The 243,793-nt window shown below is 38.8% G+C and overlaps 2 protein-coding genes across 10 annotated transcripts; both read left to right on the top strand.

Moving 5' to 3' along the window:
• Positions 1-8,060: 8,060 nt before the first annotated feature.
• Positions 8,061-168,061, top strand: PLEKHA5 (pleckstrin homology domain containing A5). Of its 5 annotated transcripts, XM_066319525.1 has the most exons (30): positions 8,064-8,164; positions 8,308-8,384; positions 11,292-11,349; positions 100,673-100,756; positions 101,694-101,814; positions 108,023-108,127; positions 111,580-111,652; positions 115,075-115,175; positions 116,104-116,219; positions 121,278-121,745; positions 126,502-126,961; positions 131,127-131,210; positions 133,846-133,965; positions 134,673-134,726; positions 140,997-141,077; positions 146,743-146,805; positions 147,374-147,454; positions 147,589-147,738; positions 149,159-149,260; positions 150,317-150,428; positions 150,684-150,730; positions 151,519-151,707; positions 152,232-152,349; positions 154,299-154,414; positions 155,746-155,955; positions 158,520-158,678; positions 159,886-160,007; positions 160,817-160,962; positions 162,144-162,248; positions 165,115-168,061. In XM_066319525.1, the coding sequence occupies exons 1-29, from the start codon at positions 8,076-8,078 to the stop codon at positions 162,236-162,238; spliced, it is 3,801 nt and encodes a 1,266-aa protein (XP_066175622.1). In that variant the 5' UTR covers positions 8,064-8,075; the 3' UTR covers positions 162,239-162,248; positions 165,115-168,061. The 5 variants fall into 5 exon arrangements, with proteins under 5 accessions (XP_066175619.1, XP_066175617.1, XP_066175622.1 ...); XM_066319522.1 differs by lacking the exons at positions 133,846-133,965; positions 134,673-134,726; positions 140,997-141,077 and having other exon boundaries at positions 8,061-8,164; positions 160,814-160,962; positions 162,168-162,248; XM_066319520.1 differs by lacking the exons at positions 133,846-133,965; positions 134,673-134,726; positions 140,997-141,077 and having other exon boundaries at positions 8,063-8,164; positions 160,814-160,962.
• A 15,710-nt stretch (positions 168,062-183,771) lies between these two features.
• Positions 183,772-224,897, top strand: AEBP2 (AE binding protein 2). 5 transcript variants are annotated; one of them, XM_066319512.1, is made up of 9 exons: positions 183,772-184,475; positions 201,707-201,914; positions 204,929-205,036; positions 212,796-212,982; positions 217,942-218,066; positions 220,795-220,862; positions 223,063-223,176; positions 223,434-223,500; positions 224,791-224,897. In XM_066319512.1, exons 1-8 carry the CDS (start codon positions 183,820-183,822, stop codon positions 223,486-223,488), a joined length of 1,521 nt encoding a protein of 506 aa, XP_066175609.1. In that variant the 5' UTR covers positions 183,772-183,819; the 3' UTR covers positions 223,489-223,500; positions 224,791-224,897. The 5 variants fall into 5 exon arrangements, with proteins under 5 accessions (XP_066175609.1, XP_066175610.1, XP_066175612.1 ...); XM_066319513.1 differs by lacking the exon at positions 224,791-224,897 and adding an exon at positions 223,698-224,777; XM_066319515.1 differs by lacking the exon at positions 223,063-223,176.
• Positions 224,898-243,793: the final 18,896 nt, after the last annotated feature.

Genomic DNA, 243,793 nt, shown 5'->3' with positions numbered 1-243,793 from the left:
TGTGCTATAGAGAGTTGAGAAAATATTGTGCTCTTGGAAAGACTGAAATATTTGAGACACGGCCACTGTATAACTGAAACCAAGATGAAATCTTTCCAGATATTTATAATGTTTGAAAGTACTGTTGATCATGTAATTTTCAAAATCAAGTCTGAGATGAGAATACTATAGGGACGCAGAGATCCTCAGAAAAAGGTTGCTAGAAGTACACAGCTTTAGCTTGCTAAAGACTGTGAGAATTGGCTGCAGAACAGAGCAGATAGATCTGATTACAAGTTTTGAAAATGAAACCAGCTGATGCTACAGAGCCTCGTCACAAAACGAAGAAGCAGAACAGGTCTGAATAGTCAGAGGTGAAGTCTAAAAACTGCAATCAACCAGTGTGACGTTTCATGAAGCAATGAAAGAAACCCATTGGAAGAAAATGCACAATTAAATTCACAAGAATAAAAACATCTTGTAAAAGCTTCCCATAAGTGACTACAGTTGTCTTTAAAAGAAATACTCTCTATGGGAAGTTCTTTGTGGGGACTGTCCAGATGGCAGCAGCATTTCAGGTGGGATTTGTCTCCTCTGACTACAGCAGTTTACAATAAAAGTCTCTCCTCCTGCCTGGGAAGGAATCCCACTACTGTTAACAGAGTCAGTGTAGCCAGAATAGCTCAAGGTGTGATTCAAGTGGGTGGATATAGGTCCCTACATCGGAATAAGAACTGCTCCATAGCCTGTATTAACTATATTGACTATATTGACCAGCCCACTGCTGCTGTGAAGGAGTCTTTGGAACACACCCTCCTTCTGTCAGGAAAATCCAACCCCAGAACCTGAAATATGATGAGTTTGAGCTGGACACAATTTTGCAAGACAAGGTTCAGTAACATTTTTTTTTTTCAGTTAAATAACTATTCAGCACGAGTAGGTAAAACCCATGTCATGCAGTGAACAAAATATTCTTACTGTGAGTAAAATGTAAATCAGATGTAAAGGAAACAAATGTGAAAGAACAAAACTCCAGCTTACCTCCCATTGGGAGAGCTGAAACTTTGGAAGAACAGCAGTTCATGAAGATAAAATGAACGAGATGTGCACAGAAAAGCTGAAGTACACAAAAAATACAACAAAATAAGAATAGAACTTCTAGTAAATAGATCAGGCCAGAAAGAACCTGCTGAGATGATAAAAGGTGAGTGCTGTTAACAACAAAACAAGCCTTGAAACAGATACCAGCCCATATCTAAATATAGCCAAGGAAATTTTAGATCAACAAGTTAAGATATGGCTTGGATTTGCTTATGATGCAGGGAAAATTACAGGCTAAAAATAGATTACTTTTCTTGTTGTTCTGCTGTAACACTATTAAAGAACATCACTGGTAATCTTATGTCTAGTGCATAAAGACTGACACACGTATTACACCAACCGTGGTAATTACAGAAAATGGCCCATGATTTGATTAAGATGTTAAATGGCTTGCAAAAATAGTATCACTTAAAGCACTTCATGGGCAAGGTGTCCACAACATAATGATTTTATGGAAAATGTCATCCCGATTGCAACGAGGTTGCCTACTTAAATCTCAAGAGTGAAACGCAGTATTATTTCACCCTACTGGGGAGAAAGATTGTCACTTGCTCAAAGTTTAATGGGAATAGCTTAAAATTCACTGTATAGTTGGTATTAAACATAAACATACAGAAAATTCTTACTAGCCCCACTGCGGAAAAAAAAAAAAAAAAGGGAGGGGAAACGAATGCACATGAGGAAATGTATGGGAAAAGACCACATGAAAGACCACATAAATAAATCCCTTGCAGCCACAGGGCCCTGTTTATCTCACATAATGCAAACCACAGGTGAAGCTCTTCCAGATACTCCACGCGAAGCTCATTCTTATTTGTTCAAGCAATTACTGAACAAACAAAGGCAATTCTCAGGAGAAACTCAGGTCATCTTCTGCTTCTTCCAGAACAGAGAAAGCTTCTTCATCTCCTACAGTTTGAAACAGAGCAGGATTTTGTGCAATTGGACAGCAGCAGTGAAGATAACTATGTGAAGAAAAGCAGATACTGAAGTCTACCAGACACTGAAGAGATCTGTGAACCAGAGATGCCAGATGAGAGACAGGGAATTAATTTTTGATGTACTCTATATGATTTCCTTCTAGATGATTCAAATGAGAGGGTTATTTGAAAGATGAAATAACTGGCTTAAGTCAAATGGCCAGATTTAAGCTAGAAATGGCCAGCAAGAGGAAAAGCAGGATTTTGAGATCACTGTGTTTCCCTCAAAAATTCTTCCTTTCTTAATACCATTTTAAACTAATCCTGGCAATAAACATGATTTTAAATGTCATTTTTAATGCTGTGTGAAAGTCACAGGCAACCATTGTTATGGTAGGCTTGAGGGTTTCCTAAGCAAGAGGGCTGTGAAATGGTGTGAAAAGGAAGAAAAGAAGGTTCCAGAAAAGCAGCTGTTCATTTTAAAAGTAGCATCTTCAACCCTTTTTGAGACACTGAATATCATAGGATGAGTAAAAGGAACCTGAAGGTCCCAAATATGGCATCCATCATTTCAGGCTGGAAGATTAATCATGTAACCTCATCATGGGATCATACATGGCATGGACCATACAGTGAATGAGTCTCTGAAAAGAAGCTTGCAGCAAAAAAGTGTCCTCTGTTCGAAATTGCACTGAATGGACAAGATTATTCTGGCAAGATGATGCTGGTTCAGAGAATAATAAGCCCTTTTGCTTTTCTGGTGTTGTCTGCCAGGGAAAGACAAATCTCACACTTTGGCTTTGGAGTTTGTTTTGTATTAGTCTGACTGGATGTTTCAAAGAAAATGGCCTCATATTAGGATTCACTGCCGTGAAGGAAACAAAAATTCTACACAGCACAGCTAGACCTGGAAATCATTAATTGCGGATTTAAAAAAAAATAGTTTTGAAATGAGAACAACTGCTTTTCCTGTCAAGCACAGATTGCAAAACTTATTAAGCTGTAAGATATTACTCTCTTTCTACTGCCTGACTGTGCACAGGCTTTAGCTGTGTATCTCACAGTGTGTGAGGATATCTGGTGCTGATGGCAGGCAGGCTAATGACCCGATGCTTCTTCAGTCACGTTAATGCTTTACACTAACCCTGTGGGATAGAAGAGGACTCCTGCGCCACTGGTACCAATGACCCCCAGAAAAAACTTCCAGCCTCCAGAGCTACCAGACAGGAGCCCTGGACGGTCATCAGGCTCTTTATTTGGAGCAAAGGAGAGGCTCCATTCTACCAACAGAGCAGAGGCTGTGTTCAACAGCTTTTTTCCTCTCTCTTATTTCCTCTGACCTAGGCTAATTGCTTCTTTCATCTGCACAGAGATATCCTGACTCCAGAGAACATCAATTAGCGGATTTGTTGATTTTTCCCCCCTCCTCATCATTGGGGAATGTAGCCTAAAGGAGTGGTTCCTCTCTTCTCACCCCATGTGTTGGATCTAGTTATCAAGTGACCTCAGGACATGTTAGATCAGCTTATTGATCTGATAGGAAACTAACTATTTGAGAGGATTTGTGATTTATTTTCTATCAGATCAGCAAACCAATATAATTCACCTTCATGGACTGAAGTATTGGTACAAAGGCAAGAAAAACTAATGTTTAGGGATTGGGTAAAAAGGAACCCACCCTTCAGAAGTAGCTCCCTTGTGAGAATGTGTAATATAAAACTGCACCTCCAGCAATGGTCTTTCCTCCCAGTTAAAGGGTTATATTGTCTCACTAGTTAAACCACCTAAAAAATGTAAAGTCACAGACTCCATGAAATAACCTCATCCAATTTGATGCATGTTGACAGAACACACAGAATCAATCATGATGAACACAGCTCTGCAGAGAAGTTTTGGGTGATGTGCCTGGGATGGGCAGCCCTGGTTGTATGGACAGACTGGGGTCTGGAATGCTGGGGAGCAGTGCCAGGGAAAGGGACCTGGGGGTGCTGGTTGAGAGCAAGTTGGACATAAGGCAGCAGTGCCCTGGCAGCCGGGAGGGACATCCCTGTCCTGGGGATATCAGGCACAGCATCAGCTGGGCAAGGTAGGGATTGTCCTGCTCTGCTCTGAACTGGGGCAGCCTCACCTCGAGTGCTGGGGACAGTTCTGCGTGCCACAACATAAAAAAGACATTAGGCTGCTTAGAGAGTGTCCAAAGGAGGCCATGAGGAAGGTGAAGGTCCATGAGGGGAAGCCGTGTGAGGAGCAGCTGAGGGCACTGGGTCTGTTCAGCCTGGAGGAGACTGAGAAGAAACCTCACTGCAGTCACAACATCCTCATGAGGGGAAGAGGAGGGGCAGGCACTGATCTCTTCACTCTCATGACCAGTGGCAGGACCCAAGGGAATGGCCTGAACTGTCAGGGGAGGATTGGGTTAGATCTTAGGAAAAGCTTTTTCACCCAGAGGGTGGTTGGGCATGGAACAGGCTCCCCAGGGAAGTGGTCACAGCACCAAGCCTGACAAAGTTTAAGGAAGGTTTGGAAAACTCCTTCAGGCACATGGTGTGACTATGCAGGGCCAGGAGCTGGACTTTGATGACCCTTGTGGGTCTCTTCCAGCTCAGGATGTTCTGTGATTCTCTGACTGCAGTCCACTCCCTGCTTCAGAGGCTTTGTTGGATGCTGTGTTTTGTGTCTAGCCCTTTTTACTCAGCTCATATTTGTTGTCACCTCATACCTGTTGGGAGAGGTGTGGATGGAATTCTCTGAGTCTTATTCAATGAATGTTCTCTCAACGCTGTTTTTAATTAATCTCATTTAAAGGGATTCACTGTTTTGTGGGCAGGGTTCCTTTGCCCCAGGAATTTTAAGCATTTTGATTATGAATACATTATTGAGCCAAAATTATTTTCTTAAAACATCAATAGTCTTACTTCTCCCTTAGTACTCTCTGGCCCTGAGGGAGTTGCTAGGAAAGGTTCTGTCATGTGGAGGTGAAAGAGGAAGGGAAGAAGCTTGGGTCAGTATGGAGAAACATGGGAAAAAATCTCAGTGGAGCTGGATTTTTGCTTCATCCCAAGCTCCCAGTGGTGGGGAGCCAACGTACTGATGGGAGGGCTCTGTCTCACAGAATAACATCCTGCTCCACATCCTCTTCCCATCAGTGACAGGAGCAGCAGATAAATAAGACCATATATGCAAAGAGCAAAGAACAGCTGTGCCAATGGTGGTCACCACTCCAACAGCCTGTCTTCAACTCTTCTGGGAAAAAAAAAACATCATGGGCCAGATGGGAGCATTCTGATGGATTTCTCTGAGCATTATAAATCATGCTGACCAGTTTCACATTTGGAAGCATTAGTTCATTTTTATAGTAAAAAGAATGATGTGAATGGTACAATATGTAGTGTCTTGAATTATGCATGCAGTTTTCATGGTGATATAAACTCCTTTCAAAGAAAAGTTTTACTCCTCTTAGTGATAAACCACTTTTTTTTTTTCAAATGTTGTTCCTGAGTCCTTCTTTTAAGAGCATTCATGCACTTATCTGACTGCAGAAAATATGTACTATTACTGAACCTTGCAAAAAAACTCCATGTGCGGTAAGTTTTGATCAAACTTTTAGACCAACTTTGAAGCAAAAGTTTCAACTGTGGAACCTACAGCAGCCTTCAGAAAGAAAAATTGCCAGCACCAGCCTGTACAAATGATGCAGATGTGGTTTCCCTCATACCCTGTGTTCCACAAAATGGCCAAACTTTGGGCTCCCAGAAATCACTGGGAGTTCAGGGTGCATAGCACCTGGCAGGATGAGCATCTGCAAATGAATTTTATTTGATGGCTACTTAACACAGAATACTTGAGTCCCTGCACCAAGTGTCCCTGGGTGAAGTAGAACCAAGGTCTTCCACCACTCCCTGGCTGAGCTTCCTATTCATGAGAGCAGCAAGTCATGCCCCCACCCTGTAGCCCAATAATTGTATTTGCAAAATAATGTGGGGGGGAGGAGGAGCACCTTCAGTGTCCTCATAGAATAGTCTCAGCTTCAGAGCAGCTTATAGCTTGGAGCAAAAGCATTTTCCTGGGAATAGAGCGGCATGGTTTTGAATGCCCTACATCCTTGAGGCTGAACATGTTCCCTGTAGTGTTCATGGTGATGACTCTGCTGCCAGCCTGTTTGCTGTGAGTTATTCAGAAACAAAACTTGTAAGTCTCTCTTATTAGGCGTGGTCTGAACACAGCCAATTTATCCAGCCTCCGTGGCAGTTGGGGCAATAATGCCTTGCCTGAGAATTCAGCCAGGTTTGGGCATATTTTAAGTACCATAATCCTGGTTTTACCAGGATGGCAGCAATTCTAAGCACAAGCAAAGCAGAAAGAGGCAGCAAAGCAAGGGACTGGCAGAACTTAGTTGCCTAAGGAAGCCATTTGGCAAAGCACATGCTGGGATTGGGCAGGATTTATGCACCTAAGTTCTACCTAAATACCTAATTTATGGATCTAGGCCAATATAAGTCTAGCTGCGCTGCAGGCACTTCTCTGCTAGGGAAAAGAATTGATTCTGCACAGTGGAAGGTATCCACTGCTCTGGGGATTAAGAGCACTTGCTCTATGCTTCACTTAGGTTGAGTAGGGAAATATTAGGACATGACCACTACCACCTCAGGAACCCAAAATTCACGTGATTTCCCCCCTGCTGTTGCCAGGCAGCTTTCCACAGCCCTTCACAGGAAGAGCCATTACTCACTTTACTCATCATCTAAGAGCTCTTGCTCTTAGCAGAGAAGGGAACTGTTTATAGAATAACTTGTGTTTTCCCCAGAGCATTGTTCCTCTGGTAGTCTATAAATCTCAGGTGCTGTCAGTGCTGAGTGGAAATGAAAGGTATTGCTGGACAGGGAGGAATTCTTATCTTGCATCCAGTTACTTAAAGATAACTCCAGATCTTCTCACGTTCGCTCTTCACGTCTGGAATATCTTGTGTGAGACAGCAGGGATTTAAAGTTTTGACCACATGGCATGATGGGGTCGAAAACACAAACCAGCTTGCCTGTCCCAATTTTATTTTTCCTAAGGTTGTACAGAATGGGAGAGGGGACAAAGCTGCCTGTGCAAAATACTGTCAGCTGTGAATTACAAATATTTTGTGGACACAGGAACGCTGTGAGACTTCCCAGCTCCAGCGCTTGTTCAGAAAGTAGTTTTGCAAGGCAAGGTTGTCTTGGAAATATCATGGCCAAGGCACAGTTTTCGTAATTTACATTTGTCATGTATAACTTCAATCGAAGTGGCGTACGGCCACGCATAAATGCAATCGGATTATTCACGTGAATTAAACTATATGCACTGGCACAGAGAGTCATTTCTGCAGCCGTCATTTTACCTGAATTACTGCCACCTCCCTGAAACACCGAAAACACGCATCCACGCCACATCCCAGACCTCTTTTGGAGGAGGGGCGCAAAGCACAGACACACGGGTCGCATGAAGGAAGAATATGCCATCTCTTTACACTTTGAGGCGTAAGCCCCCTACGTAAGAAATTCCAAAACCGCCCGAAGCGGAGGGTGTGAGAAGAGCGCGTTCACCAGGGGGAGGAAATGGGACAAAACTTTCAATTTCCTTTGTCCTTACGGACCCCGTGAGGGGCTGCCAGCGGCGGAGCCGAGCGTTTCGGAGTTCGCAGCGCCGGGATGCGAAGGAGCGGAGCCCGGGCGCGCTGGGCTCGGAGCCGGGATCCGGCGGGGCGCAGCTCCCTGGTTCCGTCCCTCCCCCGGCCCTGCCCTGCCCTGCCGGCCCGCGCTCCACAGACCGGATCCCGCCCCGATTCCCCGCGGGCCGCCTCCCGGCTCTCCCTCCATCCCCGCGGGTCCCTCCCCGCCCGCCGGAACCCGCCCCCGCCCGGCCGGGCGCGCCCCCGCGGCCTGCGCGCCCCCGCGGCGGGCGGGGCGAGGCGGGGCGGGGCGGGCGCTGCTCCCTCCCCTCCCCAAGGTGTTGGCGGCGGCGGGGACGCGCTCGCTGCTCGTGCCCGCGCTTCCCCCCCCGCCGCCCGCCCGCGCTCCCTCCGCTCTCCCCGGCTGCGGCGGCTCGGCCATGGCGGAGCTGAGCGCGGAGCGGCTGCGGGCGCTGCCCGGCAGCTGGAGTTACGGGATCAGCCAGGGCGGCCGCGTCTTCTTCATCAAGTGAGCGCGGGGCCGGCCAGGAGGGGAGCGGGGCCGGGCCGGGAGGGGCGTGCGGGGAAGGGAAGGGGAGGAAGGGGAAGGGGGGGAGTAGGGGGCGGCGGGGCTGCGCCTGCCTGACTCGGTCCGTGTGTCCGTCCCCGCAGCGAGGAGGCGAAGAGCACGACCTGGCTGCACCCGCTCACCGGCGAGGCCGTGATCACCGGGCACCGCCGCAGCGCAGGTAGGACCCTGCCCGGAGCCCTGCCCGGAGCCCCCGGCCCTGCCCCGCCTCGGCCGCCCCTGCCCCGGGCGGGCTCAGCCCGGGCTCCCCGCGGAGCCGCCGCAGCCCCCCGGGACAACTCCTGATCCCGCTTTCCCCGCACTTCGCGCAGTTGTTCCCCCCGGGGCGAGCAGCGCTGCAGTCGCCGTGCAGTCCTGCATGTCCAGCCTGCTTGCCAGTTTCTTCAAGCGCCTTCTCCCCCTGCCCCCGAGTTGTGTCTGTGTAATGTATCTGTCTCTGCTCTCCCTCCGTTGCCTCGTATCACCCCTGCGAGGCTGTATAGTTACCATTAGAGACCGCCTCGTTCCTCTCGTGCTCCTTGCTGGCTACCCCGGTTATCCACCTGCACAGCATCCTTCCTCAGTTTAGCAGAAAATCACTCATGGTATTTCTGTTTCCAGCAGTACCTAGATTTAACCACGGTAGGTGTACTAGAAATGTAGAGGCGCATTTCGCTAGTCACCTAGAAACCCTTTTCCTCCATGCTCTTCCATCTAGGCTAAGAGAGTCTGTGTGGTTTCCAAGTGACTGAGAGAGGTGGAATAGGTAGGAGGAAAAGGGACTTGAAACATTAGAAATAACTTGGAGGGAGGAGGGTGGAATCAAGTCTCTGCTTCTGCTGTTTGTTCCACTCTGGAGAAGTAGCAGCAGGAGGTGCTGGAGGAGGAGGATTTACAGCAGACACTCTAGAGACCCGGAGCCAAACTCTTGACTGCTGGAATTGCACACAGGCTGCATATGCCACTGGGAGGTGGTGGAGTGTAGTAATACGTGCAGTTGGTTTTATGTATATAATCACTTGGATAATCACAGGGAAATAATCTGCAAGTGAATTGGTCTGTATCAGATTATTTGCTTTTTATGTTGGTTAATACTTATGCATTAAGGAATCAGAAACAACCTCTTAGAAAACTATGGGCAGCCTTTTTTTTTTTTTTTTTTTTTTTTTTTTTTTGTTTTTTTTTTTTTTTTTTTTTTTTTTTTTTTTGAGTTGGGAATAGTTCACAAACCACAGGTCTCTGGCTATTAGAACGCTGCAGTTTGATTTGCAGAGAAGGTTCTGTTGTTTGTAAGAAGTCATTTAATGCTGGGAAATAGAGCTACTGATTGCTATCAGGGTACTCTTACTCCTGCTCTCAGTGCTCAGACTGAGAAAGTGGCCTTCATCTACAGCAATATGCATGGGGGCAGATGTGTGTGAAGTGCTTTTCTTGTTCAACACCGGCATTAGCTGAGTATTAATTCTTTTTTAAAACTATTCCCACTGTCTCTGTTGACTCTTGTTGATTTCCCAGTAATTTTCCAAGAGTCTTATTTGTTTCTGCTGTTAAGTGCCTTCTAAAGGAAATGCAGTTTGCTTTTGAGTGTCTGGAGTATTGAGTGTAACAGGGTAGGGTTATCATCAGGTGAATTGAACTTGTTTCTGGACACAAGACTGAGGCGTGACCTTGGCTACACCGACCATAATTCATCAATCAGATACCAAAGTGTCTTAAAAACCAAATCTGTTCCCGTAGTTTTCCTCATTCATCCCTATGTTAATGAATCTCTCCATACACAGATATAATCAAATAGAATTGGTCTGGGGTTTATCTCTTCTTTTGCTCTGACCACTGTTTTGGAACCTAGTCAAATATGTCTTCTCTTAAGTAACAGTTTTTTGTTGTGAATGGCACTTCTTTTGCAGATGTATATTATTGCAAAGCTCTCTGTTAATAATTCTGAGAGGCATGTTCTAGACGGTGAGGAAAGCTTTGTCCTCCATTATGAATTGAAGTGCTTTTTATTCTTTGAGCTGTTCAGCACTGGAAGGGTATTTTTTGCAAAGTTCTTACAGCAGCCATAAATACTCTGCTGGAGAGACTTCCTGTTTGCTGTACTTTGCCCCGTACTGTTATCAAAAGACACCTTGATTTTTGTTCTGCAGAAGACAGGAGTGAAGAAAAAGCAGTCAGAGCAAATAAGTAATGAGGGGGATAAAAACCACCACACAACCCCGACTGTGGGGTTTTTTTTATTTTTTTTTTTATTTTTTTTTTTATTTTTTTATTTTTTTTTTAGGAAATGCATTCTTGCTTTTATAATTCAAGGAGAGAGTGCTAGGTATCAATCATTATTTTTATTGGCAGTGGCAAGCTTTTAAGGGTAGTGGTGCATCTAGAGGTGCATGGAAGTGTCTGACATCTCCAGAGCTTCCATCACACCAGGAAACTGTTACTTGGGAAATTTTGACCATTAGTGGTATGGGGTTTTTTGTATCTGGACTCCTGACTCTTTAAGAGTGGTAATACAAAGGAAGAGATGTACCCACATCCTCCACTAGGTTTACATGGAAAATGATTTTCATGTAAAATGCAACAGAGTTGTAAACACTGCAGGAGCACTTGTTAGTCACAACAGTGGTGGAGTTATGCTAATACAATGCTAATGCTCTGTGGTGTAGTTGATATCCAACCTCTTAAGGAGCTTGTGACTTGCATGTAGCTCAGTTAGATGGATTTTTGTTTAGGTCTCTGCCTGCCAGGTAATCTGATGCTGCTGAAATTCCAGGCAGGGAGATCTGGCAATGACCCGGAGTTGCTGAGCAAGGGAAGGAATTTTGAAATGGGCAACCCTTAAACCATCCTTGTTACTATTCGAGAATGGGAAATCCCAATCAGATTTTCAGGCGTGTAGACTCTCTTGGCTTACAGAATTGACACTTAGGCAGCCTTGTGAGTCAATTCTGAAGTACTTGTTTCTGGGACTAAAGGTTTCCACATGTGGGATCAGCCACAGTATTTTAACTACCTTAGTGTAGGGGAGTAGACCAGTATGGCTAGCATAATTTCAAAAGGTAATTGGAATGTTTTGCTGCTTGTTTTCCAGATTTACCCACAGGTTGGGAGGAAGCATATACTTTTGAAGGTGCAAGATATTATGTAAAGTAAGTTGAATGTTTGTCACAATACTATAATTTTCAATTACTTTGTCTAAATGTCGCTGTGGTTTTGAACGTGTTCCAAACTGAACTTAAATGTTGTGCTATAAATCCAAAGGAGCATTTAAATTTGTCATAGGGTATATAGTCCATTTTTTACTGAATTCTGCTCAGCTAAAACAATTCCTTGACATTTTGCGTTTATTAAAGCTGTTTGTGGATACAGATTCAAATGCAGCTTCTGCTGTGAGTGTAACCACCTAGCCAAGAATACGTTGAATTTATCTGCTTGCTTGGCATTTGTGTGCGTGCTCTTTTGTGCCATAAATGCTTTCACAACGGCAAGATCTTAATTCATCACTGGGAGAAGAATCTTGATTTCAGCCCTGTTCTTTAATGACATTGGTTTAAAGCTCCACTGAAGGTTTAATTTGGTCATCTTCTTTGCAGACCTTCTGCTTCTAGCATTGATTTCCATTATCTTTTTTTTGGTTCTGGTTTTAGTATGTTTTGAGGAGCATGTTCACTGTGGTAGCCTTGCTGTGTGTATTGTGTTTTTGAATGAGAGACATGAAAATCAAGCTCTTGTGTACAAGTTCAGGGAGCGTATTGGTTGGATCTGTACAAACTTCTTACAAGCTTTTGCTCTCCAGATAGTTAGACCATCCTTATTCCTTATCTGGAAAATTTTTAAGTGACACCTATGCATATTTTGGTTAATATGCTTCTTTTCCTTCTATTTAACAATTCATAGGCTTTTCTTGATTCATTCAGGAGTTTGTGCTCACTGCCCTGTGTGCTTGATTTGCTGTCTTTAAATAAATGATGTCATTAGTGGGATAACTTTTATGAGTGAAGGTTACAGATAAAGTTTATAGGCTGCAGGTAGGTTTTTTTCTGTGTTGTAGCATTGAGTACAAGGTTGCTACACTGTCTAAGATGCATTGTAGACAGTGTGGGGTGGATATTATATGTGAGTTTCATGGTTTATTTTATATGATTGTGTTTGATTTGGTCCTAAACAAAAATTAAAAACATATACTTAAGCATAATGCTCCCAAAAACCTGACCAGAATGGGTGCTGTGCTGTCTAGGAGGGCAGATTATTTGTTAGTAAAGCAGCATGTTTGTTTTTCTGCTCTGTTTCTGCTTCCTTGCAATTTACACTGCAGGAGTGTTGTGTAGCAATTGACAAGAAATACACCAGACTGAGGACAGGGGTCCACTAAGAATTTCACCTCTGGAGTTCTGTGCAGATGTTAAATGAAGACAAGCGAGAATTAAAGAAAGCTGTTTTTGTGTGTGTATTTACAATATGAAAAATAATACTTCTGGACTTTGAGGTGGAACCTTTTCTTGTAGAAATAAGCCCATGAGCAGTGTGTTGGCCAGCTGTAGTAACTGGGAGATAGGGACTTGAGTTTTCCTGGAATAACCAAGTGTGTGAACAGCTATTGTAGAGCAACTGGCGCTCTTCTGGATGGACTGAGTGCTAGGCTGTTTGTGTACCCTTGTCCTCCCAAGATCTTGTGTTCAAGGTGCTGCCCTAACTGTGAGGGATGTGCATGGAGCTGATTGTTTGCTGATAGCCAACACAAAATAGCTCAGTTTGTTGTTTGAAAGTTGTGTGCTGTCTTTGAAAACATGTTGCACAAACACTTCTCTGTGATTTGATAGATGTAGGAGGATAGCAGGGATGGTGCTGTCAGGCCTGCTGAAAAGGTTCACGTGGTCTGACCAGTTTGGCATCTTGAGTTAAATACTGGTTTGTTGTGTAGCATCTCAGGCTGAATTTGAATTCCTGCCCAGTGATAGCTGCTTCTTTTAAAGCTTGTCTCACATTGAGCCCTGCTGGTGCTAGAGAGAATGTGAGAGCTAACATAGACAGGGTGACAATGTTATAATCACTGTCTTCTAATCCTAGGCAGTGTAACTCCGGGTGATGTGTTGATTATAATAATTCTGGTTGTCTGAATTTTAACTACTGTGGGGCTTCTGCATGAGGGGCTAAGTGCACAGGCTGTTGTGACCTGCAATACAAACACCCTCACGTGTGGATTTTTAACCATAACCTGCTCATTTGTGTGAATTGATTTGCTGAATATTAGTGTTTGTTACGTCAATTACAGCATAATAAAACTACATTAAAACTAAAAATATTGAAAGCTTGTTCGTGGTTAGGTCTGAAAGAAATATATTGTTTCATGTTCCATATGAGTTAGAAAGTTACAAGGAAATGAATGTTAATGTCATGCTTTTGGTGCTTCAGCCACTGAAACCTGTCTGTTGGATTCCTGCAATGTGTCCAGTCAGAGTTAGACAAGGATAATCAAGTTTCCTGATCACATAAATAATTTGACCTAACTTCTGAGGCACAGCTTCAAATATGTGGGTTGAATAGAAATGTTTAACAATCTTCCTTTATGGTAAGATCTTATGCTAGACTGTGTTTGAAAATAAAAACCTTTTGAAAATTATTCTTCTGGTTCTTTAATAATAGGTCTTCAGTGTTCCAAGTGGGTGTGTTGCTGAATCTATTACTGTGCTTTTTTTGGCTTTGATGTAGTAAACACTGTATAATCAAATTGGGATAATGTCGAGGAGATAATCGTCAGCTAAATCGTAGCATTCCTTGGACTGGCATTTCAAACAAATGACTCAGTATACCGACTGCATTGAAATGTGATTATTTTTAAAGGACACTGTATTTTTCTTGGGATGCATGCACTCGGTTTCAGAATAAGTAAATACCAAACGGTGACTATTTCACACTTTTTTTTTTTTTTTTCTCTCATGGCATGAAATTTGTTCTAGTTTCAAGCTGGAAAGATACACTAAAACAGGGACAGATAAGGAGCTGTTCCCTTTGCATACTGTGGTTTTCTTTTGGTGTAGGGTCGTCTTAGTAAGTTGATTCTAGCTAGGACTTTGACCTTTTTTACATGTTATTTTTTTGTGGGTTTTTCTACTGAGTAGTAGAGTATTTGCTAATGACAGAATCATTTCCCTTCTCACCTCTGGTAAACCCGAATGACAAAAGAAGTCCTTTGCTATTTGGAGTTAAAAAACGTGCAATGCCTGGTACCTTGTATGTGTCCTCAGGAGAGGGATTACATTGTTTAGGGGTTTTGTCTCTTTCAGAGTGAGAAAGTCTGGGTTTGTTCACTTTACATTAGACCTGTGCACGGACATCCCTTCATTGGCCTTGGTGGGAACTCCCGCGGTAAACTTTGCTGAAGTAATGTTTGGTTTGGTGTTTATACAGCAAAACTTCTACCCAGAATATAGGACCCTTAACTGATACATTCAATTATAACAGTTGTTATTTGCAGTTAAGTATTGCACCTTCTGTATTCTGAAGTAAAACTCCTGAGGCTTGAAAACTGTGCTGCAGCAAACTTGGTATTTTTCTTTGGTCCTGCTTAGGGTCCTGCCCTGGACTGATTACTTATGCTGAGTGTATTGGGCACTCATGAGCTCTGAAAAGTTAAGGGCTTTATCCCCATCCAAGCTGGACAGTAGTGTGGGAAGGTTAAGTTACTTACGTTATTTATAAGTGCCGAAGGAAAAAGACCCCACAGGACAATCCCATTATGATACTTCTCAGTAGAGAAGATACACCTGGTCATGGACCTCAGACTCCCCATCTAGTTAGATCACTGAGAATTTCCTGCTTGATGCTTTTAGGACTTTCTGATGACTTCATAATCTTTAGGCACCGAAGCACTGGATTTGAGTACCATGAAATTCCGTAAATGGGTGTGTGCATTTGTGCATATGCATGTGTTTAGGAAACCCTTATTGTTGGTTAAAATGACCCAATGATCTCCACTCAGGCACTTGCTTATTTTCTTGCATTTTTGGTTCTCATTGCACTAGTTCTGCATATATCTTCAATTTTTTTGTATTTTTTTCCCCCAAACAAGGGTTATATTATTTAAATTACTAATTTACCAAATAAGGTTGTTCTAAAAATCACTACAAAGATGATATTTGTGGAATTTTGCATCAGTCCGTCTAGAATTTTGCATAGTCTGCCTATTACTAGTCTAATAGTACTGCTGGCTTCTACAGAAGTACTATTAGGTAAGCTGTTTGGATGTTAGAATTTGATTTTTTTTCCTTACCTTTGCTGTAGGACTGACACTTTTTGGGCAGTACAAAAACTGACTGCAAAAGTTCTTAAAAACTCAAAGAATTAAGAGGGTTGAAGTTTTGTTTTTAGGGTTTTCTCTTGAAGTTTACCTTTCTCTGTATTCATCAGAAGAGATTTTGCCTGTTGCTAGCTGAGTCAAGGCATTGGCAAACCCTGGCTAAAGAGGTGAGTTCACTGTTGCATCAAATAGAGGGTTTTTGTGTGCTTTTATAGAGACTTTTTGTCAGTGCAGGTTTGTTTATTGCAGACGTGTAGCTGGAAAATTGGGAAGGCAAGGAAAATTTATGAAGTGATTAAAAGGGATAAGATCTCATTCAGCTCTGAGTTTCTAATGTTTACTAAAATAAACCTGTGCTTGTTGAGAATTCAGCTTTCGTTTGAACCTTTGTCTTTTATGTGCATTGTAAAAATCCTTTCCCATTCAGCTGAGACTTTCTGCAGAAAAATCAAAGGACAACCAGTGATGTTTGCAGAAAAGCCCTTTCTTGAAAGGAAAAAATGGAATTTGAGAAAAATACGAACAGATCAAACTGTTTTTTTCTCCAAGACTAAGAATCGCGGTGTTCCTCCTGGAAATTTAGTTATTTTTTGTTACCTCTAACCTTTATTTACTAAAATGAAGAATAAATTTGATTCTTTTTGTTACATGATGAGACCTGTAGATCAAATAATGGTGTATAGGTGAACTGGGGCTTAGCTGCAAGGTATCCTGTGCCTTTTGTAGTGAGCAAAGCTCTTCAGATAAGGAGAACTTTATTGGGAATGCCTGCACATTTATTATCTGTTGTAACATTTGCTTCTTTCTTCCACTGAAATATTCCAGGAACCAAAAATACCGCAGAGCTGAAGCTGGGTGTGGAGGTGGAAGGATTCTAGGCACAGGAAGAAATGGGTGTGGGTCAGAGGAGAGGTGGGACTGCATCCAAAAAGCAGCTCCTTATGGGTTGGATGTGGAAGGACAAGGCTGTAGGTAGTGCTGTACTGCAAGGAGAAGGCTGAAAGGGTGGGAGCAGTTGCAGAAGGGGAAGGAGTGGAGAGAGAACCAGGCAGAAAGGAGCAGTGGCAAGTCAGGAAAAGGAGTGGGAGCTGACTTGCTAGGAGCAAACTTAATGGGATTTCTCCCAGAGGGAAGGGTGGCAAAAGTTCACCCTGCAAAAACAAGTTGTCTGACTCGTGTGCAGGTCTGGAAGGGCCCATTATCCCTGGCTGAGGAGTCTGTTTCAGAGTTAGTCTGGGTGGAGGAATATCAAATGTGAATGTTAGGAATTGCTGTGCTTCTAAAGGCTCTTTTTGCCTGTGACGTCTGTGGTTGATATTTTGAGCTGTCTCTTTCCTGAAGTGTGTTTCTAAATTGGGCAATACCTTAAATGCTTCAGTTTCACTGAGAAAGACTTAAAAGCACAAAGGAACTTACTAATTTTCTTTTTTTTTTTAATCATTACCAAGTTTTTCAACACTTGTAAGAATTGATGAATAATTATTTAAAAATACAAAAATACCTATGCATAAGTAGTTACATGAAATATTGAAGTCCATGAGAAAGATATTGAACACACTCAAATTTTTTGATATTTGTTAACAAATTAGTAAATTGGTCTCTAGCTTTAGATCCTTGTTTTTCAAGTGGAAAGATCTTTTCCCTAGCTTTGGTCTGTTTTGGTGATTAAGTACTAATAGCAGATAAAGTGGATATACTCTACTTTTACTACAGTGAAGTGAGGTCTTACACGGTCTTTCATTTTTGTTGAAGGATGGCAAAAAGTAAAGGGAATCATCAATCAGAAATTTCATGCAGGTGGTTGCTGCAGTGTTTAATAAATACAGTGGTACATTTATTTTTTTCTCCAAACCCTCCCCCCTTTGCAAAAAAAGATAATTGATGTGCCTTCTTAAGAATAATTTTAGGGCACATACCAGTATTTCATCTTCCTGCTGTGTCTGGGTGCTGCACAGGTTTTTTGTCTTTTCCCCACCTTGGTACCCGTATCCTGCAGCACCTGGAACTGAGGGACGCTTCCAAGACCATGTCACCTGGCAGGCAGGTGCCCTGTGAATTTTGCCAGCAGAGGAGCCTACTTGTTGTAGGTCTATTTGGTAGAACTTTCACAGGTCTAAATTTCACCTTTGGTGCCTTTTATGTTCTGCTTTTGCTTTAAAGGAGTTGCACCCACTATTTTTTTTTATCCCTGTGGTCTGACAGAGTTTTGGTGTGCTGATCAAACCTGGTGTCTGTTGTGGTGTTGCGCCAAGCCTGTTTTTCCTGCACATGTTTATGTTACCCCAGCTCTTATTCTAATGAATTACACTTTCATTAAACCTGAGATACACTGGGGCTGGCAGTGCAGAGCACTCCTCAGTTCTCTTCAGTGTGAGAAGAGGGAGAAGGCTCTTGTGGAGCTCCAGGCAAAGAAATCCTTGCTGGAAGCGAAGCTCCACAGCCCTGACTACTGGGATTTCTGCCAGCGTGGTGCCTGGATCTGTGTTCTTTTCTGTGTTTCAGTAAGTAAATACCTAAATTTAAACTCTTCCCCCTTCTCTCTCTCTCCCTCCTCCCTTGCCTTCTTTCTTTGGAATGTGTGAGATAACCATGCCTTTCAGTTCTCTCCCTTGCTCTGGCATTTGGTTGAAGGGAAGGTGATGTTGAGGGGGGAAGAAGCTGCCTGAGTGGCCACCATCTGAAGTAGAAATTTTGGGATGGGAACTTGACAGCAGAGGCACTCCAGCAAGACTCTGCTTCCCATTGCTGGGTAGGACAAGAAGGTCTGGTTATGTGGTTGGTTGTAAAGTTCCATCTTTCTGCTCCAGACCTATAAAACTTGAATACTTGTTTGAAATCTGTGGTGTGGGGAAAAAAAGGCTTTTAAGACAGTATTTTGAATTCTTATGTGGCCTGTGATTGTCTTGAAGGTTTATATAAACAATTAAAAAGACACTTGCATATTCAGGAGGCTCCACAAACTTAGTTCTTCATGGCTTTCTCCACTGTGATTAAATAAGAACAACTATTTGTAAGGAAAGGTATATTGCCAAGCAGCCTAACCTTTAAAATTGGCTCCCTGCTTTTTCTTCTTCCAGAATCTATTATAAATCATGTTTAATAGAAACAAGTGCTTTAAAAACAAATTTTGTGCTTTATTAACTGGAAATGTTTCAGTCTGTCAGACCAGGCAGGAGAGGTCCTAGTAAGAAAAGGTGTTGGAAAGCAAAATGCCTGGTGAAAGTTCCAGTTTCAAATACCCTCTTTCCCATCTTTCCATTTCAGTATTTCCTGGAAGCCTTTATCATCATCACTATTCACTGAGTAAGTAGGATGCTGTAATTGCGCAAATCCTGCAAAAATACAGCTTTGGATTTTGTTCTGAGCTGTACTACTAGCAAAATTCTGTCATTTAGGGTTTTCTTTTATTCTGTTTTTTTTTTTTTTTTTTATTAAATCCTGCAGATTATGCAGCTGCTGACCAATGTCTGTGACATTTATAAGTTCTGAGAATCTATTTTTGAGATGAGTAAAAAAAACATGTGATGTATAATCTTTACGATTTTTCAATGAACTTAGTTTATAAAAAGGACAGAAATCCCTCTTTGGAATAAAGTTTTGTGAGCAGCAAGAATAAACACATGGTGCTGTCAAATGCTTACAGTGAAAAAGAAAACATTTTAATCTGATTTATTTGGATGCCTGAAAGGGTAGCTTGGTTTCCTCGTGGCTGGGACTGGCGTGGACGGTTTTGTTTGGATTTCAGATGTTCACACCATTTTGTAGGGTTACTTTTGTATTTTTTGATGTACAAAGAAAATCCTCTAGATGAATATAAAACTCCTTGGTTGAAGTCTTTTATAAGGTTTGATGCAAAGGTTGAAAAAGAAAGTTGCAAACAAAAATACGTGTTTGAGCAATCAATGTCATAAGATCAAGTGTTCATTTTAATGATGAATTTTAATCAGAAGAATGATGCAAGCTAAGCCTCATTAGATATTCATATCATCTGTTGTGATCTGAAATCTCTCTTGTGGTACAAACGCTCGTCTTCTCTGCTTGATGTGGGTATCAGTTGCTTATCTGGTCTGAAACACTGAAATACTTTCAGTTGTTAAGGCACGCAAATGTTACTTTTTTCCAATTAATAACATTTCAGCTTCTGCTGATTGATGTCGTCTTTGTTGTATCAACATAGTTAAAATAAATTGACTTTTGATTTAATAAATTTTTAACTCGTTTAATTGAAACCTAAAAATATCCCTATTTGAGTGAATTTTGAAAGAGTAGGTCACTAAAGCTACCCCAGGTCAGTTAGGAGGTAATTATTAACCTTGTCCTGCAGCAAACTGGAAGAGTTTGGGAGCCTAAATACTTCCACTCATCAAGGGGAGTTTTGGGCCATCTGTTTGGAGTTTGTGGTGTGTAAAAAGCACAAACTCAGTTGGGGTTTCTTTCCTTACACACCCATACCTGGGGTCTGCAGCAGAATGTGCTGATCACTGAGCCTTGGCTCTTGACTTGTCCCTCCTCTTCATCAGCTCCAGGTAGAAATGAGCTGACACCCCTGCAATCAGCAAGAAAGTTCCAATGTCAAATGGCATCTTTGCCATCTTTCTATTCCAGTATTTCCTAGAGGTTTTTATCATCTTCACTACTCACTGAGTAAGCAGGATACTGTAATTGCACAAATCCTGCAAAAATACAGCTTTAGATTTTGTTCTGAGCTGTACTATTAGCAAAATTCTGTCATTTAGGGTTTTTTTTTATATTCTCTGTTTTTTTATTAAATCCTGCAGATTATGCAGCTGCTGAGCAACGTCTGTGATATTTATCGTTTTTGAGAATCTATTTTTGAGATGAGTAAAAACATGTGATGTATAATCTTTAAAATTAAAATCAAAATCAACCTTGCCTTGAGCTGCAGTGGGGATGAGGCTGGAAGGAGGCAGAGTGTGAATTGTGCTAACACTGTGCTGCAAAAGGTGTTTTGTTTCCTTTGTACTGAGCCTTGTATCCCTTTATCTGCAACTCCTGTCTGTCTGACAATTCAATAACTAAATGAAAGGGCTTTTCCCTGTAAACTGAATTTAAAAATTTCCCAGGTTTCTCTGTAGTGATTGCCACAAAGAGGAGGGTTTAAGGAAAGTTTTTTGTTCTTAAGAGCAGATAAACTGACAACAAAACCATTAAATTTGCCTACTTTTCTAGCTGAGTATATTGCACAGTATATAGTAAACAGCATGAAAGGTGACATTTTAGAATTATTTAGATGAGTGATGCCTAGTAGTATGGTAAAGTGACTTCTCTTAAAATGCAAATTTGATGAAAGGATATCCTTTGGGTCTTCCTGTTACCACTAGTGTTTATATCTTATATATATACACACACATACATACACAGAACACATTGTTGTTTATGCCTCTTCTACAGACCACCCACTCCCAAGTTTCTTACCTGGAACATCTGCATTTTGCTTCACTTTGAAAATACAATAAAAATCTGAACCCTTTCCTGAAGTGCTCTTTATTATTGCCTTCTAAGCTACACACTTTGCAATGTGCTTCAGAATTGAGCTCACTCTGTGGTTTTCATCCAACTTCAGGTGAGAGTGCCAAACCTGTTTAACAAGAAATTCGGGATTTCTGGTGCCTCTGATTGCTCATTTTTGCGGTTCAAAACAAAAAGTGCTATCAAATTCAGCAATTCAAATGCCTGTGTTTTATCCTGTTCGTTGGAATCTTTTGTTTGGGTGCCTGCTGCCTCAAAACATTTGTGAGTTCAGATATGTAAGTTCCTTAAAAATCTTGCTGTTGGGCTGCTTGAAAAAGAACTAGAAGTGAGAAAACAGTCTGTTGATTCAAGTGGTGATGTACTATTAGGCTCCAAGTAGGATTTGCTGTGTTTCACAGCCCTTGATGATTTAAGCAAAGATTGCACCAGCTGAGGAGTCGGAATTATCAGCATCCTGTTTTTAAATGAAAGGGGGAGAAAGGCTTTTGCTCCTTAATGGAATTGGTTTTTTTTCTGTCCAACTTTTAGTGATGTTGTTTTTAAGTCATTGGTGCAGATGGAGACTTCTCAAACTTTTAATGAGGATTGGAGGTACCATCACTTTTGTCAAGTATTGCAATCGTTAACTTAGACAGGAGTCCTTGATTTTATTATTTTCCTTCAAAAATTGCCTTGCGCAATTGGAAACAGGGTTTTGAGAGTTCTGGTAACTTAAAGCTTTTATTTATTTTCTCAAGGAGGTGAAGAAATTAATCTGGCACTGGTTCAGAACCTGTGTGTCTCACACTTTCACCAGGCCTGGTGTATGGGAGATCATGTTGCTGACAGAGTGAACCTGTAAAGAGCAAACAAAATTTTTCACTTGTTTGAAGATGGTTTAAGCACCTCTAAGAAAAATTGGAGCAGAATTTGTGGAAAATTGGCTCTTGTATTCTTCTGCAATTTCTTTGTAGCATCAAGGACCTAAATTGTAATGAATGGAGGTGAATAGGTTTTGGATTTGATTTAACAGCTGGGTTCACCCAGTGTCTCTATTAGGAGTGTGGAGGGAATGGCCAAAAGCAGAGCTTATGGAGGATTTTATGGTTTGGGGGTTTTTCTGTCCAAATTTGACATAGATATGCCAGCCACAACAAAAAATCAAACATAAAGCAGACAAAGCTGCAGTTGGCAGCTGTTAATTTGTTTTGATCAGAGGCAAATATTTCAAGTCTTCTGATCAATTTATTTTCCTTGAGCTGAAGTAATTTGGTTTTTTAGTAGTCCAAAATCCTCTCTGCACCACTGGTTTGGAAAAAAAAGTAAATAGGGATTTATTTATATCAGAAAAACAACTGTCTCCAGTTCTTTTCTGCTGTTTGACCTTCTCTTTCTCTTCCTTTTTATTTTATTTCTGTATCCGTGCCCTTATTGTTCACCCTACTCTTTTCACTATTACTCTGCTTGCTTCTAGCTCTGGTAGCTCAAGTAGTGTTAGACAAGCTCTTCCCCAGTTGGACTGCATGCCAGATTTTCCTAAGGGGAATGTAAATACTGCGAGGTCAGTGCAGTATCAAATGCCTGCAGCCTGAAATGAACCCAGCAGGATTTTCTGCTATTCAGTCAAAATTAAAACCTGCTCAGGATACACTGCGAAATGTTGAAAAGTCAAGACTTTGAATTATATATTAAGCTTTATAGATTTTTTTTTTTTTAACTTTAATTAAGCTTACTCTTTCCCCCTAAAGTAAAAGAGTGCACTAGGGACTACTCACTAAAATTGTGGTAATTAACAGATACATTTAGAAACCTCTCTCTGTATACTGATGGGTAAGATTACTTGATTTATTTCTAAAAAAAGAGAAAGAGGTGTGTGCATGCTCACCTGCAACATATTTAACACAATGACACTTAAGTATTCAACTAATGTGCTGTAAATAGCAAATAAAATCTTCAGCCCATCTATTTATTCCTCTGTGTTTCCCCTCACCTCCTTCACTCCCCCATTTCTCCCTGAAAAAGAATGGACAAGTATCAACTCACATGGCAGAGCAAAAACAAATTGCTCTTTATGACTTTCTCCCATACTTCAAACAACCTGCTGGTCATTCCTTTGAGGGAGAATTGCTCCCTGTGATTCCTTTAGCTCAGTGATGCTCTTTAATTTGCCACAGGATAGTTTGAATTGTTTGCATCTGTGTGCTGCTAGGGACCAGTACTTCTCGTTTTAACAAGGAGTGGAAGTAGAGATTAACAATTGAACTCGAGGGGTTTTTGCTTTGTGGGGCTGCTGTCATTAGATTGACATACTTTAGGTCTATTTGTCTTTCAGACTGTTGTCTGTGAAAGGCTGGCTGCTGTTAGTTTGGGGGAAAATCCATCTAATTGATGAAATTAGAAGGAAATAACCTTGAATGTTAATAGACAAGGCTGGAGATGAGGTGTTCGTTGGTATTTTCTGTTGGCCACCCCATGGCAAGACCAATTCTTTCTCAGTTTCTCTTCAGGTCTCTAAGATGTCATGGTAATGTCGCTGTGAAATGACAACAGAATAATACAATTTGTCAACTGGTGGTCAGGAAGTTTTTGCCTTTTTTTTTTTTTTTTTTTTTTTTTTTTTTTCTTCCTAAAATCAAAGCTGTTTTATTTTTGTGAGGAGATAAATAGTGTTGTGGTCATTAGGTAAGTCCTTACAGCTTCACGATGCTTTTGGTATGTTCCTGATCAAGTTTCATAGTTTTGTTTGGTAGATACTTCATGATACTCAGCTGAAGGAGCATTTGGTTATCGAATGCTACGCTTTGATTTTCTCAGTGGATCAAAGTGGGTATTGACAATAACTGTTTAAGGTATTGATGAAAAACTACAGTTGCTGAACAGAGAATAAAACAGATTTTAAAATGAAAAGCATTAGTAGCTGTCATGTAAGCAAAGTAATGTTAAGTTCAAATGAATACATTATGAAATGCTCATTCGGAAGCAAAGATGAATGTATTATGGAATGTAAAACCGTCTTTCAAGAGCAACACTAAAATATATTCCTTGAACAGCTTTAATAATATTTTTGTGCCATTGGACAGCATCTTTTACTAGAAATAGTTTACTTGGAAGAGCAACATTTCATACCTTTCATCTCTAAAAATGAAAAGCAGAAACACCTGTGTGCTGGTAGGCCATTGCTGAAGATATTCAAGTAAAATCCTAGGCTGTTGGCTTTGAAGGAGTAGGAACAGCTCATCTGTCAGTCCTATTCTTTCTTTTAAAATAAAATGAAAAGCTATTTTTGTTACTTAATAAAAGAATGTATGTGTGAGGGGTTTTCTTGTTGTTGATGTAGTAGTAATTCCGAAAGTCTATTTGAAAATGATGGGAATTTCATCAGCAGGATTACAAGAAGTCTGGCATGTGTGAGGCTTGTTTGTTGGTGTTTTACACCACTTTGCAGCAATGCTGTTGGATTTCTAAAGCCAGGGAATGAAGGTGTTGTAAACTCCAGTAAGTCCCTCACTTCACCATCTGGACTGGTTCTGGTTTGGGTTCTGGAGCTGCTTGAGTGAAGGACACGAGGTTTGTTCAGTTCTTCATTGCATCGCTGATTTTCCTGGTCTAATTCTGTAACCCCAGCATTTATTTTGGGAAAGTTCCAGTATTGTCAGCTGAGATGTCTACAAGGGAATGTAGGGTTTGTTTGGTTTTTCTGCTGGTTTTTTTGTTTTTGTTTTTGTTTTTTTTTTTCCAATCAAGTAGAAAGTTGGTCTCTTTTAGAAGCCTCTTTTGAAGTGTTCAATGATTGCTCCTCATGAGGTGTGGTGATTAAACATATCATCATTAAAACTTGAAGAAAACTGCTGATGTTTGTTTTACGTTTCAGTAGGAAAGAGTGGTTGCCTCTGCTGTCTCTTGTACAGCTCTGTGCCCTGTGAGACACCCTTTCTTCCCACTGCTGAGTGAAAAACAACTGGTGAAAGGCTCTGAGAACAACAGTGGTTTCCTCAGCGTGTCCACTGAGGGCACTTCGGGATGACTGGGGTGTCACCTTTGTAGTGCTGCCTCTCTGCAAACCACTGGCAGCTCTGACATGTGTATTTAAGCAATTTCTCTGCTCCCTTTTTCCTGTAGATTAAGTTTTTCCCAGTCAGTGAAGATAGGTTGTCAGTTTTGGGAGTAAGTTATCATCCATGAGAAGGAGGCTGCAGCACCTCTGTGCTCCAGGTGCACTGACAAGTTGCATCTGTCAGATTTTATCATCTTAAATAATTGAATCCAAAAATAAAGGAATTTGTTAGCATCCCTAGAATTATGTGGAGCTTATTGGCAAATACTCTTTCTTCATATACAGGTTTTTAATAACTATAAAGCTAGCTTTTTTTTTTTAGATGGGGGAAATGAAACTGAACACAGATAATTGTTTCAAATCCTGATCGCATTGTAGACAGTCAGATCTTATGTCTGAGCAGCCACTGGAATATCATCATGTAAAAATTAAAGTTACAGGAAATTATGTTGCTGTGGAAAAAATAATTTGCTTTATTCCCACAGGCACTAATTATCAGGGCTCTAAACTGAAACTTGTACTTTTCCGCAAAGGATCCTTGTAAGGAAAACATAATCAAGAGCCACTAAAAATCTCTGGTCTTACTTTTAGAGATAAATTGTGCTATTTCACTGGTTGTTTTCCAAGTTATGTATTGAAATGGTAAAACAAAAAAAAAATTGCTTGACTAAATTCCACATAATGGTACATTCTTAGCACTCAGCACTTAAATAAAAGTGGTGGGAATGGAGAAGAATGTAATTTCATAATACATTTCCATAATTTAGCAACTCGAGTTTACTATGTTTTTAAATATTTTATTCTTTTTTTTTAGTTTGTGTACAAAACCACTGCTTGTGGTTTTCAAAGCATCTCAGCTTTTCATGCTCTCTAGACCATGTTTTGTACTGCACAAAATACCATGGAAGTGTTAGCTCTAGAGTTCTCTGGTGACTTTGCTTTGGGCTGTTTCTGATTGCTCTTCTGGTGATTCTTTGGACCGCCAAGAATTATATGTGACCAAGAATTATATGCTGCTAGTTTGTAAGCTATACTTGGATATTTAATAAGTTTATATATATATATGTTTACTTGCTCGAGGTGTAATAAAGAGGAGTATATAAATATTGTGTGTGTAATGATGTTTGAAGCTGGGATTTTGTTTTCAGTAATTTGCTGTGCTCCTCTTCCAGTGTTCTTACATTATGCTCATGTGATTCACCTAGTGATGTGGTACTGGCCAGGGCAATAATTTGGGGAAAACTGACTCATGTAAAGCTGAGGAGGTGCAAATCCCAAAAAAAGATAATGGTATAGAATAAGAGCTTGTGCATCAGTAGCTGTAAGGATGTAAATATTTTGTGAGTTAAAGCAGTAAATATAGAGCTTTGTGGGAATAGGCAGCATCCCTCTAAAATGGACACATTTCTTCAAAATAAAACTTTTAATGGAGGAAAGACAGTCTCTCCAAGAAAGATTGTTTTTCCAAATGCTCGGGAGTAGAATTGATGCACAGTCCTGGCAGCTGAGGAGAGAATGATGAACACCCTACATGAAATTAGGACAGGAATTTCCATACAGGACCTGTTTCCTTTGAGCTGAGGAGAACAGCAATGTTTTCAAGATATGACCTGTCTTGGCAGCAGATGAACTGAATAGTGTGAATTCATCAAAAGTTTATGTATCTTGGTAACCTGTTTTGAGGCAGCTGAAGTGGTTCATGTTAAATATTTTACATGGCTGAGCTCTCACTTTTGAAGGATTTTTTTAATCTAACCAGAATTAACCATATGCTTGTCGGAGATCATTTTGTCACAAAAACAGATTAAAGGTTTTCTTTGTGGTGCAAGATTAATAGGTGGAAGAATATGAAGTCAGAGGGCAATTGAAATATTTTCTTGGTTACCCCATATAGGTAGCCAGCATAAAAAAATAGTATGAGATTTGTAATGGCATTCTATAAAGAATTTGTTTTGGTAAATGTTTTTTCCTCTTTATATACTTGCTAATTTTGACTCATTAATTGATTTTCGTTTGGTTTTTTATGTTTTTTTCTTCCATTTGCCTGGGGAGAGGGACTTTTTGAAATTAAAATAATAACCAAAAAACCCTGCATCTATGTTAGTGTTAATACTGGTTCAAAGTTTCTCTCTTTTTTAGCTGAAATGTAGTGTTCATTCTTTACGTACTGACTTGAACACTGAAATCCCTTTCTTTGCAGATATTACAGCTATTTTCTTTAGAAACTGATTTTTTTTTAAAAAAAATAACAATCTGTTTCTTATTTTAGATAACTAGGAAGAAAACTGCCCTCTCACTTGAAATGTGTCAAGGTGAATACTGAATTCAAGCTGTAACACACAGTACAAAAGGGTATAAGCTCCATGTTCTTTCAGACTTTCAAAGATTTTCAAATATATCCCAACTGTTGAGAATTGTGGTACAGATTTTTGTGAAGCGGGCACTAAAATTAAAATTTAACTTTGAGTTGGATAACAGCTTTTTTTTTTTTTTTTTTTCCCTGATGTGGTTTAAACCTCTACAAAGGCAATCTGCAGATAATAGATGCTATTTTGCTATTTTATCACTTCAACTTATGGAGCCACCATGTCCTAAATTTTAGTAATGACTTTTAAAAGTTGAGTAAGTTGGTTGGTTGAGTTTTTTTCCTCTTTATGTCTCCTTTTGAGCCAGTATCTTAATTGAATCTTTTATTTCCACTTTGCTAAAATAAACTTGGAGCAAATGTTGATTCTTGAATGGATATTCTTGTGCTATGAGCGAGGAAACTGTGCATGCATTTAAAAAAAACAACACCAAACTTTACATACAACTATATCAATTTGCTGCCTTATTGGTATTTCTAGTGCTTGGAGAGTCCTAAGTTGTTCAGGAGAGTGGGCCTTTTTGTTAAATTGATTTGGAAAGTAAGAAGAAGATAATTCTTTTTGATTCTTAGGTGTGCTCTTTTTTGTCACAATGCCACTGCTTTTCACTGACCTTTTCATGGAAGGATTTCTGGCTCTTTTAAAAAAGATTCCCATTTCCTACTTGAAAGGCAGCACTGCTTGCTCAAATTTGATTGGTATCTTCATGATGCTAAGCTTATGAATTGACAGAATTGCATGCCCTCAGGATAGGAAAAAAAATGTAATCTATTGATATTTGGATTATATTTTATCACTTTCATTTGAGAGGAGAAGCAGAAGCTGTGGCCTTCATCCACAGTGCGGAGAAAACAGGTTTCTTAGACTCCAGCTGGAAAAGTCATGTGGCTGTAAAGGCCTGACATCTGAAATAATATTGTTCCAGTTCAGCTTGTCTAGAAATACGAGTACAGTTTTATGCTAAAGTAGTACTGGTTTAACAGGAAAATGGTGTAATAGAACTGGAGACACAGAGGACTTTGACAAGGGTGATCAAGGATGGAAGAGCTTCATTTGAGGAATGCCTGGAATACCCCACTGAGGGCTGATGTGGAGAGTGCAAGTCTTCAAAGTTAGAAATGGTAGAAAGGCAAGTAAAGAACATGTTTGCTGCATATTCCAATAAGAGAACTACCAGGAGGAATCACAAACCAGGAAGAGCCGGCCCTTGTGTTTGATGTTCCGATGGTCTGAAAGAAACTACTGTCAGTCATCAGAGTGGCTGAAAACCTGTGGAAAGCGTAGCTTAGGATGGTGTGGGCTGGAAGTCTGCAGTCATGGAATCCTGTGATCACTCCTTGCCTTTGGTATCCCGCTTCTGAATCTTGAAATTGCCAAAACAAGGCATCCCTGTGCGTCCCTCCTGTCCTGATGGGCTGTCCCAGGTGTTAGCTGCTGATCCCAGCACTGCTGTGTGCACCTAACCTAGTTCAGCAGCCACATTATTCACCAGGGTATAAATATTAATTTACTAGGAGTAAATGAGAGGAATGTTGTTTTAATTATGGTGCTGCAGGTACTTAGAAATGGTCTTGCAGAGTATCTCTGACTGGTATCTTATCAGAGAAGCTTTGATGGATGCTGTGTGTGCACATAGCATGGCTGCATGGGAAGACTTAATAGTCTGCTTATAGCAATGTTTTGGCTCTAGCTTGTTTTGAAAATAAACTGTGTAAACAGGAAAATCTTACTGATCCTCCTACTGAAGCTTTACTACACACAGAGATTTAATGAGAAAAACATAAAAGTTATGAAATCATTAGATACTGTCTGCTGGCTGAGTATTGATTCAGACTGGTGTAATTGACTTTTTGCACGAAGGGGTTTGGGTGAGTAAGTTGGAACCTGGCAAAGAGATTTTAAAGCTGAATTGTTTTTCAGATTATAAATGGATTTGAAGTATTAAACTTGTACCTGTTTTCAGAAATCCTGTGAGATCATTTTAGAGAGAGTAGGAGATTAATTTAGATGATACAAGCTTGGGGAGGGTAGAGTAAGATGCTTACAACAGTCTAAATGATGAAATATTTACTTACTTGAAAAGAAAACCTTCTCTTTTTTTTCTCCTTTTCTTCCCAAAAGATCTGTTTGATCTAAGCGTATGGGCATTTGAAGAATGATTTTTCTTCAATTCTAGATCAGTACTTGGATTATTAGGAAGTAACTACCTTTTCTATGTTACTCTCTCAAGAAATAAATTCTTTGGAAAATTTAGTAAGTGAGATACAAATGTGGTAGAGGTTTAATCATAATTTAGACAATATTTACCTCAAAAGTTATGGATTTGGTGTTTTTTTTTTCTTTAAACTAGTGAAACTATTAATTTCTTTGAGCAATAAATCCAGAAGCTTTTTTATATATGGATCTCAATGTTGGTCAACTCTGAAAATTAATTTCTGTTTTCCTAAGATAATAGTGTTGAAATATAGAGTTGCATATTCATAAAATCTGAAAGCCAAAACTTAACCTTAGTATTGCTGATAGTAAATCACTGTAGGTTATATGCACACAACTCCAAAAGGGTTTGGAGGACCAGAACCCTCTGTTAGAAGGTTGTGTGAAAACTTTGGTGTTTTGGGCTCAGTATTATCTCATGTTATTAAACAAAACAGAAAAAAACCTGTGGTGGTGTTCCTTTTTAGATGTTTGGAAGAGTGAAAATACAGATTACTGGTCTGACACAAATGATGGGTTTTGCTGTTACATTGCATTTAATGGGATAGACTTGTAAACTCTCTCAAAGGATGGGAGTCAATTCCTAAATTTGCTGGATGTGCCACTGGAATATCTTTAAAATATGAAGAAAATGCTATAAAGAGAGTTTAGCTGGTGAAAGCTGCTTAGTGCACCACCAGCTGGATTCCTGCTGTAGGATTTATGTGTTTTTAATGATGTCTCATTTGGGCTGGGAGGAGCAAGATTAGGAATAAGTATCTAATAGCACTGGGAACCTGGGTTCTCATGTGATCCAGTGAACAAGAGAGAGCTGAGTACAAAGAATATTGGAAACTAACAATTTTTAAATCAAGTTATTTGTTTAAGTTGTTCATCACCAGAAATTAGGTTGTGAAGCTTCTAGAAACACTGTCTGAATTAAATCCTACCAGTTATTCAGTGAAGCTTTTAAAGTCATTTGGTGGCTTTTTTTGCATGGTTGGCCATTTCTGAAGAGAGAATAAGAAAACAACAAGACTGAAGAATGGTTGAGTGAGTTTCCAAATGCTGATAAAGATCTTGCCATGCTTTCCCAATTTTCAGGCTCTTTAATTTGGACTGGTTTGTGACTACTCCTTTATCCAAAAAGAAGTCAGTTTAAATCCTGAGAAACAATAGAAGAATGTTTTGGCAGGGGAGTCAGCAACCAGTATCTTGGCACTGCCTTCAGCTTTTTTAAGCCAGGTTACTGACAGCAAAAGCATGAACAGAACTTTGGAAAAAAAAAATTAAAAATCTCCAGTCTTCTGAAGCAAGTCTAAATGGAAAATGGAATCCACTCTAGAGAGACTACAGCCTTCTGTGCAGTTACTTTAAGATTCTTCTGCATACAATAATGACACTTGAAAACTATTTTTACCTAAAAATATTTAGTTTTCTGTGCAAGCTTTTTTGCTCACATAATTACTTGTGCCTAATCTAATGTGATGGCATGTCCATGTCAAAAATTATTGGGGTGCAGCTTCCTAATTTTTCTAACTGTACAAAAAGCTCTCAGGACCTAATTCTTGCAGAACTCTTTGTAATAGCTGAAGTAACTGGAATACAGGAAACAACACAAGGAATTTGACATAACTTAGAAGTTATGTCAAAGGCTGCATTTGTCAAAGCAGCATTTGCTCTCTGCCACTGTTTGATGTGTAATTTCTGAGCAGCCTTGAAGTGATGGCGAATTGAGGCTGCTTTAAGTGCTGACAATATGAAGAATGTAATCAGAATTGAGGAAAAATGAAGTGGATCTTCTTCAGGCTCTGCTGTACAATTATGTGTTGTAGAATGTCTTGGGTTGGGAGGGACCTTAAAGATCATCCGTGGCAGGGACACTTTCCACTATCCCAGGGTGCTCAGAGCCCCATCCAACCTGGCCTTGGACACGTCCAGGGATGGGACGTGCACAGCTTCTCTGGGCAGCCTGTGCCAGGGCCTCACCACCTTCACAGGGAAGAATTTCTTCCCAATCTAAGCCTACTCTCTGTCATTTTGAAGCCATTCCCTCTTGCCCTGTCCTCCTCCAGGCCCTTAGAAACAGTCCCTCTCCATCTTTCCTGTAGGCTCCCTTCATGTACTAGAAGGCCACAATGAGGTCACACCTGAGCCTTCTCTTTTCCAGGCTGAGCAATCCCAGCTGCAGTCAAAGAATTGCACAGAGTGGGTTTGCCTAGCTCAAAGTTAAGGGCTCACTCCAAGGAGAAAGGTGCTCAGGGTGTTTTTAATTTGCTTGTATTTTCTTTGTACCATTGGAACACTTTGCTGGGATTGGTTCATCTTGGCTTAGATTAGCTTGAAACTATAAAAGTTATCAGTGCCACAGATTCCTTTTCCCATGGTTATGAAGACTTTCCTCTTTTACAATAATTTTTTTGCAATCATGCAGCCATAGGGTGAGTCTCATCAAATTGAAGATGTGTCAGTTGTAGGACTGGTTTACAGTGAGATATGAGCTGATGTGAACCTGTATCACTTCCCAGAAGAGCTGCTGCAAATACCAGCTCCTCAGACAGTTTTAGCTATTCAGGGAAAATACTTTTATGCTGGCATAGGCTCCATCTGCCTTGAGAGGGTTTGTTAATGCTGAAATGTTTCTCACTAAGTGTCATGGTGCCTGATATTGGTATATGGGGGGGGGGGGGGGAAACCCTGACATGTAGATTTGCTTATAGTTTTTATAAAGTGTTTTTATGTGCATACTTAAGTGATGCCAGCTCAGTATTTCCCTGCAGTTCACTTGTGTTTCTATTTATACTTACAGTTTTCTTTGATTAACTAAAACAGTAAGTAGGTGCTATTTCTAGCATAGAAGGCATATTGAAATAAAGATGTGAAGATATTCTTTGAAGTCTGCTTTTATGGCTGCCTCTAAAATCAGCAGAAACTAGAACCCAGCAAAACTGATAATGCTGTTTATTGAGTTGAATGGCTTGCCTGTCTGTTCAGAGAAGTTTGAAAAATAATGTTGTTGGGGATAGCTGAAATGGAAGATGACTCAAGTTAAAAAGTAACTGTACTGACAGGAGTTAATCAGAACTGTAGAATTAACTGCTCTGCTTTAGCAGTGTGTCTTGAGATCTGAAATAACTAGAACTCTCTGAAATGAGTGTAAAACTTGTGGATTACACTTGTAGGTATGAGTCCAAACTTTTAGGCACTTTCAAAAATTACTTTGGGACTGGGGGAGAGCTGCTTCTCCTGCGTGTTTTCTCTTGACTGTCACATGTGTGCACGTGTGTTTATACGCGCATGAAACAAACTTGGATATTTAGTCTAGTTTTCTGCCAGTTTCAATATCAAAAATTCCGATCCTCTCTTGGACTTCTAGATCTTAGCTGGAGACTAAACTATTGAAGTTAACGTAAAAAAATGAGTGCCAAGCTGACTGAGCAGGTAAAGATTTGTTTTTCAAGCAAGGAGGGAAGGACCAAATACAAAATAATGGCAAAAGCAATGTTTACTTTGACTACAAGTTCCTCGGGGAATTTGAATCTTTAGGTTGTCTTTGACTTATTACTGTAATTGATTAAAACTAAACAAAACAAAACCCTCAAACAACAAAAGAAGTTGACTTCAGAAGTGATTCAGCAAGTCGTTCATCACGTTGATAAAATAAAAGATTGTTCATTTAGCTGACTTGTTTGTAACCACTGTTTTTTCTCCATGGATTATTTGATATGTCTGCTGGTTTTAAAGGCAGAAAACATATTCTGCATTTGATCCACCTGTTATCACAGCATAGCAGTAAATACATGGACCTCTATGCCTAGAAATAGAGGGAGTATTTCTGACTGAATACCCAGAGTTTTGTAAGTGTTGGCAAGATGACTTCAGGAAATGGTTGTGCTTTGAAAAATACTGTCAGAAACAGTTTTCAGTGCAGAAGCTCTGTTACTGGGAATTGACAGCTGCTGTTGCTGCTAACTTTTACAGCGTATTTGACATAGTAGTATCATTTTGTCAGTAATGGCAGGGGCTTTTGCCAGCTGTTGATGATGAGGAAATGTAATTATCCTTGAGAGGGGCATAAACTGTGACCTGCTTCATCTCAACTCTTGCCCAGAGAGGCCATGGGGTCTCTGTCTTTGAAGATTGTTGAAACTTGACTGCACAAGGTTCTAATTAACCTGAACTAGGTTTGAGGCTGGAACACGGGGTCAGAATAAATGAGCTCCAGAGGTGTCTCCCAGCCTAAATCATTGGGTGATGTTTTGTCAGTGAAGCAGTGGCTCTTCTGTAAGATGATGATATTACAGTATTTTTTCCCCCCATGGACATCAGCTTGTGACTGACATATGGAAGGATGAGTCTAAGCGAAAATGTAACTGCAAACACAGATCTCTGTTCTGAGAAGTGAGTGGAGATTTGGGTTTTTTGGTCCTTTTGTTGCCAGTTGTAGGTTACAGACTGTTGGAAATGTCTCTGAAACTGCAGTTTGTTCAGTAATGATGGAAACTGGGCACCTTTGTGGATCCCAGTGCCAGTGAGAGGTGATTTTCGGTTTAGTCCCCCTGAACTGAAAAATCAACACACGCCTTGAATGTAGACTTGAAAATCTTGCCTGTGAGTACCTGGGAGGGAACTGAAGCTCAGACTGAAGTGGTTGACTTGAAGTTAGTTCAGAGCTGATGTGATCTGATGTGATGCAGTCTGGGTTGGGATGGATACTGGGAGCAAGCACATGCCCAGGCTTCTCACAAAACCTGCGCTTTGACTTTGTCTGCAGTGTTGGAGTTTGCTGTGATGTTAAGAGAATGCTTAAAGACCCCTTCGCATCTGAGTGGATGTGATGAAAGACCAATATTGGAAATACAGAATAAAGGTTAATGGAAGTGGGTTAATGCACCAGCTTGTCCTGAGCGTGGTGAACTGTAAAGGAGATAGTTATGGTGCTTTTACTTTGTTTAGTGTTTTTAGTGGGTGTTTTATTTATCTAGCTATCTATTTATTTATTTATTTATTTATTAGCAAGGATTATTTGTACGTCCTATTAGTTTGTATATTTTGTTTGGGAGTGCTAAGTGCTCCAATAACTTTTAAGGAAAATCTCTATGCTACATTGAATTTGAAATGTAGAACTTTTCAATTTATAAAGAAAATAGTTGAAATAAGTCTTAGTAATCAAATTAGCTCTTCATTTAGGATGCAGACCTCTCTAGGTCAAGGCATTTTTCCTGGGCTTGTGCTTTACTGACATCTCAGGAATAAACAGAACAGTAGAGGGAGCTTAGTAGTGTCTTTAAATTGTCTAAAACCAGCAGCAGCCAAACAAAACAATCCACCACTTGTTTACCTTCTTGGGAGAGCTTTGTGGTGCACAAATAAAAATACACAGTGAGGCTGCAGAACAGTGCTGTAAGTTGTCTCATTTCTAGTTTGGTCCAGTGAAATATTAATTTGTAAGAGAGAGGAAAATCTCTTTGCTTTTTAAGCATTTCCAATCCCATGGGTGATGATGACATAGTGTTTTTTAGTTTGGTTCATTTTTTTTTTTTTCCTTGTGGATAGACAGTAAAAGAACTCTAATGTTAAAGTTTGTTCTTTTATGTTTTTTTTTCCTTGTGTTGTGTTTTTGTGCTTTTACATGTGCTTGTATATGAAGTATTTGGTGCTAAGTAATTTAAAATTAAAATGGAGGATAATTGAGTGTGACAGCTTTTTTAGGTGTTATCGCAGAAAATAACTTTTATTTGATAAAGTATAAATCAAATAAGTAGTTTGATTTTTATTGTTATTGTTTGGTTGTTGTCTTTTGTTTTTAATTCAGTGGCAGTTGAATATTTACTTGTAATTGTTACAGGCACAATGCTTGCCTAGATATTTTTGGTTTGCTGTGTGTGTGTAAAATAAGTTGAGTTAAACAACGTTAATAAGAGTAGGGGTCCAAGCACTTTATCAGTGCAGATGTAAGCTACCATTATATATTTATTATTTGCGTTGACTGTTTTTTGATATGGTAAAATCAACGAAACTGTATGTTACAAAGTCTCAGGTACGTGTGGAGTTTTAGGTACTAAATATCTCTTACCAAGGCATGATTGTATTTTATATATATTTTTATATATATATATATAGATGTGATACATAGGTACTTTCTTTTTCTTCTTCTTTTTATTCTTTTGAAAAGACCTAGTAGTCTAGAAACCAGTACAGTCTTACTTTTGCATTTAGTTTTAATAGTGTGGCTGTGAATGTTATCTGTATATATGGTAAAAAGAGATAGAACTTCCTTAAATATGGGAAGCCTGTTGTTAATACTTTGACTCTTGAGGGGTTTTTGGTGGTTTGAGTCTGTTGCAGTGTGTGTTACAAGTAATCCTGGTTTAATTTGTGCTTCAAATCTAATTTAAAAATTTAACAGTTCCGTCTGTTAAGTGGGAATCCAAAATAGGAAGAGAGGAACGTGGACTTTTGTAGAAAATGCGTGCTGACGGACTCGTCTTTATTTTTTTGTTCATTCTAGAGCATATTATGGAAGTTTGATAACAAATGCACTTGTTTTAGGTTTTGTTTTTAGTGTCTTCTGTAACTACTGCCATTTCATGCCAGTAGGTGAATTTCTTAATCTTATTTCATAGATTCGTGTTCTTGGAGAAATAGTTGCGGGAGAAGCTTTGGGCCTGTGACTGTGGTCATACACAGACTTGTAACTCACTTGAGGTCGCTTTTTTGGGTTGACTGGGTTTATGCTCTCTGTGGAAGCATCAATTAGTGTAAGTCTCCTGTGCACAACACCCCAGAGAAAAACAGCTTTGCCTCTTTATGTGGGAGAAAAGCATGGGTACAGCTACCCTCGGATACCTTTGTTGCCTCATTGTCTGTTTTCTTTGTGCATGTTCCCTCTTGCCGCTGTATTTAAAGCCTCAGTTTGTCCTGTAGCTGTTGTCACCTGGGTAAGGTCACCTGTGTCAGCTTGAGAGCACTGTGAGATTCTTACTAGAGAGAGGAATGTTGGCCTAGATGGTGTCGTCCTCAGCCTTGATTTTCAGCCCAGGGGAAGCCAAGCTAACAGGCACAGGGTTCAAATGTGACTGTGAAGAGATGAATTGCTACATGTTTATAATGGCATTTATCTACTGTAAGTAATTTCAAACATGCCTGGTGTGGGTTAGAGCTCAAACATGATTAATCCCTACAAAGTTTTGTGTAAACAGATAGAGGCATTTATTCTGTGTGGGAAAAATATTATGGAGAACTTCAATAATTAATTTCTGTGTGACACGCTAGAGAATCCACTACTTAATCAAGAAATCTTTCCTAAATGAATTTTCTGGAGCATAAAAAGATTTTCAGACTGTTTGTTTTTCATCTCTGGCATGCTTCTGTGCTAGTTCCAGACCAAAGCAGCATTGCTGCATAGTTCTGTGCTGTGTGCAAGTATTTCCAGTTTGATCATTGTTACAGATTTCCACTTTCATGTCTTTAACATGTCCTAAATTTTTTGACATTCCCTGATAGAGCAGAGGGAAGGCTGCCTAACCAGATGCCTTCCGAAGTGTGGTGTTTTCCAGCCTTCGGAAAATAGAGCAAGCATGAACTTAGGCACCTCCTTGAGCGAAACTGTGCTGGTGAGATCATCACTGCAGTTAATTTTAGTTCATGTGTCTGGAAAAAAATTTGGAAGCAGAGTTGGAGAAGTGGTACAATGAGGAATAGGCTGGAGGAAATCCTAATTTTTAGGGTGCACTTTCTTGTGCAGGCAGCCCCATCTGCCTACTCCATTCTGGCAGTAGCTGCTCTGGATAGTGTAAGGGGAAACAAGTTTAAAAAAAACCACTGGGAAGATTCTGTTTGACTGCCGTGGTTTCATCTGGAGGAGACAAACCATTAGCAAGAGTTACAACGATACTGTAAGCAGCTCATTTATGGAGCAGGATATTGAGAACACCCTACCTGCTGAGTCTGCAACTTCCTCACTTGGTCAAACCTGTTCCTTTCAGGAGCAGGATGAATGTGAGTCATGGCTGCAGTTGTGTCACCTTATATGAGACACTTTGATCTTTTATCTAACTCAGGCTGATTTCTTTGACAGTGGTTTTGGAAGTAAAATCAGTGTACATTTGTTGTGAGGTTTAGGGGTGGGTGTTTCTTGTGGTGGGTTGTTTTGAGTATTCAAGTAGTGCTATTCTATTAGAAATGTTATTTAGGAAGAAAACTGCAGGAGGCAAGCACAGGAGCCACTAATACTTTACTTAAAGGTTGTAAATGATGCTGGGCTATTGAGGCTTAATGGGCTCAGAACCTTCCTTCTAGACACAGAGACTGTAAAATGGGACTGCACACCTGCTCCTGGTGGGAACGCTGTACCAAAGGAGTGATCCAGTTCTGACCGTGTTGCTTTGGGTTTTCTAACCTTCAGACTACTCTTAGCTTTGCAGCTTGACTGCTTAAGAGGACACTAATGGCCAGGACAGGGGTTAAGAACTCGGAGCAAGAGTAATTTGGATTGGTTTTTGACTCATAGAAGGCAGAAGCTAAACAGAAGTCAAGCTTTGTGTTGAAGTGACCCACATGCTAAACTGCAGCCCTCACCTTTCCTGTCATAAGGCTGACACAGGTTAAAATGAAGTGGAATGAACACTTGTGTTCTAGACTAATAATACGCTTCAAAGCATAAAGCAAAACTTTTCATCTGTGGGAGAAGGAGTCCTGTTATTATGTCTGTTGTGGCAATGTGTGAAAGTGCCTTTTTTTTTTTTTTTGAGCTTCAGAGAGCTATCTTGTAGTATTTTCTCTCTATTTTTTTGTGGTATCTGGATGTTTAATCACTTTTCCAAATTAAAAAAAAGATCCACCAAATATTTTTCTTAGACACCTCTCAAAAATGAGCAATCCTGTGTCTAAAACTTCAGTATCTTTCTCATCTGACATCATGAAATAGCAAGTGCCTGTCAAACGTCTTCCATAAGTCCTTAGCATCCCTTTTGATGACTATTTGCTCAAACATGGAAACCTCACCTTTGGGAGCAAGAAAAGCACTCAGTTGCTTTTGTGGGAGTCCTTTTACCAGAACCACACCGACTAATGGAGGACATTAATCAGCAAGGTTAATTTATTGCTTTAAGGCCCACAATATTTTAGCTATCAGAAATTACCCAATGAAGCTGTGCCGAACGTGGGGTTGAGTGAGATTTGTATGAAATTTATTAAGTGTATTGCACAACGTTGCCCATGTGATTGTAGCTCTCCGGGGCGGTGGTGCAGGTGATGAACTTAGAGTTTACAACAATTTACAACCAGTTTAGGACCTTGTCTTTCAAGTGTAGTTAAACAGGTAACAGCAATAAAATGCTGGTTTAGCTGTTTGTGTTGCTTGGATTTAAACACAGTCTCTCTTAAGCTTTTCACTGGTTTGTTCCACTTCTTGCTTAAAACACATGAGTAATGCTGGGGTGGAGGAGCCTTGGCAATTAATTATCTTACCTCGATTATAAATGAACAAGGACTAAGCACAGAAGGAAAAAGTAAACATCCTTTTTGTATGCCACTGCTTAATTGGAGTGTTTTCTTCCATGCTAAACTATGAACTTTAGAGTTGGTGTGGTCAACAAGAAAAACTTGTTTTAGGCCCCAGGGTCAGTACCTGATGACTGCTGTGAAGCTCTTCAGAGTTTTCTTTTCATGTTTTATAATTTTTTTCTCCCTTTTTAAATCATTTAGGATTATCCAAACTTTAATGCTGGTGTTGACTTTTTTTGCTTTGTTCAGAAATAGTGTGTTATGCCAGTGTGAAAGAGTGAAAACTGTAGGGCTTCATAAACACAGCTTTGTATAACTGGGATTGATGATTTTCAGACCAAAATATTTAAATAAATTTGGCTTGGGGAGATTAAAATTTAATCTTTTAGGAAGAAGATTCAACACTAAGATATAACAAAAATCCCTCAAGGCAGGAAGTAGTTTCATGAATGTGAGTCCATGTTTATTTTTAACATGGAAAATGGTGTATCACATTGGTACCTACCAAAAAATAAGTGTAAACTGAATTTATTGCATGACGACTCATAAATTAAAATAAATGAAAACAGCAACAACAAAACTAAGAAAAGGAAAGAGCAAAAGCAGAAGGAATGACTCAATACACTGCTAATAAAAGTTGTTCAGCATTAAGGATTTTGAGATTTTGGATTTATTGCCTGGGCAAGAGGACAGAGACAAGCATCTTCGAAGACTTTTGGTGGCTAGAATTCACCAGTAGCAGTGGTAAGAACATAAGAACTTCTAAAATAAAGAAGTTGAGTAGCTGTCAAAAGTGGTAGGTAGTTCAGAACTATTTTAAGTCATTATTCTGGGTGAGGAGTTGCTTAAAGTGGCAGATGCATCCTGAAACACTCAGTGATTTTCTGAAGGGAGTCTCCAACCTGAATATGGCGGAAAATGGACTACACTATGTTTGTTATGTAAATAAGTATAAAGAAACAATGTAGAGGATTAATAATTGGAAACTTGCATGATATGGAAGCTGAGCAGATCACTTAATGAATCTCCTTCCAGATAGACTTCAGCATTTTACAGTGGTTTAAGCGGTTTCCTTGCTTGGGTGTTATATTTAAGAGGCTGCTTTACTTCTCCACTTTTACCAAAGGTATTTTTGTGTCACTCTGTTACGAAAGACAGTGCAGCAAGAGATGTTCCTGTTATTTATAGCACATCATAAAGAAGACCTATAGCTTGCAGTTCACAAATTAGCACGCATTTTAATGTGTCTTAGTTCTTGAATTGCCAGAGTACATCTCTGAGCTGTCAGGTTATCAATTTCTAGATATTCTGGGGGGAGGGCATGCATGAAAGTGTATTTGGAAGTCTTCTCCTAACCTCAAGTAACCTGGTGGAACTAATATTTCCTTTTTTTTTTTTTTTCCCCAAAAGTAGACAGGCATTAATTGTGTATATAATATATGAGAGGATTTTGCTCATTTATATTTTATCTTTAGTAGATATCAACTGGCATCTTAATCAATTAGTTACAGATTCTTATCAGCCCTTAATTCGAGTAGCTCCTACATGTGAAACTACTGAAGTGTCTCACTTCATCCTTCTGAGAAATGCTAGGAACATAATTTTGCTTCTGCAAGAATTTCAAGTGCTAAAAAGTATAAAATCCTGGTAATTTTAAGACTGGTAGCTGCAATATGCATGCATGTTATGGATATGATTAACAGCCACCTTCTTATCTTCAAGAGAATCTCTTGGAAGTCTTCTGTCAGTCAAAAAGTAATTTATAAATGAAGCCAGAATACTGAAGTCTGCATTTGAATTTTACTGCACCTTGGGGGCAAGAGGAAGAGCCCTTTTAATTTAATTCCACATCAAAGAGTTCTTTCACAAACTGTCCGGAGTGAGGATGGTCGCAGCTTGACATTCACACTTGTGACAATGAATAATTCGCTATCATGGTTTCTTATGGAATTAAAGAAAAGGAGAAGATTTAGCAGTCCTGTGGATTTTTAGCAGCTTTTAAACCCAGAAAAAATATCTTCTAAACATTTTTTTTTTGTCTTGCAGTCATGGTTACACCTTAAGAATCCCTTTTAATAAAGACAAATTTTCAGATTATTGGAATGATATTCAGCTGATTTGCAGTTTCTCTGCCCACTGGGCTATAAGGGTGCCCCCTCTGATGGTCTGTTCATGACATGTTATAGGCCTGCTATCATGATAATAGGCCTGTTTTAGCCTATTAACTGGAAAATACTACAGATTTTTTTTTTAAGTGATCATATTCATCAACTGAAGTGTCTCAAAAAACCCCTTAACGTCTTGCACTTGCTTGCCTTAAAACCTTCTGGTGGTGGTGGTGGTGGCTGTTGTTCTGTTCTTGTTTCTTTGGTGGGGTTTTTTGGGTTTGTTTTGTTTTGTGAAGGGGGGGTTATTTTGTTTTTTTTGTTCGGTTTTTTTTTAATGAAATAATGTGACATTTCTCCATTTTTATGTAGCCTGGCTGCTGGCCTGTTTAAACTCTGCTTCCTACAGAAGTGAGAATAAGTTATTCTGTGTGGTTCACCTCTGAGTTTTATTTTTGAGACCAGCAAGACTACCATGCAAGTTAGGCCAGCTCCCTCTGTTGGAAACTGGGGAGATTTCTGTGCTGAGCATCTCTCTGAGCACCCTTTCTTCCCCAGATCATTCCTCCACGAAACGTGGGCCATTGAAGCAGAAATAATAGCTTACATTTCTCTTTTCCTGTGCTCTGTTTCAGGTGATAACCTATGGAATAACTTGTAGCTCCTCAGGAGTGTTTGAAAACAAACCCAAACCTCACCTAAATGTGTCTTGGCACCAAGGGTTCTGCTTTTAAAGTTCTGTTCCTGTTTCTTCTGCTTGCTTCTGTAGTCCATTACTGCAAAATGTGCTTGTTATGATCTTTTAATTGCTCACAGGGTTTTAAAACAGGCTATTACTTATTTATCAACAGGAAATAGACAATAGTCAAAATAAGATCATCAGTTTCTGCTGTATTTCCCTGCTTGTTTTCCCATCTTTTGAAAAGTTTTATGGATTCTGACTGCTCAGGTTTTTAAACGTTTTGTGATGTGCCTGCTTTCAATTAGTGAATGTTTTTATTGACACTTTCTTTTACAAAATTTTGATTTTACAAAATTTTGGTCTGGTCAGAGTGCCTTTCATGATGTAATCCTTTGCTGCTGCTCTCTGTTCAGAAATCTCCTCTTTTTGAAATGCCAATTAAGGCAGAAAAGTAAAAATTCTTAATTTTTTTTGAACTTCTACCTTGCAGACCATTGAAAATTTTCATGAAGACCTACTTTTCTTCTCTTTCCTGTTTTAGTGGAACCCAGGGGCCTTTACAGCAAAGATGGTTACATAGGATGCATTGCAGTTACACAGTTATTATATTAAACACTTAATATCCGTAATCTATAAATTTTATGCAACCTCTAGCTGAATGTAGGTGCTTTATTTTTATGTGCTTCATTTGAATATTACATGTGAAAATGGACAAATAATTCACTGTCTTTTCTTTAAGGTCATGAAGACTGCCAGCCTTAGTTTTAACTGTAACTTTGGTAGCAAAAATGACTGTTGTGGCACAGTCAACTGTAAAAATTCAGAACAAAAATATGAACTATGTCATTTTTTTCCCCCATTTCGTTTTGAAGCAAATTGCTGAAATATATAATGCTGCTACGTCCATAGTATAGTCCGTAATATCTGTGCGCTGTTTTCACAAAGGAAACTGACTTTTCTTCAAAGAATTTTACCTCAAGCAAAGAAGTTGTATTTAAATAGAGATGCAAGGAAACTTTGGCTACTCAGTTCCTTAAAAGATTGTGATCTGAGCCCCAAGGTAGTGGCAGAAAGGTCTTGGCTGAATTACTGTGTAGGAAAAAGGGGTTCCTGCAGGTCTGAAACAGCACAAGGTACAGCTGTCCCACAGGCAGGTGCTGGTGTGAAATTGCAATGTCTGCGTTCTGCTAAAGCAGAATCACTGAACTGAAATGATCTGGACCCTGGACAGAGACTCCCTGGCCAGTTACACATTACTGGGGAGCTCTTAGGAGCAAGAGGAACACACACTTGTATTTTGCAAGGAGCACATGGAATGTGTTTCACAGTAGAAAATATTTATTTGAAGCTTTCAATTTTGTAAATGAGAAAATGGTTCTGGTTTCAACTTTCTCAGTACAGGAACTGGACCGAAATAAAACCAGAAGGGAAACTTCTACATTATAGCCCAAATAATGTGTTTCCACCAAAAATTTGCTTGTACTGTGTGCTTAGCAATTACTCTGTGTTTAAGTTTTCCCTGTAAACATTTGGATTCAGTAACTCTTCTGATAGGAGCAGTATTTTGATTGCATCAGAAGTTCAAAACATATAAAAGACTAAAAATAACAATTCTGTTAAAGAAAAAAAAAATCTATTTTGCTAAATATGTAGTTAAGGTGCATAATCATAATAACTGAATCTAAGCTGCATTGTTTTCTGGGGATTTTTTTTTTCTGCATAGGAGTTAGAACAGGTCTGGAACTGCTTAAATGTGAAGAGTTTAAGGTACGAACTTATTGAGATCTCTTCTTGCCTAAAGCGTGCAGGAGATGGATCACTATGGAATCGATAACTTAAAAATTTACAATTTTCCTGAAAAATGGGTCCCTCTGAAAAAAAAAGCACCTTAGTTTGTACTTCTGATCTTCATCTTCAGATGTATTGCATGTGTAGATTTTAACAGTTTAGACTTGGAAGGTAGTTGTAAATGGTAATGTAAAAACATTCTGCAACTACATGTAGAATGCTTTCATTTTTTTTTCAAAGCTTGGATACTTCTGCCAGGTGTTCATCTCTACTTTATACCCTCAGTTATCCTAGTATAGTTTCCCATTCACATTCTGAGCATTTCTCACATTTCCTTACCTCATGTGAGCACATTCACTTCCCATGACCCACCACATCTCCATATGAAAAGACTGGCAAAGCAATAAGCAATTTATAAGGGTCACCCCATCCCTCATTATTTCGATATCTATTCTTGCCAGTAAAACACCTTTTGTTAACTTTTTCTTGTTTTGTTTGTTGACTAACAGAGAATCACACTTGAAAATGTCATTGTTTGGAGGGTTGCACTGTCAGTGTGTTTGGGTGTTAAACAACTGGTTTGTTATAAATGGAAATTCAAAAGAAGTGATCAACCTAAAATGCATAGCAACTTGTAGTTGCCATGGTGCTTCAACTTGAAGCAATTTTCTTCTATATTAAAATGCTTTTGGGGTATCGTCTTTGCTTTTAAGTAGTCATTATTTAAGAAGGAAATGGCTCCAGAGAGAAGTAATGAGAAATAATTTCAGAATGTTTAATGTGACAACCCATGAAGAAGTGTCTAAGAAAATTCCTCAGTGTTTTAGGATATTTGGGGCCTGGCTGTTTTGGCAGCGGAGGCTTTTATGACCCAACTTCACACCACTAAAGACTGGTGGGTTAGTGCAGACTGCCCCCACAGTTACTAGGAGGATCATGAGTCAATTCTTTAAGAAACCAAGATGAAGTTGAGTTTGTCAAATATTGAGTCCCCAGTGTGTCCTGTCCCTTTGTGTCAGTCAGCTGACGTGTGCTTGTCCTTCTCCTCCCTTTTATCTACAATCTTCGCCTACCTGGAATTCTCACTTCTGCAATAATCAAAAAGATTACTGGTCTGGATGTGCCTCTTTCGGAAAGGCTTTAAACTTCTCCCAGAGCTGAGTTACCTCACCTCAGTAATTTTTGGTGCCAGAGCTATTGAAGTGTTAGACTTGGGTCCCCCATGTGGACCTGAGCTGCACTACGGCTCCCTCCCTTCCCAGCCCAACTGCTGGATTTTCTCTTGCCTTTTTTCCTGCCTCTCTTTGTTTCAAATGAGCACCTTCCATATGTTCTTCTTGCGTGAGACCTTTGACTTCTTAACAAGATAAAAATAATGAAGAATTCTATCAGTTACTAATAATTTTATCTTATTCTTGCAAACAACGAAGGCTTGCAAAAGCCTACAAAGTGGTGCATGACTTTGATACGTAAGTAGTAATAATCCCAAACTGGCAGTGTAGAAACTGTCTGTAAATGAATTTGTATTGAATTTCATTTAAAGTGTTCTAATACTGAGCATTTCTCTCTGACTCTTTAGCTTCATTGCATATAAAAATCAGTAAAAAGTGTCTCAGGAAATAACTGCAGGAAGTTGTTGGTTTTCATCTTTTTTCCATAAAATACTTTCTATTTTAAAGGCAGGGCATTTAATTTTTAAAAAATAAGAGTTAAAATCTGCTCCTTTGCTGTAGTCGCACAAAGATTGCAGCTGGTGAGATCTTCCTGTACAGTGAACAGGCCAATTAATACAAGTTGCATAATATAAACTTCAGATTGCAGCACTGGCTTCTTTAAAGAGCTTGCATCATGTTTATTCAAATGATCAGTGCTGTGTGAACCAAACATGTCAGTTAACTCAACAAGACCGTGTTCAGAGTTAATTTGTGCCTCTGTATTTTGACTGCTGCTGTATAGCTCAGAAACTCAAGGTATCTGCAGGAAAAAACCCGCTGTGGCTTGTAGGTTAAAAGTCTTTAGTTCAGGTTCACTCTGATTCTTAGGGAACCATCAGTAGAGAAGTAAAATAACTTGTTTTTCTAGGAATAAATTTTAAAAAAAGGTGGCCTTGGGTGTTTTTTGGATTTTTTTGGTTGATGGTTTTTTTGGCCTGTAAGCAACAACCATCTTTCTTTTTTAGTCACTGAAAACATAAACTAAGTATAAACAGAACAAACTAAATATAGCATATAGGTGTTTTGAATGCCATTATTTCAGGCTGAGGCATTACAGCACAGTGTTCTTCTTAACACTATAAGTTTACCTCTTCAAAGCAGCATTCTGCAACTGTTCAAAGCTACCTAATGGGCAAAGCTGAAATTCAGTTTCAGCTTTATCTCTGCCAGGACTGTAGGGCAATGGGTGGTTATTTATTCTTGCTAGAAAGCTCTGTGTGTTCCAGCAAGGTTTTGCACAATTTCCTCTCAAAAACAGACTATAAAAGTTTGCATATTTTACATCTCCACGTTGTTTTGGCTTTTTGTTTGGTTGGTTTCGGTGGGTTTTTTGTTGTTTTTGTTTGGTTGGGGGGGTGTGGTGGGTTTTTTTGTTTGGGGGTTTTTTTCCCCCTTGGAAACTATTTGGGAAGCAATCAAAAAAGCAGTAGTGAAAACTTGCCTTCAAAAGAATGCCCTTTTGACCCTGTCACATCCCTGCAGCAGGTTGTGATGAGAACCAGAATGTTTACATTCTGCTTCTCAGCCTAATGCTCCACCAGCTCAGGAGCTCTGTCCTCGTTTTTTGGAGTCAGGAATAAATCACATCACTTCAGACAGCAGGTCACTTCTTGAAATGTGCCTTCAGATTAGTCTTTCTGTCTGTCAGCAGTCAGCACAACTTAAGTTGCTTTTTACTCAGTTAAGGTGACGTAACCCAGCAGTGCTGTGGACATAGCTGAACAGTGTGATAAGTTTGAGGTAATTTGCCTGCCAGCAAATCCTGCTGGAACCTCCACATCAACAACACTCAAGTTGTTATTTTAAATGGGATAGTGTTTTGAGTTAGAATTCCTAAGGGATTTAATCTTGTAGCTTCAGGCACCTCAGGAATTATTTCAAAAGGGATGCCTCTGTTGATGCACTGTGGTGTAGTGATTCCTGGGCTGACTTTTTGAAGACTTTGCTTACACACCAACGGTGGTTAAACCAAAGAGAAATATAGAATTTGACATGTTTTTGAAACTTTTTTCCCAATGCCTCTGCTCTGCTTTCACCTCAGAATTCCCTCTGCAGTTCCTCACTGGTAATTCCTATGTTTTTATAGTTTCAAATGTGTTACCTCTGTTGTGCAGGATTTTAGGAAAGGGAATACAAGGCTCCTCTGTGCTGCTGCTGTTATGGTGAAGCTTATGGTTACACGAACATTTAGCAGTTCCTTCATTACCAATCTGAAATTGTCCTGCTCAATTCTAAATGCTTCCCTGGCTTTTAGCAAGATTGCTTTGTGTTTTGCTCGGTAGAACTGTCAATTAAATAACCTCATTAATGTAGCTTCTCTAGTCAAATACCAGATGCTTCCAAAAGGTGCTGTTACTCAAGGAGCTGCTTACAGTGCGAATTTTTCAGTTTGTCTCTTGTTCCTCCTCACCAGCAGGTATCAGTGATGAGAAACATAACCTAAAACCATGCGACTTTGAGTTGCTACAAGACTGTCACCACCTTAAAGCAGTAGATTTTACTATAGAAGTGTCAGCTAGAATGTTAAATCCTGTGAGTTCACTGTAACTGCTGTCTGGAAACTGTGGTTCTCCTTGTTCTAACAGCTGAGTGTGTAATACCCTCACAATTGGGCATTTTCAGCCAAAACAATCTGCAATGTTAGGTGCAGTGTGTGGTTGTGTTGCTGCATTAAAAACACACAGAGCTTTTCAGTTCAGGGGGTGAGGGGGCTCTTCACATCAGCATCAGAATCACCATCAGCTCCAGGCTTCTGTTTTTATCTGCTCTTTGGATCCCTGTGGCCCATTTTGGAAACAAAAAACTGTTTCCACATTTCCTAAATGTGTTCAAACTGGCTTTTGAAATAAAAATGATGCCTTGAGGAAGCTGCTACCAGTGCCTTTAGGCTGTCACCTTGGATTTGTTCCATATGAAGTAAGACCTTGTAACTGACTTGGATTGATTTTTGTTTGTTGTTTGTGTGGTTTTGAGGTCCCACTGAGAAAAGATGCCAGAGCCTTCTTAATATCAGGAAAGGGGTGGGGGATAATGTTCATGGAAGGAGTTTTATTTCTCAAGTTGGTAGTAATCATGATCTCTTAAGAGGTGTATGAGGAGTAACAGTCTTAATCTCTGTGAAATGAGAGGCAAATTTGCATGTACTCCAAGGAAGATGCTACCTTTAAAAGAAAGTATTTAATTCTTATCTGTATTTCCTTTGTAAGGAACTTGTAGAGATGGTTTGGATTCTTATTTTTTAATATTAGGGTGGTATCAAGAGGGCCGAACCTGAGCTGAAATGACGTGAAATAAGAAGAGGCAAATTAATGCAAGAGTTTGTCTGGCACAGAAAGGGATGCCCTAATTTGGAGAAGTTAAAGCAGTTGTAGAGACATGAAATGAAAAGTGAGAATTCAGCATATGAGAAGAGAGGGTGGAGAAAACCAGAAGGGAAATGGGAATACGTGTTATTTTGCTAAGGTGACCCGTACAGGATATTTATGTAACAAGTATTTAATATCTAATGTAGTATTGGTAGGGGGAAAATGGACAAGGAAGTCTCTAAGTCTGGGAAAGGTCTTTGAAGAATGAAATAATTGGTTAGTTTGGCTAGGGTAGCCTCAAAGTGTTTTGACAGGTTAATGCAGTCTGAACTAATTGGTAGTTTATGAGCTTCATCTTTGTTCCATTTGAGAGGAAGGACTGGCATTGAGTGAATTGTCTTTGGTAATGCTTTGAACTGCCTCTATGACTTGCTGGAGGACTTCCAAGTTACCTCCAGCTTATTTCTCTATAAATACTGGATCATTTTTTCATACTTGATTTCCTCTGAGGCTCTGTGCTTTCTTGTTACGAGATTTGGTGCCTCAGCTTGGAATTAGTGGGAAGGCCAGGTTTGCCACTGGTGTAGTCTGGCACATAACCCATTCTTCTCCTTTTGTATTCATTTTATTCTTGTCTTGCTCTCCCTGCCTGGCATGTCAAGCAGGAGGAGGGCAATAAAGCTTTCATATGCAATGGATTTTTTAAACTCCAGTAGGGCAGTACTGTTGTTCTTTTGGAAGACTTTGGAGTCTGCTTCCTTGCTGAGACTGCTCTTCTCTCATTCTTTGGAGCATCCTGGAAATTCACTTCTCTGGTCAACCTTGGTTACTGTAGAAGCTCATATCCAATGAACTGATACTCAAGTCCCATTAAAACCAGTCCTATCTGAAGTGCTTTTGGCAGCAAAGACTCTGAGTGCTTCAGGGCTTGGTACTGAAGATTTCCATGTCTAGTTTTGCTCTGTATTCTAGAATTATGAAGCACTCACATAAATCTGCAAGTATACATAGGTAAGCTGTAAAATATTTCAGTAAAGAGGAAATAGCTCATCATTTAAGGAAACCATTTATATAATTATTCATTAATGTGTAAATTGGTCCTGTGTTACTACTGTCTCTGGGCAAACTGTTCTCTTCCTTTTTGTTCCATTTTTTAATTTTTTTTTTCAGTAGTGATGCATTGGTAAAATGGACGAGTTGGATCAGTACCCCTGTTGTTCTTTTCAAAAAATGCTGTGCCTACAAATTAATATTGGAAAAGCTTGATTTGTTTAGAGCTCATTGAGGTTACTTAGTCTGGGATTGACAGTAGTTATATGGAGGGAAATTATTTGGTATAAAATGTGCAATCAATGTAAGTTCTTAATAAAAAGATACACAGGATGAGTAAAAAATAGATATAATTAGATATTCAATCCAATTAATGTTTTTGATGCCCCGGTTATGAAACAATACTTTATATAGAAGTTTGAAGCCCATTTGGGTATGGACCATTCCCAGTCCATCATGTCCATGAGCATCATGGTGGCTTGTTTGCATTTCTCCTACTGTTGCATGTTTCTTCACACTCAGAAAACAGCAAGGAATTAACCTCAAAAACCATTCTTACTGCCTCATTAAAGGAAGGATTGGAACCATGCCATAAGCAGTGCAGATGAAGAGAACATTTTGCATGTTCATGCAATGATTTTGGTTTTGGAAGGAAACTGCAGCAGATTTTTGGGGCTTGTAAGATAGAGTAAGCATTTCTGTACAAAAGGAAAGTTTATTCCCAAATTGTAAGCCCTGTAGTGACATGTTTGCTTTGTTTAAAAGAAAGTGTTGGTATTATTCTAAGATCAACATGAGATTTCTCTGTAATACTCTGTCCAGTAAGATTTGCTTGCTGCAAGATCGCTTTCAAGCCCATGTGTAATTAACTGACTTACAAAAAGCATCTTGATTTCCCTGTCAGCAGTGCAGTAGTTCTGATATAAGAATTTGCTAATTCTTACGTCCTTGCTGGAGGACGATCTTGTTCTTGTATTCTCTTTCACCAGGATTTGGTCATCCTGGGTAGAAATGGTAACTGAAACTTCAAGGTTGCTCTGCAATCGATATGTTTTATTGTGAGAGTGCTGCCTAGGGGTATCCTCAGCTGTAGAGGTGAACTAAAAATACCCCAAATACTTAAATATTGAAGATATGAAGTGTGCCTGTTAAGGATGAGCAGTGCTGGTGATTTCATCCATACTAGGAATCTTGGATTGTGAAAGCCCAGTTCTGTTCATTAGAGTGGAAACCTGATTAGGGTGAATGAGACCCCTGAAATAGGCAGTAATGGGTTTCAGAATATGCACATTCCCACTTTCTTCAACAGTCACATCAGATGTATTGTAGAAAATAGTGAAAGGGTTGTAAATTCATATGTGCACTGTAATTATCTGGTGAGATCACATCCAGCAAGTGCAGACTTTGAGATACCAAAAAAGAGTGCAAAGCAATCAGAGAGTCAGGGAAACACAGCCTGGAAGCGGAGATTATGTAGCCTATAGAGGAAGGAGATGAGAGGAAATGGAACTGCAGAAATGCGCGAACAGCTACAGCAAAGTGAGAGTAATTGGTTTTCTATGTCTGGTAGCTGGGACAAGTACTAATGATCGGGAGCTGAGAATAAAACAGTGTAAAGGGAGGATAGTTTCAAAAGCCTGCATGGGACAGATTATAATTGCAGGCTATGTTTGTAATCATGATGTTAACACCCATTGTTAACCCACTGTTGTTCTGTTTATTAAACATGTGATAAAAGCATTCAAATACTTAGCTATTGCCTAGATTTATTGGCTGAGAATGTGTTTTGCATGAGCATTTTTGGTTTTATTCTGACATTATTATGTCACTTTGGGCATGTGTTAAACTTTCACATTGATTTCCGAACTGGTGTTTATTCAGTCTTGGGATGTGTTTTTGCTTTTTACTGCTACACTCTGCATTCTAAAAGACTTCAAAAATGTATATTGCTTTCAGGGTGGATTTGTTAGCTTTCCAGTAGGAATTCATCAGGTACATTCCGTTGCATATTGCCTGCATTTTTGGTCTGTTTTTCCCCTCTCTGAATATAAATCTCTTTGAAGTAAGAGGTTTTATTCTATGCTTAGATGGACAATAAGGTACTAGTCCTTGACTAAGTTTTCCTGTATTTTCCTGTTTTTCCTGTATTTCCTGTATATGTGGCACACAAATCAAAATACCACTTGGTTTCTGGGCCAAGAGAGGGATTTTCTAAATTCAAACTGCGGGACAGCTGATAACTTGTGTGTGTTTGTAATAGTATCAGGTATCAGAGCAGCTGTGTTATGTGGTGTCTGTTCAGTGGTTATTAAAGGCTGGAAGCAGTTTAATGGAACTCACTGTCTGTCATCTTTAGGAATCTGCCTTGCTTTGTGTGCTAAACCAAGTGTTTTCTTTGGGGAGCCAAATTTTTAATTTTCCTTTGTTCATCTGGTTACCAAGATTTTACAAGTAAGTGCTCCTGCTGGGAAATTAATTTTTTCTTTTGGGAGTTAATGCTGTGTTTCTTAGAAATTTGTGTGTAGCAATGAATGAACAGACTGCCTGGGAAACAAGTAAAGAGTCTTTTAGTGCTTTAGCACTCAAGAGTTGGTTTCTGTGATTGCTGGCAAAATTCTTGATGGAAGGCAAAGTCAGTTCACCTGAGTTAAAACGTTAACCTTGCTGTGAGTAATGTGGGGATAAAAGGGCTAGGCTTGAAATTTGGTATGATGCCTGAAGTGCCATTAGTAATTAAATTTGTGATGAAGTGTGAAAATATTCTTGTTGGGAATAATAGATTTTTAAATTTGTTAATAAAGTAGTTAACTGGGAGTGCAGGTTCTATGCTCTGACATTAATATTGATTAAACATATTATTTTTTAATAAGTGGAGGGGAGAAAAGCCCCACAAGCATCAGTTTGTTCTCATAAAGGATTATATACTAGTTTCAAAACAATTCTAATGCATTCCCTGAGTGCATATTCAGGGTAGGATTTTATTGTAATTTTAAGTGTTCTGTTTTATTATTACATTAATACCCATGTTCCTATGCAAAAAACACCAAAACATTAAGGCTGCCTTTGGGATGTTTCGTCCAAGTGGTTGAATTTTGCAGCTAAATTTCAATTGTCTAGTAAATGGAAGGTTGCTTTTGTTTTTTGTTTTAATCAATGGTCATCTAGAGTATAACCTCAAAATGGTTGTACTAGGCAGACAGACCAAGGAGACCTATGTATGATGAATGTTAAGACCTTTAGGACAGAATATAATAAAAACAGAGTATCTGTTGGGTGTGTGGGTGTAGCTAAATGCTGCACCAAAGCATGTTATGCCATTTTAGTACTTTTATTCTGCATATGCATGTGGTGGTTTGTGGGGTTTTTTTTTTCTCTCCAGAATACTTTGTGATGGGAGATAAAGAATTTGTGCCATTTGTCTATTTCGATGAACAAAACTTGCTTTTCAATAAAGCCACTATTCCCATCACCACCCCTTCCATCTTGAGAAATGATGGATGCTTCCTGTGCAGGAGGAAATTTCCGTGTCACTTCCCAGTATTGCTTGCCATTTTGGCTTCCTGCTTTGTCTGCATCCTTTTTCCCATGTGCCTCCTCCCCATTCTCTGAGCTTGAGCGCGGCAGAACTCTGTTAGACTGTCCATGTTCTTCACTGTCCCTCAAGGAGCACACAGCTGGAGTAGGCACAAGGCTGGATCTCCCCTGGAGTTCTGTGGTGACAGCGTTGGCTGCTGTTTCAGCTTCACTAGCATGTTTGCCTTTTCACTGCCTCTGGGCTGGTGCTTTTTGAAACCGCAGTGTAGATCTCCAGCCCTTTCCTGTGAGGCAGCACCTAATCCAAGCCTGATCTCTGGCTGCGCTTCTCTTTCCTGTAAGAATCCCTTTTCAATTAATGCACCCTCTTTCAATTGCTGTCATGTATCTCAGGCACAGGCTATTGTGGGATTTCTCAGCAGCCCTCTTCATCAAATTTCCCTGTCCTGAATAATTTTATATCAAGTGCAAGTTATTCCTATGCACTTCACTTGCTTTTGCAGAGAGTTTATGAATATCTTGAGTATAATGAGTCTCATAATCTGCATATTCTTACCTTTACATACACAGGGCTCAGGTTTTGTTTCATTACTAGGAGGCTTCTTGAAGAGATCTGAATGAAAGAATTAAAAAAAAAAAAAAAAACAAAAACAAAAAAAAAAAAAAAAAAAAAAAATCACATTTTTACAGATAACCATGTGACTCTGATTAATATGATTCCATTACAATAAATGTGCAAGGTGAGGCTTTCCCCTACAGAGGTGAGACTAATTTTTTCACATTATACATTAAAATTTTCTATTAATTATGTTCTTTTCTGAATGCCTGATAATTATGTTCTTCTTAATACCTGATGACCACCCAATAGAGAGACTGAACTTGGAAAAAAGTGGAGAAGTAAATAGCAGGCAGGATCACCGCTTGATATTCACATTCTTCTGAGAAAAACGTCAGTTTAAATGTGAAGTGCAGCCATTATGTCATACTACTAATATTTTTTTTCCTTCTTTCCTTAGAATAATTAAATAAACACTAATTTAACCAGGTGGTTTTATCACAGTTTACTTACCAGTTCTCTAAAATAAAACTTCTACAGCGACATTGCTTTGGGACACTTTATAACTCTCTCGCCTGTAAAGAAATGCTTCAGCATTCTAAGGGGAACTTGGTTTCTCCAATGAGATAACTGTGGCTGGCTGTTTTACTGTGGTTTTGCCTGTCTTGAGTGCACTCTCTGCCTCTTCAGATCAAGTATCTTCTTCAGAGTCTAGGAGAATTTTGTCTGTTTGGAGCAAGCCTCTGTTAGATTTTGTGCCATAGGCCAGAGGCAATTTTTCTTGGCCTGCTGAACTGCGGCTTTACGTTTTTCCTTTCCGTACTTGGAACCAGGTTGCACTTTTTGAAAGGTCCTTTTTCCTTGTGGATTTTATTTTAGTGGCTTTTATGTTTTCAAGATTATGACTGGATAAGAGTTGGCTGCTGTGTTTACCCAGCCTTCCTCTGCCTTCCCCCCAGCTCCCTGCTTTCTTATTGCCAGCTGAAATGGAAAACTCCGGACTTTCTGGTAGATGGCAGCATTTACTGCCTGTTTTCTTCCTGCCCATCCCAGTGCTGGCTAGAAGAGCTGGATTCACTTAATACAAGGGCAAACGCGTTAAAGCCAGGAGAGAAGAGGGAGGGAGATTCTTGTCAGCTTTCTCCCAGATTTGGAGCAAGCACTGCCAAGGACGCAGAACCTTTTGGAATGTGGCTAATGCTGAGCACCTTGGCTCAGGAGTGGTTTTTGTTTTTCAGGTCCTGGTTGTGTGGAATTTCTCAGGGGAGACTGAGTAGCTCAACCTCAAGATTAATTAAACTGAATTTGAACATAAAGACTAGGATTATTCTAGAAAGAATTCTGTCGTTAATATTGCCTTGCTTTCATAGCAGAGATTATTCAGGCTGTTTAAAGCAGGTGGTATTTTCAGTCTTTCTTTCAAGCTCTCAGTATTCCTTCCTCTTTGCAAACTTGCTACAAGAACACAGTTGATGCCCAGTCTAACATTTCACTTTGGCATAAACTTAGAAGTGGACTAAGAGGACAAAAAAAGCAGAGTTGGAGCAGGATGTGAAATAAAATGTAATGGGACACAAATGAGGAGGGCGTGGGAAAAGTAGGTATGTCAGGGGTAAAGAGAATTGCAATATTTGGTGTTTTCATCCTTCCTGTGGGAAAAAATACCCATGCTTGGCTTCATTGGGTAATTGTGCTTTCAACCAGTTAGTGTATATATATCTAAAGGGGAGGGAAGTGTCAAAATATTTTTAAATGTTGCTTTTTATGTCCTTGAAATGATTGAATGTAGGGGAGGGAGTGGAAATAGTTCATTGCATTATGGAAGTGTTGACTTTTGTGTCCAAACCAATTCAGGGAACATATTGAAAATGCAGTTAAAATCTGTTTATCATGTTCTTCCTGTTAATAAAAACGTTTGGATATTTTCTGCCAATCATATCAGACACTTCACAATCATCAGCATAGATGGAAAATCTCCTCAAAAATATGTAACTCACTGACTGGTAAAAGACATTAACCTTTAGTGAAGAACTTCAGAATATCTGTGCTGTGGATGTTAAATAATGTGGCACTTTTCTAAATGAGATCTCTGACCCACTGCATTTTTGGGCTGTACATCTGCTGGAGCTGACCAAGTCCTTATGTGTCTTGAAGGCACAGGTCACTGGTGGGCTACAAGTCTATCAGTGTGACTAAATCAAATCACTGATTCAGAAGAAGAAAGAGTGACTTTGGTAATGTTAAAGATTTCAAAGGTCGGGTAATTCTGTTATTGCTAGGAACAGAAATTTTTGACTGTTTAATCCATTCCTGCTCCCTTTCCTTCCCTCTCCTTTCTGTCCCAGCCCTGAGTAGATAGCCCAGAGGAAAGAAAGAAGTTTTCTCCAGGAAACTTCTTATTTTTATTTTCCACGCTTTGAAGGCAAATTCTGTTCTTTGTATAAAAAAATGTCGAGGATTTAGGGGCATAAACCACAGCAGTCCTCTCTCAGCATCTTTGAAACTTGAGATGAAGCCTCAAACAAACAAATGTGAGAATGTTTGGGGGAGGTTGGGGTGTTTTTTTCTGAAGAAATTTACCTTGTGTCTCTTTTACTGCTTAAAAGGCTTCTGCTTAGGGTAAGACCCATTCCTTTGGCAACTTTCCTGCTCTTGCTGTTCAAGCCAGGAAGAACATTTGAGGCTCATTTTAATAAATGTAGACTGTCTTATATTATGACCTTCAATTTTTCAGGACAAGCTAAATACTTGGATGGGATTTAGTTTTTACTTGGTGGGGTATTGTTGTTTTTTTTCAAGTTGCATTTGTATATTAGCTTATGCTGCAGATCAAGTTACTTCTTTCACATGGTTCTGTGAATAAGAGCTATGTATGTTCCACATTAAAATATTAGTGCAGGATATATTTGACTCCTTGGCACAAGACTCAGATTTTCCAGGTGAAGTGACTTGAGGTTGCAGAAGCCATGCCAAGTACTGCAGTGCCAAAGAGGACTAGTTTATGTGTAATTATTCTCAGATGTACTTCATACAATTAATAATTACATTGTACTTACCATCAGGAATAAAACCTGGTTTTCCAACTGTTTACGTTATGCATATCTGAATCATTTAAATATGGGTTGTTCTGGGATACTGGTAAGAATTCTAGGGGAGGAAGTTGGCATCTAAGTAGAATTTCTTAATTGTTTCAAGAGTGAAGAGGAATCTGGGAATGATTTTTCGAATGGACCTGTTGCCACACTAACCTGATTTCATCCACAAACATAATAAATGTTCTGTACATAGTTCAAAATAGAAAGCTGCTGTGAGAGGATAACAATGTTCAGTTCATCTTTCTAAAGTTGCTTCCAAACTTTAAAGTTGGATGAAATATTTGAGGGTTAACCTTTGAGTTAATAAAATCAAAAGCTTTAGAGAAAATGCGTGTTAGAGGCAAGCATAAATGCTGACACTTCATGTTTGAGTATCTCTTACCAAGGCTTAAAAGAGCAGAAATGCTAGATTTTGTCTTTAAAATAGAAATGTAAGGTTTAAAATTCATATCCAGAAGGAATAAATGTGATAATCATCAAAGGTAACTTCTGTTTTCACACTCAACTGGAAATTCAAATGCCTGTCAGTCAACTTGCACAAGTTGTTTCACAAACACACAAAAATCAGAAACAGTTTGTCTAAAGAGATTAAAAAGAAAAGGAAAGAAGTAATATACCACAATGTAAACACTAAAGAATCAAAATACCCCTGTATGAAAGAAAAACAAGTCAGTTTGACATTCTTTAGTACATTCTTTTTAATACATTTAGGTCATTCTTTATCACGTTTGAAATGTGAAGTGATGATGCAGTTTTGATTGATCATACAGTAATGACTGAAATATCTGCATGTGTGCAGTTCAGATATTGGTATTTCTAACAAGCATTTGGTGGCTTTTTATCAGAATGTGCTCTTGGGATGATTCTTATTTACATGGCTTGGCAGTGGAGTACTAGATACAAGTATTAGCTTGTGGAGATTGATATATATATATTTTTTTCCACTTCCCATTATAAAGCCTAAAGGAAGTTACAATTCTAAAATCTGGGAGCAGGTAAGCAGAAGATTTCTCTGAATATTAATTTATTATAAGCTATTAAAAAGCCAAAACCCAGCCAAACAAAACCAACCTAGAAGACAAAGCAACAAAAAACCCAGCACAAACCCTGCACCTCCTACACTTAACAGAAATTCTTTAGTAATACAGAGTAATACTAACCAGAACAAAAACTTACTTTCAGATTATGGTAGTATTTTGCCTTAAATACATTTATTAGGAACAGTTGTTTTAAAACTTACAGCAGAATGAATTTCTTAATGCTGCTCATAGATTATTTTGATGTTTTGGTGCAATAAGAACACCGTATTTTACTTAGACTAATCTAATCTTAAAAAAATAACACAAGACGGAACACATCTTGTATCAGAGAGAAGGATTAGGGTTTTAGCTCATTAATTGAAACTTACTTTTCGGAAAAGCACTATTTTCTTTGTGTATCAAACTTCCAGTGGTGAACAAATGACTGAATTTCAGACTCTGGGTTTTTTTGACTGGGGAGCGTTTGAGTGTGGAGTTTTGAATAGGGGTAGTGTTTTGTTTCTTTTCTTTACACATGTTAATGAATTATTCAAAACAGGGGAAAGATGTCAGTGAATCTTCAAGCGCTGCTGTGCAGTCCTGTATATCCCAGCACGTCCTCATGGGCTGTGGTGTGACTTCCTGGGAACTGGAAGCTGCAAGAATGTGCCTCAGGATCTGCACTGGTGTAGGTGGAAAAATAGAAAATCCACTACTACTCAATTAATAATCCTCAGTTAATAGTTGGGGTTTAGTTCACACTGCTGTCTCATTAGCCCTTGCAAGTACAAGATCTGGCGGCTGTCAACACCTGTAGAACACCCTTTGCTAAGGAATTATAACAAATTCTTGTTTCTCTCCAGTGGCAGGATGTTGCCAACGCTCTGTTGGCATCACTCTGCAGTTGAGAGCACAATAATTCATCTTGGTAATACTATAATATCTCAGCATTATAGTCTTAGCAGCTAAGGATTTACCAAGAAAGAGTATTAATCCATAATTAATGCTCTTTCATAATTAGTCTACAGTACTGTGTTTATACACAGAGTAAATTAGCTTATTGTTTCAAGGGTTTTCAGATATAATTTGATATGTTTGAAGTGCAGCATAGGATATTGCATGGGGATCTCTAGCTCTACATAAATTGTTTAAAAGCACTGAAGATAACAGAGATTTATTTTTTTAGATGGAGGAATTCATATGATAAAAATATTAAATTTTGCTTGCCTGGAGATGGTTTGCTGAGAATTTTGTAGCTACACATGACATAAAGATGGTCCAGGAGGGTTTGCTCTGTGCATGATTGAGTTCTGTGGGTCAAACATGGTGACTTTTGCCTGCCAAATCATTGACTGTAAAACTGCACACTGCAGTTACAAACTTCTTCGAGTATAATCCACTAGTAGACAGAGCTGCTGTTGGGCAGGGAAACTTGTCGACAAGTTGGAATAAACACATTTACAGGTTTTGTCCATTTATGTTTCTTGCACACTCATGGTGTGCCTGAACTTGCACTGTACAAGCTTCTGCTTTTCGATTCCTTTCAGTAATTCAGTCTTTTTATATAATATTCTTCATTTTCATTTACGACCAAAACCAGTTTGTCATATTTGCTTATTTTAGTTGAATTTATGCAATTGTTTTGGGGGTTTTTGTGTGTTTCAAGCAGTTTGCTTTGAAATCTTGGGTCACAAACAGCTTAAAAGGTGCAGAATCAGCAGCAGTTTCGAAACACAAGCAAATTTTGATTTGTTCTTCTCATCTCCTCAGCAGAGGATTAAAGTAATCATGTTCTCATGTCATAATCAGTGAAGAATAAAGCATTTGATCTTTCTTTTATTTTTCTGGTTTTCAAGTAGGATGTCAAAACATTTTTTTTTTTAATTTGCACTTTGAATGCTGCTTTGTGACTGTTTGTATTTCAGTTTCTGTGTGTATTTCTAAATAATACCTTAGCCTTAAGAAAAACCCATCAGAGGCTGCTTGAAAGAAAAAGTAAAGCTGTGAATTAATTGCCTCTGGCTTACATTGAAGGCATACATATTGGCTATCTTGCTCATTAATTTTTCTCTTTTCTTTTTGGACTAACTGGGTTTTTGTAGTTTGGTTTCAGCATGTAATATACCATACACTTTACATCTCAAATTTCCTGTAATTTTTCTTTTTTTATGTTCTTTGGATGATAATGAGTCTTTTACTTCTAGGAAGTCAAAGCTCCAGTATTTACTTTTGTGTTCCTAAAGGTACTGTAAGTACCAATGACTGCGTGTCAGTGTAAGTAATTTTAAAGATGGGTATTCTAAGAAAATAGAATGCAAAATATTGTTGGTGTAAACTGTCTTAGAAAACTTGGACTGTAGGATTCAAACCTGAAGAGACTTTTATTAGTCATGCAAATCTAATTGAATTGTTGATTTTCTTGTGGTTTTGTTTTAGTTTATTTCCTGTGAATCATGTTTGAATGGTATCCTGAGAATAAATTGTGTACTTTTGAAGGACATGACATATTGGAGTGATAATGAAACTTTGTCCCTGGGCTGTTGTCCTGAAAACAAAAGTCAATTAAAAAAGCATTTCAAGTGTTGCTCCCTCTAGTTGTTATTGATGTATGTAGGCTTTTTCCTATTGAGGAGAGCATAAAGCTCATTGTATCAGTTAAATCTATTTTAACAAAAGGGAAAGCCAGAATATGATGATTTTCATCTGTGCTAGTTTTATTTGAACTGCCACTGTGATTAGATTTGCTTTCAGCAGCTTTAGGAGGTTGCTGTCTGACGTGAAGTTCCTGGGAGGGTAATGCTGAGCTGGTGGCAGCTGGGACAGAAGGAAAGCCTATGCTATTAGGGGCTAATCCACTCTGCTGGGTCCCGTGGTTCAGCTGACAACAAAATTAAACAGCTACACACTGGCTGGTAAATTTTGTTGTCCAAGTATAATAAAAAGTATCCCTGTTTCAGGCATCTGTTTGTGGAAGCCCCCTAACAAGGACTGGTAGCAAGTATCTGATGGAAATTTGTAATTAGAGACCTGTGTTGTGTGAGGAAGTTCAACTGCAAATTAGCTGTGGATCATTCAGAGTTTAATTATCCTGTTCACTGGTTTCATAATCTTTCAGTGTCTGTGGCTTGAGAATTACTCTACTCTCCCTTCCCCAGTCCATGCTGCATCAGTTTCCAGGGAAATAGGGAACAGTGGCTGAAGCTCTGGCCTGCTGGAGGGAGATGTTCTTATTTGGCAAGCTTGTGGAATTTGAAGTCGACTCTGTGCCACAAGTGGGTGGATCATGCCTTACCTTGTTGAAAAGGTGGAGAAGCCAGGGGAAGAGAAAAAAAGCTGTTGGAAGTTAGTTTTAAGTTTGAAAAGACAAAACCCTAATTTAAGTTTCTAATAAATTGATGGTATATAATTATTCCTGCTTTAGCTGAGAAGCAGCCAGATGTAGGAGAAGTTATCTCCAGAAATTTGACATGTGCTGTGTTTAAAGGTTTTTTGAACAGTGTATTTGCTGTTTTTTTGCAGCATTTGCCAGAAACAGAGGTTGCCAGAGGTGAGGATTTGTTTTGGAGGTTTTTTGGAGTACCTGCACAAGAATTCCTGGCCAACAGCTGTCTGTGGTTCAGTGACTTCTAGAGTCAGAGCTTATATCTTTGTATTTAGCTGCAGCTGGTGGGTTTCTGTATTCATCTCTGACCCCACACCAATTCTCCACGAGTTGTTTCAAAAGCTGACCGAAGCTCTGTTGTTTCATACACACACATAAAACTTCCTGTGAATTCTCTAAGATGACCGGTCTGTGAAACAGTATCTGTTATAATGCTGTGTTTTTATTCCATAGTAGAAATCTCAAAGCCCTCTGTTGAATATTATAAAATCATGGAATGCTTTGGGTTGGAAGGGGCCTTAAAGGTCATCATACTCCCAAGCCCTGTACCCTGGGCAGGGACACCTCCCACAAGACCAGGTTGTTCAAAGCTCCGTGCAGCCTGCCCTTGAACACTTCCAGGGATGGGATATCCAAAACTTCTCTTGGCTGACTTGTTCCAGGGTCTCACTACTTTCATAGTAAAGATTTCTTTCCAATATCTATTGTAACTCTACACTATTCCATTTGGCAGCCATTCCCTCTTGTCCTGTCACTACATGCTCTTGTGTAAAATAGAGGGGTTTTTTTCATTAGGATCATCTTACACTGCCACCATTAAATATCACTTGCTATTTCTATTGTGTTCCTAATCTTGTGTAAGACCTCTGTGATCCTTCAGCTGGGCCCTTCTTGTCATCCTGAATGGCACCCTTGGTTCTGGGAATGCTGGTAAAGTTTAACTCCCTCTTGGAGGTCAGAGTGAAGAGTTGGTGAGCTCAGGTTTAGCAGGTTTATTAATTTGTGTCATTTCACTGGTGTTAACCCATGACCATCTCTTAACCTCTGGCACTTCAGTTTCTTTCAGCAGCTTTAACTGGTGATCTTATAGAGTACTTCCAGGAAAACCAGATTCTTTGTGAGTTGAGAGGCTGGTTAGATTTTTCAGTATTATTTTTAAATTTTTGGGGGAGGGGGTAGGTTTTATTAATTCGTTTATTCACTTGCTTGATTTATGGTTTGTTTTTTTCTTTTATTGTTGTTGTTAGTTTGTTTAACCCGGCAGCTCTCTGAGCTATAGCATTCATTTTCAAAAGCTGTCATGAATATTTTATTTATTCTTTAATTTTTTTTTTATACTGAAGCTTAAAAGATAGGCTTTGTTAGGTTTAAAATATGGGCCTGTCTCTCCCTTTTTACTCTCCATACATTTGCAATTGATTCCTCAGAGCCTGCAATGTATTTATTTTTAGACTTGTGAGTTTTCGTTGAACTTTGTATTCCTTTTCCCATTTGAACACTTCAAGAATTTTTCTTTGTTTCAGTACTTCTCTCACTTTGCTGTTTAGTGATGCTGATCTGTATTTTAATTAATTTTGAGTGTTATTCACATTTCCCTTGCAATATATTACACTTTCTCTAATGCAGAAGAGTTTTATTGTCACTATTTCACTGCTGTTATTTCATCAACTTAAGTTTTTGCATATTGAGAGAGTTGGGAGATAAGGCAGAGATCTTGTGCTTGTTCTGCTTGGTTCAGACAGTGCTCATGGTTGTAATTCTGCACTGGTTACACCGTCAGCAAGTTGTCAGAATAGCATGTTCTTCTAAGTAGTTAATTTTAAATTCATTATATTTGTTTTTATAAACTGATAACTCTACAAAAGGGTATTTTTACTACAGTTCCTGCCATTCATAGAAAGAAGCAGCTTAATGAGCACATATGTAGCTGCAATTCAGAATGAGTTTAAGAATGCTGCAAAGAGCTTTGGCTGACTGGAAAGTTACTTTGAGAGGAGAACGGAGATATTTTCCAGATGGGATTGCAGCAGTTTTAACTCGGGCTTTATCGGTTAATAAAAGGGATTTGCGCTTTGTGGCAGTTATTGAATAAGGATTTGAAAATGTCTATAGGTCTTGCAGCACAAAAGAACTGCTGAGCTCCAATGTTTCTTGTGCAGAAACTTGGGTTGTTTCACTTCTGTGTTGCATCAAAAACTGAAAACCATTTTTTGCTGCTTTGGTTGGTGTCAGAGGGGAACATGTGTTTGTTCTCAGCTGACCAGGTCAGTGGTGATTGTGCCCTAAATATGTTCTTTGACTTGTACAATTCCTACAATATCAACATTTTGTAGAAACATTAATTGCATTGGGCATTAAGAAGAAGCAGTCAGATTGGATTCCTGAGGTTGTCAGTCTTGCAGCAGAAGTAAACTTACTCACGTATGGAATCATTTACTAGATCTCTTTTAATGGCAGTTCTGGGAATAAACATAAAATAAAAAGAAGTGTCACTAACAGGTTGAAATTTAGAAGCAGTAAAAAATTTACCTTAGCAAGTACAGTTCCATTTTCAGGGACTGTTGTTCTCTTGCCTGTATGGAATGCGTTTCTCAATCTAATGACTATTTTTAAAAGTAAAGCAAATATATTAAGAGAATGGTGGGTGAAGGGGAATTGTCTCTACTCTGAGGACAGGCAGAGGGTTGGCTGTGTAGTTAGAGCTTGTCTTTGGGGTAGGCACATCTGTAGCTTGTATTTCATGAAAGGTGCTTGCTTCAGACCTGGTCTTAGTCTCAGACACCCTGTAATATAAATCTATATATTTAAACTTGGGAAACAACACTAACAATGTGGGCAGCAGTGGCAGTTTTATATGTTCTGGCACATTGTCTGATACAATTTTCCAGATGAATCATTATGGTCATATAATAAAGACCAACACACAGCCTGCTTTTATAAGCTGTGAACAGCAGATATAAACCTTATTTTTCCATTTTACTTATTCGAGAGCATGAGCACAAACTGTTGTATGTTGAGCACAAACCTATATTTAGCAAGGAAATGACAACAGAAATGGGAATGCTCAGTTGACAATTCAGTCTAATTGTGGGCATTTAAAGAGTGAAAGAATATAAAGAATCAGACTTATTAGGAGATTGCAATAATTTAAGGAATAAAATCCAAGGCACTTAGCTGATGTACTAAATGCACATATACTTTGTGGGTCCTGTGGTTCTGTTTGCCCCATGGGAGAGTCAACTTCTGTTTCATTTCTCTCAGGTATTGAAGACATTAGGACATGGGTTAGCAAGGAAAAAATGAGGGGAAAAAAGCTAAAGAAAGCAAAAATGATATGGGATGGAAAGAAAAGCTGTAAACCGTGACACTATTTTTAAGTGAGGTGCAAAAATAATTTAAAAATAACAAAAGAGAGAGAATATACATTACACAACAGAAACATTGAAAAAGCGTAGCACATTCAAACCTGTGAATAGAAACAAGAATGTAAATTACACTATAGAAATAGGAAAAGAAATTACTCATCTTTTGAACTTTGCATATGTAATTTTCCCCTTGTGGTTGTCTAGACGCAGATATATCCTTTCTCTTAGTTTTGTTTGACAAATGTTCTTTCCGCTGGAATAAGTCAGCTGAGAGATAAGATACAATAGTGTAATGGCAAACAGATTTTAAATTGCTACACACTTCTGGAGGATGTAGCTTTATGTAGAAATGGAAGAGTTCTTACATATCTGTGATGTAGTGTTTGAGGGAGAAGTGTTGAGGTATTACTTGTAGTAACCGAATTCAGGAAAGGCTGAGAAGGCTTGAAAGGCTGAGAAGAAAGCTGAAAGAGCTCATGTGCAAGAAACATCCTTGTGGAATTCATTTAGGATGCCAGAAAGTCTTGTGAAACTCAACTGTATATCATTTACTGAAGAATTTATCACGTTAGTTAAAAACATCAATTACCTAAGTCAAGGCTCTTAATTAAATCCATATAAAGCCTAGTTATAACCCTAAAAGTGCATCATATTTCATTCTGAAAGAGCAGCAAGGCTGATACTGAGACTGAAAATTAACTTAAATATACTCCTGACCATCCGTCTTATTAAAATGAGCTGCTCTGCTGTCCGAGCAGGTGATCAGGACCGTTCATGGGGGAGCTGTTGGACAGAAAGATGTTTGAAGTATTTCAAACCACCTGATTTCTTGTTAAATAGATTAAAAGAAAAAAACAAACAAAAAACTGGCAATACTTCCGTCATTAGATATTTTCTAACTTAGCGTCTGACTGCAGAGAGTTGACTGAAATTGTGTTCCTGCACCACTCTCTGAGGCTCATTGTCTTTATAGCACAGTGGTCTGGCATGATTTTAGTGTTTTGTGTGGCAACAAAGACTTTGGTTTGGATATCAGTGCAGAAACTCTAGAAAAATGTTTCAGCTTTTGAGGGCTGTTTGATTTTAATCCCAGCTTTGTCTTGTTCAGAAGAATTATTTTCGTAGAAGTCATGTGTACAGGCTACGTTTCCCTACTCATGTATCAATTCAATTATTTTTGTTCTTTCAAGACATGTTTATTAGATGGCAAATTGGCAAATTTACAGTCACTCACTGTAAAACTTCCTTATCAAGATCTTGAAACTCAAATTTATGTCATTGTAAAGGAACCCTTTCAAGGTCAGCAAGAGACTGCTTTGCAAGGCTGATTAGTTGTGGAATCAAAGTATTTTGCCTTTATGTGCTACTCATAACCCCCTTGCATTTCATTATTGTGGCTACAATTTGTAGCTCATTAAAGAATAAAATACAGATTCATCAACAGAAAAAACAAAACTGCCCTCAAATTTCCTTACACTGCTGTAAAGTTCGGCGCTTGTCCAAGAAGTGCAGAGAGGTTAGTTTTTTTTCCATGAAAATTTGTCTTTTGGGGGAGAATACACACACAGAAATGTAATTTCAGAGCAGACCTTTTGAACTTATAAACTGTTGTCTAGCTCAAAGAAAATTCTTGAAATTTGTGCTCAGTTTGATGGGATTTTGGGAGGCGAAGGGGGATAAACTTGGAACAAGAGAACAGTGTTTACTTCAGTTTAATGGGTTTTATTAGCAGCTTCTTTCTCTTCTTCCTCATCTTCTAAATGTAGAAACTGCAAGCTACTGACTAGGTAGCTGTGGATTTGTACATGTAATCGTTCTTCAGTAGCATTTATTTATTTGGTTAGTTTTCAGAATGCAGCTAGAGCAAGCCTGCCTGGATGAAAACATTTCTCACTCAGGAGGCAACTCTTATGTCCATGACGCCTTGCATTTTAAAAATACATTTTGATTTACCAGTCTGTATTTATGTGGAAGTTCAGACAGCAATAACAAGGCAAATGATGAAAAGTTAGATGACAAAAGAATAAACGCTTAGGTAAAAATGTGAAACATGATTTAGTACTCAGCTCACTTGTTTCTTTAAAGTGCTCACTAGCTGGCAAAGAAATAGTGAAATTACTGTCAAGATGATGGCTTTTCATCACCTAATGGCAGACTGCGGAATTCATCTGAATTTTGCTATGTGGACATACACTGTAGCAAGGATTCTTTTTGTAGGAAAATTAACTACCAAGGTATTATGTGATTAAAAATCAAGTGAATGCTGTTAGTGTTATATGACTATAAATAACTACTTTTTATAGTGTGGCTCTAGAATATGGAATGGGATGTTTGAGTGTGTTTATGAAATCAGGTTCAGCTGTACCACAGCTCTGTTGTGCACCTTGCCTTCTGGGTTTATGGCTGGAAGGAGTTGCTGAAGTGAAAATACTTCCTCTCATTTTGTGTGAATTCAAAGGAAAAGGGCAAGGATCAATGTCAAAATAATTACCTCAGTAAAGAGGATTTTTAAAGCTAGGCATGCAGAGTGAACATCTTAGATTTCAAAACTCTGTGTCTAAAGTTGCAGGTTCTCGTAGTAAATATAAGCATTTTGGATAGATAGGAAAATGCAATTTTTAAGTTACTTGTAGACAAGTACTTAAGTTTGAGTGAAGCTTAAGAAAAATGTCCTGTTTCTCTACCAACCATTGTATTAACCAATATCCACCATAGTGGAAGTAGAGGATTTGAGAGCAGAATTTATTCCAGATCTTTTTTTTACGCTCAGGTGTAGTAGAGACCAGAAAGGCTGTGCTCCTGTTTTATATAGCATCCTGTAAAATACAGCATTTCTAAAGTAGCCTGCCTGGTTCTGCTTTCAGCTTGAATGATAAGCAGGAAAGCATTTCAAAAAAACCCCGAAGTGCCTGGGGCGCAGCTTTTTTTCTTCTCACAAGAGGAGGAAAACTTTGTGTATTCATTGGAAAGAAATGAATATACAATAAATGTGGAAAGAGGGCTGTGAGATAGAGAAAACCAAAACACGGAAGATTTCTGTACCACTTGTCTGTGGGTGTATTAAAAGATGTTAATCTCCTGAGGGGAAAATCCTGGTTCACAGGATTTTTGCATGTGAATAATCTGACTTTTGATATCCAAATGCATTGTTCCATTAAGAAGCTGAATGGTTTCTTTATGTATAAAGAGACTTTAAGTGGAGGTAAATTGGAGGTGGATCAGGAACATAAATCACTTACTAGACAGTTCTCAAGCTATCACTTGTTAGACAGTTCCCAAGCATTTCTTCTTTCCTCCCCCACCCCCCCCCCCAAAAAAAAAAAAAAAAAAATTAAAAAACATGCCTAGGAATCATCTGGTAGGATAATTCTTAAATCAATATGGACACTATTCAGCAGATCTGCTGTCTTTGTCTGATTTATGAATTGTGTTGCTGAGTGTTCAAATCATATTCTATCCTGAAAAGGTTTTCAATCTATTACAGTGGCATCATGTAATTACAGTGAAGCACATGATGATAGTGTTTAAGCCTCAGGATGCCCTTCAGGGAAGTAGTGCAAATAATTATCTGTTCATCAGCCCAGATTTAAAACAAAAAAGAGAGGGGGGAGGAAAAAAAAAATCAATGCTGCTTGGTGGCTGAGTTTCGCGTATTCCAATTAATGATTTTTAGATTTGACTTAAAGTTCTGAAATTGTTTGGAAGTAGGCCATCTCCTGCTGAGATGAAGCATCAGGCCATTTTAAATTAGGCACTGAGCATGCTCTCTCAGGTCCCCACTGCCTGAGATTTTGCAGCGTGTGCCTGGGTTCCCTGTCAGGAGAGCTGTCACTCAAGTGGGATGGAGGAGAGCACAGCGTGCCCTTTTGTCATCCTTCCATCAGTGCACATATGATCCCTCTTGGAGCTGAGTGGAGATGTGAGACCAGCCTCGCTGTTAGATCGCCAGGGCTTTTTGGTGAGTTGATATTCATCTCCTCTCCTTTCTGATGCCTTTAGATAGCTCAGATAAAACTCAGCTTCACACTTGTCTCTTCTCTTCTCTAATAATGGTGGCTGTTTGAAATGCCTCTGCTGTCCTTCACTTCAGTGAAATAATTCTGGGATGCATGTATAAATTTCTTTACTGGAAAGGAATTGCCTTTTTTTTTTTCTTTTTTTTTTTTTAACAGGGATGCTGGGCTGGGCAGAAAAGGGGGCATGATTTTTTTTTCCTTTGACTTCAAATTAGCTAACTATTCTAAAAATAGCAACAGTTCTTCATCACTTCTCAGTCATCTGTCATTATGTTCTTTTAAACCAATTTTGGTTTAAAATCTGGATTATTTCATGCATCTCATATTTTAGAGGGAGCTTGAGTAATCTTGCAAAAAGAGAATTTTATTTAAGACAAAGCTGAAAAATATTTACAGTACTTGGTTTCAAGACAAATTGCTAAACAGGGTAAGTTAGGAGTTGTCATGTTAGTTTTGCTGCTATGCATGTATTTCCTTCTTTAACCAACTAAGGAATAGAAAAAGGTGTCTCCTAGTTCTTTGTTACGGCTGAGATTTGACACCTTGGTAAGATACAGTAGAAATTTCTGAGCAAATTTATAGTCTTTCTAGTAGTTAAGGTGAATGCTTAATACAGCTTAGGATTTAATTAACTTCTAATTAACTGTTGGGAAGGCGGGATTTATGATTCAAAGTATTATCAAGGCTTAGTTCTTGCACTTGATTTAAAATCTTGTTTTCCTCCAAGAATACCTGCAAATTATAACTTCTGAATTCTTTAATGCAAGGCATTAAACTTGTAGCAAAAAATAAGCTGACAGTGTATTTTTAAAACCTCTAAACTGGGGTTGTAAAAAGCAGGGAGTGAATTGATAAACTGACACCACCCACTTCCATTCCCAAAAAAAGTAGTTGTTTCCTGATTTCACTTACCTGTGGGTGAATAAAGATGATTTAATATCATGACTGAACTTGATGTGTGTTTTGGTGTTTCGGTGTCACACAGTTCATCACTGGATTGATTTTGGAGCATTTTAATACACTCAAAAATATTTTGGGGTTGGGAGGGGAGCTTGTTTTTACAAGTGAATATCCTTTATCTTGTTGTGACTGTGGATATATACTTCAGTCTTTTGGATAAAAGATTTGAATTACAGTGGGAAAAGCTGCTTGTCAGTGAATTTGCTGAGTCTGACAAAGAGATTCTTGCCAAACACTAGCCCTGTTATGATTCCAGCTGACCTGATTTATAGGAGCAGAATCAATAAGCCCTTAAGCTTCATCATCACCCTGGCACTCCTGGTTGGAAGAGGGATGGGCTGGAGGATGATGTGTGTGAGCCTTGAGTACTTGAACATGAGTTTGCTTGACCCCCTAACGCGGGATTTCCGGGGAAAATGATCTAAAAGGGTGCAGGAGTTAAGATTTTTGTTAAAGCCTGAGGATAATGCATTTTATTGAGGCCCTGTGGTGGCAAGGGGCTGTCATTACCCATCAGAAAAGCTGCACTTGGGCTGCCAGAATGGGATTCTAGATTGCTGCTCTGACAAATGATGAAAGAGAGGCGGCCAGGGATAACTGCAGACCTGTGTTGAGCAAAATAAATCACTGCACTGCCTTGTTACCTTCAAAGCATGTTATTTCTAATGCTGAGTTTTCACTCATATCTGGAACATGTTGTTTCATAGTGGTGGTGCCTTCAGGTGCCATGACATGTGTCTCACAGAGATCTGGAGAATGATATTCATATGAATATAATACAATATCAATAACTTCATATTGTAATATGGTGATTCATAATAATATAGTAGTTGTCCAGATTTACCATAGGACAATTTCTGGACAAACAGCAATCCTAGAGAATGTCAAACTTCTCAAGATGTTGTATTTCACAGGTTTTGTAAAGGAGCAGTTTTTAGTCTAAAGGAAAGCAGAAATTTTAAGTGTTAAACATCTCAAGCTGTTTTTATAACCTTGATCATGTCTGTTTTACTCTTCAGGATAATGTTTATTCTTTCCTTTGAAGTTTATGCTGACTCTGGTTAGCTTTCCAAGAGGAAATTAATAAATTATTGTTGCAAAGGTTAATTACTGAAATTTGTAGGTAAGATACTGACTGTCTCCTCTGCAGAGCTTCTCTTGCCTAAATTCATTTTATTTAACATAGACCATTTTGTGTCACAGGCAGCTTGTGGAAAAAATATGATGTTCATGGTTTTAATGGTGTTTGTGCATAAAGAGGTTATTTTGAGAAGTCAGAAAACTTGACAACAATGTACTGCCTTTTGTTTTGCTGCAGTTTTACTCTTTGCTAGTTTTGTTGATTTCTTTATATTTCTAGAGGTGTGTGTGCATGTATGTATATATATATACACACAGAGAACATGCAGAGAGGGAGATGAACATGTGTAAGGGCTGCTGGTTGAACAAGATTATTCAAAATGAATTTAAATTGCACTGAATTGAGAACTGAAATTGAATCAAATGACCCCATCCAGGAATGTTATTATTCAGTCATTTTAGATATGTCAGCTGTCATTAGGATTTTCTTATGTTTTATTGTGGATCAATATATAGTAACTTGCAATAAAATACCAGAGTGAAAGGTTTAAGTTTGTGGGATTGTGCTATGTAGATGTTCTGATTTTTAGAAACTGGAGGTCTCTGGAAGGAACTTGAGGAGCTCGTGTGATTGAAAATGTAAGGCATGTAATTCAACCTGTTGAGTTATTTATTGGAGAGGATCAAAAAAAAAATTTTTGTTTTTCACATGAATAAAAGGCCTCTGACTTGTGTGGCACCAAGTCAGAGGTGCCACTTTTTCACCAGGAGAGCAGTGAGAATGTGGTGGTGGCTTTAGTCCTTTTGAAGGAGCACCACTGCTGAAATAGTGTTGAAATAATCCTTTTGCTTGAATTTTCATAAATATAGGGGTTTGTACAGGGGGAAGAAATCAGTTAAGGATGTGGGGTGAAGGGCAACCTTTGTATATCCATAACTTTAGCTGCCTGCCAACTGTTTTTTGAATTATTAAAATCTTTTGGACAGTGAAGGCTCATTCTTTTTCCATTCACATTGTATTCTAAACAAGAGATTTTACTACTGCTGACAATTGCACATACTCAGTTGGTGTGCCAGATGGAGAGCCTGTGACAATTTTAGGCTGAAGGTTGTGTCTAAAAATCTTGTCAGCATTCTGCATCAGATCTTGACCTATTTTAGACAGTTTGCTACAATCTGATACTGCCATTTATTAGTTTCTTTTTTTTATAAAGTGGAGGAAGGAGTGGAGCTGTGTTTCACAAGCATGAGCTAAATTTACTTTTCCAAGTGAAAAAGAAAATGTACACCAGGACTCATTTAATTTAAAATAATTGGCTCTAATGTCAGCCATGCCTAATTGAGTCTGTGATTTTATGGGAAAGTAAAAAAGGCATTATTAGTTCTTTCTATATGGGCCTAGTATAAGTTGAGAAATGGGTTTGTTAAAGTGAAAACCTAAAACATTTGGGATTGTGTTATTTTTAAAAAACTTCGGCTTTTTTTGTACCAAGAGAGTGGAAATAATGAGTTGGCTAAGTCCTTGCTGAGTGACCTAAAAATTGTCAGCTTTTTCAGTACACTGAGGTTTAAAATGGGTATTAAATACAGTCCTGTGAATTTTGGCAGATTTTTGCCATGAATACACAAGATCATTGCCATTCGGTAGTGAATAGGTATTTATTGGGAATATCTGTCCATGAAAATTTAGCAAATGATTTTGTATAAAGGGGTTGTTTGGAACTTTAAATTTCCGAAAAGATGACCAAGAATAAGTAAAACATTCATTTTTGTAGCTCAGAATTTCCATCTCTCCAAGAACATACAGAAGAGATAAGGGGGAAACGAAAAGGAAAAAAATACAGGAATGTTTCTCAAAATGATACAGAAGCTTGAATTTTTTCAATGTGTTGTGAGTACATCACTTTCATTATGTTTAGGCATGCTTCTGTATTTTAAAATGTTTTCAGGATATTCCGTCATAGGCACATTTCAGTGCTGTGATGAGGAGACAGTGGAGTCTTTAAACATGTCAATGGCTATAAGAACACTGGAATTGCTTTGTGCTTTCCTTAAGCTAATCTGAATTTAATGGAAGCATGTACCATAGCGACTTAGGTTTTTTTCCCAAGCCAGTGAAAACCTCATGCTCTTTCAAAGTATGACCATTGAGGAAAAAAAGAAAGGAAATATTAATTATTATGTACTTCAGGCCGCTTGAAGGGACTTACGTGCAATTCATACCTAGCCTAAAACCTTAAATATCAAAAGGTTTCCATGTTTTATACTTCCCTGTTTATATAGAAATTATTAACTTAATCAGCAGTTCAATATTTTTAGTCTATAAAGTTTATTCCCAAATTTGGCTGTCTTTATATTTCAGATGGTCCCTTTGCCTCTTTTGCCATAATATATATAATGATGTGTACAGGGATTTTTTCCAGGCAATGATATAGGTATCATAACATAACCATATTGGTAGAAAATCTGTCATTTACATGAACATTAGCATATGGGCAACTGAATAAAAAACTTTTAATCAGTGAAAACATTGTGTTTGGTGACAGCACTGAGTAACATCTTTAGTGGAGGGACCTGCAGAGTTTTTATGGAACAGCATTTGCTGTGGAGTCTTGAGATCCCTTTAAGTTTGATCCATGATTAAAGTGAAAACAAAACCAGCAAAATGGCTTTATTATATTATTTTAAGTGGACAGTTCTTTTTGGCAAGATGTGTTCAGCATATGATGGAGGTTTTGGAGGGGGAAAAAGTGCACTGAGAAACAAGAAATACCAAAAGGTTTTTAGGGCTGTCATTAAAACACAGGGTATCAATGCAAGTCTTAACAATTTTACTCAATAGAAATTTGTCTGATATGAAATGTTGTATATTGCCTGGGAAATCTATGTCAGGTTTTTTTTTTTTTTTTTTTTAACTGTTCTGAGAAATAGGATGACTCTTTTTTTTTTTTTTTTTTTTTCCTCCTGGATAAAATATCCCAAGCCATCAAGGTTGTCATAGCAGAGAACGAAAGGCATGACTTAAACAACGCTAGTTTTGGTAATGCCATCTGTTTCAGCCCACTCTGCCCAGTGCATTTGTTCTCTCTATGAGCAAAGACAAGACAGATATCCTTAGTAGCCCTCACACTGAGGCTGTCAAAATAAGTTCTTCAGTGCTGCCTCTGAAAGTGTCTCCAAGTACAGTGTGCTTCTGGCCGAGATGTGCTTCCTGCAGGAGCAGCTGAATTTCTTTTCTAACTGCCTAAATGATCAGAATAGGTTGAGGATGTTCCTCACAGCCTTCCATTGCAGCACTAGTAACTCACAGTTGTGTTTAGCTGTTTTAACAGTGGGGAATATTTTATATCATGATAGTACAAATTGGCAATGGAAGCAGAGGTTTACTTAACCGGGATCATAGCGGAAGCCTGGCGAAGCAGAAAGCGAAGCCAAAGGGCGCATCCCTGATGCAATTAGCTTAATGATGACTGTCAGTCAGATACCTCAGGCACTGAAATGCGTGTCAGTGCAAAGCTGCACCTGGCCCCATAGGAGTAAAAGCCAAATAGCCCCAGAGAAACTCCTTGCTCACAAAGCCCGGTTGGTTTCAATATCTTAGCTACCAGCTTTGCATTATTCCATATGGAAATTCCAGTGGACTCGTAGTCCAGTCTGTTCTGGAATCTTACCATGGCACTGCCCTGTAACACAGTAAACTTAAGGTCCTGAATTCGTCAGCTCAGGGCCCTGAGCACCAAGATGTTCTTGTCTTTGTCCTGTAATGATTCACCTTCACAAGATAGATTCAGATTGATAATTTCATCCATTGGATGCAGTTTTTGATTCCATTTACACTGTCTGTGTTAAAACCAAGTAAAAACCATTTCAGTTTTGTTAAGACAGGGCCATTAAATGTATTAATCAATGTGGGACTTCAACAGAATTAGATCTATTTAATTTCTTCATTTTATGTTATAGTGACATGTCTAGTAGAGCGGCAACATGTCATTTTCTGACAACAGTGTTGAAGTGATATTGAGAGTCTCTGACTGCATTCCCCTTCTCCATTTTCAAGCAAAAATTCATGAAAACTTCTGCTGCATCTATGTAAAGCTGAAACAAAGTCAGAGACCTGTGTGGAAAAGTAGTAACACAGCAGTGAAGAGAAGCTAAGCAATGCCAGGATTAGTGCAGTGTGAGTCCATGGGCGGTGTCCACACCTGTATGTGTAAGTTTATCCACTGCTTTACACTAACCACAACCAAATTGTAGTTTCTCTAACACTTCTAGACTCTCTGATCCAGAAAGCTGTTTAACTTCCCAGGCTCAATTTTTTTGTCCCTTGTTGCCTCCGTAGTTTTATACAAAAGATTAAATGAAAATGGTATAGCCATTTCCTGGAAAAATATTAGAAGAAAAATACTTTTAATAGTTTTAAAATGTTTCCAGCTGGTTCCCTGCAAAGCTCTAATTTCCCTGTGGCATTGAGGAAAAGTTTGCAATTTGAACACTGAACACTGGACCCTTTTTCACTAAAAAGCATTTCAATGTCTGCAAATAGTCTACACTTTCCTTGCTTTTAACTTGGGAGACCTCATGCACACACCAGTAGGATTCTTATATATGATAAAAATGTACACGCCGTCACTGGTGAATCCACTTCCACTTCTCTGCAGCTTTCTCATATCAAATGAAAATAGAAGAAGCCTTTTAAATTGAAGAACTACAGTAATAAGGAATAATAATCAGTGTGCTCTTTATCTAGAGAAGAAATTAGTTGAAGACAGTAGATTCCTTTGCTGATTCTGTTGACTTTACAGTCCTTGCTCTAGAGGCAGAGATTACAATTTACATATTTAAAGTTACTGATAAATAACTTTGGCATGTCATCTATGTTAGAAACAACTACCCCAATGTGTAGAATAGAGAAGCTTGTAACTTCTAACTAGATGTTTTTTCAGAATGTATCAAGTCCTTCATGACACTGGAGATGGTCCCCAGTAATTCTGTTTCTGTCAAAACGTGAATTTAATGTTTTCTGATAAGCAATATCCAATAGATGTGGATCATCAGAATTCATTCTGCAAAAAGCTGAACTGTTTGTAATGTGAATCTTGCTAAAATTATTGGGGAAATGTGTCTTCTCAAGCTCGAGTAGTGAATAGTTGATAATCCTGATTGTTTTTGAGATATCAAAATGACTGACCTAACCTGACTGGAATGTCCTTACAGAAACTGTGCCACTGAAGCTAAGCAACTGCTGTGTACTGGTATAAAAATTTGCAAAATCATTAAAAGACAGTGGAGAAAAATCCTTGGAAAGCTGCTTGTCACACTGTCATCTTAATCCTCAAGGAAAGTCTGCAAAATACATTTGAAAGACAGTCATGGAAATGAATTCAGAAATCTGTTAGGTCTTGAAACTCATAATGTCAGTGGTTTTAAACCACGTAATTCTCTTGACCACTTCAGCCAATCCCACCGATTTAGCACCTTCCTTTTTAGGGAGAGGAAAAAAGGCAGAATAATACAGAATGAAATGAATGAGTCTTGCTCCCCCCTACTGGACTCTAAAACTCCTTGCCTTCTCATTGGTGTGATGAACACACATAATTTCAACTCAGCAAGGTGGGTTTCAGCTTTCCTGACTCAAAGAGCAGTGCTGCCTTTGAGCAATAGCTCTTAGCTTGTCACCCATTTCCAGCGTTGTCCCTGGATATAATGAAAGATCCTTGTGTAAACCTTCCTTGCTGGCTCCAGTGGAGCTTGTAGTAGTGCTAATACCCACATTTGACATCATTACTCCATGAGGGCAGCACTTACTTCACTGACAGTGAGTTCATTGTTTTGTTCCTCAGGATAAATGAGGGAGGTGATGTCTGCCTGGAACCACTTTGTGAGGGCTTTAACTTAATAAAATTAAGAATTTTATTAACTTTATTAGCTTAAGCTCTTAAGAAACTTGAAGTATGCAAAATTAATGCAGACTGTTATTTCGCTGGTTTAGAAGTAATTTTTGGAAATGAGAGGGAAAACTCCAGTGTAGAAGTTTCTTAGGTGCAGTTCAAACCATGTTAACTGCAATATCATTTGAGGCTTCTCTAACCTATTAGATAGCTTTGGCTTTGTGTAAACATTGCACATTTAAATATATTTAAAAGCAGCAGGTGATTGAATTAAGTTTTAGGGTAACTTAATTAAATTGTATTTGTGTGCAACAAGTTCAGTTTGGACTGGTGAGATTCAGTAACTGAATTTCTTAGATACGATGTTTAAATTCTTATGTTAATGTTTTGGACCTTCAAATGTGGCTTCAGTTTCTCCCCTCATTCAGTGCATGAATGAAAAAAAGCCCTAAGGTTCTTTTCTTATCATTCCTTACTGAAGGTAGCTGGTAAGTAATCACAGGTGCCACTGATATAAGCCAAAAAATATTTCAAATAAACTCATTTTGCAGTCAGTCTCTGAATATAGAAGAGTGTTTACTATATGTAAGATATACATCCTCAAATTACACTGTCAGAATTATTTTTTAAATACTCATTTGGTTCATTTTTCAGGAAATAGTATTCTTATTATGCTCAGTTTTTAAAAAACTTTTTGAAGCTCAAGAGAAGGAAAACATTAGAAGGCTGATAAGGATAGGCAAGTGATGTCTGTGTAGCAGCAGCTTTCTGTGACTTTTTTTTAAACAGAAGATTGCTACTATTACTTGTATCAAAAATATTCTTATTTTTAAAGGTGTTTTATTTTTCCTTTATCATAACCCAAGAAAATTGCTGTCAACTTTAGGATTAAAAATTAATTTTAAATGTTTCCATTACCAACTACTTTCTGTTTATCGATTCCAAACACTTTTTTTGCACAGATCAAGATAAATGTTGATTTAGGCTGTTGTGTATTTTTTGTAGAGCAAAAATCCTTTGCATAATAGGAATTTTGGACTTGAAGAACCACTAGGAACAGTGTGTGTGATGCTGCTTCAGTGGCATCCTTGTGGATTATATTTGGGTTTTTGCCACTGGGGGGAGCAGAAGACTATCACAGGCTTCAAGGAATGGAATAAGTGTCTGCCATCTCAGAAGATTCAGGCCTTAATGATGAGTTGTGGGAGACTGGGGGTCCTTCATGTCTGGCACATGCCTGAAAATCTGTTAGGCAGTGAATAAAATCTCTAAATAATCAGGTTTTGTGATTGCTCTTTTCTGGAGAGTTACATTCTGGATTAAACACAAAGTGTGTGTTAGAAAAGCAAGGGGAAGAGCTAAGGGAGCTTAGAAAAAGGAAGGAGAGGAACTTACACAGGCAGATAGTGACAGGGTGAGTGCAGTGGTTTTAAATTGAAAAAGGCAGGTTTAGTTGAACATTAGGAAAAATTCATTACTATGAGGGTGGTGAGGCCATGGCATAGTTTGCCCAGAGAAGCTGTGAATGCTTCATCCCTGAAAAGTGTTTAAGGCCAGGTTGGACAGGGCTCGGAGCAACCAGGGATAGTGGAAGGTGACCCTGCTCATGGCAGGAGGTTGGAATGAGATGCTCTTTAAAGTCCCTTCCAACCCAAACCATTCTGTGAATGAGTGAAGAGTAGGTTCTGACTGGTGTTGGCTTAAGCAGTGAGCTAAAATTCCCTGAAATGTTTTGTTTCAGCTGTTGCTGCATGAGTGTGCAGTTTGCTTTAATAAAAGATGCTGTATCTGAGAAATGTATATATGTTTGTAAAATTAATGCATTCTTTAGCCAGGTGTTGCTTTAATCCTGGTCTTCCAGCAGTAAATCTGAAAATGCTGTTCCTTTCCTCTGAAAGCATTGGGAAGGAGGAAACATTCACTTTGTTTCTTTTAATTTTCAATGCATAGAATCAAAGGCTGGATGTAGACTATAAACATGTTATTCTAGAAAGACTACAGCTATAAATGCTGACTGGTTATTCCCAAGCTCATTTAAGGTTCTCTGTCAGTGTCTGTGTGTGTCACTGTAAGTGGGGAAAAGTGCCCCATGGGCTGTTGAGCCTTTGCCTTCCCTGCTAAGGTTGATGCACTGGTAATGTTCATGCTGCATGCAGTTTCCATTACGTGCCTTTAAGTTCTTTGATGTTTGGGACAGAACAAGACATGCCAGTTGCAAGGCAAGGTTGGGCTTTCCCTTTGGGAAAACTTGTTCTGTCTGTACTGTCAACAGCATGCAGTTGAAATTCCTGCTTTAAAATTCATTATTATTTTTGCTCATAGTGTATAGAGCTTAAACTAAGCAGAGCAAGCTTGAAGAAATGTTTGGGTAACACTTCAGTGCTCTCAGTCATAGATTTACAGCAGGGTTGTGGATACAGCAGAAATATCAGATGGCAGCTCCCAGTAGATCCTGGAGCATTCCAGCAACCTGGACCAGTGATGTGTTTCCTATGGGGTCATTTGTTGTTCCACGTCTTCTTTTTATGTTTTGACAGATATAAGCTGCTTTAAGGCCCATACCTCTTCTAGATTGCTTTTTGTTGGTTTCTTTCTTTTTTTTTTTTTTTTTTTTTTTTAATATGGCATTCACTTTAAAATTATTTTTTGACTGACGCTTGAAAGAGACATGGATTCTTATTCTAGGAGCATAAACAGTTGAGGGTGCTGAGTGAGCTGACAGATGTCACCAGGAAAGTGATTTTTATCAACTTGGATAACCCTGATGACTGGAAAAAGACAAACATTACTGTGTTTAAAAATAAATAAATAAATAAATAAAAAGAGCAAGAAAGAGGATCCAGGGAACTGAACACTGGTCAGCTTCCCCTCTTTCCCTGAGAATGTTAAGGAGCAAGTTCTCATATAAACTGTTTCTAGGCGTGTGAAATACTGGAAGGTAACTGGAAACAGCCAGCATAGATGCATCAAGGAAAAAACCTTGCCTGACCAACCTGGCTACCTCCTATCGTGACTGCCTCTACACAACTGAGGGGGAAAACAGTGGAAACCACTTAGATTCAGCAAAGCTTTTGATGTATCTTCACGTGTTACCTTTGTGTCTGAGTGTAGGGTGTGGATTGGAGGAATGGTGAAAAATTGATTGCGCCGCAAGCAATCAGTAGTTTGAAGTTTCAAATCAGTGGCTGTTTGCAGGGAGTCTTCCCTGGAGTTGCTGCTGGGGTGAAGCTATTTTGATGCTGATCAGGAAGGCAGGCTGAAAGCACCATCAGCTGGTTCCTGGAGAATAGCACCCTTGGGAGGAGAGCTGAGTGCCAGAGGGCAGGGCAGCCACCCACGGGGACCTCAGCAGGCTGGAGGCGTGAGCAGAGTGGAACATGCAGTGTTCCCTGGAGTTTCCGTGCAGTTCAGCAAAGGCGAGTGTGCAGGTGGAGGAGCAGCTCCCTGGAAAATGGCCTGCGGGTCCTGGTGGGAGACAAGTAGGATGTTGTGCTGTGGTGGGGATGAAGGTTAACTGTTGAGCTGCCATGGGGAGAAGGGTGATTATTCCCATGCATTTGTTGCTCTGGAATGTCTTTTCTGGGATAATTCTGGTTTTGGTCACATCGGTATGAGAGAGGGAGACCAACATGAGTGAGTCCAGGCCAGGACGTATGATGTGCTAGAAGAGGCTGAAGGGGATTTGTTTGTTTAGCCTGAAGGGATGACAAAAGCACGGACTTAACTGCAGCCTTTCATTAACTACATGGACTTTATAAATGAAGCAGGCTCTCTTCAGAACTGTAAAAACAGCAATGGTCATAAACTGCAATAAAGCACATTCTAACAGATTAAGATAATAATAGTAAAAAACCCAAGCTTCTTGAGCAGAGAATGATTCTGTGTCTTTCTTGAAGAGTTTCGAAACTCAACTGGACAAGGGCCTTTGCAATCTGATCTGGCACTGTATTTACTCTGAGCATGAGGTTGAACTTGATGACCACCAAGAGTCTTGTTCATCTAACATTTTTGTATGAGCCTTATTCCTATGTGACATCTTTTGAACCCAAGGTGTTTTGTATATTATAACTTCTACGCCAACTGTCCATAAGGCAGCCTGTTGAACTAATAAGAAGCATGCTCCCTAAATCAGATGGCTAAAGAACTTAGTAAAGTAACTTAGTCAAGATCTTAGTAACTTAGAGGTGAACATAAACTCCTAAATTTTGTGGAAGATATAGGTAAGGTTACCGTGTGGTTATCTGTACATATGTGCCCAGAGCAATTTTTTTTTCCCCTGCTCCTTCAGCTCAATTATGTTGTCTTTGTATTGGTTTGGCTGAAAACACCAAAATTTTACTTCTTGAAAATGGCAAATTACATTAAGTGGAACAGTCCATAACTCTCTAGTTTGACAGTGACAAAGTGTGTCCTGTTGTCCTACTCTAATTGTTAGGATTAGTCTTAGCTGTCTTACATTTTCAGGAAGTTAAGCTCTGTGTTTAAAATTGTGGTCCTTCAGCACTGAGTGCAATCTCAGTTTGGAGGCCTTAAAAAATAACCATTTTTAAATTAAATTGAAAACTGGACAAAACCAGAAACTTGGTGTAATTAAATATTAAAATTTTCAATTTCGAAATCAGACCTTACGTTCTGGGAAGCTACCGTGTCTCAAAACTGGCAGCTCTTTGCTTTTACAGCTGCTTTGGTCTTTGTCTTCAATGTCACATTCTAATGCTTCATCAAATCTTAACACTGAGCTCGGGGCTGGAGGCTATTAATGAAATCTAGATTCTTCTGGAAATAGCACAGCTCTTACAAAGAGAGACTTTAATGCCACAGGACTAACAGGAGATTAATTGCTTCTGTAAAACTTATCATATGCTATCAAATAAAAGAGAAGATTGCTAGCTTCATTTTAAGCAGTGGATCAGTATTGTAAATTAAATGTGCCAAGCAAGAAAAGGAGGCACAGTATCTAATATTGACCACTTAATACGACTAATGGTAAAACTCTTATATTTTCCAACTCGTATCTGCATTGTTAATATTTGGCTCAAGTCTTATATTCCATACTTTTTTTGGAAAACAGCATTTCACAGGTTTTGCACTCCAGATTTTTGCTGTTCTAAGCGTGGCAAGGTGAACGTGTTTCAAAATAGGTCACTTGCCTTGGGGGTTTAGCACTTGTGGATTTTGAAGACAGCCTTTTGCTGACACAGAAGGGTTTGATGATCTCACCCATTGGCTCTGAACAGGCTTGGCTTCTGGCAGGAGTGTCCTGGGCACTGGTTGAGCCCTGGCTTTGCACTTGGCTGCTTCTCTTTAACCAGTTTCTTCCTGGCCTCCATAACAGCTTGTACTGTGCATTTATTTATACTTCATTCTTCCCAGCTTCTGGTTTTGATGCTGTTCACATTGAAAATTGAGGAATAATTCAGGTTTCGATCCCTGTTTTATGCCTTTTCTGCCACTTTTGGGGTATTTTCCCAGTCCTTATTCTTTCCTATCAGAAGAATGTTTTCTCTTGTTTTGAGTTGCCATTTCTTTACTTTGAAGGCCTCTACGTTCCCTCCAGTTTGTTACTTTATGCATTCCTTAAAACTTCTCATCTTGCACGTGCAGGATCATTTTTTAAAAAGTAGTAATTTACTTCGTGAATTTACATCTTCTTTTTTCTGCAAGACTTGTCTCTTTATAGCTCCCATATTTTCACTAATAAATGTACAAAAATCCAGGCCTTCTCTGTGCAGGAAGGATTGCACTGCCCTCAGTGTAGTTGACTGAAGGCGGTGCTTGCCCACGCAGTGTCCCCGTTGATTCCTAACCAGCTCTAAATTAGGATGGTGTTGGCTCAGGACTGCTGGAAATCTGTGGGCTGTCATATTTAAAGATGTGTGTGACGCTAATTTGAAAATATTCATGAAGATAATCTTCGATGTTTAGGATTTTAATATGAAAGATCTCTGTGCTCTAGTCCAAAATCCAGGATTTTGTAGAAGACCCCAGCCATCCCTTCATCTGCAACTCTGCTTTTTACTCTTGCAGGAGTGAATTTTATGTACCAAATAATTTATTCATGTTCTTCATCTCCTTCTTGCTTCATATTTTTAAAGCAGAATATTCACCCCTGTTTTTTTTTTTTTTTCCTGCATAGAAATTTCCTGCAGTGCCCGTTGTGATAATTTCTTTCCTTTCTCTAGTGTTCTTCACAGTGTCTATAGCTTCACATGCTGCATTAGTAGTTTGGATGCATCTATTTCAGTATTAAAAATTCCTGATTTTTACACATAGGCATTATGTTTTTTGCTCTTTTTTTTTCCTTTTCACCCTTCCCCCCCCCCCCCCCCCCCCCCCCAAATAATAATAATAAAAAAAATCCCCAGTGGAATTGGACAAGTACTTCCTCAGGATCGAGCTTCCATTGTGGGGCAAACCTTGGGGCAGAAAGAAATCAAAAAAGGGAGAAAGGTGACCTGGCTGAGAGCCACTCTGCCAGGCCAGGAACTTCTCAGCTGAATTAGCTGGAGCTTTGTAGATATATGCCCAGTGCTTGGTGGTGCCAGTCTTTGCTCTTCCCCTTCATCTTATCAAGTGTTTTCTGACTGTTGATGCAAGAAAGAAAATTTTTGCAGGTTAGAGATAATTAGAGGAGCATATTTAGATAACATCTGGGGTCTTTTTTGTGGGTTTGGGTTTTGGTTTTGGGTTTTTTTTTTCCACGTTTTCTGACTGTAATAATTCATCTAAGCTCGAGATATGCTGTTAAAATCTGTACTGTTATCTCATGTTGAAACTGAATCCTGTTGTTAAACGTTTTGTTTTCCATCATTTGGAGGATGGGATTTATTGCTAGGAGAGAGTCAATAGTTTGGAGCTGCAGTAACATTTCAGGAATAAGTGACATCACTCTGGTATCAGCTTTCTCAGAGTCTAGCAATCTGACAGCTAAGTTGCTTTTCCTCTGGGTCAGGGTTGTGCAGTCCTCATTGGGAAACAGCTTCCAAGAGAAAAGGGTTGTCTCTCACATCTTTACATGTGGTTTTTTGTTTGTGTGTCGAGCTGGTGGTAAAGAATTGATGTCACTGGAGACTGGTGAGTAATTCTTATATATTTTAATGACAATTTTTTCTAAAACATAAAGCATTTCCTCCCACTTTGGGGAAAAAAGTGCTTATTTTTTTAGATTTTTTAATCCAGCATTCAATAACTCACAATATATGCAAAGCAGAATGCAACTTTTTTGGCATTCAAGTGAAGATTTTGAAGTAGAAACCTAATTGTAGGTAGAAATTGTGTTTATTATTTACTGTAACTGTGTCTAACTTCCAGGACTTTTATTTAGACGTGCTTGTCTGCTAAATCATGTCATAGAGATTGAATCTAGCAGGAATTTGAGCTTTTTTTAATTAGCTTGATATGCTGAATGGGAAGTACTTCCCAGACAGACACTTGTAAGGTACCTGATTTTAACACACAGCTCATATGGCGGTGTTACTGGATGCCAGGACTCAAATGTAATTTTTGAGGTTGTAGATGCTTGTGGAGGGCACAAAATGGAAAACCAGGTGTGTATATCTGTGTGTTCATCACCTGCAAAGCTGGGTGTTTTATTTCTGTAGGGATGTTGTATATTGAGCTACAAAATCTGTCAGCATAAAAGTTATTTCAGAAAAAAACCCACCATCTAACCCACAAAACAGTATCTGGTTGTAGCTTAGGATTTAAATAACTGAAAAACACTTAAGTTTCCACTTAATGGTAACTGTTTTCTCATCACAGGAGAAATATAAAATACATGTCGTCTTTTCCCTTCCCTGGCAGTTAAAAGTCTAATTGTAAAAGTGCTGCAGTCCTGTGACATTTGGAAATCTTAGCGGATTCCAATTTTGAAAAGGTTTTTATGTTTTATAGCTAAGAAATTACAGCACACCTATCTACAGAGAGGCATTTAGCAAGGGAAGCCCAGGGTTTTGCTGTGTCACTTTGGTTTCTCTTGGTATTCCTTTAAGGGTGACAAGACTTGATGGATGAACACATGCAAAAATGTCTTATTCATCTGTTTGAAGATTCTGGGGAACAGTGCAGCTCATCTCAGTGAAAGATAGGTATTGATTTTCATAAGGAAATAATTCCAGACTGAATTTGGATGCTCTGAATCAGAGCTGTGGGTGGCTATGTGGATGTAATACATCAGCTTCCAGAGACCTGTGCTTAGGGTAATTTCATTAATGCATCAACTGGCAATTCCTGTGGTACAGTAGTGTGGTGCTGATACATTGCAGATGCAGAATTGATGTAATATTTATGATTTACGTGATTTGGAAGATGACTGTTAGCATTGATGTTCCTTTGTAGCTCTGACTCTTCATGTAGGTGGTTTGGCTCCCAACCCAGAACGAAAAACAATGAGCTGTGGGAAATGCTTTTTAAATTCTGTTGTTTATAAGAAAAGAACTATTTTCTGTGTCATTATAGTTCCCAAATAGTTTCTAATGTTGAATTTAGATAAATTTTAATGTTTCATTTTATTGAGATGTTTATCTTACCTACTTGGTGCCTTTTTTTCTTTTTTCTTAAAGCTTGATAAGTTAAATTTTAATGTGAGTTTTATCACCGGTTTGTTTTATTGAGTTTTTTAAGTGTGATTTGGGCTTAGCCATAATAGGTTTTTATAGGCAGTTATATCAAACTGTCTTCAAAGATGTTTAAAGTGCACTGTGCTTTTTGATATATTGAATGTACTATTAGATGGAAATAAATACAGAGGCTATGCACAAAAAGGAAATGCTAGTAGCATTTTAGGTTTGGAATTGTATAGATTGAACAGCACAAATAGCTTGTTGTGCTGTTCTCTTGACAGGAATTCAGGATTGTGCATGAACTTCTAATTTGCTGCTTTTCTTTAGCAAAAAGCCCCATGCAGCTATACTTTCAAGTTAATCAGTTAAACACATAGTAATGTGCTTAAATTCTTTCCAGAAAAGAAAAGGGAATGGAATGAGAGGCCTTTAAGTATAGGTCTAGAAATGCTTACTGCATATGTTAGTTGGCTTGATCATGGTTGCTAATAGGAAACTTTCTGGGTTTGTTGGTTAACTGAATGGAGCCATAGTTAGTGTGGTGATAGCTGGAATTTTCCAGTTACTTTTTCCAGCCCATAGTTGTCACATTCTAGCTCATAAGTTTCCCATTTTCTTGCAGGATTCAGGGGTTTGTTTTGTTTGCTTGTTTGTTTGTTTTTAAGGAGAAAAGAATACAGTTTAAATATGAGCAAGTTTTTTTAAAACCTTGAAGTATATCTTAATTTCAATGTGTGGCTACCTAATATAAGTTAGAAGAGGAATATCTTGATGTATTTAAAGCTATGTGTCACTGAGCTGCATGATTCAGAGTTCTGGCTTTGCTTCTGAACTGAGCCAGGTGTATCAATCTGCCTATTTTACTCGTGAAAAGGGGGTTACATGTGATTCTTCTGGTATTGAAACTCCTTTTTTGTCTAAATAATAAGATCCCTACTGAAACACCAGGTGTGAACAATCAATGTGATCTGCAGTTTCCCTTATCTAGACATAGGAGCAAATTTTTTGCAGTAAACAAGTGGAAGCTGTCATGCAGACAAAAATTTTCAAAAGCTTCAAGTGTGATGTTTGTTCTGGGAGGTGGAGAGATGAAAGGACAAATTTTTGATTTCACCTGAGCAGTGAGAGCCGTGATCATGGAACAAATTCTTTACCTCAAAATACCTTCTGCCTAATGAGGAAAAATATGAACAACATTCATGGCAAAGCACTGCTGCTTGTTCATACTTGCTTTTGGGTATGAAAAGCTGATAAATTTATTGCTTGAACTTAACATTTTATTTGCCTCATAAATTGATCTGTTTTCACTTTTTAGAATGTTCATTTTTGGAAAACACTGAAAATGCTTATTTTGCAAAAACCATGTTTGCTTTTATGGCATACATACTATGAAATCAAGCTTCAGCTTGGCATTAAAGCATTATAAACTTTAGTTATGGGGCAGTGCCAGTCATTTCAGGGTTGGAGCTCTCCAAGCAAAAGTGAAAATAAATTTTATCTGAAGCTATTTGACCAATATGTATTTTGGCTTGTGCATTTTTTGCTCCTTTAAAACGCGTAAAGTAGGCTGAATTGTTTGGTTTGGGTGGTTTGCCTTAATTATCTCCAGGAAAAGGGCATGAGGAGGGAGGAGACCATGGCAAATGTTTTTTGCTGACTTGTCACTGGCAGAGCATCCTCAGAGTCCCCGCCTGAGGCAGGCTTGGATCAGGAGTGTTGAGTGTTAGCACACACATGTAGTCAGCAGGCATGGGGAAACCTCCCAGCCCAAGGCAACAGCAGGGTCAAAATCCCTAAATTCCTACTCCATGGAAGAGTTTTTCAAGTGACAGTTTGTTTTCAACATACAAAACTTACTTTAGTCCTCATTGTTCATGTGGAATGAGAAATTACTGGTGAGCTGATGTCTTTTTTCTCCCCCCTCCCAGCCTTCTGCTGTTTAAATTCATTCCTTTATGAGATTCAAATGGCATAGGAGAAAAATAATGTTCAAAAATACCTTCAAAGGCTCTGTCTTCAAGTGACTCTTTTGTTGTGATATCCACCATTAAAGAGTAACACTGGTGTCCATACAGCTCTAGCCAACAGCCTGTTCTGGAGATTTCATTGCCACCTTCATCAGGGCAGGATGCACAAAAACAGGCTGAAAAGGAGTTAAACACTGTCTGTGATTTCTATTCCATGAGCTGCGTGGTGCATGGAGCTTCAGTGGGCACCAGGAATCCAGGTCTAAAGCAAAGAAACAAATAAATACTGGTATTTTCAGCCAGGAATGATCAGGAGTGCTGGTTTTTTTCCCTGTTATGCCAGTTCTAAAGTGTTTGGAGTATTTGCTGCTCCAAACCTGCTGGCCATAAATACACCTCAAAACTTGCTACGCTTTGGAGTTAGGAAAGGGAGTACACCTATATAGAGGTTGGATCCCCATAAAAAATAAATGGAGATTTGGCACGGCAAAAGAAAATGATCCAGAAACAGTTGGATGTCAGAAGATACATAACAAGTAGAACTTGAGTATTGAGTAGCTGGAGATCTGTAAAAATTCTGCAAAGCATAGTTACTTTACAGACCTGGAACATCTCTAAAGTTGCTGATTCTTCAAAGAATCTTTAAGGTGAGAGATACTGTAAAACCATATTTCTTTACAAATCCTCTGTTTTACAGTCTTGAAATGTAGCCTAAAATCTGCTTTCCTGATACAATGTGTACTCCAGAAAGAAAAAAAAAACAACCCACGAGGGAAGGAGTTTTCACTTCTGGTTTCATATGAATATTCCCTGCCTTGCAAATCTCTTCCTTATGTCTATGTTTTCTTCTGGTAAGAGGAGATTTGAGTAATACTCCATATGGTAAACAGCAGTTAATTTGACTTCTTGGATATGATTTTACTGATCCTTTAAAAGTGTTTCCAAAGCCAGATTCAACATAAGAAAAACTTAAGTTCCTAAAGAAGTCGATAAAAAAAAAATGTTCCCACCCAATACAGAGGGTAGTTTTCTCTGAGGTTTTCTTTGCTATTTTAAAATGACATGAAATGACTGGCATTGAGTGTGATGTTTGCCATCCCAATGTTCTCCTGTCCCTGACCCCCTGCTCTGACACAAATGAAATAAACTGATTTTCACCTCAAGTAAGGTGTTCCTTGATGAACTGAGTCTTCACCAGCATATTTTTCATTGCCATACAGTTACACTCTTGGAAATGTCAGGTACAGATGAACTGCTCTCACATTAAAAACATCACTTTTGCCTGCTTGAGGCTGAAGATGTTCTTACACAATAGTCAGCTGTTGCCAAAAAGACACTTGCATGTCACTTTACTGTACCCTAGGATTGAAAAAACCACCTGAGAAAGAAAAACAGCTCCCACATTCTGGCTCTGACTGAGGTATTAATTTAGTAGAAGAAAATGCTGGCAAGGTCATTAGAGGCATCATGTCTGTTCAAGAGGTGTTGTCCTGTAGTTTTCTCTGCTGCTGCAGTTTAACCTTGGAAGGAACAACCTGGTGTGCCATTTCCTAAAGCAGCATGTGTTGCTGGGTCAGCAAAAGTCTTTAATAAATATTGATTATTATTTCTGTTGTATTTGTGAGATAAGGATACAGTTATGAGAGTCAGGATGTAAAACTAGGAGACTACTGAATTATAATGGTTTTTTTGCTGGGTATTTTTCCTTCAGAGCTGTCAAATGTGCTGACAGTTCACTTTGTAAATAAAATGTCGTTGTTCCTCTGCTCTTACAAAGTAAAAGGATAATGCAGATCAATCTGTGTAGGTGTTGAAATCGGAGATGTGAAAATACAAGGGGAGGCAGCCAAGAAATACTTTTGTCAAATGGAAATTTCTGAACTTCTAGAGCTAACAGTTTGATTATATGAGACCAAGAGGCATCAAAGTGATTGACGGTCTGCATATAAGCAGTGGGTGGCAGACGTAAACTCTTCATCAGATGGGGTTCTAAAATTTCGTCTGGTAAACTGAATGATGATATATCCTGCTACCTAAATGCTGTTTTTCCTGTGGTACTTATTTGGACCAAGTCACCTTTTAAAACACCTGACCATATCCATGAAGCACATTCTAAAAAGCAAATCTGGATTTTTTATTTTAGTGTAGTGTATTAACGATAACACTTAAAATAATTAATTTGTGTTTACCGATTATACAGATTCTTTTTCTTCATTTGAAAAGGACAAATTACTTTAATTAGAGAGAAAGTGTTACTCTTCATCTGCTCTGCTTCCTTACCTGATAGTGAGTATTGGTGTTGCTGCCTCTTCAACCATCTGTCTAAATTGTGGTTTTCATTTATTTTATAAGAAACTTGGCATTGAGATGTGAAGAAGTAAAACATTACTTAAGGAAATAGGATTTAATCTTTTAGTGTATTCAGGTTGACTTGCTTTTTTTGATATTTGTTAGGTAGACTGGTTCTAAAAATAAATTAGTTTTATCAAAATAACTTTTATTGTGAATATTTTGTATATGAGAGCATCCTTTTAACTACTTCTCTGTAATTTTTTTTAACTAAGTTGGCATTTTTGAGATAATTTTGGGGGAAGGTGTTTGAGTGATGTGGAGGAATTCTGCACAGCTAGAAATCTTAAATATTAGCACTATTTGATTAACAGTGCTGTAATGTAACTAACTTTTTTCTGTGTCTTCTGAACTAACAGAAAGAGGATCCTGCCAGTTCTGATAGTGCATATAATAACAGATCAAGAGAAAGCAAACTAACACTGTATTTGAAATAGGGTTTCTTATTTGAAGTTTTTTGCATTCGTTGGTGTGAATCTGTTGCCTAAGCTTGGACATTTTCTTTAAGATCAGTGAATCTAGATTGTAGAACCGTAAACCACAGACTGGTTTGGGTTGGAAGGTCATTGAAGATCATCTAATTCTTGCCCCATGACATGGGCAGAGACACCTTCCATTAGGGCAGGTTGCTCAGAATTCCATCAAAACTGGCCTTGGATGGGATGGGGCAGCCACAGCTTCTCAGAGTGACCTGTGCCTGAGCCTCACCACCCTCACAAGGAGGAATTTCTTCCTAATATCCAATCTAAACTCACTCTCTGTCACTCTCAGACAAGAGGCCATTCCCTCTTGTCTGTCACTCCAGGACCTTGGAAATGGTCTGTCTCCATCTCATTTGCAGGCTGCTTTCATGTACTGCAAGTTGGATCACCCAGCGCCTTCTCTTTTCCAGGCTGAACAATCACAATTCTCCCAGACTTTCTTCACAGGAGAGGTGCTCCATCCCTCTGACCAGCTTGATGGCAGAGCAGAGTAGAGGGGCAGAATCACCTCCCTCAACCTGCAGGCTGTGCTGCTTTGGATGCAGCAAGGGATACTATTGAATAAATGCTCCCAGTGCTCCGTTTAGGGCCTGGTAACAGAGGGAGGGCACCAGACTCCAGTTTCAGGTGTAATTCTGCTCTGCCTGTTTCTGTGTTGCATTTCTCAGTCCTTCTCTTGTTGCATAAAACTGTGGGTTTCCGCTGCTCTGTGATCATACACATCAAAGCAAGGGGTTGATGCTGTACATTAATAGCATTAAGCAGCATGGAATTCAGGGCTGTAAAGGGCTGGTTTTGCTAATTGCTGACAGGTACTAGCACCAACAATTAATGCAGACACTCAACTCTGACAATCAGAGCTAAACTCACCACAGCAGCAGTGAGCCATCACTATAGATCAGGTAGATCCATCTAGGCTGACATTCTCTCCCTGATAAAGACTTGTATTGATGTTTTAAGATGAAGTTGTGAGAGCACCACTTCAAAGTATGATACTCTTGGGTATTTTTCTGTGGATAGTGTAAGGATGCTTTTCCTGAAAAGCAATGTTTGATGATGTGTTGAGGCCTGCCTACTTTTTATAAATACTTGAAGTTAACAAGATTAATAATAGGTAATTATTAATTTAAAATTAAATAACAGAGGGGATATGGGGCCTCTCTGCTGTTACATCAGCTCTCGAAGTTTCCCCACAAGCCTGATTGATGTCCACAGTTCTAAATACATTATATCTGCACCAGGATCATTAGTCTGGTTTAGGAGCAAATGAACATTAGGTGTGGATGTTTCAAGAAAACAATGTAGAGTCCATTTTAAAGGATGTGAGAGTTCAGGGAAAATCCTGAGATAATTTCTGATCTCCTTGTGATGTCAAATCCCAAACCAATTTAATGTGTTGCTGATGTTTTAATCTTTTTGGAGACTTGTAGAAGAACTTGCTGCTATTCTTCTAAGGCAATAATATTATTATTTTTCCAACATGATCAGCTCCTGAAGCTGCACCCAAATGATCTGAAAGAAAAGAGAGCTGAGCGAGGCTCCAGCTGCGCCCTTGGACCTCGGAGATGACAAGTGACACGTTCAGTGTTCCAGTTCAGTGCCACACTTTGTACCCTGTGTGTCTCTGTGCTTGAACTTTACGTCACAGGCAATGAATATTTTTAATAGAGTTTGTACTCTTTTGTTTGAGATGAATGCAGGCCCACACATGGCGTAAGCTACAATTAATTATCCTCTTGGGTCTGCTGCACATATTTGCATATGCTCCATCAATGGACCACCAAGATTATTCAATTAAATCCTCACAATGGCTTTAAGAAGGCCAGTGATTAAAGCCTTAGTGATGACTGTTCATTTATAAAGTAATTATTTTTTATAAATTTCAGTCTCTGTGCTTATTTCTTGCAAAATAGGATCTATTGGGAGAGACAGCTTGAAATACAGGATGTGTCTGAATGGGTACCACAATTACAACTGGTAGACAAGTGAGTGCACCAACATTTCAGCTGCTCTCTTCTGTCAGATTGCTAAAAGAAAGATTTCTAATCATTTCCCAGGTGACAGTGGCTTAGCAGAAATTTGCCAGACCATTTTTCTGTCTTAGCAGACTGAGGAAGGGTCTAGTTACAACCCTGATGTATTCCTATGCAAGTACTTGTTAAGCATGGTTTTCTTTTAAAACTTCTACTGAGTTACTAGTAGAAATATGTTTTTATTAATAAAAATGGCTGTTTACCAGAGGTGTGATTGTGTGGTGGCTATGCCAATTCCCAGATATCTGAAGTGGTCAAGAAATGGAAGCTGTGTAGATGTCTGGAGCAATATAATGTTGTAACACTTCCATGTAACATTGGCTAAGATGATTAAAGGATTGGTGTGATTTACACAACCTTAAGAAAACACCAAGCACAAAAAACCCAAAGCAACCCCACCATTCATACAAAAAAATAACCTCAAAAAGCAAACAAACCAGAGTAATGGTAAATACTGCCAGATGAGAGAAAGATAAAAATGTCAACAAAGGTAGAAGACTTAAGATAAATACCTTCTTTAACTACTTCTGTTAATGAATATTGGGGTTTTGATCCCAGTGTACTTAGAGAGATTTGCAAAGCAACATTGTGGTTTTACCAAAACTTGAAATTCTGCTGTTGAATCTGAGGTAGTAATTCACTGAAATGGTACATATTTTTCTATTTTTATGTATCTATTGGATTTGTAACTCAATAAACTCAGGAACTTTACTCTTTTGCAGTTCACATAAATACGTATTAAACTGCTTAAATTGTCTGCACTCACTTTTCTTAAAGTATCTTTAGCCCTTTTTTTTTAAAATACAATTATTGGAAAACACGTTAAAACTGCTATTAAAATTGCCTTCTCTTGTAAAATGTCTGTAATTTTCATACAGTGAAATGGAAGCCTAAGTCAGAACTGCCTTTTGAATTCCTGCTTCTATTTCTAACTCTTGCTCGGGAGCATATCTCACTTAGGCTTCTAATAAATCAGGAAGGCCAAGGCTTGCGTAATTGAGCATAGTGATATGTGGTGGAGATTATTTTCTGTCTAGTGAGCTTTGAAAACAGTAAAAGTTGGTATGTAGCTATAAAAGCATTTGTTTAAAGTTTTTGCTGAATTTGATGCTTGTAGTTGTAGAGGGGGTGACTAAGACAACTGAATTATTTGTAATTTACTTGGTGTGATGAATTTCTTCTGGTATTGTTGTACAGTTGTTCTCATGCAAACAATGTTAATTTGTCCCTTGTAAAGTCAGGTTTATTTCTTGTTCGGAAAAATCTCTAATATTGTATGTGTAAGAAAATACCAATTAGTGGTTTCTAATTAACCCATGTTAATGAAATGTCCAAACTTATTAGTGTGCTAATCTGAGTGATATAGCTCCAGCAGCAAAGATAGCATTTTCTTTGTTTTGGGACATGGTTTTTTTGTTTGGTTGGGGTTTTTTGTTTTGTTTTGTTTTTGTTTGTTTGTTTGGGGGGTTTGGTTGGGTTTTTTTGTTTGGGTTTGTTTTTTTCTTTTTAATTGAATGTGATGTTTTGTTGCTCTTTTTACACGATAGCTGTAACTACTTCTACCCTCTCTACCTCTTCAGGAGAGGCTGTAGTGTCCCTCCTGCACCAGGGAAGCAAGATTTTGGAAAACATTAGCTGGTCAGACATCTGCTGTCAGTCTTCACAGAATGCCAGCCTGGGTCAGGCTGGAAGGGCCCACAGTGGTGTCACTGGGTCCCACCTCCCTGCTCAGGCAGGGTCATCCCAGAGCACAGGGCACAGGATGGTGTCCAGACAGTTCTGGAATATCTCCAGTGAGGGAGATGACCTCTCTGGACAATCTGTTCAGTGCTTGGTCTGCACAGTGCCCAGAGAGGAAGTTCTTCCTCATGGTCAGGTGGAACCTGGGCATCAGTTCCTGCCCGTTCCTCTTATCCCACCACTGCTGGGTCACACAGTCCATGCTCTGAGCCCTCCCTGAAGACAGGGACAGCAGGGATGAGCTTCCTTCTTAGGGCTGAACATGCCCAGCTCCCTCAGTCTTTGCTTCTAAGAGAGATGCTCCAGTGCCCGCACCATCTCCAAGGCCCTCATTGGACCCGCTCCAGGAGCTCCATGTGTCTTTTGTCCCGAGCAGCCCAGAACTGGACACAGCACTCCACGTGTGGCCTCAGCAGGGCTGAGTACAGGAGGATGACATTTGCTTCCTTCCAGTCCTCAGGCACCTCTCCATGACCTCAGAGGGATGATGATGAGTGGCCTGACCCACAGGAAGAGACAGCAGCAGCAGCCAGATTGGAGAATCCAGTGGTGCTTCTGGTCCACAGACCACCTGCTGAATGATGCTGCTCCTGTTTCTCTTTAGAAAACACATTGTGGGGTTTCACTTCAGAACTGATATGTTACTCTAGTTTTTGGAGTTTCTCCGTGTAGTTAACCATTGGAGGATCCTTGGGTTTCAAGTCTGAGGCTTAAAGACAGCTCTTGGCTTCTAACACCCAATTCACTATTCTCTTAAACGTATCTCAGATGGCAAACTGTGCATTAGTCATTTTTTACTACAGAGTAATACTTACAGAATTTAATTTTTTCTTCATCTGCAGTGCTACTATCAGGGTGTACTGTATTAGACCCTGTGCCCAGGACTTAAAATGTAATGAAAAGTTACATAAATTGATGACGCATGGCAGGTACATCTCCCAAATTACCACAATGGTTTTGTGGCCCTTAGTGAGTCTCAGTATTTCACAAATTCTCAGATATGTTATCTACAGAATGACAGACACCTCCCACAAAGTTCTGGGAACCCTGGAAACAGTAACTTTTTCTGACAGTGGAGTGTTTGATTAGAAAGAGGAGTCCTTTGCTAAAACTTTCTCAGTCTGTTATAGAATGCATGCTATTTTAGCAAGTATTTCATCCTAGCGTTTTAAAAGAGTTTTTTTTACTGTTTCCTCTTGCTTATGTAAACTTAGTTTTACATTGGAAATATGTCATGAGTGCATGTTAATCATGTCTGCTCGAGTGAGAAAAGGCTGTTTTCATATGAATATTTTCATTGGAATATAAATGTGGGTTTAGAATGGTCCCATTGAGAGGAAGGTTTATAATTTTGGGGCAGCAGTGCTTCATCTTTTGGAAAACAAAAATAAATTAAAAGCTGGAGTGCTGAAATGTCCAGATGCTTTTCACTACAGCAGCAGCAAAGATACCAAAGCTGCTATAACTGTAACTGAGGAGGACTTAAAAGCAAAGTCTACAGAACTGGCAGGTTTGCCTGAAAAAAATGAACTCGGCGCAACCCAGAGAAGTGGTGGCAGCAGTAACTACAGCTTAGGCATTACATTTTCTGCCAAGAAAATGAGTAGAATTTTGTCTGCACCTTCCCAAGCGTGTGCACACACAAAGGGGCAGAAACACTTTGTTCTTAGCGGTGTATGTGATGTGTTACAGGTCTGTCAGCACTTTGGGACTGGCTGTCTCTTTACCCCCTCCCTTTTGCTGGGGCTCCCTGGTGTTCAGTTGCTGTACTCAGATGTTTCTCTGTGGAACCGTGCAGCCCCGTTTCCAAACTCGTTGTTTGAAAACCTTAATTGAAAAAAGGCTTGTAATTCTAGGGTATGGTAGCACTGGCAAAAAAGTGCTTGCATTTGCTGTTCACTATAAAATGTGGCATTACAGATTTAGTAAAATAGAAGTGTCAGTATAGCCACAGACCACATCCTTGCTTGCATACACATCCAAGTTGACTTGGAATTGCATTTACTTAAATTTTTTTCCAAGTTCAGGCAACTCTTCGTTAGGTAACTGTAACTGCATTTATTGTTGTTAGAAATAAGACATTCTTATTCTACAAAGCAAGCACACAAGATAGAAATGGCTGATTGGATTGGTTCCCTCCCCACCCCTCCTGTCCAGGTGAGGAATGAAGGGAATCAAGGAACCAAACAACACTAGCCTAAACTTATCTTATGTTTGTTTCCAGCTGAACCTTACCTTTAAATACCAGTGCAAAAATTCAACATTAATGCAGAGAGAATGACTTTGTTGCTCTGGTAATCTTGGTCTTCTTACCTTATTTGTCATCTTTTAAAGTATTTTGTCATGACAAATGCATAAAACTCCTTCTCATAAGAAATATCTCTGAGTATATTCGTGATATATAGGGATTGTGTGTATCCCTAATACAGATTAAATTGCCAGTCTGTAAATCTTAAGATACAGAATAAATGTTAGTAAGCAGATATGTAGTGTAGCATTCTTCTGAAATGTGTTCTTCAGTGCTCATCTGTCAAAAGGAACAAATGAAAAAGTGAAAAAGTGTTTCTAAATTAAAGATGTGGAGGCCTCTTAAAAATTGTGTCCTGGTTTGTGGTTTTGTTTGTATTCAGCCTTTACTTTGATGACCACATTGACAATAAGCAAATGAGAAGCACTGAGGAACACATAAATAAAAGGCTACAAAGAAAGGGCATGAGAGAAGCTTTGAAGTGGCATCTAGCTTTAATTTGAGTGGGGGAAAACCAGATGTGTCTTTGGGAGTTCTGGCCCAGCTCTTTTTTTTAAGAGAACAGGGAGCTCAACCAAATCATTCAATGGAAAGACCCCAAACCAACTATTTCCACCCTCGTACTTTGATCTTTGCTGCCACTTTTGAGCGAACTTCTCTGTTCCAGAGGAAAAATGGTCTAACCCTTCATTTTAACTGTGTGCATCATCCTGCACAACTGGATGGATTACATATCTCCTTTTTCCTCTCCAAATGCAGTTATTTGAGTTAATTTCCTATGCAATATACTGACAAAGACGATAGCCATTTCAAAATGGTAAAACTGATTGAAATTTTGATTTGGCTGACTTTGGTAATGTGTTAGAACAAAACATTGGTAACACAGCATTTTGGGTCAGCAGTCCTGAAAACACAAGCTAGAATGAAAACAAAGAAACCTGCTTGTGTAGGGCTTCTGTTGGCAAGCTCTGCACCTGGAATGATGTGCTTAGTTGCTGCTTACAAATAGAAAAATATCTCTGAATGATAAATTTGAAGGCTTTTTTTTTTAGAAGTAGTCCTTGGATCACATTAAACAACAACAAAAAAAAGACTACTGTTGACTGTACGTTTAGTGAATAGATTAAAACTACACAACAAGGTTTTTTTGAACATGTCTAGAAAATAAGTAAAATAATCCTGCCTTCTAAAGAGATTAAGAGTCTCAAAGGATAGGAAGAAGAAAGAGAATAGATAAGAAGGCAAATAACATGAGTCAAATTCAAGGTTACTGTCATTTCTAACCTGAGCAGGATAAATCCTTTTGCTCTGAGGGCTTGTCCATGTGCCAGAACTAAGCTACCTTATAAATTATGCCAAGGCTTGCAATTTTCAGAGGAAAGGATTGGACTGGAGAAGTTTGAAAATTCTGGAGAAAAGGGGTCAGGTTAAGTTGGTGCTATTAGGTTGGTATCAGTTGTCTCACTCTGAGATATCTAAAAATGGACCTTCCACCCATGTGAGGCTATTTTAGTGTGGTTAGGGTTATGTGTTTTCGTATTTATTGCTGGTTTGGTTTCATTTGCTTTTGATTCTTTTATGGCAGGTATAAAACCACTGCTGGCATCAAGCACAGAGTATTATCTTGATACATGAAAGCACTATATTTTGCATTGAAATGCTTTGCTCATGTCATCTTAGTGTAGATTTCTGGAGCCCAGCACTTTCCAGTAGCAACTATTAATGAGGAATAGTTTGTGCCACATACCAGATCTGGAGAATATGCTCATGAATAGTAATGAAATAAACAGGGAATTTTTACCTCTCTTTGTATTTAGTGTTTAGTATGCTATTAATATGGATCCTAAAATAGTAAGGGTCAGTTATGGCCTTCAGTATAAGTGCAGAAGACTTTGTGTACAGTTATCCTATATGTTTTTAGAACATAAAAACATGGGAAAAGCTGGAAGAAGGAAGAGGCTGTATCTCTGCATAAGTAAAAAGTAACATGCTGGCTTCTAGTTGCCTGTGTCAAAGTGAATCACTCTCTTACCGCATATAAAAATACAGATGCATAAACAGGCAGAGTCAAACTCTGAATTACACATTGGACTTGGTGTAAAGTTGAAATTAGAGTTGTCAGTAAAAAAAAAAAAAACCAAAAAAAACTGGGTTTTTGCTTTATTTCCCCTGAGATTTGTTGATGATGTATAGATTATTGTAGTAAAATAAAGAAAATTCTAAGTCTGTGTCTGTACCCAGAAATTTACGGATAACTGAGCAACTGTCTAAATTGGATGTTGAAGACTGTGAATATCAAACTGTAGCTTGGTTTGAATAAAACTCTGTGCTCTGCAAAGTGGAGTTTAAAACAAATGCCTTAACCTACTGTTATGTGGGAGGGTTATGACAATAATTATCAAGCTTCACTACACCTTGTGCAAGTATTTTGAGGTGCCTTGTCAAAATACCAGCTAAATTACTGCCAAAAAGTGCCAGAATGAGATGAGTAATGAAAAAAAGTTTTCAAATGGAAGTATTTAAAATATATTCATCCAGTTAGACATATTTACAGTCATCACTCTTAGTTGCACAAGCTGAATTTCCAGCGTTCACTCATGAGATTTCACTTGTTTCTAAGCTGAAGGGAAGGAAAAGCCTGTTTTCCCTTTGCCTCGTCCTTTTAGAAGGAAGTGACTCTACAGGTCTGGAAGGCAAGCACTGCACAATGCACAGGAGCATGGTTCATGTCTGTGATAGGTTTTCTGCCTTTTTAGTGTAATCTCGGCTACCTCTTGCACATCTCAACATCTGGCTGACTAGTGAGGAAAACTGTGTTTTGTTCAAGGGTTTTTCAGTGTTTTTGGAATTTTAACTTGATCCGTGACTCAAACCTGAAGTAAACTATTATTGAATATTGCTTCCTCTGCTCTCTTCTCTTACTTTTCTGCCCTCTCCCTTCTTTCCCTCCTGATTTTGTGTGGCTTCCCCACTGCAGTCCTTCAGTGTGGCCTCTTGCTGTATCATCAGTGAGGTGCGCTCACACAAAACACAGGATGTGCCTCCTCTCAGGAGGACCCGAGTATTTCTGGTCCCCAAGCAGAAGTCCTGATCCACTTATTTCCACATTTATGGATGAAAGTCGCCTGTCAAGGTTCAATGTGAACAAGAACGCAACATTTTGGCAAAGCATTTTGGCCAGCTCATCTCCATTGTTTGGGTTTTTTTCGCTTTGGTATGAGAGTTTCTGAAATGTCAGGGGAAGAAAAAAAAAAAAAGGTTTTGGAAGGGAAGAAAAGAAAAAACTCCCAACCAAAGAAACCTGGATGCTTCCTCGGGAATGTTTTGAATCTGAATTCTCTTTAATCTGGGCCACTTTCCTTGAGAGGAATTGTAGGACCAGGGCAATTAGGAATGGCACAGACTGTCCTCAGAGTGTCTCTTTCCTGTCTCCTCATTGTAATTGATACATTTCTGCAACAACAGCTTCTTCAGGGGCTAAACTTAGACTATCTGCTGAATTTAGTAGGAAGATAAAGTACTGGCAATTGCCAGCTCATCAGTTAAGCTCTGTAGCATAGTCTCTCTATTTAGGCATTAGTAGGTTTCTAAAATCCCAGTAGAGGAAGTGTAAAAAATTGGGCTACCTTTCTAATCTTGCACTCTAGGTTTATGAAGGCTTATCCATTTATTCACCATGAAAGGAGTGTGGATTTTTTATTAGGCTTTTGTTTGGAGGCAACTTTTAATCATTAATGCTCTGTAATTGCAAATTGTTATGATCCAAAGAATTTTATTTTAAAAGTGGGGAATATTAAGATAGTCCTGTTAAATTCAAGTTGTTTTTATGAAGCAGGAAGGATGGAAAGCATGGCATTCATGAGATGAGCTGTGCTTCGTCGTTTTGAAAGTTCGGATGGTTAAATGAATAGGCAGTAAAAGAAGGAGGTGTTAAGGATGAAGAGATCATCTAGTCCAACCCCTCTGCTAAGGCAGGCACCTAGAGCAGGTGACACAGGTGGTGGCCAGGCAGGTTTTGAATCTCTCCAGAGAAGGCTCCACAGCCTCTCTGGGCAGTGTGTTACTGCTCAGTCACTCTCACAGAACTTTTCCCTCACATTCAGTGGAACTGGCTTGTTTCAGTTTGTGTCCCTGCCCTGTCGCTGGCACCACTGAAGAGAGCCTGGCCCCGTGCCCTTGGCACTCAGCCTTCAGATATGTGGGTGCATTGATAAAATCCCCTCTCAACCATCTTCTCTCCAGGCTAAACAGGCCCAGCTTCCTCAGCCTTTCCTCACAGGAGAGATGCTCCAGTCTCCTGGTCATCTCCACAGCCCCACGCTGACCCTTCTCCAGCAGTTCCTCGTCTTTCCTGATCTGGGAAGGCCAGAACCAGCCCTTCTTTTCTCCTCCTTCCCTTTAGGGGCTGGAGGACTCAAGTCCCAGTATTTCTTTCCTGTGTGGCAGCAGCTGATGGTTGTTGAATTTGGGCAATTTCTTCCAAGCTGTGGCAGCCGCTGCAATCTATCAGGATCTGCAGTTCAGGGGAAAGAGGTGATGCAAGGGGAGCATTTTTGTGCTGCTGGGGGTGAAGCTCAGCCACTGGAAGGCATTTCTGAGCAGCACCCTGAATTAAAAAGTTACCTGCAAAAGTAGAACTGTGATTGCAATCCCTCACTCTTATTCCAGTCCCTGAGTATTTATCTGTAATACTGGAAATTTTAAACTAGTGTCTTCATGTCCTGAGGATTAAGACAATTGCTTTTACAGTAGTCTTTTATCCTTATCGAGCAGTCAAATATGTTTCATGTTCAGCTTGTCCCTTTCCAGGTGAAATCCTGTTCATGAATGTATAAAGTCATAGCTGAAGTGAATTTATCTATGTTCATATGTGAACTAAAAACACTTCTACTGGTTTTAAAATTCAGAATGGTTACCAACCCAGTGCCAATGTTTTCCATCTCTTTTCACAGTATTAATGAAGATCCTCAAATCCTTTTTCTTTGTGTGTATGTTTGTATATATGTGCATGTGTGAGTGTGTTACGCTTACGTTGTTATATGCCATGATGAAATATTCTTAATTGTTTTCAATGAACTGATACATTTGATGAACAGGATTTACATAATTGAGCTGGAAAATCAAAACTTACTGCCTAATACTTTTCTTTCTCTCTCTTTCACAGTCATAATGAACGAAAAGTAACCTGCAAACATCCAGTGACAGGACAGCCATCACAGGACAACTGTATTTTTGTTGTGAATGAGCAGTAAGTGCCTTCTGTTTCGTTCTATAAAACACAGGTTTTAAAGCCCATTAATAATGAAGTGAGATTCAGTGAATTCTAGTGGCAATATATATTTTTTCCAAGTCAGATATGCATGTAGATAATTCTTGTTTAAGTTACTTGAAAGTAATGATAAATATTTTATATTTAAGATATAAACCATAGGTCACATTAGATGTATTATAGAAATACATCACATTTATGCACTGTATGAATTTTCTCTTGTTGCATTAGTTACTCTGTAATTTTAGTAAACTACCTAGGTATTGTATAACAATCATTTAAACTTCCAGAAAGGGATAAATTTCATAATCACTGAGGGACAATCACAAGCTGTTAATCTATAATGTTTTGCCTGATGGTTTCTCCTCAACTGATTATTTCCTTGGCCATTTGGGACATTTTCTGAATTATTGGACAATAACTTGGATTTGCTGTCTTTGCATTAGAACACACAACAATACAAGAAGGTCTGCATGGAACTCATACCTGACCTCAAGATTTTATTGATGTCTGGGTTCTGGGTGTCCTACTCACCACCATTGCTGCAATGAGTAAAAACCATCAGAACTGGCCAAATTTCACCAATGAGCCTGTTCTCACCCAAGTAGGGCAAAGCCAGATGGGGCCTTTGGGAGAGCATTTCTTCCCATTTCCATCTCATGCTCATACCTGTCTTTTTCCCTCCCACCAACATCTTGTGCTAATAGAGACATTCTATTTTTAAGCAACATCTTAAAATTCATTTATAATAGATTGGAGTTTAAAACACAGCGCAGGTAACTCTGCAATGAAGTGTGAATTGCTTTCAGATTGGAAAAGTAGGACACAGGCTGTACAAGGCTACATCTAGGGGTGCTTTTTATTAGCAGTCTGCACACACAGCATGTTCTAGTGCTATTACATATTCTATTTTCAGGACTGCTGCAGCAATGTCATCTGAAGAAAAGAAGGAGCGACCAGTAAGCATGATATGTGAAGCAACTAACTATAATCTGGCATCAGATTATGCTACTCATCCAATGAGCCCTGTGGGCAGAGTAAGTCTTTATGTCCAAATAAATTAGAACCAAAATAATTCCTTTATTCTACAAGGTATTAGACAGTGCTCTGTGTTAGTATTCCACTGAAAAAGAGAAACAAAGCTTATATATTTTTCAGGGCACTCTACTCCTTCCACGTTTAATTTGGAAACTGATGTGTCTCAAACAAATTATCGCTGTAGCTGTAATTTTTATCGGGTATCTCAGATCTTATGACTTACACATACTTAAATTGACCTTTCTGATCTATGTGAGCAGAAAAACCTTGAGTGACTGATGAGGCATCTGGGCCAGCATTCTTGCAGAAATTGCTCCATCACAAACAATTGCCTGGATGTCTCCAGGTAAAACAGAGAGACTTGGAATTATGTGCAGGAAGTAGTTGTGAGAGTGGTGGGAGGTGGCCCTGTGCTAAAGAGCAGATGACATTGGACCAGAAGAAGAAGTCCTGGCTTCCTAGAAAAATTCCTGATAAATGTTTAGGAGAATCCTGGGGTCCCCTCAGTTTACATATTACTTCTCCATTCACCCAGTTTCTCAGGAGGTTAAATCAAATGCCCAGATGTTGTTAGTAACTTTCAGGTTTATTGGATAAAGCTGATGAGCCTATTGTGTGCGTTTTTTTTTTTCTTTTTTTTTTACCTTTCCTGAGAGAGAACTGCACTTGCTACGAATTTAGGAAGTGCCTTAAGTTTTCTAGGAGACCAAGAAAACAGCTTTGATAATGATAACAGACAAGAGCTGTCATCTACAGTAGTTAAACAGAGGGGAAAACCCTATACTTTAGCTAGTCATTGAAAATGTTAACCCTGAGAAGTGCTTTTTCAGCAGATTAATGCAGCCTCCAAGGGAAAAATAAACTTTGGAATGTGTTCCAACTGAGCAAATCCCTTAATGTCAGAAACTTGGATTGAAATAATTGACTTATGATGTAGTAAGAAACATTGCAAGGTTCCTTTAAGTGCAATTTGGAAACTTCTTCTTGTTTTAAATATCTCATGAGACTGACAGAATCCTTGACCTCTGTTAGAAAACTGTTCTTTAATGAGAAGAGTGTCTTAATCTATTAATGTTGCTGGGGGGAAAAATAGAGAGTCACAGATGTATTATGAACAGTAACAAAATCCATCTCAACTTTCATATGATCATGTTTAAGTTCATGCAGAAAAACCAGTTTAGAATACAACAAACTAGAAACCCCCCAAAAAACAACAGTAAAAATTAAGCTCAAAACCAGCCAAGCCTTAAAACACCCAAGCAAGCAAAAAATCCAAGGTAATTTCTTGTTAGAGTCATAACAGTGATGTAGTATGCAGTAATTACATAGCTAGTTCTCTCAAAATTCGTTTTCTGGGAAGCAATCTCAGGTTAAATATGCAAAATTAGTTACCATTTAGGAGGATATGTCTTACATTTTTCACACTTCTCTTTCAGAAGAGAAGTTGAAAGTGCCCTTTAGCCTAGTGTTTGTGTCATAGTCTTCCAGAAGAAAATTGACATTTCTATGGCCCAGTTACTGTGATTTCTGTTACTTTCACTGATTAATGACACTTTAGTTTCCTGTGAAAATAACATTTTGAAAAAATAGACTGCTCTTCTGCTTTTCATTCCTCCTGTTCCAATTATTTCCACTTATAAACGCACTTAAAATATTAATATTATTGTGGCTGTATGTATAATTACTGTACATCAGTTTTCAGATGTGAATTTGTCTGAATTAGTGCCACACCATTTAAAAATTTTGGGAAGAGGAATGCTGTCATGGTAGAGCCGCAGCTAATATCAGTCTGCCTTCTCTGGCAGCTACTCAAGTGTAATGAGTTGAATCCTTTCTAAAGATGACTGGCCCATGGGTTGTACCTGGATACAAAACTGTGTAAACATCTTCTATGTTTTTACTCATGTCTTCAAACAGTAGAGCCTGAAATTCTTAACTTTAGAATTAAGAATTCAGAATTCTTAACTTTATATTAGAATATAATATATAGAGGCCTGTTGTGTTGTAGCATAATAAAACAGGAATAAAATGTTGGTGAGGGAAGTTACAGAGAATTAATTACAGAGGAGAAGGATACTTTGTGTGGTTACCCAATCAATTTTTTAGGTGTTTTTTGTTTTCAGAGATAACTCACAATCACACCTGATATTGGAATGTAATGAGGATTACAAGGACAAAAAGTTTGGGGTACAACTAAAGTTTCAGACAGTTAATGGTTATAGGAGAAAGTTCTTCCTTGCATTAATATCAATTGATCCCAGATAGATATGGAACTTGGAGAAGTTTCTACTTTGTGTCAGAAAGACTCTCTGGAGTCTAATGCTGTTGCTGCCCAGAGGCTAATATGAGGTGAGGCAAAAATCAGTTCCTGCCCAGTAAAAGTCTTAATTCTAATCTTCCTTTGCCACTGTATCCATGAGGGGGGCCAAATAACAAATTACAGCTCTATTAAGTGCTACTTATTTCCTGTTAGCTTGAAGCATATTTCCAAACATGAAGGCACTAGCACAGGCCCCTGGCTGTGAAAACCCCCAGGCTTCAGATTGCTACAGAAGTATTTATTTTCATCTCTCTGTAGAATTAAGAAATTGTTTTGTGGTTGTCTTTTTTTTAATCTTATTTTTCTTCCTGCTGTTAAAATCACTACCTGGACAAACAGGATTATATGTCATAAATTGCTTTTTAATGGGTAAAGTCAGTCATATTACCAGTCACCCTCCAGTGGTTCAGGTCTGCTGCTCTTCATTGCTGTCCTGATGATCAGCAGAATGAGGTGAACACTTTTCTCACAGAAAGTGGTGAGGAGTGTTAAGCCCAGGACAGCTGCTGAGGAGCTCCTGGTGGGCTGGGATGTTTCCCAGTGCTCATAAATATTTATCAGTTTTTCATGGGAGTTTCAATTCAGTCCAGCTTTGAGTGGCTAGTGTAGGTGTAGCCATACAGATCTGCTCAGGATCCAGGTTAGCTGGAAATTTTGGATTAATGGTGCTGTGGTTCGTTAGCAAACAGCACAGTGGACAGGAGGGGTGCGAAGGGCATTGCTGGTGCTCAGAGCTGAACGTCTGCACCGTGTTTTCATTTTCGTTTATATTCAGACCAGTCCAGTAGTGCTCGTTGTGCATCTTATATTTTAGTCCTGCCTAAATAGAATCCAGTTTGCTTAATTATGCAAACCAAAGCACATTGAGAGTGAATGATTGGGAGATTTGCTTCAAGAGCAGCCTCCTGGTCCAAGCTAAAATGCTGAGGCGGAAACCCACTGAGCTCATGGAAAACTGCAGCACTGGAAGGCACCAAAATTGCCTACAAAATCCAGAAAGTAGCATCATGTTGTTTGGTGGTTTGGAAGATAATGTAAGCCTTGAAGACTGGAAATGTATTTTTGACAAGAGGTTGAAAGTAACAAAGATACAGATCTGTACTCTCTGAGTATACATGCAGAAAATTTCCTTATTAGCAAGGTTCTCAACCTGTATTTTTCCATTTTACATGCAATAAATTTAATGTTAATTAATGACTTTGTGCTAGTTTTGAAACTGGGAAAGAAGCCTCACAGAAATCCTGTCTTTTTCTACCAGCTAAGCAGAGAGAAAAGCCACTTGCAGGGTGATGAAATGTGCAGCCCCAGATGCTGACTGCTCTGTTGTACAGAGTTCAAAACCCTGCTGGGTGTTTGTTTTTTCAGTTTGGGAAAACAGTGAATATCACTGGCTGGACATCCTGGCTTCTTTCTCAGTACTGGATCTGTGCAGGGCTCTTCCCACAGGACCTGATTTTGGAGGCATCTGAGTTGCTGGGACTGTGCCTTAGAATAGCTCAGATGGTGCCAGGTGTGACTCTTAAGTTTGCTTGCTCTGTTACCTTCTACAGCTTCCAGCAAATGATTAGTGGTTGGATCATTCATTCACTATCCTCTCTTTCTCTTTGCCTTCTCCTGAAGCTGGAGCTGGGCATTATGTCCTGTATTTTTTAATGTGCTGTGGGGTAAAAAGTACTTGAACACCTAATTTCTTTATTTGTTTCCCTGTAACAGTTTGAGATAATTAGTTATATAGGAGAGACCGCAGGCTTGCCAGGGATCCCAGGCATAGCAAGAAGAAGAGGTGATCTAAAGTCTGAGAACTCATATTTAGTTTATATACGCACCTACAGTGTTTCAGTATCCCAAAATACTCGTGGTCTTAAGGTTCAGAGTTTGTTATGAAGTTACTCTCTTTATGCAATGTGTGGCAAAGTAATTACAAGTCATCTAAAGTGTTCTCTAAAAGTGTTATCTAAAATTAGAAAGCACTTGTGATGCTGCATTTAATTTAAGGAAGTTTGTATTCACACTTGGTAGGATGTAACCTATTAAAACTCTGGTGTTAGCTCAGTGAAATTGGAGTCAATATGGGTTTTTATCAGACCTACCTTAGAGAGAGCTGTCTAAATTATCTATATTTGTTAGACTTGACATAAGTGGTTGGTTGTCTTCAGAAGCATCCTCAATGCTAATGCTATTTTTGCAAGTATAGGAATTCTGGAGCACTGTTGAGGGGTTTTGAACCTTTAATACCTACTATCAGAGTAGGTGAGAGTGTTAGAAATTATTTCTGATCAATTGTTAGCACAGCTTCATTGTGATAGGTTAACAGAGAGAGATGTAGTTCACTTTATAACTGGATTATTATATATTCTTTGTTATGTATTGCATTTTCACAGCTGGCTGTCATAATTCTCTTGGCTTCTTACAAATCTTTGTCCATTTTGCACTTATAAAATTTTTCAGAAGAAAAAGTGGAAGTTTTTACTTTCATTCTTAATTAGGTTTTCAGTTCCTTTCTCTGTCTTGCTTTTCAGAACTGAGTCAAATTTCTGTATCTCCAAGGGAAATTAAAAGCACTCTGATTGTTTTTATATTGCCTTATGATTCTTGCAGAAAAGAAATATAAAATGCATTTTCTGTTGTAGACTCTAGGCAAGCACACATAGATTTTGTAATGTTATTATTATTTTTTTGCCAAGCAGTGTTGTATTTTTCAGTTAATGGCATCATTGACAAAAGCTGCACATAATTTTAAATTAAGTTCTCAGTTTATGATTTTTAACCTACTGTGGGATTCTGTCTGAAGCACGTGTAAAAACCCAACTTAGTTTTGTGATGTGCATTGAGAGAATTTCTCTAGAGAAACCCCACATCCTCATTTGCAACAAAACCTGAGTGTTGGTTTAGCATTCCTCCGTTAGGAATTCTGCATAACCTCATGATTAGTCTCAGTAGCAAAGATAGGGAAGCTGAAACACAGGATTATATTGTCTCAATCCAAAGGGTGGAATTGAAGCAGAGATGTGAATGCAGTTTTAAAAACTTGAACTTTACTTCTGCACAGAAGTGTACTTTGCTCTTCACATCTCGTGGTATCTGAGGCACCGGTTCCTACAGAATTTAAAACACAAGTAAATGTTCAGCTCGTTTAGTTGCAGAACAAACTTTCTAAATGTAGGCTGAGAAGAATGAAATGTGAATTGGCAAAGCACTGCAGGTTTCTTTGTGCCTTTTCCAATTTCTTTTGGTTGTTCAAGTAGAGGGATGAAATCTAAAATGCTTTCTTTTTCCTACTTCTCTTAATCATATGTGATCATTGCAAAGTTGTAAAAAGTGTAAGCAACAGCTGATAGGAGCTCTGGAGTTTCATGGAAAGGTTTCTAAGTAGACTTTAGTGCAAGCAAGTAAAATAATGAATTTTCAAAGCAACCAAGAGATCACAGAACAAAGAAGAATACTAAAAAATTAGTTTATTTTAGGAAAGGGGGAATTATATCTTGCTGAAATCTAGACAAGTTTTCATGTGTTAGATCAGTGTTGGAAGCAGGAAAGTGGAATTCCTTGCCCAAGTGATGTAGTTTTTCATAATTAATAATAGTTCTGTGAGAAGGTCAGATAAGTATTTGGTTTGGTTTTTTCCTTGTTTAAAAAAAAACCCAAAACATCTTTTAGTACTTGTCTTGGGATTTATCTTCATATTCTCTGAAGAAGAAAAGAAAGAAATGCTGAAACCAGCAGAACCATCACAATAATTATTTATCTAAAAAAAGAATAAAGTTTGTGTTCTTCAGTCCCCCAGAGGAACGCACATAAGGAAAAGATCTTAAAGAAAAGAAAAACATTTTGATTTTTCCTACAGTGATTGATGCCATGGTTTCTTTAACGTGTTCAATTCAATTTAGACATCACGATCTTCAAAGAAGGTTCATAATTTTGGAAAGAGATCAAACTCCATAAAGAGAAATCCTAATGCACCAGTTGTCAGACGAGGCTGGCTCTACAAACAGGTACTCAGACCCTCCTCACCCCCTTCTTTTTCTTTTCCCTCTAGTGTGTGGTACAAAAGACAATCACTTCTGTATAATGCAATGATAGAAATAGCAGAATGAAGTTGTAAACTGTGGTCTTCAATTCATTAACTCGTTGCTGCATTCCAGTCTGATACAAATAAGGACATCAGACAAGTAAAGAACATTGATAGATTATATATTCATGGTTGTCTCTAAAAAAATCTAAGCAGATGTTGGTAGAACATAACTGATTTAATTTCAGGCATGTTGAGATGGTGGGACAAAGGTGTATAACCCAGAATATTGGGGGGTTTTAAGTTTCTTCTGTTAGACTGTATATAATTTTCTTTTTTCTAAAAGTAATATTTTTAATTTTAAAAAAGTAAGTGGAGCTATTTCTTAATACATTTTACATAGATAGGTCTAGTTCCTTAATTCAAAGGTAATCATCTTAAAACCAGAGATTATTTTAGGTTTTCCCATGGAGTGCAAACCAATCTGAACTATGTGCTCTTCACCATTGGGCCAGTGTTCTTGCTTGCTGTAGTTTTGCTGTTCTGCAATACCAGATTACACTTGCACATATTGGTCTGCAGGAATTTGGAGTGAAGTAGCTTGATTTGAAAAAAAAAAAAGGAAGAGCCTTTAAGAACTCATAATTTAAACTGAGCTGGGACAAATGTGTGTATGTAATTTTGATCTACATTGTCATTTACTGTGCCTACTCAGATAGACTGGAATGACCTGCATACATTTCTGGGTGCTGGTGATGAGTCAGTTTTTAAAACCTAATCAGATCATAAGATCTAGAAGTGTCTGTTTAGTGGAAGATTTTCCCAGGTTTAGACAATCTTGTGGCTTCTACTCTCATTCAATGCTGAAAGTGAAAAATTCTCACAAAGGTGAGTTTGTTGTTGTTTTCTGGGGCACAGAATCACACAGTTGTCTTGGTTGGAAAGGACCTCATGATAATCTAGCAAAACCTCCTCTGCTCAGGCAGGGGCATAGAATCATGGCTGGAAGGGAAACATCAGAATCATCGAGTCCAACTCTTGGCCCCACACAGGACACTCCCAGAATTACACCATGTGCTCGAGAGTATTGGACAGGACTTTGTCCAGCTGGGCCTTGAATATCCTCACAGATGAAGGCTGCACCACAATCTCTCGGGCAACTTGTAACACAGTATTTGACCATTCTCACAGTAAAAAAGTTTTACATCTGCTCAGGCCGAATTTCATGTTTATGTGTGCCCATGGTTTCTTTTCTTGTCCTTGGCAAAAATTTGGCTCCATGTTCTTTAGAGTCTTTCATCAGATATTTATAGTGATGCCTCCTAAGCTGCTCTCTCCCCAGACTGAGCAGTCCCAGCCCTCTCACCCTGTTTTCATATGAAAGATGCTCCAGTCCCTCAGTCATCTCTATGGCCCTCAGCTGGATTTCCTCCAGTATGTTCACATTTCTCTTGTGCCAGTGAGCCCAGTGCTAGAGCAGCACAGCAGCCAGCCCTCTGTAATGCTGAGCAGAGAGGAAGGATGTCCTCCCTGCAGCTGTTGGCAGCACTGCTAATGCAGTAATGCAGTCTGGGATGCTGCTGCCCTTTTTTGCCATGAGGATGCATTCCTGGCTCAATATGGTGCATGGGGTTATTCCTCTCTAGATAGAGGACTGAGCATCTCCTTCTGTTGAATTTCAAGAGATCCTTCTCTACCCAATTTCCCAGCCTGTTGAGTCCCTCTGAATGACAGCACAAGCATCTGGAGTATGAAGCACTCCTCCTAACTCTTAATTTGTGCAGACTTGGTGAGGGTGAGCTCTGTGCCTGTGTGCAGCTCATTAATGAAGTTGTTAAATTGTCTTGGCCATGGTATCGACCCCTGGGGCAGACCACGAGGCTTTGGCCACCGACGCCCTGGGCCTGGCGCTTCAACCAGTGTTTAATCCAGCTCAGAGGTGGAGATGGATTTCGTGGTAAACAATTTAAATGCTGTAATGTTTGATTGGTGTTTGTAAGAAAAGGTGCTCCTTTGTATTTCTATGTTGTAGCAGTCACTGAGAGCAAATTCAGTTAAGAGTTTTATCAACAGATACAATCTTCAGAAATGTGCAGTGAGAGCTTGTGCAGGTTTCTTTCTGACAGTGAAATAACATTTATGTAATCCCAGAGAGTGGCAATTTTTGTTTCATTTGGGGTGTGCTGTCTCAATTCATGTAATGATCTTCTTCTGTCATTTTTCTGCTAATTTTTAAGTCCAGAGCCAACTCCTTTTTTAGAAGGTGTTTACAGTGAACATACCTTTTCTGAATAATGTTTCCTAGCTAGTGCTTGGCCTATCCTTTCTTCTTCTTTCAGCTCATTTTCCCCACCCCATAAAGAGCAGAGCTTGAAATACAAGGCTAAAAATTATACTGAATTTTCTTGGGCTGGGAACTACCCCAAAACCAAACCCACCCCACAGTTTATTGTTATAGAATCCCTCTTCTTCATTGGCACAAAACCTATTTACTACAATGATATTGCTAATTCACACATACGTTTCTTCTTGGAACAGATTAACATATTTATTAAATCTGATTGTAGCAGGATGTGTGTGCTGCAGTGCTCTGGCTTATTTACACTGCAGTAGTGGTGGCAGTCTTTCATTCTGAGCTGTGTGGTGTAAATTGGCTATAAGCATAAAAGAAAATTAAGTTTCTGTAGGAATAAACTTTATTTGGGAAAGAAAATTGCTCTAGATATATGAGTAGTTGTAGAAGACAAAGTTCAACAGACAGTTTCTTCAGAAAACAAAGGAGGATGTACCTGAAATGTTTTCTTGTTCTTTGAGAGAAAAAAAACTTTTTTTTTTTTTTTTTTTTTTTTTTTTTTTTTTTTTTTTTTTTTTTTTTTTTTTTAATTAGTTAAACTGTAGATTGTAATCTCTAGCATGCCTGGAGAAAAGGAGGCTCAGAGAGGAGCTCCCCACTCTCTACAGCTGCCTAAGAGGAGATGGCAGTGAGATGGGGGCTGGTCTCTTCTCCCAGGTGACAAGACAAAAGGAAATAGCCTCAAGTTTTAGGTTGGATATTGGGGAAAAAGTTCTTCACCAGAAGGGTTGTCAAACACTGGAACTGGCTGCCCAGAGAGGTGATAGGGTCACCAGCCCCGAAGGTGTAATGAGATGTGTCAATGCAGCACTTGGGGACATGGTTTAGTGGTAGACTTGGCAGTGCTGGGTAACAGTTGGACTCAATGACCTGAACTGCCTTTCCCAACCTAAACAACTCTGATTCTCTGTTGACTTCAGGCTCCCTGGGTTACAGCCTTTATTTGCAGTGACAGGTCAGGATAAGAAGTCAAATACTTAAAATAGCCAAGGAGATAAGCTCCCAGTACAGTTGTGCAGTGCCTGGTTTACTCTGCTGTCACCAGGCAGAGCGTTCTGACTTGATCCCTGTGATTCCTGCAGGACAGCACTGGGATGAAGCTGTGGAAGAAGCGCTGGTTTGTGCTCTCAGATCTGTGTCTCTTCTATTACAGAGGTAAGTTAGCTCCTGAGGCCTTCATTTGCTAATTTTGCTGGGAGCAGATAAATTTTGACACACCAGTCAAATGTAAGAAATAAGCTGCTGCTTAACTTAACGGATTAAAATCGTTGTATAGCTGTCAATATCCAGGCCTGCTACTCTTACCTTTTTTTTTTCTTTCTTTCTTTCTTAATTACCAATTTCACATAATTGCTTCCTGCCTGCCAGGCTGTGCTCAGAGGGCAAAGCCATTCATAGCCATCTCTTTTGCTGAATTCTAGGTTGTAGTTTTCTCACAGCTGCTGTTGCTAGAAACTAAGTATGCCAGGTTAAATCTGATTTTTATGTGAATTAAGTAGCTGAAATGGAGATAGGGAAGGGATAAAGTGCAGGGGAGCTGAAACTCTGCCTTTAGAATGATAAAGAGGATATATGTGCCTTGGGAGCTCTAATCAGTGTTCATGAATACTTAGAAAATGAAACGTTGTCCGATTCCATGAGTAGAAGTCTCTGCTGTATTTGGAACAAAAGAATCTGTTAGTAACCTCTTGTAGCTAGATCAGACTTATTTTACATGGAAAAAATTAGCTACTTCTCATCCTGGTCTGCAGTTAAATGTGTCAGTGATCCCTTCACCATTGCAGATCATGAACTGCAGTGCTCTTAAGGAGAAAAACAAATGGGACTGGGGCATAGGGAAACACAGATAATCCTAAAATAAGTGTACAACCATTTTAGTTTAAAGGAGGCTGAGAGTGAAGAGGACTGTAAAGGATGACAGAATAGAGGAATGTAAACAGGGCCATCTGCAGTCTTAATGGTGGGTGAAGGGCAACAGAGGGTTTCAGTTTGGGATGAAACTTTGGAATTGGTAGAACTGGTGCCCATGTTGGTGATGCTGAAAGCAGAGACTGATGAATTTAAAATGGTGTTCTCTGAAAGTGCAGCATGTATCCAGTCAAAGACAAATCAGGTCTGAAACATGAAAGCTCTGTTAGCAATAGGTTTAGTTAACAAAATCTGAATTTTTTTTAAATCTCATAGTTAGGCTTTGTTTCTCTACCCCAAGTGGTACACAGAGTTGGATAAAGCCTGCCGAGTCAAAATCAGGCTAAAATTCCAGTTGTGGAGGCATTGACTGACTGATACAGTTACACTGGGTTACCTAAGTGGTCATTTTATATTCTGTGCTTTTTACAGGTTTATATTAAACACGTCTTCAGGCTCCTTCAAAGAGTTGTAAAAAGAGTGCTTCATTATAGCTCTCTTAAGAACAGATTAAATTGAATTTAAGCACTGCACAGGAAGTTTGTCCAAAAAATGCAATAAGCAATACCAATAGCAAATAAAATAAATATAAACAGCTCTATAATCTTAGTTTTTATTTTCTATTTGTTATTCTGCCCAACAATCTGAAATACAAACAGAATAATCTAATTGTTTATGTGATAAATGTAGCTTGTAGCTGTCACTCACTAGAAAGTAGTTACAACTGTTAAACTGGAATTAAATGTGTGCAGTGGTAGTCCAAAGTGTATTAGAAGTGGCTGCTAAAATATAAAAAGCTTTTACTCTACTTTTAATTTTATGTTTCTGCTAATTCTGTCTCAGATATTGCAAAAGTAAGAAAGGGAGAGTCATGCACGTTGTCCCAGATCAAACCACGGACCCTGTTTGTGCTGGTGCAGTTGGAGTTGTTGGGTTTCTTTGGTTTTTTTACTACATCTTGCTAAACTTCCAGAATTGTGTAGCAGCTGAAATACAATTTATAGATGAAAAGAAAAATCATGTCATAGTATTTTCTCACAGCTTAGAGAATACTCTCTTTCTGCTCCCCTGAGGGATGAAGGACTGTCCACTCTCATATTTGGTTTATTTGGAAGGTTGTTGTTGGCACAAATGAAAGTTCTTGGAACTGGGCAGAATATCTGCTGTTTTTCTCATGTGCTGTTCATACACAGCACACCAGTAAAGATGGGTATGGGGCAATGGGATATGTAGATAAAAGCAAGTGTGATTGGAAACAGATTTTCAAAATCTGGAACTGGAATGTAGCAGTATGTCTTCAACAAAGACCAAAGTCCTCCAGACACGCAGCTGTTCAGTGGAGCAAAAATGCTTAATGCTGTTATGGCACTAGTGGGGGGGGATTTATTCAGTCATGAGTCAAAACATGATGTAGGAAAAGAGAACTTTTCCCCCAAAAAGAAGTCCAAATAAAGTAAACCCCAATATTTGCCATGTGTTCGGGGACAGGGCACATTATTGTGTGTGGCTAGCAAGGAGTTAATAGTTGAAGGGAAGGATGGGATGGTTTCAGTCATATTTAAAGGTACTGTTGAGTTCCTTAAAGTAAATCCACTCCATTTCTTTTCTGCCGCCTTATTGGAATGAATTTATGATCAGCTCTGCGATTAAACAACTATCCCAGAAAGGATAATTTTTAAATCTAATCTGTCATGTGATACTAAAATGGCTGGGCACAGCTTTCCGCATTTAAATAGCTTAAGCAAAGGTTCTGGCTTTTCAAAATCTAGGGAATAGATGAGAACCTGGAGAAGATTTTTAAGTCCACACATAAGCAATTGTCCTGCTGTGCTTTTTAAGTGTATTTTAATGGTAACAGTGTTAATTTTTCATTGAAATGTTGCAATACCTGTTTTCATCTTAATTTTTTTAATGTAAGATATATAGATAAGTTTCATCTTATCATTTCATAGATACAGTTATTTATTGTGGGCACTAGCTTCAACTAAGAGAAGTGTTATGGGGACAGTCTCTAAGATACTGATTGTGAATACAAGTTCTGTACATGAAATACAGTTAAGACCAACTCTATGAATTGCATCCAGTTATTCCTTTATTAAAGTATAATTTGATTTCAAAGCTGGCTGTGGCTTTCAATTAAAATTTCAAATTTTTATTATGATCTATTGATCTAAAATTTTATGTCAAACAAGGTTCTGGGAAAAGGGTGTTTGTTTTGTGGGAGAGGTTTTTTTTACAAATTATCTGGAATGTGTGCATTCTTACAAATGGAATGTAATTGAGTGTAAACTCTTTGTGGGAATTACAGCTATAATTCATAATTAAGTATTATAGTGGAGATTGTGTAACGTAATATGCCTGAGATCAGAAGAATCTGGACATTATCTCTAAGGCAAACAGTCCTAAGCAGTGTTTTAAACTACTTGTGTTGTCATAGGTGTTTTTACTGAGCAGGCAGTAGATTTATATGGTATTCTTGTTCTTGTCACTGAATTAGAGGCTCAGCTTCCATCTAGTCTTCAAACTTAGTTTTCTGGTTCTTGATGGATTCTCCTCTGAGCTAAACTTCTTGTTCCGGCTCATGCGTAGCTGAAAGAGTTTCATGATGTGTCAGAATGCAAGTGTTGTGTGTCCAGAGGTGTTTCTCTAATCAAAGTGTGCATTCCCAGATGAGAAAGAAGAAGGAATACTGGGGAGCATACTTCTGCCTAGTTTTCAGATATCTGTGCTGTCTGCTGAGGACCATATTAACCGCAAATATGCCTTCAAGGTGAGGGAATCAGCTTCTCCATTTGATTTTATATCCGAAAGCACAAGAGCTTGGTCACAAAAACTCATTTTACAGAGTTATCAGGTAAAAAAAGATTTGACAAACACCTTCTGGGCCTGATTTTTACATAATGGAGTGGCATAAATTTCAAGTACTTAGCCTGGTGTATAGACATAATTACTGGAATGGGGGAATGGATGGATATCACTTCGTAGTAGTATTTTCTTTTTTAGTTCGTGGCTCTTAAATCCTATATGGTGCTTTAGAATTACAAACCAGCATCTGCAGCTGAACTTACCCCCCTAATGAAAGTTCATTAGTTATTTAGATACAAAGTATCTTTACACATAAATAAAAATAAGAATTTATTATCACTTAAATCACACTCTTAAGAGTGTTTCATGACAATTTTAAGTCATGGTATAAATTACTTTACTAAGCATTTTGTCCTGACTTCTTTTATTGTTGTTTTACGAGCTCCTTTTGGCACTTCATTTGGTCTCCTAACCAAGACATCATTTATTTGCTATGGTAAGTACAAATTAAAACTTACTGTATCATTGAGACTGCTATGCTAAAAAATCTTTGCTAAAATCTGTGCTAAAATCTTATTTATAAGAATTCCATTAATCTACATTAATGAATGCTCAATATCATTTTTAGTAGATTGAAGAATTTTAAGGGATTTTTGTTTAATGTATTAATGAAGAAGCAGCTGTGATTGAAAATTACTGGGAGGTATTCTGAAAATATGAATGTAGTGACCAGAAACACTGTAGTGTTTCTTTTGATTTTTTTTTCTGATCATATTATTTGCAGAAATCTTATTAGATAAAGCATTAGAGTGAATATGCAGTAACAATATTTGCCTCTCTTCTTTTACAGAATCTTACATTTTTATTGCAATGACCATGTCATTTCCAATCAGGCAGCTCATCCAAACATGAGGACCTATTATTTCTGCACAGATACAGGGAAGGAAATGGAGTTGTGGATGAAAGCCATGATAGATGCAGCACTTGTGCAAACAGAGCCTGTGAAAAGGTAGTGTAGATTGGCAAAACAGTGGGACAGTGTATTGCTTTCTCTTGTTTAGTTGGATTTATTTAATGTAACAATGGTCCTTAAAATAGAGTGTAAATTGTCTGAAGTGATTTTTCCTTATATTGAAGAGAATTACATCCTTACTAACTGCACAGTGTTGGATAGAATTTTGAAGTAGCAAAAATTATCTAAGTTCTCTTCTGAATATTGATTGTCAGGAGCTGGAAGGAAAAAATGAGCTATCCCTGTAGCCAGTGGCATCAGAAGAAGTGCAATGACAAATGCTATGTGCAGGCATGTTTGACTTTCCTGCCCTCCTGACTGAATAGCAGCAGCAGCTCAACTGGTGGTAGCCTTTGGCTTAAACATGTCATAATCCTCAAATTCACAGCTGGAGTTTCTGGCTAAATTAACCACTTGTACCTGTGGGCAACCTGTGGGGAGCCATTCTTGTTCATCATTAAGCTGTCATCAAATTTCTGCTTACCTGATCTGGAGCCTTATCTTCCCGTGCCCGTGTGGTGACAATGAAAAGCAAATTATCTCCGGAAGCTTTGTGTTCTCAGAGACTGAACACTGTCTGCTACTGTCTCTCCAGTGGGAGTCATTTTCTCTTGGAATGTGCTCCCTTGGGTCAGCTCCATGGCATCTCTAATGGAAACCTCATCAATTGAAAGTTTAAAAGCTCCTTGTTATTGACAGCAGAGAAGTTATTGCTGATGGCTGCTGTCACTCGATCTATTCTCCACTCGGTTAGCTCCTGCTACCCTGGAGCTAAATGAATGTCAGCAATGCTGAGAAACTCTTGAGTTTAAAAAAGTAATGAAAAAATCTCCTGGACACAGGTACCAGAGAAGTTTAGTAGTAATAAACTTTATCTGAAAAATCGGGCTTGTATTGCAGATGCAATGGTAATTTACAGATGGAGAAATTATTAAAAATACATTAAACCATATCAAACCTGCTTAACTTCAAACAAAAATCACATATCAATTGTGATCACATAATCACTTTGTAAAGGAGCAAAACTGAAGGGGATCATTCTGAATCTTTTTCTGAACCAGTGACATGACCTTCATTAGATATTTGCAATGCTGTGACTATCTGCCTGGATATCACAGGCAGATATTGCCAGCAGGCAAACAATTGTCAGAAAAGCAATTTAGACAACACGATCTTGTTGTTTTGATTCAGGCAAGAAGCCTCAGAATGAAACAGAAGTAGAGTGACCTCTCTGAAAACTTTGTTGGTAGCCTTGAAATAATTACTTCAGAGAAAATAGATTTCAAGAGCAAGTCTCAAAGACTTTTATATCTGTTAGCTATAATAAGGAAGAAAAATCCTTCAGACATCTGTTTTCTAAGGAATCCATCTTTTGGCTGTTTTTTAAGTTCTTAAAATGAAACATAGCAGGATATGATCTTATGCTGGAGAAATACTGTTCCTTCCCTGTAAAAATCTGTTAAGTATTAAGTGTCTTATTACCTCATCTCTAAGTAACCTAAAATTTGGCATATATGGAGCTTAAGCATAAATGGTTTTGGTTCAGTCAGATTTGGCAGTGCTTTAGTTTCTGAGTTCTGTTTTTTCAGAGATTCTGATATTGCACTGAATGCAGAGTTTTCTAACAGACTAGATACTTGCAGTCCAACAAATGAGTAATTAAGAACTTGCTTCCTTAAATATTCATGTAAACTGATGTTGGGCCACTTTAAATTGTTAATATAAAATGCCCAATGAAAAATCAAGAGTTTTTTACAGTATAATTTTTTAAACCTAGAAATCAAGATGCTTAACTGCTTACGGTACTCTGGAAATCAAATCCAACAGTCAGTTAAACCAAATCTTTTAAATTATTTTAGCGCATTTTTTTGTGTCTGTTTTTCTGGAGATGTGAGTTCCTTGGAGAGGATAAAGATAAAAGGAATATTTAAAACATTAAGTCCGTGGGAGAGGAGAGGTGTTCCCCAGCTTTTCATAAACTACTCTTCTACCCTTATTTTCTACACCTAGTTATGCACGTAAACCACACAGGAGATACTGAAGCGAGAAAATAAAAATATACCCATTTCTCTTAGAACTGGTCTCTATTAACAACAGAAATATTCCCTTCTGATGTTTAGCTGCAAGGAAGGACCAACAGTATTTGGCCCTATTGACTTAATTGTAATTACTTCTTTCTAAACAGTTTTGATTTTAGCTAGATGGTGCATTCAAGTTTAATAATGTACTGAGAGACCTATTAAAATAATTAAACCAAATACTGTAGTCAGTGAGGAGCTATTGAAGCTTATGGCTCAACATATGATCTCAAACACCCTCTCTGGGTGCTTGCTTGTGTTTCTAGATGGTAGTGTCCACCAACACACTGATTTGCCATTTTACCCTAAATGCTGATTCTCTACTCTTCCAGGTCTGAGTGTCATTTTTCTGACCTTTCACTGTCAGCTTGTGTGCTGCAGCCTTTGTTTCTTCTCAGTGATGCAGCATGTACTATGAAAAGATTGCTTTTTTTACCTCCTGGTGTAGTTACTTGCCCTGAACAGCATAAGCCAGGCTGCCAAAAAAGCACTTGTTAGCATAGAGACATCCACAGTGGGGGCTTACTGACGTCAGTGTGCTTGGAAAAGACGGCTTTTCCTTTTCAAATGCCTCTGCCTTGCTTTGTTAAACCACAGTGCTCATGTCCATCTGATCATTAATCACATGCTCCCCCCTCTCCAGCTCTGTCAGAATTATTTCTTTATATAAACCAGCATAAAATAGTACTTTTCCTGTGTTACATATTGCATACTGTACATATGATTCCTGTTTGATTGCAGAAATCTATAAATTGCATTCAGCATATGCTGCAAGACCCACTTTCAATGCTCATTCTCTTCCTTCTTCTCCTACCCATCCTCAAATATCCTGCAAGCTTTGTTGAATATGTCTTTGAGAGCTAGCTATAAATACGGAGCCAAATATACATATGGATTTATGTTTCTTGCATTTGTTTCTGATAATTTTTTCCCCATATGGATCCTTCACTGTGAAAAGGGATCCCTTGCTCACACAGAGTTGGCTGATTTGGTTTCACCAGGATAAGAGAGCCCAGCAGTCTGTTTGAATGTCAGTCCTTCAGCCTCTACACCATCCCAAGGATTGTAAATGTTTGGCTCTGCTGTGTAAAACCGTAGTAATGAGTGATACAGCATGAGGCTGCATGGAAAAACAATTCTATGGTTTGGGCAGTTGCTGGTTTTTAATTAAAGCACAGTGGAAAGTACTAGGAGAGTGTGAATTGAGCACAGTGCCTAGACTTGACTTTGCCACGTGCATGAGGAGTATCCTAGAGATGCAACTCTCCCTCTCCACCGTGGATTTGCCACCTTTTCTTTTCCTCTGTTCTAAAGCCACCTGAGAAAGGTTTATAAAAAGTTTTGTATCATACAGTGGGGTGGATGGTGCTGTTGAGACATGCTGCAAATATTAATGCCCATGTTCAGGATTACTTGCAAGGTAGTCTTTACATTAATTTGTAAACTCTAGAGTGCTGACTGAAAACTGAAATCTTAACACAGTTTTTTTACTTCATAATTGTGGGAAATGGAGCTTTTCATTCACCTTCCTGTTGGGGAAATTCCTTTGGTTTCTGGTAGAACACTGGGTAGTACAGTTTTGAGCTGCGAGTGGGGAGGTGATCCTTTTTTTTTTCCCCACAACCTTGAGAAATGGCACAAATGTTTGGTACTGGAAACAGTTTAAGGTCTTGGGGGAAAAAAATAATGGCTTTTTTTTTGCTGTGGGTTAAGCAATAATGCTTAAAGCTGTGTATGTAGTCAGTCTTCTTGTGCTCCTGGTAAACTGTGTGTGTAATGGCATTTTTACAGATACTTGAACTGGACACAATTATAAAGATGAGTAATGCATTTGAAAAAAAAAAAAAAAGGCAAAACAGAATAAAAAGTTAATTCAATATCATCTTAAAATAAAGTGTTATTCTTAGTTTGGTTTTATACAGAGATGTAATCTTAAAGGAATTACATCTCTTCCTTTTCTTTCTTCCCATACCAAAAAATGTAGAGCAAAATGTTTTAAGGTGGTGGTTTTTTTTTTTCCAAGTTAACTAAACCCAAAAGTCACTTTCTAAGCTGGAATTGAAGTTCAGGTCCTCCCAGTATGGTAAAAGATAGAGCCTCTTGACATTTTGAAATTTTAAATAGATCACTAACAGAACTGCACACATTGACTACTCGTGTAAATACTGTAAAGCAGTAGCAATTGAAAAAATACCATTATTTTTGTGGTGCAGTTCCTTAAGTCAGCAGCTATTTTCCCCCTTAAAATTAGAAAAGCCACAGTTATTTTCCACAGAATGTATACCAGCCAAAGTGATAACATACCAGAGAAACCTAATTGATACCATTGACCACGAAAAGTCATTTGCTTTCTTTAGGAGGAGAAAAAGGAGCTCATTATATGCTAAATTCAGCAGTACTATGAATCACAAGCTGACTTTGAAAATCATCTGAATTTCAGGCTGTTGACATTTGGAAGCTGTAGCTCTTGGAGAGCCACTGAATATTCTTACCCTTTGAATTTTCAGCCCTCCAGGAGCTAGACATCTAGTTTTTTCAGACTCTGGCTTTGTTTTCTGTTGCTCACATTTTTTTTTAATAGGGGGTTAATTGACTGTTGAATTTTTTTAAAAATTGCCTCATGTTATAATTGTTTTTAAAACAGCAAATAAAGAGAAAAGTGTAGAAGAAAACAATGCTCATGCTGGCCAACCCCAAACCAACCAACCAACCAACCAAACAAAAAACAAACCAATCAAGCGCTACCACCAATCCCCAAACAAATGTAAAAATAAGAGAAAATGAACACCAAAACAACGGCAAGAAAAGCGCCCAACCCGTCCTTGATTTTTGTGAAAATACCCTGATTTTTTCTCTCAAAGCCAAGATATTGTAGTAAAATATATGGCCAGGGGTTCACTGAAATAATTTCCAATTTTTATTACCCCTTGTAAGGAACATCTTTTGGTGTTACAGCTTTTTGTATATTCCCTTCCAGAATAGAGAAATTCACTGTTGAAAACACATCACCTCGAGAGGCAAATAATATTTCAAACCATCGGGTGCTAATTAAGCCAGAGGCACAAAATAACCAGAAGAACAAAGACGTGAACAAAAACGAGGAGAAGAAAGCTTTGGAAGCCGAAAAATACGGATTCCAGAAAGTCGGGCAAGATAAACCATTAACAAAAATCAACAGTGTAAAGCTGAACCCTTTGGGGTCCGAGTACAGGACTTTGCCCATAAGCACCATTCCAGGTGGACACTTCAGACCCGTGCATTTGAATGGATCTGAGAATAAATCCGTGGGAGTTGTGCTGGCGGATGCTGCCGATGGCGCCCATCACAACGCGGTGCAGGCACACGCCGAGTCTGAGCGGGCAATGCAGAGAACCAACTCCATGCTGCAGCTGGAACAGTGGATTAAAATACAGAGGGGCAAAGGACAGGAGGAGGAAACAAGAGGGTAAGTACTGTGTAATTTTTTTTTAAGCTTTCTAGTAAATAATACTTAGGTTTATACACCAGTTAGTTTCTTTAGTCCTTGATCTGTGTTGTATAATTACATTCTTCATTGCTCTCTGTAAGAAATTCCTGGCTGACTTCTCAGAACAGATGTCTGGAAGTTTCTTTTATTAGCATTTGAATGGTTATTAATAAATTAAAGTATATTAATAACTCAGTTAATGAAAATGGCCATAAACCCTTTTTGGGTGTTTGAAATTTCCCTGTGCTAGCAGGGAAAAGGTGTCATCAATCATAAAAATTCTTTTTCCTCTGAAAATCTGTTCTTGAAATTGCCTTCTCTTCTGCCTTTTTCTTTTTTTTTTTTTTTTTCCCCCACAAATTCCTGTAATAATATTTTATTTGAAATTCTTCAAAAACATTCCCAGGAGCTTTTAAACTTTAAACCAGCTTTAAATTAAGAGAGAGAGAAGACTTATCTAAAAGACACAAAAATCTAACTTGATGCTTAAAGCATCTCTTCTCCTGAAATTAGCTGGCACTCAGTTATAATATTGAGCTCTAGTGCTTATTCATGAAGCTTTAAAAGGATGTGTGAATGATTGACAATATTGAATGTCATGCCAATAGCAATTTCTCTATCTAACAAGAGTGTAGGGACATTGCTTCCAGGCTGCCTCACAGACAAGCAGCTCTAGCAAGAAAATGTAAAAGGTTTTTAATAATACATTTGATAGGAAGTATGGAGATGCTATCACAGGAGATACTTGGAAGAACTGGAAATTAAGGATTTTGTATATAGATTGATATGGAAGAGCAGAGCTTAAGATCAACCAAGTTCAGAAAATGTGTTTCCCCCAGAAATTTCAAGATATGTAGCTGGTGGCTTCTCAGTTTTTGCAAAATCTTGAAAAATTTCCATAAACTTGGCTTCCACTTGCCAAGGTTGAACATTTCCTCACTGCTTTTAGCCCTTCATTACATATAATTAGGAATTATTAATGTGTTGTTTCATGAAATGCTCATCATAAGTAGTTAGATCAAGTTTGAACTTGCAATACAGACAGGGATTTGCATACCCTGACATCCATTTTATTACTCAAACTTGCATAATGAGAACTCAGAAGAAGACTCTTTGATGCAGTTATTTTTTTAATTGGACTTTAAAACTTGCCACCAAACAGAAGAAATTAGAAAAGCTGTGCTGTTTTTCAGCTGTGAACAAGTATAAAAACCCTAAAACTGATTTCATTGTGGGAATCAATTAGAGGGAAGTGCTATTAAAAATATGTTACTAATTAACTATATTTTATTGAGTATAGGGAACACTTGTTTACGTAGATAAAGGTGGCACTGAAAACATAAATGCTTTCGAATGCAATTCTACATAAAAGTAGCAAAATGAAGGAGAATTGGCTTTGAGCTATCTTTTTTGCTTTGCATGGAAACAGCCTTGAATAATGATCCAAATTTCTAATGTATATAATGGTGTCTTTTAAATGGGACTTAATTTAAATTTAAAATTTTATTTTTGTTCAGTTTTGTCCAGTTTCTGGCTGGAGACAGAAATTTAAGTGGAATCAAAGTTGGGGAATGAGAGTAGAAAAAAGCTCTGGTTTATGTTAAAGCTTAAGGTTGAGGTGAGAGGATCTTAAGGTTGTTTAAGACAGTAAAAGTCGTAACTTAAATTTTTGAAAAAAGTAGTCTTTCCTTAATGGGGAAAAGTTGCTGACTTTCCACAAAGCTGCTTTGCAGTGTGTCTGTATTCTTGTATCTGCATTAGAGAAATCATGGAGGACCTATCTGAGTATCTCTGGTCAGACTGCAAAAAAAAATTGGGATGAATGCTAAAATGTTAACAAAGATGTTCAATTAAATGGCTATATATAAAAGAAAAGAGGAGCTCTTAGCTGTCCTCAATTTAGAATGAAAAAGGTTCACTATACAACTAATTTTTTTAGAGGAACAGGCTGACCCTTCAGTAGTTTGATTACCCAAAAAAGTAATGAGAATGACGGCAATGTAGGTTTTAATTCCTGAAGGTGTTAGCTGTTGTTTCCATGGATCTAGACATCCAGTTTGGCAAAAGCCACATGAATAAACTGTTGCCTTCAGGAAGGCAAAGTTCTTTTAAACCAAAAATAAACACACTCCACTTCAGTATAGTTTTACTGAATTTTGCAAAAGTCAGTTATGAAAAGAAATGTTTTTCACAAAAGTGGTTCACTTGAGTGGTCTTTCTCAAATGTGAAAAGATACAGAAGGGGTGTTTTGTTTCTAAGTGATCTTTTTCGTTGCTGCTAACCAGGATGTGAGCCTGTCTCTCTGCCTTGCCTACGTAAGATTCATCCAAAATAATAAATACCTGCAATAAAACACCAGGTTTCCATCTTGACTCTGCCACCCTTCCTTGTTTCTTATGTGGAAGTTCTGTATTTGGGGCCAGCTGATATTTGTGCTCATTAGGATGAAGGGCTGTTTTGAGGTTCCAATCTGAGGATATTCCTAATGTTGCAGAACTGAGCCCCTCAAGGCTCAACAGCAAAGTTGCTTTCCCAGACAGTCCAGCTCAGACACCAGAACCACTATTGCTAAGTGGTTAGAGAGTGCAAGAGTAGCCCTAGAGACAACCTCTAAAGGTGTCTGTAAACACGTGTGGAAGACTTTTTCTCATATGGGAGCAATTACCAGGAGCTATTTATGATGACAGCTGCAGAAATATTCTGCAACCTCAGACCCAACTGCAGCAGTCTCCCCGTGTGTGCAGGGCAGCTGGAAGCTACAGTTCTTTCTGGAGCTGGGTTTTGGGTTTGACTGGAATGACATTTTTGCAAGAATCAACAGTACACTGGTGAATCTATTTTGATTTTATTGAATTATGTAAAACAAACCTTAATATTGAGGTGATTGAGCTTTTTACAGTTTTCACAGTTTACCAGTTCAAGATGGATTGTGTTATCGTTCTAAATGTTCTAGAATATAACTGATTGCATGCATTTGAAATTGATGTCTTTGCACAGTAAGAACTTCAGGCAGCTTTTTTGCATGGTCAGGATATTTAAAGGTGCCAACCAGATTACACTGCCCATTTAATTAATAAAATGTGTGAGGAGCTTCAGTAAGTGAGGTGTGTCTTGCTACTAAATATATTCATGAAAATGTCAGGCCAAACTGTAGCTGTTATGGGGTATAGCTACAATTCTATTTTGAAAGTTAGAAATGGAGCTCAAAAGCATCTTGTTTGTTTGATTGTAAATATGGAGATGGACAAAAGCCTTATAATTAATGTTATGTTACTAAAGAAATTTAGAGGTATTTAAGCAGATTTGGCAACAGAAGACTAGGACTTGGAATCCCTTTTACCTTTTTGTAATTTCTTTGCAAGAATGGGAATCTGTCCAATGCAAAGTGGGGATAATTCTTCACTAATTCTTGAAAAGCTTCAGAAATTGTAGCAGATTTTGTACATAAAGCTCTTTATAGCAGTTTTCATCTTCAAAATGTTACAGGTGATCATCACAGTAAATACTCAGCTGAGCTGTTTTCAGTGAAAAGTGGGTTTTACCATCATCAATTTCCCTGATAGTTATTTCATAGGATATAGGATCTCACATGCATAAAGCTGGTTTACCTTGCCATTTGATCTACATAATTTCTTTAATGGTTTTTTTTTGTGGCACTGAAGTAACTCAAAACCATCTCCTGGTTCTGGTGCTTCATGGTGCAGGGATTTTAGTTGGGATTAGTGTGGGGTGTAGCTGGAAGCTGCTGCCCTCTCATGGCTAAATCAGGTCCAATTTGAGGCTAGTTTTGTTGTCTGTAAACAAGCATCAATCATATGCATGCTCTATAGCAAAAGCCTTTAAGAGGTGCTCATTTGCATTTTAAATAAGGGATGAATAAATCAATATTTATGACCTGGATTTTGTCCTCTGAAAAAAATTAACAAGAAGTGCTCTGTCATACTTAAGCTTGCATCAATTCTTAGTATAGAAGATTTTGTATTTCAACCAAAGCTGAAAGTTGCTAAATGACTGTAGAACTCCAGAATTTTAATGGGGCAAAAATTTAAATAAGCCTTTGAATTCATATCTGAGTTGAAAAGCAATAAAATATTATTATCAAACAAAGATGTGTGTTGCTCTTTGTTTCACTTGAATGGCTGATACTGAATGGCTTGTCCTTGACAATTGAGAAATACAATTTCTTTAGATAATTACTGCAGTTTTCCCATGGACTGCTGTTAAAAGAATCTTTTTCTTTTTTTTTTTTTTTTTTTTTTTTTACATGTCTGTAGTAATTGCTCAAGATTTTCTTAGGGAAACAACAGGATATTTTTTCACTTTTGAAAAAGCAAACATTTCAGATGGAAATAAGGAAAGCATATGGAAACAGTGTAGAACTTTTAAATCTTTAAAAACTTTCACCTATCCAGCATATTATAGACAAGCTGCAAGATTTGATGAAAACTTGACAATACTAGACTGGCAAACTGGTGAAAAGATGAAATATGGATTATATCAGCAAGAGCTAATCAGAGAGAAAGGATTCACTTTTGGCTGCTAACAGTGCATTCTGTTAGTATCATTGATTCTTGAGCTGTTGCCTTGATTTTCTTGAGCGTTTTTTAAATGGCATTCAAAGTGGTGTAAAAGGTGAGATCTGGATAAACCCAAGGCATAGTGAGTTGAGAATAGAAAGAGACAACTTTCTATTGCCATAATATTATTGCTAATAAAAGGAAACTTGTGTTCCAGCATCATCTCCTACCAGACGCTGCCGAGGAACATGCCAAGCCATCGAGCTCAGGTGCTGCCCCGGTACCCAGAAGGGTACAGGACACTGCCAAGGAACAGCAAGACACGTCCAGAGAGCCTGTGCAGCGTGGCTCCCTCGGCGTACGACAGAGCCGTGAGCGCCGAGGACAAGCGGCGCTCCATGCGCGACGACACAATGTGGCAGCTCTACGAGTGGCAGCAGCGCCAGTTCTACAACAAGCAGACCACTCTCAGCAGGCACAGCACCCTGAGCAGCCCAAAAACCATGATCAATATCTCTGATCAGACCATGCACTCCATCCCCACGTCCCCCTCGCACGGCTCCATCGCTGGTTTCCAGGGGTACTCCCCGCAGCGGACGTACCGATCAGAAGTGTCGTCGCCAGTGCAGAGGGGAGATGTAACCATCGACCGCAGGCACAGGACACATCACACAAAGGTAAAAATGCTTCGTTTAATAGTTAAAACTCTCATTTACTGGGCTCTTCCGTAGGATGTATATGATTACTGGAAAACTCATGTTGTGCTGTAGCATATTTTATTGTAACAGAGATTGTTATGTCACTGTTTTCTTGGAGAAAGGTTTGATTTTAAAAAGTGCTGAAAAATCTAAGGGTAATAAAAATACGTTTTTTTTAAAACACTAGGTGATAAAAACATGTCCTGATATTACTATCCGTGATGTTTCTCTAAAAAAATAAGAGAGAGTCAGTAGGCAAATTATGCGGAATACCTTATGCGTGTACGAAAATCTAACTCCTTTCTAGCACCAAGAGGACTCAAAATCCCAGGTTTGTTTAGACATGCTGCTTTCTTGTTCTTCAGCCACAAATTTGGCTGCCTTGGGTTCCAGCAGCAAATCAAGTGCATTGTTCCTTTTTATGCCTTCGAGCTCTTAGGGAGATCACTGTAGGTGAGTCTAAATGCACACAACCTTAATGCTTAAGCACTGAGAAGTAGACGTGAAGAATTGCAAACTTGGGTGCCATATGTGACTTTCTGCTTTTGTTACCATAGGTTTTAAAAGATTGGAAAAAAATTAAATAAAAATTGCTCCTTCAGTTGGATGTAAAATGCTCCTGAGCATTTTTCTAAAAACTTTGTCCTCAGATGCCTTTTTTCTGATGCAGAGAAAAAAAAAATCTATTACTTAAAGCAATTTAAACAACTTAAAGTTGATTATCAGGTGTTGAATTTTAAAGTTTTTAGATCCCTATCACCAAAGGAGTCACTTTGCTTTGACATCCTTTAATGTCTCAACTACTCTGGAAATTTAGTAATCAGTGCTTCTCACATATCTGAGAAATATCACTGGGGTCAGTGCTGCAGAACGTGTATTACTTGTCCTGTCGGCCATGTTTTACTTCTTCATGTTTTTGTTACTTGTTGAACACTTCATGCTAGTATTTCATTTAGTGTTTAGTATCTTTTATACAAACCTTCTGTTTCCCTTGTGTTTTTCATGCTGTTTAGTTTGTATTTAATTAGGTACACAATCAGATTTTGCCATTAACTTAAAAACACCCGTCTTTAAGAGGTGGGTGGTTAGAAGACTGGTTATTTGAAATCAGTAGGGTAAATTGAACATCTAAACCCCATTTACATAGAGATCTTAGGTTTTTTAGTGGCTTTCAGTGGTTGGCTTTCTATTTTTAGGTTCTCAAAATCCTCCTAAAACCCCTCTATGACAGTGATTTGAAAATACCACACTGTGTCTTTCCAGAGCTCAGTCCCAACTGTGCCAATTAAGCACTATTCCAAGTTGAGAGCTGGGATGAATTTTCGTCTCCAGGGCTGTGTAGCCTGTATTTGTCATATACAATGCTGCACTTCTGCATAGATAGTCATCCAAACAGAAAGTTCTAGAATTTATCCAATATTCTGTAATTCTTCTATCATGAGAAGTTAAAACAGTATTCCTCATAATTTGTCTGTTGTTATATGCTGGAACATTTAACCCACAAGATCAATTTTTGCCACCAGTATATTTTTCTCCATGTATTACAAGACTGTAATCTTATCATCATCCCTGGCTGGACTTTTACATTTGCAGAATTCCTCTTAGCATTTGTTACCTTTTAAGCTATTATCTTTATTTAACTTGTTCATAAGTAATGAGTTAGAAAGAGGATCTGGAGAAGGACATAAAACAACTCAAATACTCTTTATTATGTGTAACATGGAAAGGAGACTAATGCCCACTTAGCTAAAATCAAATGGTTAGAGAACAAGGCTGAACTTGCAGAAGATGCCTTATGCGTTGGAACTGGGAAAATGAACAAAGTCTTTTTAGTCATCCAGCAACTTTATAGGAAAGTAGACACTTAAATACTTTGAGCAAAAGGCAAAAGAAAGTTAAAGCCCTCCCCAGAAAGTGTGAGGGATGCTTCTGTGAGTGGTAGTAGAGGTCTCTTCCAGCAGAGAGTCCAGCAGCCCAAGCCATGTGTACATTTTTCCAAGCATCCTCCTCAAGGTGGGGCTGTGTGGCCACTATGCTCAGGACAGGCTCTGTTGTCTGCCTAAGTTAGGCCACTCTGGCAGGCACAGGTTACTCAAGCTGAATTGCTTGCCGAGAGAAAAGGATCGAGAAAGAAGAGCTTGGATTGCGATGTGGCTTTTGGTTTTGTTCTGCTGATCCTTTCTCGCCTCATAGGATGAGGTGTGGGTGGTATTGCAGGACTTGGCAAACACAAAACAGTTGTGTTCACGTCCACATGCCCATTTGTATGAATCCCCTTGCATGTGACTGATTTGGTTTGAGAAGTCAATGAAGACGTAGTTTGAAGATGCAGGAATAAGAGCACCATGAGCAGATGCCCAAAGGCTTTTTTTTAAAGCACGTAGTTCTAAATGGAGTGCTTGTATATGTTTAAATGGTAGTGTCTACTCCAAAATAGTCACCCTGCAGCTTAAAAACTTTCTTTCTGATTTCTTTTCATGTCAATGAGATTTCTGTCCTGTATCATGTCTTTTCTTACTATTACAAGACCTTCCCTATTATTCTTGAAATAGAAATTACATCTGCAGCTCCAAGAATGCTGCATTACACCCACAGAATTTACTTTATCTAGCAATCTGCCCCTAATATTCCAAGAATACAGCAAGACAGAAAAAGACTACTTCCCCAAATTGCTGTTGTTCAGCAGTCCTTAAATGAACTGTGTCATATGAGTTCCTTTTGCAACACTGGTAAAGGAAGTAAGTCCTCAATGTCTTTTTTTCTCACTAATCATTGTAGATTTACTTATCATGGCCGTGGACCTTTTTGTGCTACAACTGTCTGTTGTTTTCCAGGCTTCCTTTAAATTTGCTACAAAACATTTCATATTTATGAATATTTAATATTTTTCAATGTTCTTAGCCAATGTCGGCATTTATTAAGTGATAAATGTCCACCATGGGGAATATGACTGGTTATATTCCTTGTGCTTTGGAAATAGAGCTGTATTGGCAGTCTCTTGGTGTATTGTCAGAAATAAATGTGATCTGTGGGTAGACTTTGCTCATGGCTGGGGATGGTGCATCAACTACCATTTAAGAGTGATTCCCAGAAGTGATCTGACTCAGGCCCTGTGCTGAGTCACAAATCCTCCACTGCTTCCTCCTTGCTTGCACAAAGTAGTAGTTTTCTTCTGAACTGTATTAGCAGGAAAAGAATTGTTTCCCACATCTCTGGCACTGGCTGAACTATGAAAATGTGTATCTTTGTATAGGAAGGCATATGCCTTTCCTGCCTGCTCACTTCCAGGAGGTCCTTTAGATGAGACTGCGCCTGCTCATACTCCTGGTTCAGGCAACCCCGTGGTGTAGACCAAATACATCCCTGCAAAACCAATGGGAGAGTAGACTCAAGATACGCTTTCTCTGAAGATCTGGGCTACTCATATGCTGAGAACAGGAAACTGCCCTGTTTCCTGCAAATGCAAGTTTGATCCAAAATTCAACACACGGGAAAATGTGAGATAGAGCTGTGCTTGGCAAGGCCTGAATGTTAGTTCTGAGACGAATGTCTTAAGAACATTTTAAGCTTTGCCTGTGGAGGTCAGTCATGACACACCACTTCCAAAGCAGGTAGCAGGCAGAAAACTGAGCCCAGATCATGGGTTCAGATAATGGGGTGGCTAAAACTGAGAAATAGAGTGTTTGGGTCTCCAAACACTGCCTTAAGAGTGTCACCGGGTAACGTAACTTTGAAATGTGAGGTGGAACAGGGCAGGAAGAAAGAGAGGAAAAGGGAGGGAAGAAAGGATGGGAAACATGAGGGGAAAAAGGATGAGAAATGTAAGTGGAAAGCTAAAACTGTTATTTACACAGATGGTCAGCAGGGCAACAGTAATGAGGAAGAACTGTTAATTAAATGAATTATGAAATTTGGGGTATTTCTAAAATTTAAAGATAGACTATTTGAGTGATCCGGGTAATAGATCATCAGGGAGCATGACAGGCACAAATCACAGGAAATTTTCATGAGGCGGAAGTTGGCAGTGGCTTGACTTTTTGTTTTAGGTTTAAAAATTTTTCGAGTCTTTAGAAATTTTGGGGTTTTGAGTCTTTAGAAATAAATGTGGATCATACTGTGCTTTTTTGGTTTTTTTTTTGTACAGCATGTCTTTGTGCCTGAGAGAAGGTCGATGCCAGCAGGTCTGAGTTTACAGCCTGTTACTCCTCAGAACCTCCAAGGCAAAACAGTGAGTTGGATTTTTATTTGGTACATCAGGGGTTTTTTAAAAATAATCCTTTAAGTATGAAGAAGCAACGTTGAAATTTTATTCTAGTTAAAGCGTGCTTTAAATGTAGCCTTTATTTAAATTACCAGGGAAAGAAGTACTCTGTGATTGCACAGAATTCTGAGAAAATAGCATAGCTGCTGAGTCAAGGTTTTCTTTGGGAAATGCAGATTTATTATTTTTTAATCATTGTTGATACATTGCTGAAATTCCTGGGAGAGGGTAGACTACATCACAGAACACTTATTTCTCCATTAATTATTTAGAAAATCCTAGAAGTAAAGTTTGGCTTTTTTGGAAATGTAAAAGATACTAAAAGAGTGTTTTGTAAAATTATCCTTTCTGACACTGTACTGTGGTAGAGCTGAAATTCTCACTGAAGATGTTTCATCAAAGTGATGCTGGTGAATACTGTCCACTTTCTTAATTAAAACATGACTCTCAGGCAAAAAATTGCTCTAAATTTATGTCACTTCTTTACCAGTTTTTTGTCATCTCTCTGTCCATCTGAAAAGACTGATTGAGAGAGTTATGAATTAAGAAAACAGATTTTGTTTGGGGTTTTTTTTGGAGCCATACCGTGGGCAGCCAGTTCTTCTCCTGCCTCGAGCCCTGTTTCCTGCACTTCCCAGCGCAGATTTCTGGCACCTTCAGCGACTTTTGTGGGTTGGCCTTTGGCAGCTGGAGCCTTCCAGACATTTCTTGGGGTTCATGCCCCTTCAGCTCTCCTGGGTTCTGCTTGTGGAGCTGGGCTGATCTCCAGAGGGACAAGCAGGTCCAAGAAACCGACCAGAAATCCTGCCCACACCAGAACCTTGCAGGGGCCAGAGGAGGAACCTGTAGACAGCTCTAAGAAAAGTTTTGTGTTATGGTCGTTGCAAGAGTCCCAAGACCTGCAAAAATGCACAGCAATCACAGCAATGTTTTGAATGACCAGAGAGGAGTTCTGTTTTAAGAGCTCCTCTGTGGAAAAAAAAGTTTGTGTTGGAGTGCCATTAAATAGTTTATTCCTAATGCACTAAAATTGGGCTATTTCAGAATGTACCAAAAGGACTTTTCATCTTGAAAAAGTGAATTGCTGCTCCTTTTGCTTGAAGATGCTACTTTTTGTTCTCATATTCCTAAAAATAGGACTTCCTGTGCTTTGGATGGATGTTACTTTCCAGACTGAAAGCATTGTTGCCTATTTTTGGAGAGAACTCGAAAACGCCTTGTATAGCAGTCTAGGTTCTTACTCCTTCTCCCTGAAATTAAGCATTTTAAATCCAGTTATTGAAGGAGTACTGTAAGAAGGAAAACTGCCAGTAGACAATTTGGGTTTGGTGTTGGTTTTCCCTCAAAAGCAAATGGTTTTGCCAGCTGAAGCTATGTGGAAATCCCTTGCTCCCTCTTGTGGGCTTACCTGTTCTGAACTCACAAAAGTGCCAGTGCCGTGCTGTATGTCAGGGCTCTTTCCTCATTGTTCTGAGAAATGGGTATTCACTTTCAGTGTTCTTAATGTGTGGTTCTCTGGAGCTCTTTTCTCCTTCTTTGCTTTGGGGAAGTTCTGTGGCTGTGGGAGAGAGCAACAGGGATTTAGGAGGTTTTTGTCTTTGGGCTTTGTTTAACTCACAGGACTTGTGAGAAAATCAAAACGCTGGATGAATATTTAACCTCTTGTATGGCTGACTTCTGGAGAAGTGTAAGAAACAGAAACAAACAGGATAAATAACAAAAATACTTGTGATGTTCAGTGATTCGTTTTCTTTGAAGTATTGCTAATTGAAATGGTTCCCAGGAATGGTTCAGGTAGAATTTCCCAAACTGACCTATGCTGATCTGTGTGGAATTACCTGACAAATATCCATTTGAATTGGACTTTATTTCCATAATACATATAATCTTGGGTCTTAAATACTATTCTTCATCCTTTCCTAAAGCTGTATTGTACAGCTTAGTAATAAAAGTAAAGCAATAAAATAACTGGAGGCCTCAGACCTGTGAAAGGTGGGATGGAAAATTATTTTTGTCATGCTTGTACAGATTTATTTTGTCAAAGGGGATTATTTCTGACGTAGTTCAGTTAAAATGGGTTTGTCATAAATTTTTTCCTCTGAATTTCAACACATACATTTGGAGAATTATTTTAAAAACTACGTTTTCTTGAGGGCATGTTTTGATTATTTCACCAAGCTCAAATGGCTGCCCATGTACAGGTAATGACATCCTAAGGGTTGGAATTGCCTCCCCCTCACTTAAGTCAATATCATCAATTTGATACACATGTCAGGAAAAGTTTGAGGACTCCACAGACTTTGTCCTGCAAAACCCCCAGTTATTTTTGTCTTGAACACAGGATGTTTGACTTTCATGGCATTTGCTGGTTTGAGCAGTCAACCCTTCATTTAAACCCTTCATTTTACATTTGGAAGTGTCCAGTTGGGGAAAAGGGTGTCTTTTGTGTTGTATCACTGCCAATAAGGCGCTCGGAAGGTGCGCCTTACTTTGCTTTAGAAGTAAACATTTTATAGGGTGTGCCTTATTTGACTGTAGTGTTGTTTGGGGTACCAATTAACCTTCTCTCTGCTCTTTGGCTTCTCACACCTCACTCCTTCAGCCGGAGGAGCTGACGCTGCTGCTCATAAAGCTGAGACGGCAGCAGGCGGAGCTGAGTAGTATCCGGGAGCACACACTAGCACAACTCATGCAGCTAAAGCTTGAGGCCAGCAGCCCAAAGGTCAGCTATCCAGCAATGTGTGTCATGCTCCATCCTCACTAACCCGTAGTCATTCATTAATCAAAGTTTGCTTTGTGCAAAGTTTTCTGGCTCCTGCACGAGTAGAATAGAGCGACATTAATCCCTTGTGTGTGTGGCGTTCTGCTATCAACCCTTTGAGGTTTTACTTCTTAAAATAAGCCAAGTCAAAGTTACTAAATCCAAGTCAAGTTTACTGAAGCCAAGTCAAAATAGGAATATTTTTAAGCACATTGTAGTTCACGTTTAAAATTGAATGGTTTTAATCAATTGGTTATTACAAACAAAATTAATTGTGATAAATTGAGCTTAATCTGTTGTTTCTACAGCCTCCTATCAGATGCCGTCTTGTTTGTCAATGAAAAGCAGGACATGTTTAAAACACAGATTTATCAAAGGGTTCATAGTTGCCTGTGTAGTGGACATTTACATAAGTTTACTGTATTTTATATGTAAACCAAAATTAATTGTAGTAGTTCATGGTCTGACTTGTAGCAAACTTTCATAATTTCAGTTTCGGGCTCAAAATCTGTTAACAGTTCACCAAAAAAAGGCAGTTAAAAAAAGCATTCTTTTTCTCCATAAAACAAAACTGCCTATCACTGTCTAGTTTATATCCTTTAAAGCTCTTTTCATGCATTCTGCACCTTCTGTCCCTTTCCTTTTCCCCTCTGACTGCTGCCTGCTAGAATGAGATTCTTTCACATCACCTTCAAAGGAATGCCATATATTTGGATCACCAGGTGGGATTTGCAATTTACTTGTGCGTTTATATTTCTTAATGCTTTTTGCCTGCTGCTATCAAAGCTGGAAATATTTGGGAGAAGGATTTTCAGTGCTTTTTATGAGGTTGGATGATGCCCACAGCATAGAATATCTTAATAGATCACAAATTTGAGATGTTAGGGGGAAAAAAACATCCCTCAATTTAAAATTTGTCAGAAAACAGCACCTAATCACCAGTTCATTTTTTTGTTCTAAATACATTCTTAATTTCTTTTTCATAATAACACTAACTGTAGCATTTTACCTTCTTTAACCAATCCTAATATGTTTCCAAGCTCATATGACACACATGCAATTTATAAAAAAATCTGAGGATTCTGGTTTTTCAAATTAAGAAGAGTTAGATGTTTCTACAGGTCATTAAATGAAGAGGAGATCAAACATGAAGAAGTATTTTAAACAAGTCATAACATGGCTTCTTTGCTCATTTTTCTCAGTTCATTCTGAAGGATTTATATAAGAATAAGATTTTAATTCTTTCCAATTTCTGGTATCTTACGGAGCGTGAGTACAGTTCTGTCTTCACTAACGTAACTGATAGCCAGGTGAAGAATTGCAGTATCACATACCTCTCTTCATGGCCTTGTTTCATGACCAAATGGGATTTCTGTACAAGTTGTGTTTGAGGAGTTTTGAAGTGAGGTTTTTTTTTGCTAGCAGTTATAAAAGACAGTCATAAATTCTTGGAACTAAAATAAGCAACTGGATAGCTATTGGTTGAAAAAATAAAAATCCCTTTTTGTAAGAATCCATCTTTAATTGAAACTTTTGAGCCTTACACTTAAAACCAACTGTTAGAACTTTTATATTCTGTATGTTCCTTACTGGGGTTTCAATGAGTTATTAAAAACCCCTGCTGTGCACAAAGACACACAATACACACTCTCACATGGGCTTGGTTCACCCAGTGACTTTATTTTCCTGTTACCTCTTGAAAACAGGGTGGAAATTGTGACCAATTCAGTTTGATGGCAACACATTTCTAAACATCTCTGTATTGTTTTATTTAAGCGGCTGCAGGAGGTCCAAAACATCCAGTAGGGACATACTGCTTGCTAAATTAGACCAAAATATTTCATCCTACTCAAATATTTCCAGTCTATAATGTTTTAGAATAAGGGAGTGATTCTGTCTTCAGCTGTGTAATTCATTGTCAAGAAAGAATAACTGTTGCTGTGAAGTGTAAAAGTGTTTTTATTGCTTGGTTAGCCAAGCTTGTGAGTATGATGGACAGGATTAAAGGGGGGGAGGGAATTGTCTATGTCCAAGATGCAAAATAGTAAAAATAATTTTCCTTTCACTTGCCCCAGATAAAATTTAGAAATGTGATGTGATAAGCATTAATTTATGAAACTGTGTAAGTCTTACAGTTGTGCCATATCAGAGATGCAAGGCATTAGTACAACTTAGAAACCAAGTCTAAAATATATTACTTTAATCACAAAATCATGGAAGAGCAGGTTAGAATACTAATTTCTCTTGGTCTACAGTACTGTCATCTACCTATAGGAAATAAATCCTCCTGAGAGTCTTTTTGCTTTGAGTACCACTGCTTCCAGGGGTGGTGTCACATTTATAGCTTTTCATTACTTTGCCAAATATCAATTTCCCTTTATGTTAGAAAGCATTAAAAAAAACAGAATTTCTTTCAGTGTATTTGAGGCCTTTCCTCCTTGTTACCAGCATCTGTACCCATTGTGCTTAATTGCTTACTCTCTCTGGATTTTAAATGTCCTGTATACTTAAACTAGGTATTTCCACTTGTATTTAATCTCTGCAAATAGTCTCAACACCTACTCTGCTTATAGCACATGGTGGGACTCCAGTCCCTATATCTTCAACTCTCACCTTCTTGGTCCCAAAGAGTCCAGTACTGTACACAACAATAAATAGTAAGTTTGTTTCAAGGTTGCACAGGTGAATTTCAGGCACACTAAAATTCCTGTGTAGGGAAGGCAACATGTATTCTGTTGCAATAAACCAGCTGCTGATTAGGTGGTTTTCTTGTCAGGAATCAAGATACTCGATCGTCTTTTTGAAATCATGCTTTGTTTTTGTACTGCTGTTCCCTTTGGCAATGCTTAGAAATTCTCATGTTACACTTTCTGATAGTTTTGTATTATGCTTTCAGAATTTTTGTTGTTGTTGTTGTAGCTCCGAGAGAGAGGGGGAGGGAAAAAGACTGAAGAGTCTTGGCACACTGATACCCAGCCAAATGATTTCTTCCATGTCTTAAGAATATTTATAGAATATTATTATGTCTCAAATATTCAGCCAAATAAATGGTTGTCCTGCACCCTTTTCTTTTTTAACCATTCTGCTGGCTCAAGGTTTGCAGAGTTGGGAGAAAGATTCAGGTGCAGTTTAGGAAGTAGTTCTGGACATAGCCAGCAGCCCTAGGCAATGATGATTTGTTTGCCAGCATGGGACATTGAGTACACATAGGATCTCAGTTTTCTGCTTTATCAGATTTTAAAGAATCAATTATTGTGTGCTACTAAATGCCAGCCTGCTGTCTCCTTAATTTATTTGTACCCAGTAATTACAAAAAGAGTAAGCAAAACGTAGCATAATGTTGGGGGTTTTTCCCCAGGTAAAAGCTAAACATGCTTTTTTCTCCTTTGCAAGTAAAGCCATGGCAGAAGGTCCCACTTGAACCTTTCTGTTATTATTAAGAATTCCAGTACACCAGTACACTTCTGAATTTTATCTAGGTAGTAAAACTTTCCTTTGACCGAAAAACCCTTTACTGTTGGGCTCATGTTATCTGTATAAAACTCCCTCTCCCAGGCCAGTTGGTCACAGTAGAAGTTTTACTAAATTTAATTTCATTTAGTCCTTTTTTTTGGTTGTTTTTTTTTCCCCAGTTTTTTAAAATAGCTATTTATGTAAATAGTTTAGATGTTTAGGAGTTGCAATAATTCTACTGGGACTTTAATTTTTAGGTTCTTTCTGTTTGCCTAAAAATAGAGAGAACTTGAACAAGAAATTGTCAAATAAAGGAGCGAAGGTCCCGCAGCCAGCATCCTCACTGTCTTAGTGTTTTGCTTCTGTTTTCTCCTCTTCATCTCCCTTTTTCTGAGATGCTGAAAGTGACTCTGGGAACAAGTAGTAAATTAAGAAGGCTGAAATAGTACAAGGAGGTTTGGATGGAGTTGACATGGTATCTCATGTTTCAGCCTAAAATTCTATGTCCTGTGTTAGCAGCTTATAGGGTACTATCTTTATTTGTATTTTCCAGGTTATCTGGAAAAGGTAAAGTAGCTGACCCAGCCCTTTTTTTTTCCCCTTCTGAAAAGGAAGAAGGAAGGCAAGGATAGGCAGTCTAGGGTGAAGAAAAGACTGCCAGGAGGAAGGAGAAGTGCTTCCTCCTTTCTTTCTGGGACAGAGGATTACAGAGCAGAGGGAAAGTGGGAGAAAAGCTTCATCAGGTCCTGTTGGCCCTGCTTTTACCTTGAGGGAGCTTGAGAAGAAATGGATAAAATGGTTAATCTGAGTCTTTTGTCACCCAAAACATACAGTGTCACCTCAGCAGTGAGGTCACCACTCCTGCCACTGTCCCAGCTCATTGTTGCCACCTCGCTAGAACATACTGGAATGCCAGCTGTGTGTAGAGTGTTACCAAATCTAGGAAAAGACAGGAAGAGAAAAGCTGTTGATAGCTTGGCTCTCCAGTTTAAAACACAAAATCCCCATTCATAAATAAAGTAGCCATTCATATAGTTCACATGCCAAGGAGGTGGGGGCTTTATTAGCTCTTTTTATACTACATCAGTACAAAAAAAAAGGAAGATGAAATATCACTTCTTCAGAGAAAGAGTTATTTACTTGAAGTAGGAAGTGGTAAAGCCAAGACTGCTATATTTTATTTGGGTTTGTTGCTGTGTGGCAGTTCACACTTCAGTTTGCTTATGGAGATACTAATTCCAATTTTTGGGAGTTTTCTAATTGGAGAGAATCTCTGAGTATAATACTTTCAGTGTTACATGGAGGGTCCAAAACCTGTCCTTTATTGTAAAAAAACCTTTTTTTTTTCCCCTAAATAAGTGAAAACCAAGACTTACCTCTGTTATGAGCAAGCCAGTATTTTTCCTTGAGCCATTTATTCAATGTGAATAGTGTCCAGCTTCAGTTTGGGAGTAGCCTTATGATAGTTCTCAAAGACCACAAAATAGGAATCCTTGTCATCTTTCAGAGCAGGGAACCTGCCACTGTGTCCCAGGTAACTCTGATTTATTTATGCACTAGCTTTAGCTTGTAGAAGGTTTGTGACACATAGCTGCTCCCTCAAGATCGTCACTCCTCAATACTTAAATGTCACTATTTTGTTGGAAACATCAATCCCAAAGGTGAAAAACACTTGTTGTATTTGACTGCTCCATAAGCTCTTCAATTGGCATTGCTTTACCAATTGCCTGCTCTTTGATCTTTGTTCCATAAGGGCTTAAGGAACTTTTCTGGGTATAACTGGCCTTTGCAAACAGGGTTGGATAAGCATGATTAAGCATCAGTAGTAGTAAAAATACTGGAAGAGCTCCCGTAAATCGAAGTTGGAGCTTCTAGAAGACAAAACATTACTTCAAAATGTCTTTTGAACAGATACACATTGCTTGTTTTCTAGTTTGGATTCAAACAAACTTTGAACAGTACAACAGAAATTAATTCTGTCTTATTGGTCAGAAGAGAAAAACCTGAAATATTGTAGAAAGGTATTAGCTAGAGGGTATGAAGCAGTTGAAATCCTGATAACAAAAATGCATACAAACCTGTATGTTCCTAATAAAATATTTGTGCCTCAGAAAAAAATTTATTAATTTATCAGTTGGCCGTAATTTGATTGCTTGGCTTTGGGCCTTATTGTTGCATTTCTTACTGAGATCTCTTTTAATATCACCACTTTCTGGAATGCTCCCATTCGCTGGACAAAATTTTAATGTAGAGGAGAACAACTTCTTGTGTCAGTTCTGGTTTTCTGTTTACATGCACTGGAGATGATGGAGTAAATGTTAGGGGCTGCTTGTTTAGGGTTTTTTTCCCTGCCTTGAACAGAGCATCATAAGCTTCTTAAGGTACCTTTTATTGGCTGATTAACTTACCAGCTGATCGCACTTTGCAATGGATAAAAAACAACAACAACAACAAAAAGGTCCTCTTATCTATGACAAGAAAAAGTTGTTCATCATAAGATGAAAAGAATACTGCTCCAAATGTACAAGTTAGGTTTTGCCTATATAATTTGGGGCAAGAAATACTGGAAAAATACCAAAAAACTCATTCTGTTGCATTTCCATCTACAAAAGAAAACCTTGCAATGCGAATTAATGGAGAGTGCAAAGTGAAAGATCATAAATGGTCCTTCATACACTTAGTGTAACCATATCTCAAATAGGTATTGCTGAAGTTTCCAACAGGTGCTAAAGTTTCCAACAAAAATAGGAGAATTGTGCATTAAGTGACTTTCCAGTTTTCTTTTGTAGAGGAAAACTACCTGTTTCCATAATATCCCCCCTATTGTTAGGAAAGTCTTCTTTTTAAAACTAAAACTCCATGCTTTTTTCTGTGTTGCACACTTTTCTGAAAACCTAAATGTATGCAATGCGTAATAAAATACTTGATTTTGATATTTGCATGCTTAAAATAAATACTCATGGTTATAGAAAATGTCTGGTTCCAAAATAGTTTCACTCCTGTGTATGGGGGTGGATAAATGCAACAGGCAATGATTCAAAGTTCCAAAGGATATAAATCGGTGCAGTACGTAAAGGCATTTTGTGATAGGTGGATATAAGTCTATTCACAGGCTGGGAATGCTTATATCTTTTTAATGTACACTGAGTCTATAATTAAGTCTATAATTTAAAGTTTTCTGATAAAGGTTTGAGTGTCCCTGCTGCAAAATCCAGTAATCCTTTTCATTTCAATAGTGTGCAAAGCCAAACTTATTTAAAGCTTTTTTATTTTTTAAAAAGGGAGAGTGTTAGTGAGTAAATATTACGTTCGTGTTGAGCATTTACGTTATTTTTCATATATTTGTTTGATATTATTAAATTTTTCAGATGTTGATATTACTGAATGATGGAATATATAAAAAAAAGCATGGGTTAAAATGTAATTTACTGCATTATTAGAAAGAATTAAAGTAGAGGCTATATTTTACAGTGTCGTCTTTCAAATCTAGCCATGCTGTAAACTGATGTTTGCTGTATGCTCCTCCTGATTTGAAATAGATGAAAGAGAATGAACCTTTAATCACCATGGTTCACACTATGATTGAGAACTCGGCGCTAAGACCGCAACTGTACCATCAAGTAAGGTCTTGGATAGTGAATGAAATTGCTTTATCATCTGCAAAAATTTTCCTTAGTGACAGTTTTGGTTGTTCCTTCAGACTTATTCATGACATCGGTGTTTCTCTCCTTTGCTTTGGAAACCCACAAGTCATCCATGCTTCCTAAAACGCTGCAATGTCGTTAGCATGGCTTTCGCTGCGTTTTTGTTGTTTACTATTCAATGTACACTTTCGGAATAGCTTTTTTTCTGTCTAGACGATTTAATTAGTTGGTGCTTTATGCAGGTGTCCAGTAAATTCGTGAAACTCCCAATGAGCTTCCAACATTTGTCTTAGCATGATTTTCTGCAATTAGTGTTCAAAGGTGCTTCTTTTTTTTGACCACTACAAAAGCATGTGAGTGGCGTTTACCTGGTCATTTCTGGCAATTTTGTTTTGTTCTAGGAAGTGGATTTACAAGTTTTTGTTTGCACCTACCAAGCCTTTAGCCACTGAAGAAAGAAAGGATCAAAATTACTTTGATCTGGGGGCCTGTAAATCCAAAAGGCAGTGTCTGTTCATAAAGTCACAGCAGACTTTACTGTGCACACTTACTGAGTATCTAGTGCTGGTTGGCAATGGTAAGATGGAAGAAGAATCGGGAATGTGAATGGAAATATTGTCTGTAAGTTGAGACCTGCACTAACTTATGAGCATGGCCAATCCCTCTGCGTTGGCACCACAGTGTCTTACGGGTGCTGGGGCTGAACTGAGTAGCCCCTGTCATGTCAGGAGATGTTTAAGAAGTTTCTTGCATCAACTGCAATGAAGGTGTTGTCACACGGGAGTATCTGGCCAGATCCCTTGCATTTACATTTGTGTCCTGTTGAGCCAAAATTATCCATAAAGGTTGCATAGTTTGAAGAAAAGGAGATATTTTGCTACATAAAACAAATGTTTATTATTGACACATTTGTAAAAAGTGCTGCATCTTAATTGAATGTTTCAGTTTTTTTGAAAGTCAGCTCCACATCTTAAATTTGTTTCCAATCCAGAAATGTTGCCAAAAAAGTCTCAGCTTTCCAAAGGAAGTTTGGTTGTGAGTGACTAATTTAATGATTTGTGTTCCTACATGCGAAACAGGAGCTTTAACATGGAACCTGGAAGAACTATTTGGAGGGGAATGGAGAAGTAAGGTGCCCTCGAGCCCTAAATGAAAATTTGGGGGTTTGTTGTAATTTTTTAAAGTAGCCTGACTGTTAGAGTTTTTTTAAAGCAAGTCAGTTTTGTGTGGTAGAGTATGTAAGACAAATCAATCAATAGGTGTATAATGAGCAGAAGTGTTTCAGGTGTATCAGGGGTAACTAGCCCAAGCTTATTAATATTAAATAGACATATTTGAGGTGTAGCTGTGCCTGGGCTAATCTGCTCATGCCTTTGGGGATGCTTATAAATTCCCCAGTGCTGCTCTGCTGTCAGCTGCAGTATCTGCCCTCACCTTGCAGGCACATCTTGCTGCATCCTATCTGGCACTGAATAAACACCTTTTTTGACATTCTTGTCAGAGAAACAGTGACTCTAACAGGTCATGAGGACTGAATAACCTGTTACCACTAGAGATGTGGTCTCTTCAGGTCAGAGTGTTTGTGACATGCTGGTAGGCTCCTGCAGAAGCTGCCTTAGCTGAAGAGGAACAACATCCTCTGCTTTCATGGATAAAGTTTCCTGGATTATATGTTGCATTAACTGACTTTCGGGGTAGGCTAAAAATACAATCAAAATTTCACTGCCTAAATAGTCTTCTAAACTTTTCTAATGCAAAACCAACCTGTTTAAAATTCTGGCAACTTATTTAAATTCTACACAGCATATAATTTTTTTTTTATTTAACTAAAATAAATCCGTTTAACAGTCGTCTTTCTGCTGCAGTTTTAAAGACGTGTAAGTAATTGGGAGAAGCCTCTGTACAAGTGAGTGAAACTTGTTTTCTTGTCAGGATGCTAAAATAGTTTGTGATGATTGCAACCATTCCTGTGGAAGAAGAAAAGGATCTTTCTGAGCTTCAGTTTATTCAGTTCAGTTTTCTGTCTGAGCTCATTTAGAGTTAAGCAAAAGAAGGCAAGAAAAGTTAGTATTTAATTTGTCTTGCTTCCTTTTTGTAATGATTAATGGCTCTCTGGTTAAACAGCAAAAACATGTACTATTTCAAATGTGTTATTTATAAGGCACTTTTGTTTGTAATTTGTTACATCTTCAGAGTTATTTAAATCACTTGACTTACATCAGTCTACTCTGCAGACTGTGCTATAAATTCACAAGTACAAGCGAGGGAAATTACTCCATATATACAGGAAAAAAAAAAGGGATTTTTACAGACTAGACCCTTTTTTACCTTGGTTTGGGGTTTTTTGCTTCTTTCCAGTACTAGATGAGGAATGTTAATCTTGTTCTCTATTCTTTTTCTCTAAAGCAGTACAGGCTGACTTTAAAAAGCAAAATTTTCCTCAATTCCTCTTATATGTGTGAGTTCCCTTAAGGAGTAAAAATTAAAATCTGACTGCAGCAAGCTAACATCAAGGTCTTGCTTAATACATTAAAAACACAGAAAAATAGCCCTTAAGTTTTTTGTTCTTGTAAGGATTGGGAGGTTTTGCTTATGGCTTATTATTATTGTTATAGGAACTGCATACATTTAAACTGTTCTGCATGTTAGGTTTTGAGATGTTTCAGCTTTTGTTATGAACACAATGTGATTGTGTTCAAGCTAAAAATCTTGTCTTTTCAATTTGTATTTGAAGTGTTTGATGTCACAGAATTCAAAATTAGAGGAGAACCTTGCTTTAATGGGGCTAAATGTTCATTTGCCCTGCTTCTTGAAAGCAAGAATTATTTTAAAAAACAAGAAGTAAACAAAAGAGCCTCTTGGAAATCGTGATTTTAATCTCATGCTTAACAGCAAAGCATCCTATGTTGTCTTAGTTTCCTAAGTGCAGTATCCTGCATAGCGTGCTTTTGGGGGTGAAACATCCTCCTAGATTTTTATTGAATCAAAACAGTCAGTAGAATCTGAAAATAGTTTACAAAGTAGTGAAATAATGCTGTCACTTAAATGTTTTTAATATCAGCTACTTAAATAGCTTCAACCACATGTGTCTCAGCAACATCTTAGGGTGCCCTTAGGGATCTCACCCTTTCTGGGAATCATCTGGTTCTGGTGTGTGACAGAGGTGGGGACTCTACAGTTGATGACAAATGATTCCTAACCTCAGAGGGAGATTCAGTTAAGGTCATGTTACTATTTCACCTGCAAGATGCACATTTGGCCAAACTCTGCATGTACAGTTTGCCTTTGAAAAATGGTAAATTCTATTTGTAGGTCTCAGGGTGCTGCTCCCTCGTGACTGGGAGGTTTTTGGTGCTTTTCCCCATGCTAAGAGGAATGGATTTGGCATGTTTAAACAGGCAAATGTCGAGGGAAAGGGAGGCCAGCAGCAACTCCTGTCCCTGGTTCAGTAGATGGCACTCTTGCTCTGGAGTTACTGCCTTGGCAGAGGCTTTGCAGGAACGATTTGGCAAAAAGGGCTTTTGTGGAACGTGACATAAAGTACATTTTGATAACTTGGTCATTGGAGCTCTGTTAATGCGTTTTCCAGGGTTATGAGGCTGTTAACCTTGCCTGAAATGTGCAATTGCGTTTTGTCTGCTGCAGTTCCTCCTGTCACTCCAGCAGGATGCGAGAGCATTCTGCGCTCCTCGCCCTGAGCCGGTTTATCGATGTGCTCTGGGAGAAGTGGAGCTGCTGTTTTGTCCCGGATGGATGAAGTTACTCATATCATTTGGGGAGTTTTTGTGCTAAGTCTGGGTAAAAGGTTGCAGTGGAAATGTTCAAATGAAGCAGCTCTCCAGCAGTGCATGTCGTGTGGAACTGGTACTGCTGAGCAAAGCAAGAAGTCAGTAGCAATTTGAAAAGTGTGATGGGATTTTAATAAGAAGAATTAGCACAGCTATAATATTCTTTGAAAATCTGTTTTCCTTTTCTGAATACTTAAGATGTATTCCTTTCAGGAGGTACAGAGGGGTAGGGATGCTGAATTGGCAAACTGTTGTAAGTTCAGCTATAATTAAGGTTGAAATGACAAAAAAAAGTCTCTCTTTTTTAAAAAGTATAAAAAATACTGGCTTGAAGAAGCAATATATTTTTCCAGCCAAGCCACATAAAATGCTGAGCAGTGACTTGGAAAGGTGTATTTATCTAATAGGGGATAATCTTCTTTCTGTAAAATCTTTCTGTTATGAAATATAACTAGGTTTCCTTTGTAAGTTAAAGACCTTTGGCCATGTTTATGAGTTTTATTTAAATATTTCCATTCCTCATTTTTCTCTCATTGTGATAAAATCAGCAGTAAAACAACACAACTCTACAACAGTGGGAGTTTAAATAGATATCTTAATTTGTGATGTGACATTCATGAGGTGCAAAAGTGCTGTGGCTTTTTTTCATATTCCAGCATTCATTTCCATGAAATGTCCATTTCAAAGAAGGTTATTGTGTGTTTTTAATACACTATTCATACTTCTGAATTGTCACCAGGTACATTTGCATGAGGTATGTGGACATAATATCGTGAAATGAAACACTTCAATGTGTTGAAGATTTATTTTATGTTTGGAATGCTTGTCTCATGAACCCTTCCCTAGTCCTTTTATTTATAAGTGTTCCTTAACATGGACTTGTGTTTCAGTAGTCTTTCTTTTACTATTAAGTCACAGTAATCTAATTATGACAGACATAGGGAAGGAAAGCATCTCTGTTGGGAGTCTGTACCCCCAATGTTTTTAATTAGATAGGATATGAAGGTTGATGGTGTTATGTCCTTATTGCTGTATAGGATATTAAGTAGTTAGTGTGTGTGGCAGTTCACTCTAAAATGGGGAGCTGCCTTTTTTTGTTGTAAAATATTTTAAAATCTTGTTACTGGTCAGTAACAGATTGAAAAAGTTAAGAAGTTAATGCAAGGAGCTGCGTGAAAGTAGTTTGAGGTACTTTGCATCCTGACTAGCACAAGGAGACAAGTTTGCCTGGGTCCAAAGATAAAGTAGAAGAGCTTCCATTTGTGGCATTTCTGGTAATGCTCTGTTGGAGGGGAGGGAATCCTGTGAAAAGTAGGAAATCCACATGAAAAATCCATATGAAAAGTGGTGGCACTTATTGGACACATCTCTGAGAAGATACTTACATATCTGTTGTAAACTTAGGTCATTCTGCTCTGGTTTTGGCTCCACATCAGATCATCCTGCTTGTGAAACACCTGACCATAATGGGCCAAGAATAGTTAATTCTGAGTGGAATGAGAGCATTTAGAATTCATATAATAAAACTTAAACACAGTGATGCATCATTATTTAGATGTACTCCGGTAGTTTCATCTTTCTACATAATCCATGTTTGATTGAGTTTTACATCTTTGAAACTCCAGTTTGCATTAGAAACAGCCTGTTAATTTAATGCAACTCTACTGACAGTCTGCTTGACATTCCATTTATTTACCCTCAATGTATATTGGCTAAATGTGTATTGTTCAATGTGGCAGGTTTACCTTTCAACCAAAAGCTGATTTCTGTGTTAAAACTCTTAAACTGAGCAGTAGTTTTCGTTTTCACAATCCAACTAAGTTGTTTTATGGCAATATTATTCTTCCTTATAGTTAACACAAGAAGAGTGTAGGGGTACACTATACAAATATAGAACTGAAGAGCTGGACATTGATGTAAGTCATTTGTATTCCTTCTTCCTTGTAAATATTGATATTTGTCTCTTTATTTTGATGATAATTTTTCTCTTGGCTTTGGGGTTTGAAACCCACTTTGTACAGGTGATTGCCAACAGAAATTGCATCATGATATAGAGGGACATGTCTCTGTAATAACTTAGAGGAAATACTACATTTTAGTCTGACATTTTAACTATTCGATACAATCACCTGAAAAACCATGGGACAAACTGTGAATGTATAAAATTGTCTTTGTAATACTAAGAAATATGTAAATTAAAATGGAATCTAATACCTATTATTAAGTTGTAAAGATTTAGCTGTAGAATCATAAATTACATGTTTTGAGCCGAGCTGCTTCAAGTAATAATAGCACTTCATAGTTTCTTAAGAGGGTTTCTTAAGTAATTTGAAAATGCAAGACTGATGCCAACGTAATTTTAGAATTCTTGTTTTAATAACATTTTCTCTAGATTTGTGTGATGGTTTGATCAAGTTAGATTTTGATTACTGAAGATGTAAATAACAAAATGCTAATTGTGATAATTTTTCCATTCTATACTAGGCTAAGCTAAGCCGTTTATGTGAACAGGATAAAGTTGTGCAAGCACTGGAGGAGAAACTTCAACAGCTACACAAGGAGAAAGTAGGACAATTGTATTTCTTACCTAAAGTGGATGTTATTTTACATGCTTATTATCAGAACATTGATAGCTGAAATAAAACGAAAATCAGCCCAATGATGCAGAACATTAAAAATAATTCTTTTTATTACAATAGTACACGCTTGAGCAAGCTTTGCTATCAGCAAGTCAGGAGATAGAAATGAATGCAGATAACCCAGCAGCCATACAAAATGTAGTCTTACAGAGAGACGACTTGCAGAACGGACTGCTCAGCACTTGTCGGGAAGTGTCCCGAGCCACTGCAGTAAGTACCACGTTCTTCCCACCAAAACCTAATGAAATTATTGTGCTCATATTCCTAATTGCATTTGCTTTGCTTGTTTTTCTTTACTGCATCTCAGAAAAAAATTGGTTGTTACTTGCTTGTGTCTTTGTCAAAGGTGGATGGAAAATGATCTTTTTTGCTGCATTCATCGAGTGGGTTGGTTGGTTGGTTGGTTGTGGGTTTTGGGGGGGGGGGGTTGGGGTTTGTTTTTTTGGGTTTTTTTTTTTTTTGTTTTTTGTTTTTTTTTTTTTTTTGTTTTTTTTGCCAGGAATGGGTGCATACTAACTTGATTGGTGTGGTAATTACCATGTTTGAAATATGAGAAATTGGTAACAGAAGAAGTAAATAATGCAAATAAGCTATTTCATGTGCTGACCAAATAGTGTCAAGCACAAACTTTATTTGACTTACTTACAAGCAAAAGCATCTGCAGGACTGCCACAGTCTCTCTAATAGTGGACTATTACATTTAAAAGATCTTTCAAATTATGCATTTCCAAAAGACTTTTAAAAAAGGGGGGGGTGGGGAGGAGTTTTACTGTTTACTGTCTTTTTCCACTTTGTGATGGTTTCTATGCTGAAATGACAGGGAATCATTTTTGCTTACTTAGAGATATATCCAAAAAGGTGTCAAATTACAGGGGGTAGCTGTGGTAAAACCTGATACAATATCAGCCCTGAAATCCTGGTTGTAGTCTGAATGTTGGACTGTCTTGTAGAAGGAATTGGTTGGACACGGAAAAGGGAACCAGGGAAAAGGAAATCCTCAAGATACACTTTCCCTCATTAACTTTTTAATTTATTCTAAATGAGTAAATTGCCTGATGTAGGCTGCAAAAGTGAGATGGTGGGGCTGACCTCAAAGAAGAATAATTTGGTTGGGTTTTTTTTCACCTTTTCCTTGTAGTGTTTGAAGTTGCACATATGTAAAGCAGTGGTGTGTTGGCAGGCCTGGGGCACTCCCTGGCAGCCTTGCAGGCGGGGCTGGATGAGTTACATTTCCCCTGCATAATGCATTGCCTGTGCACACACATGCTGTGCACTCACACATGTGTATTCTGGGTGATAAAAGAGACAAATTTGCATCCATTTTTGTGGCTTTTCTGCCTCACTGGAAAGACAGCTTAAGATCCACATGCCTGCTGACTATAAAGGCGTTTTCTGAAGAATTTGCCCTTGCCTATCTTTTTTTGTTAGCAAAAAGACAAAATGCTGTTTGTTTGAATTTCATTCAGTATCATTAGATAATCAAAGAGCTGTTATGTATCTATTTATTTATTGCTGGTATCTATTTATGTGTTACTTCCTGAGGTTTCATGCCATTGGAAAAAGAAAAAAAAAACACTTTTTTTTTAATGTAATGTGCATCCATAATTCTTTACATTTGTTATATACTTAGGAACTGGAAAGAGCTTGGAGAGAATATGATAAATTGGAGTATGATGTAACTGTAACAAGGAACCATATGCAGGAGCAGCTCGATCGGCTTGGAGAAATTCAGGTGTGGCAAAGATCTTAAAGCACGCCCAATTGACTTAGACTTTCTGTGAGTTTTACAACAAATGGAAAAAGGAGGACAAATGGTGAACTATCAAACTTTTAATTTCTTTTTCTACATTGTAAATTCTGAAGAAGTCTTCAGATTTTCCTTTTTTTAATTTTACATTCTGACGCTGGTATTCCTTTGTCTGGAAGCTTCCTTTTTTTTGTTTCAGTGAGTGGGTTTGAAACAGGGTGCCTTTCTCAAGCCTTAGTTGCTCTGACAGTCATAATATAGTATATCTTCACGCAAATCCTCCCATTTAACTAAATATCTTGAAATTAAATCATTTTAGCAAAAGAAATTATTACAGAGAATGCTCTAGGTGTTGCTTTCAGGCGTTACAAACAAAGGATCCTGGTGTGTATTTTAGTCCTTGATGCACAGGTCAGGACAGTGATGGTGCTGAATTCCTAAGGAGAGCTCTCTGTGACACACACACACACACAGATACGGAGATATGGCCATGGAGGTGTACACAGATCATCTGGGACAGGACAGGTTCTTTGCTCCAGGGCTTGATTTTCTATGCAGAAAATCTTTCTATGAAAGAGATTCTGAGTATGCCCGAAATGTGGGAAACTTTCATTGATTGGCCCACAGTGTGCATGTCCATGAATGTAACTAGGTTCATATGCCAGCATGCAAACAATGTGTTTGTCTCCACCTATTTTGGAGTAGGAAGTGATGGTTCTTTTTCTGTGGCTGTATGTGGGTCTCCTGTGCAAAGTTTGCTTGGATTTTCTTTGGAGATCGTAGATGAAAGTCTGTTCTTGAAGTGAAGTTTGAGTGAACAGACTGCTCTCAAGTTGACTGAGGCATTATGAAATTAGTCAATCTTACACTTTTTTTTTCCAGACAATATTTTTGAATGTTTTGCAGGAGAGTGTATTTTACTGCATTTTATTGTCCTTCACTGTGAAAGGATATGCAGTGTAGTCTAAAGAGAGAGAAAGGTTTTCACTTTTTTTTTTCACTTGCAATACTGGCCATACAATGATGTTTATTTGCTGACAGACTGAATCAGCAGGGATACAGCGTGCTCAGATTCAGAAGGAACTGTGGAGAATTCAGGATGTCATGGAGGGTTTACTTAAACATAAACAGCAAAGAAGCTCTTCTGAGGCAGGTAAGCAATGGTTCTGTCACATACGAAATCAAATTGCATCATATAAATTTTTAAAGTATAAGATGCATTGTTGCTTTTGTATGTTTGAAAAAATAGTACAATGACTAAGAAAAGAACAAAGCAAATACTCCTTGAAGTTGATGCTTGCTGCATTTGTTTCATAGCAGCAGATTATAGTTCATATTTTAAAAGCTGTTTATTGAAAACCTTTTTTCTCTTTTTTTTTGTTTTTCCCCTATACCTTCCCCCAAACAGGCATCATGATATCAAGGACATTTTCTTCTATTAAATATAAAAATGAGGTATGGTTTTAGCATATTTACTATTTTAGCATTATAGAAGTTGCAATATGGCTGTGATAAAAACAAGCATTATTTTGAATATTTTGAGGATGTCTGAAGGATGTATTCAATATGTTTCTGTAAAAACACTGCATTATGAACTAGTTTTAAAGACTGATACCTCCTCTAGTAATTCTAACACTCGTTTGTACTGTGTCTCTGTATTCTCACTGGTATATTTCTCTTTTCCGTTTCTTACCTTTTCCTCTCCCTAGGCTCTTGCCATAGAAATACATACCCTGATTTATGGATATGTTTTCTACCCACCACACTTCTCATGAGAAGAAATACATTGCTTTATATGTTTATTCAGATATTGAGCCTGGTTCTCAGATGGCCAGAGCACCCACAAGAAGAGCTGAAACTGTGGGAGCTCCCAAATGTTCAGTTCCTCTGAAAATCTGGCTAGAAGTCACAGTTTTAAAGGGACATTGTCATGCTTATCTAAAGTGCATGCAAGAAACATCTGTCTTACAGAACTTTCATAGAAGTCTTGTTTATGTAAAAATCTTACAAAAGAGAATGGATTTAATTTTTTTAATTACGATTTAGGGAGCTTATACATGTCCAACAGAAAGTGCAGGTGTTAAAAGAATTTTTTTGTGTTGTTGTTATTAAATGAGACATTGTCCCTTTAACTGCAAAATCTATAGCTGCTGTAGCCATGGTAATATATTTTTCTTTTTAAGTTATAAATAACTGTACCAGGTGCGCACGTCTAAATAAGGTGACTATTCTACAATCTTTAGGAAGAGGAAGTAGTCCCACCTCGTCCTCCACTCCCTCGGTCCTATGACTTTACAGAGCATCCTCCCATAATCCCCCCTCTGCCCAGTGATAGCAGCTCCTTGCTCTGTTATAGCAGGGGCCCAGTACATCTGACAGAAGAAAAGAAGATGTACCAAGTTCAAGGATATCAGAGAAATGGATCTTACTGTGTAAGTGGCTTCAACTGCCACGTTGTTCTTGAAGCATCCTCCCTCCCTGCACAGTCACTGTTTCTGTTTACTCATCTGGCTACTTCTGTGCTATGGTTTCACTTTTCTTTAGTTTTGTTTATAGCCGCATCATTTGCTCTTCACATTTTCCTCTCATGTGTTCTGTGCATATATAAAATGTCTTAAGACTTAAATTTCATACACTTAGATTCTTCTCCGCACTAGTTCTTTAAAAAACTCTGGGCTCAGTTTTTGAAGCTTACACCAATTTGTTTCCAGAAGATCATTAAAAAATCCCCACAACCCTGCCCTTTTATGGCAGTTTTTTCCTGTAATTTCTGATTGTCTGCAAATGTTGTTGCTCAGATTAACTACCAAAAAATACTTCTGCCTACCACTTGAACAGTGGAACACTCTTCAAGTGTGAGCAGAGTTATCACAAAATAATTGGTTTGAGTCTTAAGACATAAATATACTTGGACCAAAGTGCCTGTTTATTTACCTCATGCCTTGCTGTTCCTCAGGGTCCTGATTATAGGCTTTATAAGAGCGAACCCGAGTTAACTACAGTAGCAGAAGTGGATGAGTCAAATGGTGAAGAAAAAACTGAACCAATTTCAGAATCAGAATCTTCTGCTAAAGGTTTGTCCCCAGGCACGGTGTTTACAACCTTTCAGCTTTTTCACAAGGAATGCAGAGTTCAGCTGTATTATGGAAGCTGCCTCATGGTTTGTGTCTTTGCAGCCTGTCCATTTCTCAGTTTGATGGAACAGCTTCAACAATAAAATAATGATTTAATTATATGACGAGAGAAATTTCACTCAATTACACTGCAGAAAAATCAAACATTACACTCACCAACAACCCTGAAATCCTTATTGACACCATGTCTAATCACATCACTCACATTCCCCACACACCATTCCCTTGAACAATTACCCATTTTACGTTCTTGCCCTTGAACAATTACTCAGTTTTTGAATCAAGCTCCTGATGTTATGTCACTGGAACGTCCAAAAAGGCAGCACCACAGAATTTTCAGGCTCTCATAAGGCAGGGAAACAATGTCTTTTTCTTTTTTTTAATCTTGTAATTGTTGGATTGCCTTCTGTCCTCTGATATAATAGGAATAATGATCATGACCTTGGAGTGTACGGACAATAAAGGTCTTTGCAATTGCTAAATGCTTTAGATTCTTCTCTTCATCTAGCTCCAATAAAAGCCACTAATTGCTTGGTAGAGTCTTTTACCAGGAAGTGCTTCTCAATTCTATTTGTTAAAACACACAGAATAGTTTGTTAAAGGTGACTTCAGGAAAATGCTCAGCTTTAGCGCCTCCCAAAAACCGTATTAAGAGCTTTGAGAGAAAGTACCTAAACTTAGCTGTATATTTTTACCCTCAGAATTGATGTTGCCCATGCCAGCAGGATCACTCCCTTCTGTTTTGGTGCTTTAACTAAGCATTTACAGAGCAGGCTGATGCCATGCCATGATAACAGAATGTTACCAAGAATTACAATTACACATAAAGATACTGTTTTCATCAGAAGGGTCCTAGTGGTTGTTAAAACTCAGGCACAGAAATTATTTTAACATGTCCATTTGTAGAAAAACAGTCCCCAGTGAGGGAAAGCAATATTGCAAATTCCTCTGAGGTGTGGAACAGAATAACTGCAGTGGTAGCAAGCAGTGAGAGGCTCTGTATATTCTAAAACTCTCTTCAGTCTGTTGTCCATCATAGCTGTGTTTTATCATTTGAGCATATGAATTTTCTAACATACATTTCTTGTTCTGGGCATTTACTCATAATAACAATCTCCATGCAGTAGGAAAATGTCAACATTTCTGCTTGTTTCAATTCTGTTACAGTGTGGAAGCCATTACAGCTCTATGCTGCTACAGAAAACATTTTTATGCCATTATGTCTTAAGTTTTTGAGCTGATAATGAAAGAAACTTAAAGGCAGCTCATTTCTGAATTTTTGTATCTTGCTGTTGTAAGAAGTCATACCTAAATGATGGTAGTTTCTTATCGAGGGTGGTCCTAAAAATAAATAATTTCAGAGTAAATTTAAAAAGGTTTTTCTCGTGGTTGGGCACATTACTGTACTGAACACTTCCCATGCCAGCCATTTCTCTTCTCTTTTCAAACATCAGCAATTATAGAGAAATGAGACCATGTCAAATATGAGACCAGAGGGATATTTGTGACCTGTGTGGTACGTAAAGGTGGCACAAAAAGAAAATGGAACTCTGCTGTGTTTTATCCTTTTTTATGTTCAAAGGAGACCCAAGCTGTTGCTTTATAGCAAAATATCCTGAGCTCCTGTTTGCACTCACCAGCTGACCAGCCTCAGGGGTGATTTCATCCACACACAGACATGAGCGTGGGCGTGTTTCGCACACACTGATGAGGCCATCCAAGGGCTGGCTGGACCTTCAGTATCTTCACCCAGCAACTCTCAGTACCACTTTCTGAATCTGCCTTTTGAAGGAGTTCCCAAGGCTACAATGTGTCTTTTCTAGAAAGCAAATCAACAGTTTTGGCAGTGTTTTGCACAGCACTCAGTATGTTACTTTACTGTTTTGCAGGCTCACATTTCCCTGTGGGAGTTGTACCACCCAGAACCAAATCCCCAACACCAGAGTCCTCAACAATAGCATCCTATGTCACTTTGAGGAAGAACAAGAAGATAGATCTAAGAACGGTACTTTAAAATAACCTTTGAGTGTTGGACGTGTTCATTTTTAAGTTTAGTAGTTAACTCATTTCATTTTTAACATTTTTAACTCAGTTCGTTTTTAACTTCGGTAGTTGAAGTTATTTTCATTTTCTTTACAAAAAAAGGAAGAAAAATCACTGTTATAAAAGCATTATATACCAGATTAATAGAGACAGTTACAGAAAGAATGATGAAAGTATAAATGCTGTGTAGGCTAAAGTGCATGGAGACACTCAAATTGGGAAAGAATTAAATGGTAAATGATAAATCTGCTGCTCCTACTGAAGTTCAGGTGTGAGTTGAAGCACATGAAGCATCTTACAAACACTTGTATTTGGCAATTTAACAGCCGCTTTATAACAATCACAAGCTTTTATTTATTTCAGAACTAAAACAATTTGGGAATTAGTTAAGGCAGCCACAAAATAGGGATATAGTAAGCAGTATGCAGGTAATAAACCTGAAATTTCAGATTAGTCAGTTCTGTAGTCTCTGGGTTGAAGACACACATTTGCATGTGGTTCATGCAAAAGAGAGGGAAACTTCTGCCATAGTTACAGCACAAATAGTGCAGGAGAAGTTGTGAGAAGATTGGGAGAGGAGAGAGAAACTCCCAGGATGTTGACTGAAGAAAGAATACCACTTTTCATAACTGAAATCAGTTATTGTAAATGTACCGAATGCAGCTGATTAGCCTGAAGTCGATTTTTATCTGTCATAAAAAATGCAAATCTGCCTAAAACCCAGTGAATTTCAAGAAAAGAGTAGGTAAATGGGTGTTTTTTGGGGAAAAATGTAGCACTTAGAATTATAGATCTTTAAGTGGTGATAAATTCACTTTGTTTCAGACTACACTTGCAGTTCAATGATGCCCAGCTATAGTTTTTCTTGAAATAAAAAGGCAGAAATTGCTATTAGATCAACTGGTATAAATGTCCTGGATCATTAAATTTCAATTATGTTTCTGTCTCAGTCAAATATCTTGTGTTTGCCAGTTTTATAATGCCTGGTAAATTGTTTCAGCTTGAGAGGGTGGCTTTGAGAGAGCACCTACCCATTCTTCTAATGTTTGTCGTTGGTGATGGTAATGTTATTATTCAGAAGAGCAAATTACTCCTTCCTTTTATTTTGAATTTCAGTGTTCGTTTATTCATAATTGGGTTTTGTACTTCTTTTTTTCACATACATAGGAAGTCTTTATTTGCCCACTATTTTTCTGCTCTTTAGTAGTTCCTTAGGTGATCTCTTCTGATAAGTTCCCAGTCTAAAATCTTAGGTTTTTTTGAAACAGAGATATATATTTTCTTCCATTTAAGGAAAGGCCAAGGAGTGCAGTGGAGCAGCTGTGCCTTGCAGAAGGCTCACGGCCTCGAATGACTGTGGAGGAGCAGATGGAAAGAATAAAGAGGCACCAACAAGCTTGTCTGAGAGAGAAGAGGAAAGGACTCAATATTATTGGTGTTTCAGACCAGTCTCCTTCCCAGAGCTTGTCCCATGTCAGGGATAATCCATTCAAATTGGCACAGGTGGGTCCCACAGTGATCTAAAACCAAAGGAGTTTATTTGAGAAGAATTGTAGTCACAGACTCCAAAGGACAACCTTCATGCTTACCCCTAAAGCCACTTCTTTGCCTTTTAGGAAAATAAACAGTTCAAATCCACATCCAGTTTATTAGGCATTGTGATGTTTGGTAACAGGGTGGGGTGTTTTGGTCAAATGTAGCAAACAACGTGAAATTGGAAAGTTTGTGACTAAAAACAAGATCAGGGAGAATCATGACTCTCTTCATGTTGAAATGAAGTCAATGATTTTTCTGCTGTGTAATGTATTCAAACATCTGCAACATTTTTAGGTAGGAATGTGCATTTTATGATCAGAGCTCCTAAGTGGTGCTCTTCTGCTGTGGTGTTTGAGCCCATAAATATATTAAAATAGAACCCACACTTTTGTTTTCACTCATTCTTCAACTTGTTTATTTGCCTAAAAAGTTTGCTCATGGGTAAAGGGTGGGGAGAAAAGAGGAAGATATAACTGCTTGTCATTAACCAGGAAATATTATTCTGAATATATATATAACAAAATGAAACCTAGAAAGTCAAACCAAATGCAGATCTAGGATAGCAGATATTAGGCAGCCTACAACTTTCTAAATATTTAAAATTAGTTTTCCAGTAGCTTCATGGAGTTGATTTTTGGTTCCTTTGGGTTTTTAGTCTTCTGGAATACTTTTTTCTTCAGGCCATACTGTTTACTGACTTTTTTATTGTTATTATTTGCATTTCTACTGGTATGAAAATGCTTTTTTTGTTGTTGTTGTTTTGGTTTTTTGGTTTGGTTTGGTTTTTTGTGTTTTGTTTTGGATTTTTTTTTTGTTTTGTAGTCGTTTAAACATCTGATTTTCCAAAAGCAGTGCAGTCTCAGGAAGGTATTTCCAGTGACGTTTTAGCTTTGTATTTTGGGTTGGGTTTTTTCCCCTCTCACCATGACAAGCTGCTACAGAGGTACACAAAAGTTACTTTTTCGTCTAGAACTTTGCATCCCCAGCAGACTTCCAATTCCAGTTTAGTCTTTGCAATAGAGCATCTGCATTTGGGCTGACAGCAGGAATGCTGTATGTGAAGGGAGTTGCTGCAAATACTTCTGTGATTAACACAGAAGAAGTTGTGCCAAGCAGAGCTTTGCAGATGGTTCTTTCAGTAGTTTTTACAGAGGTGTTCAAGCTTTACCTCTTCCCTGTGGTCTCGTTCCACACCTCAGGGTGAGGAAGCTGCAGTCCTGTGTGTCACAGCAGCACAGGGCAGCACAGTGGGGGAATGGGCCACATCTCTGCCAGAACTCAGAATAAGTCTGTTCCTTGCACCATGTTCCTCAGTCTTGGTGAAATCAGGGCTCTGTGGATGATAAGAAATTTATAGAGTAAGTGAAAAGATTTCTGAATTGAATATTTAGCTAATATTCCATGTTACAAAGTTACTTTTTCTATCACAGCTTTAAGTCTTCCAGAATGTTATTTGGCTAAAAGCCCCAGGATGAAGTATTCTGCTGAATAATAGCTTTTATTTCTAAAAGCACAGTTTTTATGTCTATTGATTTTTAGAAAAGTGGTGCAATGGCATTAACTGCTGGAAGTCTTTTCGACTGTGGTTTGGTTATTTAAGAATTGGAGGGGGGAAAGGATTTTATAAATGGCCTGCTGTGTAATTTTGAAGTGATTACCATAATACAAAAGGAAGTTGCTTCACAACTGTTGTTGGGACAAGCATATGATAAGGAGTGCATACTTTAATTTAGGAGAGCAAAGACACTGATTTATGAACTGACTTACGTGGAATTTCCTCTTAATAGAGTGCATGTGTTAGATCACAGAATTCAGCTTCAAGATTTACTGCTTCCATGGCTCCTATTTTTCTCAGCTCCAGTTCTCAGATGAGCCTCCCTTCGGGTCTGCCAATATCATGTTCACAGTTCACAATCTTAAGTCACCTCTACCATCCTTCCTCAAAATTTTTATATCAACTTATTCTCTGCGCAGTGGATTTTTTTTTTAGACATAATTAATATCCTCTGCCATTATCAGATACTGTGTTGTCCTCTATTAAATTAGTTCACACCATAGGCTTGGAGGATACCCAAGATAATTGGAGGGAGTGCGTGCAAGTGCACTGTGAATTTTGTGCTGAAAGCAGATTTTTATCGATTTCTTTTTCTTAAACCAGAAAAAGCCATTTTATAAAAAGAGTAGTGCTTATGAATGCAAGTAAGACTGCTGCTAAGCTGATTTGTGACTGAGCTAAATATGAATGAAATTTCAGAAGATAAGGGTGACATTGGAGAGGAAGGGGAGGCAGAAAGTACAATAATCTTACAGACAAAGAAATGTTAGACAGGCTGAACTGTTTTGAGAGGTACAAGAATGAGAAAATCCCGAGTCCTTAATGATTTCCACTTTCCTTATTGCAATCTATGCTGAAGGTTTTTCACGTTTGGGTTTTTTTTTTTTTTAATCAGTCAGAGAACAGCACAAGGCTCAGAAGTGAGACTCTGATAACTTTTGTAACAATATGTCCATGTACCAATTTTGTTCCACAGAATCGGAAAAAGGATGATACAGTATCTGGTAACATGAAGGAGTTAGAGAGCACCAGTAGAGAAAATAATTTAAAACAAAATAATGGAAGTCCTGGAGAAGAAATAGCACAACTGAAAAATGATGGGGATCAAGAATATAATTCAAGTTTTACTGAAGAGGTACAGAAATATTCCTTATTAAACTGTTCATCAGCTTGTCTTGCAGTAACAAAGTATTTTGAGACACCCACACCAGAGTATGGGAAAGTGAGCCACTTCCTTTTGCTTGGGAAATAGAGACTTCTTGTTGGATATACAATATTCCATAGAGAATGACAAAATTTTATCAGATCTGTCTATAGCTGAGACATTGAATTTTCTTGTATGTGGTCTTTAAATAATAAAAATTGACATATTCATTGCTTAGGTTACCCCCGTGTAAATTTTGTCAGCAATTTAATGTCCCTGAATTTTTGTTTGGTTAGCTCTAATGCATCAAATAGCTTACAGAAAAGAGAATAAAGTTGACACAACAAATTATACATGGAAGTAGGCAGAACCTGTCCTTTTAGATATTTGTCACTACTTTGATTTCTGCCTTGGAATAGTGTGAAACATGCTTGGCAGGGAATTTACATTGATGTTTCTGGTACCAAAGTGTCCTTAATGCTCAGTAAAACGAGACTGACTTAAGAATGGATTACTAGAGTTGCTTCTACATAATCATAGCCTGTTTATAGTTTAACATTTTTTTAAGTATTGTGTAGAGGTTTCTTCTTCTTCTATATCCATATTCATCAGTTAGTCATTCTTTTATTTAATCATTTTTTTGTTTTCCTGTTTTGTATTTATTTTCTTTTAATATATATCTCATGGAGAATGGTATAAAATCCAATAACTAATTTATACTGTTATCCATTAGAAACAATTATACAGTCTCTTTTTTAAGAGACTGTTCCTTTGTTAAATATGCAAATATTTCAAAAAGAATAAAAGGTAATACACTCAAATTATTTATATGTAATCAGACTCTAAGAGCAGCATTCAGTCTTATAAAAAAATATTGCAGCATCTGGAATTTTTGTTGGCATCGTGAAGAGAGGAGTAGCATGGAAAAACAGGCAGGCTGCAATCCAAAGAGTTCAGAAAAGTTCTGGAAGTTATTAAGTCAAAACCCTGCCCGTGGCCTCTGGTATAAGTTTTAGGATAACTCTATTAACCTGCATGGTATTGATAAAAATTTCTTAAGTTATGTAATTCTGAGTTACTAAGTATACATGATGGCAAAATTTGTCTGTTAATAAAACTGTTTCCTGGTACTGTATTTCTTACCTGCCACTTAGTGTGTGTTACAGCTTTTTGTTTCATGATTTCAATTTTTTTATAGCTGTCAAAAACTGATGATCTTTTATCAGATGCACATGTTGTATCTGACTCAAAAGAAGTGAATAATGAAGAGAAGGCAGAAAAGAAAAATAAATTGGAAGAAACACATGATGGTGATATAAGGTAAAAATCAAACAAGATGTTCAGAGGTTATTTTAAACTTGCATGTTGTATTTATTAGCTGAATGGTCCAAGCAATTGCCATAAATACTGAAAAGGTTTATTTATATTGTTTTGAGTGGTTTACATATAGGGAAATCTAGTGAGAGGCTTAACTGGTGCACAAGTTCAGTCAGAGTTGATGAGTTGGTGGATGAGGCAATGTTTATTTTCAAGTAATGTCCCAGTTGTAAACAGAATGCATTCATAATCCTAGTTTTGGCCTCCAAAATGTGCTTAATAATGTCAGTTCAAGCATTGTATCAATTTATTACGAACATTTCAGGCAGTGCTTCCATCACATGCTCTTTATTGCTGATATTTAGGGGCAAAGTAAACATCTTCTTCTACATCTCCTGCTTTAATTTTTACCTCCCTACTTTGCAGCATTGTGGAATTAGAGGGATATTATATCTTGGATATTTCTCTCTCACGATTCATAACTTCAGTGTAAGTTGCACTGCAGGTCCTGAGTGAGTTCTCACATTAGGTCATAATTTTGTCACACGACCCCTCAGCAGCAGGAAACTGCAGGAGTGTGTAAAGGAAAGGAATTAAATTCCTTTTAAATGCTAAATGCTAAACTAAATGCATTTTTAAGTACACAAAGTAGAAGGATTTCAAAATGCCTGCTTAATTTATTCTACCTGGACTTGCAAGTTGCAACTTTTTTCTATTAGCAGGAGAAAATTAAATTATAGCTCTCATACTTAGTGGTTAACACCTGAAATTAAGTTAGAGCAAGTTCTAAACGCTGTGCTTTTTTTAAGCAGCTTGCAGAGTGTGACCACAGTTGCAAACCACAAACCCAAAACCAGCTCAGAAGAAAGTGAAATACTTAGTGTTCAAGAACAAGAAGGGATTGTGTCTTCATTTGAATTAGCACCACAGTCTTCAAAAGGAAATCAGGCAGCAGCAGGTATGGAGAAGAGTTTGACTGAAGCACAGCTTATCCAGTACATGTGTAAAACTTGATTACATTTTGATTTCTTTTTCATTTTGATTTCTTTTGATGCTCTGAAACCCCTTGTGAGTTGAAAATGCTGAGCTAGTCCACATGTGAAGTGTACGGTTTTATCATGTACAGAAAAATAGTTTCCCAGGGGACAGCTACAGAAATTCCATTTTTCTGAGGTTTTAATAGAGCTTTTATAGTTGCTAATTCAGGGATTTAAATAACTACTGCCAGAAATTGAGTCATACTGCAGTTGTTGGTTGGAGCAAATCCTTTCTTTTTCATCTCAGCCCTGGACACCTGTAGACTTTTTACCATTACTCCCTGCTGCTGAGTGACCTTAGATATGCCCAAAATTATGGAATTATTGAGGGTTTCCAATATTTTAAACTAGCAAGTACAAGACCCCAGTTTGACCATGTTTTGAGGAGTAAGGAAGATGAAGAAAACAGAAAACACCACCTGACTGGTACAATGACTAGTGGTGGACTATTTTGCAAGAAGAGAAGGGTGGAATAAAGCAACAAGAAGAGAAGGGTGGAATAAAGCAACAAGAGGAGAAGGGTGGAATAAAGCAAAAGTAAAAGAAAAGAAGAAAAAAGGAGGGAAGTGAGTAGGGAAGGAGGAAGGGAGAAGATAGAATTCAAGACATTATTAGTGTATTTGCTGATGGGAGTGGTTAAATATGCCAAATGGTTCAACTTAGGGATATAAAAGGTGATCTGGACCTTTGTAGTGCAGTCAGCTATCCTTTCTGTGACTTGCTAATCAAAACCAGAACTTGCATGTACATTTTGTTCTGCTCAGCAGAATGAAAATGCTTAGTTAATCTGAGCTGGGATATGAAGGTGGGTCTGGGCCTATCCCAACTATTTAATTTCACCCCCCCCTCATTCTTTGCAACATAAAACATCAGCATTCATGTGTTTGCTGTTCTGCTAGTTATTTCTAACCCTGCTTATGGATCAACTGTGTCTCCCTTGAAGCTGTGCTTTTTATGCTGACCAGTTTTAAGTCTTTACTTGTGTAGCTTTGATTTGTTTCTGCTTATATTTGCTATGGCTCGAAATGATGATTTCTCAAGCTTATCTTTATTATGGCTCCTGTAACTTGTATTCTTATTTATTTTGCTGTATGACTCGCAGTGAAAAGTTTGCCTTCTTCACCAGAGTCGTCCTTGTCACCAGCTCCATCTACACAGACACAGCTCACAGAAGGATCACATTTCATGTGTGTATAGTTACAGAGAAGTACGTTCTTTTTCTTTTTTTTCCCCACCTCTCCTGTTCCTAACATTCTTCCAGGTATTTGTGTGCTGTTATTTTAGTGAGAAACATCTGGAGCTGATACTCATCAAGACAAGAGTTTCCTGCAGTGTTGAATACAAATTAGCCAGGAAACAAACAAATTCCTGTATTGGTTTGCTTGCAAGGAATGCATTTTCATCCAGCTACAAAGAGAAAGGGCTAATTGGTTCATCAAGCATGTTCTTCACAACTGGCAGGGTAATAGCCCTTGGAATTACACAGGAGGCCTGAACTGTTCCAAAACAGGGAGTTCAGGCACAAGCATCACTGCACAGGTACAGATGGGTCTGGATGCTTCAGTCATGGTCATGGGCAAAATGGGCAACCAGAGCTCACACTTAAGTGATGTACAGGAGGGAATGGCCTGAAGAATTTATGGCTTAAGACATAGAAATAACAATTACAAAAGTTGCGTGGTTTTTTTCTTTCGGTAGAGGAAGCCCTACACAGCTGCTCTTTCCTGACAGAGTGGGTGATGGCTTCTAAAAATCAAGTTAGAAAGCATGAGTTAGGGTAGATTTACCTGTGGTGTTAACCACTTAATGAATGGCCATGGAAATAGAAAGTGTGTGTTTGTTTAGGCAAGTGTTCAGCAAAATTAGTCAGATACCAGTGTGAATTGGCAGGAAACATCTGTTTAAATAAGCTTTCTACAAAAAGAATGAGCTTTGTTTCAATGGCAATGTTAAATGCCATAGCTAATGTAACCTAAGAAAGCTTTAAAATCAAGAATAATTTTAAATTGAGACATTTTCAGTCATTTAGCATGAGGAGATCTTAAAATGCATTTTTAAAAATTTAGTGTCCCAGTCTCAATTGCTGAGGTTTCATTTTAGCAAAATCAGACTTATTAGTCATCACAGAGACCTTTCTAATATGAACTAAAGCAAAGGAACTATTTATTTTCCTTACTTAAAAAAAAAAAAAGGAAAATTATTAAAATATTTTCTCCTTTTGAGAAAGTGGAAAAAGTGGAAAATGCCATCTTCACATTAGTCCTGACACTGCTCCTGCAATCCTGATGGGTGTTAGTCTGCCATGAATAGATTTAGCTTGAATTTTTGCACTTTTATACAAAATGTTTATTACAGCACTAATTAAAAAAATGAGTGGGGCATTCCTTCTGGAAATACTGATTTGTGTTAATGCTTTTCAAACTCTGTATATTCAAGCTCTGTATAAATAGACATTCATTTGTCATGCATCTCCTTTTTAAATAGGACAAACATTCCCCCATCAGCTGAGTTTTTGGTCAGTAATGAAAGTGAAACTGCACTGCTGGATTCTGTCTGTAGGCGCAGGGCATCTGTCAGGAAGGGGGGAGCAATCACCAATTGCATTAAGCTGCTTTCAGCTCAGATCAGCAAATTAATTTTCTTTAGGATTTATGCTAAATAAAATAGAAATTAATAGGAAAAGGCTTGCGCCCCCCCCCCCCCCCTTGGTGAGGTGTATACCCACAGGCAGTTCTGTAAGTGAAGCATTTATGTGTTCAGTACAGTTCTACCCTCTAAAGAGCTTAAGACAGAATGGTCCACCTGGAATGGCACTTGTCAATCTGATTCTCTGCTTGCACATGCCTCACCACGATGGAGAAAGGATTCCAGAACTTCAGACACATCCCTTGTGGATGTTCAGCGTTTGGATTGAGTTGGAGAAAGCTGTTAACTCTGCATGCACATTCCACATTGCTGCATTTGATGCCTCTTTTGGTTGTGTCCTTGGAGTTTCAAAACCAATTTGTGCCATGAGCTGAGCTTAGCATACAGAGGAGATGGAGCACAGTGCTTGCCTGCAGCATTTCCTGCCCTTTGCCTTCTGGGGCTGTGCTTCCAGTATTCTAGTGCTTTGCTGAGAGATTTTGGCACATCTTTTAACATCCAGGAATTCAGCAGCCCTCATTTTCAAGAAATCCTGTGTGGCAAAGGGGACTTCCAAGCTGTAGGATAAGCCCTGATCATGTGCAACCCAATTTTTCAGGCAGCATTGACAAAATATGTAGTAGATTGCAGGGAATGAAGAGGTAATACCTGTATTTGGCTTTTACAGTCAATTAGAAAAATTATACTCTTGGCACAATGCCGGGGGAATTTGCCATAGGAAATTGGTGGCACAGGATATTGTAGGACTAAGGACAAAGCCTTTAACACAAGGCTTCTTTTTTGTCACAGCCCTTATTTTGCAGGGCCAAATCTCTGTGTGTACCACTAGCCCTGTTAGATTTTAAGCGTTGCATTTGCACTGAGTAATGGGGGGATAATGAAATTTTATACAGCACCTGGATTCAAAGCTCAGGAACATTTTTACCAATGAACTGTTAAAAGCTATTTATAGGAGTCCTTGCAGCTATTACCAAAATACAGCAAACTCTGGGTGGAGCACTTGGACTGTGCTGCCAGTACAGTGGAGCAACTCAATAATTCTGGATCCCTCTTCAAAATGTGCCTGGCATTTCCACGACTAGTTAGGATCTTTGCTATTATTACTGGTTTTAGGTGAAGAGCATTTGGAGATGACCATATGTAACAGGATAAAACTCTCAGAGTAAACAGATTTTCATTCAAAGTGGTGTAAATTTGAAAAAAAAAAAAATCTTGGTTTTGCTTCTTTCTGTCAAAATATCTTGACAGCAGTATTATTCATTAGGAAAACAGATTTTGGAAACAACTGATTTCTAAGATACTTTATTATGTTCTACACCTACATGGCTAGGATGAGGTCAGGAATTCTTTGCTGTGTTTAATCCCCTGAGTTCTTTAGACAATATCCTGTTGTTAAAATTGAGTAACTTAATCTGTGTGTCTTTCAGCACTAACAGCTTCTGTTGAAACAATTCATGCCTGAGATGTATGGACCTGACCTATGAAAATATGAGAAGATATTGTACAGTATATTTTAAATCTATGAAATTCATAGTTCTGATGCTTTTGGCCACAGAGCATCGTTTTATCACTTCCTGGAAAATGTTTATTCCAAGAGAGCTTTAAATGGCCCACGTGTACACTCAACAACCTTCAGATTGTTCTCCTGATACCAGCTTGCTGCTACAGTTTCTGTGCACACAAAATAAAGGCTCTTTTCAATGTGCAGCCTACAGTCAGAACTTTATTTGCTATTCTTCAGAATTTAATGTTCTTTTAATGATGGATCATATAAGTTTACTTTTTTTTGCTTCTTTTAGATGCATAACTCGGTTAATTTTACATATCACCACTAAACCTTGTTTTACACTTTTTAAACATTACAATTTATTGTTTTAACAATTTATTTGTAAAATTTTTATATATATATATATATATACATATAGATATATTTAAAATGTGCCATTTTTATTATTGCTTAGTAAAAGATGTCCTGTTTCTGCTGTAATGATTTCTTGGTCAGGTTGCAATGTCAGCAGTTACTGCCACACTTCTGTCAACATAGACATTAATGTTAGTGGTTACTTCTTCTTGACTAAAATGGAGTGTAGGTATTTTGAGGTACTGGGCTTTTCCTTCATGGGGTTAGGGTGTGTACAGCAATAAGCAGGTTTTCAATCCAGTACTTAGTTTGTGTACAAATGTAATTATGTTCATTGTGTATATATTATACAATGAGCACATACGATGTAAGTATAAGAAGCCACTTATTATTGTTCAAATACGAATGTTCATATCCCATTTCTTTTATATCATATTAAATAAATGTTGATGTTCTTAAGGACTTGTATGGTTAGTATTTCTTCCAGCAAACAGATGTCACACTGTGTTCCACCTTTTGATGTGGGGAATGCAACAGTTCCTATCCCAGTGGCAACATCTCCTGTCAACCAGAGTAGCAGTGACAGACTCTTAAGAGATCCCAGTCTTCCTCTTCAGGAAAGAATTAAGGCTGCAACACAGAACAAAACAGACAACCTGAGACTGAGATGCAAGAAATACAGGTTCAGCTCCTGGCTTTCCCAGACTTGTGTTGTGATACTGGAATAATCACTTAGTCATTCTGTGCCTCCATTCCCTGGCTGTTTACACGGGAGGTAATAGCCTGTCTTAGTGGGGTGTGGTGAGCAGTAATTCAATATTTGCAAACGCTGATTGCCAAGTTCAGTGGGGTTAAGGAGAGAAGTGTGCTGATTCCTTCAGGCTTTGGCATCTGCATAGAAACTGAAAGAAAACCTGAAATAATCTGTCAAGTGTTGTCACACTACAGATGTTACCAGCTTCGCTGTTCCATCTCGCACAGCTGCCTGAATTTGCCTGAGACAAAAGAGGTTTAGAAAAGAATTATGAGAAATGAAAATATTTCAGGGAAAGCTTTTGAATCTAGGATGTAAAGCTAAGAAATCTTTTGCAGGTTCAGGCAACTGCTGTGTGCTTCAGTGCATGTGTGTGCTTAAGTGGTAAGGCAAGTTTCACAGGAAGGCAGCTGCCAGCTGCTGTTGTGCTTTTTTTTATCACACAAATCATATCCTGATCAAGTTAATATTGCTGTTCTAGAAACTATATAATCCATTGTGCTTTTCCATAGAGGAGGGCCTGATACTGTCACGCAGTTTGAAATGACTTTACCATTGCCCCTCTCCCCAAGTAGGAGTTGGTGTTTGTTGGATTCTCCTGGCACTCCCAGCTCTGCCACCAGTTCTTCCTGGTGCTCTTTGGCACAGACATACAGTGTGTTGTCTGGCTACCTGTTGTTCTGTCATTTTCTCTGAAAAGTCAAAAAAAAAAAAGGATCAGAATTCAGCAGCAGAGCCTGGAGGGGTCACAGTGAAAGAGGTGGCTGAAGGAAAGATGAATGATGATGCAGGCATCAAGCTGAAAAGTTACCACATTGCCCTCTATTTTTGGAACAGCAGCCCCAAGTTAGTGCATCCTTCCATCTAAAAGACAGAACAAAGAAGAGGAATGTGATTCTATTGCTCAACCAAAACCAACCAAGGCTTAAGTTCAGTGGCATCACTGGAACACCTGAGGCAAAGCAAACACGACACACCCTGTTCTCTCCCTAACCCTGCTAGAGAGAGCTGCTTGCTGTTAAGTTTTGCAATCTCTTTCTGCCCTTGCTGCCAAGAAAAGAATTGCAACCAATAAAGAATGACTAAGTGATTTTTGGACATTTATAGATGTTGTCTGTGTCTAAAGCAGTTGTTGGTTTGGTGTATCTGCAAGGGATGTGCAGTTTATACTGGAGCTGGGCAAGGGGGAGAGAATGAGCATGTTTTGCTGATAAAACTGTTGGCAAAGACAGCAGAGGTGAATGATGCAGGAATGTAATAATAATCATAGACTATAATTTCACTTCCTGTGGGCACTTGCAGCAAAGACTTGGAGTTTCATTGGGTGCTCAATTTTTTTGTCTTACGGAAAAACAAAATAATAAATGTATGGCTTTGTGTTATCACAGAGCATCTACTGTTTCTTACCTCATCAGAATAGCTCATCCCAGTGATCATACTCCTGAGATATAGAAATATGAGAATACTGATATGGTCAGCATTCAAACATCTATTTTAAGTTTGTATCTAGGATATTTTTATATTTCTGACTGATTGCTTTATTGGCTATTGCACTGACACTTGTATATATGGAACGTGCTTTTTTTTCAAAAGCAAGAGTCCTTAGGAATAATGCAACACATTCTCTACAGACGTTCATGCTTTTCAGAACCAATTACATCTATTTTTGTCTTTTGTTCACCATTTGCATTGTTCCAAGGCTACTAGAGAATGTGATTCTTTTAAGTCCCTTAATAAAGTGACATTACTCAAAAAGTTATAGTTGGTGTCTTGGCAGTTTTTGTATGTTGTGGACTGGCTCAAAGGGAAAGACCTCACCAGGAAGCTGAACACCAAATCTTGTTTATGTTATCACTGAGGTGGAAAAATTAGTTTCCAGTTCACATTTCCTCAGAAATATGTGTCATAAAATGAATCCAATAAGGTTCTATTTTCAGGAAATCAGAAAAAAAAATTTGCACATTTCAATCGAAATCACATTAATTGGACAGTCTGTGACAGAATTCTTATCCACTCTATTGGATCCACTAGATGTACCAGGAGTGCATACATGAAAAAATAAATTAATTACACTGTCAGAAATAGATTTATTAAATTCTCTAGAACTTAGACTAGTGACTTAAGTTGTACCCTGGGGGAGCAAAGCAGGAGAACAGAAGACATTTAATCAGTGGTGCTTTTGGAGAGGTCTTACCTCAAACTTTTCATTATATTTTAAAGATAAGGTGGAGAGGGTTTATTTTTCCTTTTCTAATAAACCATGGGTAGTACTCATTCAGATCTCAGAAATGGCTCATCATGTCTTCTCTACACTATTTTGTCCCTGGGATCCTGGATTGTGCTATAATTACTTTCTAAAGTTATTCTAGGGTAGTTTAATCTTATTTCAGTTTGAATCCTAAGTTAAAATATTATTTTCACTCATTTAGAAACTTGACATTTAAACAGCTGATAAACAAATTGCCTAGCATTAATAATATATCTGAAACAACTTAATCTGACTTTTTTAAGTATGCACGTGGAGATAACAAAGCAACATCTGGCCCTCATTTCTTCTAAAGAACATTATATATGCCTGCTGGTATATCCTAGGAGCTGTTTGGCTTGTCCATATGGGAACACTGAAGAAGCTGCTACAAAATAAAATGGAATATACTGGTGGCTGCAAACAAATGCCTGCCCAAAAATGAAGGCTAAAAGCAGCTGCTCTCTGAACTTGACACGCACAACTTGTTACTCAGCTGTTCCAGATGTGTCAGCAGTCAAATGTTACTTATGGAATGAAGATTTTGGGGGGGTGGTTGGTGGTGTTTCTTCATTCTGTAGTATGCCAAAGAAAATTATTTTAAGGTCCGTCTAAATATTATATGGCTGCTGTGGTGAAACTGCAAGCAACTCTTCATTGCAGCTCTGGGTAAGTGACATCAGCACAGAGGTTGCTTGTTGCCTCATGTGGCAGTTTGGTTTGGGATGTGTGTAAGAACACTTATTTAGGCTGGATTAGGTTCTGTTTGGGATAAAAGTAAAACTAAAAGCAAATGGTGCTGTTTTCAGTGGGCTGCTGTAGAGTGTATCTGGACAGAAGCAGATGTGAGATCATTAACTTCTTTATTACTGAAACCAAAAAGAAAATAAGGAATTAATTTTTTTCTTCTTTTTGTCAAATTCTATCCAGATCCCTGTTCTATGGAACAGGAATACTTCAAAGTATTTTAGACTAAAAATGGAAACACCCTCTTGCTCTTTTGAAGGTGAAATGAGTTAAAAAAAGAGCAGATTGTACGTTCAACTTTATATGTAGAACAAGGAAGATTTACTTACAGCCTTGAAATCTGGTCAATGAAAAATTTCAGGAAAATGCTTCATCCTCATTTGTTGTTATCTGGTCTGTGTCACAGTGAAGTGACTGGTACTGTACTGAACTCTCTTCTGCATCTTTAAATCCATTACAGCCCAACATGTTAAATATTCTGCATTCTTTATGTGGAGAAAAACTGCCTTATCCACACCCCAGCTGTCTGTCTTAACATGAGCAGCTGAATCCAGGCAATCAGCTTCTTGCTTGGAGTGGCGAAAATCTGCAGGTGCTTATCATCGTGAAAGATTAAGTCAAAGCATATCATGAGAGACACCAAACATTTCCAAGTAACTTGCATGTGAAACTCCTTTATTTTCAGCAACTATTTAGGAAAAAAAATCCTAAATAATAGTCACCTTACTAGAAATAAAATAATTAGTAGGTACAAACAAATACATAAGAATTTATTTGAGAAAATTGTCATTAATTGACAGTACATTTCAAAGCAATTGAGGGGGGAAAAAGATTGCAAAATTCAGCAACTCAACTCATAAATCGCCTTTTTACAATATGGATTTCTGGTGAGTCTTGACACTGATTACACATGTAGTTGAGTGCTTCATACTGTGCTACTTTCTTCTTGGTAAATTCCCAAGTCAGCAAGAACATGGAGGCTGTTTCAGATGTTTTAGCTTTAAAGAGGAATGATTTTTTAATTGTTTTTTCTTTAGTATGTTCTTCCACCAGTCTAGGAAACAGCTGTTGATGGCTATTGGGTTTACTCTTTTTATAAACTGAAATGGTCACATCTAGACAGAGGGGGGGGGAAAAGCCGACCTTTCTGATGAATGTTTCCTGATGCTATTTTGTGTTTGATTTTTGGCTATCTGGAGAATGTCTCAGAGAGTTCGCACATACAAGGGCTGGTACTGCAAGGAGAAGCCAGCTTGTAGAAGCTGGGTCTAGCTGAAGGTGTCATTTTTGTGAGCAGGGAAATTGCCTGGAAACCAAAATCACCTTTGAATAACATTCCTGGCTGTTTTCTTAGCCTGTGCCAACAGACTCATAGTATTTTGGAACCACTGCTTCCAAATAAGGTATATTGTGCCTACAAATAATAAATATTTTTAATGAAGACAAAGTGCCTGGATAATGTGTGACATCCTGACCACTATTTACAAGGCAGCAGCTACAAATTAACCAACCAGCCTCAGCCATTTAGGAGATTGCCTTAGTGAAGAGGAATTGGTAAATACTCATGGACCACAAAACTGGGAAAAAACCACACCTGCTTATATAAGCTGTTTGGGAGGGGATAACTACTCTGACCTCACAGCTTTTTATTTTAAAACTAATATTTCATGATCTTGAAGCTATTCCATTCTGTGTGATCAGCTAAATAGAACCTAGCTAAGCTCCACTTCATTTCCATCATCCAGATTTTAGGACAAGAGAGAGCAGAGGTCGTGACATTTTGATCAATTTTGCCTCATTAAAATCTTGTGGACCCCAAGGAGCACAGCTGGGTCATGTTTATAAAAGGTGGGACTCTAAAGCCTGGCTTTGAGCCATGCCTGTATCACAGAAGTGCTCCACACGGGTTCCCATCCATGCTCCCCTGGCTGGCTGCAGCACTGCAGTTATTCCACCTGCAAACGCAATCCCTGACTTTTACAACATTTTCAGGCAGTAAATCATAGGCGGTATGTGAAGTCTTAGCGCTCTACAGCTGATGACTCCAAACTGTTCCGAGGATGAGAATGTACGGGAGTCAATCCTACTTAAAGCTTTGGCACTGCAGACTCTCCAGGCAATTCCCAAACCCTTGGGTGCTGTAACCGCATCTTTGAATGCGGCAAACCGGGTTCCTAGTCACTTAAATGGATGGTCTCCTCCAACAGCTGCTAGAGTAGATTTGAAGGATGCCCAGCAAGCTGGATTCGTGTTTGGAAAGTGCTGCTGGCCATCAGATCCCTGCCGGAGGAGGTTTTCCCTCCCCAGTCCCGCAGTTTTCCCTCCCTTTCTCCTGCTGCTGGCGGTGGGCACGGGCGCCCTGGCTGGGGCTGGAGAAACACCGCTGTTACCTGCTGGCCTTGACGCACAAACAGCCAAGCTCCCTTCCAGTGCCTGCCCTGGGCAGAAAAACTGTGCTAGGAGGGGAAGCGGGAGATGAAGGGCACGGATGTTATCAGTGCAAGTTCAAGTGCTCGCCCGGGAGAACAAAGTTAGCCCGGCTGCAGCTGCTGCTGCTGCCGCTGCTTTCCCGCTGCAGCTTCCCTCCTTTTCCCCCTCTGCCCGGCCCTTTGTCCTCACGGCGTGGTTGCCATTGTATGGGAGTTTTAAGGGATGAAAGCCAGCGATCGCTGATGGGTGACATGATAGTGCTTTAAATGGGAATGCAGATTGCTCCCAATACCACGCGATGGAGCAGCGCGGACAAAGCGAGCGGCGGCAGCACAATAGGCTTAGGGTGATGGCCATGGCCAGGAGTGACTGACAAAAGGAACAAATACCAAGATGAGTTAAAAAAAAAAAAAAAAAAAAAAAAAGTCCAGGACTGTCAAAGACCCCGAGGTCTGAGAAACTCTGTAACTATGCCGGCCGGCCAGATGTGGCGGGCTGCAGCTGAGCTGTCATCCCAGTAATATTTAGTATCCCTTTCTCTTCCTCCTGGGAATCTGGGTGCTGAGCACGCGCAGGAAATCGGGGATTACAAACTTGTCTGAACTTTTCACTGCCAGCCATTAACATGCGGATGCAGCAGCCTGTATGTAAATGATGTTATCTGAGCTGTTTTATGCATGTGTTTCCAGGATAAGAAGGGAGATTATTTCATTGTGTGAACTAATTACCTGTGAAGAAAAAATTTAGAGCCTTTTTAATGTTAATGCCAGGCTGTATTTTTATTAACCTTCCTACTCAATGATGCAGTGTTGTGTGTTTATTGTGTATTTTCAAATGTTAAGGACTTGATCCTTTAACCTAAATGAAAGAAGTTCTTGATAGGACTTTGCATAAACAGGTTTCTTTGCAAGGTTGCAGCCATGTCTCAGAGCCTTCCTTTGCCCATAAAATGGGGTCGCTTCACCAAATGGGAAGACAAAGTGACTTTTAAGTATCGTGATATTGCTGCTTAATGGCGCACAGCAGCAATTAAAGATAAATAGGGGACAATCATATTACACTGGAACTGCAAGACAAATTACTACAAAACAGAGAAAATGTGTTCTTGGCCTAACCTGCAGTTGCACATAACCAGGGCAACAGAATTTGTGTTGATGCAGCAGATCCGAGCCCAGATGGGAACAGCCTCTTTGGTTTCAGGTGGACAGATTGCATGATCTAAAGTTAAACACGCTCACACTGCAAACATTATGATACAGGAGAGAATTCGTGTGAGAATCTGATCTCTTGTGGTTCCTACATAGATGAAATTCTGCATGTTGCTTATTAATAGTACAATTAGATAAGGGGGGTGGGGAGGAACTTTCAAATGCTTCGTGTTTCAATATTTATATGGCTTTTAAACCAGCATTTATTTTGTCATACTTTGTTAAGCATGATGTAAACTGAGTTGTTGAGGTTTTACTGTAGAATATAAGCTGATGAGAATATGCTGCATGTAATGGAAATGAATGTGCATCAATATGCCAAAAGGAGTTACCACAGAGCAGTGCAGGTGATGGACTGAGGTCACTTAATGCAATATAAGAAAGTCCCAAAATCTGACTGTATTAATATGCAAAAGACCTCCAAAATATGTACTGTTATAAAAACACTGAAACACAAGTGGTTCCCAGACAATGGCCCAGCACTTTATGTTTTATTGAGGATGGTGAGGAAAATACTTGGGTTTTTTTTTTCTGTAAAGTCCCATTTTAAATTGGCTGCTTTGCTTCCTCTCTACATGAAACTTGGGCTTGAGAAACTGGGATGTGTCTGAGGCACTTTTGTCTAAGATTAGGTCCTCAAGGTAGCAGGGAGAACAGAAACCATGGCCTGAAGTGGTGCCAAAGGATTTTCCTTGGAAGAAACAAGGCAGAAGTAGGTCATTGCTCTCTACAGAGCTGATATCTTCAAGCTTTCAGTGCCTGGGTTACACTTCTGTAATACATCCCTCTTTGTTGTACCTCTTATGCACTAGCACAACCTAAATCAAATAGCTTCCTCAATTTAAGAGGCCCAAGTTTTATGTGAAGACGTGTAGGCATGGGCTGGAAGTTTCACCACATTTAAAATCAGCTATTTTTACCTTGCTCTGAGAAGTTTCCTGTATTTTCCAGGCTTTAAAGAGCCAAATCCACTTTTCACTGAGATGAAGCAAATGCTAGGCATTGCCAAACTCAGACAGAAATTCAACTGCAAAGATGATGGTTCTGATAAATTATCCAGTTAAATGCAATATAAAGCCAAACTGCTGCTGACAGGATGCCTCTATTGCAACTGCTTGCCAAGAAAATATAGTGCCCCTTTTCCTACTGTAATTTCAGTATTATATGAGGTTTTGGGGCACTGATCTGCCTAGAAAAATATTGCATAGTATTTGGGGGTTTTTTAATACAATTTGCATGTGTCACTAGGCAAAAATCATCAAGCACATAATGTTTACCTTGACTGAAAAAGCTCCCCCAGTTTTAAAAGACTGACTAGACTCAAAAGCATTATGTCATTAAATGTTGAGAACACTCCATGTGTGGGTTTAACAGCAGCTTTCACTGGAAGGCTTCAAAGACAAACAACTAGCCCTCAGAGCAGTTGGGAAAGAGACTCTCTTAAGCATATCCTAACCATGCATAAATTTCTGCATAACAACATGCTAAAATGCTTTGCCCACCCCTGTGCAGTCAGCTGTTTGGAGAGTCTGGAAGCAACTGAGCTGGGAATAGAATTCAGGAGAGGGGAATCGCTGCTTTGCCTATTAGAGGACATGCAGTGCATCCACAGGGCACATCATCAGGGCATTGAGCTGATTTAGGATCTACATCTCCTAATTCTGTCACGTATTCCAGGCTTCCTGAGAGACTGGACCTCTGAACTAGTGAAATTCTGACTGATGGAAGGTGCACTTCTGAATACAGTGCAACTTAGGCTCTCCTGCAGTAGGGGACAAGTCCCCACTTCCTAGCAGCCATCAGTAACATCACGATTTGCTGCGAGTTCCTCAAAACTCCTTAGTTCCCCAGCTCTGAGGCTGAGTTTGATAGTCTGTTCTCACTGAGGTCAATGTGAATTCTGCAATCAATACCAGAGACACCAAAGTTTCAGACAAAGCCTGTAAAATTCCTCTGAGAGCACATATCTCTGATCATTTCGTTTGCCGTAAAGGTGGCTGTTGCAAGGTTGGGTGCCAAGCACTCAGTCTCAGTTTTCATTCCTTCAGTGATAACCAGTGGGGGCATAGGCAGGTTTCCAAATGTTCTCATTTCCTACTCCTTCAGATAAACAGCACCAGAACTCGATCAGTATGTGCACAGCCAAAAAGACCTGACTTTCTCTTTCCTTGTCTAAATTTTGAGGATCTCACCTATGCAGCAACCATTTTTAGTCACTTCTGTAAAAGAAAACTTCACTGGGAATGGAACAGTCTCATAGTTCTCCCAAAACTGGTGCCTGTGGTGATTCCAGTGAGCGCAGACACCAGGTTGCCTAACTCAGTGTGAAAGGCAATGCATTGGCTTGGGTTGGTGTGGCCAGAGCTGACCAGCTAACATTCCACCCTTGTCAAGGATCCCAAGGAGCAGATCCTGCCCCAGAAATGCTCAGCCTCTTGCCCCAGAGCTGCCAGGCAAACACTAGAGCATCCATCCTCACACTGAGGATGCAGGAGTGGCAGTCATTACATCCATCGATGAAGCTGGACTGCAGAAGGGGATGGTATTTGACTAGGTTTTTTTACAGGCTACTGCTGCCTTCAGCATGGCATTTTTCTGCCAAAAGGGAGTGCAAGAAGGCTGGGTGCTGCCCTTGTTACACCAGAGAGAGAAACGGAGAGGAGTACTTGAAGGGGAAGGAAGGGGACAGGAGAGATCCATTTTTGCCAGATTGCAACTATATTCCAGCTTCAGAGGCCAGGAGTGGGGAAGTTTGCAGAGTAAAAACACAGAGGTTTGACAAGCAGGCATTCCCCTGACTCTGTTGTCAGCATGCAGACAGGCAGCACAGTTCCTTTGGCACAGAATTGCTGCAGTGAGCTGATGAAGATCTTTTCAGTCCCTGGGCTTCCCAGTGCTGTCATGACAACAGCTACTTTCTCGGTCCTGCTGAAACCCCTTTTCACATTCAGTGAATGCCACGCACAGAAAAGTAGGTTGTTCTCATCAGTCTCCCCCTCTCTCTCTCTGATTTGATTGATTGAGAATAGGGAGGGGTGCTGTACTTCTACAAGCTTGGCTTGTTTTCCATGAACATGATGGATCCTTCATTTTACAGGAGAGGTTTGAGGAGTTATGAATAGCAAACGGTGTTTTAATAGCTCAGATGACAAATACACTATCTGTAATAAACATTTGTCATTAGTGGCAGACGGCAATGAAGTCATCCTGCTGGTTTTGTAATTGTTAAATTAGTTTTGATTAATTTGAGTACAACTTCTGTGTTCAGCGAATGCCCTAATAATGGCAATTCACGTCTTTGGATGCACTTTTCTGAAATTCATGTGTTTGCTTGTGCTTAAGCCTATCGAATAATAAATTCTATTTAAAAAAACTAATTCTGTGTATCTCTAGCTGTTTGATAAACTTCCCATGACCTGGATTTTTCTTGTAACATAAGCAGAGCGGTGGGAAGAGAAGATGAATTGTCTAGCTGCTAAGGTTTTGGGAAATCTGGACTTTGACACCTTCTCCAAGACAGTATCCTGCCCAAGGCTGGCCAGAGTGTGTGATAAATGCCTCTCTTAAGGATAACCTCTCTGCTTTAAGTCTCCAGCCTGCCAAGATCTAGCGATCATGGAAAACATGTAATCTCACTTGCTTGTCATCTCTAATCTCACGGGATGTAGCAGGACCCTAAATTTGTCATCTGTGGGAATTGCTATCGTGGGAATTCTGAATGGAGCCATCAGTCTTTCAGGCTGCATCCAGGGACTCAGGGCTTGGTCCCAGCCACACAGCTCAACTCAGCTGTTGTGGCTCCCAACCAGGACTCCCTTCCCATCTTTACAAAGCTGCAATCCAGAGTGGTGTGAATATAATTTTCATCCCCACGTCAGGCTGGGGCAAAGCCAGGGTATATATGATGATATTTGGGAACCCAGAAAAATGCTTACTGGCTTTGCAGATTTAGCAAAGCCTGTGTCTCTGTGTAACATGGGAATAATATCTCAATTTTAAAGAATCACAGAGAAGTTAAGGTTGGAAGGCACCTCAGGAGATCATGGAGTCCAAGCCCCCTGCTCCAAGCAGTGACAGCTGGAAGAGTCTGCTTAGGACAATGTCCAGATGTGGTTTAAATAACTTCACAAACAGCAATGCCACAACCTCTCTAGGCAATCTTTTCCACTGCTTGAAAGCGAAAAAGCTGCTTCGTATGTTTAAATAGGATTCATATTCTGCATCTCAGTTTGTGACCAGTGACCCTTGGCCTTACCAGATACCACTAAGTCTGGCTCCATCTTCTTTAATTCCCCTCTCAGATGTTTATACCTTGATAAGATCCCCCTGAGCCTTCACTTTTTGGAGCTGAATAGTCCCAGCTTTCTCAGCCTCTCCTCATCTGACATGCTTCACTCCCTTCATTATCTTCAGGGTCCACAGCCTGTTCTGGGAAGCTGAGAACTTTGTTTGGAAGGACGTGTGCTCACAAAGAGCTTGATCTTGGAAGCAGAGGAGATTCTTTCAAGAAAAGAGAAAAAAAAAAAAGCACAAAAAATTTATAACTTGATTTCTGCAAGGGGATTTTCGTTTAGATCTTATGAAACATTAATCTAAAGAAATCTAAAACCGTTCTATGGAAAACCCAAATTCTGTTTACCACCACAAATTGAAGAAGGGGAGTTACCACAAGCTGAAGAAGGGGAGTTTTAAAGTAATCCTAGAACACAGAAAAGCTGTTGTAAACTTGTACTCCTTCCAAGCTGTGATTTGTATTTAATTAGCATTCAATTAATTATGCATTTCTGTTTGGTTGTAATGGTTACACACCGGTTTTGCAACATGCAAGATCTTGATTGCTTTTATGGTTTTTTAAAAGAATTTCCATGTGTGCAAAAAAGCCTCTGCTCCTGACTTCACATCTGTATTTTTAGGCAAAAACTGGGATTTACTGCCTAGTGTGCTTGTGCAAAATGGTCCAGTTGGGATGAGCTCCCCTGCTTTTTACTGCGAGGTTTTACAGCTAGTGACTTGCAGAAAATAAAAGGACGTACTAGTGACAAACCCTCTACATGTGCTCAGGCACACACCTTCATTTAAAGCTGAAATCCAGCTCTGTTTTGCATAAGAATGCTGAGAAAACCAATTCCCCAAATTAACAGCATGCAAAGACTCTATGATCTGGAAGCAAATATTTTAATCATCTCTGGCTAAAATGAATCTAAATTACAGCATTTAAGGATGTTGATTCTTCCTAGACTTAAGAATTTTGGCTGCCTTTACTGAAAATGAGAAAACTGTGCCAAAAAGAAAATGCACACAAGAAGGTTTAGGATACTTTGAGAGGAAAAGAAAGTATTTCTGATAATTTATGTAGGTTTTTTAGTCATAAATAAAAATACTGACAATACTGATGACAGAGCAAAAAGGCTCTATTTGCTCGTACAGTCCTGCATATATTACTGTTTTACCTGTTTATTTGGCATCAGTTATTTAAATTTCCCAATGTGGCATTTGAAAAACTTTCCCAATAGTTTCAAAGAAAAGCACAATGCATTTTTAGCATATACTTATGCAAGTCCCTGGAAGTCACAAAAACTGAGAGACATGCAGTGGCAGGATTAATATTCAGCCATACCAGTGCAAATATACTGCGAGTAGCTTTTGTTTCTGAAGCAAATTCCAAGTTCACTCTTAGTGGTATCCGTAATAACTAATAGGATATCACAGCTGAATAGCTGAATGAATACCTACTTGAAATTCTGTGCTTAGATTTCAGGTTTTGCAGCAATCTGTAAAGCACATCAATGAACCATATTACAAGGCCTCCTAATGCCTTGAACTCACAGCTTTTTATCTTTCACTGACAAGAAATTTTCAGGCTTTATTATTTTGCATTTCCTGTTTTCCTTCAGTATAATTTGACAACAAATTGAGCATCAATTTGTGTGCATTTTAGAGGTTTCATTTACTTGTAAGGTATCTGATTCCTTTCAATTACATCAGAATATCTATGGAACATGGCCTTCCTCTCACTGTTTGTGTTTATAGATGGCTTAAAGCTGAGATGCCCTCATCTCCACAGGGCTGGCAGGAGTTTACCACAAATGCAAATAGAATGAATGTCAGGATGTTCTTTTGGATGAGCTCCAGAATGACAGAATGGGGTTTTCCATTCTTGAAGTAACTCCTGGTCCCTTCTGTCACCTTAGCAAGTTTTTAACATTTTTTGTTCCTCTTTTCCCCATCTCCAGAGTGTTACATTTGACTGAGCTGTCCGGAGCTTTCTGAAGCTTCATGACCTAACAGGAACAGAATGCCATTATATTTTTTTTTTTTCCCTCCTATACCACTAAAAGCAGTTCCCTGGTCTAGATCATGGCAGGAATTTCAGGGACAGCTGTGCTGGCACCAGAGAAGAGGCAGCGAATCAGCGTGACACAAAGCAGGGGCAGGGCAGAGGGGGAAGAAGGTCCTAAGCAGTATCAAGAATTCATTTTGCTGCAAAGTGTATTTCCAAGCCAGTTACATTCCCAGAGAGGGCTCAACACTCCAGGGGAAAGAAGAGGGACCCTTTCCTAATATACATTCCCTGCAGCCTTCTGCTTGGCCCAACCTAAGCATGGCTTGTAGTTTCTTACAGTCATAGTTTCTAAGCAGACAGTTCAGACAAAGATTAAAGGCAGCTTTAAAAAGTCAAGAGCTTGGAAGCTGAGTTTAAAGGGAGAATTAACTGGGTGCTGCAGGAGAGGGTGGGGTCAGAATTGCATCACGAGGCAATTTCAGCCCCGTCTGAAGGGAAGGGTGAGAATCCAGCGCTGGCTGCTCACTTGAAGCAATGAGAGATGGTAGCCTCTTCTCCAGACCTTGAATTTGGATGGGGAAGGGTGGGGCAGAAAGAAGGGAAGGGTGCAGTTTCCAGAGGCTGCTGAGTAGGCAGAAGAGTGAGCAAGGTGAGTCATGAGGTGCAGGCAGCAGGAATTTCCTGCACTGCTTAAGACATGCATGGGGAGGTAGGGGTGGGAGAAGGGAGCTCAGGGACCAAACGCTCGGCTTTACAGAATCTCTTCTGGTATCCAAGCAAGTGTAAGACTGGAGGTCACCCTTCCTGTACCTCAGGCCTACTTAATTTTTCTTTTTAGGCCTTTCTTGCTGTTTTGAAGTGTTTTGTTTGCATACTGTACATCATAGTACTATAATGCAAATCAAATTTAGGGGAAAAGCTCAAGAAACCTACCTTACACGTATCTTCTGGTGATCTCACCTAGGTGTCCTCCAAGAAAACCCCACAAAACAGCAAAATTGCTGTGAATCAAGAAAAGAAGAAACTACTTATTTGGAGCGTGCTTGTTACTGATCCTGCTGTCAATGTGAATGCCCTGCACCCTGGTGTTCCTGAGGTAAGAGAATAAAATCTTCAGTTCTTCTCCTTGCTCTGCTGTGTCTACAAGTTGTTTGTCCTTGAACTAATGGTCCTGCTTGGAATCTTTGCCTGTGAACAGGCTTCTCCTGCTTTATCTACTGGCTTTTAAAAATTTATTATTTTGTACTTTGTTGATTCCTCAACACAAATGTCTGAGCTTTAAAGCATCGTTGTAAGGTGATCATACCAAGCTAGACTGAGCATATCAGAAACTCTTTGTGTGAACGACAGAGTAACAACCACCCGCAAAGCCTAAAGTGAATGGTGTTTTTTCTCCAAAGGATTTCCTAACAGGAGTCTCCTCCTTTGAGCTTTTATCACGGCATTCAAATGTAAATGATTTAGATGCTTTTGCAAGTTGTAGAATCACCTGTTCTCTGACAGATCTCTTTCAAGAGGTTTGAAAAGTCAAAAAACCTTGGAGAAAAAGGAAATCTAGCTTCGGTAAGCTGTGTGGGTTTGTACAGAGAAAGCTCAGTGAGCAATAATCACTGCTGCTTGCACTTGATTAGGACTTTATTAGAGCACTCAAGGGCCGAGCCTGGACGCAGAATTTTGTTCGTTTGAAAACCTGAGAGCAGGACACCAGGAGATTATCACCGCGTTTTTCTTTGATGACTTCCTGCTGCAGTAGTGACCCCGTTGGTACTGAGCGCTCGCTTAAATGCCAAGTGATTTCCATCAGGCAATAGAAATATCCTGAGGTTTCCTTCCCTGACCCCCTTTGAATACACAAATTACCTAATGAGCTGGCGTCTCTACCGCCCTGCTTAGGAGAGTGGAAAGTGGGAGGTCGAATCACCTCGCTCGCTTTCAGTGCCAAACACAAGGATCCTTGGAGTGCGTATACCTCAAGAAACCCAGAGAGACCTGGGGGGAAAAAAAGGAGAGGAGAAAAAAAAAATAAAATTATTACCTTGAGCACACAGCGGATCCAATCAGGACAATTTACATTACATACATAAAGTTCTTTGTGATAACTTTTCTCCCCTTTGTCTCATATCCATCGCTTGTGAAAGGTGTCTTTTACCCAAGTCCTTCATATACTTTTGGTTTGTCATGATTCGATTCCTCTCTGACTCTGTCCCTTGCTACAGCACAGAACTGCAGAAGGGCATCAGTTGGTACTAGAGACAGAGGAATTATTTCAGCTACTGCCGTTTCTGGGCTGAATCAAAGGGTGGGTTGTTTTTGAAACGTCACACTTCGTGTTTGATTCGAGCAGTGACTGCAACACCCACCAGGGAGCCCCACGCCTCCCCCGGCGGAGAGCCTGTTAGCAGGAGGAAAGGCAGAGCAGGGTACAGAAACTCGGGGTTTGCTGACTGTTCTGTGCAGTTAGGAGACCTGCAGTACACATCTTGCACAGACAAGAAACAGCATTGCAGCTGTTCTTGTCTTTTTTTTTTTTTTTCCCCTCTGGATTTTTTTTAAAGCATTCTTAGCATTTCCACTTTCTAGCTGAAGCTGGCTTCTAGAAATCCGAGGAACTATCATCACTTTTTCATTGTTGGTGCCCAAAATTTGCTTATGCTCCTCTGCAGGCTAAATATGTTATTGGTGTGTTTTCAAAGATGAATTCCCTACCCCCTGTTGCTGTTTCAGTGGTGTGGCTCTCTATTTTGATGCTGTTACACCACAGCTTGTTCTTGTTGCTGCTCACAACTGCATCTGTTGATGGGCTGGGAGCCATCTCCAGCTATGCAAATACAGGTCTTCGGAGCTCCTTCTCCAGATTTTTAATCCTACGCAGTTAACTTCCCCTGGAATCCAGGATCTCTGTGGACATGCCAGATAGACCTGCTGTAACTTGAGTTGGTGATGTTCTTCCTCATGTGCAGAAGGCACAGTGCTTTTCTGGACTGAGTTGTCGTTCTGTGTTTTGTAGTTTGTTTTTAAACTTAACTACCATGGCTTCATGATTTTTGTTTTAAACGTGGCAAGCTCTATAAACGTTGGCTAAAGACTGATAGTTGTAGGATATTTAAAATTCACATGCAATAGCATTTTATTACCTTTGGTTTATTTACTTTTGATTGAATAGCTTTCAACTACACTTCTCATCTCTCCAATAATTTGCCAAACTGCCTGATTTTATCTCTGTGTTCAGATTCTACCTTTCTGTTTTATTGCAAATCCCCATCCTATGTACTTTACAGTAAACTTTATCCCATTTTACATGATCATTAAATGACCTTAATTTTCAAACTCTGTTCTGAAGGCTTCTATGCCATTGACAGTCATCCTGTAAAGATTCCACTTTCCCCCTTTGATACATCCATAAGTTTAGATTGGGTATTAAGAAGAAATTCTTCCCTGTGAGGGTGGTGAGGCCCTGGCAGAGGCTGCCCAGAGAAGCTGTGGATGTCCCATCCCTGGAAGTGTCCCAGGCCAGGTTGGGTGGGGCTGGGAGCAACCCGGGAATAGTGGAAGGTGTCCCTGCCCAGGGCAGTGGTTTGGAATGAAGTATCTTTAAGGCTCCTTCCAATCCAAGCCATTCTGTGATATTTCAGAGTCCCCTTTAGTCACACAGCTTTCCCCTGGGAGCCAGGAAGCCTCTTTCCTACCGGTGGAGGTTTATGGCCAGTTTATTCTCGTTTATTCTCTCTCCTCGCTGCACTGCGCGGCCGCTTTTTTCACTCCTTTTTCTCGGTGGCGCTGGAACCCTTTCCCTGTCTCCTTTCTGCCTCGGCCCAGCCGTGCTCTGGCATTCCTGCCCGGGCGGTTCCACAGCGGGACCCGCGCCCTGCAGCTCTCCCCGAGGGGCCTCGGTTCCTCCTTTCCGTGTCCCGCTCTCCCACCTGGGTGCCCGTGACGGGGCCCGCAGGACCGGCCACACCGGAGCCTCCCGGCCGCGCCCTGCGCCTCAGCCACCCCGCTCCCGGCAGCGCCAGCCGGGAGTATCGGTACCCCGCAGTGGGACACTGCTGCCGCCGGGATATGTCCTGCAGCGAGGCGGCGGAACCGGGAGCGCTTCGTTCCCGGCTCCCGGCGCGGCCCGCGGCACTGCCCGCTATCCATGGAGCCGGGGGCTGGCATCACGCCATTCCAGCGGGGCGCCGGGATCCCCGGGGAATTCCAGCGGGGATCCCCGGGAGGTTCAAGGCGAGATCCTTGGAGAACCCAAGCTGGGATCCCTGGAGATTCCAGCCGGGATCCCTGGGGTATTGACAGTGGGATCCCGGTAGACTCAAGCCGGGACCTCGTCGCTCGCCCGCCACCACCCTTCGTGCCGGGGGCGGTGGCCGCCGCCGCTCCGCCCTCCCCGCGTTGTTTGTCCCCGGGCGCGCTCCGTAGCGCGTGCGGCGGCGGCGGCACGAGCCGGGCCCCGCCCCTCCCCTCCCCTCCCCGCCGGTGCGGGTGCGCGAGGAGGGCGAAGGAAGAAGGGGGGGCGGCGGGAGCGCGCACGGGGCCGCGCGCGCACGCCCCCGCCGTGCGCACGCCCGCGGCCGGCCCCGCGCGCGCGGCAGCGACTCGCAGGCGCCATGGCGGCCGCTCGCTGCAGCGACATGGCGGAGCCCCAGCGGCGCCTTCCCGGGCAGGCGGCGCCCGCCGAGGAGGAGGAGGAGGCGGAGGTGGCGGCGGCGGAGGTGGCGGCCGCCGGTGGGGCTGGATCCTCGTCGTCCTCGTCGTCGTCGCCGCCGCCGCCTTCGTCCTCGGCCGCGGTGGAGCCGGAGCCGCTGCTGCTGCTGAACGGCGAGGCGGAGAGCATGTCGGAGCCGAGCCCGGAGAGCGCCAGCCAGGCCGGGGACGGGGAGGACGAGGACGAGGAGGAGGAAGAGGAGGAGGAGGAAGAGGGCGGCGAGGAGGAGGAGAGCAGCCTGGTGGGCAGCAGCAGCACGAGCAGCGGCTGCTGCAGCGACGAGACCCGCTCGCCGAGCCCCGGCGGCGGCAGCGAGGCCGACGCCAAGGAGGAGCCCAAGGGCCCCCGGGGCAGTCAGGAGGACGGGCCGGGCCGCGGCGGCGGAGGGGGCGGCAGCAGCTCCAGCAGCGTGTCCAGCGGCGGCGACGAGGGATACGGCACCGGCCCCGGCACGGGCGGCGGCAGCAGCTGCGGCAGCGCCACGTCGGGGGGCCGGCGGGGCAGCCTGGAGATGTCCTCGGACGGGGAACCCCTCAGCCGCATGGACTCGGAGGACAGGTCAGTGTCCGGCGCCCTTTCCCGGGCAGAGCGGCGCGTCCCCGCCTCGGCAGCCCCCGGTCCCCGGGCGCCGCCCCGCTCCCGGCCGCGGGGGTCTCACGGCAGCCACAGGTTTCTCCGGCCAACTTGTGCCGGGCCCCCGCCCCTGCTCCTCGGGGCCCCCGGCAGCCCGTCCCTGGCTGGGGAGGAGGGGGAGAGCTCCCCGGCCATCGCCGATCCGTGAGAGCCCCGAGCGGCCCCGCCAGGCGCTGCCGCCTCCTCCTCCTGCTCCTCCGGGGCCTCTTTCCTCGGAAGCTGCGGATTTTTCTCAGGTGGTGCTTTCGGGGTTCTTCAGGGCTGTGTCTTGCGCCAACGCGCAGGTGGGGGTGTGCTAAAGCTTTGGGATGGGAGATAAATCTCTGAATGTGGTTTATACCTGCGCCTGCAACAGGGTCTCTGCTCTAGAGGGAGAAAAGCGAGTGAAAAACCTCTTAAAACGTAAGGGGGGGAAAAATCGAGTTAGCTGAAATATAAAGGAGACCAGCCTTTCCTGCATTACGTGTGCACAAGTAATAATCATGCCCAGTGTGAAGTGAAGCTCAGTATTTGGAGGCTCGGAGTCATCTTTGAATGAGTTCTGTAATTGTGAATTACAGAATCTGTAAAGATGAGCTTTTTGTATGTTAAAGCTACACGTTTCATTTTACCAACATTCTAGCTCGATTCTGGTGAAAAGGCACAACCGAATTCTCACGCACAGTTGAATTCTACCATTCAGGTCTGTTGCAGCCTACTAAGTCAAGCATTTCAAAGAGCATAGCTCGTGTAGTTGCTGTCTTGGATGTCGTATGCAACAGTTTACTGGAAAAACTGAAAATAGGGTGGATAAAGGATGTAAAAACAGTGTGAAAGTGCTGTATGCCCCTTAGTAATTAGTCTTTGCAAATAGTTTATGAAACCTGTACAATTTTTCTGTATGTGTAGCAGAAAAAGTATCAGACTTCCCTGCTAGAGTTACAGTTAAGTAAGTTAGAATTTTATTTGTGTTTTCTTAAGTTAGTTTCACTGTTAAATGTGGAGAAGTACATGGTTTGGTCCAGAAATGTACTGTAAATATATGTTAGATCAAAATCTTTGTAACTATACTAATAGCCATATTTCAGAATGAAAATGGGGCGTGACTAGACCTAACCTCGAAGATTAAAACCAGCCCAGCAAACCCCTTGTGAGTCAGTTCCCCAAAACCGTGTAATTGGCCTAAAAGTCTTAAGAAGACAAAAAAACCCCAAAAAATTCAGGTCTTGGGTTTCCATCAGATTTTTGAGACTCGGAGAAGTCACATTTTCTTTCTTCTAAACTTATGCAAGTAGAAGGAGGGGTGTGGATGTTGGTGTTTGTTTGTAGGTTTTGTTTTTTCAAAAGCGGAGATTTTATGTGCAATTGAGTAAGTATGGGAGTAGACGTCTGGAAAAACACCAGGTACATAAAGGAGCTTTAAGCTAACAGTTTCGTGTTTTTCCTAGAATGAAAGTCTAAATCTAATCCTGATCTTATCCAAGTGCGTGTCTGGGTTGAGGAAATAACAGAAATAACTTGCAGGGGTTTTCTGGAAGTAGCGTCATTGTGCCTTGCCTGTGCACTCCAGAGCTGGTTGCTACTTTCTTTCTCTGTCATTGTTCTCGTGGTCCTCTTGCTGTTCATGGTTAAATCCACGTGTGTGGGTTCTTGCTCCTTCCCTGTACCACCAGGACAGGCTCTCTCTTGCAGGAGCGGGGCTCTTTGTGTTTAGTGGTTTCAATAAGGACTGTGCCTTGTTTTAAATCTTTGTAAAGTTTTATCTTGACCTACCAGGATGGAAACTTGGGGTGTTGAGAGTGCATTTTGTGCTGTAATTCCAAGGCCTGCTTGTTGAGTTGGTGAGAGAAGAGCAATGCTACCGAGAATGCCATTTGTTATTGCTGGTGTTGGAAAATTTCATTTGGTGTGCACTCTTGGCTGCAGCGTGGTAGAATGCTTTATTATTTTTGTCACATGTAGTCCAGCAAGTTGCTTGCTTGACACTGTGATCCAAGTGATTGCTGCTGCTTGGAAGGCAGACACAACATAATCCTGTGCCTTTCAGATGATCACACAGACAAGCTGAGTGTAGAGGATGTGCTGAAGAGTTAAGAGTGTGTAAATTGGAATAGTGAAATACCGAGGCAAAGCTGGAAACAGTTTGGGCTTAAGGGTGGAGGTACAGGTATATAATAATGTATTGAAATCCTGAAAGAATTAATCATTCATTGATTTGGTCACGTCTGAATTAAAATGTGATCTCTGTGCCTATTTAGAGAACACTATTTTGGATATTAACTGTTGTTTTATGTGGGATAGTTTATTGTACAGTACTTCATGACCTTTGCTGACTCGCTGTGTCTCCACAGTCCTGAGGAACTTGGTGTCTTTACTCTGAGTGTGTTGTAAAGTAAGGTTCCCTAGGAGGGGAATAGAGAGAAAAGGGAAGAAATGGAACTAACAGTCTTGACTTTACAGACCCTGGGTTTAGCCAGAGGAAGCTGGTAGGAGAGTGTACTTGGTAAAGACTCCTGCTGTCAGCAGGTTTGGTAACATTCAGATCATGCCCCTGGGGTTGGGTTTTTTTTTCTTGCTTCCTCTTTAGAAAATTTGAATGAATAAAAGGGTGTGGTAAGACGGCTGAATTCCATGAGTGATCAAATTCCCATTTCCTTGTGCATGTTCTGTCATTCTCCACATTGTTATCTCTGATTTTTCCTTTAGTGATATCAAATACAAATGAAGCAGGTGAAGAGGAAAATTTTGTATATGGTCGAAGTACTGTTAAATTTACTGTTCAGCAACTTCTGTTTATACCATTTGATTGTATTTTGGGAGTATCCGCTGACAGAACAAATAATTTGTAGGAAATTTGTCAGTATTTATAATAACACAAGAAATAAATGCAGAGGTGACTATCAATGCCCTGAAATTTAGGGTGAATTTTAACCCTCCATTTCCATGCCCACTGATCGACTTTGTACTTTGTTACAACATGTTTATCTTCCCTCTCAAAAAAACCCAGAAAGGAACAAGCAGGGACCAGACTGATACCTGGGATAAATAACCCAGGTGGCATTTTCGGCTCAGCAGGAGAGTTCAGTGCAGTAACTCAAGGACTACCAGGTATCTCACTGATCTGTAGTAGTTCCATTTTTTTTCCTGGGAATTGTGCTAAGTTCCCACTGCCATGCAGGAGTTTGTCTGTGACTTTGTGAGCCAGCTCAGATCAGCTGGCTGAGTAATAATAGTCTGCATTCAAGCCTGGTGATCCTCTGGATTTACAGTTGGAACAAAGACTATTATCAGCACGTGAATGCTGCTCATTTTCTTGTGCTTTTCCCTAACTCAAAACCTGTGCTGAAAGGATGGATGTGTTCCTCCAAAGTCCTCTGGAGCAGCTAGTCTTGCTGCAATGCTCAGAAACATTTGACAGGGCTTGAAAAGAACAAAATGATGGTTCAGTTAACTATAAACACTGAAGCTGGACCTAAGCAAATGCAGGGATTTGGGTATAAACCAGCTCAGCTGAGTGTGGTAGAAATGCATCTGCAGCTCCCTGGTGTTGCTACTGCTGAATTATGATATTTTCTTACAAACACTTAGTTTACTGAAATAATTTAAATATTGTTTACTGGAACACTTACTATGGAAATATATTTAAATCTAAAGTAGTTTCATCATCAGATTTTGTTTGATTTAGAAAGCAGTGGTAGGTCTTGCAGTTTTAAGAAGTTGTTGAGCAGAAATTTGAGTACTAGATCTGGATGAAGAGCTTTTTTGTTCACCCTTGTGAATTTGTCTTGAGTCTTTGTACTATCACCTAGAAGTTACCCCTGGTTTACTGTTCTTACACTATCTTTACCCCTCTTAGGAGTTTATCCTTTGCTCCCTCCTCCTGACTGGGCAAGGAGCATGGAAAAGGTGCATTTAAACTGCAGGATCAGCTGCTCTGCTGAGTCATCTGTGAGTGCTGATGGATGTGCTGGTAGGCCAAGTGTAACAGGTTGTCTTTGGATCTATGTAGTAATCTTTCCCTTAGGCACATCACTACATAATGTCCATCTTACTCACAGGCAATTTTTATGGAACTCATAAGGTTGGGATTTTTTTGTTTTGGTTTGGGTGGTGGTTGTTTTGTTTTGTTTGTTTGTGTTTGTGGGGTTTTGTTTGTTTGTTTGTTTTGGGGGGGATAAGCTTTTCATGGTTTTTGTTATTCATCAACACGTCAGTTGTTGAGAGGCACTGACTCAAGGAATACTCAGTAATACTCAATGACCATTTCTGTTCTTAACCACATACAACTTGCATAATACTTCTGAAAATGTTGTTAGTCTGTTCATGTTTAATAGAGAAGCAGTTTTTAAAACACATTTCAGATAAGTTTTTCAGTAGTAAATTTCTTTGTGCTTTAGATTGTGAAGTTTTTCATTTTACTGAGTGAAGTGACAGTGTGGAACTAATGGGTTGAAAGACAAGAGGTTTAGATGTGAAAATTCCAGACTCTAGTCTGAGTTTTTTTCGAATCTCATGGAAAATGAAGGCATTGTCAACCTTTAAGATGTATGCTGGTTTAAAAATATTAGTTTTAATTATAGTCTGTATTTTGTCTATCTTTTAAAATCTGAAAGGCTAAGAACTTAGATTTACTTGGCAGTGGCACACAAGTTGTATGAGTGACATTTCTGAAGGCAGAACAGTAAGTTTGAAATATAATCTGGAGGACATGTCGTACTAATAGGCGTGTTTCATGGATCCATGTGACCAGATTAAAAAGTGCTTCAGGCCTCTCTTTGCTGCTTTGCTGCATAGTCTCACTTGTTCCTATGCAGGAAGTGAGGAATCATTCATTAGCACTTATGACAAGGTGCTTAAGTCGTAAATTTTTTTTTTTTTTTTGAGTGTGTGCAATATTGCCATGTCACAGTGAGCTGTACAGAAGTTTACCCGAGTTTCAGAAATTCTGCTGAAAATTGTATTTGCAGTATTTCTAACTGCATTTATTGTTGCTGTAGTTATTTGCTTTCAAATTGCAAAATAAACCCCTTGTTTCTGTAATGGTTATGTTCAGGCCTTTCTGGCACGGGAGAAAATAGCTTTTGATGGGAAGACAAAACAGCCCAGATATTTTGTATGGTGAGTATCTTTATTACTAAAGCTGTTGGTTGGTATAATTGAGTGGTTAACATGAGGTCTTTTTGTGAACTAGATGAAAGAGCTTGGTATAATGAGCTGTTATAGTTATTGTAGTAAGATGTAAATATACTTCATAGAATTTGAGAAAAACATTTTCCTATTCAGCGTAAGACAAAAATAGTTTTGCTTTTATGTAGGATTTGAACATCCACACCGGTCTGTGTGTGTTTTGTGTTAAGTTTGTGACATCATCAAGTCTGGTAACTTCTAAATACACGGTTTAATAGCTGGGTTTTTTTCAGGGAATTTCCTAGGCAGTAATGGAAAAAAACTTGTCTTGGTTTTTCCTTTTTCTTCTCTCTCTCTTTTTTTTTTTTTTTTTTTCCTTTGTCCCTTCCCTGTTTCACTTTGCAGTGAAGTTAAACAGGGTGTTACATGCAGCCTGAACAGTCATTTGGCAGAGCTGTGACATCACATTTCTGGAGCTGGTCACAGATAAAACTAACTCTCTTGGATGATGCAGTGGAAATGTTCTACTGTACCACTCTTGCTCAAATCTTTCCACAGCTTTCTAGTACCTTTCATATATATATATATATATCCATATTTTTTTTAAAACTCTTACCCAGCTGCAGAAGAACAGTGAGGGAATGTGGAAATACACCTAGAACCCATTGCCTTGGGGTAGTTGTAGAGCAGTCTGTTGTTGGCTGGGAAAGTGATACGTGGAAGGGGGATGAAAAACAGATGGAGCTTTCAAGACAGGAATAGAGGTTTCTGGCAAGGGGATGGTGTGAGATACACACAGAAAACTTCTGGGACGATAGGGAATGAGATATGTCTAATAGCCTGAGGGGAAAAAAGAGAACTTTACCCAAAGAAAGTGAAAAATTGGTCTCTGCTGTAAAGTAGCCAAGTAATTGCAGGGAGTCCTTGAAACAGGTGGGAATGTAAGTGAAGTTGTGCAGGGAATAGAAGAGAGTGAGGAACTGTTTGTATGAACAGTGAGTTTTATCTGCTCTCCCAGTTGCTGTTAAAAATACACGATGGCATAACTTGCAAAAATACAAAGTGGCAAATTTGTAAGATTCCCTGAGGTAGAGTTTTCTTTGGTTATCAATCCATGTAACTGATTCTCTTTTTTATAGCTTTATATGCTTTCTGTCATTTAGATATGAACATGTTCAAAAATATTTATTTTAGAAAATGAAATATAAATATTCCATGTTGTGCTGGCTGTTTATCGTTGGTTTTGTAATACACAAATATAGTGATCATGATTGTGGTTTTGCAGCATTCAATGCCAACAAAGAACTGGGGAAAAATTTTGGAGCTTTTTGAGATGCTGAAGTACTTTTTTCCCCTCTTAACAATGGTAAAATGCCAAGCAAGAAAGACCTGGGATTTCTTTTCCCATATCTAATTTTCTTCTCTATACTAGAATTTACATTCTTCAGTAAATTTTGCTGAACTTCTGTTGCTAATGTTGAATGGATATTTTCTTTCTTTGATAGAGGTTACTTAAGGTATATGCCAAGATACTTGATAGAGGAAAGCAAAAGATTTGTTATGATTTTGAAAGTCCTGTTGTCATCCTGGTGTGCCATAGAGGAGTGCTGTAATTCCAACAGCTTGTGTAATGTCAGATGGAGAAACCTGCACCTTGGTGGTTTGAGTTCAGACTTGTGAAAAACTTACTGTTGGCTCATACAGTGGTATTGTAATTCATTAAATATGCCTAAAATAAGAACCTAGCATAAAGAATTTCCACTTATTATTAATGTCATTCCGTGTAGCCTTTTGTATAAATTACTAGCTCCCCTGTAAAATTGCAGTGAAGTCCTTATTGTGATGACTTTCGTTTATTGTGCTGTAGTAATGACTTGGATTCCAAATGAAACAAAAATCTTGATAGTGGAAAGAAATTATTTTTGAAATACGCAAACAAAGAAATGTAAATGTTTCTTTTTCCTTTGAAATAAAACTCCTTTTGGCATGTCTTTAAGCAGATTTCCTTAGATTGACTTGAATGCTAAGTTATAGCTTAGACAACTGGTACAAGTAGAAGTTAATTCAGTGACAGAATAGGAGTCAAACCTTAATTTATGACCTTTTTATTATGAATTAAGCCAGTTGGTGGAGTTGTACTTCACTGATTTCCTTGCTTTTGATGCCTGGTTAATACTTGAAGGAGCAAGTATTCATTGAGGTAGAAATAGGCAAGGCTGCCACTTTATACAGCGCTATCCTAGCTGTGTAAATTGTTTTTCTGTATTAAGTTGAAGTAAACATGATGATAACTGAAATTGGAAGGATTTTTTAGATGTACTCTGTGCATTTGCATCTTTCTTTGGTCATTTTGTATTCCACTTGTTTTCTGTGTTTCGTGTTCTGGGGTGAGGGGAGGTATCCTGAGGTTGGGAGAATAGGAGGGTAATACCTACAGCAGGTAGGCTCTTATCTTCCAGTGCTGATTAGACAGCTTCATAGTGATTATGGTTCTCAAAGTGGGAAGCACTGTTAAAAAATTTAATTATTTCTGGTGGCTCTTTAGTGAGGGTTTTTCTTCTCTGCTTTTCCTAAGCTGTGCTAGTAAACACACTCCTTTATCAGTAAAGACTGAAAATTGTGAACCACTTGTTGCTGTTCTCTAACTTTCCAGGGAGATTATTGAGTTGAAGATAACATGGTTCCCAGAAAGGAAAGGCAGTTTTATTTGTATCTTTAAGGCAGAATCAAGTACAGTTTCTTGATTTGTGTAATCCTTTTGCAGAATGTCATCTTTGTACTGTCATATCACAAGACACATATGTTTAACCTGCTCTAATTCTGCACTGCTCCTTGGATATTTTGGCATTCCAAATTTCCTTATTGTGTTTCCAGTTGCTCTGCGTGCCACAAACCCTGTGATAACCTGGCTTTGTGTTATGCAAGTATTATGAGCCCAAATATTCTAAGAGTAGCAACTTAAATAATCAAATTAAGTGATCCAGGAGAGTGGAAACAGCTCTAGAGGTGGTGAATCATAATACACTTTCTCAGTCTTGTTTTGTTTCCTGCGCATCTTTGTTATTTTAAGTTCCTCCGATTTCTCTATCTCAAAGAGCTTTCCTATCTTCCCTGGTTTTGTATTATCAAGCTGAAGTGTTTCCAGTGTTGTTCCGTTTTCTAGGTGGTCATACTTTATCTAGATGTAGCTTTACTCTAAAATAAGCTGCTGCTTCCAAAGGAATTTAAAAACAAGTTTTTAATGTTACCATTTGCTCTGCTGTATAAAATTTATCTCCCTTGACTATTTTATTTTCTGCTGTGTTGGTTGCTTTGTAGCCGTGTAACAATACATATATTTAATAAAGAATTTTGAAGTCATGTTTTTAAGATAGATTTATGAACACTTTTAGAGTCAGTTCCTTTTGAGAAGTTTTTGTTAGAATAATGTAATCAGTGTAAAGCATAGATTTGATAGGTTTGATTTCCAGAAAAAATGCTTACATGATTCAGAAGCACAAGTGCTTCCAATCCTGCAGTCATGGAATGATGGTCTTTTTTTCTTTATGTTGCCTTAATGTTGCTTTTATTTATTTTTGCCTGTCCTGCTTTGCCTCTCTTGCCTCTGAAGAGCTGTGCAGTCAGTTGTTTCGTCTGTCTTTGTGGATGCAATGTGCCAGAGCAGATGTGAGCAGAAGGTGCTGCCTTCCAAACACAGCGGTGGACTTTGACTTCATGTAGTCCTGGCTTATTTTTTTGATCCAGGTATTCTGATTTCTTGCTGCCCCGTGAATAATTTTTCTCTTTGGCAGCCATTTAGTGTTCTGCATTCTCTCTTTGCTGTTTGGTGTTCTTTTGTTGTTGTTGTTGTTGGGGAGGGGGGGGGGTTTGTTTTCTTTTTATGGTGGTTTATCCACTTAGACTAGTTTTTTCTTACTGGATAGGTTTTCCTGAGAAAATTATTCTTATCAGTCATGAAATTATTTTGGATACTTTGTATTTAAAGGTTTAAATTTAAATGGTTTTCTCAGCAAAATCAGTCAAAAAAACCCCTTAGATATGCAGGCAGCTGAAGTTGCTTTCTGTCTCCTTTGAAGATTCTCTCTGGGCTCGTTGCTGGTTCGATGAAAAGGAACTGTAAGAGCTCTAAAGTGTGATGGTTTTTTCATACCACAATCAAATATATCCATTAAATTAAGACAGACTGTTTTGCTTGCGAAACATAAGTGTTTGGTTTAGCGAACTAAATTGATAAATTACTGAAATTTAGTAGGAGGAGTTTATCTGTTACCAATCTAGATGTATTATAAAATACCCAATTTACCAAAGATGCGTGGAGGAACAAAAAAAGATCAGGCAAATCTCAAATTTTGTGCTGTGTTGCTGGCTCATGGTAATTGCTTACGTTTTGTGACCTCTGTTTTTCTTAGTATCTGTCTTAATCTAACTTAAATGGACATGATAATTTGGAGAACATAAAGCAAAAAGATAAACTGAAATCTCCTTGGCTACCTGTGTATAATTGGTTTTGAGCCTTATATTTTATTGCGTACATATGCAACAACATGCAGGTGTTCTGATATTAACTTCAGAGAGACATTGGCATTAAAGTTAGCTTAATATTCATTGAATGTCAGCAAAAATTAAATCTTATTAATTGATTAAATTAATTCTGTACTAATTAAATCTAGTACAAAAACATAGGAATTTCTTCTGCTGCTTTTGTTTAGGAGCCAGTAGAATAATTTCAGTTACTAATCTGTTGTATAATCCGTGGCTCCTCTGTTTGGAATCGATGGAGATATTTTAAAATAGGACAGGTGGGAGATCTTCTCAGTGATGGGAGCTGAGGTTTAATAATTAAATAATTTGGAAGTTTTGTGATGATTGATCTTCACTTGATCTTTGATTGCATTGGGAAGTAGCAAGTGCAAATTGCTTTGAATTTGGTGGTGTTGAGAAGCTGTCGTTTTTTGTGGAACTTGGCCAGAGCTGTACACCACAATTTTCCTCCTATCTTGGAAAGCAGTAGGAATGGTGGGGAAAATGATGAAGTTTTTGTTTTCACTCTCAAGTTTTCTTAGTGAAATGAAAATAACGAGGTGCTGGGGGATGTCACTAAGCATGTCATTATTATTTTCTTTCAATGTTTCTGTTTTGACTTGGTGTTTGTAATTGAATGATTGCAGTTGGTGCTGTTTGTTTTCTTTTGGGATTAGTACCTAGTTGTGATTTAGTCTTCCAGGTGGTAAAAGCTTTTCTGTTGATTTCTAGGTTTTAACCCTTGAAGTCGCTGTGAGATGTGACTGACTGTCATTCACAGTGTTCCCATTATGCTGAGGTTTTATCTGACTGTAACAGTTCAGTTTTCTTTCTTAAGCTTCCCTCATGGATTAGACCAATGTGGCTGCAGCTGTTAGGGGAAATGACAGAGTATTTCACTGACTAGTAAAAGAGAAAGAAACTAGCAGGGGGTTTATTTTTGTTTGGTTTGTTTGGTTTTTAATCTTAACCTGTTTACTTACTTCCAGTAAGGTTTGTAGCATTTGTTTTCAGAGACAATCTGCTGATTTGATTGATGTTTTATGGCTGGATTATCACTGCGTATTTCAGAAGAATTTGTTCTCAAAACTTGGAGTAGTGTAGCATGCAGCTCGATGGCTGCTCCGTAGTGTTGATTTCAGCCACCCTGCAGTGTGTGCTCGCTGAAATTCCTGTTTGTTTTTCATTTGATGCTTTCCAAGATGAGAGGTTTGTTTTTTTTTTTTCCCGTCCAGGATGTGTCAGGATGGTTTGGTGTCAGCTGAATTCAGCTGGACCTTTGGTTCCCTCCTGCACGGAACATGCGGGCGCTCCGGGCCGCGGTGCTCGAAGCCCGAGCTGAGCTCCTGTTGATCAGACTGAAGGGCTGCTTGTTGACCCTCCAGGGCACGGTATAAGGCCCATCTGTTAGGGCTGGATTTTGCCTCAGGGAAGGTTACTTCAGTTAAGGTCTACAGGGACTATATTTAGCAGACATTAAAAGTATAATAGCAAATTGATTGGGCTTTTGTGCATGTGTTCGGTGCCTGGCTCAGCTCTCGCTTCAAGTGGGCGGTTGCTAATGGGACTTGGTGGAAACTAAAAATGAAATTATTTTGCTGTTCTTTCAGGTTTTTTGGTGATATTCCTGCTCAGCTGTTGTTCTGAAAGATTAACAAAATCAGGGAAAGAAAAAATTTTGGGTATTTCATTCGTTAAGTTTAATAGAAGGTATTACTTGCAGTAGTGAGGAAAACAATCTCCTTGGAGAGTCAAGTGTGTGTCAGCAGTGATGTGCAGTGTACCATTTTCTTTAATGCATCAAATCGTGATCTCTAAATTATAGTTTTAATCATATATATAAAAACATTAGGGCCAAAGTGTATAATATGTAGTTCAAAAATTTGTACATTTTAAATTGTGAATAATTTGAATTTCGTTTTTATTCCTTATAGAAAATATCTATATTTACAGAACTCCTACAGCGGCTTAATTTTGCTCAGATCCTTAAAGGGACAGAATAATCCAGAATTTAAAGCGCTTGAAAAATGCTTTTTGTTTTCTATGAACTGAAAGTGACTGGCAGCTTCTTACAAATTTTAGATATCATTTTTTTGTTTCAGGATTGTTTTTAAATATAGTTTGAACTAAATTAACCAGCTAGACACATTTGATTGTTCAAGCACTAGCCTTTTAACATGAAAGTGCTGCTAAAAATACCTTTATGTTTTTGATAATGAAGATTGTATTATTTCTAGCCACAGGTAAAATAAAAATAAGACCTGAAACAATGCCTTTGAGGTAGTTATTCCTCTATTTAAGCCTGCATGTTTTTGCTTAATGAACACGTTTTAAATGTCAGTATCGTTTCAAAGCTGTTGATCTCTTGGTAGAGGGAAAATTTGTAGGCGGAGAGAAAAATGTCTGACCCCTCTGAGAAGGTTCTGTGTTTTCAGTTCTACCTTGCTGCATTTGGCAGACCCTGCCAGTGTTTGCAGACTTGGTGAAATGAGGTGTGGATTTATTAAGGCATTTCAGAAATGCATTCAGTTCTTGCCTCTGAACCTATGATTTTTACGTCAAGTTGATTCAGGTGCTTGATTAGGTTGAAAATAGGGACAACAAGCTCGAAGATCATGTTGTGCTTGCTGTAACAGTTCTAAATTTTAGTAATTAGTCAGTCTTTTGAATGGTGCTTCTTAAAAACTGCTATTGTGTATGCAGGCTCTCTCCAGCAGTGACTGTTTTTGATGCTCTATTGTTTGGGATGACCCCTGAGCTGAACTCTCTGAAACTCAAATGTCTAATGTTCTTCATCAGGCCATGGTCTATAGATCCAATTACAATGGAGCTGGAGCCTGCCTCCAGCTTGGGAGCAAACCCAGCCCTGTCTGTCACTGGCAGGAGGGGAGTGCCACAAGCACTTCAGTTCTGCTCGTGTCGTTCTGCTTTGATAGTGGCAGGCAGGCTTTAAACAGATCTGTCTGCCAGAAAGGGACTTAGCAAAAGACGGAAAAAGTTGCTTTAGCTTAGCTAGCTAAAAATCTGTTTCAGTGTCTATGTTCTTGTGTTTTTCTTACTTTGTTTTCTCCTCTTAGGCATATCATTACTTTCCCACTTGTAGGCTTTATGGATTTGGGGTGAGAAAGCAGAAGGATGTAATTTTCATCACTACCTTGCCTTTGTTAGGGAACCCTTCTCTCTGTCTACCAAGCAGATAGAAAGTCATATTGGATTGAAAAGCCCTATTCATAGACTGAAAGATACACACATTATTTTTTCTGTAGTTCTGAGTGTTTGTGGCTGCATCTTACTTGCTGGTGTGTCCTGTCCTCATGCCCTGTCTGAAATTCTGAGAAACAGAAAAAGTGGGTGAATTGGCAGCTCTAACAGACACAATGTTGCAGTTAAGTCTTGGCAGACTTAGTCGCAGCCACAGCTCTGACTGTAAAACTTATCTTTCTGCTTCATCTTGAAATGGGCAGGTCAAGAGACCGCCCAAGTCAGTGTCTTTGATGTTACACATACTGCAGACTATTCTATGAAAAGCTTCCTGATGTTTTCTCAGTGTTTGAAAGACAAGAGAAAACTACACACACTTGAGCTGTACTGAGCACTGGTCTTTCACAGATTCTCTTTGCAGCCTTTAGTGAGGGACACAAATTGCTAAGTGAGACAGAAGCTAATTCTGGATTTCTTAGTACTGGGAGGCAGCTGATCACCTGAAATAGGCTGGTTCTGGAGGCCCAGAAGAGGAAACAGAAAAAAGTATGTTACGTTTTTATTTAACAGATTGTTACTAGAGAAGGAATATACCAGGGCAGTGAGTTTATTGCATTAGAGTCTACCAAGAATCTATCAAGAAACTCAATCCAAACTTAGTGATCTCTTGTTGTGTGACTCCTGATCATTTTGTTTTGTAGACTATTGAGATATTTCTCTAGTAGGTTCTGTTACAGCAATATTTGTCTGTGCTTTCCAATGTCATATTCAAACTAGAAGGAAGGAGGGCATTTTATTTTAAATGTTAGGTTGTTATTGCTCAACTGGATTTGAGTTATTTTTTTCCCCAGTTTTAGACAGGATTTTGAATGGCTTATGGAATTATAGTCCAGTGTAGCACTTCATTCTCAATTTCCAGATTTTATATGGTACTACTTGGTTTAAGTGCTATGGGCAGCCTTTTTTTGTTCCAGTTCCTCTGATACAAGATTTTGATACTGTGTTAATCTGTTAGCCCTTAGCAAACACTTGGGCTATTAAACCCCGACCCAGCAAACATTTAAACAGTAATAGCTAAATTAGTTTGTTACTGGTTTTTTATGCCATTAATAACCCTACTTGTCATGATAGCTTGTGCTGGGATCAGTTGACTTTTATATATTTTTCTCCAGAAGAAGGTAGGATAGCTTATAGAAAACCACAAAGCTTAAGCATTTGCATTCCTTAGGCTGTAAAATTAGAGGCCTGTGATTTTGTGTCAAGGTCTGTTGCACTGCACTGGCAATGTGAATTAAACTCTCATGCTTTGGGTTGATAATTTCCAGGGATTTTTTTAATCTCTTCTTAGAGGAATTAAGCAGGTTTCATACCTGTGGAACAGAGAAACCACACACTTGCACAACTGCGTGAGGGTGCACTTCTTCCCTGCCCCAAAATGCTTTTATAGAACTTGCACAGGGTTACATTTTCTCGTTGCTTTCCCACCTCAGACCAGACTGTCAACCCAGGGAACTGTGTTGAGGGCCCTTATACTCTGCCCTGTAGTCACCAGCGCCACACATCCTCTCAGTCAGAAGCCTGCTTGTACTGTTTGTGGGGTGTGTAAGAACGGACACATTCTAATGCTGTCTGTGGGTGTAGAAACTCGTACTGACTGGAAATAGCTTTGAACTCCTCCTTGAAACTATTTGGGAAGCAGTTTCCTCTGGTACCTTTCAGCTGTGGGAAAGGCAGGGTTATTTATTGATCTGAGCTGGTGTGAGGCAGCTGTTGCATGAGTCCTGTATGTGCAGTGCTTTGCCATCCTTGGCTAAGCAGCTTCCTGTTGGGACCACTGATCCGTGTAACAGCACTGTCTGTGGCAGAAGTGCCTGGGCTTTGTGCCATTCTGTGTGTCCAAACCTACTTCCAAGTGTGATTTTGAGAGAGCTGTATTTGGATAGCTCAAACTGAGAGGGATGTGGGGTGGTGGCACAATTAACTATAATGAATTATTCAATTTTTCTATCATCATGAGTAAATTTTGCTTTCACAGTGCAGTTTTACAGACTTTATTTTTGGGGACAATTTTTTGCACCTGTTGAGGAAGGAGAAGATGTCAGTTCCATCGTTGCATCTATTGTGAACCTGGCACAGTGGAAAAGTTAGGATTACTTGCAACAGGTTTTGCGGATAAAGCCTCTGACAATTTCTTACAGGGATCTTAAAAAGCTGTTACAATATGTGTAGTTAGTGGCTGTTAATGCTGTTGGGGCTGGGAGCTTCAGCTGGAATATTTTTTTAATTGCTAGTGACAGATTGGGAGGTTGGGTGTCATAAAAGGAATCAAGATTACTGGGGATGGAAGGAAGACATGGGGGAGGATCATAGAAAGCTCTGTGTGTTCAGGGTGTAGAAAAGGGAAGAAGATAAAACTAATAATGGACACATGGAAATTTGCTGTGTAGCAGCAAATGGCCTACATGACTTCAGTGCATGACTTCTAAATTGTTAGACCTTGTTTGAAATTGGGAGGGGGGTGGAAGAAAGGCATGTGGCATTTGTGTATCATTTAGGAACTACATATTCAATATTCCTTCATTAAAGCAAAAAGGTGTTGAAAAGGTATCTGAAGCTTTTTTTTTTAACTTGGAAGACAAAGGCCTGAAAATAGTTGGTCAGTTTTAATAACAGATGGAGACAGATGAATTGGAAGATGATTTTTAAGTGTTCTGTGGTTGGGATATGTTATGTTGCTGGTATCTCTTGAGGTAAGAGTTTGTTCATGAAACCAAATTACTTAGAGTAGTCAGAACTGAAGCTTATGACTGGGAGCATTGCTAAAGGGAATCTGTTGTTTAGACTAAGGCAAGTCACTTTTTATTGATAAATGCTGTGGAATCTACATGGTGGGTGAGAATGGGAAATCTAAACAAAGCAAATACCTGTGATTATTTCAAAATCTGTCACAGAAATAAACCTGCTAGCATAGTAATGATTCAAAAAGATCCAGATAATGTGTGAAATCATTGGTAGAGACTCTTACAGCAAGAAGAGCAGACATGATGATGGTGTCATCAGATTTTGACTAATAACGTTTTTTCTTTCATTCATCTCAGTATGTAATAGAAGAATACCGGGCATGTAAACAGTGATGGTAAAAATAAGGAACAGCAGTACCTTAAAAGCAGAATGGTTTGCCATATCCCAGTTATGCACGTAGTGGAGAGGATCTGCTGGAGGCTCTCCAGGGTGGTGAGGGTGCTGAAGCAAATCCAGTACATTGAGAGGCTGAGTGCAGTGTGTTCCTTCTGTTTTGGGAGGCGGAGGGCAGGGTTTTTCTGTGTTCAGTGATCTGATAGGGAGGTTTAACAATAGAGGAGGCAGAGTCATCTCAACCCTGCAGGTGCCAAGGATGAGAGACAAGAGACAGAATTGCAGCACTGGAAATTCTGATGAGATGTTGGGAAACTTCCTCCCGCCCCCACAACAAGGTTAGTCAGCCATTGAGAAAATTGTTCAGAAAGGTAGCAGAAATCCCGGCCTTTGAACACACACTGGATGAGACCACAGGCAATCTGATCTCACTCGTTCCTGTTTAAGCAAATTTGACCACCTGGTCTTTGAGGTTCTGTCAGAGGTGAGCTGTTCTGTAAGGCTGTGGCTTTATGAAACAGAAAAACTTAAAGGCCTTCGTGGCAACTGAGCAGATTAACAAGATAACAAAAGGTGTATCAGTAGCTACTTAATGAGGTAGAACATCCATCTCCATACTTTTTACTTGTATTTGGGAAGAGCATACTCTGCGAGTTTTTTCTGATCCATTTGATGCTTGTCTCTGTATCTGCCAAGATACAGATGCTGAAAGTGACCCCTGCTGGCCACAGATTTCCTCTGCCAATTCTGGCTTCTCTGGAAACATTTTGCAAAACCAAAACATGCAGCATTAGTTTAGACCATGCACACGCTGGGCGCTGTGCTGGGGCCGTGTGGAAGCACCTTAATTCCCAATGTGGGACTGAAGTGCTGTATCCTTTTAAGGCTCTAGTGTTGGTAGGGGATGCTGAGCTCAATACTTCAAGGATTTTCCATTCCTCTCTTTTGTTCTCAGTGTCCAGAAGAAGTTACACTGTTGAATAATAGTGACTGTTTCCTGACTGTACATTTATTAATAAAGCGATGAACCACAACAAATAGTAAATTTGTGTAAGGTTTTCTTTTCAACCTGTCTAAAGATACCTGAAACAAAAGAGCTACAGTTTTGATTTACTCTGTTAACATGCAACAAATACAAACTTTGATTTAGTTTTGGGTTGTTGTTTTTTTTTTTTTTTTTTTTTATATTGCAGCATAAGCAGCACTATCATGGACGTAGACAGCACAATTTCCAGTGGGCGTTCCACGCCAGTCATGATGAATGGCCAGGGAGTTGCTGCCTCCTCTGCCAAAAGCATTGCCTATAACTGTTGTTGGGATCACTGCCACGCCTGCTTCAGCTCCAGCCCAGACCTGGCCGACCACATTCGCTCCATACACGTGGATGGGCAGCGAGGAGGGGTTGGTGTTACTTTTGGGTTTTCCTTCTTAATTTGCCAATATTTTGGTCTTGAATGACAGTAGCAAATTTTCTCTTTTCAAAATTCTGGTTTTGTAACTAGTGGCAGCAAAGTTAGTGGCCTAACTTTGAGAATGTAGTCAATTCTTTTCAGTAAACCATTAGAGACTGCCAGGGTTTTGATAGTGTGTTGATTTCTCAACATCCTGAAGCTGCTGATGTGTCTTTAAGTGCTTACACTTGGAATTAATTTTCTTAAAACTCTTAGTGTACGTGTTCCTGCATGTGAACTCAGGTGAAGTCACATTTTAATTACTGTTACCAAAAGAGTCTCACTGCAGGTAAAATCTATCCATAATGTAAATAGGGAAGATGTAAGACTGGTTCAAGAGGACCAAGTCTTAACAAAACAGCTCTGTGTGTAATACTGATGGCAAGTTTACCTTCTATATAATTGCATCTAATTTTTTTTTTAAATTGAGTTGAATATATAAGCATGTAAATTCTAGTCTAATCCCTGGACAAATGATAATTGGTCTCAATTTTAATGTTTAAAAACATCTAGTAGAGTAATTTCAACTTTGTACTTAACTACCTCCCATCTTCAAGCTCCCAGATTACCTCTGATGCCTGGAATATATCATGTAAACTACCTTTACATCCAGCACAAGCAATCTGCTTTAGGCACTGTGTGTTGAAGCTCTTCAGTTTCTGAGAGAGCTAATACCAGTTCTTGAAGGAGAAGAGTTGTTGTCTTATGACTTTTTGTCCTGTCACTTCTTCAGAAGGAAAATGTTAGGCTGTTGAACTTTATCTTCAGTGAATAAGAAACTTAAATAAAATGCTAATTTGCATTACTTTAAATTATTCATTATTTATAAACGTGTCACTGAGACAGCTGTGACTCTGGGTGTATTTAGCTAATATTTTTTGGCATGATTGAACTTTTCAGCTTCATATTTGATGGCTTTTTTCAGTCCAGTATCTAAGCAGAAACATCCATCCAGTGTAATGGCTTTTTAGCCGCCCATGAGATGATTTCCAAGTTCTGTCCGTAGATGTATAAAAATGTTACTTGAAGCCTGGGTGAAAATGAAATGAATAAGGTGTGTTTGAATCTTTGTTATCCCATCCATGACTCCTTTACATTTCTTCAAAAGGAGCTGGAAGATTTTGCACATTTTGGTCAGAGGGTTTTTTTTTCCGCCCCCTGTATTTTATTTCTTGTCACTTACATTTCATGTGACATGATTTGTGGATGTTATTCTTTAGAAAACGTTGGGCTGTATTTGTATATTTGAAAGAAGAGGTTGTTGGAAGCACGAAGTGTCTGATAACTGTTGCACACTTTTGAATCCTCCTTACTGGAGTTTATTTTTTGAGGAGTTCCAACGTGGTGCTGTGGAAGGGGGATGTATCCTGGCGGGTTTGTTTCAGGGATTTGTCTGCCACCTGCCGGTGAGGTGTTCCAGTGTGTTGGAAATTGTGTTGTGCTTTTGATGGGATTTCAGATCTTACTTAACTGCAATGGCTGTAAATCTGAAGAAAAGTGGGGCTTAAAGTAGTTGCTCATTGAAAATGGAAAGGAATAGGATAAATATCTTTGCATGGTAAAATGTATTTTTTCCATCTAATACCGAGGTCATGACTCTAGTCCAAACCAGATACATCCATGAAGAGCCTGGGAAACTTTCTGACAAAACAGTTTTATTTCCAAAAGATGTTATTTCAGAAATATTTTAAGTTCAGCTTTTTGACAGGGACTCCCAAGAAGCCTTGTCTGGACTTCTGGTGTGTGTTTGCAAACCTAAGTCCTTGTATTTTCCCTATCTGTAACTTCCCACTAACACACCTTTGCCAAGTGCCCTGCAGTTGCTGACGGATTCTGGCCCACTTACGGAGCTCTTGCAGAGCCAGAAATCTCGGAAATTCCAGTTCTGTGGCTTTGAGGGGATCTCAAAACTGGCAGACCCCAAAGGTTTAGGGGCTTGGGCCTTGTGTCAGTAGGTGTGGATCAGTCGCACAGGCACTGAGGGGTTTCCAGCTTTGTCTGAGTAAAGCTGGGTTATGTATCTATTATACAGCAGGAACGTAGAACTCCTGTGGCTGCTTTTTCATTTTGAAAATAAAATCTTTTGAAGGTTGAGGGGTTTTATTCTCCAAAAGAGAACAAGAAACTGAAATCCAATTAGTTTCCTGCATTTCTGAAAACCTGTGTTATGAACAGTACTGTTCCTGGGAACTTTCTTTTGCTGTGACAAATTAGGGCTTTACCTCCCTTCACCCACAGACCTGTTGAGGAAATTCAAATGAAAGGCAAGTTCACTGAGCTTTTTTATTCCCTCAGTTACAGATAAACACAATGAGAGGAGAGAGAAAAGCAGCATGAATAAGTTCTGCTCCCCTTAATGCACTATAGTGCATGGGATTGTTCTGTACACTGGAATCACAAAACACCCATAGATTCTGAATCCTATGAGAAATGGTAGCTTCCTTCATCAGGAATTGAATATAAGGCCCTAACCAGAGGTATCTGGTATTCCAGAACACAAAACTCCATTATATAAACTGCATTATAATTAATAGCTTTTCATTTTTCATGCTCAAGGAATAAAGTCAGTTGCTTATGAGGGTAAATTATTTTATTTTGATAACTACTACCCAGAAAATGCAAATTTTTTCTTTAAAAACGTTCAGTCTCCATAACTGGTGGATACAGATACTGACTGCAAAAACACAAATACAGCAGATCCTGTTGCTCTCGATTATGTTTATCTGCAGGAGCATCTGTCTGTTGGTATTCTCTTCCACTGACCTGTTTTAATTGAATACTTGGGGTTGTAATTATTTTTTCTTTGGTGAGATCTGAGAAGCGTGTTTCAAAATACATGGTTATTGTTCAGAATTCTTTGAAATGTTGTGAAGTGTTGTAAAAACACCCTTCTTTGCTAATGTGATATTTTTATTTACTGTTCTCTCTGACTTGTGTAAACTTACCACATTTTTACTCTATTAGGTGTTTGTTTGCTTGTGGAAAGGTTGCAAAGTATATAATACACCTTCAACAAGTCAAAGTTGGTTGCAGAGGCATATGCTGACACACAGTGGGGACAAACCTTTCAAGGTAAGGCTCATTGTAACATAACAGTATCTCTTGTTTTTTAAAAAAAAATCTCTTTACTTCTCCTAATACATCAATTGAAAAATGCCATCACTGGAGGATTTCTTAAAAAGTGAACTGAGCCTTCTTTGCAGTAATAGTGCCCAAAGGTCCTGTCCTTTTAAAAAAGCAGGTGAAGAAACTGTTACTGCTTCTCTATCCCTGTTTCTTTTAATCTATAAATGGCAGGGAGTATAAAACTAAATAGTGCTAAACTTCAGAGGGTTTGTGCATTTTGCAGTTGAGCTGCTTACACTGTAACAGTGAGATATTTTCTCTTGTACTTTACACTTCTACGTTGAATTTTGGATCATGGCTGCTGGTGCACATTCTGTGCATGAGTGAGAGCTGCTTTTGTTAAATTCAGTAGAAGCGCTGGCAGAGGCTATTTATGGTTCACGTCTCTGAAAAGAAAAAGGAAGTCAGGAATGCAGGACCATTGAGCTGACTGTATTTCCTGCACAGTATTTTCTAACTTTCTCTTTCTTTCTCCCCTTAATCTGTACTTGCAGTTCTAGGTATAGTAGTGTTTATCATTCCCATATCCACCAATCCGTTATTAATGAGTTGCTTCATCCTCTTATGGATACAGTTGGGGCAGTTCATAGCTGTCAGTCCTGGATCACTTGATGGTAAGTCCCACCCACACTACTTCAGACTGAAGTTCTTCCATGTAGGATATGAAAAGGAAACAGGATTTGGGGGGAGGGTTTTGAGTTTAGAGGTAGCATTTTATGCCTCCTTCTTCCCCACTCCCACCAAGTTTTAGTCCCTGTCTTCCCTCTCTTCTGTTTCTCCTCAGGTAGTATCTTCCACTTCCTAAAAATTTTATTTTAAGGCAGCTTTATTACTAAAAATACTTTTCTCTTACAGGCGTGTCTTTCTCTAGCTACATTTTCTATATAGGTTTTAATAATAGTTATGACAGAAAACAAAACTAAATTAAATGCAAAACCAAGAGAGTAAAATTAGCACATTGCATGTGAAAAAGATTATTTTTTAATAAACAGGGGTTTTTTCCATACTGAACTGTGTAGTTTAGACTGAAAATTTCTGACTCAGAAAGTAACCTCAGGAAAATAAGTTTTAGGGTTATCATACCCTGTGTTTGAAGGAATGAGTTTAGCATGCCCTTGGAAGGATAGCATAAGGATCCCTGCAAGTTTGCAGATATGGTTGTTCCAGGAACTGATCTAATCTTAAATCCTAATCTCTGATTATTGATAATAATAATAATAGTAGTAAAGAAAGCTACCAGAGGAAACTTGTACCTTGGGTTTTCTCTATTTTGGAATTAAATATTTTGTCTACCTTGAAGTAAAATAGCAAGTTTTGTTCTTGGATGAAAGTCTTCTGTATAGCTTAATCCGTGTTCTTATTTGGTCTAGATCAAAGAAACTCAGTTTCAGAGCTGTTGAGTTGAAGAGGTGGGCATAGCTCAGAAACACCAGTAGTAATTAGAGGTCTGTCAGGCTTTCCTAGCAAAGGCAGTTTCAGTTGGTACTGTAGTTTTTTTTTTTTGCTAGGGTGGTTACAGCTAGAGCCCTAAAATTGTCAGTAGCGGTTTCTGCTAATAATCATCTTGTGTTCAATATCTGTTGTTTCACCAGCTGATTTTCTCTACTTTCTGGTCCTACTGAGGGAGAGAACAAAACATTCGAGGGTTCCAGTAGTTAATCATCCTGGCTCAATGTGTGTCACTGCAGCATTTTTGCCTACTGTTGTCTTGAGTCCCTCTGTTTGTTTTTTATCCCTGTATTTCTCAATCTTTTCCTGGGAGCTTTGAATGGAGGATAATTGTGGTCTGAGTAGAATTTTGTAACATCTTTTGTTCCCCTGTCATTTATGCTGAAATAGGCTTCAGGGCTCACATGAGGTAGCCAAGTAGATGAGTGTCTGTGATGGCAATCTATTATTTAACTGGCTCCTTCATTTGCTGCTCCTCTTTTTTATGCTAACTTTAGGAATCTGAGACAAAAAACACTTGAAGTGTTGGATATTAGTCTTGACCAGTCCAAGAACAGCCTTTTATCAATTGTTTTGTGGCAGTCAGTCAAAAATGGAGCCAATGTATCCATTTGGTGCATTTAGCTTCTCTCATAAATCTTAATTGCTCACCTTTCAGAGAAAGCAATATTTTTTGAAGTTAAGAGTTGGTTAAAAGACCTGTTCTTCATAATTACTGCAGACAAAATACCTCCCAAAACCTAAATTGCAAATGAAACTTCAGTTGCCTCATGAGAATATACTTGAATCCTAGCATAAAAGGAAGGAATCTGTCATTTTAGAAAACCTGCAGAAAGTAGTTATTCAGTGTTTTAGTTTAAAAATAGTGTTGGGATTTTTGAGCAAAACTGTAAGAAGCAGTAATGGAAATAGTGCACCTCTATGCTGTTATCGGAAGAACTGCTAATTAGGATGTTTTGACGAAAAGCAAAGGATCTTAGCTAGGAAAATGACAACTAGAAGCATGGAAATTACAATCATACAGTGACTGGAAGAGTGTAATAAGTATATCATATATAGACATACTCTTACATTTCTAGTGAAAAGAAGAGAAATGTATTTTCTTGAATTGAAAAGCATTGGAGACTGTCTCAAACTGTCTCTTTTGCATTGAAGGATATATCCCTGTCCAGTACCCCTTTTGCTTGCAGTTGGACTCATTTTATGTAGTTGCACATTTTGGTTTAATTATCTCTTTTTGTGATACACATGGAGTTGTCCTTGTACTAAATGCTCCACTGAGCTCTAAATGAGCTGTTCTGCTTTCCTACTGAAGGGTCTTTGTGGGGTTTACCTGCTCTTTCCATTTATTCCTATCAACTGTGTGACTGTGCAGTCCATTTGTCACAGAAATGAACCCACTTCTAAATTGCCAAGGCAGAATGGTTCGTATTTTCTTAAGTTTATCCCATTTTTTCCTGGTTGTGTGGCTTATGGTGTCCCTCTCATCATGAATATTGCAGTACCCGTGTCACAGAAAAGATAAATTTCCATTTGGGTACTTTTTTTTGAGACGGTTGTTATGCTAGCCCCTTTTTTTCTGTGGCGCAATGTCTTGGTTTTTGTGCACTGTAGATCCAGCTCTTCTCTGAGTCATTTCCTTAGTCATTTCCTTTACAGTCTGATTTTAGACAGTCTTTTTGTCATTGTAGACATTCATTGAATACAGGTATTCTCCCCAAAGGCATTTAGTATGTTCATCTTTGTGTGTAGTTTTACGGACAGAGTTGAGAGAGAAAACCCTCAACATAATTCTTTTTTAGATCTCTTATTGCACAATTTTGCAGCTTCTTCGAAACCAGTGGAATCTTGTGGAGTATCATCAGCATGCAGGGCTGGTCCTGTTGAGGATTCAGCAATATGGCTTTCAGACCTTACAGACAGGATGTAGAAGAGTAATCTGCTGAGTTAGAAAACATCCTGGTTTCAACAAACTGTCCTTGGCAAGTTGAAAAGAAGTGAATGAAGAAATTCCGTCTTTCTTGTCCTAAACTTGGCTGTTACAAGTAGTAAGTAACAGCCAAGTTAAATAGTTAAAGGAGTTATGACAACCTGTGTTTTCCAGCATGGTTTCTGGTGTGCAGGGGCAAAAATAAATTAGTCAAGTATTACTTAGCACTAGAAGTTACTTGAAGACACATCAAATGAAGTTTTAGATGCTGAGCACAACAAAAGGACAAATGGTAGATGAGCATGAAATTGTGGGAGATTTTATGCAAACTAATTGCATAAAATAAAATAATAATAATCAAAAATAATTGCATATAGCATTAGGATTGAAGTTGATGATCTCAAAGGTCTCTTCCAACTTTAATGATTCTATAAGGATGCATGTGGGATTGCCAGCAGCTGCTTTCACCTAGAGCAAGGTTTGCTCATGTGGGGTAAATGTTTTTAGTGACAACAAATGGTAGTGCACAGGTTCTTTGCAGACTTCTCCTTAAAATGGGGGAAGAAAGTAGTATTAAAAATGAAGTTTGGTGCTCCTTGTGACTTCCAGAATTCATGGAGGCATTACTGCATTCAGTAGAGTAATGCTTGGTGAAATGTAGAAAACACAGGCAAGCAGCTTCAGTCTTCATTGGGAATTCCTGTCTATTCCTCTCTTGGCAGAATATTTTCTGTTCATTAGAGCATTGCAGATGTAAAGTGCGAAGACATTCTGTTTGAACACTCAGATGATGAGACAATAAGAATGTTTATTCGGGTGTCTAAACTATTTACTGTTAGATTTATTAGAAAAAAAATTACATGTTAAATAACCCAAATAGGAGATCTGGTTATTTTGAATTCAGAACAAAAACCTGCATCACTAGATACTTTTATATCCTGTTTGTTAAAATCACTGGTCATTACTGCCCATTAATAATGGTGGGTATGGGTACACTGGAGAAATTAAACTTCTTGCATGTTTACTTACTTTCTCTTGAAGTAACATATCCACCAATCCGGACCCAATCTGTTCTATTTCAAATTCAATGCAAAATTTTGAGATTTAGGTTTTGGGGGAAAAATGAAAAGATTGATTTAAAGTTGTGCTTAATAGTTGAGTTTATTAGAAGCCCTCTAGAGCTCTATAATTATTTGGTGGGAAGCTGATTTGGTGTGACTTGCCGTCCAGAGATCCTGAAGTGACAGCCTGAACTGCTCCTTTATCTTTGGAGAGAAGAGACTTTACCCATTAGTAACGGATTGCTGGATATATTATTTTAGAGAAAAAAAAAAGAACAAACAGGTAAGATTTTTTCATTCTCCTCTTCTGCTATTTCCTGTCTACTACAAAGGCATTCTCTGTCATCTTTAATCTATTAGCTGTTGATTATTTGAAGACATGATCAGGTTGAGTCTCAAAGTACACAAAATCTGAATGTCATAATTTCTGCAAATATTTTGTACTGTGGCTGCAGACTTTTAATATGCTTTCTGGAAAAAGACAATTTCTAGTTTCAAGTTGCAGATATCGAGGATCTAAGGATGTTGGTTTGGGGATTTTGAAAGTAAAATTTGGGTAGAGCAAGCAGAGTTAGCAGTAGCTTCTGTAGATAATCCATATAGAATATTAGTGATTGTTTGCTCTCTACATGACAAGAAAGAAGTTATGACAGGGTGAGTCAGCCTGCAGTTTGTCATAAAACAGTATTTCCTATCTGACAAGAAATGCAGTTATGGTTTGAAAAGTGTTAGGAAAGTGCCTGACACATAGTTTGTGCTTTTTCCCCAAAGGTATTGTCTTTTTGATACTAAATTTAGCTTGGAATATGGTAATGCATGTACTGTACCAAGGCTTTAGGTTATTTTTGACTTCTAGGAGGCATTGGTAAAACTAAAATTTTAATTTCTCAGTGTGACTGAATTTCAGGAAATGCGCTTTTTTTGAGCTATTTTTTTCCCTGGCAGTGTTTGTACAATCAGAAAGAGCAGTAATCTAAAGTCAGGAGCACATTAGTGAAAGTTAATCCAAAATTTAGATTTTGTGGCTTAGTTTCATGAAACTGCTTTTATAGGCAAGACAGCTATTTCAAGCACAAAAAGAAGAGCAAAAAGTGTTTAAAACTAATACACACATGCACTGTACACATATCTGTTGGTTTTGAGTTAAATCATCTTTCATAAAAATAAGTGAAGATTGATATGGCTTAGCAGTCTAATTTAAAAGATGCTGGCCTTACTCACAGCACGGGGCTTGGAATTAAATGGCTTTTAAAGGACCCTTCCAACCCAAACCACCCTGTGATCCTGTAAGTGTAAATTTGGATGTTCATTATGAATTTAAAGCCAGGAAAATTGTGTTGGAGTTACCACAGTGTGAATGAGATCAGCATCCAGAGTGTGTTGGGATTCACAAGTGTGCTGGGATTTCTTCTTTTGTGAATCACGACAATCTAAGTAGACAATATTGCCACTGTTTTAACATGGGAAATCTTAGGGCAAGGTAAAAAGGCATAGGGGGGATTTTGGTAGAAATCTTCACAATTCTTAAGATGTTTATTAGTGGAGGAGACAAGGAGAAACAAAAACAGCATGAAGGTTCCTCAAGCTTTTTGTCAGGGAGTTTTACATTTGAGTTAGTTCACTACTTAGAGAATTTTCTCTGTCTCCTTCTAAGAACTCTTCCCTTTAAAAAAACCACAACAAACACACAAAAAAAGATGAAAAACGTCCTTCCATTTTCTACCTTTTACTGTCTTGAAATCTATCTACCTGTTTTTAGTCCTATAGCAAGTATTAAGCTACTGGGACAGCACAGTTGATTTCTCTTCATGGACTCTGTATTTTATTACTGATCATGGAAAACCATTTGCTAAGTCTGAGGCAGAAATAGACTTTTCAGTTCTGCAACCACTGTTAGAAAACAACACAGTCGGGGTTTAGGGGCAAAAAGTGGGACATACGGAATTCTAAAGATATTTTCTTGTCTTCCAATCAAATGTGCAGGCGTGGGGCAGGTTGCTGTAAGCTTGGAAATTCATCCTTAGCCTTCAAAATGATGTAGCGCCATGGCCATAGTTGCAGCAGCATTGCTTATTCCCAAGCTCCTCTTGGAGCTGTCTCACTAGTTTGCTGTGAAGGGAAGTGTTAGGAAGAGAAGCAGGTGAAAGAGCTGAGAAACAGGGGCAGGAGAGGAAGGAGCCAGGCAGATGTGGAAGGAGGAGAATTTTCCAATAGTTCAGACTGGTGTTAGGTTTTTTTTATTACTGGCTGATCCACTCATTTGTCCTACTGCTATTGTCTGGATCCGAAGAAAAATCAATCATATAGATACACAGCTATTTGCAGCCAGTAATGAAATGCATATTCTAAAATCACTTTTCTGTTACCCATGTAAGCTCAGAGCACAATAGAAAAGGGTTATGCTTCCCTCTCCAATGATGTAATTTGAATACTTATTTTGCAAATGAAATAATTGTAAATATGAATATTTATTAAAATACTTAAAGTACTTAAAGGTAAATAAGTACTTATATACCAGATACTTATAAAAACACCAATAGTTGTAGCCAGTACAAGTTTAGTTGCTGCTATCATTCAGTTTGTGTTTCTGCTTGATTATTATTGGATCATATTTTTCTGTTGAGAGAGGATATTTCCTTTAAATGAGAATTACTTTAAATGCTCCTGAAGTAATAGCATCCTAAAATGAATGTATAAATAATTGTTGCTACAGCTTAACTGAAGTTAGTTTTAGACAGAACTGTAAAGCTGTTCATTGACTTTTTGTATCATTTACAAAGAGAATTAAGCTATTTCAAATTTAATGTGGGTAAGGATGTATTTGTTACTTCCGCCTTGTCACAAGAAAGGATGTTAGAGGATGTTACTGTCAAATACCGAGCATTGGAGAGGTATTGAGAAACTGTAACAGTGCAGTATTTTGAAAGGCGAAGGGAATGTTGGTCTATGAAGAGGGAAGTTCTTCAGAACTTGTTTTCTGGGGGAAGTTTGCCAATGCAGTGAGATTAATTTTTATGCTATATACAATATAAAATATAGTATGGCATAAAAAACCACTGTATAATGAAATAATTATTGATAGTTAAAAACTTCAAACAAATGTATTTTAGAATATGCTTTTATTTTTTCTTAAGAATTGCATGGTGATTAAGAATTTGGTTTTGCTTTAATGTGTTGGAAGTTGAGCCAGAAAAGTCAAACCAAGGTCTCTGAATCTCCTGTGCTACACAGCTGCTGATCCAATTGCTCTGTTTTCTCTCGCTAGTGTGTAGTTGGTGGGTGCAATGCCAGCTTTGCATCTCAGGGAGGACTTGCCCGTCATGTGCCCACACACTTCAGCCAGCAGAACTCCTCAAAAGTTGCCAGCCAGCCAAAGGCCAAAGAGGAATCTCCATCTAAAGCTGGAATGAATAAAAGAAGAAAATTGAAGAACAAGAGACGACGATCACTACGTAAGTATTGCGCAGATATAGAAGTTCTTGAAAGGTTTGTCATAGAGTGAAAGTTTCTTCTCACTCTGATGGCTTCTTTGCATATTTGAATCTGGTAGGGTTGGCATTCCTTTTGATGGGAAGAAAACAATTCCAGGTTCTGTTTGTGTTCCTTTCCAGGGTAAATCTCTATGTGTCAAGGAAAAAAGATGAGTTTCCTGTGAGCAACAATTGGAGTTGCCAACTGAAAGAGGCTTTTCATTTTAGGGTTCCATTTTGTTTACTGACTGTATTACTGTTGGAAAGTGCTCTGTTTAGTGCTGATGAGATCTGAAGTTCAGACAGAGATTGCAGATTGATATAAATTAGAGATAAATGTATGTTATATAAGCTCTTTTTTGAGTACAACATTTCATTATGTTAATGACAGTTTTATGAGCATAACCAAGGTCTAATTTTAGGCAGAACTGACTTGCTATGTTTCTCCAATCTGTCTCCACATAGTTGATGTTCATTAATTTTATATGAACCACTGTGCTGAGCATTGTGATTTGTCATTTAAAGTGAGAACTGTTTCCTCTAGCAAGAAATAATCACTTACAGTTCCTCTTTTAGTCCATTTGGATCTGCTAGTTTGATTCCTGAGTTGTCTTTGCCTTTGACTAATAAGCTATCAAATTTCTATAGAGATTCTAATCTACAGGAATAGTTAGGAAAAATTAGGCAATTGTTAAAATATTTCACTTTGAGTTATAATTGCTTTGGATGCAACTCTCAAGTACCAAACTAATCATTTGCTAATATTAAAGTGTTACTCTGACACCTGCATTTTAGAGGAGGCATAAAAAAACCATTTGCATTTTTTCTGCTCGTACGTCAACAGCTGAAGAAAAAACGACAGGAATTTCTACTCATGGTACAAAATCCATCTTGTAGTATTTGAAGGTAGCACAGGATATCTTTTTTTATGAATCACTAGACATATTAAATCTCATACTGTCCATAGTTTTATTTCTCCAAAACTCTTCTGTAGCAGAACATGTAACTGTATCCATCTTTCTCTCTCTGAAGAAATACAGTTACCAGTTATTCAAATAGTACTGCAACAGTGGATTCACATATTAGTGGTCTTAGGTGATCACTGTTTGTCACACAATTGTGATTTATTCTTGATACCTCACCTGTGTTTTAAGGAACTTGATGGAAATTTATGAAGCACTGGTCATGTTTCTGCCTTGCATGCAGACAAGCTTGTCCTGGGAAGTTACATTATCTGCTGGAATTCTGAAAAGTTTTCTGAGCCTCTGGGTAGGCCTGGGTGATCTTAAAATATATATATGAGCTAATTGTATTGTGAAACACATCTTAAAAGTAGACATTCCTAATTTCAATTAGATTTCCTCCAGTTTTGATGCAACATTTAAAGAAATTAGGAAATGGTTTCTGTCCTTCTCAGTATTTGATTTTCAAAGAGTTTTCCCTTTCCCTGTAGAAATCTGTATAAATGAGAAGGTTGCAGAAGGGAAGGCTGAGCAGTGAAGGGTTATGGTCTCACTTTGCAGTATCTTTTTGCATCGTAGATGTAATGAGAAAGACATCTTGAGATAATTGCAGGTGGTTCCTAAAGGATCACTGTGATTTGTTGACTGTGTTATTCAAAATATAAATACTTAAGGCTAGTCACTTCAAAATTTTCATTTCTAGGGGTTCCTGAGTTGCATGTTCGCTTGCCTCTCCCTGTTCATTTTGTTAGGTGGCTGGTTTAATGCATCTTAATTCTTTTTCACCCCCACTATATGCAGAAATAGTTTTTCAGCTTGGCATTTTATTGGTAGTTAATAAACATCATATTGTATTATTTGACTTAAATATTTCAAATCAGAGCTTTGTAATTAAAACTTCAAATCACCTGCTAAGATGCTGTAGTTGTAATAAGAATTTCCTGCAGAATTTATGAATGAGGTTTTGGCAAAAAATGCAAATAATAAATATTGTGGGAATGTTAAAGACCAGGCTGTAGTATTTGAATAGTCTGCTGTCTTGATCAAGTGTTGCACAGGAAGAAAAGTGACAGCTGCTTGAGCAATTTCTTATCTTCTTGCCTCTTGAGACAAATGCAGTGCTGGCTGTAGACTTTTGCCTTAAGGCAGAAATCATCTCTAACTGAATTGGGAACTGACTACTGTAATGTATTTCTCCAGAGGGTATGTGACCCAGAAATGTATCCAAAGTTGATGGCATTTTCTGAAAATGCCAAGTATTGGCAGCTTTTCTTTCAAACTTTGTGTGGATTATTGTTGGTGAAGTGAACGTGACAAAAGGCTGATACAGTTTTGCTTGTCTTTCTGTTTCTTAGCTTAGTTTTAGTTAAAGAATGAAAGTGTCCAAGTTTGTACGGTTTGTCTTTACAAGAAGGGGGGGGGGGGGGGGGAGGGCAAAAACTCTTATCTAAGAAGCCAAAATAACACAATTAACATCATTAAGTATTTTCAGACTAGAGTATATAAAGCTAAGAACCTGTATTTTAAATTAGATATTTTTAAGTTCCCGAAAGGAGAGGTGTTAAACACATGTATCAGACTCTGCAAATAGGGTTACAAGGACTTAATGACATGGATGTGAAACAAAATGCCATTTGATACTGGACAATCTGTTTAAATCACTTGCAGATAATAATTTGACAAAAGCTGGTAGTTTTTCAGCACAAAACAATTTGTCTCTGGAAAAAAAATGTTGTCAGCACATTCTTTCTGCCTCATGGCTTTATTAGACCCTGGCTTTTTAAAAGGTATTTTAAAGGCATTACTAAATATTTATAGACAATTAATAGCCTATATATGCTGTTACTGAAGCACCCTCATGTATAAATCCTTAATAGTTAAAGTACAGTAAATTTATGCATTTGCTTCCTCTGTTTTATATCTGAAGGTAGCACCCTTCTGTTAGAAAATGCATAATGAGAAAGGAGACTTTACTGTGGACATATGTGATGAGAATACAGTCTTCTAACTTAGACTATAAGGAGATTTTTTTCTATTATTTAATTGTTTTTTTAACATCTTGCCATTTTAAAGTGTCTTACTTTTCTTTTGTCCTGTCTGTAAACAAAGCATTCTTCTAAGTTTGAAAATCAGCCTTTTATCATAACAGCTTGTTTTACTGGTGGCATAATTTTACATTCACAGTGCTATAGACATCTTATTTGTCTTCAAGTTTTTCATGTAGAAAACCTCAGGATTAGAGTCCATGGCTTGCTTTCAATTCTGGATGGCCTTTTACATGTTCCTTCATTCATGGGGAGTGGCATTTAGAACCAAATATATTGAAAGTGTGTTCCTCTAAAATAGGTCACAGCATTGCTGTTCTGAAACTACCTTGAATGCAACATTGTCTCATGTTTTTTCATGACAAAGATGACCCTGTAGTTATTAACAAGCATGATAATTGAGTTCACAGGAGGAATATAAGAGATAAGGAAACTTACTGCTAATGAAATTTAGAATAAGACTCTGTTACTCATGTAGGCCTTGGATTTTCATTTGGTGGGTTTCTGATGTGATGCTGTAATTTATTTGACTTCTAAGAAATTGATGTGTACTTGAAACTTGTATTATTAAGCAGGAAGGAAGATACCTAAATGCCTCAAAATCGTTTTCAGGGGAAAGATGCTTAGAAAATGTAACACTAACATTTAAGAATAAATTAAATAATTCCTACACTTCTGAAAAATTGCACCCTTTCTTCTCAGTCTGCTGAGTGTTTTCCACTGTAAATCCCAGAGAAATTTGCTGCATGAAATTGAAAGCAAAAAATTTGGGTTTGGTTTTTTTTTCCCTCCTTCTTTCTACCCTCCCTCCTTTCCTCCCTCATATTTATCAAATATTTATATGCTTGCATCACTGACCACCTGCAGAACGAGCTGTGGTCCTACATTGCCACTTAGAGTGAGAAAACATTGCAGTAAGATGATTGCCTAATTGGCAGTGTCCAGCTGAGATGGAGCAGGGACAGAACAGAATGTACAGATGAATGCTTACCAACAATCAGCCCCAGGAGTGCAGCAAATGCTAGCTCCAAGTGGAATTTGTAGTTCATTTTGAAATAATGGATGCAGGAATATAGAAGCTGTTACAAATGTAGACAGCAGAAGTTTGAATAACTGTTTGTGCAGATTTCAGCGTAATATGTAGTTGATAATGTAGTTTTAATTTCAGTGTGTTATTTAATAAATTGCTACTCTTGTGAATATTTTCATTCAAACTTTTTTGCTAATGTAATGTTATTACAGTTTTATATGGTATATTTTAAAACTTTTCTCTGAAATATTTCTAATACCATGCAGCTATGTTCTTAATAGCAATTATTTTTTAGTTTAGGGACTTTCAATGTAGAAATTATGGACTTCTTTTTACACCCTAAATCAAAATTCAAGAATCTTTCTGCTGTTCAAGAAACACTTAAGAAAAAAAATTTCTTTTCTAAAAGGAAAAGGTCTTTATAATGCCTGCTGCCTTTATACTGGTAGTAAAATCTCAGATGGGTGTTAGTTGTGCTTTACTCATTATAAATTGAAGGATAATATGTGATGCATTCAGTTGGTGCTTCTTGGGTAGAAAATGTTTACTAATAGTCCCAGAACATGGAATGACAACTTGTACATAGAAAGAAATGTGTAATATTGTGGAGTTCATCACCTGACTATTCAGCATTATTGAAACTTAAATGAGTGGATGTGGCTACATTTTTGGAAATAGCTGTTTCATCCACAGGGAGTGTGTTTTGACCAGACTTGAATTGTGCTTCTCTAGGAATAATTTCTCCCTATCAGTGAAATTAATGTTTGCAGCTCTCTGACAAGGTAGTGCTACTGACATAATGGTAAATGATTTACTGATGACATTTCAGACCTGTTTGCATGCTTGAATGTGTTTGAATGCTTGAATGTGTTGAACACTAAGGATCTCTTTTCTTTTTTTCCAGCAAGACCTCATGACTTCTTTGATGCACAAACACTGGATGCTATAAGACATCGAGCCATCTGCTTTAATCTTTCAGCACATATAGAAAGTTTAGGAAAAGGCCACAGTGTTGTATTTCATAGTACTGTAAGTATATACGTGATGCATTCTCTTTGTTTACCTGTGTGTCTAAAAAAATCTAATATTTCAGATTTCTGTTGTCCTCTTACTGCTCTAGACATTTAATCTGAAATAAGCAATAGTGGTTCTTTTGTCCACTGCTCTTAGTAAATGAACTTTTAAGAAGTATTGGTGGTAGTTGTTCTAGCTCACAGATTTAAGGGATTGCAACATTTTCTGTCTTATCCAATTGGGGAATATATAAAAGCAACCTTGTTTTGCCGAAGAAAATAGGTTCTATCTTCTAAGTAATAACACAGTTCAGATGGCATTTCCATGGTCATGAGTGACAGTGCTAATTTATCAGAAGAAACATTTTTGGTGTTTAATTGAATATGGTAAAGATGCTGATCTGAAGATAAACACATGTTTATTCCCTTTTTTCCTCTAGGTTAAAATATATAATCTTGAATAAATTTATTCCTGTCCCCATGTTTTTCTTTTAATAAACTTACCACCAAACTATTGTGGAGCTGCTGGAGGGAGGCAAGAACCAAGTGGGCAACCTGTGTTTGGATAGGAAAGACATCAGTAGTAATTAGAACAGTTCAAAGCAGGGATAAAGTATTGAATTGGAGTAGAAGGATCAGAAGTTTAACAAGTTGAATAACCTTAGGTTTTCTTAAAAATCTGGGAGATGAGGGCATGTAAAAGATGGAGACTTGGCTGAAGAAAAAAAGAGATGGGACAAAATGGGGAGAGGTGGTTTTAAACAGGTAGAATAGCTCAAACAAGGAGTGCTGGCTGACATGTCTTCAGCTACAGCTGAATCTTAGTATGGGATTCAAACCCTTGAACTGTTGGTCTCTTTCCATAAATAAAAGATGATTTTGTATGCATGAAGTTCACTTCACCTTGTTCTGCAGGACTGATTGTTCTAAATACCTGTGGCCTGTATTGGAAATCTTTTTCAAATTATTTCTGCTGAACTTTATGTACATTGTGCACCAGCTGCAAGTGGAGATTGCAGGTGGTTTAGCTGTTTCTGTATTTAAATCTCATTCTAGTATTCCTGGCCAGCATGGATTTTACAATGCTGTGAGAAAGGCAAACGCTCTTCCAATTCACAGCTTGTCTTAATCTGAAAGGTTATCCAAGCAGTCTACTCAGTTGTGGAAGAACAGCTCTGCCTTTTGGAATAATTCATAAGGAGGTGGAATTAAAGGGAGGAATCTGCTCTAAAGCTGCTTCACTTTAACTTGAGGGAAGTGGTGAAAATCCTTTTAGCTCATCTGTGCATGTGTCACTCGAGATGGCAGAAGGTTGATTAGATCTCAAATGGCTTTAGACCTCAGTTGTGGGAGAGATTGTACCAGTGAGAGAGCCGCTCTAGGATTCCAGCCCCATGCTGCACTTGGCTGCTGTATTTTGGTGTGCTGGCTTGTGCTGGACATGAGCTTTGTTTATGAGACTCAGCCTAAAATCAATTTGAAAAGAAAAGCTAGGCTGGGAGTCATTTTGTGGACGTGCACTGTTACACTGAGCTAACGATACCTCAGATGCAGACACTTATTCATTTTGCATCACTTAAAGGCATTAGGACATGAGATTTGAATGGTGACTAGCTAAATGGCTTAATAAGTTTGTGTGGTCTACCTTCAGATGAAGAAAAAATGTGTCATTATCAGAGACATTAATTTGGAAGGTGGAAAATAGGAAGATGAAATTGCCATGCTGTCTGAAGTCAGACATAGGATGTGACTTTATTGTTTTATGCAGCATCAGAGGAAGTCAGCACAGTGCAGTATATTTCAGGGCAGATATTCTAATGTAAGGAATTTCTAAGCAGTCACTGTAGATGCCTTTCATGTTCTCTGAAAAGACACATTCTTTAATTTATATGTACTTCTTTTAAGACAACCTTTTCTGTGTAGATATGGAGAGATTTAGAATGCAGTCATTAATAAAGCTTTTTTGAAGAAATGTGGTTGCCATCCAGAATACACCTTTGACTTGATTATGACTTTTTTTCTGCTTGCCTTTTTTTATTGAGTCAAATTCTTTGTATTTTTATTCTCTGGATTGTTAGATGGAAAAAGTCAAGCATGTCTAGTTAAAGTAAGGAACAGGTATTACACTGGTTAAAAAATGTAACTTGTGGGTTACCCTGTCATGCCCCCCAGCCTTTGAAGTGGCTTGAATTAATTTTCTAAAACATTTGAACACTAAACTATTCTCTGGTTTTAGCTTTTTTAGGTATTTCAGTTCAGTGGCCACATGTATTTTAACTAGTTACATTGTTTCAATATATTGAAACTTTGCAAGACAGTAATTGAATACAGTGAGATGCCTACCAATTTACAGTGTGAAATTGTTTTCTTTTTCCAGAAGAGGTCAGCAAAACTCCATGTCTGATTTGAGACAGCTTTGATGCACATTTCCTTTGAATTTCCATTTTGTTTCTGGGGCAGTGTAGGAAATGTAGAGAGTATAGTAAGAATATTTCCAAATAAAGCTGTATTAAGTGTACATCTTCTGGCTAAACTGTGGTTTTCCCTTAGAAACTTAAGTGGACTTAAGTTCTTTGCAAAGCAGTTTAAGGTCTTCAGAGCATGTTTGTTGCAGACACGCAACTTCCAAGGAGTATAACAGTTTGTTTCCTATGAATGTCTAGTAGGTCATGGAGAAAAACAACTTTTTAGTAAAAAAAAATATGTAATTTGTTTTTAATTATGATTTTTGTATTTATTATTAGGTAATAGCTAAAAGAAAAGAAGATTCTGGCAAAATAAAACTCTTGCTGCATTGGACACCAGAGGACATGTGAGTACATTCCTAGTGATATGTTTTAAATGGGAAGGATTTACATTGGGATCAGTGAACTGTTACTAAATTATTTTATGCCTTTGAATATTTGAGTTGGAGTTAATATTTAAAAAATGCTTTTCAAAAAGTAATTAAAAAGTTTAGAAGTTAATAAACAATGAATTTATTGATTTTTGCTTTCAAGTCTTTGGGCTCTAATACCAATTCAGTTAAATTTGCATCTGTATTTTTAATGTATTTTGTCATAAGTTTCAATTCATTTTGAGAGACAAAAGCTAAAATATTCTTATAAAATAGGCGATGTTTTGATTCCTTTTAGGACAAATCATACTACTATATCTAACAGCATTTGGAAATTATTCTTTTTAAAATGTTCCAGATAAAGACTGTTAATTTTATTTTAAAATAAGCATTAAAAAGTGTGCAACACTGGGAATATGAAAAATAAATAAAGAAGTAATTTTTCTTTTAATAGAATGTCAAAGGAGTTTTTTGCTCATGCAGATGAATTCAGTATTAGAATCTCTGCTTTGGAGAAGACAGCTTGTTCAGTAATGTTAAGATGCTCTCAATGGAATTTAGATTTGGTTGGTCAGGTCAGAGGAATAATGTGTTTTATGTTGCTGTTCGTTGCATCTTGGCTGGGTTAGATAGATTAGATAGAGTGTGTATTTCAGGCACTGAAGGATGGGGTTTTGAATTCCTGAGTATTCAGTTCATCTTGGTCATTGCATGTAAGCAGAGGAGATGCCGAGGTGTCCTGGCACATGCCATCAGTCTGTTTCACACTGTCAGAAACTGAAATGCACTTGTGGTGGTTCCTTTGCACTGAGCTCTTCATCAGCCTTCCCCATGGAGCTGGGAGTAATGATTTAGCTTCTACCCCAAGTCCTCTTGAGAAACTGTGCAAGTTCTCCAGGATATCCATATGTTCAGGGGTTTGGTCAGGAAAAGTAAACACAAGTGTTTAAGTCGTTTCCTCTACAAGAGGGAAATAACTTCTGTTGACCTGGGAGGGTGGGAGTTCTTTTATTGGTTTTGGGTTTTTTATAAGAGCAGGAGTTTATTTTTGGTGCCAATAAATCAGCTTACTGAGTTGTTGCCTTTCTGTATATCTCAAATCTCTGCATGTGAAAAGTTTTCTTTATTGCTGTTTGTATCTTGAGCATATAGGTGCTACTGAAAATGTCTTCCCAATATTGGTTGTCAAAAAACTGATTTTTGGATTTATTTAAACAACTTCCATGATGTTTTTCTACCTTTCGTGATCCATGAGACTTAGTGAATAAATGGATTGCCTGCTGGATTGTTCTCCTTCCCCCTCTGCCCAGCTGTTTTTTTCTTTTTTCTCTTCCTTCTTCATCCGAAAGGCTTAATTGGAGAAACTCCTTTTCCTGCTGGGTTAGAGGTTCTGGGTTTCATTTCATGTTTTGAATAGCTTACCCAAAAAAATTGAAATTGAGTTGCAGCTAACTTTCATGCAAAGCGAAATCTGCAAAATACAGATTCAGTGAAATGATTTGCAAAAAGTCTGTGAAATTTGGCTTTGCAGTGGAAAGGCCATTACGTTTAGTTTTAAGTGTTGGGCTTCTCAATTTGAAACCTGTCTCAAAGACTTAGACACCTGAACTACAAACTCCTCCCTCAACCTGAAGTTAATCTTTGGCTTCTAGGACATGTAGAAAATTTTTAAAACCCCACCAAAAACCCAAAGAAGAGGATAATCAAACAATTAACTTCAGCAAAGTTGGAGCATTTTGTCTTTGAAACCTTGGAGCCTGGAGCAAGGAAACTACTGTAACTCAAAGCTGCAGTATATTCTCTCCTTTAGTTGAAGAGAATCAAAGAATTTCTACCTAGTAAAATAAATTATTTTAAAAGGTCTGGTTGGTTTTTTTGTTACTCGTTTTTGCATTAAATTGTTACAGTGGAGAATGTGGTGCCATTATCATTGTACACTTGGAATATACTTCTGGAATAATCTAAATTTTGTTCAGTGTCTTTTCAAACTGAGAACCTGGAAAGCATCAAAGCGTAATGTGTAAATATTGGCTGCCTTTCCTTACTCTGGTGAAGATGCTTTTTAACCAGGGAAATGTGAAAATTACTTTGTATGTACTAGTTTACTACGTAATTTTAGGGTAAGAGAAACAGTTGATCTTTTTTGAATATTTTTATTTTATTTATTTATTCATAGTCTTCCTGATGTGTGGGTAAATGAAAGTGAGCGACATCAGTTAAAAACTAAAGTAGTTCATTTATCAAAACTACCAAAAGATACTGCCTTGCTTCTGGACCCAAACATTTACAGGTAACATCTTCATTTTGAATCTTTCATTACTTGAATGTAATCTTAAGCCTCACTTAACTTTTTGACGTTGGAAAATCAGGATTGCTAGTATATTATACGGCAGATCAGGGAGCCTTGGTACTGTAAACGTCCAGGAGTTAAGTTCTGAGGTCTTAAGTTATTTCAGAATTACTTCTTGAACTAAACTCTAGTGACTGAGAAACGGGAAATGTGTGTATTTACCAAGTGTATTTTACTTTTTTGTGCTTGGTGTACAGAAATTCTAGTAAAGGAAGTACATACAGTGGAATCCTGAAAGATCACTTCTGTTAAGATCACATACTGGTTTGTATACCAATTTTTTTAAAGTCCAAATTTATCTTTCCATATTATATTCAGCTGTAATACATGCAGTATTACCTTGAAACTTGTACTTGTATTCAAGTACTGTTATTTTTTTATTACGAGATTCTTTATAGGGGGACAAAAGGGAACAATCCATGTTACTTGTCTTTAAGCTACTTTCACATTTCTGTTTTTAGGCCCTCAGATTGGCTTCTAATCCATCTGGTTTCTAATAATTTCGTGATTCTCCCCCCACCCCTTTATTACTGCTCTCCCATGATTGTCAGTACCCACAGTTCTGTGTGTACAGTTTTTAAAGGTAATCTGAAATGCTTAATTAATTGTGAAATTTTGAGCATCCATAGAGACATTTATCTGATTATATTAAAAAAAAAAAAATCCATGAAAATGGGTTGTGGAAAGAAGGTTTATCATAACAGAAGTTCAGTGTTCCGATGTTTCTTCCTTAACACCCAGTGACCAAGAGTCTCAAGGAGTAAATGAAGCACTAATCTGAGGTCTTTCAATGCAATAAGCCTTTCAGTTCACCTTTAATATTCAGTGTATTTCACTAATCAAATTAATGAGAACTCGCTTTACAATATGAAAACCAATCCTACTGTATTTGCTATCTTTGTAAATGTGTTTTAAATACTTAGCTTAATCTATGAATCATTGCTATTAATGGTAAAATCACAAAAATGTTATGGTGAGATTGGATTGTGTGTTTTAAAACTGTTTAACACAGTGACTTTTATAATCTAATTGAGGAGTTGATTTTATATTGATCACTTTTGATGAGTTTGATAAATTAGTTTGCTTTAAAAAGAAAAAAAATAACCTTTTAAAATAAAAATATAGTGATCTCTGGATTAAGCCCTTGGAGAAAAATTAGCAAAGCTTTCTATCTCTCCCAAATAAAATTAAGATCCCTACATGTAATGTTGTGCTCTATTTTTAGCGGTATGGATCAGTCTGTGATTGAAATGAGCTTTTGGGACCAGCTGAGGGAGTTTAATGATATAAATTTAAAAACCAAAACTTTGCAAGAGGAAAAGGTAGTTAAAGAAATGCAGTGGGAGTTGTTAATGTCATGCTAAAATATCATGCTTTAATAGATAGTTTGAAATAATTATCTGAAATGTACACTTTTATGAGTTCATCTGAGATGGCTTTTGGTTTTAATGAAGTTAAAGTAGATTTTGTATAGTCACGATTTTATAGTGCATTCAACTGGCTGATTGTACATCACAGGGTCTTAATGGAAAGCTGTACCATCTTCTTTTACAGAACAATGCCCCAGAAGAGGTTGAAGAGGTAAAAACCAAGCAAGTGGGGACACCTGCAGTCTTAGTCACTGACAATGGATTTAGAAATAAAGTTGCACATTAGTCAAATCCCATCTTTTTTTTTTCTTTTTTTTTTTTTTTCTTCTTTTTTTTCTTTTTTTTCTTTCTTTTTTTTTTTCCTTTGTTAGAGAAATATTTATGCTTAGTGTAAACATTCTGTGAATGAAGTTGATGCTTCTGTGGAATATATTAATATATTACTGTATATCCACATTTTCATGGAATGGTACAGTGGGAGACTGAGCAAACACTCTTCTGGCAACTTAGTGGAACGACTAAAAGGCTTTGCATGCTTGCTTCTTAAAGCTGCTTTTTTCTTTAGTGAATACAGTAGTCTATATTTGATGAAAAGAAAAAGTAACCATCACCATTTCCTCCCGATTCCCAGGAGAACTGTTAACAAGCTATTTGGCTTCCTGTCAATGTTAACTAAATCTGACACATGCCAGACAATAGAACAGCTATCAAGGGATTATCCTGTTGCCCTTTGAGTATGGTGGATAGTAATCATTCGTCATTTGTAATCTTGTGTCCTTTTGCAGATCCCTAAAATATGTTGGATTATGATGTTGAAACAAATGTTGATGGAATGCTTGTCTTTTCCAGTCAACTCTGGATACATATAGTACGGTTGCAAGATGTTCAGAGTGTTGCAGTCTGTCTGACCCCTTTGCAGGAGTAGTGTAGTGTGTTAATCAGGTCTGCTTTGATGTGATCCGTATCAATGGACGGGTTTGGAAAACCTCGATGTAAGCAGTCAGTGTTACTGGTGGTTTATTTTGCTTTTTTGACCCTCTAGGATCCCCATTCACTTGTAAAGTATACTTTATTTGGCCTAATGTTTTCTAGATGTAAAGAAAATGGTATTTTTTAAAAAAAAGTTAATCTAGAAATTCAATCCTTTATGCACCAAAGTTGGCTTTGAAAAGGAAAGTAAAATCATTTTCTTGCTTAATAAGCAAGGAGCCGTGGATTTTTTTTAACTGACAAATAGAGACGCGTCTAACCTGTTAGTCTTTGTATGGAGACAAAAATGTTGCATATAGATAATAGGACATTGCTTGTAAATATTTCAGCAGATTTGTAATATATTTTTATATTATGAAATGTACTGTAGATGTTTTTCTAGAGGCATGAAAGTTAAAATGTATATATTACGGTAGAAATAATATTGAAGGATATTGTAATTCACTAGTGCTGCCAGAAGAATTGTTTAAAAAAAGCACCTTCCTTAACAGTAAAAAAACCTTCTTTTACATACCTAAGGGACTATATACTACTGTTAGTATCTGTTGTAAGAACAAAAATGCATTGAACATCCTTCCCAGAAATCTTAGAGGGATGAATAGTACCCATAATGAATTCATGGCACTCCTTGCTAATAGTGAACGCAGAATTAGTTTTTTCCTTACTGTCGGAAGGAACTAATATGTAAAATTTGTATGGATATATGCAGTCAAACTGCAGAGTTAGTCCTCCTTATTGGGGAGGAATTTACTACAGTGAAACTAATAACCAGCAGTTTTTACACTAAATTTTTATTAAATAGATTAAGACTTAAAGTAACCCATTGGTTGCAGAAGTGAGCATATCCTAATGTAGTAAAAATGCGTTCTGCATTGGTACTGACACGAGTCTTGCTTAGCTCCAGTGGGTTAAAAATGTTACTTATATACACAAAAAAATAATGTTATCAACAATATGAAGTGCAGATTAAAAGCACCACTAATATAAGATGTTCTGGAATGGTTGTTTAATAAGGGTATTATTCATAAAATCTGTAGTGATGTGACTTTATTTTTGGAAAAAATGCAGTGTTTTGTTTTTTTTATTTTTTTCTGCTTGAGCACTTCACCTACTGCTTTTTCTGTACCTATAAAGTAATCCGTAATCTTTGTTTCTTTTTTTTTTAATTTGTTATAAAATTGCCAAATAGAAGTGTTTCAGATATAGTTTGTATTTGTATTTTTTTAATTTTATTGCTTCATGAGTTTCTTGTAAGTCATTTATAATTGACAGATGATTGTAGACCTTGCCTGAGTATTTTTTCTAATAAAACAAAGCAAACAAACCTCATAAGCTTCAAAATTGTAAGATTTTCAATGGAGTTTTCAAAAACAAATATAAAAACTACACTGTTGTCTCTGTAAGTTGTAACACACACTTTTACAGAAGGGGGAATTCATGGATTCAAGTAGTGTGGTGTTCATGTAAAATATGACTTTTCCTGGGTTTGAGAAAACTGTTATCTGGTGTTCTCATGGCAGAGTTTCTGCTTTGGAAGGAAAAATCAGTTTAAATAGCAAACATCTGTGAAGAAATGGATACATTGGAGTTAATTAAACTTTCCATTATAAAGTCAAAAGGTAAGTGTGCATTTGGCTGGTTTTTACCTTGTAGTTATCAAAGTCAATTGCTAAAACTATTAATGCTTGAAAGTTATTTGCATTCTACAAATTTTGGTATTACTTGGTGGTGTTTTGCTTCAAATGCCAGTCCTGTTCTCTAAAGCTCTGCTGCAGTTTTTGCATGTGCCCCTTGGTAGATTTCACTTTTGTGGGAATACCAGGTACGTGGAACCACCACAGTGCACTGGTGAGTGCTGATCGTTCTGTTCTGAAAATAATCTTATTCTTACTCTTGAAAAGTGTTTTGGAAATAATTGGCCTCTCCCCTTTTAAGTAATTCCAGGTGCTTTGTTTTGGGCTGTTTGGGATGTAACATATAAAGGTTTCTCCCTGTCTTTCTCAAGAACTTTTTTTTAATGTTAGGTTTTCCAGACATCTACAGATTGCGGTCCCTCCCAGCTTGAGTGTTTATTTTCTTGCTAGAGCAATGTCAGCTCCTTCAAAGTCACACTTTTCAGGAGTTGCAGTGCACACAATTATGTATTCAAAATCCCATTCTTTTGGAATGTGTTGGCTTGAATTGCAGAGTTTTCCAAAATGAAATAACAGGATTTTTGAGTGAGGGATTGTGTTTTGGGCTCAAAGACCAGCTCTACCTGTTAAGTGGATGGAAATTCTTGTCTGGGAAAACTTGCTGGCATTTGCTAGACCTTACTCTCTGTGCTAAAGCACCTTAATAATCTGTTTATTAAAGACAAAGCAGAAACAAATTGATATTATTCTTACACTTTGAATATAATTTTCTCAAATTACTGTGGGTCTTGCAGATTTTGGCTGAAATGTGCCACAGGTTGCATGATGTTTTTCCTCTACAGTCCGTGAAGTAATTTTATCAGTCATTTCAAATGGAATTGCACCTTAATTCTGGACTAGCTTCATTTGGAACAAAGGGGTGAATTGTGTTCAAACATGCATTGTTTTTAATAATCGAAATTCAAGGGTTGTTGTCTGTTCCATTCAGCTTTTCAGTTCTGTGCAGAATTAATTAGTGCAGAAGACTGGTCTTGTTTAATACTTCAGTCTGAAATTGGTGATTTATTCTCACTTAATGCTTTCTTGCCTTGACATTTTTAATTTGTGAGTGAACCTGAGTATTTCTCTTGTCAAATTAATGTATGACAAGTACAACAGAAGCAAATTGTATAATAGGAAAGTTGACTTTTAAAAAAGCAGCTCAATCTATGGCTTCTTTCAGCCATTGGTGTTAATTTATTTCAAGCAAAGAAAAAATATTCCGGTAAACTTCGTTGAATCAACTTTTATTAAAAATTCTATGTCATGTTTTGGGGGAGGGGAAGATAAACACCACTTGCATTACTGTTGTGCGCAACACAAAAACCTGGATTCCAACCTCAAAGTAGTTTGATCTGTAATTTCTGAAATTACTTAAAAATACATAGCAGTTCTGATATAGAGCAACTTACTGCCTTTTCAGAGGTGATGACAGGATTGGGAGTTACCTGTTGTTATTCCCAAGATTCCTGGTGCTGAGCTGACCTCTGGAGTGACCCAGCCAAGGAGTCCATTTTTCTCTTGAGTGCAGACTTGGATAAAGAAGAGAAGGAGATGCTGCTTATGAGTTTGGTGGCTATGGGAAGATTTAGGGTTCATAATACTGTCCTTAGCTCCAGACTGGAAGGAACTGGGATCGAGAGGTCTGAGCCTCATTTCCCCTTCTCTCCCACATACATCCATGCATTTATCTTAACTTATTTAACTTACTTAACTCTTACCTAGAGAAGAGTTAAAATCAGGATGTGTCTCGTGTCATAATGTAACTTTGAGGGGAGTAAGGAAATGTTGTTTTAAGAATAAAGAGGATAAAATTGTGTTGATTACATACAAAAAGCAGGCTGTTGGTTGTCAGCCAGTTGTGGATAAATTCAAGTCCTGCAGTTGTTTTTGAAGATTAATGTGCTGTGATTGATGCTGCATTATTTTTTTTTTCCTAATTCCAAAACTGGCCCTTCAAACTTTTGTAAATCCTCCTCGGTAGTAAAGCAACAAATGCTAAGTAATACAATAAATCTGTTTATTTCTTCCCAAATGAGAGATAATTGCTGATTACATCCCATTGGCTTGGCTTGTCTACAGGAGATTTGAGTCCTGTCTGTTGGATGCTATTGAGAAGAATTATCAGATTTTAATATCCTTTTGTCTTGGTGTTTGCCTGTGTTTGTAGCCTCAGTGGAGGATGAGGTCCCCACATAGATTTACTGTAAAGAACTGTGTGGGGGAGGACAGACAGAGAGTGCTGAAGGCAATCTTGCCCCAAATGTATTGCAGCTGTGTTAATTACCAAAGAGTGGGAACAGCCTTGCCCTCCTAGCTCTGGGTGTGATAAAATAGTGAGTGAGCTGGTAGAGGGTCAGCTGGAGTCTGCTGGCTGGGCTGTGAGGAGGGAGAGACAGATAGGGTTAGGTGGCTGTCCTCGGGACAGGAAGGAGTGAGCCAGAACTGCAGAAGGAAGAGAGAAGAAAGGAGAGAAAGAGCCAGAGCTGTGTGGAGCTGCCCGTGAGAGAATACACAGAAAAGGTATGAGAGGCTTTTAGATAACAAGGTGCTGATGTTTGAAGCCGCCTTGGTGTCAGCTGTACCTTCTCTGTCAGAACGGCCTTTGATTTGAGACAGTCAGTAGCCCTTCTAATTAATCAAGGGGCTACTGACTGTCTCAAAGGGTAAGACTTAGAGAAAAAGGTAAACTTGGAGACCTTGTGAAATGATGAAAGAATATCCCTTTGGTCAGTTGGATCAGCTGCCTTGGTTCTGTCGTGGGCACCCCCAGCCCCGCTCCCTGTCAGGGCAACATGAAAAGCTGACAGGTCCTTGGCTGAGTGTAAGCTCTGCTCAGCAAAAAGTAAAAGATCAGTGTGATACCAACATATTTGTTATCCTCAATCCAAAAGCACTGTACCACTTCTAGGGAGAAAATGAACTCCATCCCAGCTGAAACTAGGACATGGTACTAGAAATTGAAAGCCCCATCCACACTCTGAGATCTCCTTTTTCTCAATGTCATTGCTCAGTCATGTTTTTTGGTTTGTTTTACCCATGAACTCATGTGGCTCAGTGGGATTTGCACAGACACGTGGACTCTGACCAATGAATGCCTTGTTGACTTTAGGAGGACATCATCATGAATATTTGTCGTGTCTACCTCTGTTCAAATCTGTTGGCTGAAAACCAGATTGTGAAATCAGGGGGAATGGAACATGATCTTGCTCATGATTCAGTTAGGCCAAAATGCTCAACATGAGCCACTTAAACGTGTCTAGGCACTGAAATATATATTCAGGTTTACATTATTTCAAGGCCACAAAATTAATAAATGTATTGTTTTGGGAGCAAAGCCTTGGAATGTGAGATTCAAGACTGCCCCTGAGCAATAAAAGCATTTTAAACAGTACTAATTTTAAACACTTTGCAGCTTTTACTTTCTAGTGAATATGAGGCAGGGGCTTGGACCCTGCTTGCTTTTTCTTTCTTCATGTCATAAATATTCTCTCCTAGAGCATGGAAAATAAGTCAATTACACTTAAAACTGTTTATGGCAGAGCAGATGTGTGCATACAGTAACTGTAGCTGAAAGCCCAAGTATTTAATTAGCAGTTGCCTGCAGCTGGATTCTTTCTTTTTAAACAAGTGAGGAGGTAGGAAAAGGATGTCAGGAGACATTTTGCTGACAGTGAGCAAGTTCGTGTGTAATTACTTATTAAAAATTTTCCTCTGCCTCTGTCCTTGGAGCCATCATGTGGTGTTGCTGTTTTTCATTGTGCTGTGCAGTCATCCATGAATTCCATGTCCTTGCTGCCCAGACACCTGTGCTGTCTCAGTCAAGTAACATTTGATGGGGTTGCATGGCCTTAAGAAAGGAGGATCAGAGATCTGCAGGTTTTTTTTAAATAATCCTTTGTTCATCTGTTAGTTTTCTTGTAGCTGTTCCTTCTACAGTTGAGAGTTTGCCATTGTTTTGGAAACCACAGATTTATGTTACAGACCAAGCTCAGAGTGTGGAAAGACTTATCTCATGGGCAGAGCTGTATGGATTTGCTGCGGGAGGTGTACCATAGGTTCTGTAGGTCAAATCCATGGTGGTGGTAGTTCTTAGTGTGTTTTATGTCTCATCGACTAGTTACAGATGCAGATAAATGTTGCGCGGATGTTGTAAAAATTTCAGGGAGCCGGTTTGTGGATAAAAGGTGGCCTCTGTCAAATTGAACTGCATTTCTTTTTATTCAGAAGTGAATTGCTGTGGAGGAAAGGTGCAAACAAAAGCTTACCTTGGCTGATGCCTCATCTGGGTAATTACTACAAGCTGTACAAACTGCTCGTAGTAGTTACTGATGTATTTATCTCCTTGGACCCCTTCTTTTCTTTGTCTTGGCTAAAATATTCGTTAATTTTAATCTTAGAATGTATTTAATCATTTAGTAATTATTGTATTGCAGTGGGGGCTGATTTCAGCTGTGGAGGATTCAAAGATATTTTAAGCTGGAAGAAAGTAAATATCAAGTAAATACCGAGACATGCAGCCACACACTGTGCAGTTTACAGAAAGTACAAATGATGTTCCTGTCCCACCCCACTGTTCTCCCAGGTGCTCAGATCCCACATGTCACAGTACATTTCCACTGTGCATGTGTTTTAGGGTCAAACCTAATTTCACAACAGTCTGTAGCCAAAAGGTGGCAGCAGCCTACCATACTAAACTGTGCAGAGATGAATATATCACTTGGTGCTGAGACTGCTGAAGGTGCTCAGTTGCTTTTCTAAACCAACCTCCTTATGTGCAGTTTGGATTGTTGATACAGGGTGAAATTGTGTATTAATTAACTGCAGCTCTCCTCACTGCCTTTCTGTTGGTCTGTGTCTCTCAGATGTTGCAAAGGAGAAGAGAAACTGCTTTATCTTTTAATAAAACTGACTCTTAAGACTGAAAGTTCTTGAAAGAAGTTCTGTTATAACCCAAGTACTGAAAAGATTGAACATAATCACATTTTGTAAAATGTGGCTGGGTAGTTATGGTGCTTGGACACTTTTCTTCTCTGATTAACTTTTCTTCGATAATGATGCCCAAGATTGCACATTTGACCACTTGATCATTTTCCTAAAGGGGCATGGCAAGAATTCTATTTTTTTTTGTTTTGTTTTTGTTGTTCAGGTAGGTTGTGTATCAAATATAGTTGTTTAGGTAGTCAGATTATTGGTGTTTGGGCTTTTTTCCCCTTCTCAAAATGAAAAATTGGGCAATTTCAGCATAAGCTAACAACTTTTGTGTTCCTGTAAATTGCAAAGCTTTTCAGATTACTATCCACTTCACAGAAAATGCTGCTGGGATCAGAACCATGGTTTCTTCTGTATTTGAGTAACCCTTTCACAGCAAAATGAATTTTTTATCTCTAAGATGGGTAGCAATGTACAAGGCAGGATTAAAGCAGACTTCCAAAACTCACAGCTGCAGTTGCCCTTAGAATTGTCTAGTAGTATTTGTAGAACTCTGAAAAAAAATACTTTTTCCAGAAAGTGGTGTCACTTGGTTTGCTTTCTGCTGTATTTCTTGATTGTTCTGAGGTCTCTAACAGCTTTTGGTGCCCAAACAGTTTGCTGTGCATCTGCTGCTTTGTACCAATGACCTACATAACCTTTATCCTTCAGTAAGTGAGAGATGGTGGGCCGTGGTTCTGTTCCCAGTGAGGAAGGGAGTTGGTTTGCATTGCTGCATGAGTGGTGCAGGATAATGCAGTAAACATGGAGCTGTGACATTCTCAGGGAAGTGGGTGAGTCAGCATCCCTGGAAGTGTTCCAGAATCATGGATGTATTACATGGGAACACAGTTGACTGGTGAACAAGGCATTGCTTGGTTAACAGTTGGATCTTACAGATTTTTTCCAACCCTAACTATTCCATGATTCTGTGATGTGCAGTGTCTCTCTTGCCTATGCTTAAAGCCTGAAATTGAAGCTGACACCTCAGAAATGGTCTTGCATGGCTGCATGAGGAAGAACACAGCAGTGGATAAGCTGTGCCCCGCACCTCACCCAGGAATTTCAGACCCTGAACCTTCTCTCATCCTAAACCCTTTGTTTGGTGCTCTCATTGCATCATTCAGCAGTTGCCTGGAAAGTGGCCAGTTTCTCACCACCCTCTGTGGCTTTCTAGGGATTCCAATCATGTCATTGCCAAGTTTCTGGTGCACTTGTGGTTAGTCTTGGGCTCTTTGCACTTTCAGGTAGAGCTCAGTACACTGTGTGCCCTGGGGTCATGTCCAGTTTTTAGACACTGATGAAGGCTAAAAAAAACAACAAAAAACGTGAGGTTAATGGCAGGTAAGTGTGATACAAAGGCAACCCCTCAATCTAGACTTAAAATTTATCATTGCTATGGCAAGGGGAAGGTGGTAAGAGGGAGGTTTTTTACACAGCCTCTTTTCTCTGCCTGCAGGTCCAGTTCTCAATTTGATGGGGAATGAACATGTGTTTGTTGGAGGGGTGAGGGGGAGGGTTGGCAAACATCTCAACTATGTAAGAATTTGTTGGGCCAAATTCAGTGGTGTTGTTCAACTCAGTAGTCATCGAAAATGGGTGCAAACACACACTGCCAAAGCAGAAGTATAGAATTTATTTACTTGTTCTGCCATCATGTGAAAGGCAAGGGATGATTATGAATCTAGAAATAATGGGATTGGGGTAAATGAGTCACAGTTGAAAACTAGACTGAGATGTTCTGGGGGAGTTTTTGCAGTGATACAATTTTTTTTTCCGCATTTGTGCAAAGTAAGTTGTTTTCAAATGATCCATGTGGTTTTGAGGTTTTTATATATATTGGCAAGGTGCTCATCAGAAGTTGCAGAAGAAATCAGATTGTCTTGTTTGTACTCTACTGTGTAAGTTGTTTTTCCTTTGTTGAAAAGCTTTCTAATCAGCATCTTTGTCTAAGTGGAAAGTGCATTTACTCTCCATGTAGATTTCCTCCCTGCCCCCAAAAGCAGTGGCATCACCTAATAACCTTTAGGTTTTGAATTCTGTGACTTGGGTAGCTATTTTAAGTTCATCCCTGAAATACTGCCTGAATGTGAGTACACAAATGCTGAGTAGAGTCACAGATTGCCTGTGTACCACAAAGCCAAAGGTCAGCTCATGTAAGGGGTGATTTGAGTCATAATAATGTGTATTCCATGGTCCTTTGTGTGTTTCATAGGATGTACTGTTGACTTTATAGTGAGATCTATTGTTTTGTGGTTTGCACAGCCAAAAGGAGCTTGTTTTTCCTATTACTTCTTTTCTTTAACAAACAAATCCACTGGTTGATTTGTGCTGTACACATGACAGTAATCTGGCAGGTGGTGGCGAGTATGTCACTAGATTCTGGCTACATACCTAGGAAAGGTTCAGGCTTTCATGGAGCTTAGGAAACTCTTGAAATTACAAGTCAGTTATTGGTGTATCTTCTTTGTGCATGGTCACCATTTGTTTTCAATTATGGATAACTTTTTCCAAAGCTGATTTCATTCCAAGCAGTGCCTAAGCATGAGGTCAGTGAGGAGAAATGATTTCTTGGGCAAGTTTTATCTTTCCAGTGGTTAATTTATCACTTCTGTAAATGAAAGATAATCTGAATTCTGCATTCTTTTATATTTCATTGTTAAACTTGAGCTATGCCAAAGAGTAGCGACAGGCAAGATATTTTGCAGTCCTATAAAGAAAAAAAATTGCCAAGTGATAATCCCATTTTTTATTTCAGATGGATGAGGTGATCCATTTCATATCCACCATAATTACAGTTTATGAAGCAGCCAACTCAATACACAAGCTGCCATCTGCACTTCATCAGTTTCTTTTAGAACAAGGGACAAAGTTTTAGCTGTCAGTGGGACAGATGATGTGTGTTTTGAGTGATTGTATATTTTAAAAGTATAAATCCAAAAGTCAACATATCCTTCTGTTCTTGTGTGCACTTTCTTCCTCTTTCCTCCTTTGAAGATCAGTTGGCTTCAGATTGGGGGCTTTTTTGTGTCATACCACAAAAGAAGCCATGCTGATTTGGTTTTGGTTTAGGGCTTTTTTGCCAGTTTGTTTGGGGTTTTTTTAACAGCAAAGGCGGAGGAAGGGAACAAATAGTTCACAGGGAAAAAGCATGAAAGGTGTCAGACATTGCCACTTTGCTTCTATTCTGACCTTTATTAGATTTCCAATGCTTAAACATCATCCCTGTCTGGAGGCTTTTCAGGACAGCTCTGGGGTGGTGGTGGTAGAACAGAAAAACTATTTCATATGCATCCTCTGTTGGTGTCCAGCAGTTTCTTCTTCATGGGTTGTCATGATTCAGCATCTACTCCAAACTTTTCCATTTTTGCCCTCCAACAGCAGTGAGCACAAGGGGTTTGGAGGCAGAAGACCTGTGTTCTGTTACTGCATGGATTAATACACTTACTGGCAGTGGGTTTTTTACCTTTTCCTGGTGCTGGCATTCCCAGGGACACCTCACATAAGCACAACATGTTTGCCAAAGTTGATGCAATTTGATCCCTTGGATTAGCAGCACCAAGTAAGAATGAAGAGAAAGGATAAGTGAAGGAATATGCTTCTTACAACCTTCTTCATATCCGTAACTGCTTGGAACTTTAACTCTGCTGATTACCACTGAATATAAAAACGTGTTTTCAAGCTGCCCTTCCATTCCAACACAAGTGTTACACTATAACAATCAGAAAGGGTCCCTGCCATTTTTAAAAATTGTTAAAAAAAGTAGCCACACTCACTAAACATGTTAAAATGCCACAGAAGTGTGATGTGGGGATTTGTGTGTTGATGCACAAATGACTTCAAAAATCTGTATAAAAATGAACTGAGACCCAATACTTTGATATTGTTCTGATGGTCTACAGCTGATAAATTTTATTTCTATTGATTAGCATACAGAGCTTTTCCCCCTCTATTTTCTAAATTGCTTTGAGGAAAGAAAATCCATTTTGTCTTAAGTCTTCCACAAAGGAAAGGGTGCTTTTTGTTTACTGTTCAAACAAGTTTTATCAAGAAGTAATTAGAGAAACTTCAGTCTTTTTTCCAAGACAGAGATATAAAGTGTATCTGCATGTGTACATGAGATGAGCCATGGTAACTATTCAGATTAATCTAACCCTACCTGAGAGAAGTAATGTGTAATCATCTGCATACTCCATAGTGAATTTGTTGAAAAGGTAGTCTCTGAAAATGAACCTCTTTTGTCAGTTCATGTGGGTTTGGAAGAGTGAGTTTTCCCAAGGTCTTACACTGATGTGAGATGTGAATTCCTTGTAGTTGATTTTCTGCTGTGCACCAGGACTTTTCTTCAGCCAGGTGTATCTGAAAAAGGACATGATACCAGACTGGAAAGTGACTAAGTATAAAGATCCCTTCGTGCTTGTTATGCAGACATGCTCTGTTTTTCTCACTGCAAAGTCAGCTTGTAGTTCTAATGTATTACACCATACCATATTGGATGCCTCTTTTGGATGTATGGATTCTTTTAAAAAGAAAACACTCTTAGGGTTAAAGGAGGAAACAGTAAAGGTCTACAGCCTAAAAAAATCTGATTACTTCATCACAGGAGAAATTCCTAGTCTCCATCACTAAGGGGGAAATGTGCCCATAAACCACATTAAAAAAGCAACTTGTCCTGTTGTTAATGCCTCATTCTGCCTCTCGTTTGTCCTACTAGTCAGGGGACTCTTAGTTACCTCTGCATGAACTTCTGGGTTCTGGCATGATGGCTGGTTTTGCTGCATTCCTGATCTGTTTAATACTGTCAGATAAACGACCCCAAATGACTCCAGTCTTCTGGACCTGTTCACTATTATTAGCAAGGTTCCATGAGAAAGCCAGGGGCTGATGCATTAAGCAAGTCCTTCAGTAAACACAAGTTATCGGAAAGTCCTGTTTTAGCAGCAGAGAGTACAGCATGTCTAGGGCTGATGCCTGAGTTAGCTGTACTAGTATTTCTAAATTAACAAAGTATTCACTGTGCTAAGCCTGTTTTATCAGGCAGCTGCCTTTGAGATGATTACGTGAAAGGAAAAATTTTGTAAGTTTTTTTTTTTTCAGCTCAGGCTTTGTTTTCCAGCCCTGAGATAGTGATAGATTAACTAGGCTTAGCCTGGAGTGTGTGTGTAAATGGGAGACAGCAGGCTCTCATGCATGAGTAAGAGTACATGTAGTCATGACCAGCAGGCTGCTCCTGGTCGTAACACAGCAATGAAATATGAGGCACTGGAAATTGCACTGCCTGTAGTATAACAGCGAACCAGAAGGTCAAATAAGGTTTGAAACCAGGCTGCAGAAGAGAAGCTACACTTCAGCATGCTGCTCTGTGAGAAATGTCTCTCCCTCCCTCTGGGTGATACTTGCCTTATTGATTGCATTGAAAGTCCAACACACAGAGCTTTCCTTTGTGTCTAGGTTCTTAAAAGGAGGCACAGGGTGAGTGTGTTTGGAAGATAGATGCAGGTACACTAATCCTGCTACAGAGAATTCATGCATCTAGCTCAAATTTTGTGCATCTTGTGTTACGGCAAGCATCAAGCTCTAACTGCTCCTTTTACTGCAGACAAAATATGAGGACAGAATAGTACCTGAAAAGAACACAGTGTGAGACACTATGTAGTTAGATGTCACATCAATGTCTTTGAAGTCAAGAGCTAAACAGAGGAGAGTGTTTTCAGTTCGATGTGTTTCCTCATCCCCCCAGTGAAGTGACATTATGGATTTTTTAATTGAGTATCAGATGTGCTGTATACTACTGGGATTTCCAAAGCAGCCACAAATCCATAAAACTGCTAACAATTAAAGGCATGGGTCTCTTTAGCTTCACTGTGTAATAGAATATGGTTGATAAAACAGAGAGCAGGATATCCTGTATATTCTGTATTTATTTCCATAGAATACTAAACATATATTCATTATCTATACAGAACAATGTGCTGTGCTCATCAGTGTCTTTTCAGCACTTTGATAGCAGCATCCTATGTATGTCATAATATGGACAAATTCAGAAAACCAATGAGAAATTTTCAAAAAATGGTTTAAACTTCATACTGCAGGAGTCAGCTGTGCTACAAAGAAAAACCCAATTTTGTATGTTTGACTTTTCATAGTTCTTATTTATTAAGGGGCTTCGAGTCTGTTTGTTTGTTTTGTTTTGTTCTTATGTTTTTGGTTTGGGTTACTGGATGCTGTTGGAACAGGTCTGTTCCTAAATATGATCAAATTAAAAGTGTAACAAATTAACAGTGTAACACAGCTTTTTCAGGATTGGTAGTCCACAGCTGCCTGATTTGTTCTGAAGCCTCTTGCCATGAAAACCTCATTTACTGGAGTTTTCCTTTCTCTGTCTCACTGCTGACTTGCTTTTAGAGAGCCACAAGCTGCACTTGTGTCAGACTGATCGACCCCAAGCAAGTGTAATCCCTACTGGTTAGAGTGCATGTTTTTCCTTATTTCTGTTTTCAAGATGTAAAGCCATTGTTCTGTAAAAAGGAGCAAGATTAATGCTTTTAACTTAAGGAGATGGCATGATATGATGTCTTGGATAGAAAGTACTTATTTTTCTGGTGGAGTACCAGAAGTTTGATTTTTCATGGTTTTTTTTGTTTGGTTGGGTTTTTTTTGGTTTTTTGCTTGGGTTTTTTTTTTTTCCCCTATGCAACTTTGTTAGTTTTATGTAAGCTTTTGAATGATGTAATTTTATTAATTGCAGGTGACATGATTGTAACCAGGTGGTTTTTTGGGAATTGGTGTGGATGAGAGGCTTTTTTCATAGGCACCTGAGACCTAATCTGAAATGAGGTCTTTGGATAGGCCAGCACCTGTGGAACAGCAGGATCTTCACAGGGTTGTGTGAGTGTGGAAGGAAGGGGAGATGGAACTGAGATCCACCAGAATTCTCTCTCTGATAGATGATAAGTTTAAGCAGCTGAAAGCAATTGTAATGACAAGTAGACAAGGTTTATTCCAGACCAGGGGTACAGCAGAAAAGATGTAAGTGGCAGGCTCATGTCATTTAGTCTCCCATGAGTTAATGTGAGAGATAAGCTCTCTGTAACCCTAAGGGCTGCTCTTCTTAATCCAGCTTAATTTACAAGTCAAGATCTGAACATTAAACCTGTTCTTGTTTTATCTGAGTAACTTAATCCATCTTCTGCAATGCTCTGGGATTACATTTTGTTCTGTGATGTTAAAGTTTTTAGCTGTGCACCGTGGTAGTGGGAGGTGAGCCTCTAGCCCTGCAGTGATAAATGTGCTGCAGGGAGCTCTGTAAGTAGGCTTTAAAAGAAGGATGTTACCAATTTTTATCCCAAAGCAATGTGTGATTTATTAATTTTTAAATGTTTCACCAGTTATGCATGAGATATCAGCAGAAAATGGAGTGTTTAGGACCTGCCTGTGTTCTAGGCTTTGTCAAGGGTGTGCTACAGATTCCAAAAAAGAATTGCATGAAACTATAGGCAAAGTTGTCTAGGTGTGAATGTTCATTCCTACATGTCTTGGGGGTGCTCTGATTTTGGGCTCTCCTGTTGCAGGTGTACAGTACTTCAGGGAGAGCTACAAGCCCTTGTTCAGACAATGATGATAATGAAATATGGGAGCCCTTCCTGCAGCCTGAGCAGGAGGATAAACCCAAGGAGCAGGATCACTGCAGCCTTTGGCACCCCCCCTCAGCAACAGCCATTTTTCTGGAATGTGTGTGTCAGCAGGAAGTGTCTTCTTTTCCAGGGTATGCCAGGTGTTTGACACTTGTAAATCTGGAGTATTTGAGATTCTTAAGGCCAATATTATTGTAGGCTTGGATGTTTCAAAAACTAGAAGGGGAAAGTGCCAAAAAGAATCAAAATGCAGCGGGGTATGCCCCTTTGCCCAAAGCCAGTTTAAATTTAGACGTCTTCTTTCATTCAACTCCTTCCTTCTTGAGTACTGCACTTGCTTCCACTCTCGCTCATGTTCTGTTTCTTTTTCCTATCTTTTTGGGAGCTATGTCCAGTTTTCATGAGCATGATTTAGTGTTTTCTGCTGTCATAAAAATGAGGCTAGTTTACAAATTGGGCCACCCAAGTGTGGACTATTATGTCAAATAAGATGGTCTGGGAGGTCTGGGTTTGCTGCTTTTATTTATTTATTTATAGCTTTGGAGGCAAGTATGGTTCCCAGGAGATTGCCAGAGCTCTGTGGAATGGGAAATTTATTTTAATTTACCTCCAGCTATAGTGGATGCAAGCCCAAGAGCTTTGGTTGCTCTTGATCCAACTGTGATTCCAGTTGTTTTTCTTTCAGTCTAGGAATATTTTTTTTTTTAAAGCAGCTCCATGACAATGATACCTCTGTTTCGTTCTAACAGGACATGCCAATAATTCCATTCTTCAGATGCACAAAAGAGGCTTTTCAAGAAAAACAGTTATTTGAGTAGAAATTAGTGTAGGGGTGCAGAAGCCCCAACTGCAGTAGTGTTGTACTGTGGTCTTCTTCTGAATATTGACCTCCTTTGCAGTTCATTTGTCTCCCTGTGCTTCTGTTCAGGATTTGTGACATTTAGTTTTGACCCCAACAGTCTTGACAACAAGCTAGAGAGTCTCTCCTCTGCTGCTCTTTGTTTCTTCCTCAAATTTCGTATGATTTTGTTTTTTGTTTGGTTTGGTTTATTGGGTTTGGGTTTTTTGGGGGGGATGTTGTTTGGTTGTTTTTGTTGTTGTTCTGTTTTGTTGTGTTTCAGGGTTTTTTGTTCGCTAGTTTTGTTTGTTTTTAATTCCAAGTACTCCAGAGAAACAGGAGTGTACAGAGAGTGAGATACTAAACAAACCACTACATTCATTATGCACCACCTCCCATGATAGCAAGAAGTTCATACATTCATTCCCTGCTCCAAGAACAGGATCACATGTTTCTGTTTGTGCTGCTACAGTATCTAGAGAAAAGGTAAATATTTGTAAAAAAGCTAAAAGGAATAATTATTTCAGCTGTGGCTACAGAAATCATCTGGGGAGCAACCATGTACCTAAATATTGCCATTTACTAATCTGTAGGGTATTTGCATAAAGGCAGTGCAGATTCTGTAGGAGACTTTGCTCCTTCTGTGACGTTGGTTGAAACCCACGTGGGTTTGTGCTATGATGTCTAGAATTCCATGACACCTGAGTTTTGTCACCAAAAGTAGTCTACTGGTAACATCTCAAAGTTACAGGGGAAGGGTTGTAAAGGAAGAAAGACAGTTGAGGGTGGAGGAACACTCTTCTAGGAACAGAAGGAACCTTCTTCTAGGAACCTTAGTGGTGTGATGGATGAGATGCTTCCCTTGTTGAATAACTTGAGGGCAGTGCTTTGCCTCACAGCTTTGCCTCTGTGTTGCCAGGTGTTGGCCCCCAGGAGGATATGTAAATGAAGTATTTTACTTCTCACTTCCCAATGGAGGAATGGCTGTCATCCTTTCTTTCTCTTCTCACTGCTCCCAGTGTACTGTCCCTTTCCAAAGGTAGTGTATTCAGTGTGGGATGTCTGAGAAGCCCATGCCAGAACTGCTTGAGAAACATGACCTGTTCTCTTTCACACAGGAAGAAGATCTATTTGTACCTGACTACTCTGTTTTTCCGTGCTCTGGAGGAGTCTGGTTCCTTTCTCTCTGCTTTTCAACATTGTTTTCCTCAAAACTGGCTGTTTTGCTTCATTTCAGAGGGAGATTCTGCTGGAGAGATTATGTACATACATGGAAATATATATTTTAATTTATACATGTGTATATCTGACTGAAGATACAGATATAGGGGTGATTTCATGTCACATATCCTCAGGAATGTTTTTTAGCTCTGAGCTTGCAGGAAATGCATGTATTTTACAATGACACAGCTAAGACTTACCAGAGAACAAAATTATTACAACGAGGTGTCTATCTGCATCTTCAAGAGCAGGTGGTTGGCAGCATATTACAGTGTGAAATTTATTACAACTAAATAAGATGATTTTGTGTTCGTACCTCCTCATATGTGTCTCAGGTGCTGTATAAGTTGAGAAGATAATTCTCTCACCTGTTGCAGTTCCTTCTCTGTTCATTCACCAGATATCTTCCTGGAATAAAGCCAGTGTGTGGGGAGGAAAGAATGCACTCTCAGACCTTGACTCTCCAAGAGTCAGTAAGAATTTGTCCAGACCTGAGCAAAAGGAACCACCCAGCTTAGCCCAAGGTTTAGAAATGTCCTCAGGAATCTGCAATAAGCTACTGTTTGTTCTGTGGTGTGAGGGAATTGCGCAATGGGGATCAGAGGAAAATCGGCTAACAATGGTTTATTCCCATGACAACCATTATCCCAAGTAGTGCTATCAGCTGTGACTGGTCTCAATCTGGCCTTTCCTTACTAATCCATCTGCTTTTCAGACTTCAGGATTTGTAAATAGTAGTAGAGCTTGGACTTGGTCTGGTAATTCTCTTCCAAACTGTCATTAATGCAATGGTATGAGCACAACCTGGTGTTCCTTGTGGCACTAAATCGTGCCACTGAATGTGACCCCTCAGCACTGCTGATGTCCAAAATGGAGTTGGCTTTTGTGACCATAATGTGTTCCAGAGCATTATGGAGCACCAGCCGGAAAGCTTGTGCACTGTTGAAGCTCTCAAGCACTTCCCTGGTGTTTTGTGTTACACAGCTGAATTACAGTTCCTCAGCAAGTTCTGGTATGCAGCCTCTGAAACCATGGACTGAGCCTCTCACTGGACACTGTGCAAATATTTTGGGAACTTAGTATTCTTGGTGGTTTGTTAAACTCTCTCCCATCAGACTTGGGTGGTGTTCTTGGTGTACTTCTGTGAAGGGCTGATATCAGATGTGCAGAATGATAAATTGAGCATCTCTGTGGGATTACAATCTTTGCTGCTGCATCCATCCATATTATTGCATCTTCCATCTGCATTTAACTGTGCAAGGTTCCCCTGACTCTGAGGGATCTGTGGGGTCTGTGCCCTTCCTGTTCCACCCAAGGAGGAACAGGTTACCTTCTAGTAAATGGTGATGGTTTGAGAAGTTTCTGCTAAAACCCAGAACCTGCATCTGCTCTGGCACTTCCAAGCATGGTGAAGTTTAATAAAAGAAGAGTCAGGTTGCACCCTTGGTACCTCTTTCATGGGAGGAGACAGAGTGCAGGCCGCATGATGGAAGAGTTTTCCACAGATTCTGGCCTTCTCCTATGTGAGGGACAGGCATTGGGGGTGAGATCTGTGCTGGCTGTCCCTTCAGTGTTATTGCTGGTAAGCTAAGTGACCTTTCCTTACTCTGCAAACACTTGGAGCACTGTGCATTTTGATTTCAGACTACTGGAGTTCAGAGACAATAGTATCTTTTATGGAGTTCACAGGATTTACTCACATTGTTGCAACTGGCCTGCAAAGCTGCTGTTTTCCTATTTCTTAGATATTTCTGGGATCACTATCTTAGCTTTAGGCATAGTCACCAGCTGAGTTAGAAATTGGTAGCACCTGAGTACACAGAAGGCAGGGGAATGCTGAAATGGAAGAAAATGTCACGG

Source organism: Sylvia atricapilla, chromosome 5 (assembly GCF_009819655.1).
Source record: "Sylvia atricapilla isolate bSylAtr1 chromosome 5, bSylAtr1.pri, whole genome shotgun sequence".
Taxonomy (NCBI): domain Eukaryota; kingdom Metazoa; phylum Chordata; class Aves; order Passeriformes; family Sylviidae; genus Sylvia; species Sylvia atricapilla.
This window is presented reverse-complemented; position numbering and strand designations above follow the sequence as displayed.

Bases quoted from the DNA above. Each gene is read 5' to 3' on its own strand.
- AEBP2 (XM_066319512.1), top strand. From the start codon at position 183,820: ATGGCGGCCGCTCGCTGCAGCGACATGGCGGAGCCCCAGCGGCGCCTT. The intron at 201,915-204,928 runs GTTGGTGTTACT...TTACTCTATTAG, and splicing joins TGGATGGGCAGCGAGGAGGG to GTGTTTGTTTGCTTGTGGAA. The intron at 212,983-217,941 runs GTAAGTATTGCG...CTTTTTTTCCAG, and splicing joins CAAGAGACGACGATCACTAC to CAAGACCTCATGACTTCTTT.
- PLEKHA5 (XM_066319525.1), top strand. From the start codon at position 8,076: ATGGCGGAGCTGAGCGCGGAGCGGCTGCGGGCGCTGCCCGGCAGCTGG. The intron at 134,727-140,996 runs GTGGGATTTGCA...GATTTGAAATAG, and splicing joins CCATATATTTGGATCACCAG to ATGAAAGAGAATGAACCTTT. The intron at 152,350-154,298 runs GTTTGTCCCCAG...ACTGTTTTGCAG, and splicing joins ATCAGAATCTTCTGCTAAAG to GCTCACATTTCCCTGTGGGA.